Source organism: Chiloscyllium punctatum, chromosome 20 (assembly GCF_047496795.1).
Source record: "Chiloscyllium punctatum isolate Juve2018m chromosome 20, sChiPun1.3, whole genome shotgun sequence".
Taxonomy (NCBI): Eukaryota; Metazoa; Chordata; class Chondrichthyes; order Orectolobiformes; family Hemiscylliidae; genus Chiloscyllium; species Chiloscyllium punctatum.
The window spans coordinates 10,803,262-11,091,619 of NC_092758.1; the positions used below are offsets into that span (position 1 = coordinate 10,803,262).

At 45.0% G+C, this 288,358-nt stretch overlaps 3 protein-coding genes and 1 long non-coding RNA gene across 6 annotated transcripts; 2 read left to right on the plus strand and 2 right to left on the minus strand.

Annotated features, from left to right (window-relative positions):
* Positions 1-3,698: 3,698 nt before the first annotated feature.
* rbm22 (RNA binding motif protein 22) lies at positions 3,699-32,141 on the plus strand. The gene is made up of 11 exons (XM_072590309.1): positions 3,699-3,820; positions 7,240-7,293; positions 13,722-13,751; positions 20,892-21,024; positions 21,834-21,934; positions 22,595-22,767; positions 23,960-24,160; positions 25,445-25,609; positions 27,632-27,723; positions 29,464-29,598; positions 30,423-32,141. The coding sequence occupies exons 1-11, from the start codon at positions 3,767-3,769 to the stop codon at positions 30,554-30,556; spliced, it is 1,272 nt and encodes a 423-aa protein (XP_072446410.1). The 5' UTR covers positions 3,699-3,766; the 3' UTR covers positions 30,557-32,141.
* A 5,162-nt stretch (positions 32,142-37,303) lies between these two features.
* On the minus strand, positions 37,304-80,847 carry LOC140491880 (myozenin-2). Its single transcript, XM_072590310.1, has 6 exons — positions 80,700-80,847; positions 61,518-61,630; positions 48,952-49,115; positions 45,631-45,808; positions 42,573-42,756; positions 37,304-37,758 (listed from the first exon to the last, which is right to left on the minus strand). The coding sequence occupies exons 2-6, from the start codon at positions 61,597-61,599 to the stop codon at positions 37,569-37,571; spliced, it is 798 nt and encodes a 265-aa protein (XP_072446411.1). The 5' UTR covers positions 61,600-61,630; positions 80,700-80,847; the 3' UTR covers positions 37,304-37,568.
* Positions 80,848-87,107: 6,260 nt separating this feature from the next.
* Positions 87,108-188,075, minus strand: LOC140491881 (uncharacterized). Of its 3 annotated transcripts, XM_072590313.1 has the most exons (5): positions 187,940-188,075; positions 144,423-144,590; positions 143,488-144,287; positions 104,392-106,307; positions 87,108-90,770 (listed from the first exon to the last, which is right to left on the minus strand). In XM_072590313.1, exons 3-5 carry the CDS (start codon positions 143,870-143,872, stop codon positions 90,219-90,221), a joined length of 2,853 nt encoding a protein of 950 aa, XP_072446414.1. In that variant the 5' UTR covers positions 143,873-144,287; positions 144,423-144,590; positions 187,940-188,075; the 3' UTR covers positions 87,108-90,218. The 3 variants fall into 3 exon arrangements, with proteins under 3 accessions (XP_072446414.1, XP_072446413.1, XP_072446415.1); XM_072590312.1 differs by having other exon boundaries at positions 143,488-144,590; XM_072590314.1 differs by lacking the exons at positions 143,488-144,287; positions 144,423-144,590; positions 187,940-188,075 and adding an exon at positions 111,880-112,031.
* LOC140491882 (uncharacterized) lies at positions 110,038-209,485 on the plus strand. Its single transcript, XR_011963446.1, has 6 exons — positions 110,038-111,834; positions 165,581-165,870; positions 188,929-189,034; positions 195,408-195,574; positions 200,428-203,299; positions 205,634-209,485. It is a non-coding gene; the product is annotated as an uncharacterized lncRNA (long non-coding RNA).
* The last annotated feature ends 78,873 nt before the right edge of the window (positions 209,486-288,358 follow it).

Below are 288,358 nucleotides of genomic sequence, written 5' to 3' on the forward strand. Positions count from 1 at the left end.
GATAGTGTAGGGGGACGAGCTGAGAATAGTTCACAGTTCAGCGCAACATCGAAGGCCGAAGGGCCTGTTCTGCGCTGTATTGTTCTATGTTCTATGTTCTAAGTGGAGAGTCAGAGGCGAGATGGGTAGACAGACAGGCCCAGGAACAGGACAATGTATGCTATTGGGAGAAAGTGAGGACTGCAGATGCTGGAGATCAGGCTGAAAATGTGTTGTTGGAAAAGCGCAGCAGGTCAGGCAGCATCCAAGGAGCAGGAGAATCGACGTTTTGGGCATGAGCCCTTCTTCAGGAATGAGAAAAGTGTGCCAAGACGGCTAAGATAAAAGGTAGGGAGGAGGGACGTTGGAAATGCGATAGGTGGAAGGAGGTCAAGGTGAGGGTGATAGGCCAGAGTGGGGGTGGGGGCAGAGAGGTCAGGAAGAAGATTGCAGGTTAGGAAGGTGGTGCTGAGTTCGAGGGTTGGGACTCCCCCTCCAACTCCACCAAGGACATACATGTCCTTGGACTTCTCCATCACCAGACCATAGCAACATGATAGTTGGAGGAAGAGCGCCTCATCTTCTGCCTGGGAACCCTCCAACCACAAGGGATGAACTCAGATTTCTCCAGTTTCCTCATTTCCCCTCCCCCCCACCTTGTCTCAGTCAAATCCCTTGAACTCAGCACCACCTTCCTAACCTGCAATCTCCTTCCTGACCTCTCCGCCCCCACCCCCTCTCCGGCCTATCACCCTCACCTTGACCTCCTTCCACCTATCGCATTTCCAATGCCCCTCCCCCAAGTCCCTCCTCCCTACCTTTTATCTTAGCCTGCTTGGCACACCCTCCTCATTCTTGAAGAAGGGCTCATGCCCAAAACGTCGATTCTCTTGCTCCTTGGATGCTGCCTGACCTGCTGTGCTTTTCCAGCAACACATTTTCAGTACTGTATGCTATTGGGCAGTGAAGGGATTTGTTTTCTTATTTAAGGGGATTCATGTTACTGACACACCAAACCTCCCAAACCATTTTGCAGTAGGAATGGGAAGACCCTTCACTGTACCATGCTCCAGTGGGGGACATGTTCGGAGAAGGATAGTGACCCGCTCCATCAGCCGGGAATTCTGCACTGATTGGCAGATCCCCACCACGCTGGGATCATCATTGGAGTACGGGTTTTTGGGATCTCTGTCTTTGAGGGGGGGCATCGGGGTCATCAGCGTTAAAAACTGTAACTACATTGTGTGTGGATTGATAATCTTAGGGAACAATACGTCAAAGGCTCTATAAGTAATCCATGGTGAATTGGCTGAACTCAGACTTTACGCACAGCAGACATGTTACGCGGTGGATTATCAGTTAGCCCAGCAAGGGGGAGTACGTACAGTCATTGGTGGCAAATGTATAACCCATGTAATTGATGATTCTTACAATATTACACAGGCAATCAAAAACATTCGGGACCAGCTAGATGACTTCAGACAAGGACCAACAGGAGGTGATTGCTGACTAGAATGGCTGATAGGCAAATCCTGGGACCCTGTTTGGCACACGGGACTGTTCTTATTTCACTCATATTGGTATTGGATGTTTAAAGCTTTGCTGTAAGGTGCTACTGACGCCAGGAGCAAATGTCACCACATAAGAGCCCCCTAACGAAACTCGCACTCCTTGACACCCCTCGGGATGGGGAGACCTTAGAAAAGGCCTACCTCTATATGTGAGTTGGGTGGTCTGTGGGAGACTCCGAGTCGCCTCCTTGACCACAAAGGGTGAGTGAAGTGGGAGTTGAGACGGGGCATGCTGACACAGGGCACACAGTCACAAGATGGCCACTGAGCCATTAAATGGAAAAATACAACGAAGCATACACAGATACTGCCTGAGGCCAACAGGATACCAGCACAATAGACACAGAACATAGATAATTAGTTTAAGGTGGGTAGGGGACAGAATACACATCAGTAACATCTACTGCCCACCGAAGTGTCTGAGTCCAGCCACCACCTTCAATACAAATGTTAACTACCTGAGACTGCTTGTATACAAGTGTTAATACTTCAGATCTGCAGTAATGGAAAACCATCTTCCCTCTCAGGAAGAACAATTAGGACCACTGAAACTGACAAGGACTTTGGAATGTTTTCTGTTAACAAACCATGCTGTACAAAGACTCGATACTTGACCTATTGTACCACAAAATGGAGAAAATATCATGACGTGCGCTCCAAGAGTGAGAGGAGGCTCGCAGCTGATGGCCGTGCTGACAAACATCTCTCTTTCCCCGGAGCTCTGGTTTTTTTGTACAATAAACTCGGTCGTTGGATCCTGATTCTGACTCAGAGACTGGTGATTTTCCCCACAACAAGCAGTATCGTCACAAGGCGATACAATGACACTGGGGCAGAGCAAAAGGGAGTCTCTGCAAGTGTGAAGAGTGATCTCATAGAAATAAACTCAGGAAGTGTGTTCCCGATGACCAAGAAGTTCAGAACCAAGGGATCACAGGCTAAGAATACAGTGTAGGCCTTTAGGACTCAGATAAGGGAGAAATGTCTTTTCCCAGCGAGTGGTGAGCCTGTGGAATTCTCTGTCACAGAAAGAGTTGGAGGGCAAAACCCCAACCCAAATGCTTTCAAGAAGGAGTTAGATACTGTTCTTGTGGCTAAGGGCAATGAAGAGTACAGGGACAAAGTGGAAATAGGGAACTGAGCTGGATGATCATCCATAATCATATTAAATGGCAGAGGGGGCTCAAGAGGGGATGAATGCCCTATGGTTCTATGTTGTAAAGTTACAGTTTAATGAATGGAAAATATAAAACTGATCTAGTTTAGCGTCTAGATTAGAGTGGTGCTGGAAAAGCACAGCCTGTCAGTCAGCATCCAAGGAGCAGGAAAATTGACATTTTGGGCAAAAGCCCTTCATCAGGACTGAAGGCCCTGTTAAACTAGATCATTTGCTATTGATCTATTCATTCAATTCCATTCTGAATCAATGGTTTTGCCATCTTGCTAACATTAAAAAAGCAAAATTCAATAAAATGATCTACTTTAGCACCAGTTTACCAACATTCCCAATCTATAGAAACTGCCCTTGAAAGTAATTAATCTCAAGTTGACCTGGTCCAGGATCTGAATCAGAGCCAACTTTAATGGGTTTAAGAAGACAACGGGTCAACAGACCATGGTCCATCCCCATCCTCAGGGAGTCCTCGTGGTTTAGGAAACTTTCTTTCCAGAAATTATTTAATGTTACCAAGATGGCAAAACCATTAGTTCAGGGTGGAGTTGAGCCCAGAAAAGGCAGATTTAATAATAACTTTCAAAATGGAATTGGATGAATAGCAAATGTTTGCAGGATTTATAAGATTAAAGTAGGGATAGTGAAGATGAATTCTTTCAAAGAGCCAGGACAGGTACAATGAACCGAATGGCCACCTTTTGCTGGAATTATCGAAAATTCTACAACTGAAAAGAAATAAATGAACTTATTTTAACAGTTTGAGGAAACATTTTATTCTTAGCGAATGATTCAATGTTTAGTTCTGGGTCTGGGACAATTAAACTCGATGGAGAAAGGAAACTTTGCGCTAGGAACAAAGAAACTCAGGAGCATTCTGCTCTCCGGACCACGTGTGCTGTGGGGAGGAGAGAGAGTGAGGGACCATCACATCCGCCCCGCCGGAAACGTCCTTCCGCCCCGCAGAGCCCGTTTCCGGTCGGTGCGGTGTGCATGGCGGGATTGAGGAGGAGCGGCGGCGCGGTGTGTGCTGGGATGGTGGAAGATGGCGACCTCGCTGGGAGCGAACACGTACAACCGGCAGAACTGGGAGGACGCGGTGAGACAGAGACCCCCCCCGGGGGTGGGGAAAGAGAGAGGGAGGGAGAGGGAGAGGGAGAGGGGGAGGTTCTTCTCTATCTATCTTTTTCTCTTTCTCTTTTTCTTTTTATTTTTATATATATTCTCTCTATATATAATTTTTTTTATTTTCATCTCCTACCAACCTCCCCCCCCACCTTACTCTCTCACCCCCCCCCCCCCCACCTACTCTCTCACCCCCCCCCCCAACACCTACTCTCTCACCCCCCCCCCCACCTTACTCTCTCACCCCCCCCCCCACCTTACTCTCTCACCCCCCCCCCCCAACCTACACCCACCCCCCCCACACCTACTCACACCCCCCCCACCCCACCCCACCTCACCACCCCCCCCCACCTTACCTCTCTCACCCCCCCCCCCCCCACACCTTACTCTCTCACCCCCCCCACACCTTACTCTCTCACCCCCCCCCCACACCTTACTCTCTCACCCCCCCCACACCTTACTCTCTCACCCCCCCCCCACACCTTACTCTCTCACCCCCCCCACACCTTACTCTCTCACCCCCCCCCCCCACCTTACTCTCTCACCCCCCCCCCACCTTACTCTCTCACCCCCCCCACACCTTACTCTCTCACCCCCCCCACCTTACTCTCTCACCCCCCCCCACCTTACTCTCTCACCCCCCCCCCCCACACCTTACTCTCTCACCCCCCCCACACCTTACTCTCTCACCCCCCCCCACACCTTACTCTCTCACCCCCCCCACACCTTACTCTCTCACCCCCCCCCACACCTTACTCTCTCACCCCCCCCACCTTACTCTCTCACCCCCCCCCACACCTTACTCTCTCACCCCCACACAACTTACTCTCTCACCCCCCCCCCACACCTTACTCTCTCACCCCCCCCACACCTTACTCTCTCACCCCCCCCACCTTACTCTCTCACCCCCCCCACACCTTACTCTCTCACCCCCCCCCACACCTTACTCTCTCACCCCCACACAACTTACTCTCTCACCCCCCCCCACACCTTACTCTCTCACCCCCCCCACACCTTACTCTCTCACCCCCCCCCACACCTTACTCTCTCACCCCCACACACCTTACTCTCTCACCCCCCCACACACCTTACTCTCTCACCCCCCCCCACACCTTACTCTCTCACCCCCCCCACCTTACTCTCTCACCCCCCCCACACCTTACTCTCTCACCCCCCCCACCTTACTCTCTCACCCCCCCCACACCTTACTCTCTCACCCCCCCCCCCACACCTTACTCTCTCACCCCCACACACCTTACTCTCTCACCCCCCCCCACACCTTACTCTCTCACCCCCCCCCACCTTACTCTCTCACCCCCCCCACACCTTACTCTCTCACCCCCCCCCACCTTACTCTCTCACCCCCCCCACCTTACTCTCTCACCCCCCCCCACACCTTACTCTCTCACCCCCCCCCACCTTACTCTCTCACCCCCCCCCCCACCTTACTCTCTCACCCCCCCCCCCACCTTACTCTCTCACCCCCCCCACACCTTACTCTCTCACCCCCCCCCACACCTTACTCTCTCACCCCCCCCACCTTACTCTCTCACCCCCCCACACCTTACTCTCTCACCCCCCCCACCTTACTCTCTCACCCCCCCATCTTACTCTCTCACCCCCCCACCTTACTCTCTCACCCCCCCCACACCTTACTCTCTCACCCCCCCCACACCTTACTCTCTCACCCCCCCCCACACCTTACTCTCTCACCCCCCCCCCACACCTTACTCTCTCACCCCCCCCACCTTACTCTCTCACCCCCCCCCCCCCCCCCCCCCCCCCCCCACCTTACTCTTCCCCTCAAATGGATCGAGGTTGGACATGGCTATGTCTCCAACTCTTCCCCATGATGTGGTGTCATGAGAAAAAGATTCATCAGATACAATCTGCAAGCAACAGGCTAAATTGTACGGTGTCTGATATTAGTCAGAGAGCTTCATAGTCAGTCAAGGAGGACACTTTAGCATTCACTGTATAATCCTGAGGTTTGGGGCTATTATGTCTACCACTGGGGTATTGTTTTAGTTGGGACAGATCAAATATAACACTGGGTACAGTACTGATAGGGGCAGGAGTGTCTCTATATGCTTCTGGAGTACTAACTGGAAGGAAAGCTCTGTCTCTATATGACACTGGATTCAGTACTATTGAGGCCAGATGTGTGAATGTATATCAATGATGTGGAAGAGCCGGTGTTGGACTGGGGTGGATAAAGTTAAAAATCACCAGGTTATAGTCCAACAGGTTTATTTGGAAGCACTAGCTTTTGGAGCGTTGCTCTTGCGATAGGGTTAAGGTTAATTAAACCTGTCCGACTATGACCTGGTGTTGTGTAATTTTAAACAATGTATATCAATGCAGTGCAGTGCTTTTGAAAACAGAAATGTTATTATCTGTACCATTTTGTTAGAGAAACGTCTGTTTCTGTATAACACTGGGATACAGTACTGATGGAGAAAGCCTGTCACTGTATAACATGAGTACATTACTGGTGGGGACAGGTCTGTCATTATTATGCTGGTGTACAGTACTATATAATATGGGTACAGTACTGGTGGGGACAAGTTTGTTACTGTCTAACAGGGACTGTACTGGTGGGACAGGTATGTCACTATTGCACTGGAGTACAGTACCAGTAGCACAGGTCAGTCACTGCATAACACTGGGGTACTGTGCTGGTGGGGACAAGTCAGTCACTTTATAACACGGGTACTGTACTGCTGGGGACAGGTCTGTCGCTGTATAACACTGGGGTACTATACTGGTGGGGACAGGTCTGTCACTGTATAACACTGGGGTACTGTACTGCTGGGGACAGGTCTGTCACTGTATAACACTGGGGTACTGTACTGGTGGGGACAGGTCTGTCACTGTATAACACTGGGGGACAGTACTGGTGGGGACAGGTCTGTCACTGTATAACACTGGGGTACAGTACTGGTGGGGACAGGTCTGTCGCTGTATAACACTGGGGTAATGTACTGCTGGGGACAGGTCTGTCGCTGTATAACACTGGAGTACAGTACTGCTGGGGACAGGTCACTGTATAACACTGGGGTGCAGTACTGGTGGGGACAGGTCTGTCACTGTATAACACTGGGGTGCAGTACTGGTGGGGACAGGTCTGTCACTGTATAACACTGGGGTGCAGTACTGGTGGGGACAGGTCTGTCACTGTATAACACTGGGGTACTGTACCAGGCTACATGTATGTTAAGGTATTTTGCTCCCTTTATCAGTTGTGTGTTTGCACCCTTTTCTGTTGAATTCCTCCCTGGAATTTGTTTTAATTTTATTGCAGCAATCTTTCCGTACTATTTTAAAATTTTGGACTGGAGATATTACTAACACCTCTTTATTATGTGATTAGGATTTTTATTATGTGATTAGGATTTTCCGATTCTGTGCCAAACATGCCTCGGAGAAAACCCCTACATTCGAATGGTAAGTTGTTAGTTCTCTGTCGAGTCTGTACATGTGGAACTTGGGGGTGAGGAGTGTTTACCTGTGGTGCCTTGTTAGTGGATTAAGCCATGTGACCAGGTCTGTCTGAATGAGTCCAGATAGACTGAAATCACTGACTCTGTGGTGAAGCCTGAAGCTGATGCCTGTGATCTGTTACAAAACAAAGACAAGGAAGATCTGCCTTCATTTGAAACCTTTTACAGTTTCTGATTATAACAAAGTGTGAACATACATACAGATTACTTTATATAATATTGCATTTCTGTGAAACTCTGCAGCCATTTGGAGCAGTGAGCTCCTGCACGCATCAGTTAAGGGATTGAAGAGATAAATTGTTTTCGGTGCTGTTGGTTAAGGGATGTATCTGAGACCCCGCACAATGAGCAGATGGAATAGTATCATGGCAATGTAACTGGATGGGTAATCCCAAGACTCAGGCTAATGCTGGAGGGAACTGGGTTCATCCAGTGGATTTTAAATTTAGAATATAATACTAGTGCCATTAATGATGACCATAAAACTGCCATCGATTGTTGTGAAAGCGCATCTCGTTCACTAATGTCCTTCAGGGAGAGAAACCTGCCATCCTTCCACAGTTAGACCTACACCAGACCCCACAGCAATGTGAGAATGTGCAAACTCCACACCAACAGGTGCCCGAGGCTGGAACCGAACCTGGGTTCCTGGTGCTGAGGCAGCTATGCTAACCACCGAGCCACCGTGCCAACCCGCCTGCAATGGAAGTCTCCCTACCTCCAGGCCAGGAGGCCTGGGTTGAAGTCCCACCAGCTCCAGTGGTGTGTCATCACAAACAAAAACACAAATTGCTGGAGAACCCCAGCAGGTCTGGCAGCATCCGTGGAGAGAGCAACAGAGCCAATACCTCTGGTGCTGGAAAAGCACAGCAGTTCAGTCAGCATCCGAGGAGAGTACCTCAGGCACAGTGACCCTTCATCTGAACCGAAGAACAGTCATGTTGTACTCAAAACATTAACTTGTTTCTGTCTCCACAGATACCGCCAAACCCACTGAGCCTCTCCTGCAATTGTTTGTTTCAAATCTACCACATCTGCAATTGCTTGTTTGATTTTTTAGTATCATAACATGCCTGAGCACGTTAATTAGAAAATACCCAAGTCTGGGGAGGCATTTCTGAGCAAGTGGTGGTGTTCCAACTTCTAAGCTAGAAGGTCCGGATTCCAATCCCATCTGATCCAGACATGTGATTTAACACATCGAGAATAATAGAATCAAACAGTGCTGAAGAACCCCTTCGGCCCATCTAGTGTGTACTGTGAAAAAATATTCTAACTCTGCACTAGTCCCTCTTTCCCACACAAGGCCCATAGCCTTGAATGTTATGACAGTTTAATTGCTCATCCCAATACCTTTTAAAAAGGGTTATGATTTTTTTTCCCCCACCTCAACTCCCCTGATTCAGCAACACCACCACACCACCCCCCAAAGCTTTCATCTTAAAAATGCTCTTGTTATTGATCCTTCAACCAAGGGGAATAGCTGCTTCCTACCCACTCTCCATGCTCCTCATAATCGTATACACCTCCAGCAGGTCTCCCCTCAGTCTTTCCTGTTCCAAAGAAAGCAACCTGAGCTTATCCAGCCTCTTTATCACTGAAATGCTCCATACCCGGCACCATCCTGGTGAATCTCCTCTGCACACCCTCCGGTGCAATCTGCGTCTCAACGTATTGATTGTAAAATGCCTCGAGGCACCTTTGTGGCACAGTGGTAGTGTATTCCTACCCTTGAACTAAGAGGCAGTGGTTCAAGTCCCACCCGCTCCAGGGGTGTGTAATAACATCTCGGGGAAGATAGTTAGATCTTAAGCTTTACTTCTCCTGGCACATCTCCTCTGTTCTGTGTCAGTCTTTGCCCACAGGGTTTACTGATTTGCTGAAAAAGGTAATGAATATAAACCTCATACAGAGGATTATGTTGAGATTGAGCACAGACTTCTAGGGAAGACCAATGAAATGGTACTCATATAGAGCTGCAGAGGTAGACAGTCAGTGCAGCGTGAGGTGGCCTGTGATATGAAATCTGGCTGCACTCTCAGATGAATATAATTTTAATGATGCAGAGGTCATTATTTAATCCCCCAACCAATATCATCGATGAAACAGATGATTTGGGAATTTATCACATTGCTGTTGGTCACCCTTCCTACATTATAACAGCGAATATGCTTTAAAAGTCCATGCCTTTGGGAGGGTCTGAAGTCATGAACGGTACTGCATGAGTATAAGTCTTTTTTTCTCTTTCACAGTCAACCGGCCCAATGGTGAGGACAGTTCAGAGGCTTTTAGCACAGCCAGGTTCGCAAAGCAGTCTAATGACACCATTACATAAATGTACAGCTTAATCCCACAGAATGAGGCAAACTCTCATCCTGTCCCCCACCAATGCTCAGTGTGTACCATCTACCAGATGCACTGCAGCATTACATCAACGCTCCTTCAACAGCACCTTCCAAACCCACAACCACTTCCATCTAGAAGGACAAAGGCAGCAGATACCTAGGAACACCAGCACCTGCAAGTTCCCCTCCAAGTCAACCACCATCCTGACTTGGCAATATACTGTCGTTCTTTCAGTGTCACTGGGTCAAAATCCTACAATGCCCATGTCCAGTGAATGATTTAAAAACAATGTCCCTTCACACGTTTAGCAAATCCTGAAGATTGAACAATAGCCAGGACCCAGAAGGTCAGATGTCTGAGTAATATTTGGAAAGCTGTGGCTTTTCAGAGTTTTGGACTCAGCCTGGAATAGACAAAGTCTAGGATCAAAAACCAATTGTATCCAGACTTCCCTAAACATTGTTCATCTCATAATGACAAGCAACAGCTGAGCCCCAAGGACAATGATTCCTCTTCCAACAGCTTTTCCTTTCACCTTATTTAATAATATAATATTCAAGAGATGAAGTGAATTAATCCATCCTTTCACCAGATCATGGCTCATTATCTATCTTCCCACATAAACCCATATCCCTTGATGTCTTCATTACCCAAAAAAAAATCCAGCAACCTCTGTCTTGAATATACTCTTATGTAACATTCCCACCCCCTAGAGTAGAGAATTCCAAAGATTCACAACCCTTTGAGTGAATAAATTTTTCTTTCTTTTTGTCCTATTCTGAAACTGACCTTGTCTTCTAGATTCCTCAGCCAGGAGAAACATTTTCTCACATTTATCCTGTTATGGCTGAATGTGGTTAAGCCTCGCCTTCCTTTGAAAGGGATATTGTCATGTTGTTCTGGATGGGAGTGCCAGGTATTTTTCTAATCGTCCCCTGTTCAAAGATGTTATTGCATACTTCCAAAATAACTGGAACTTGAACCTTGAGGTAGGAACTTGAAGCTCTTGAATTAGAGATAGTGACATGACAAATGCACCACAAGAACTCTTTCTCAGAGGTAGGGACACATTCTTCAAAGCCAGGGGTCAGATGTCTGAGACATCTTTCAGAGATGTCAAGTTGCATTGGAGCCTAGGACTCCAGGATCAGAGGTAGGGACACTACCACTGCACCATAAGAACCCTTTATCAGAGATTGTGACACTATCCATATTCTGACTCAGGATGTAAGTTTGCTCGCTGAGCCGGAAGCTTTGTTTTCAGATGTTCCTAGGTAACATCATCAGTGAGCCACTGGTGGTATGGCCCGCTTTCACTTTGTGTGTTTTGGTTTCCTTGGGTTGGTGACATAATTTCCTGTGGTGATATCACTTCCTGTTCTTTTTCTCAGGGGATGGTAAATGGGATCCAAGTCAATGTGTTTACTGATGGAGTTCTGGTTGGAATGCCATGCTTCTCTGAATTCTCGTGCGTGTCTCTGTTTGGCTTGTCCTAATTTGGATGTATTGTCCCACTCAAAGTGGTGTCCTTCCTCATCTGTATAAAGATACTAGTCAGAGTGGGTCACATCTTTTTGTGGTCAGTTGATCAAGTATCCTATTGGCTATTTTCTGTCTGTTTGTCCAATGTAGTGCTTTTTACAGTTCTTGCACGATATTTTTCAATGACGTTTTGCTTGTTGTCTGTATAGGGCCTTTCAAGTTCATTAGCTGCTGTTTTAGTGTGTTGGTGGGTTTGTGGGCTACCCTGATGCTAAGGGGTCTGAGTAGTCTGGCAATGATTTCCAAGATGCCTTTGATGTAAGGGAGAGGGGCTAGGGTTTCTGGACTTTTTTAGTCTGCTTGTTTGGGTTTGTTGCTGAGAAATCGGCAAACAGTGTTTATTGGGAACCTGTTCTTTTTGAGAACACTGTACAGGTGATTTTCCTTTGCTCTGCGAAGTTCCTCTGTGCTGGAGTGTGTATTGGCTCGTTGGAATAATGTTTTAACGCAGCTTCGTTTGTGGATGTTGGGATGATTGCTTCTTTAGTTCAATATTTGGTCAGTATGTGTTGTTTTCCTGTAGATGCTGGTTTGAAGTTCCCCATTGGCTGTTCATTCTACTATGACATCTAGGAATGGCAGTTTGTTACTTTTACAGCTTTGACAGAGGGTCAGTTAGACTCAACGTCAGCTCTTTTCTCTCCCTTACAGATGCTGCCAGACTTGCTGAGATTTTCCAGCATGTTCTGTTTTTTGGTTTCAGATTCCAGCATCCGCAGTAATTTGCTTTTATCTAATGGCAATTTGTTGTTGTTTTCCTCCTCTTTATTGAATTTTATGCCAGTTAGGGTATTATTGATGGTCTTGAAGGTTTCCTCTAATTTGTTTCATTTAGTGACGACAAAGGTGTCGTCCACGTAGCGGACCCAGAGTTTGGGTTCGATGGTTGAAGAGCTGTTTGTTCGAGTCTCTGCATTCCTGCGTCTGCTAAGAACCCTGATATCTGAGATCCCATGGGTGTTCCATTGGTTTGTCTGTAGGTTTTGTTGTTGAAGATGAAGTGGGTAGGAAGGCATAGGTCATCCAGCTTGACGATACTGTCCTTGCTAATCAAGTTAGTGGTGTTTGGTGTATGTGTCTTTGGGTCTTCTAATAGTGTAGTCAGTGTTTCCTTGGCCAGGTTAATGTTGATTGATATAAACAGGGCTGTTATATCAAAGGAGACTATAATTTCATCCTCTTCTATCTTGGTGTCTTTAGTCTTCAGGAATTCTTGGGTGGGGTGGGTGGAGTGGTTTGAGTCTTCTACTAAGTGTGTTAGTCTTTGGTGTAGCTCCTTGGCCAGTCTGTAAGTTGGTGTTCCAGGTAGTTAGACTATGGTCTGAGGGGCCCCTGGTGTGTGAATTTTGGGTAATCCATAGGAGTGTGGTGTGCTGGATCCATCTGGTTTCAGTTTTTTGGAAGTCAGTCTTTGAGATTTCTCCAGATTTCTGAAGTTGTTTGAGTAGGGCTGTGATTCGATTCACTAGTTGCGGGGTCGGGTCTATTGCCACTGTTGGTAAGTGTTGCTATCTGCAAGAGGTGCGTTCACTTTCGCAATGTAGTCTCTTTGATTTAAAATGCTTGTCAAGTGTGCTTTGTCTGCAGGTAGGATAACAATGTTTTTATCTTTTTTGAGTTCTTCTAGTACTTTCCTTTCTTGGGTATTGTGTTTCCTTCCTTTTTCTTGCTTAATGTTGGTGCGACTGTCCGTCTGGTTTTGACTCGCGTGTTTTCAGTTACAACAATTCTGTACCATTACAAACATGAAGCCAGAGGCTCTTACTGAGGGGGTTTACCTCTTGCATTATTATCTGTCCTATGGTACCTTGTTCAGTTGACCAATGCTCCTGTGAAGCATCTTGGGATAGTGCACAAAAGAAGCTATATAAATGAGCTGTTTTCTTCTTGAGCTTCATTGAATGAACTCTGAGAAAATGATTGTACTAGTGATGACTTTTCAAAGGTAGCTTATTAATATGAGCCACCTTGGGATAGCTTGCTGTTGTGAAAGGTGCTACATGAATGCAAGTTTATTCTTTATGGAGAGGTGCTTCATTTGGCCCCACACATTGCCGGTTGCCAGTGGGATACAGCTGTACAAACACTTAACAAAATCCCTCCAAGCCTGGCTCGAGAGTCCAGAAGGTGCCAGCTGTTTGAATTCGCTGGGTCTCATGCTTGGACTCTGTGTGCAGTGTGTCCAGCAGGAAGATGTAAGTTGTGTACAAAACTGCAACCTCTGGTTTGCCTTCTCCTGCTAACTTGCGTTGAAGGGCATTGGGACAATTGTGAAAAGCTCCCTTCCCACACAATGCTTGCCGTGGTAAACGGCAGCTCACTGAGTACAGACCGAGGTATGATCATGGGCCTGATCTTTCCTTAATGCAAGTGTGAAAGATGCTGACAGGAATCTCTCTATTGGGTGACCTCTCAGTGGGGTATTAATCAGCTTCCTGCGATGGTGATTATTTGTACCTTATTGTCTTTTCTTTATGATTTCAGACAAAGGAAAAATATGGGAAAGAGTGCAAGGTGAGTATGTGCCTGAGGCTGCAAGATACAGTCGCATACGCCATCATTCATCTCCCCCCCCCCGGCTGTTTGATACACAATCTTATGACAGAACCTTGGAGTTTCCTTTCACTGGCTAAGGGAGTATGGGACTAATTGGTTAGCACCTTTAAAGAGCTGGCACAGGCAGGATGGGCTGAATGCCCTCATGTGTTGTGGTGTTCTTGAACAAATGGTTAAGGATAAGTTGTTAAACCAAAGCATTAGAGTATTTTGATATCTCAAATTCATTACAGACTTGGATTCCCAGATGCATGAGACAGACAAAGCACATGCTCGTCTGTTTTCCGCAGTTTACCTGCAAACAGACCACTGGATTGAAACCAGCTTGAGGGACAGCACTTGGTGTGATGGCTGACCAGGAATCTCTCCCACTGCTGTCGTCTGCTATTGGTGTGTGTTGGAAGGATTTCTAGATGTTTGGCCATGGTGTAAATAGCCCATCTTGACCCAGAATTTCTGGATCAGAGGCAGAGACTCTACCCACTGAGTCCCATGACCTTCTGTAATTCAGTATTAATTCAGGTTTAAATAGGATTCTGGGTAATCCGAGATGGAGGATGGGAAAAATTTCTGGCTGTAAGAGCTGCTCCTTTTTTTGTTTGGGGGTATTTTAGGTATAGGAGGTGATTTCCTCGAATTCCAGGAGCAGCAATTACTGTTTTATTTGCTGTTGCATTGTTTTGGAACTTTGGAGAAAAAAAAGTCAAAACAACAGCAGTTTAAAAGGGAGAAGAGCAGACAAAGGAAGCACACGGTGAGGACAGTGTAGGAGAGAGAGAGAGACAGAAAGAGAACCTGCACAGTTACTGCCTTTGCTGTTTGAATTCATGTATCGCTGGACATCGGAGTGCATCTGGGAAAATTAACAAACAGTGAAATTCACAACTAATCTTGGAGGAACCGGTTTGGGTGAAGTTCACAACACAGAATCAGAAAAGTTAATTGTTGTTTTCAGTCTGTCCAAGAGAAAGGCTGGAGTAGTGAGTATAGTGGATTATTTCTTGATTATATATTTTTGGAGGTAAGTCTCTTGATTAAACTTAAAATATAAGCCATAGCTATTAATTTAACCTGGGGCAGTGTTTGTAGATGAATAAGACGGTGTTATTTTCTGGGTCAGTAGATTGTGAAGGAGCAAAAATGGAGCAAAAAAAAATGATATGTACTTCTTGTCAGATGTGGGAGTTTAAAGAGAGTTTAAGGGTTACTGCGGATTATATCTGCCATAAATGCTGTTGGATGCGAATCTTATCAGATCAAGTGGATCAGTTGGAGAGACAGATAGAAGCGATGAGGAATTTGTAACAGCAACAGTATGTGATGGATGGCAGTTATAGAAAGGGGGGAAAGTCTCAGATACAGTCACAGACGGGTTAACTCCAGGAAGGGTAAGAGAGGTAGGCAGCAAGAGCAGGAGTCTTTTGTGGATATACCCATTTCAAACAGGTATGCTGTTTTGGAAAATGTAGGGGGTGATGGATTCTCAGGGGAACGGAGCACAAACAGCCAAGTTTCTGGCTCTAATGCAACAAGGGATATGTCGGCTTCCAAGAGATCAATTATGTTAGGGGATTCTGTAGTCAGAGGTACAGACAGACGTTTCTGTGGCCAGCAGAGAAAAAGCAGAATGGTGTGTTGTTTCCCTGGTGCCAGGATCAATGATGCCTCAGAGAAGGTGCAGAATGTTCTCACGGGGGAGAGGGGCCAGCAAGAGGTCATTGTCCACATTGGAACCAACGACATTGAAAGAGAAAAGGTCGAGATTCTGGAGGAAGATTACAGAGAGATAGGCAGAAATTTAAAAAGGAGGTCCTCAAGGGTAGTAATATCTGGATTACTCCCAGTGCTACGAGCTGGTGAGGGCAGGAATAGGAGGATAGAGCAAATGAATGCATGGCTGAGGAGCTGGTGTATGGGAGAAGGATTCACATTTTGGATCATTGGAATCTCTTTTGGGGTAGAAGTGACCTGTACAAGAAGGGTGGATGTAACCTAAATTGGAAGGGGACTAATATACTGGCAGGGAAATTTGCTAGAGCTGCTTGAGAGGATTTAACTAGTCAGGTGCGGGGTGGGGTGGGACCCAGGGAGATAGTAAGGAAAGAAATCGATCTGAGACTGGTACAGCTGAGAACAGGAGTGAGTCGAACAGTCAGGGCAGGCAGGGACAAGGTAGGACTAATAAATTAAACTGCATTTATTTCAAAGCAAGGGGTCTAACAGGGAAGGCAGATGAACTCAGGGCATGGTTAGGAACATGGGACTGGGATATCATAGCAATTACAGAAACATGGCTCAGGGATGGGCAGGACTGGCAGCTTAATGTTCCACGATACAAATGCTACAGGAAAGATAGAAAGGGAGGCAAAAGAGGAGGGGGAGTAACATTTTTGATAATTGATAGCATTACAGCTGTGCTGAGGAAGGATATTCCTGGAAATACATCCAGAGAAGTTATTTGGGTGGAACTGACAAATAAGAAAAGGATGATCACCTTATTGGGATTGTATTATCGACCCCCACCCAAATAGTCAGAGGGAAATTGAGAAATTGTAAGGAGATCTCAGTTATCTGTAAGAATAATAGGGTAGTTATGGTCGGGGATGTTAACTTTCCAAACATCAACTGGGACTGCCATAGTGTTAAAGGTTTAGATGGAGAGGAATTTGTTAAGTGCGTACAAGACAATTTTCTGATTCAGTATGTGGATGTACCTACTAGAGAAGGTGCAAAACTTGACCTACTCTTGGGAAATAAGGCAGGGCAGGTGACTGAGGTGTCAGTGGGGGAGCACTTTGGGGCCAGCGATCATAATTCTATTTGTTTTAAAATCGTGATGGAAAAGGATAGATCAGATCTAAAAGTTGTAGTTCTAAATTGGAGAAAGGCCAATTTTGATGGTATTAGGCAAGAACTTTCAAAAGCTGATTGGAGGCAGATGTTCGCATGTAAAGGGACGGTTGGAAAATGAGAAGCCTTCAGAAATGAGATAACAAGAATCCAGAGAAAGTATATTCCTGTCAGGGTGAAAGGGAAGGCTGATAAGTATAGGGAATACTGGATGACGAAAGAAATTGAGGTTTTGGTTCAGAAAAAGAAGGAAGCATATGTCAGGTATAGACAGGATAGATCGAGTGAATCCTTAGAAGAATATAAAGGAAGTAGGAGTATACTTAAGAGGGAAATCAGGAGGGCAAAAAGGGGACATGAGATAGCTTTGGCAAATAGAATTAAGGAGAATCCAAAAGGTCGTTACAAATATATTAAGGACAAAAGGGTAACCAGGGAGAGAATAGGGCCCCTGAAAGATCGGCAAGGCGGCCTTTGTGTGGAGCCACAGAAAATGGGGGAGATATTAAATGAATATTTTACATCAATATTTACTCTGGAAAAGGATTTGGAAGATATAGACTGTAGGGAAATAGGTGGTGACATCTTGCAAAATGTCCAGATTACAGAGGAGGAAGTGCTGGATGTCTTGAAAGTGGATAAATCCCCAGGACCTGATCAGGTGTACCCGAGAACTCTGTGGGAAACTAGAGAAGTGATTGCTGGGCCTCTTGCTGAGATATTTGTATCATTGATAGTCACAGGTGAGATGCCGGAAGACTGGAGGTTGGCAAACGTGCCACAGTTTAAGAAGAGTGGTAAAGACAAGCCAGGGAACTATAGACTGGTGAGCCTGACCTCGGTGGTGGGCAAGTTGTTGGAGGGAATCCTGAGGGACAGGATGTACATGTATTTGGAAAGGCAAGGACTGATTAAGGATAGTCAACATGGCTTTGTGCGTGGGAAATCATGTCTCACAAACTTGTTTGAGTTTTTTGAAGAAGTAACAAAGAAGATTGATGAGGGCAGAGCAGTAGATGTGATCTACGTGAACTTCAGTAAGGCGTTTGACAAGGTTCCCCATGGGAGACTGATTAGCAAGGTTAGATCTCATGGAATCCTGTATTCCTGATGAAGGGCTTTTGCCTGAAACGTCACTTTTACTGCTTGTCGGATGCTACCTGAAATGCTGTGCTTTTTCAGCACCACTCTAATCTAAACTCATGGAATACAGGGAGAACGAGCCATTTGGATACAGAACTGGCTCAAAGTAGAAGACAGAGGGTGGTGGTGGAGGGTTGTTTTTCAGACTGGAGGCCTGTGACCAGTGGAGTGCCACAAGGATCGGTGCTGGGCCCTCTACTTTTTGTCATTTACATAAATGATTTGGATGCGCGCATAAGAGAAACCGTTAGTAAATTTGCAGATGACACCAAAATTGGAGGTGTAGTGGACAGCGAAGAGGGTTACATCAGATTGCAACAGGATCTGGAGCAGATGGGCCAATGGGCTGAGAAGTGGCAGATGGAGTTTAATTCAGATAAATGCGAGGTGCTGCATTTTGGGAAAGCAAATCTTAGCAGGACTTATACACTTAATGGTAAGGTCCTAGAGAGTGTTGCTGAACAAAGAGACCTTGGAGTGCAGGTTCTTAGCTCCTTGAAAGTGGAATTGCAGGTAGATAGGATAGTGAAGAAGGTGTTTGGTATGCTTTCCTTTATTGGTCAGAGTATTGAGTACAGGAGTTGGGAGGTCATGTTGCGGCTGTACAGGGCATTGGTTAGGCCACTGTTGGAATATTGCATACAGTTCTGGTCTCCTTCCTATCGGAAAGATATTGTGAAACTTGAAAGGGTTCAGAAAAGATTTGCAAGGCTGTTGCCAGGGTTGGAGGATCTGAGCTACAGGGAGAGGCTGAACAGGCTGGGGCTGTTTTCCTTGGAGCGTCGGAGGCTGAGGGGTGACCTTATAGAGGTTTACAAAATTATGAGGGGCATGGATAGGATAAATAGGCAAAGTCTTTTCCCTGGGGTGGGGGAGTCCAGAACTAGAGGGCATAGGTTTAGGGTGAGAGGGAAAAGATATAAAAGAGACCTAAGGGGCAACTTTTTCACGCAGAGGGTGGTACGTGTGTGGAAGGAGCTGCCAGAGGATGTGGTGGAGGCTGGTACAATTGCAACATTTAAGAGGCATTTGGATGTGTATATGAATAGGAAGGGTTTGGAGGGATATGGGCTGGGTGCTGGCAGGTGGGACTAGGTTGGGTTGGACCGAAGGGTCTGTTTCCATACTGTACATCTCAATGACTCTAGTTTCAACGTGTGAACATCACACTAAAGGTGGTGAATTTCTAGGATTTAAGCTGGCAGCATGATCCAGCAATGATAGGGGCTATCAAACCTACATTGTTGTTTTAGTCCAGGGCTAATCCCACCCTCCTGCTTATTCCTCACTACCTCGATCCCAGCCAGTCTAATTGTGCTCACTAGCCCAGCTCTTTAACACTTCAAGTAAAAACCAAAAGAACTGCGGATGCTATAAATCAGAAACAAAATCAGAAATTATTGAACAGGCCTGTCAGCCTCTGTGGGGGAAACCAGAGTTAACATTTCCAATCAAATTTGAGGAAGGGTCACCAGACCTGAAACGTTAACTGATTTCTCTGCCAGACCTGCTGAGCTTTTCCAGCAATTTCTGTTTTTGTTTCTTTGACACTTCTGCACCTTGGTGAACTTCACTTCTCATCTGAAGCTGTTTCTGATCTCTGCTTCTGTGCCAGTTTTCTTTCTTGCCTGTTTGTGTGAAGAATCTATCTAAGTTCTGTTCCAAATATGCAAACCTTATACTTCCCTGTGTCCCATTTAAGTGTGATGTCTCCCCCTGCTGTCAGCATTGTGCTGTACAGTCTGCTCCTGGGGCTTTGTCGATTTTGTACATATGATTTAATGATGAGATTGTCAGTTTTGAAAACAAATGTCAGTGGACTGAGTGTGTAACAAATCTCTGCAGTGATGTGTGGTGTGTGCCTCTAGTCACTGGGTGCAGTGCAGGGGATGCAACACCACCTCAGCTTGTCTGAAAGGGTCGTCTGAATAAATATTGTGCAGGTTTGAAGTGGCTCCACAAGGTGGCAGCATTACCCAAGTCAGTCTCAGAGTGGAGAGTTTAAGAGGAAGCTTAATTTCTTCACTTCAAAGATTTGTGTTAAGCGTAGGATGTGGCGTCACTGGCTAAGCTGACATTTATGGCCCATCCCCAAATTGTCCAGAGGGCAGTAATGCTCTGCTTTCTAAGTTCAGCAAGCTCAGAATCGCCTCTCTCCACCCTCATCTTTGGTCACCCCCAGTTTGACCACTCCATCCTCTGACCTTCCATCACAAATAAACCCGTGTTCGTCCCTATCTCTGCTGTCTGTATCCTTAATATGAGCCAGTACTGTTCACTCCTGTATTTCCTGGCCAACATTTGCTATTGGTGTGGCAACATTTCTGATTTATAATTCTCCTTTTGTTTTCAAACCCTTCCATGGTTCCACCCTCCCTATCTCTATAACCTCCTTCAGTCCCATCATCCTCAGATCTTTGTACTTTTCCAATTCTAGTTTCTTGCAAGTCCCTGGGTTTAATGATGCATTAATGGTATGATATGAATTGGATCATGAGGCCTTTCGGCCCCTTGAGCCTGCTCTGCCATTTGGTAAAATCGTGGCTGATCTGATTGTAACCTCACTTCCACTCGCCTGTTTACCTCTGATACTATTTTCAATCCCTTATCAATCAAGATTCAGTCAAATTCAGTCTTAAATATTCTACAGCCCTGCTGGCCACTGCTGGAGAGAATTCTGTACCCAGTGACCTTCAGAGGGACATTCTCCTCGTCTTTGTCTTGAGGGGATGTCAATCAATTAGTTGCGTAATTCTGATGGTGTTGAGAACATCTGGGTTGGTATAGAACCAAAGGTGGCATGAGGAAGTTTGACTTTCATGCAGCTGGGATTAGGATTGGGACTGTGGGCAAGGCAGGTTCAGTCGAAGCTTACAGAAAGGAACTTGATAAAAATCTGAAACGATAAATAGTGCATTGCCACATGGAATAGACACGTAGTTCTCTTACATAGAACTAGCATGGAAATGATGAGCCAAATGGCCTACTTTGGGCTTAACTGTTCTATGATAAGGTGATTAGGACACCATAAAAGGAACGCTCAGGATCATTGCAGTTTTACTAATACTGTCAGCTGTGAGTTGCATCCATATTTTTCCCCTTTAGATCTGTTCCCGGCCTTTCACTGTCTTCCGCTGGTGTCCCGGAGCTCGGATGCGTTTTAAGAAAACTGAGGTGTGCCAGACGTGCAGCAAGCTGAAGAACGTGTGCCAGACCTGCCTGCTGGACTTGGAATACGGTACGTACCCGAGAGTTCAGGAGTGTATTTTATAGACTGGGGCCTGTGAGGTGAAGTGCTCAGAATACTTCACTCCTAAAGCAGAAACTGCTGGAGGTGCACCCGACAGGATGATGACCCCATGGGACGTGCGCGGTTGTCATTTATTGCTCTGATTGTCTTAATTTGCCACTTCAGAGGGCTGCTGTCAGTCAGCTGTGGGATTGGAATCGTGCAAGTGTTCAGTCCAGGAAAGGACAGCCCAGTTTACTTCCCAAATGGATGTTATTCAGCCACTTCAGTTTCTACAACAAATCTGACTGTTCACTTTAATTGAGATCAGCTTTTGTAAATTGATTTCTGAAGATCAGAAAGATTTACTTTTGTACTTAGATGTTCTCTGGAACTTTAATTATTTTTGAAAATCTGTTCTCAAACAGCTGATATCAGTTGAGCGCGGCAATGTCTAGAGATAGTATCTGTGCTGGGAAGTCTGTGTGGGTCCTGCACTTCTCATTTTAATTGATCTTACCTGGGTCAGAAACAGATGAACCCCAATGCCTTGAACAGTGGGGCAAGTTTGAGTAATTGAATGGGCTATTTCTGTTCTTCAAGGTGCTTTGATATGAGTGTTCAAGCTGGTGAACTGTATCCCCACAGGAGCCTAGAATATGCCTGGTTGACTCCTTGAACTGTACTGTTGGTTTTGCATTGATTGTGAACTCCAAAAGGGTTTCATCTTGCTATGAAGGTGAATCTGGAGTGAATCTGGATTTAGGTGATGTTGAATCTGATGAATTCTGACTCCTTGCTTGCCCTGCCTCTGTTAGGTTTGCCCATCCAGGTCCGTGATGCAGGAATATCACTCAAGGATGAGATGCCAAAGTCTGACGTCAATAAGGAGTACTACACACAGAACATGGAGCGAGAGGTAACTTTCGTCTTTTAACCACACAGAAGGAGCCTGTTGGGTCCATTGTGCCCTCACCAGCTCCCTGGAAAAGCTGTACCATTGCTCCCTTCTGCCCCACCCTTTTCCCAGAACCCCGCAAGGTTTTCTCTCCCAAGAATCTATCCAAGTTTGATGTTGGTATACCTCGTACTTGTGCAACAACTGAGTGGCATGTGAGGTTGTGTAAGAGGTAATTAAGAGTCAGCCATAGGTCTGGAGTCTCACGTAGAGCAGACTGGGTAAAGGTGATCGGTTTCCTTCCCTGAAGAGCATTTGGGAAACAGATGGTTTTTATGACAATCAACAACAGCCTCATGATCGCAATTACTGAGGCTAGCTTTCAATTCAGCTTTTCTTAATTGGATTTACTTTTCATTGCCAGAGTGGTGATTGGTGGGCAGGGAGAGAGAGAGAGAGAGAGTGTATAGGCTGACGATTTCAAGATTGGGATTGAAGTTCTTTTCTTGGCCTAAAGGAGCGTGGGATACCGAACCGAGGAAAGTAGGTGAAGTTATGTCTCGGTCACTGTGAGCTAATGGAACAGCTGCGAAGGCTTGAACAGGCCAAATGGCCGCCTTCTGTTTGGTGTCCTCAGTTGCAGCACTGGTCATTAGGCTGATGTTTCTGCCGTCTCTGCAGATCCAGAACTCAGATGGGACGAGACCTGTGGGTGCTCTGGGCAAGGCCACCAGCTCCAGCGACATGCTGCTGAAATTAGCCAGGACCACACCGTACTACAAACGCAACCGACCGCACATCTGCTCCTTCTGGGTCAAGGGAGAATGCAAGCGAGGAGAGGAGTGCCCCTACAGGTAAGGGAGGCAGCACTGTGGACACTCAAACTCTCGGCTCTTTTGGCCGAAAGATCATGGATTGGAATCCCACTCGAGGTGAGTGGCAGAGTGAGGCAGGAGTCGGAATGTAGTATGGAGGGTGGGGATTTGTATTACTCAGTCTTTCAGTTGCAGTATGATCCTGAGGCAGCACCTTCCTGTCCTGATGGAAGTAAAATGTCCCCTGTTTTTTACAGAAGAGCAAAGTTGTTTTTCTTGGTGTCTTGGCTGATATTTCTCCTCCGCTAAAATCACGGCACGTTTGTCCATTCCTTTATGCGGAAGCTTACTGTGCTCAAATCGGATACCTCATCTCCTGCATTTTTAACAAGAAAATAATCTCATGCCAGAAACACTTCATTGACAGCAGCTCACTTTGAGCAATTCTGTGATGTTGTGAAAGACACAAATCTGTCTGTCCTAATCAAATCCCCCCTTCAATTTATCCAACAGCCATTCCTGATTCTGATTGAACCCATTCCTTTATGGTAGACATGAGAAAAAAGAGCAGGAGTGGGCCATTTGGCCCATCACGCCTGCTTCCAGATTTAACCAAATTACTGAACCTGTCCTAACTCCACTCACCTTCCCTATCTCTTCATGCCCTTGGAGCCCATCAAATCCATCAGCTACTGTCTTCATCAAACTCAGTGATTGACCTTGACAGTGTTGGGGTAAGGGATTTCAAAGACACTCAATCCTGTGAGGTTTTCTCCTCCTGTCAGTCCTCTGACCCGTTATCCCGAGATTAGGTTTCCTAGTTTTAAACTACCCACTATACCAAGCCCACTAACAATGTTTGATGTCTGAACAGGATTCGCCTGCCATTCTTTTGAACATAAGGCCCATTCTACTCGATCCGGTAAAAACAATGAGTGCAGATGCTGGAAACCAGATTCTGGATTAGTGGTGCTGGAAGAGCACAGCAGTTCAGGCAGCATCCAAGTAGCTTCGAAATCGACATTTCGGGCAAAAGCAATGAAGGGCTTTTGCCCAAAACGTCGATTTTGAAGCTACTTGGATGCTGCCTGAACTGCTGTGCTCTTCCAGCACCACTAATCCATTCTACTCGATCCCTACCTATAGAGCAACCATCACATCCCTTAGCTCTGTCAGAAGTGTAGCTGATTACATTGATCTGACTTGATTGGTGATATTCATCAAATTCCAGGCATGAAAAGCCGACTGACCCGGATGATCCTTTGGCTGATCAGAACATCAAGGATCGTTACTATGGTATTAACGACCCAGTGGCTGACAAGTTGCTGAAACGGGCAGCGACCATGCCCAGGTTGGACCCGCCAGAGGACAAGTCCATCACGACTCTGTATGTGGGAGGTCTCGGGGAGCAGATCTCAGAGACAGAGCTACGGTAAACTCTCACCACTCTTCAACATTACTCATGGCCTGCGGTGATACTGGCCAAATACAGCAGTGTGTGGTTTCTTTAAACACATCTTTTTGTTTGGTTCGGCCCTGGCTTTGCTTCCATCCTGCTGGACCTACTTCCCAGTCTTTTTGAGGGCAGCGGGTGGTCTCTGTCGCACCTATTTCCAGCGTGGTACAGTGGTCAATGTGCTGTGCTCTGAGTCACACCTTCATGGGTTCAAGTCCCACACAGTCTTGAGCCCACGTAAGGTAAATCTGCTGATGCAGCCGGATGTGAAAGTCTAGTATTGTCCCTGGTCTGACTTAGACGAGGAATATGGCGTGTGGTACTGGGGCACCATGGTGGCTCAATGGCTAGCACTGCTGCCTCACACCTGGGTTCGATTCCACCGTCGGGTGGCTGTCTGTGTGGAGTTTGCACCTTCTCCCTGTGTCTGTGTGGGTTTCCTCCAGGTGCTCTGGTTTCCTCCTACAATTAGGGTGGATTGACCATGCTAAATTGCTTATAGTGTTCAGGGGTGTGGAGGTTAAATGCATTAGTGAGGGGTAAATATAGGATAGGGCAATGGATCTGGGTGGGTAGCTCTTTGGAGGGTCAGTGTGGACTGGTTGGGCTGAAGGGCCTGTTTGCAGACTGTAGAGATTATAGGATTCTATGAGCTGAATCTCCTGGCTGAGGGTGACTAGTGACAGCAGGGAGAATTATGAATGTGTGTTTTAAAAACAACAGCCAGGACTGCTTCTAAATGCTAGTATATCTGGCCCTGATAGATAATTCTGTCTGTATTGGTAAGGTAAGTGTGAAGCTAGTCTTATTAAAGCATCCAATCTATGACTTCCTGTAGCTAATACCATTGAAATCCCTGTTATCCAGATCCAGATCCAGGTCCAAGCATCTGGAATTGCCTTCAGAATCACGGATGCAGGCTGTCTAAGAATTCCAGATGCTTGGGATACAGATAACAGGAACTTCACTCTACATTATAATCCAAAAGCAGGGATATTTTCCCATTGTCCATCCTGGCCATCATTTATCTCTAACAAACGTCAACAGAAACCAGTGGATTTGCTGACTCACCTCTTTGAAGTCTGTCTGATCTTGCTGTGTTCCCAGTGGCTCCTCTCCCAGGTTTCAACATTTCAGAAACCCCTTCGTTGGGCATGGAAAGGTTTGGGGCATGTTGAGAGGAGTGGATGGTTTTTAAGAGCAGCTTCCTTCCAGTATGTGTAACCCGCTGCATTTGTTTCTTTCATGGGGGCTGTAAAGGAATCATTTTTACCAGTTTGGAGAGATTCGTTCCATTACTGTGGTCCAGCGGCAGCAGTGTGCGTTCATCCAGTTTGCCACCAGGCAGTCCTCAGAGCTGGCAGCTGAGAAATCATTCAACAAGCTCATCATCAACGGGCGAAGGCTGAATGTTAAATGGGGCCGGTGAGTGTATAAGCAAGGCACGTCACCGGGTACGGCTCCCTCCTGAAGGTTGGGGGGTGGGGGGGGGGTGGTATTGAAATGCTGGAGATTTTGGTGGATCAAAACAGGGTGTTCTTTTCCTCTGGTTGGGATTGGGAACGCTGGGATTGAGGGTGGGAGCAAATGCAAAAATGTCAAGGATGAAGAGGAAATGAGGGTGAAATCCGATTCTGTGCATTTTCTGGGGTGAGTGTGAAAGTGCTCTGGATGTAAGCTGTTCTCTACATGTAACTCCTGACCTACAGCTAATGGAGTTGATCCTGAGTTGTAGGGATGGACAGTACATAGTCATTGAGTCCATTTAGAGTCATACAGCGTGGGAACAGACCCTTTGGTTCCCAAAATTAAACTATTCCCACCTGCCTGTGTTTGATCCATCTTTCTCCAAACCTTTCCTTTTCGTGAACTTATCGAAATATCTCTTAAACATTGAAACTGTACCTGCATTCACCACTTCCCCTGCAGTTCTTTCCACACGCTGACCACTCCCCGTGTAAGTCGCTCTTCCTGTGCTTTTTCAAATCTTTCTCCTCTCGCCTTAAAAATACACCCTCCAACTTTGGCCTCCCCCACCTTAGGGAAAAGACCTTGGCTATTTACCCTATCCATCCCCCTCATACCTATATAAACTTATATAAGGTCACTCCTCAACCTCCTGTGCTCCAGTGGAAGACATCCCAACCTATTTCTATAACTCAAAGCCTCCTTTCCTGGCAACTTGCCGGTAAATCTTTTCTGAACCCTGTCCAGTTTAATAATATCCTTCCGATAATTTCCAGTCAAGATGGCAGCGGAGTGGGGCGCTCCAATCAAAGCTTCTTTCCTTCTCTTTTGTTTCCTTCTCTTTTGACCCCTCTTCTAGTCCCTTGGTGGGTCCTGGCCTAGTGACCCAGCACCGTGTGGTAGGGCCTGGCCTGGTGTCCCAGCACCGTGCGGTAAAGCCTGGCCTGCTCTCCCAGCACTGTCCGGTAAAGCCTGGCCTGCTCTCCCAGCACTGTCCGGTAAAGCCTGGCCTGCGCTCCCAGCACCGTGCGGTAAAGCCTGGCCTGCTCTCCCAGCACCGTGCGGTAGGGCCTGGCCTGCTCTCCCAGCACCGTGCGGTAAAGCCTGGCCTGCTCTCCCAGCACTGTCCGGTAAAGCCTGGCCTGCTCTCCCAGCACTGTCCGGTAAAGCCTGGCCTGCGCTCCCAGCACCGTGCGGTAAAGCCTGGCCTGCGCTCCCAGCACCGTGCGGTAAAGCCTGGCCTGCTCTCCCAGCACCGTGCGGTAAAGCCTGGCCTGCTCTCCCAGCACCGTGCGGTAGGGCCTGGCCTGCTCTCCCAGCACCGTGCGGTAAAGCCTGGCCTGCTCTCCCAGCACCGTGCGGTAAAGCCTGGCCTGCTCTCAGCACTGTGCGGTAAAGCCTGGCCTGCTCTCCCAGCACCGTGCGGTTGGGCCTGGCCTGCTCTCCCAGCACCGTGCGATAGGGCCTGGCCTGCTCTCCCAGCACCGTGCGGTTGGGCCTGGCCTGCTCTCCCAGCACCGTGCGGTTGGGCCTGGCCTGCTCTCCCAGCACTGTCCGGTAAAGCCTGGCCTGCTCTCCCAGCACCGTGCGGTAAAGCCTGGCCTGCTGTCCCAGCAGTTTGTGGCAGCTGTCAGCCTGATGCTGGACTACCCAGGGATGCCCACATCCTGTGAACTTTCTTTTTAAGAATTGCATCCTTTGTGATGGAACCATAGTTCCTCAGTTAGCGCTCTCGTGTAGTGATTGGTCTGTGAACAGAAAAGGCCTGACCTTGGGTTCAGAGCTGCCTCTTTCACATATGCACAAGAAGTCTGGTACATGTCGCTGAGCTGCTTGCGGGAGTGTCAGTGTGTTCTTGCAGACTCGGTGTTTCACCAACTGTGCCACAAGGTGTGTTCTTGCACTCGTGTGCTTGTTCCTTCTCTCTGCGGCAGGGGAATGTTTGTGGCTGCATTGATTCCAGTTCTTGTTGAACTGCAGATCACAAGCTGCCAGAGGGAAAGAGAAAGAGAAGGACTCCAATGTCTCCGAGTCAGGAATGAAGTTGGAGCCTGTTCCAGGGCTGCCCGGTGGTAAGTCGGTGACAGATTTCTCCTCTTACCATATAGTTTTCTCCTCTTATCCCATTGATAGTGACACACTTGTTATTTCTGCTCTCCCTTTATTATACAAAACTACTTTGCAAGCTGGTGTTCATATGGACTACTGGGTTGAAATGTGCTAAATCCCCACAGAATCGCATCCTAAGTGTGCTTTATTCTGACCACAGCTGGTCTCTGGTGTCAGCTAAAATTAAAAGTAATTTTTAAGATATTCAAAGTAATTGTACTGACCTTAAAAGTGTTCTTGGTCCCCAACAAAGATGCCTTCCAACCCAGCCAGATCAGAAACCAGGGCAATCTGATTCTGCAAATTGGGAGATATAATTTTCTAAAATGTACTCTTTCTGAATATCACTGTACAGGCCTCAAACAGAACCAACAGTCTATGCAGAGAAAAGCTTGTTGGCAGATTATTCAGGGTTATTCAGTGAAGCTTCAGGGTGGATTTAGGGAGGCAGGAGGCCCCCGGTAATTTGAAGTTGTTAGGGAGGATGGAATTGTACCCGGGTCCCTGGCACTGAGAGGCAACAGTGCTGACTACTGGGCGACTATGCTGCGCCAATTTGGCTTGTCTGCTATTTGCACAGAGGAGGGAGGGTCGGTAACCTGTAGTCACCACCATAAATTGTGTGGCAAAATAAATGGGGACAATGAGGAAAATTGGTTTTCATTTACATTAGGAGATAGTGAGGACTGCAGATGCTGGAGATCAGAGCTGAAAATGTGTTGCTGGAAAAGCGCAGCAGGTCAGGCAGCATCCAAGGAGCAGGGGAATCAACATTTCGGGCATAAGCCCTTCTTCAGGAATCTTCCTGAAGAAGGGCTTATGCCCGATTCTCCTGCTCCTTGGATGCTGCCTGACCTGCTGTACTTTTCCAGCAACACATTTTTCATCTTTCATTCACATTAATCAGGGATTGTACTGAAAGGGTCTTGGGATCCTGTGTCGTAGAAACCTTCGGAATCGGTGGTCACCATCAAAATGGTCTCATCTACATGAGATGCTGGGCCTGTAGCAAATCAAATCCATTGGGGCAAGCGAGCAGCTTCTCATCATGTACTGTTTACAATGACTGAAGCGATCAGTCTGTGGGAGGCAGGTTCTTCCACAAGTGCCGCTTGCAAAGTGGTTATCAGATACTGTCATGGATGGCTGATTTTGGTGTTAGTGCCTGTTCGTAGGCACTGCTGCCCTGTGACACATACTGGGCCACAATGTCACCATGTCCCTGCTGTGGGCTCTGAAGTGTAAGAATTGGTGTTTAACTCCTTGGTGGCACTATTGCATGCGGCGTTGACTCCGAGGTTTGGACCCCTGCCTGGTTATCTGAAATCAGTTCCCTCAGCATACTGCTCTGGCCTGTGGTCTGAACAATTAATTATGCTCCTGAAGAGGACCAGTCTGCGGGATTATTGAGGAGCAAGGATCCAAAAGCTTTTGAGTGTGGAGAATAAATTGAACAGCTCTTTGAAAAAGCTGACAGGGTCACAATGACCCAGTTGACCTCTGCCTGAGCTGTCAGATTCTGTCTTTCTGCTTTGTGTTTGTAGTTTCTCTTGTATGTCTGATGATGAGGGGAAGGGGTGAAGGGCTGTTTCAGTAGCTTCACGGCTGGAAGCTGTGATCTTTATGCTAAGTCGAACCACTGCCTTATTTGTGTCTGTTTTCTGTTCTCCCCCCCCCCCCCCCCCCCGCCATCCCCCTTGAAGCCTTGCCTCCGCCCCCACCAAACATTGAAGAGGAGACTCCCACCAATTTCTTCAACCTTCCGCCCAGCGCTCCGCCTGCCGTGGTGAACCTATCCCTGCCTCCTCCACCTGGCCTCGCACCACCTCCACCACCAGGTAAACTGGCCTTGCAGCTGCTGTTCTCGAGCTAAAACTATCTCACTGCGTAAGGGACTGGAAATCAGCATTGTATCCACTGCAGCGTGGGTCTTGTGGGGTTAGGGAGGCAGTTAGATTACGGGGAGGGTGGGGCAGTGATATGTTGCTAGATTTGCTGATTCTCACACCCAGTTTGTGAGAGGTGATGTGTTTAAGATGGTCATTCAGTTTAGCTTTGAATAATTGTGTTAATGACAGTGGGTCTAGGGTGTTTTGGGGGGGGGGGGAAGTGGGGTGGATGGAGGGGGATAGAGGGGATTGAGAAAGTTTGGGGAGGGTTGAGACATTGAGGGAAGGCAAGTGGAGCATAAGGCCTGAGGGAGTCAAAAGATAGGACACCACGAGATAACCTTGCTGGGAGTAGGGAGGGAAGTAGAGGGTGTTCATGGTATGTTAAGAATATCATTTAGATTCATAGGTGAAGTCCCTTGAGCATTTATAAAGAGAGACTGGAAAGGTTAGTAGGTTGGAAACGGCCCCAAAATACCACGTTCTGTCAATAGGTGTATTATCAGGAAAAGTATTAGTGTCTAGTTTCATAACTTCAGTGACTGACTGAGGATCAATTATAATGTGGAGTGAATGGCTGGAGAGTGTAGGTTTCCTTGACTAGGGAAGGTTGTTGACTTTTGTTCTGTTCCATTGTATACTGACTGCACTGTGCTGTTATACGATGGAGTAATATGGGATCTGTGCTGATCCTCAGCAGGACTGTACAGTGTGCCTCCCACCTTCACGTTGTCCTTGTATCACTGACTCCTGTGTTTTTGTTTTCTCCCTAGGGTTTGGAGCCACCTTGTTCCATGGCATGCCCCCCCCACCACCTCCCTTCCTGCGGGCTCCAGGCCCTATCCATTACCCATCGCAGGACCCTCAGCGAATGGGTGCCCACACAAACAAACCAAGTAACGCCTAACGCCAGACCGACTTCGACTCGACTGCTCCCCGCTGACAGCCATCGACACCAACCCAGCTGGAGTTTGGGAAACTTGCATTCTCGAGCATCTCTTTTCTTTTGAGAAAAATCATCCCGGATCCATTCCAATCTTTTTTTTTAAGGGTTTAAGCATTTGTTTGATTGCTGTCCCACAATAGCAGTGAGCAGTATGAGTGGCTTCTCTCTGTTACCTCTTCATTGGTCAAGCAGGGTTGGCATTTGCTTCTGACCCTTGTTGTTGAATAGCACAGTTCTTGTCTCCTCCCTTTCCCCTCCCATGGTGAAGGGTTACTGGGTGCTCTGTGCGGATAGAGGCCTGAAGCATGTCTGGCTGGATTGTGAATTGGGTGTCTTGTCTTCTCCTTCCTCCACCTAGCCCCCTCGCTGCCCACCCCCCCCAACAAAACTTGGCATATAGCATGTGACCTGTGTTATACCCACCTCAAATCCCACTCTCAGCAGTTCCACTGTTTACCCTGTGGGACACGCTATCCCCACACTGTCACTGACACACACAAGACAGCAGCGGAGGTACTCCACTGGGGTCTGTACCCTTGGAATTTACGGGGGCGTGGGGGGTGGGGGGAGTGGTGCTGTCTGATTCCTGGAGGGAGTGCGTCCACGTGAACTGTGACTACATGATGCTGTGAGAATGCACACAGCCATGACTGAGGGCACAAAATGAAGTTCTTTTTCCCCAGTATCCTCCTGGTAATTTTGGATCCTCTGCCCTATCCCCACATTCATCCAGGGCTATTCTGAAACTCAACGCTATATTGTCTTGGTTAAAAGATGTCTGTGCTACTTTGTTGGTAAGGTGCTCAAGGTGAAAGGTTATTGTGCAGGAGAATGGCGGCCATTGCATTAATTGTTCATCGAGAGCTGTTTGTGTGAATGGTTCCCAGTGACTTTGCCTGCAGACACTCTGTGAGGTGCTGAAGCCACTGACTCACCACCACCTGACGGCACACCCAGCTGCTGAAATGAGATAAAAATGCAGCAGTTCCCCACTCCCGCCTTGCTCCGAAAACCCATCCCCAAATGTCCAGCCCCATCCAGCTTTGAGGAGTGGTGGGGCTCCGGAATTGTGTCTGGGTGTACTAGCTCATGTTTTCACAGTAGGATTGAAAGGCTCGATTGGGACAGGGTAACCTCTCTGATCCTTCTCCGCACATCCCAGGCCCATTGCAGTGAACCCTGCTTTCCCTGATCAGGGGAAGACTGGTCTCTGTGACTCCCCTGGATAAAATCTCCCAGGGGAGTAAAAGAAATTTAACATGCAGTGGGAATACTCATTCCCAAGTTCTCACAGCACAACCTGATCCCACCTTTCCTTTGTAAATGTAGAGTCCTGTTTGTTTTTAATGTCCCAGAATGCTTGTTGCAGCAGCTCAGGTTTATTAGCCTTTAAGTGCTATGCAGACTTCTATGGGGGAACAGTATGCCTGGCCCCTCACCGTGGGGTTTGTGGAGGGTAAGGAATCCGTCACTCATAAAACTGCAGATAGAGAACCGTGAACCCTGTCAGTCTGTTCAAATCCATAAAGGCTCATCTTTTTTATAAGTCATTTGTGCGTCTGGTTTATTGAATACTGTCAAAGGTTATCATATCAGCCATGATCTCATTGTGAATGGTGGAGCAGACTCAATGGGCTGAATGGCCTACTTCTGGACTGTCAGATATGCTTTCATAGATATGCTTAGGTGCAATGTCTGAAGGTTATCAAGTCGTACAGCACGGAAACAGACCCTTAAGCCCAACCAGTCCATGTCAAACATAATCCCAAACTAAACTAGTCCCATCTGCCTGTTCCTGGCCCATATCCCTCTAAACCTTTCCTATCCATGACCTTATCCAAACGTCTCTTAAATGTTGTAACTGTTCCCACATCCACCACTTGCTCAGGAAGTTCATTCCACTTGCGAGCCACCCTCTGTGTAAAGGACAACTATCATTAATTCTATCTGTACCTCTCATTATTTTATGAACTTTAATCAGGTCACCACCTATTCTCCTGTGGAAAAAGTCCCAGCCTCTCTTTGTAACTCAAACCTTCCATACCTGGAAACATCCTGGTAAATCTCTTCTGAACCTCTCCAGCTTATTAATATCCTTCCTATAACTGGGCGACCAGAACTGGATGCAGGATTCCAGAAGAAACCTTACAATCTCGACATAACTTCCCAACTCCTCTACTCAAAGGACTGAGCAATGAAGGCGAGCGTGCCAAATGCCTTTTTAACCATCCTGTCTCTCTGTGATGCAAACTTTAAAGAATTATATACCTGTATCCCCAACTCCCCCTGTTCTACACATTACCCAGGACCCTACCATTAATTGTACAAACCCTGTCTTTGTCTGTTTTACCAAAATGCAATACCTTGTGCTTATCCAGATTGAACTCCATTTGCCATGTTTCAGCCCATTGACCGATTTGATCAAAGTCCTTTTGTAATCTTAGCAAACCTGTTTGCAATACCACCAATTTTGGAGTCATCCACAAACTTATAACCATGCCTTCAATAATCTCATAGGCTGGAGCTGTTTTCCCCGGAACGGCAGAGGCTGAGGGGTGACCTTTATAGAGGTTTATAAAATCGTGACGAGCGTGGATAGGATAAATAGACAAAAGTCTTTTCCCTGGGGTCGGGGAGTCCAGAACTAGAGGGCAAAGGTTTAGGGTGAGAGGGGAAAGATGTAAAAGAAATCTTACATAGAACATAGAAAAGGACAGCACAGAACAGGCCCTTTGGCCCACGAAGTTGTGCCAAGGTTTAATCCTAATGTAAAATATAGTAATTTAACCTACACACCCCTCAACCCACTGCTATCCATGTGCATGTCCAGCAGTCGCTTAAATGTCCCCAATGACTCTACTTCCACCACCACCACCGCTGGCAACGCATTCCATACATTCACAACTCTGCATACCTCTGACGTCTCCTTTATACCTTCCTCCTAATATCTTCAAACTATGACTCCTCAAACCAGTCAAATCTACCCTGGGGAAAAGTCTCTGGCTGTTGACTATCTATGCCAATCATTATTTTGTATACAGAAATCCTGCCAAGTTAGACATCTGCTAGCAAGATAAGTTCCTATAAAAAAAGTACCAACCTAAATTATGTTGGAGATGTCATAAGTTTGCACAGCTTGCATGTCTGATATCATTGTTTTAAGAAATGGCTTCTTAGCACGGAGACCTTGGGGCAACTTTTCACGCAGAGGGTGGTACGTGTATGGAATGAGCTGCCGAAGGATGTGGTGGAGGCTGGTACAATTAAAAACATTTAAAAGGCTTTTGGATGGGTATATGAATAGGGAGTGTTTAGAGGGATATGGGCCTGGTGCTGGCAGGTGGGGCTAGATTGGGTTGGGATATCTGGACGGGTTGGACTGAAGGGTCTGTTTCCATGCTGTACATCTCTATGACTCTATAAATGACAAGCAGAAGTGGACCCAGAACCAATCCACGTGGAACACCATTGGTCACTGGCCTCCAGTCTGAAAAGCTACCCTCCACTTTTTTTTTCTTGTTTTTTTACCCCCACACTACCTCCGAACTGTGGTAGGGCTTATTTTTATTCCCCAGCACCCATGTGTGTGTGCAGGTGTGAGACACAAGGTGTATGAATCTTTATTCAATTGCCACCACCAGGAAGATAGGAAGCACCCAAGTGGCCAGTGACAAGCACTGCCCTTCACATCAAAAGGCAATGCTGTGTGAGCCTCCATCGTTATTGTCTGTCTCCTGCCATTAAGCCAATTATGTATCCAATTGGCAAGCTCACCCTGAATCCTATGTAAACTAACTTTACTCCCAAGGCTGCGTTTTCAAAACATTGTATAGAAAACTCGGCTTTATGAGCAGAGGCATAGAGTCCAAACATGAGGCTGTTATTACTAACTCCTTAGGGTGGGGCACAGAGGCTTAATGGTTAGCACTACTGCCTCACGGCACCAGGGACCTAGGTTCAACTCCAGCCTTGGGTGACTGCGTGGAGTTTGTACTTTCATCCTGTGTCAGTTTTGGTTTCCTCCGGATGCTCTGGTTTCATCCCATGGTGCACGGATGTGTAGGTCTGGAAGGTTGGCCGTGTTAAATTGTTCATGGTGTCATGGATGTACAGACTGGGTGAATTAGCATTGGGAAATGCAGGGTTACGGGGATGGGATGGGATGCTCCGTGGGTAGGTGTGAACTTAATGGGCCAAATGGCTGCATTCCACACTCTAGGGATTCTACAGCTGTTAAAGTATTTGACAAGCCACTGCTGAAATATTGGAGTTTATGAAGAGGGTGCACAGATTTAATAGAATGATGCTAGGGGATTAGGGTTTTCAGCTACATTCAGAAACTGTTGGTCTCCTTCCAGCACATAAGGCTAAGGGGAGATTCAGTGGAATTATCCAGAATCCTGAAGGTGTTTTGAGAAAGTGAATGGGAAACTGTCTTATTACTGTTGGAGATAAATGTTTGACACAGCAAGTTGGTCCAATCTAGAACATGTTTCCTGATAAGACGGTGAAAGCAGATTCCAGAGTAACACTCAGTCAAGAACTGAATCAGTACTTGAATGGGAGAAATGTACAGGGACTTGGGGAATAGAGTGGGTGGATGGATCTTGTATACAGCAGGACAGGCAGGAATGGTCTGTACAGCTCTGATTCTAACTCACTCTCAGGAGTGTCTTTTGTCGAGTCCTGTAGTTACATCGCTCCTCTGTATGAGTGATAACTCTTAGCTAACCAAGCTGGTTGGAAAATTGAAGATAGGTGAGCAGGTGACTGAGTAAAAATCCAATCCAGGCCTCATTCTAGCAGCAGGGTACTCCAGGACCTGAGATAGCAGTAGAACTGAGACGATAGGAAATCCCAGGACAGCTCCAACACCAAATATTACATAAATAATATATGCATTAAGAAAATAAACGTTGAGCAACATGTTCTCGACTAGACAAGAAACCGTATTCAGGATGGTCCTTAAACATTACTGAAAATCTGCAGCATTTGCAGTGTGAGATCACTGGTAAGTCTGGGCATTTGTTTGGCAAATGATTTGTACTTTTTGATGTTAATAAGCAGTTGCTATTTTCTAATCTTTTGTCCCTGGCACCCAAACAAAAGTGTCTCACTGGGTCCGAACTTTAATTTCCCCCTGTTGGTGTTCATATTGAACCTCCTTTTTAGTCCATGATCTTGCCAGAGCCCCGTTATTGTCCTCATATTGAGTCATGGTATCATCTCGAACCAGGTCTTTTTCTGTTTAAAATAGAATCCCTACGGTGTGGAAACAGGCCGTTTGGCCTATTGAGTCCACACTGACCCTCAGAAGAACATTCACCCAACGCCATGTTAATTGGGAGATGTTCTGTTCCTGGTAACTGGGGGTCATGTGAGTGCTCTCTCAATCTTGGGTCTCACCAGTGCACAGGAGACTGCATTGTGAACAGTCATTATTTTATTTCCATCATAGAATCCCCACAGGGTGGAAGCAGACCAACCTGCCCATCAAGTCCACACCGACCCTCTGAAGAGCAGTCCACCCCATCCCTGTAACCCTATATTTCCCATGGCTAACTCACCTAGGGCTGTAATAGTCCTGGAAACTATGGGCAATTTAGCTTGGCCAATCCACCTGAACCTGCACATCTTGGGCCCAGAGCAAACTCACGCAGAGAATGTGCAAACTCCACACAGACATCACCCAAGGCTGGAATTGAACCCGGGCACTGTGAGATAGCAGTGTTAACTACTGAGCCACTGTTTATTCACTCAAGGAATATGGCTGGCTGAGCATTTTTATTCCTTTTGAGATGGTAAAGGTAATGCAGTCTTCGATTGAAAGAAATGCAAGTAGACCCCTGTTTTGTCCTGATAATGTTTTGGGTGCATTGGACATTGAAGATTGAAGGGCAGTGTGAAGTGAGGAGAGGAGCCCCATCTGTGGTGAAGGGGATAGTCCTTTCAGAATGCTGGAAGGTGGGGAGGAGGGGGATGGGAATGTGAAAGATAGTGGAGACGGTAGACAATGATCTGCAGGCAATCTCTGGGTTCCATTACTTGCAAGTGGATTTGTGCACAAGTCGGAGCAGAATGCAAGTGTACAGGCCGCATTCATGTGTTGGGTCTTTAAAATTACAGCCCTGTATGGGGTCATGATGGTGAGCACGGGCATTCATAAATGGTTCCTAAACTCTGTGTTGAATGTGGAAGTTTGTGGGTGGGAGGGGAGAGAAAAGACAAGCCCATTCATTGTGTTTCTGGCGAGGGAGGCAGACAGGGTGGGGGCTGCTGCTTGGTAGAAGAGGGAGGTGGGGGATTAGATGTGCTGCAGTGGAAAGTAACAGCCTCAGGAAAAATGTGATGGAGAGGAGAGAAGGGAATGGACGTTGGGAGGGCAAGTGGGGATCCTACGAGTTCCTGGGAGACGGTGCAGGAACAAAATGGCACTTCTTCAGGAGAAATTCCATCTTCTGTCCTTGACATATTTTCCAGAATATCTCTCGAAATGCCTTCGAGTTGAATGTGGGTGCGGAGTTAGGTGTGCATGAAATAGGTGCCCTTTTTATTTGTTAAAAATTAAACTCATCAGGCAAAAATAGTGGTGTCCTGATAGGATGCGAAATATGTTTGAGAAAGACTTGTACCAAGCAGGTGCCTGAATGGCCTCTTGCTGAGTTGTAATATTTGTGTCATCTGTTCTTTTTTCAAAAAAGGAAAAAGTTTCTTGTAGATTCTTTAATGTATATTAATATGATTAACAGCTTTACCAAGCAGTACTGTCAGGCACTTTCCCTTCAGTGTTGTTTAAACATCGCAGGGTTGTGTTAATTTAAAGATTTTTCTTTCTTTCTTGGACTGTGAAGAGGGGAGTGAATTTTGATTAAAATTGGCAGACAGCGGCCTCCCTCGCTGCCTGTACAGGTTCCTAATGGCAGCTGATGATCTCTTGGCGGGGTGACCTTCGTGTTCCTGATGCTGGAGTTTCTCACAGATCGGCAGATTCAGGGATGGGGGGCCCAGACCAGCCCCGAGCCAGCCTGTTGAAGCTGGGTCTGTTTGCAAAACGCTCTACCTCCACCTCCACCTCCGGTTCCTCCGGGATCTCTGTGGGTTCGAAACTCGATGGGTCCAGCAACCTCCTGTGACCACCAGGAACGCCAAAAGGGGTGGGGGCTCTGGAAAAGATTCAATTAAAAAAAAATAAAACGCGCACACACAGGCTGACAGCGAGGATAGAACATAGGCTATTACAGCGCAGTACAGGCCCTTCAGCCCTCGATGTTGTGCCGCCCTGTCATACCAATTTGAAGCCCATCCCACCTACACTATTTCATGTACGTCCATTTGCCTGTCCAATGATGACTTAAATTTGGTGAATCTACTACCATTGCAGGCAAAGCATTCCATACCCTTACTACTCTCTAAGTAAAGAAACTGCCTCTGACATCTGTCTTATACCTATCTCCCCTCAATTTAAGGTTGTGTCCCCTCGTGTTTGCTGTTCCCGTACTTGGAAAAAGGCTCTCCCTGTCCACCCTATCTAACCCTCTGATTATCTTGTATGTCTCTATTAAGTCACCTCTCAACCACCTCCTCTCTAACGAGAACAGCCTCAAAGCCCTCAGCCTTTCCTCATAAGACGTTTCACAGTGAGTCTGCAGACCAGTTTATCAGTCACCACAGGACAGTAACCGATGAGGCTGGGTTTGAACTAGGAGGATGTACAACAGTCAATTTGCCCCCAGCAAGCCCCCAAAAAAACAGCAGGGTGATAATGAGCAGGTGTTCTGTTTTCTGATGTCATGTTGGATTACAGGAAAGGATATCACAGAGTTTTCCCAACTCCTTTACAATACTGTAATGACTACGTGCATAACTACCCGGTTTTAATGTCAAATGGAACAATATTTTTCTGAGCGGGCGGCGATCCCTCAGCACTGATCCTCCAACAAAGCAGTTTTTCCTCATTGCTCGCCTTCCGATCCCAGTGAAGGGCTCACTCAGTATTCCTCCGACAGTACCACACTCAGTCAGTGTCGCACCCTTGTGGGACCATGCTACCTGTGACAGTGCACTGCTCTCTCCATACTGACTCTGACCAGGAAGCATTCCCATGGGATGAAGTTTTCACAGTGCGGCACTCCTTCAGTACGGTCACTGACAGTGCAGCAGTTCCTTAGTACTGACCATCTGACAATGCAGCACTACCTCAGTCCTGACCCTCTGACAGTTCAGCACTCCTTCAGCACTGACTCTCTGACAGTGCACACTCCCTCAGAACCGATCCTCTGACAGTGCAGTGCTCCCTCAGTACTGACCCTCTGACAGTGCAGCACTCCCTCAGTACTGAGTCTGTGGCAGTGCAGCACTCCCTCAGTACTGAGTCTGTGGCAGTGCAGTACTCACTCAGTACTGACCCTCCGACAGTGCTCCCTCAGTACAACACACTCTGTGTTGTGAATGTGTGTCTGTGCAGTGCTGACTCAGTGATTGTATTTCTGCCCACTGAGCCAGGGCTGCTACTGAATTGAGAAAGTGGAACAGAGAGTCTTTGTGGGGTGAAGTGACCCAAGCTGTTTAGAAATGAATCCTAAATGTATGCTTGTCAGTACAGGTCAATGTCTGTGTCTATATCTCCATAATCTCATCCAGTCCACAATCTGTGGGATCTTCTGTTTCCCCCCTCTTGAATCTCCCCAATTTTAACTATTCATAGCTGCGCTAGAGAGCCCATAGTCTCTCCCAAAACCATCTCCACTCTGCACTGTTCCCCCTCAAGGCACTAATTCAAATCCCTCTCTTCCACCAAACATTTGGCTACTCAGGTGTCAGTGTCTCCTTGAGAATGAGGTGGCAAATACTTTTTGTGATAATCTGTGATGTTACAGATGCGATATCAGTGCAAGTTGTTTATCCTAATCGACATTTCACTGGCCATTTGAGGAACAATGTAATGCATGAGGAAAATGTCTAATGTCAATCCTGGTGGAAAAGGAAGAGGGAACTGGAGTTTATATCATAGTTTCTATCCTCTCAGGATTTCGAGCCAATCTTTCCTGTAAGATGCACATTTGAAAATTTTGGCTGGGGATTGCTTTCAAGCAGGTTCTGAACAAATTGCTTAGTCAAAGAGTCACGGAGATGTACAGCACAGAAACAGACCCTTCAGTTCAACTCATCCATGCCAACCAGATATCCCAACCTAACAATAGACAAGAGACAGTAGGTGCAGGAGTAGGCCATTCTGCCCTTCGAACTAAGGTGCATTTGCCAGCACTTGGCCCATCTCCCTCTAAACCCTTCCTATTCATGTACCCATCTAGATGCCTTTTAAATGTTGTAATTATACCAGCCTCCACCACTTCCTCTGGCAGCTCATTCTATATATGTTCCACCCTCTGTGAGAAAAAGTTGCTCCTTAAGTCTCTTTTAAATCTTTCCCCTCTCATCCTAAGCCTATGCCCTCTAGTTCTGGACTCCCCCACGCCCCCCCCCCAGGGAAAAGGCCTCGACTATTCACCCTATCCATGCCCATCATGATTTTATAAACCTCTATAAAGTCACCCTTCAGCCCTTCCCTCAAACTGCCAGTAGTCTGGGGTTAGGCCAGTTTGTGAGCATTTCAGTGGGTTCAGAGCCTGGTTTGGGATGCACTTGCTCTCTGCTGTTTCCCCTGGAAGCAGTGAGTTCCAATAATATATTATTAATGACGCAGCATTCTATTTATTGCATGGTTTAATGTTGGTGGGCACAGTCTGACACTGATCAGATATTCACTGCATTGCAGGACAGTGATATCATCTCTGTCCCAAAATAAGCCCCAGTTTTAAATATTGCTCAGACGTGTGTACAGTGTTTGCATTTGTACCTTTCCCATCTGCCTGATGCACCGAAGCCTCACAGGGGTCAAACAGGAGTGTATGATGGTTAATGGAGTATACATCACAGCTGTCTGTCCTCAGGGATGTGGGTGAATTTATGTGACAAACACTTGGCCAGTGGTGGTGGTGGTGGTGGTGGTGATTGATGGATGAATACTGGCCTGGCACACGTGCTTTTGTAATCTCTGTGTCTAAGGAAGGACTTACTCAGTACATGTGGACGAGATCAATCCCTGTGATGAGGCAATAAGCCAGCAATGAGGAGCTAAGCAAATGTGGCCGTGCGAAATTGCCCTTAGTGTTTGGAATGTGCAGGCTAGGTGGGTTAGCCATGGGAAATGCAAGGTTACAGGGATAGGGTGGGGGTGAAGCTGGGTGGGACGTTCTTCAGAGAGTCAGTGTGGACTTGATGGGCCAAAAGGACTGCTTCCACACTGGAGGGATTCTATGATTCTAAGGTTCATTGAAGTTTAGAAAAATGGGGTTTGGTTTATTGAGACATACAATATTCTGAAGGGATTGGAAAGGGCTGAAACAATGTTTGTTCCAAGGGCTGGGGTATCCAGAACATGAAGGCACTGCCGTCGGATAAGGGACTGAATCATTTAGGAGACATTACTGCAATCAAAACTTGGCTTCAATTGCTTTCTGTAACAGAGAATTCCAAAGCTCTCTGGCTGATGATATGTCTGTTTACCTCAGTCTTCAGTTTGACGTTTGCTGTTTGTAACAGGGACCAATCTTCAGAAAGTGTTTCATTGGCCACAGTGTGCTTTGAGATGTTTGGCACTCATAAGGAGCATTGTCTAAATGATAAATGTTGGTAATAGCATGCTCCCAGGAAAGGCAATGTGGTAATGACCAGGTCGCTTGTTTCAGTGATGTTGGTTGATGGATAATTATTGGACCTGAAACATGAGGGACATGTAATGCCATCTGAGAGAAAAGATATGGGCCTCAGTTTTGTGATTCACCTCAAAGAAGGCGTTTCCAACAGTGCAGATGCTGGGAGGGTTAGCCTAGCATTCATTCCCAACGGAACATGGGATTGAGTTCCAGAACTGCAATATCATGTTGCAATTATACAAAATGCTGGTGTGTTCACACTTGGAATATTGTGTACCAGTTCTGGCCCCCATATTTTGGGAAGGATGTGGAAGTATTCGAAAAGGTGCAGAGGAGATTTTCCAGGATGTTGCCTGGTCTGGAGGGAAGGTCTTATGAGGAAAGGCTGAGAGACTTGGGTCTGTTCTCATTGGAGAGAAGAAGGCTAAGGGGGGATTTGATAGAGACATACAAGATGGTCAGAGGGTTAGACAGGGTAGACAGTGAAAGTCTTTTTCTGAGGATAATGACATCAGTGTGTATGAGGGGGCATAACTACAAATTGAGGGGTGATAGATTTAGAACAGATGTCAGAGGTAGGTTCTTTACTCAGAGAGTGGTAAGGGCGTGGAATGCCCTCCCTGCTAATGTAGTGAACTCAGCCACATTAGGGAGATTTAAACAATCCTTAGATAAGCACAAGGGTGATTTTAGGGTAATGTAGGGGGACGAGCTGAGAGTAGTTCACAGGTCAGTGCAACATCGAGGGCCGAAGGGCCTGTTCTTTGCTGTGTTGTTCTATGTTCTATGTAGGGCCATCCACATCTCAAAGGGGTGGCAATGAAGGAGGAGACAGTGGCCCAATGGCATCATTGCCAGCCTCTTAACCCAGAGAGTAAAGAAACTTTCTGGAGAGCTGGGTTCAAATCCTAACATGGTGCAGGTGATGGAATTTGAATTCAATAAATAAAGTCTGGAATTAAAAATGACCATGAAATGATTGTTGTAAATCCTCACTTGGGTCACTAATGTCCTTTTAGGGAAGGAAACTGCTGGTCTTACCCAGTCTGGCCTACATGTGACTCCAGACCCACAGCAACACGGTTGACTCCTAACTGCCCTCTGGGCAATTAGGGATGGGCAATAAATGCTGGACCAGTCAGAGATGCTCATATTCCATGAAGGAATAAGGATAATACAAGGGGAAGAGATGACTAAGGAAGGGTTTACAGGTGTGTGTGACTGACACCAAGTCTTGGTTTGTGGTGGTGAGTAGTGGTTACCTGTTGAAGCACCTGTAGGTCTCTGATTGAGCTTTAACTGGAACCTCTGGAAGCTGGTTAACCATGGATTCCAAGAGATCAGGTTGATCCATCAGTGCTTCAGCCCAGGGTGATTGGTATGACCTGGGAATGGCTGTGATGTTGAACTTCTCGGGTGGAATTTCCTTCAAAGGCCCGGAATAACCTGACATCAAGGAAACCGAGAAATGAAATCCTGTTCCTTTCCCACCTCGCCCCACCCTGCCTGCAACTTCCAACCCTCCGAGACTCACCAGTTTCTCCAGTTTGACCTCTCGATCATCCCCAGCTTTATTCACTCCGCCGTTGGCAACTAATTCATCTTTAACCTTGGGGTTCCCTCTTTAAACCTCACCGCCTCTTCTGTCTCTTTAAACAGAAGGCCATTTGACCCCTCAAGCCTGCTGCAATATTTGGAAAGACTGCTGTGAGTGTCCCTCTCCATTTTCCTATTCCCCCCCCATTAGTCTGTGACCAAGCGTTTGATCATCTGATATCTCAGCATTTGACTCGGAGATTGATTTCTTTTTGATTCACATTGAAGATGCTGTGCAAGGTTCTGAGGGAATGTTCTACTTCCTCACTTCCATTGACCTATGGTCTCTGAGAACAAAAGTTTCAGTTCAATTATATAGAGCTGTCAGTTTTTCTATGTTTGCTGTAAGTGACCAATGTTTATTTGAAGGTTAAGTGCTCACGTTGTGTGGACAGAACAGCCTGAGGCCATTCAGCCCGACAGCTAGTGGTTATATTTCATACTCCTCCAACACCAGCTCATCTACTTCTACAGGGTGCAGTTTAGATCTGACATTGTGACAGGGCAAATAGGGGTAGTTTCTCCTGTGTCAGAGGGTCTAGAACAGGACAGACACAGGAACTCAAGAACAGGAGGAGGTTATTCATCGTATCAATATCATCATATCTGATCAAACACCTCAATGCCACATTCTCACACTATCTCCATATCCCTTACTGTTATCAATCGATTTCTACCTTGAGTCTCAATGATTGAGCTTCTGTGACCCACTGGGGAGGAAAATATTAAAGATTCATCAGCCCCAGAAGTTTGCTCCTCATCTCAGTTGTAAGTGACCTTATTCCTTATTGAGAGACAGTGTCCCCTAGAGTCACCAGCCAGAGGGAGATCCTATCTACTCTCACCCAGTCATGACCTGCAAAAATGTTTGAAGTTTCAATGAGATCAACTCCCCATCTTCACATCTCTACAGAGCACATGCCCACATTTATTCAAAGCTAATAAGCAAGCACATTGCACAATGAAGAAAGCAGACAGTATGTTAGCATTCATTTCAAGGGGCCCACTGTTCTCACAAGATGTCCTGCCACTGATTACTCTGAAGAACCTCTATTAAACTGTCTCTGTCTTTTCTTCAGATAAGGTGCTGATGCTCGAGGTGAGACCTCACTAAGATCCTAAACAACAGTAATCTACTTTACTCCTGTTAGCATTCAAATCCCCTTGAATGCTAACATACATTCACCTTCCCAATTCCTTGATGTGCCTGCACATGGAAGAGGACACTCAATCTGACCTTCAGGGGAAACAATTTCAGACTGTGGTGAGGATTTTGTTTTTCCCTGAGAGGGTGGCGAATCTTTGGAACTCCTTACTCCAGATAGCTATGGAGGATTCTCTAAGGTAGTGATGTACTGAAGATCTGTCGGGGTAGAAGACCAACTCTGGTCTAGTTGGGTGGCAGAACAGGCCCAAAGGGCTGAATGGCCTACTCCTGCCCCCTATTCTTTTCTCCCTCCTGTGGTCTCTCTTGAATTTTAAACATTTTAAACATAGAAACGTAGAAAATAGGAGCTGCGTAGGACATTTGATTCTGAGGCTTGCTGTACCATCCAATGTGACCATGGCTGATCATCCAACTCGTCCACTGTTCCTGCTTTCTCCCCATTCCCTTTGATCCCTTTAGCCCTAAGGACTGTATCTAACTCTTTCTTGAAAACATTCAATGTTCTGGGCTCAACCATGTTCTGTGGCAGAGAATCCAACAGGCTCCCCACTCCCTCGGTGAAGACATTTCTCCTCATAGGGTCATAGAGACGTACAGCACTGAAACAGGCTCTTCTGTCCAACTCGACCATGCCGACCAGATATCCTAAACTAATCAAGTCCCATTTGCCAGCACTTGGTCCATATCCCTCTAAACCCTTCCTATTCATATACCCATCCAGATGCCTTCTAAATGTTGTAATTGTACCAGCCTCCACCACTCCCTCTGGCAGCTCATTCCATACACGTACCACCCACTGTGTGAAAAAGTTGCCCCTTACATCCCTTTTAACTCTTTCCCCTTTCACCTTAAACCATCTAGTTTGGACTCCCCCACTCCATGGGAAAATACCTCACCTATTTATCCTATCCATGCTCCTCATGATTTTATAAACCTCTATAAGGTCACCCCTCAGCTTCCAATACTCCAGGGAAAACAGCCCCAGCCTTTTCAACCTCTCCCTACAGCTCAAACCCTCCGACCCTGGCAACATCCTTGTAACTCCTTTCTGAACCCTTTCACCTCAGTCCTAAATGACCTACCCTGTATCCTTAGACCATAACCCCTGGCTCTGAACTCCCTGGTTATTGGAACCATCTTTCTTGCACTGACCCTGTCTGGTCCATTAGAATTTTATCAGCTTTTCTGAGAGACACCTCATTCTTCCAAACTTCAGCGAATTTAGTTCTATCCGATCATGTTCTCTCTTCACATGTCAGTCCTGTCACCTCAGGAATCAGTCTGATAGTAGTGACTGTCTCATCTTGATGGGAGCACCTGGAAGCACCTTTGTCATGTTTAACCCTTGGAATCCCGTTGTGATTTTAATGACCTCTATCGGTCCCGCCACCCATCTCTTTTCAAGAGAAAAGGGCCCCAGGCCTGTGCAATTGTTATCAGAAAGTGGCAGCAAAACCAGACAAGACAGTGACGGAGCAGATGTTAGATGTTAAAGGTCAGACAAAACCAGAAAGTAGAATCCTTCCTTTCAATGGCACCTTTAGGGAGACACTTACCAGGGGCAATGTTGCTGGGGTTCAGAATGACCTTGATGTTCTTGGCTGCAGACAGTTTTCCGAAGGGTTTTGGGGCAACGGCTGGCCCAGCCCCTTTTGAGCCAGCTTTTGTGATATAGATTTCCGACCTGTAGTTTTCCTTCCCTCCCTCCTCCTGAGGGACTGTTCCATTGACATTCTGCACAGGAGGAGGACAGTATCAGATCCTGGGGGCTTAATCAACGGTTTCGTGAGCTGCATCGCGTCGCAGCAGCCCGGAACCAAACCAGAAATAGTAACTCAACACTGGCTTGATTCAGATGAACATTGGAACACTTGGAGGCCATTCAGCCTCTCGATTCTGCTCTGTCATATTTCAAATAACCTCCCTCCTCCCTTCCCATTCCCCCCTCCCAACCACCAATCAGATTCATTCTTCCCATTGGCCAACCAGGTTGTACCCTCTACCTCTGTTCACCTAGCCCTACCTCACCACCCTGCTCCCACCACCCCCCTTATCCACACTCCACCCACCCCCACACCCAGTCCTGAGGAAGGGTTTACACCTGAAACGTTGACTTCTCCACCTCTTGATGCTGCCTGGCCTGCTGTGATCTTCCAGCCTCCTGCCTGTCTACCTTGAAATCCAGCATCCGCAATTTTGATTGTCTCAAGCTGCACTGACCGGCCTACAATTTCCTAGTACGTGCTTGAATGATTCATAAGATCCTCACAGTGCAGAAAGAGACTGTTCCGCCCATTGAGTCTGTATTAACCCTCTGAAGAGCATCCCAGTCAGATTCAGCCTTCCCCATTCTATCTAAGTAATTCCACATTTCCCATGGCCAATCCACATAGCCTGCCCAATTCAGCATGGCCAATCCACCTCCCCTCCATGTCTTTGGACTGTGGGAGAAAACCCATGCAGACACGGGGAGAATGTGCAAACTCTGTATGGACGATTGCCTGAGGCTGGAATTGAACCCAGGTCCCTGGCACTGTGAGGCAGCAGTGCTAACCACTGAGCCATCGTGCCATTCAGCTGTTATTTAACAGTTCAGTGTTAGCCCAGACACTGCTATGCCCGTGACTATGACATTTATACATTATATAGTGAGCTGCAGTAATTCTATGTTGGATTCTTCCACACTGCAACAGCTGCGTCTATTCTTTTTATGTTGTGAAGGGTAACGCAAGCCCACTGCATCTTGTCAGATACCCTGCTGGGGGCAAACTCTCACCCTCTGCTCCCTTCTATTTGTCTTTCATTATGACACAGAGTAGAGGCAAATCCAACTTCTCAGTCCAATCTGTGAATATTGGGAAGTTGCACACTGACTGAGCACTTTGGTTCAGTTTAGTGGAAGCACCGATAAATGTGTTTTTTTTTTGAAAATAAGGTCTTGAAAGGCTATCAACCTCTAGAATTCTTCATACATCTGGTATCAGGTGAGTTCAGCTGTGCTGTGTCCAATTGTTTGTGTGTAGACCTACGCAGTGCACGAGAGAAAAATATGAACTTTTGGATTTTTTGTTGTTTGGGTGGAACTCTGTGAAGATGAAAGCACAGGTTTGGGTGGACATACCTCGAAGGGAGCACAGTCGAGGAGATTTGTCTGCACAGATTAAAACTGTTGTAATTCAGTTACAGGTGAATTTCATTGTAAAAGTAGGCACTTTGCTGATGCCCAGTGTTACGAACGCAGTATTTATAGGAATGTTATATTTTAGGTTTGTGTCTTTAATATAGGCTTGGACAGAGGAATGAAACGAGGAATGCAGCCTTCCCTGAATTCTGCCTGACGACAAGTCAGAGTGATTTGGATTTTAAAGATTAAGGGGAGGGGAGGGAGGTGGACAATGTAGACTGTTTTACTGGCAAGAAGCTACAAGATATTATGCACACTTGTAAAAAAATGACCAGGACTTAGAAATGCCAGCTTTTGTAAATGATTACACCTTATGTTATCTGTTTAATTCCAGAAGAATGGAGTTTGGGTGGTATGAAGAAAGGATGATTAACATTTCTACCTGGATACGAGATCCATGTGATTCATGCCACCATGGAGATGAGTTTTGAGAGTTCACAGGAAGCAAATATAGGATCAGGTTACGATTTTCCTTAAATATCATTGAATCTCACAGATACAGGCAGTCTGCAAGAAACTTACAGAAGTAACGAGAGAGAGAGGTAGAGGGAGAGAGAGGTAGCAGAAAAGAGATAGCAGGGAAAGATAGAGGCAGCTTAAGCAGGGAAAATGCTGGTCTTGTTGATCAACAAGTAAAATGTGTGTGGGAGACACAGAGCTCAGAAGTGTAAGTATTTGTGAGGTTTTGAACAAGTCTGAAAGGCTCACCTAAATTTGGGTACAGGAAGAGATCTCTGTGAGAGTTAGTTGAGGAATTAGCTGGTTGGTGAATAACAAAGCAAGCCCCCAGAAACCCTCATTCTGGAGAATGAAATGTTCACTTCAGAAAAATACAACCTTAGAGTGAGATATTCCGTTGTTTTAACAGTGGTTTCGGTTGCCTTATTGCAGTAATAGTCTTAAAACTTGGAATCTTGACACGTGATCCTTCTAGGAGAAAGTGAGGATTGCAGATGGTGGAGATCAGAGTCAAAAAGTGTGGTGTTGGAAAAGCACAGCAGGTCAGGCAGCATCCGTGGAGCAGGAGAGTCGACATTTTTTGCATAAGCCCTTCATCAAGAGCTGACATTTATATTGGTGCTTCTGCAAGAGCTGGCATTTCTAAGTCCTGGTCATTTTTTCGCAAGTGTGCATAATATCCTGTAGCTTCTTGCCAGTAAAACAATCTACATTGTCCTCCTCTGTCCCCTCCCCTTAATCTTTAACAGCCAAATCACTCCAACTTGTCAGGCAGAATTCAGGGAACGCCGCATTCCTCGTTTCATTCCTCTGTCCAACCCTAAATTAAAGACACAAACCTAAGATATAACATTCCTATAAACCCGCTGTTTATGATTGTGTTTAGGATGAAGGGCTTTTGCCCGAAATGTCGATTCTCCTGCTCCTCGGATGCTGCCTGACCCTGCTGTGCTTTCCCAGCGCCACACTCTTTGACAGGTGATACTTTGAGTCAGCTATTGGAAATACGGATGTCTTTCTAAAAATTATCGTTGCCCACAGGGATCATAACAATAGAGACTAACCCCCCCTTGAGAGACTGTCAGTTCCATTCTTTCCAATGGCTATCTGTCCAGCCCCAGCGACCTCCCTCAGAATTGGACGGAATTCAACATCACGGAAGCTTTACTCTGCCACCCCAGTTGGCATGATGGAAGGGGGTTAATACTTGCATTAGCAGCTACATTGTACTCACCACATGAGCCTGAGCTCCCGGGGTCCCTTCCACGGTGAACTTGTCAACCCTCTTCTGCCGCATGTGGAACATCTTTGAGCCTTTGTTGGCAAGTAACGCGAGCTCCTCCATCATCACATCCTGAGGAACACTGACCTTCTTCCCCAGATCCAGGTGAGGCACCTCTTCATGTCGGGGGGGAGAGGGGAGCGGGGGTGGGAAAGAAAACAAGACACCAGGAAATGTACAGGGACAGAGTCAATGCATGTGAGGCTGGAAGAGCACAGCGGGTCAGGCAGGAGTGGGAGAGGGAGTCAACATTTCAGGCCGAAACCCTTCCTCAAGACTGGGGTGGGGGTGGGGAGCCCAGAAGTAAATAGAGGAAGTGGGGGTTGGGCCTGGGGCAAGGGTAGGTGGGATGGAGATAGGTGGATGCAGGTAGGGGGTTATTGTGATTGGTCAGTGGGAAGAGTGGAGTGGATAGATGAGTGGGAAGATGGACAATTTAGGGCAGGTCAGGGAGGCGAGGGAGAGGGGGAGGGGTCATGGGATAAGGCTGGGGGACAAGGGACTTTGAAGCCAGTAAAGTCAATATTGAGGCCATTGATCTGTAAGCTCCCCAGGTGAAATATCAGGTGGTGTTCCTCCAGTTTGCGTTTGGTCTCACTCTGACACTGGAGGAGGCCAAGGATGGACTTGTCGCTGGGAGAGTGGGAGGGGCAATTAAAATGGCTGGCTACTGGAAGGTGGTGTTGGGACAGGGAGACTGAGGAATAAATGGTCTAGTGGAACAGGTTTTGCCTTTAACAAATCCTGCAACATTTTACAGCTCCACATCCCTGCTCACCCCCATTTATGTTTTCACACAACAATGTCTGACCCCTTTTCCCAATGCGTCTTTCTGACTTTGCGTCAATCTCCGCTTGTTGTAAAGCATCTTATCTTTTAGAAGTGCATTGGGAGAAATTTCAACCAACTCAATGCACACCCACCTGTTCAGAGTCAACACCAGGCCCATTGATGAAGAGCCCAAATGGAAAATGCTGGGGGAAATTCAGCAGGTCAGCTAGTTCTGATAAAGAGTGATACCAGACTCGAAACTTTAACTCTGCTTTCTCTGTTTACAGCTGCTGCCAGACCTGCTGAGTTTCTCCAGCCTTCTCTGTGTTTGTTTCAAACTTTCAGCATCCATGGAACTTTGTTTTTATGTGTGTAAGACCCAGTAGAGTCATAGAGTCATAGAGATGTACAGCATGGAAACAGACCCTTCGGTCCAACCTGTCCATGCCGACCAGATATCCCAACCCAATCTAGTCCCACCTGCCAGCACCCGACCCATATCCCTCCGAACCCTTCCTATACCCATCCAAATGTCTCTTAAATGTTGCAATTGTACCAGCCTCCACCACATCCTCTAGAAGCTCATTCCATACACGTACCACCCTCTGCGTGAATAAGTTGCCCCTTAGGTCTCTTTTATATCTTTCCCCTCTCACCCTAAACCTATGCCCGCTAGTTCTGGACTCCTCAATCCCAGGGAAAAGATTTTGCCTATTTATCCTATCCATGCCCCTCATAATTTTGTAAACCTCTGTAAGATCACCCCTCAGCCTCCAACACTCCAGGAAAAACAGCCCCAGCCTGTTCAGCCTCTCCCTATACCTCAAATCCTCCAACCCTGGCAACATCCTTGTAAATCTTTTCTGAACCCTTTCAAGTTTCACAACATCTTTCCGATAGGAAGGAGACCAGAATTGCAAGCAATATTCCAACAGTGGCCTAACCAATGTCCTGTACAACCACAACATGATCTCCCAACTCCTGTACTCAATACTCTGACCAATAAAGGAAAGCATACCAAACGCCTTCTTCACTATCCTATCTAACTGTGACTCCACTTTCAATGAGCTATGAACCTGCACTCCAAGGTCTCTTTGTTCAGCAACACTCCCCAGGACCTTACCATTAAGTGTATAAGTCCTGCTAAGATTTGCTTTCCCAAAATGCAGCACCTCGCATTTATCTGAATTAAACTCCCTCTGCCACTTCTCAGCCCATTGGCCCATCTGGTCAAGATCCTGTAGTAATCTGAGATAACCCTCATCGCTGTACACTACACCTCCAATTTTGGTGTCATCTGCAATCTTACTAACTGTACCTCTTATGCTCGCATCCAAATCATTTATGTAAATGACAAAAATTAGAGGACCAGCACCGATCCTTGTGGCACTCCACTGGTCACAGGCCTCCAGTCTGAAAAACAACCCTCCACCACCACCCTCTGTCTTCTACCTTTGAGCCAGTTCTGTATCCAAATGGCTAGTTCTCCCTGTATTCCATGAGATCTAACCTTGCTAATCAGTCTCCCAAGGGGAACCTTGTCGAACGCCTTACTGAAGTCCATATAGATCACATCTATTGCTCTGCCCTCATCAATCTTCTTTGTTACTTCTTCAAAAAACTCAATCAAGTTTGTGAGACATGATTTGACATGCACAAAGCCACGTTGACTATCCCGAATCAGTCCTTGCCTTTCCAAATACGTGTACAGCCTGTCGATTCCCTCCAACAACTGCCCACCACCGAGGTCAGGCTCACCGGTCTATAGTTCCCTGGCTTGTCTTTACCATCTTTCTTAAACAGTGGCACCACGTTTGCCAACCTCCAGTCTTCCGGCACCTCACCTGTGACTATCAATGATACAAATATCTCAGCAAGAGGCCCAGCAATCACTTCTCTAGTTTCCCACAGAGTTCTAGGGTACACGTGATCAGGTCCTGGGGATTTATCCACCTTTAACCGTTTCAAGACATCCAGCATTTTCTCCTCTGTAATATGGACATTTTGCAAGATGTCACCATCTATTTCCCTACCGTCTATATCGTCCATACCCTTTTCCACGGTAAATACTGATGCAAAATATTCATTTAATATCTCCCCCATTTTCTGAGGCTCCACACAAAGGCCGCCTTGCTGATCTTTGAAGGGCCCTATTCTCTTCCTAGTTACCCTTTTGTCCTTAATATATTTGTAAAAACCCTTTGGAATCTCCTTAATTCCATTTGCCAAAGCTATCTCATGTCCCCTTTTTGCCCTCCTGATTTCCCTCTTAAGTATACTCCTCCTGCCTTTATACTCTTCTAAGGATTCACTCAATCTATCCTGTCTATACCTGACATATGCTTCCTTCTTTTTCTGAACTAAACCCTCAATTTCTTTAGTCATCCAGCATTCCCTATACCTACCAGCCTTCCCTTTCACCCTGACAGGAATATACTTTCTCTGGATTCTTGTTATCTCATTTCTGAAGGCTTCCCATTTTCCAGCCGTCCCTTTACCTGCGAACATCTGCCTCCAATCAGCTTTTGAAAGTTCTTGCCTAATACTGTCAAAATTGGCCTTTCTCCAATTTAGAACTACAACTTTTGGATCTGGTCTATCCTTTTCCATCACGATTTTAAAACGAATAGAATTATGGTTGCTGGCCCCAAAGTGCTCCCCCACTGACACCTCAGTCACCTGCCCTGCCTTATTTCCCAAGAGTAGGTCAAGTTTTGCACCTTCTCTAGTAGGTACATCCACATACTGAATCAGAAAATTGTCTTGTACGCACTTACCAAATTCCTCTCCATCTAAACCTTTAACACTATGGCAGTCACAGGTGATGTTTGGAAAGTTAAAATCCCTGACTATAACTAACCTATTATTCTTACAGATCGCTGAGATCTCCTTACAAGTTTGTTTCTCAATTTCCCTCTGACTATTAGGGGGTCTATAATACAATCCCAATAAGGTGATCATCCCTTTCTTATTTGTCAGTTCCACCCAAATAACTTCCCTGGATGAATTTCCAGGAATATCCTCCCTCAGCACAGCTGTAATGCTATCCCTTATCAAAAATGCCACTCCCCCTCGTCTCTTGCCTCCCTTTCTATCCTTCCTGTAGCATTTGTATCGTGGAACATTAAGCTGCCAGTCCTGCCCACCCCTGAGCCATGTTTCTGTAATTGCTATGATATCCCAGTCCCATGTTCCTAACCATGCCCTGAGTTCACCTGCCTTCCCTGTTAGGCCCCTTGCATTGAAATAAATGCAGTTTAATTTATTAGTCCTACCTTGTCCCAGCCTGCCCTGACTGTTTGACTCACTTTTGTTCTCAGCTGTACCAGTCTCAGATCGATCTCTTTCCTCACTATCTCTCTGGGTCCCCCCCCCACCTTACTAGTTTAAATCCTCCCAAGCAGCTCTCGCAAATTTCCCAGTCAGTATATTTGTCCCCTTCCAATTTAGGTGCAATCCATCCTTCTTGTACCCCAAAAGAGATTCCAATGATCCAAAAATGTGAATCCTTCTCCCATACACCAGTTCCTCAGCCATGCATTCATCTGCTCTATCCTCCTATTCCTGCCCTCACTAGCTCATAGCACTGGGAGTAATCCAGATATTACTACCCTTGAGGACCTCCTTTTTAAATTTCTGCCTAACTCTGTAATCTTCCTCCAGAATCTCGACCTTTTCCCTTTCAATGTCGTTGGTTCCAATGTGGACAATGACCTCTTGCTGGCCCCTCTCCCCCGTGAGAACATTCTGCACCCTCTCTGAGACATCCTTGATCCTGGCACCAGGGAAACAACACACCATTCTGCTTTTTCTCTGCTGGCCACAGAAACATCTGTCTATACCTCTGACTACAGAATCCCCTAACACAATTGATCTCTTGGAAGCCGACATACCCCTCGTTGCATTAGAACCAGTCTCAATACCAGAAACTTGGCTGTTCGTGCTACGTTCCCCTGAGAATCCATCACCCCGTACATTTTCCAAAACAGCATACCTGTTTGAAATGGGTATATCCACAAAAGACTCCTGCCCTAGGTGCCAACCTCTCTTACCCTTCTTGGAGTTAACCCATCTATGTGACTGTATCTGAGACTTTCCCCTTTCCTGTCACTGCCATTCATCACATACTGTTGCTGTTGCAAATTCCTCATTGCTTCTAACTGTCTCTCTAACCGATCCACTCGATCTGATAAGATTCACATCAAACAGCATTTATGGCAGATATAATCCGCAGTAACCCTTAAACTCTCTTTAACTTCCCACATAGATCTGTGGCTATTACATTCAGATAGTCAAATGGCAAATTGGAAATGTTTGGCACTAAAACCTGCTGGATCCGTGGCTAAATGTTTCTTGTGCTCATGTAGGACTTCCATACATAATAAACTAGCAGACAGCTGTACAAATACAGCCAGTATTAATTACAATTATGTCCACCAAAATGAAGAAGCATCTACCGTCAAATCAAACTATATTTCCAGTGTCTGTTAGTGGCCTTATTAACCAATGGTCATGTCTTAAATTCATTGATAAATTGGGAAGCTCCCAGAATGGCAGCCAATCGATGACATTACGGAGCATTCATTAGAGAGAGAGTCCTGAGGTTGGCTATGAGTCTGCCTCCTGAAATTCGAAGTGGTGTATGTAGGGGTTAAAAGAAGTGATTACCTAGCCTAGGACTTCCATGCTAAAGGGATGACTAGGGTGCATTTGGTAAAGGTCTTCAGAAAATTTTCAAGATTACAAAATTAAATCCTTTTATCAAGCAAGGCTTCGAGAGCCAGAGGACACTGCTCAAAGTGAATGGTGTCAGATGGAAAATAAGAAACTTTGGACAGCGTTTGCCAACAGAGAAGAAATCTATTACAACTGAAGTTATACATAGATCAGAGAGAAAACTCTCCACTGGTTCAAGTCATAGCTAATGCAAAGAAAGATTCAGAAAAGATTTATCAGGATGCTGCTGGGAATGGAGGGTTTGAGTTATAAAAATAAGCTGGGACTTCTATTGGAGTGTAGGAGGTGGATGGGTTACCATATAGAGGTTTATAGAATCATGAGAGGCATGGATAAGGTGAATAGCAAAGATTTGGAGATGCCGGTGTTGGACTGGGGTGGACAAAGTTAATAATCACACAGCACCAGGTTATAGTCCGACGGGTTTGATTGGAAACACTGGCTTTCGGAGCATTGCTCCTTCATCGGGTGGTTGTGAAGGCTGACCATAAAGCACAGAATTTGTGGCAAAAGATCGCAGTCTCATGTGGGTAAAACGATATATTGAACAAACCTAGATTCCTGTTGAATGTATCGTTTTACTTGCATGAGACTGCAATCTTTTGCTATAAATCCTGTATGTTGTAATCCTGCTCCGCGGCGGCCCAATGAGGGAGCGGTGCTCTGAGGACTGGTGACTCCAGGTAAACCTGGTGGACTGTAGCCTGGTGTTGTGTGATTTTTAACTCTGAATAGCAAAGGTCTTTACCCTAAGATTCAAAACTAGGGTCCTTATTTTTAAGGTGAGAGAAGAAAAATTTCGAAAGGACACAACAGGCAACTTTTTTTACACAGTATAATTAGTGTGTGTGATGAGCTGCTACAGGAAGTGGTGGATGCAGGTAAAGTTACAATATTTGAAAGACTTTTGAATAAGTACATGAATGGGAAAGGTTTAGAGGGATATGTACGAAACACAGGCAGATGGGACTAGTTTAGTTTGGGAACATGGTCAGTGTGGAATATTTGGACCGAAGGGTCTGTTTCCATGCTGTATGGTTCTGATTCTTTTAGTAGTTTGATCAGTTTCATTTGGGAAAAGCTTCTTTCATCTGACATAACTTTCGGCACAATCAACAGCATTGGATGCAATGCAGACGTTAAGATAAACATCTTGGAATCTTAAATCGTAATTATAATAAAGCAGGTTATTTGGAGTTGAGAGAAAGTTTTAAAAGTACTTATCACTGCAAAGGCCATTTTTGCTCCTTCACAATCTACAGACCCAGAAAATACCACCGTCTTATTCCTCTACAAACACTGCCCCAGGTTAAATTAATAGCAATGGCTTATATTTTAAGTTTAATCAAGAGACGTATCCCCAAAGCCATATAATCAAGAAAGAACCCACTGTACTCACTAATACAGCCTTTCTCTTGGACAGACTTAAAACAACAACTAACTTATCTGATTCTGTGCTGTGAACTTCGCCCAAACTGGTTCCTCCAAGATTAGTTGTGAAATTCACTGTTTATTAATTTTCCCAGATGTCCTCCGATGTTCAGTGACACATGAATTCAAACAGCAAAGGCGGTAACTGTGCAGGTTCTCTCTCTCTCTCTGTCTCTCTCTCTCTCTCTCTCTCTCTCTCCTGCACTGACCTCACCGTGTGCTTCCTTTGTCTGCTCTTCTCCCTTTTAAAACTGCTGTTGTTTTGACTTTTTTTTTTCCAAAGTTCCAAAACAATGCAACAGCATATCAAACAATAATTGCTGTTCCTGGAATTTGAGGAAATTACCCCCAGCACCTAAAATACCTCAAAAAAAAGGAGCAGCTCTTATAACCAGAAATTTTTCCCACCCTCCATCTTGGATTGCCGAGAATCCAGTAGTTCTAAAGGGTTGCGGTTGGGGGCCTTTGCTTTAACACAAGTTTCTCCTTGGAACCCGTCTTATTGAAGGGGAAGTACACTAACCTTGTGTTCCCTCCTCATTTGACTAATTAGTGCCATGTAATCTGATGTGGCCCGTGCTGGTGGCTGGGTGAATATAGAGCAGTGGATCCAGCAATATGCCTGGATAGTGTTTGCCCATTTTGTGAGACCAACCTCTATCTGTTTGTCACATACTGCAGTCGCTCCTCCTTTTGACTCCATTACGGAAACAAAAATCAGAATTATAGAATCCCTACAGTGTGCAAGTCCACACCAATCCTCTGAAGAGTATCCCACTCAGACTCATTCCTCTACATTTACCCCTGACTAATGCATCTAACCTCTACATCCCTGAACACTATGGGCAACTTAACGTGGCCAATCCACCCTAACCTGCACCTCTTTCGGAGTGTGGGAGGAAACCAGAGTAAACCCACGCAGACACAGGGAGGATGCACAAACTCCACACAGACAGTCCCTGGTGCTGTCAGGCAGCAGTGCTAACCACGGAGCCACCGTGCTGCCCCAAACGAGGTTGAACAGCCCCCATCTGCACCACTGTAACAAAACAAAACCACAAACTGATTGTTAAGAGAAGCTTTACAGAAAGGAATGAAAACTTGCCAAACCAAAGGAACATAGTTTAAAGTGATGCTCCACCCCACAGCCTCTGCTCTACTCACTGGTCTCTAACAGCACTCTTCCTTTTATATTGAGACTTTAGACCTGTTTCAGTAACAGTGATAGAGAATGAACCACTGGTTTGTCTTTACAGGCAGAAGCAATTCCCTTAACAAGATGTGATTTATTACATGATACCAAAATGTACAAATTACACAGGGTAGCTGGACATAATTATTAAGACTTTTAGGAGCCAAGGTGACTGGGATTTTGAGATAGGCTTCTCAATCATTCACCCAGAGCTCTCTGCCATCGTTAGATTGGGTGGTACCCAAAATGCAATTAACCATTCCTTTTGCAACATCTAACACAAGTTCCAACTAACTGTGGCCCTGAAAGACAGGCTCTCCCTCTGAAAGGGAACACTGCGCTAAATGAAAGGAGATTTTTGATCCAACATCCAAAGCTTTCGTACTGCAGTGCCCCTGCTTCTGGGCCAGCAGCACAGGGTTCACATCTCTCCTGAGCACCTGATGGCTGAGGAAGGTGTGTCCTAACAGGCCGATTGTCGATCTGTGGATCCGATTGTGTCGGGGGTGGGAGACCTTTGTGGTTGGTCAGGTCGGTGAGGTAGCCGCAGTATAATCAGCTTCTCCATGTTTAAAAAAAAACCCACGCACAGGCTCCGGCCTTAACCAGGCACCATCCACAATCGAAGGAGCTATCACTTCAGTCTGATGCAGGGGAAGCTGATAAAGCAGAGCACTGGGGTTGGGCTGGGGGAGAGTACACTCCAGGGAGTATGTTTTTCTAGTTCATTGACGGGATACAGCTGTTGCTGACTGGAACTGCCAGTGGGAAGTTAAGAATCAACCACGTTGCTGTGAGTCTGGAGTCACGTGTAGGCCAGACCAGGTAAAGATAGCAGCCTTTCCTTCCCTAAAGGGCATTAGTGGAGCTAATGGGTTTTCCTCTGACCATCAGGAACAGTTTCATGCTCATCATCAGACTAAAATCCCTGAGTTTTATTGAATTCAAATTTCACCAACTGCCATATGAAGCTTTTGAATCCAGGTGCCCTTGGATCTATAGATTAATAGCCCAGTGATAATGCCACTAGACCAGCACCTCCCCAAGGTACATTGGCCAATGCGACTCAATCTCACATGTGGAAGAAGCCTCTAAATTCAAGAATTAACAAATGGACGCGTTTTCTGCTTCTTCTTTAAGGTACATTCAGCATCCTCAGGGAGACAGAGACAATAACTACATAGTTCTCCAGCTAGTTGCTGTTTGATCCCCTCACTCTTATAGACTTAGAATAAAGATCAATATAATTATAACATTCCTGCTTTCACATTGTTTTTGTGACAACCCAGTCTACACCCAATCCTACACAGCCATTTCCTCTTCCTTGTTGTGCATTACAGTTGTTTTTACTTCATTTCGTCACTTGACACATCGTCCAAACTCTGTTCCTTTTGATATATTTTTCTAATCAGCCTGAACAGCAATGTTATTACACACCTCTGGAGCAGTCGCCTCCCAGTCCAGGGGTAGGGGACATTACCACAAGAGACTCTTCTGTTCTTTTCTAAACTAAATGTCACGAATGATTCTAATACTTTGCATTAAATCCAAAGCCTCCTAGTTAGTCAGCAGCTACCGCTGCCAATCAAAACAAGGAATTAAAATAGATTGTAGGAGCTGTCAAGTCGGAAAACTGCGGCAGTAAAGTTTGGGAAGGGTAAGTGTAGAGGGAGATGTTAGTGTTCTTTACAATTATCTAATGTGGGAAGTCAGTGTTGTACAAACATTAGACTTGGCCTGGTTTTCTCTGCAGTGTCTATAACTGACAGATGTGTCTCCAGAAGCGGATTGCTGCTCCATTGGTACCTCAACAGTCTGGTTGCCGTTCCCAATGCCCTTGGTCCTGCCAGTACATGTTGAACTTGCCTTCCTAAACATGTTCTCAGGTGACAAACGCAGTTACCCACTGGACCCTCCCAGGAGGGCCTCAGCTCGGTACCATTCCAGCCTCCGATTCAGATACTTGTGGGTTCAGCTTCCAATTCAGCGGCTGTCAAGTTTCCAGCCACTTGAAACACCTAAGCATTGACTTTCTTCACATCATCTAGACACCCTCTTGTGACAGGAGCATCTCTAGTAGGTGGTTTGAGCTTATTTAAACTTCAACAGCAAAATTCCTGGTTAGAGCTACAGTGAGTTCTGCTATAAATTATGTTTCTTCAACGCAAATTGGTTATAATGTGATTGAAGAATTTAGACCATTATTTGTAGAAAGCAAACTTTCCTTACTGTATTGGCTATAATGGGATTCTGGTCCCATTAGTTTAAACGGTGCTGCTATTATGTGATTTTCTTATAACTCAGGATTGCATGGGGACAGAACTAAAGCGTTATATTAGAATAAGGCTGTATTGGCTAATGAAGGTCCAGGGTACATCATCTCAGAATAAAGAGCAGGCCATTTATTGGAAGTGGTGTTGAGGTAAAAGATCTGGCATGGATCCAATTGAATGGTGGAACTAGCTTGATGGGCTGAATAGCCTCTTCCTTCAGCTGTGTCTGTGACACAGGGTTAACATGCAACATTCACCATGGGCAGCACATTGGCACAGTGGTTAGTGCTGCTGCCTCACAGCGCCAGGGACCCGGGTTCAATTCCTGCCTCAGGCAACTGACTGTGTGAAGTATGCACATTCTCCCCGTGTCTGCGTGGGTTTCCGCCGGGTGCTCTGGTTTCCTCCCATTGTCCAAAAATGTACAGGTTAGGTGAATTGGCCATGCTAAATTGTGTTAGGTGTAGGGGAATGGGTCTGGGTGGGTTGCTCTTTGGAGGTTCGGTGTGGACTTGTTGGGCCAAAGGGCTTGTTTCCACACTGTAAGTAATCTAATTTCCAGCTTCTTATTGTCAGGAAACACCTCAGAGTGAACCAGTAACTCCAGGAGATGAGCCTGGAGCAGGTCTTCCCCAACATGGAAACCTAGAAAAAGAGGAGGCCATTCGGTCCATCCAGCCTGCCTCACCATTCAATATAATCATGGATGATCATCCATCACAGTCCCTGGTTTTCACTTTTGCCCTGCATTCTTTGATCCCAATAGACACAAGAACCATATCTAACTCCTTCAAGACGTTTATCATCCCAAAAACTCTGTGGATCGTGGAGTTATGAGTCAGGAATTTAGTGTCATGGGCTCTGAAGCAGCAGTGGTTGCATGGAAACCGGGCTAAATGCAAAATTTTGTGAAGTCCCATTAAATTCTTGATTTCTGTTCCATTTGTGGGTGTGGTTTATTGAACTACTCTCTGAGGCCCCATTGTAGCCGTTAAACAAACCTGGTGAAAAGTTCAGGGTTTTTGGACAACTCCTGCATTTTCATAGCCTTTAATGTCACATCTGGCTTCCTCAGTAACCCAGTCAACAAGCCCTCTGTCCTCATGCTCAAAATCTGAACACACCGTATTCCTTCCTCACTGATGACCCAGAATCATAGAATTGTTATGGCACAGAAGGAGGAACCTCAATCAGATAGAGTTACAGAGTCATACAGCATGGAATCAGAGCCTTTGGTTCAACTCATCCACTCTGACCAAATATCCTAAACCAATCTAGTCCCATTTACCAGCACTTGACCCATATCCCTCGAATCCTTTATATTCATATACCCATCCAGATGCTTTTTAACTGTTATAATTGTACCAGCCTCCATCACTCCCTCTGGCAACTCATTCCACACACGTACAACCCTCTGTGTGAAAACGTTGCCCCTCAAGACCCTTTTAAATCATTCCCCTTGCACGTTAAACCTATGCCTTCTATTTTTGGGCTGCCCAAGGAAAAGACCTTGTCTGTCTCCCCTATCCATGTGCCTCATGATTTTATAAACTTCTTTGAGGTCACTCTTCAGCCTCTGACACTCCAGGGAAACAATCCCAGCTTATTCAGCCTCTACCTATAGCTCAAACCCTCTAACCCTGGCAACATCCTTGTTAATCTTTTCTGAACCCATCTCCACTCAGTTGCAAATTCTTCAATCAATCCTCAAACTGAAGTTCCTCATTCCTGGAGCCATTGTTGTAATCGTTTCTGCACTCTCTCCAGTGTGTTCACATCTTTCCTGTAACCTGTTCCCAATCCTCTGGCTGAGGTCAAACAAGTATCTTGTACAAGTTCAATGTCACCTCCTTCCCTCTTACTCTGTGCCCTGTTAATAAAGCTGAGAACATTGTGTGCTTTACTTATTGCTCCCTCTCCCTGTCTTGCCACCTTCAATGAGGTGTGCATTTTTACCCCTAGGTCCTCCTGCTCCTCTGCCCCCTTTAGTATTGCTGCATGGTAGGTCTTTCCCCTCTTCTCTCCACCCTCCCACCCTTCAAACAGTGACAGTCTGGGTTGTACCAGTTTGGGAAGAGCAGAGATGGAGAAACGTGAAGGACGAGACCCCTTACCTTCCATCTCCCCGTGGGCTTCGCGGGCAATGGCTGATGCCATTTCCTTTCTTTCCTTAATCAGTGCAGCATAGGATGACATGATAGCCCTCGGTTTGTCCAGTGACGAGAATCTGGAGACAAGAAAGTCAATGGAAGATGTTGGCTGAGAAATTGGTTCCAGACGTAAAGTCTATTCGACATCTCACCTCTCGCCCAGCTTATGCTCAGAGGCAATATTTTACAATAGGGAAATCTCCAAAATGCAAGATCCCCCCAGCTCTCAGTTATATCTGGATTGAATTTCTGTAAACATAATGTAGCTCAGAATAATACAGAGACAGTTCTAAACTCAGATGGTCTATTTTCATAACTAAAAGCCCTGTATCACTTTACAGAACTTTCAATGTACATATAGTTAGCAGCAGAATGTCAAATCTCTCTCTCTCTCTCACTCTTTCTCTCTGTCTGTCTGTCTCTCTCTCTCATCCCCCCCAACCCCACCTTGGAAACGTGACTTGAAAGAAGTTCTGAGATTTAGATATTAATGATCCGAAACCTGCATCCCCATTCTAAGTGATTAAAGACTTAACAGCAATCTCGGTTTGTTCATTACATCGCATCAATTGTATGACTCTTTGATCTTTTCCTATAAATTCTGTGTCCTATGATCCTGCCCCATGAGCTACCTGACAAAGGAGCAATTCTCCGAAAGCTGGTGCTTCCAAATAAACCTGTTGGAGTATAACCTGGTGTTGGGTGATTTTTAACTCAGAGAGAAGAAATTCTTCACCTCTACCTTAAATATGTGACCCCCTATTCTGTGATTACACTGTTTAGTCCTAGACTCTCCCACAAAGGGAAACAACCTGCATCTGCTCTCCCCTCAGAATCTTTTATATTTCAGTCTGGTTGCCTCTCATTCTGACCTCCAAAAGGTTCAAACACAAACTGTTCAATCTCTCTTCAAAGGAAAATCCCTCCATACCTTGGATCAGCCACTTGAATATTCTCTGGTCTACCTCCAATACTCAAGTTTTCTGCCGGGACCCATTATAGGGCAGAGGGACACTTTGAGTTTGTTCTTGTCCTACCATGTTGGATGTTCCCTGTACCAGGCTGAACACTCAGGTGCTCATTGTTGTCTCTCAAGCAGTGGCACTTGGCTAAGACCAAATAAAGACCATCTTTAGTTGATGGCTGATTCTCAGCAGAGATCACACCAGAAGTGGAGAGTGAAAATACAAAACCTATCAAGGGTAATCCATTCTCAACACTGACTGCCATTTCTACAGCACCTGAATCACAGCAAAACAACTCAAAATGCTTCACGAGAGCGATTATTACTGAGAGAGTTTGACACAGAGTTACGTGAGGAGATATTAAGGACAGGTGATCAAAAGAGAGGTTGGTTTGAGAAGCAATTTAAAGGGGATGAGAGTATCAGAGAGTGTTTAGGCAGGAGCCCAATGTTCAAGCTCAGGAAACTGAGGGCACATTAGTCAAAGGTAAAATGGAAATGGTCAAGAGGTCAGAATTTTAGGAATGCTTAAATCACAGAATGTGTGGGAACTGACCATTCAGCCCAACAAGCCCACATTGCCCCTCTGATGTGCATCCCACCCAGACCCATTTCCCTATAATCCTACATTTCCCATGGCTAATACACCTAACCCATACATCTCTGGACACAATGGGCAATTTAGCTTGGCCAATCCACCTAACTTGGGAGAAAGTGAGGACTGCAGATGCTGGAGATCAGAGCTGAAAAATGTGTTGCTGGAAAAGCGCAGCAGGTCAGGCAGCATCAAAGGAGCAGGAGAATCGACGTTTTGGGCATAAGGTCTGAAACGTCGATTCTCCTGCTCTTTTGATGCTGCCTGACCTGCTGCGCTTTTCCAGCAACACATTTTTCAGCAATCCACCTAACCTGCACATCTTTGGATTGTGGGAGGAAACCCATGCAGACACTGCGAGAATGTGCAAACTCCACACAGACAGTTGCCTGAGGCTGGAATCAAACCCGGATCCCTGGCGCTGTGAGGCAGTAGTGTTAACCACTTGGCCACCGTACCACCCAGAGGTGACAGCAATACATGCCTTCTGAAGGCCACGCTGGAGTGGATAGAATGTGCAAGGCTGCATAAGCTTTGAAAACAAGGATGGAAAAGTTAAAATCGAACCATTGACAGATAGTTTAATGGGTAAGGCCGTTCAGCCCATTGAACCTGCCACACCATTGAATTAGATCATAGCCAATTCTCTAGTGTCAGTTTCCTACACTAACTCCTTACCTCTCAATGTCCCTACCTTCAAGAGATCTGTTAATTGGTGTGTCGAACCTGTTCAATGATTGAGTTTATATCTCCCTTTTAGGTACAAAATTCTAGAGATTTACCACCATTTGAATGAAGAAGTACCTTTTTATTTCAGTCCTAAATGGTCTGACCTTTATTGTGAGGTTATGTCCTTTGTTTCTAGAGTCACCAGCCCAGTGGAAACATCCTATCTCTATTAACTCTGCCTGGGAAGACTTTATAGATTTCAATGAGATCACCTTGCATTCTTTGAAACGCAAGAGAATACATGCGCAGTATCCTCTCCTGATAAAGCTGATGAATGAACATAACTCTGTTGTAAGGATACGTGCGTTAGAAGATGGGGCTGCATTTGAGTTTACATATCCTTGCTGAAGAAAAGATATATGCTGTCAAAGGTTTCCATTCTGCACTCATCAGGACAGACGCAAGAATACAAAGCTTGTAAAAGCTCGAAGCAAAAACAGAAATTGCTGGAAAAGCTCAGCGGGTCTGGCAACATCTGTGGAGAGAAATCCGAGTAAATGTTTCAGGTCTTTGGCCCTTCTTCAGGACTGATGGTAGCGAGGAAAATGTTTTTTTACGCAGAAGATAGGATGGGGGGGAGGGGTAAGGGGTAAACGATAGGGAGTGATAGAGCCCAAAGAGAGAGAAAAACAGTTGGACAGACAAAGGAGTGGATAACAAGAGAGCAAAAAGCTAGAAGCTACATAATTTCAAGAACAGGGCCCGGTCCTATGTAGGCATTAAGGAACATGCTCAGGTATTGTCTGTATTTGCTGGTGAATTCCTCCTGGCAAATGAGCAGACAGAGTATACTCACCAAGTAATTACCACCATGTTTGTTATACTATATAAATTGTCATTACCTTTGAATTTTGGCATTTTTGCATCTGGCCTGATGAGTGTGAGATAAAATTTTTGACAATATGTCTGTCTTTACCGCAATACACTGTACTAATGAGGAACTGAGAGTGTATTATAGACTCCCTAGTGATCAACTGGAAATTGAGAAACAAATTTGTGAGGCGATTTCAGTTATCTGTAAGAATAATAGGGTGGTTATGGTAAAGGGTTTTAACTTTCCAAACATAGACCGGGACTGCCATAGTGTTAATGGTTTAGATGGAAAAGAATTTGTTAAGTGTGTGCAAGAAAATCTTCTGATTCAGTATGTGGATGTACCTACTAGAGAAGGTGCAAAACTTGACCTACTCTTGGGAAATAAGGCAGGGCAGGTGACTGAGGTGTCAGTGGGGGAGCACTTTGGGGCCAACAACCATAATTCTATTCGTTATAAATTACTGATGGGAAAGATAGACCAGATCTAACAGTTGAAGTTCTAAATTGGAAGAAGGCTAATTTTGACGGTTTTAGGCAAGAACTTTCAAAAGCTGATTGGGGGCAGATGTTTGCAGGTAAAGGGATGGCTGGTAAGTGGGAAGCCTTCAGAAAAGAGATAACAAGAGTCCAGAGGAAGTATATTCCTGTTACAGTGAAAGGAAAGGCTGGTAGCTACAGGGAATGCTGGATGACTAAAGAAATTGAGAGTTTGGTTAAGAAAAAGAAGGAAGCATATGTCAGGTATAGATAGGAGAGATTGATTGAATCCTTAGAAGAATGTAAAGGCAGTAAGAGTATACTTAAGAGGGAAATCAGGAGGGCAAAAAGGGGACATGAGATAGCTTTGGCAAATAGAGTTAAGGAGAATCCAAAGAGTTTTCACAAATACGTTAAGGGCAAAAGGGTAACTAGGGAGAGAACAGGACCCCTCAAAGATCAGCAAAGCAGCCTCTGTGTGGAGCCACAGAAAATGGGGGAGATACTAAATGAGTATTTTGCATCAGTGTTTACTGTGGAGAAGGACATGGAAGATATAGAATGTGGGAAATAGATGGTGACATATTGAAAAATGTCCATATTACAGAGGAGTAAGTGCTGGATGTCTTGAAACGCACAAAGGTGGATAAATCCCCAGGACCTGATCAGGTGTACCCAAGAACTGTGTAGGCAACCAGAGAAGTGATTGCTGGGCCCCTTGCTGAGATATTTGTATCATCAATAGTGGTAAAACCAATGACTGCAGATGCTGGAAATCAGAGTTTAGATTAGAGTGGTGCTGGAAAAGCACAGCAGGTCAGGCAGCATCCGAGGAGCAGGAAAATCGACGTTTCGGGCAAAAGCCCTTCATCAGGAAGGGCTTTTGCCCGAAACCTCGATTTTCCTGCTCCTCGGATACTGCCTGAACTGCTTGCTTTTCCACACCACTCTGATCTAAACCGCAGTATCATCAATAGTCACAGGTGAGGTGCCAGAAGATTGGAGGTTGGCAAACATGGTAGCATTATTTAAGAAAGGAGGTAAGGATAAGCCAGGGAACTATAGACCAGTGAGCCTGACATCGGTGGAGGGCAAGTTGTTGGAGGGAATCCTGAGGTACAGGATGTAAATGTATTTGAAAAGGCAAGGACTGATTAGGGATAGTCAACGTGGTTTTGTGCGTGGGAAATCATGTCTCACAAACTTGATTGAGTTTTTTGAAAAGGTAACAAAGAGGATTGTTGAGGGCAGAGTGGTGGAAGTGATCTATATGGACTTCAGTAAGGCATTTGACAATGTTCACCATGGGAGACTGGTGAGCAAGGTTAGATCTCATGGAATACAGGGAGAACTCACCATTTGGATACAGAAATGGCTCAAAGGTCGAAGACAGAGGGTGGTGGTGGAGGGTTGTTTTTCAGACTGGAGGCCTGTGACCAGTGGAGTGCCACGAAGATCCATGTTGGGTCTACACCTTTTCACCATTTATATAAATGATTTGGATATGAACAGAGGAGGTATAGTTAGTAAGTTTGCAGATGACACCAAAATTGGAGGTGTAGTGGACAGTGAAGAAGGTTACCTCAGATTACAATGAGATCTTGACCAGATGGGCCAATGGGCTGAGAAGTGGCAGATGGAGATTAATTCAGATAAATGTGAGGTGCTGCATTTTGGGAAAGCAAATCTTAGCAGGACTTATACACTTAATGGTAAGGTCCTAGGGAGTGTTGCTGAACAAAGAGACTTTGGAGTGCAGGTTCATAGCTCCTTGAAAGTGGAGTCACAGGTAGATAGGATAGTGAAGGCGGCATTTGGTATGCTCTCCTTTATTGGTCAGAGCGTTTAGTGCAGGAGTTGGGAGGTCATGTTATGGTTGTACAGGACATTGGTTAGGCCACTGTTGGAATATTGCTTGCAGTTCTGGTCTCCTCCATATCGGAAAGATGTTGTGAAACTTGAAAAGGTTCAGAAAAGATTTACAAGGATGTTGCCAGGTTGGAGGGTTTGAGCTATAGGGAGAGGCTGAATAGGCTGGGGTTGTTTTCCCTGGAGCGTCGGAGGCTGAGGGGTGACCTTATATCGGTTTATAAAATCATGAGGGGCATGGATAGGATAAATAGACAAAGTCTTTTCCCTGGGGTGGGGGAGTCCAGAACTAGAGGGCACAGGTTTCAGGTGAGAGGGGAAAGATACAAAAGAGATCTAAGGGGCAACTTTTTTACGCAGAGCGTGGTGTGTGTGGAATGAGCTGCCAGAGGAAGTGGTGGAGGCTGGTACAATTGCAACATTTAAAAGGCATTTGGATGCGGATATGAATAGGAAGGGTTTGGAGGGATATGGGCCGGGTGCTGGAGGTTGGACTAGATTAGGGTGGGATATCTGGTCAGCATGAATGAGTTGGCCTAAAGGGTCTGTTTCCTTGCTGTATATCTCTATGATTCTCTGATTCTATAACTATTAACATTAATTAAATAACAAGGGATTATTATTCACAGATGAGCATCCTGCACATCCACCAATGTCATTTATTGTATCCGTTGCTCCCATTATGGTCTCCTCTACATTGGGGAGACTGGACGCCTCCTAGCAGAGCGCTTTAGGGAACATCTCTGGGACACCTGCACCAATCAACCCCACCGCCCCGTGGCCCAACATTTCAACTTCCTCTCCCACTCTGCCGAGGACATGGAGGTCCTGGGCCTCCTCCACCGTCGCTGCCTCACCACCTGATGCTTGGAGGAAGAACGCCTCATCTTCTGCCTTGGAACACTTCAACCCCAGGGCATCAATGTGGACTTCACCAGTTTCCTCATTTCCCCTCCCCCCACCTTACCCCAGTTCCAACCTGCCAGCTCAGCACCATCCCCATGACCTGTCCTACCTGTCAATCTCCCTTCCCACCTATCCACTCCACCCTCCTCTCTGACCTATCACCTTCATCCCCACCTCCATCCACCTATTGTACTCTTTGCTACCTTCCCCTCAGCCCCTCCCCGTCCCATTTATCTCTCCACTCAGAGGCTCCCTGCCTTCATTCCTGATGAAGGGCTTTTGCCCGAAACGTCGATTTTCCTGCTCCTCGGATGCTGCCTGACCTGCTGTGCTTTTCCAGCACCACTCTGATCTAGACTCTGATTTCCAGCATCTGCGGTTCTCTCTTTCGCCTCCTCCATCACTTGGTTTTGTCTAGCAGTTTCCATCAGAGGTCACTGAATAGGGATCAGCTTCTGGATTGTCCCATTTTGTCCCCTGAAATCAGGAACATTCGGGGTGTGTTTGCTGAGACTTTGCAACATAGGAGCCCATCAAGCCTGCTCTGCCATTCAATGAGATCATGGCTGTTGCAGCAGTTATACTGTGTTCCCTTCCTGTAGGCTGGATGATCATTTCAAGGACAATATTCACTCTCCAAACAAACTGACGAGACCACTTGTGTGCAATTGATTTCCTCAGGGCAGCTCATGTTTCCCACTGTAAGCAAAGTACAAAATAAGGACCAGAACGAGACCCATAAATTTACTTTGACATTGCCAGCCATTCCCATCTTTGATGTTGAAGAGGGATTAGTATTTATTTCTGTCCTTAATTTTCTTTTTGCAAATTGACTGGAAATAGGCAAGTTTCATCTTCATCCTTGTATTTTGGCCCTGCCTCTGTGTAAGCAGTTTAGACGTTGCTGTCACAGTTTCAACATTACAGGCATGACCCCACATCGAAACGTGCTTCTTTGCTTGGGAAATACTTTGTCACGGTCTGAGGAAGTATGGACAGCTTGAGAGGCTCACAATTTTAATAAAAACAGGGTTCTTCGTTTCAGACCTTGATGAGGAGATTCCTTTTAAGAATAAAAGGTTGTAAATTGAAGGCTGAGATGAGGAGCAATTTCATTTCTCAGAGGCTTGTGAGTATTTAGAACTCCTGATCACAGAGTGCTGAGGGGGGCAGAGTCCATATGTATATTTAAGACTGATCAGTCGGGAAATCAAGGAATACAGGGAAAGGGCAGGAAAGTGGCCCTAAGGAATGTCGGATCAGCCATGATCCTATTGAATGGCAGAGCAGGGGCCAAGTGGCCTACTCCAGTTCCTATTTCTCATAGTGTTATACCCTGTCGATCCCTCTATGTCAGTTGTTGGTTTCCATGAGATCATTTCTCATTCCTCAAAAGTAGGGAATACGGGCCCAATCTCTCTTTATAGGACATTCCCACCATCCTCGGAACAAGTCTGGCGAATCCTTCTTGCTCTAAGGCAATAATATTTCTTAATTAGTGAAACTGAAACTGCCCACAATACTCCTGCTGTGATCTGAATAAGCTCCTGTACGTTGTAAGTAAGATTTCACTGCTCCTATACTCAAATCCTCTTTGCCTTAAAGGCTAGCATTCTATTAGCTTTCCTAACAGCTAGCTGCAACTGCACGTTAGCTTTCACTGTCTTATTGACAATGTCATTTAGATTCCTTTGTACATTTCAACCTCCCAAGATTGAAGAAGTATTTGTCGGATTCCTCTGACCAAACTGCATAATGTCTCACTTTTACACATTATATTATGTCTGCTGTGCTCACGCTCTCTCACTCAGCGTGTACAAATCCTCCTGAAACTGTTTTACTTTTTCCTCACAACACACGTTCCAATTTAGCCTTGCGTCTTCCGCAAATTTGGAATTTTAAATATATATCACCAACAGCTGAGGCCAAGTAATGATCCCTACAGTAACTCATTAATCCCACACTGGCAACATGAGAATGATTCATTATTCCGACTTGATATTTTCTGTTGAGTAGCCAATCTTTAATCCATGCTTTGTTCAATCAGATTATTTATATCCAAATATCTACTTGTCATGTCCTTAATGATAGATTTTCTTCATTGCTGTTGTAAGGCTGATGGGGTTGTCTCTCTCTCTCTCTTTCCTCTTATTCATTCACAAGATGAGGGCACAGCTGGTTAGTCCAGGATTTATTGCCCATCCCTAATTGCCCACAGGGCAATTAAGAATCAACCACATTGCCGTGGTTCTGGAGTCACAGGTAATGCATACCAGGTAAGGATGGCAGATTTCCCTCCCTAATCGACACTGGCGAACCTAAATGGGTTTTCCTAACAATCAGCAATGGCCTTTTATTTCCAGATTTTTATTGAATTTAAATTCCACCCTCTGGCAGGATTTGAACCCAGATCCCCAGAACATTATCTGGGTCTCCGGATTAACAGACCACGAGGTCATCACCTGTTGCTCCTTTTTAAATAGTGGGGTGACATTTGCTGGCTTCCAGTCTGCAGGAACCACTCTAGAATCTTTGGAGTTTTGGAAAATTCATGGACCATTCCTACGGCTACATCCTTCAACACTTTGCTAGTGGATTAAAGAATCCCTATTTCATGATTTTTGGGTGTCCATGTGTTCAAATCGAATGTTACGATTGGAAGAGACTGTGTCATGTTCTGGGGAAGGAGCCAAGTCACCTGGGGAATTGGGTGCAGTTTTGGTCTCCTCCTTATCTGAGGAAGGATGTTCTGGCTACGGAGGGAGTTCAACAAAAGTTTCTCAGACTGATTCCTGGGATGGTGGGACTGAGGTGTGAAGAAAGACTTAACCAGATGGGATTATATTCACTGGAGTTTAGAAAAATGAAGGGAGACCTCATACACATCTATAAACATCTGACAGGTCTGGCCAGGAATGGAGGAACAATGTTCCTGATGGACAGGTCGACCAAAAATAGGAATCACAATCTAAGAATGTGGGGTAGGCCATTTAGGACTGAGATAAAGAGAAATTTATTCACCAAAAGAGTGGTGAGTCTGAGGAATTCTCTGCAATAGAAAGTGTCCAAAACATTGAATGATTTCAGGAAGGAGTTGGATATAGTTGTTAGGGCTAAAGGGATCAAAGGGTATGAGGAGAAAGAGAACAGGGGAGTGAGTTGATGATTAGCTGTGGTCATGTTGAGTAGTGGAGCAGGCTTGAAGGGCCGAATGGCCTACTACTGCTCCTAGCTTCTATGTTTAGCTGAAAACTAAAATAAATAATTGAATTCATTTGAATTTTTATAGGGCCTTTTGCAACTACAGCATTTTAGAGGAAATTAAATATCTTTGAGCTAGACACTTCAGTGATGTAGGAAATGGCACAGCGAATTGAGCAGTGTGAGAAACAGCACTGTGTTAATGAGCAGAGTCTTGAAGGATGTAGCAAGCACGTTAGTCAATGCATTTGTGACCATTTTCCAAAATTTTGAAGATTCTGGAGTGATTCCTACAGATTGGAAACGAGCAAATGTCACCTCACTATTGAAGAAACCTCACTATTGAAAGAAAAGAGTGAGTGACAGACCCATCAGCATCACATCAGCAGTGGAGAAAATGTGACAATCTATCATAAAGGGCAAGATAAGTAGACATTTGGATAAAAATAATCTGATCAGACAAAACATGGAAGTACGAATGGGCAATTGTGTTTGACAAATGTGTGATGTTTGTTGAGGATGTTAGTGATAAAGTTGATAGAGGAGAGTCGATGGATGTAGGATATTTGGATTTTCAGAAGGTCCCCACATGAAGTTGGTTAGACAAATGAAAGTACGTGATATAGGACTAGGGTGTAGGTTTGCTCACTGAGCTGTAGGTTTGATATCCAGACGTTATCCAGATTGTATGAGGGCAATCAACCCCTCAGAAAACGTACAGGAAATGACATCACTACAAACCCCAGGGACCCCATCCAGGAGAAAGATATAAATAGAAAGCAGGAGACAACAGCTTCGCTTCACTTAGAGGTCGCCACTGATGATGTTACCTAGCCAGGTAATGAAACGTCTGGATATCAAACCTACACCCTAAACCTCAACCTGAGCTACAAACCTTCACAAACCTTGTGTGATATAGGACTCTTGATATAGGAGAGGGCTTTTCTGGTACAGTGGTAGTGTCCCTACCCCTGGAGCCAGAAGGCTCACATTCTTCCTACTCCAGAGGTGTGTGATAGCAACTCTAAACAAGTTGATTAAAGAATAAAAAAAACACATATGGAGGGACAGGGCTTTTATGGCGGTGTATTATCCCCCTACCTGTGGCCAGGAGTCCCAGTGTCAAGTCCCCACTGCACCAGAGGGTGCACAATAACATCTCTGAATAGGCTAATTAAAAATATCTCAATGTAGACCCAAGGGCTCTTGTGGTATGATGGCATTGTCCCTATGGCTGAGCTAGAAGGCCTGGATCCAACCAGGCCTAGAGGTATATCTGAAAAGATCAGTTATATGATACTTTATCTGTAGGGAGAGTCTGTAACACTGGATGGGGTTAGACTGTTGGATTGAGCTGTAAGACTGAGTAGCTTAATAAACTCTACCTACTAAAGAAGGGCTTGCTTTTGTGTCTCACTGAGTGGCTTGGATCTACATGGATAGGCTGGACAGAGTTGAAAGATTGTTCCACTGGATTAAAGAGTCCAGAATTAGAGAATCTGAATTTGCCTTAGGGTGGGGACTGACCATTTCAAACAAAGACCAGGAGAAATGCCTTATCTTGGAACATTGTGAATCTTTGGAAATCTGGACCTTCGGAGGGATGTGAATGCTTGGTTACTGAGTATGTCTGATACTGAGATAGATGGAGTATTGACCACTAAGTAGAATTAAGAAATAAGAAGATTATTGCTGTAAAATAGAGTTGACATGAAAGTTCAGTAATGGTTTTATTCAATGATAGAAGAGGGTCCAGGGGCTGAATGACCTCCTCTTGTTCTTAGTCATGTTCTGGGCACCTGGGTTTAAATCCCACCATGGCAGATGGTGGATTTGAATTCAATTTCTTTTTTAAAATCTGGAATTAAGAGTCCAATGATGATCATGAACCATTGTCGATTGTTGGGAAAACCCATCTGGGTCATTAATCTGCTTTAGGGAAGGAAACTGCCATCTTTATCTGGTCTGGCGTACATGACCTTCAGCAACATGATTAACTCTTTAACTTCCTCTGGGCAATAAGGGATGGGTAATAAAATACTGGCCTAACCAGCGACGCCCTCATCTCCATGAGTGAATAATAACAATATTGGGATGAAAGCTGTCATTTATACAAATGAATATATTTTTCTTAGGGTGTTGAATTTCAAACTAGTAGCAAATGTTGATCTACTTTTGCGAAAGAGTTTAAAAATTAACTAGGTCAGTCTTTCCAGAATCATTACACTAAACCAGTAATGTGTCTCCTGGCGATTTTTACTGTGCACTTTGACATCATCAAACTGCATTATATTTAGGTAGTTTGGTCTGTTTTCGTTTACTTTTATTTCTTCTGTGTAAAAAAAAACTTCCGTTTTATTGTTAAAACCAAATCTGCAGCTTCTGATGCCAAATGATAATGTGCACGTTCACAAGCTTGCTGTGGCTTTGGATAGTGATGGTCGAGGATCGATTGTTCTTTCTGTCACACGCCTGACCCATGGCCTGGAGTGGAAGGGTTTGTAGATTGCTATTTAACCTGTTTGGCAGCACAACAAGCACTTCTTCCTCTGCCATCGATCCTGAGGTTCTGGAGTTACCAGTTCAGAGGCTTGGACACTCCCCACTGCATCACGAGCCTCCCATTCGTCATACATGACATACAACACAGAAACAGACCATTCGGTCCAACTAATCCATGCTGGTGATTCTTCCAATTTTGTTTATTAATTCATGGGATGTGGGTGTCGCTGGCTGGGCCAGCACTTATTGCCTGTCCCTAGTTGCCCCTTGAGAAGGTGGTGGTGAGCTGCCTTCTTGAATCGCTGCAGTCCACCTGATTGACCCAGCGACACTGCAGGAACAGCAATGTATTTCCAAGTCAGGATGGTGAGCGGCTTGGAAGGGAAAAGATAATGGTTTTCTGTTGCCCTTGTCTTTCTAGATGGAAGTGGTGATGTGTTTGGAAGACGCTGTATAAGATCTTTGGTGAATTTCTGCAGTGTGTCTCGTAGATAGAGAGAGTGGATGTGGTGCCAACTAAGCAGAGGCTGCTTCATCCTGGATAGTATCAAGTTTGTTGTGTTGTTGGAGCTGCACTTGTGTAGGATTACACTTTCTACCATTATCCTTCCATCCACTTACTATATCCCAGCCTTTCTGCAAATATCTCTGTTCCCTTTCCTCTCATATACTCATTTAGTTTTCCTTTCAACCCATCTGAGCTATTTGCCTTTGCATCACAAAGTTCCTCATCTCAGTCATTCCGTGAGAGAAGAGACTTGTCTTGATTTTCCCAGTTTGATTTATCAGTAACCATTTTTCAAGAATGCCCCCTAGTTTTGGATTCTTTCCTAAGTGGAGATACACTCTCTCTACGTCTGTCCAATCCATTCTGTTAACATTAAAGTCCTTTGTGAGGTCATCTCTTCTCTCAAGAGAAAAGCCCAAATGGTTTAATCTTTCCCAGTGGCTTTAATCTCTCACTTTTAGTACCATTCCTGTGAATCTTGACCTTTGCACTCTCACCATTATTACTGTGTTGTTGGGCTGTGTATGGTGTTTTCAGAGTGGCTTTACCAGGGTGCTACACAAGTTTAGCATCACCCCATTACTTATATATCCTATCAAAGTAAACCTCAGGGCATTGTTAACTTTTGTAATTCCTTTGCTGACCTCTGGTTCCTCTACATCTCTCTAATGCCCTGATTTTAATTGCTCTTCCATCGGTTGCTATGTCATCAGCTGCCCAGGCCCTAAGCACCCTCCCTAAGCATCCTGTTTGCTTCTGTCCTCCTTTAGGATTCTTTGCAAAAATTACTTCCTTTATGAAACATGTGCTCCCGTATCCTAACATCTTCTGATGTCACTCAGTGTTAAATCTTGGCTGATCATTCTGAGGAGACACCTCGGGACATTACAAGTCCTGCACAAATGCAAGTGTTTGTTGTCCCATTCTCCTGCATTACCTGTTTAGAAGTTAATGGGGAGTCCAAAGATTTGAGGTGCATTGCTCCTCAAGATGCTCTAAGGCTGTAAGACACCTTGAGAAGGTGGGACGGGGTATATTTGAAGAAACAAGGGAGGGACCTGACAAATACAAGCTGGTAATGGCAATTTGAGCATGGAACTCTTCGAGGGTGGACTGTTGGGGAGTGCTGCTGAATAGAGAGACTAGGGGTGCAGGTACACAGTTCATTGAAAGTGGAGTCACAGGTTGACAGGGTGGTGAAGAAGGCATTTGGCATGCTTGCCTTCATTGGTCAGAGCATTGAGAACAGGAATTCGGATGTCATGTTACAGCTGTACAAGAGATTGGTAAGGCCGCATTTGGAGTACTGCATACAATTCTGGTCGCCCTGCTATAGGAAGGATGTTGTTAAATTGGAAAGAGTGTAAAAAAAATTTACAAAAATGTTAACAAGATTGGAAGGTTTGAGTTAAAAGGATAAACTGGTCAGACTGGGACTCTTTTTTTTGTCTTGGGGATTAGAAGGCTGTGAGGTGACCTTGTAGAGGGGCATGCATAGGGTAAACAGCCAAAGTCTTTCTCCAAGGGCATGGGAGTCACAAACTAGAGGGCATAGGTTTAAGGTGAGAGGGGAAAGATTTAAAAGGGTCCTAAGGGCAACTATTTCACACAGAGAGTGGTGCGTGTATGGAATGAGCTGCCAGAGGAAGTGGTGAAGGCTGGTACAATTGCAACATTTAAAATACGTTCGGACATGTACATAAATAGGAAAGGTTTAGAGGGATGTAAACCAAACGCAGGCAACTGAGACTAGTTTAGTTTAGGAAACCTGGTCAGCCTGAATGAGATGGGCTGAAGGGTCTGTTTCTGTGATATGACTCTAAAAGTCGATCTTCATTCTGCTTTTATTTAACAAAAGAGAAATTGTGTGAGGCTGTTCAGCATTGAACCCTACCCCTCCTGATATTTCACCGTTCACTCTCCCATGCCACTGTGTCCATATTACATTATGAGATTGCACTTAGTGACATATATAGCAAAGCCATTTGTTGAAAAATGATTCTCGGTATGTGAATGTTGGTGTTCATAGCCCAAGTTTTAATTGCCCTTGAGATCCTCACTCAGCCACTGCAGAGGACAGTTACAATTAGTGAGAGGCAAAATGGCTTTATGCTTGGCAAATTGTGTCTCACTAACTTGATTGAGTTTTTGAAGAAATGGTGAAGTAGATTGATAAAGGCAGAGTGGTGGACGTTGTCTAAATGAACTTCAGTAAGGCATTCAACAAGGTTCTGCATGGTAGTGGTGAGTAAGGTTATATCACATGGAATACAGGGAGGGCTAGCCATTTGGATACAAAATTGGTTTGAAGGTAGAAGACAGAAGGTGGTGGTGCAGGGTTGTTTTTGGACTGGAGGCCTGTGACCAGTGGTGTACCATAATGATTAGTGCTGGGTCTACTGCTTTTTGTCATTTATATAAATGATTTAGATGTGAATATAGGAGGTTTGGTTAGTAAATTTGCAGATGACACCAAAATTAGTCGTGGAGTGGACAGTGAAGAATGTTATCTTAGAGTATAAAGGGACCTTAATCAAATGGGGCCAATGGACCGAGGAGTGGCATATGGAGTTTAATCTAGATAAAGGTGTGGTGTTGCATTTTGGAAAGGCAAATCAGGGCAGGACTTATACACTTAATGGTAGGGCCCTGGGGAGTGTTGCCAAGCAAAGGGATGTGGGGGGTGGAGGGTGGGGGGGAAGGAGCATTGTTCCTTGAATTACAGGTCGACAGGGTGGTGAAGAAGGTACTTGGTATGCTTGTCTTCATTGATCAGAACATCGAGTATACAAGTTGAAATGTCATGTTGCAGCTGTACAGGACATTGGTGAGACCACTTTTAGAATACTGCTTCCAATTCTGGTCTCCCTGCTACAGTCAGTTCTGCCATAATATGATAGTTCCAATATCGTGCAGTCCAGTGTTGTAAGAAAATTATGTAATAGCATCACCATTTAAATTAATGGGGCCAGAATCACATAATAACTAATACACGCTCTAAAGCTTCGCGCTTTAGAAACAGTGTCCCCAATTTGTCAATCACGTTGTAGGGAATTTGTGTTAACGAAGCAGAATGTTATAGCAGAATGACCTGTATATGAAAGATGTTGTTAAACCTGAAAGGTTTCAAAAAAAGTTCTACAAGGATGTTGCCAGGGTTGGAGGGTTTGAGCTGCAGGGAGAGACTGAATAGGCTGGGGCTGTTCTCCCTGGAGCGTCAGGGGCTGAGGGGTATGGGTAGGGTGAATAGTCAAGGTCTTTTTCCAAGGGTAGGGGAGTTTAAAACTAGAGGGCATAGCTTTAAGGTGAGAGCGGAAAGATTTAAAAGAGACCTAAGGAGCAGCTTTTTCACACAGTGGGTCGTACGTGCATGGAATGAGCTGCCAGAGGAAGTGGTGGAGGCTGGTACAATTACAACATTTAAAAGGCATCTGGATGGGTATATGAATAGGAAGAGTTTAGAGGGATGTGGCCAAATACTGGCAAAAGATAATAGATCAATTTAGGATATCTGGTTGGCATGGACAAGTTGGATTGAAGGGTCTGCTTCCATGTTGTATAACACTTTGATTATAATCAAAATTTGGACAAGATGAACCAGCTGACCACAGCACCATGATGCAGAAGGCCATTCAAGACAGAAGAGCAAAAAGACAAGTAGTTTTTCCAGGTGATTCTATAATTAGGGGGACAGATAGTATTCTATGCAAATCGGATTGGGAGTCTCGCATGGTGTGTTGCCTGCCCGGTGCTACAGTGCAGGACATCTTGAAAGTACAGGACTGGCATGAAAGGATATTGGAGCAGGAGGGGGGGAATCCAGGTGTTGTGGTCCACACTAGGCCTAACAACATAGGCAAGGCTAGGAAGGAGGACCTGTTTTGGGACTATCAAGCACTAGGAAGGAAATTGAAGTACAGGTCCTCGAGGGTCATAATCTCTGGATTCCTGCCCAAGCCACGTGCAAATTGGTATAGGGATAAGAAAGGCTGAGGATCCTGGGATTGTATTCATTAGAGTTGAAAAGGCTTTAGAAGGTTAAGGGGAGATCTGATAGAAACTTACAAGATAATGCATGGCTTAGAAAGGGTGAATGCTGGGAAGTTGTTTCCGTTAGGCAGGGAGACTAGGACCCATGGGCACAGCCTTAGAATTAGAGGGGGTCAATTTAGAACAGAAATGAGGAGACATTTCTTCAGCCAGAGAGTGGTGGGCCTGTGGAATTCATTGCCACAGAGTGCAGTGGAGGTTGGGACGTTAAATGTGTTCAAGGCAGAGATTGATAAATTTGTGATCTCACAAGGAATTAAGGGATACAGGGAGAGTGTGGGTAAGTGGAGTTGAAATGCTCACCAGCCATAATTAAATGGCAGAGTGGACTTGATGGGCCAAATGGCCTTACTTCCACTTCTATGTCTTATGGTCATATGATCCAAACCACCTTAGTGTGGGTCTGGAGTCATGTTTAGGGCCAGACTGAGTAAGGAAAGTGCCTTAAATCCAATTGCTTCACATTCACTTTTTAAACATTTCTAGATTTTTGTAAATAGAATTTGGATTTGCAAAGTGCAATTTGCAGACTGGACCTCAGGCTTCCTGCAAGATTAAAGAAACAAAATATTTACCAAGCTCCTTTCAGCACTCAGGTCCCTGGGCACTGTGGCTAATTCTGTTTTTTACTTTGTTCATCGGATGAGTACGTCACGGGTGAAATTACTCTGGCGAATCAGCTCAGTCGCTTTATGGCTGGTGAGTGATGACAACAGCATGGGTTCAATTCCCACTTGAGCTGAAGGACTCTCCTTCTCAATCTCTCCCCCCTCCTGAGGCTTGATGACCCTCAGGTTAAACCACCACCAGCTAGTCATCTCTCTCTTTGGACTATGACCTGGTGTTGTATGATTTTTAACTTTATAAAAGAATGGCCTATGGTCTTCTTAGAGCATGGCAAAATGAATGGGGTTTGGTGAATTCAGTTAGTTAGACCAGTAGGTTTGCAATACAGAGTGACACAAACAGCATGGGTTCAATTCCCAGCTGAGGTTACCGTGATCGACCCACCTTCTCAACCTCTCTCCTTGGCTGAGGTGTGGTGACCACCACCAGTTGTCCCTCTCTCTGGTAGAACGATGGTGACTGTATTGTTACCCAGGTGATCGTGGTAGTGGGTTGCCTTCTTGAAACGCTGCAGGCCCCTGTTGGGTGTGGAGATACCTCATGCATTGTGGAAGGAATTTGAGCCAAGGCTTTTTGAAGGTACTGTCAGTTTTGTAAGGCAGGAAAACTGGCAGCCAATTCTGTGCACAACAGGCTCCTGCAGTGTAACAATGATCAGATGTTCTGTTATTTTGTGATGCTGACTGATGGATAAATGCCATTGGGATACTGGGGAAACAACCCCTGCTATCCTCTGTAATAATGAGCACAGGTTCTTTCAAAGCCAGCTGAGAGGTTTGAACAGGCAACTCAGATGGTGCATGACGTACCCTCAGGTGTGATTGCCTGGACTTTGTACTCAAAGGTCTAGAGTGGGACTTGGATGTAGAAGCTGGTGTAAAAAAAGCAAAGTTGCCCATAATCCTAGCAAACCAACAGCTGTTCTCTTATTAGAGAAAGACAGAGAGACAGAGAGAGAGAGAGAGAGAGAGAACTCGTGGTGAGTTTAACCTGAGGGTCACCATGCATCAGATGAGGGGAGGTTGAGAAGGCAGAACCTTCATGTTTGGCATGCGGTGAATGACAACCTTATGGAAAGCTGTGATGTGGAGGTGCCATTGTTGGACTAGGGTGAATGAGATCACAGTCACATAACACCAGATTATCGTCCAACACGTTTATTTGAAACCACAAGCTTTCGAAGCGCTGCCCCTTTGTCAGGTGAAAGTTCAGTGCTGTGAAACTTGTGATTTGCAAATAAACATGTTGGACTATAACCTGGTGTTGTGTGACTTCCAACATTATGAAATATAGAAAAGAGGAGCAGGGGGAGGCCATTCAGTCCTTCAATGCTGCTGCACCATTCAATATGATTATAACTGATCATCCAACTCAGTCCCCTGTTCCTGCTTCGGTTTTCAATCCCTTTAGCCATGAGGACGATATCTAACTGTTTCTTGAAATCATTTGATGTTTTGGCTTTGACCACTTTCAGTGGCAGAGAATTCCATGGGCCTGATTGATAGGGTCAGTTGTTCTAATGAGATCGTGGTGTTACATACATTCGAACAGTGACCACCACCAAATACTTCATTGTCGGTAAAACATTCTGGGATATTCTGAGGTCACTGTAAAAATCTAAGTCTTTTTAAAAACTCACCACAACTATCTATCAACAAGGAATCTGCGCAGTGGATCAGTGACTAAAATTAAGTAATGCAAACGTTACTTAACCTGAGATATAATTATTGCCTGCTATGGACAAAGGTTTGCTGACTGTCTTTCCAAGACTTTTACCACTTTTTCCCCCTCTTCATGTGTTCCCATGACGTGTCTCTATTTTATATTCTGTGTCTTATAACCTGCTGGTCAAAAGGGTTAGAAGCACAACAGATTAACGCTTAAAGTAGCAAGATTTCCTACCTGAGTTGGTTGCCTTTGCAGACTGAATTTTAAATACCACCGTTGTCTTTCAGTGAAAGTTACTTGCAGTGACTCCAACACTGACTGTGAAGTGTCTGTGTGTGTGTGGGGTGGGGTTGGGGGTTTGTGTCCTGATACTTTCTCACAGATTCCTCCCACCTCCCCCCCCCCCCCCCCACCCCCCCTCCTCCTCCCCCCTCCCCAGAGCTGTGGGTTCTAAGTGCTTGTCTGCCCTATATCATCAATTTATATTTAGCGGAAGGCGTCTTGTCCATCTCTTGCCTATGATGTATTTGAACAGCTGTCTTGCCACATAGTGATGGAGAATATCACCCTGTTCATTAAAGAAGGCTCAACACTGGCTGTTAGAGTGGTGGCAAAGACGATAGCCTTGGATAAAGTTATGGTGAAAGAAAAGCAAGAGAACATAGGGACATTTTGTAAACAGTGGGCATCAATGTTATTACAGTCATTGAGCCAGACAGCATGAAAATAGACCCTTCGGTCCAACCAATCCATGCCGACCATAATCCAAAACTAAACTAGTCTCACCTGTCTGCATTTGGCCCGTATCCCTCCAACCTTTCCTGTTCATGAACTTATCCAAATATCTTTTAAACATTGTAACTGTACCTTCAACCATCATTTCCTCTGGCAGTTCATTCCACACATAGAATATCCTTTATCGTCAGTACTCTCTATGTAAAAAAGTTGCCTATCATGTCCTTTTGAAATCCTTCTCCTCTTGCCTTACAAAATATGTCTCCAAGTTTTGAACTCCCCCCACCTGAAGGAAAAGACCTTTGCTATTCACCTTATTTATTCCCCTCGTGACATTATAAACCTCTAAAGGTCATCCCTCAATCTCCTCCACTCCAGTGAGAAACATCCCAGCCTTTCCAGGCTATGATTTGGAGATGCCGGTGTTGGACTGGGGTATACAAAGTTAAAAATCACAACATCAGGTTATAGTCCAACAGGTTTAATTGGAAGCACTAGCTTTCGGAGCACCGCTCCTTCATCAGGTGATTGTGGAGGACACAATTGTAAGGCCAACATATTGTCTATCTAACATCAGTTGTTACAGCTAACCTGAGAATGCAACTTTTAAAAAAAGGTTTTGTGACTTACACATGAAAGAAGTGAAACTATCATGGTATTTGAACAGATGACTCAACAGACAATCAAGGTTTTTTTCAATGTATAGTCTCAGTTACATCACACTGTAAATTTTTGCTATAAATTCTGTGCCTTACAATTGCGTACTCCACAATCACCTGATGAAAGAACGGCACTCCGAAAGCTAGTGCTTCCAATTAAATCTGTTGGACTATAACCTGGTGTTGTGTGATTTTTAAACTTTCTCCAGGCTATGTCATTGTTAACTTCCAAATTGCATTCACGTATCACATGGGGACACATCCATAATTTTAGTCACAATCTCTGACACAACTAAAGACTCACAAAGCATCCCAAAACACTCAGCTACCTCCTAAAATTACCTGTCGTCTGTTCTTATCTATATGAACCATCAATTTTCCACTTCTTATTAGATTGTTATTCAGGTTGCATTTCAAGGAGTTCCTTACAATAGGATTACACTGTATTATAGAACAGGAACAGGCCATTTGTCCTGATTGCTCTATACCAATAATCAAATTCCAAATGAACCTTCTCCCTTCCCTCTTTATCTAACCCCAATGAGAAGGTGCTTCTCATCCTTGCTAAGGAGAAAAGAATTGCATTTACTTTGTACAAACGCAGATGTCCTGAAGGGCTTCAGAGTCAACAAAACTGGTTTTGGAATGCAGTCACTGTTTCTCAATTTATAAATTTGTTTTCACAATTACTGACTTATTGGTTAGAAATAACAATGTACAGCAAGTGGAAATGGAAAATAAATTGACTTTCTAAAGGCTTGAGTTTTTTTTTCACTGCAGAGATGAAATAGCAACTCCTTTTCTAGAGATTGGAAAGCTTGAATTTCACATTCAGCTACCTGGGAGCCAATTACATAGCCATTAGTAGGCAGAAGTCCTTTGTCATTGACAACTGGTCACCAACCTATAGACCAATCAGCTTCTATTATTCATTCACTGGATGAAAACGTCACTGGCTAGGCTGGCAGTTATTGTCCAGCCCAGATGGTAGTTAAGAGTCAACAACATTGCTGTGGATTTGGAGTCACATGTAGGCCAGACCAGGTAAAGATGGCAGTTTCCTTCCCTAAAGAACATTAATGAAGCACATGGGTTTTTCCAAGACTCTTAATTCCAGGCGTTTTACAAAAGAACTCAAGTTTAGCCATCTGCCATGGCAGGAATTTGAACCTGGATCCCCAGAGCATTATTTGGGCTTCAGGATTAATATTCTAGTGATAATACCACTAGGCCTTCCCTAAATAGTGTTGCTGGCCACATTGCCCTTTGTACAGTCCTCTGGCTCCAGCTGCTCTGTGAGTAGACTTTCCCACTGCTTGAAGAAATATGTGTAAAAACACCTTACAATGAATGTTTTTTAGATTAGATTAGATTCCCTACAGTGTGGAAACAGGACCTTCAGCCCAACCAGTCCACACCAACCCTCCGAAGAGTAACCCACCCAGACCTATTTCCCTCTGACTAACGCACCTAACACTATGGGCAATTTAGCATGGCCAATTCACCTGACCTGCACATCTTTGGACTGTGGAGCACCCAGAGAAACACAGGCACAGGGAGAATGTGCAAACTCCACACAGTCACCCGAGGCTGGAATCGAACCTGGGACCCTGATGTTGTGAGGCAGCAGTGCTAACCACTGAGCCACTTTGGTAGCTTGCTTTCAAAAATTCCCCTCCATAATCTTAGTTTTTGAGAGTCCTTTCCCCATTTTACTCCACAAACTACAGAACAAAACATAGTCTTTACAGACAACATTTACTACCCATCCCTAATTGACCCTTGAGAAAGTAGTCATGAACTGGCTTCAATAACGTGAAGCTGGAAAAGCACAGCAGGTATGACAGCATCCAAGGGGCAGGAATGTGTATTTTGGGCTGAAACCCTTCGTCCTGATGAAGGGTTTTGGCCTGTTCCTTGGATGCTGTCTGACCTCCTGTGCTCTTCCAGTTTCACATCTATTGATTCTGGCTTCCAGCATCATCAGTCCTTACCATCTCCAAGTCATGAGCTGACTTCTTGAACGACTGCAGTCAAGGTGCTGTAGATAGACAAAGACATGAAAGAAGGATTTTGACCCAGTGACAGTGGAGGAATGGTGAGTGACTTGAAAGTGAATTTGCATGCGGTGGTGTTTCCATGTTCTGCTTATTCCCTTGTCCTTCTCGATAGAAGTGGTCATAGGTTTGTAAGGATCTTCGGTGAATTTCTGCATATATCTTGTTGTTAGTACAACCTGCTGCTATTGAGCATCGAGAGTGGAATGGCTGAATGTTTGTGGATGTGGTGCATATCAAGTGGGCTGCTTTGTCCTGTATGGTGTCAAGTTCTTGACTGTTGTTGGAGCTATACTCATCCAGGCAATTGGGCAGTATTCCATCGTACCACTGACTTGTGCCTTGTAGACGGTGGACAGGCTTTGGGGAGCCAGGAAGGGAGTTACTCGTTGCAGTGTTCCTCGTCTGACCTACTAGTGCAGCCACTGTATTAATATGGCTAGTTCAGTTCAGTTTCTGGTGAATGGTAATTGCATGATTTTGATGATTTAGCATTTGGTGACGGTAATTCTGTTGGACGTAAAGTGGCAATGGTTAGCTATCCTCTTGATGGACATGGTGTTTCTTGGTGTTTGTGTGGTACAAATGTTGCTTAGTACTTATCAGATTCAAACACATCCATTCACTTTATTACAGTCACCTTTTAAAACAGCATTTCACCCAATCATGTATCTTAAGCTATCCAGATAAACATGGGATAAGTTTATGATAGCCTTATTTAAATTCACGAACTCTAGGCTCTCTATCCTTTATCTGCTATGTTCCAATGAAGCTCAATGCGAGCTTGAAGAACAGTCTCCTTCTTTGATTGGGTACATTAGAACCTTCTAAACATAGAAAATAGGAGGAGGAGTTGGAGTAGGCTATTCTAACTCTTTCAACCTGCTCCACCATTCAATATGACCATGGCTGATCATACAACTCAGTCCACCGTTCCTGTTTTCTCCTGATATCCTTTGATCCCTTTAGCCTTAAGAACTATATCTAAGTTCAATATTTTGGCCTCAACTCCTTCTACAGGCTCATAACTCTGAGTGAATAAATTTCTCCTCATCTCAGTCCTTAAACACCTACTCCATGTCCTTAGATATTTCAGATCGAAACCTTTGTGTCTCCTTCTTTGCACAGCAAGTGCCGAGAAAAGTTTTGTAGAGGAACATCTATTATCTGGCATTTGATTAACCGAATTTCAGATCATCTGAACAAGATCGTGAGGTCCCAATGCTTGGCTAACTATGTTATCCAGCAATTGATTAACCGAGCGAAATACTCCCCGCCTGTGTCCTCTGGATAATTGAGTTTCCTCTATATTCCCATTTATCCCGACACTAAACAAGTTTTTTTATAGATAGATTTATTTAGAATGTACGGCGTAGAAACAAATCATTTGGCCCAAACACACAGTATTTATGTCTAGCCATCTTTCCTTGGCTTGCTCTGTTAATATAACCTTCTGTATATTTCTCTTATAGGATTAACTAGGTGGAGCTCTTGTGAAACAAATGGTAGTGCCACTGAGTCAGGAACTCTAGGGTCTAGAATTGGAAGGTCGGTCAGAATGTGGCCAATTGAGTGAATATCAATCTTTCCAACCCACCAGCGGAGGGAATGTAGAAGTGACAGATCTCTGGGTCAGTCAGAACCTCATGTCTACTGCAAGGGAACAGCTTTTCCATACTAAAAAGGGTTTGCTGTTAATTGCACTATGACAATTTTCTCCACCGTCTGAGGGACTGCTAGGCCATTCATCCACTTGATGTTAAATTGATCTATATTCGTCTCTCCAACTAATTGACGTGAAAACAAGGTCTACATTCTCACTGCTCTCTGGATCTTTCCTCTGAAGGTCCTCTCGGATCTTTGATGACTCATACAGCCTCTAGTTTTGCTCATCACAGAACTGGATTTGTATTGTTCTTCACAATCATTCATCATTTTAAATGTTTATCTACTCAACTCCCCCAACCCTCTCTTTTTTCGATAGAAACTGAATCCACACATCTTCTCCTGATAGTTACAGCCTCAAAGTCCTGGTAATAATACCGAGACAGTGGGGAGCCTATAGAATTCTCTGCCACAGAAAGTGCCCAAGACCAAAACATTGAATGATTTCCAGAAGTTGTATATATTTCTTAGGGCTAAAGGGATCAAAGAGAATGGGGAGAAAGTAGGAACAGGGGACTGAGTTGAATGTTCAGACATAATCACAGTCTTGAAGGGCTAAATGGCCTACTCTTGTTAATATTTCCTGTGTTTCTATACCCCAGTGAATCCTTTTGTACCCTCTCAGGTACCTCTGTGTCCCTTTCATAAAATGTACATTGTTCTCCAAGGGTGGTCAAACCAAGCTTCAACATTTGTCCTTACTGGCTTCCTCATCACACTCTTTCTCAATGCATCCCTCATGGCTTGTTCCTATATCCTGAACAAGACAGAATCTTACCACTGCCCCTTCATATTCAGTGGTATTACCACTGCTAAATCCTCCACTATCAACATTCTGGGGTTACCATCAACCAGAAACTCAACTGGACTCATCATATAAATACAGTTGCTACAAGAGCAGGTCAGAAGCTAAGGATAATGTGGTACTCACCTTATGACTCCCAATAGCCTGCTCACCATCTACAAGGCACAAGTCAGATGTACACACCACTTGTCTGAATGAGTGCAGCTCTTAACAACACTCAAGAAGCTCAACACCATCTAGGACAAAGCAGCCTGCTTAATTGGTACCACAAACATCCAACCCCTCCACCACTGATGCTCAGTAGCAGCAGTATGTACTATCTAAAAGATGAACTGTGAAAATTCACCAAGGCTCCTAAACAGTATGTTGCAAATCCCTGACCACTACTATCTAGAAGGATAAGGGCATCACTTAAATGAGATCACCACCAGTTCCAAGATCCATCAACCTCTCACCATCCTTGGAAATAAATCACTGTTCCTTCAGTGTCAAGGAGCCCAAATACTGGAACTTCCTCCCTAAGGCCATTGAGAGTGTCCTACACCACATGGACTGCAGTGATTAATGAAGACAGCTCATCACTTTCTCCAGGGCAACTAGAGAGGTGCAATAAATCTCAAATCCTGTGAAGGAAATTTTAAAATGGCAAGAGTACAATAGGTCCATTGTGTGTGTTTGGAGGGCTTTTTGAAAGACAGGAAAGAAACAACACATCAAAGCATTTCACATCTGGATGAAATTTATATATATATTTATACCATTATCAACTGCATTTCATTTACATTATTATATATAAAACAGGACAATAATCTTTTATAATTGAAAAACTGCTGGAGAGCAAGGTAGGAATGTCTTCCCATAAAGGTCCCTTTTGGTTTTTTTTGCTGATTAACTGATGAAAGCGATATGAAGATTTGTTGCAGTGAATGAAAACCCCCTATTTCAGAGTTACTGTGGTCAAGAGTTTGAGCTTCGGTCTGGAATGAGTGGGAGGATTCTTTCTGCTTCCTTTTCTTGATAGCTAATTCTCCATCCTCCCCCTCTCCTCGACCCTGGGCCAGTCACCAACCAACATTTATCCTCAAGCAAGTCTTTGCGCCTGAAATCTGAACAGTGCGTGCTGTCAGACTATTTGACTGCAGAGGCATTATACTTCAGACTGGTCCTTGCTCCCAGCCGATCATTCATCTGTATGTGTGCACTATCCTGTTGAGTACAGGTGAACCTGTGGCTGTGCAACATAACCACCAAGTGAAAGCTTGTTTCCGGAAGCCAAAAACTCAAGTTGCCCATGTTCACAATGAAACCACTCTCTGTGCCATGAAAATTCTCAGAATAAACTGGCCACACTTTTATAGAAGGATTCAGCAAGGCGAGTGTACAAAGGTACTCTTTCCACTCACCTGGGGTGGGTGTAGCTCCAACAGACTCCAGAAGTTCGACATCCTCCAGGATAAAGCAGCCCATCCACACCCATTAAAAATACACTTGATCCACCACCTTCAACATTCACTCCCTGGCAGGAACCTCCCCAAACCGGTTTGATTCCCCTTAACTCACCCCGGCCAGGGCAAGGTGGGCAGAAGTACACCAAGGCCAATGAGTCTGAATGACCTGACGCCCATTGACGTAGTAGCTACAGATGCGAGGTGGTCCCAGATCCCATGACCAGACAGTTGCTGGCACACACATTCATACCTTGAATGGCTCACACACTGTAAGAACGGCCAACAAAGAGGTGAACTGGACAAAGTTCAAATATATTCGCTATGAATTAGCTTCTTCAAAAAAAACAATAATGGCTTTAAGAATACCCCACCTTGAGTTACCTGTATCCAACTGGAAAAGCAAAGGGGAATACATTTCTGAATGCAGAGGGAGGACAACAAGGGCAGGTGGTGTAATGGGGCGTTATCATTCTTCTGTCACAGTGCCCCGCAGCTTGACTGACTGATGTGAGAGGTTCTCTTCTGACTGGCTGAGCTCTTTATTCCTCCAGATATCATCTATAACCTATCACTCCTGGGGCCTGGCAGGTAATTCTCACATCATGGGAAAGCAGGAGACTGGACTGATGGTGGGGAATGTTTGTGTGGGAGCCAACAGAGGGGCTGGGTTTGTTGGTTGCGTGACAAACCCACCAGGAATGTGTCCATCTAGAGTTGACAACCCAAGGAGACAACAGAGAAGTTTGAGTGGAAAGATATCTCTTTCCTGAATTATACTGGGAGAGATGTGTTCCATGCTGGAGTCCTCCCTCTTCGGAACTCTGTCCTGCTGAACTTTAGTTGAATTGAGCAGTGGTCTGCCCATCACTCTGGGCCGGAACTTTCCGTCTTTCCCAGAATTACTGGTCACAGTTTGGAAAGCGTGCAATGTGCAAAAAGTAAACTTAAGAGCTTATCTTGCAGAAGCCGGATTCCATTCTCCCCTCTACACATGCATTCCCAGACATGAATACACAGGAACTCTCACTTCCGCACACATGCTGCCATATACATTTGCATTCCTGTACACATGCTTTCACTCTCACACATGCACTCCCGCGCACATACTGCCTCTTGCACACACACTCCTGTACACATGCACTCACACTGCCACATGCACACACATCCCTGGACACACCCAAACTTCTACCCACCCACTGCCACATGCACGCACAAACACACACAGCCACACGCACTCTGACTCCTGCATACATACTGCCATACATTCCTGCATTCACACCATTGCATACACACTACCACATAAACACACTCCTGCACACACTGCCATATAAAACACACACATTACCACATATACACACTACCATATACACACACACATACACTCACAATCCTGTACACATACTACTATATACACACGTGCACTCACAATCCCGCGCACACACATTGCCACAAACACACACTCCTGCACACATACTGCGACATACACACGCGCGCTCCTGCACACATTCTGCTGCTACATGCACACACACACACATGCTCAAACTCACATACACAACCATACACACACATGCACTCTCACACTCAGACACAATCACACGTGACCGTGCTCACTCTCATATACAACCACACACGGACATGCTCACACTCATACACAACCACACACACGCTCACAACCACACACACATGTACTCACTTGACATACACAACCACACACACGCTCACAACCACACACACATGTACTCACTTGACATACACAACCACACACACTTGCGCTCACACTCATTTCCACCACACACACACGCTCACTCACATACACAACCACACATACGCGTGCTCACAGAGAACCACACACACGCACCCACATACGCACTCAACCACACACACTGACATACACACGCACCCACACTCATATATACAACCACACACACTCACGCTCACTCACATACACAACCACACACACGTCGCTCACACTCATACACAACCACACATACGCATGCTCACACTGTCATACACAACCACACATACTCGTGCTCACATTCACATACACAACCACACACGTGCATGCTTACACTCACAGAACCACGCGCACTCAGATACACACACACGCACTCACGGTCACCACACACACGCGCTCACACTCACAACCACGCACACATGCTCACACTCACAACCACATACAAACACGCTCACTCACACTCACAACCAAATGTGCGCTCACGCACAAGCACACAGATGCGCTCACTCACAACCATATACACACACTTACACTCAGACACAACCTCTCACACACACACACACACACACACGTGCTCACACCTACATACACATAACTACATACCTAGGCTCACACATACACACCTTGGCCCTGCTCCCAACGTCTGACTTTACAACTGCTCACTCTGTCGGAGTTTGCTCCCAGTCCATCCCCGCGGACAGAAGTTGTAGTAACTGGGGGACCTGGGCCCGGAATCATCCGAGGCCAGTGAGAACTCCGAATCAGTGAGTGACCTGCGATAGAGACGGAGTGGTGAGCGGACAGCTGGAGTGTCTGGAGAGACCACGCTGGGTGAGAGGGGCACCTGTGGAGAGGGGCAAGGGCTGTGGGGGCTCCTGGGGCTGGGGGGCAGCTCCCCGGGAGAAGCGGGGGGGCTTGACAGCTTCTTACGACGGGCGGCACTGAGCACGTTCTTGGCCAGCAGCTCCTTAAGGCGGCGGCTATCTGGGTTGGAGCCTGGGCTGGCTTTGGGCTCACCGAGCGGACTCCAGTTATTGTAGGCTGTGCCGCCCGCTCCTGGGCTAATGCTGCTGCTGACTGGGGAAAAGGGCAATCTCGGGCTCTCTGGAGGAGTCCGAAATGTGTCTGTGTATAGCCGGGGGCTGCTCAATCTCCGCTCGAAGCTGGCCTTCCAAAGCGAGCTTCCTGGAGAGACTGGTCCCTGTGGAGCAAAGACACAACATTAATCTCATTCTTACACCATCTACCCCTCCCGGATGACAACTTCCATTTTATATAACACCTATTCACATCTACACAGTATTCCATTGAAGCACTCTCAATGGAGGTCTATCTGAAGACTACTCCCTGCTCTAATTTACCACAGAACGGCAGCTATTTTGCACACAGCAAGCTGTCACAAACAACAATGTGGTAATAACAATATTTACCTATTCCAGTAATGAATTTTGTCAGGATTTATGTGAACATTTGTGGCCTCTCTTCACAACAGTGGCAATAAACTATTATACTTCAACCTGACAGGAATTGTGGGGTTGTGTTAACATTACACGTGTAATACAGCATCTTCGACAATGCCGCATTCCCTCAGTACTGACCTTCTGACAGTGTAGCAGTCTCTCAGTATGGACTCTCCAACACTGCAGTGTACATTAGAATTGCTGGGAAGTTCCAGCCTGAATATTGTGCTCAAGTCTCCTGAGTGGTGCACAAACCCACCACTTTCCGAGGTGAGACAATTAGCTACTTAGTGAACAGGTTTGGAGGAAATCTCCATCAGTTGGAACAGGTACTGTAGGAGCTGGTGTTAATATGACTAAGAGTTGAAATGAGAGACGATCAGTTTGTAGGAATTGAACAAAGCTCAGACTGCCCTCCAGAGGATTTTCACTGTACTAACCTCTCAGTGTCCCGGCCAATGTCTGAAAATTTTACATTGACCTCCCTCAAGTGTACATCAAATAAACAGGATTCAGCCCAATCAATTCAGTCCTGTTAACTTTCCAAACGGGTGTACATCCACTTTTCTCCATTTAATACTGTCAGCATCATTGCCTATTCCATTCTTCCATATGAGTTTATCCTTTAAATACTATACTCCTCAGTCACAGGTTGAACTCTTTCATTCTCAATTGGTGGATCAGCAGATGGGGGAGGGAGTAGCCAAAACCTTCATCTGTGGCCTTTCCTCCTGCCCTCACTTTCTCGCCAGCCAGTGGAACTTCAAACCAGAGAACGAGGGCCAGATCGTTCAGGAGAGATGTTTGGAAGCACTTCCACACACAAAGGGTGGCAGAGATTTGCAATTCTTTTCTACAAATGGCACTGGATGCTACATTGTTTGTTAATTTTAAATCTGAGATAGCTAATTTTTTTGTTAAGCAGAGGTATTAAGGGATAGGGGTTAAAGGCCGATCTATGGATAGTGGAATCTCAATGACCTATTCCTGTTCCTATAAATTCAGTTAATAACTCTGGATTTGAACATAAAAGCATAATAACTAGGACTAGAGGCAATCCAGCTACTTGAGCTGGAGAGAGTAGCATAGAGTACAATGGGTGAGTGGGCTCCCCACCCCCAACCTCCTCTAGCTTATCTCTCCATGCTTCAGGCTCACTGCCTTTATTCCTGATGAAGGGCTTTTGCCCGAAACGTCGATTTCGCTGCTCGTTGGATGCTGCCTGAACTGCTGTGCTCTTCCAGCACCACTAATCCAGTATTTGATTTTCAGCATCTGCAGTCATTGTTTTTACCATGAGGGCTGAATGACCTACTCCAATTTCTTATAGTCTTATCAGACACGTCCCTTATCTCTGAAAGTTAGTCTTTATAATGGTGACTATGACAACAATTACTGATCGCTGCAAAAATCCATCTGGTTCAATAATGGGGCAGGAAATCTGCCATCCTTATCCAGTCTGGCTGACAGACGACTCCAGACCTACAGCAATGTGTATGGGTTGTTCACTGCCCTCTGAAATGACTGAAGAAACCACTCAGTTCAAGGGGCAATTATGGATGGACAAGAAAAGTTGGGCCTTGACAGTGATGTCAACAACCCATGAAAGAGTTTTTAAAAATTTAATGTGCATAACGTGGACTATTTAAAAGACTGAACTTTGAGAATGGGGGTGTATTGCTCTTTTACAGTAGATAGTGTCTTTCTCACAGTGACTCAGCCAAGTGGAACCAGTGTTCACTGCTCCCTCCACCAAAAGAGAAGGAGGGACCATTCTTCTCCATGTTGTACCAAATTTGCAATCAGTCTCTGAGGTGGAGCTGTCTCTGACTGGGGGAGGAGGGAGAAATGTTAGATGACAGGAGGCAGGAAGCGCCCATGGATTCTGGAAGGATCGGGTTGAATCAGAGTTTGGAATGATACAGGGACAGAAGTAGGCTGTTCAGCTGTTGTGTCTGGATTTAAATAAATTGGGCCAATAAAGTTTTAAAAGTTATGATTGAATCTGCTTCCAGGCTGAATATTTCAGATCACAACACACTGCTGTGAGGTTGGTCTTCCTCACTGGCTCCTTTGGTAAATGATCTAAAAACTGTCCTCTCTGGTTACCAAATCCTTCAGCCAATGTGCTCACCCCATCAAAATTCTGCATCGCCTTTTATCAAAGATCCCCTTTGTAAGTGCCTGGATTGTGCTGCCACAGGTGGTGGAGGAGGGAGATATAATAACAATGTGACAGATACATGAATAGGCAGAGAATAGAGGGATAGGTCTCTCCTGAATAGTCTGGCCCTAATGCACAGATTGAAATTCTGCTAGCTGGCCATGTAGCTGCAACTGGATTTTATTTTAGAAAGTCTTCATGTGTCGGTGCAGTCTTGGTGGGCTGAAGGGCCTATTCCTGTGCCATACTGGTCTTTGTTCTGAGGCTACCTCACCATTCCACGGTTTCCCTCCTCTTAAATTTTTGTTTTTGTTTTCTCAAAGCCTTTTGAGTTCTGGTTTCACTCACACTGCATTCCCTCCAAGACCAAGATATTGTACTGGTAGTGCTGTGCTCAGGGCTGCTCTCATCTTTATGTAGAAGGATGGCTTTCACCCCTTTGTATTCCAATCCCCAAGACCTAATGTTCCAGCATTCCATTAACTTTTTTATTTAATAACTCAGGGGAAAGATGGTGGTGTAGTGGTAAGGTTCCTCAATTAGTAATCCAGAAAACTACACAGATGCTTTCTGGATTGCACTTTGAATTCACTTTCAGACAGTGAAATTTCAAACTAATCAAACTCTGGAAGGAAAAAAAAGTCCATGGAGACCTCTGTCAATTATTGCCAAAAATCCATCTGGTTCACTCAGGCCCTTTCGGAAGGAAAATCTGTCATCCTTATCTGGTCTGGCCACAGAAATGTGATTGATTCTTAATTTAGGAATAGGGAGCCTTAATTAAGAATGGACAATAAATGCTGGCCCAGCCAGTAATGCCCCTCCTGTAAAAAATACAACTTCCTTGCAGCCAAATTTTAAAGATCCATGCAGCTGAAACCCCAAGTGCTTTCGGACCTCTGCTGTCTTAAGTTCCTGTATGAGGGGCACACACACTGGTATTTGGGTGGATTGACCTATTTCTGTGCTGTAAATCCAATCTGCATCAAGCTCTGGAATTCCTTCTCTGTAACTGCTCACTCGCCACTTTCCTTCCTTCCTTTAAATTGTTCCTTGAAGCCAACCTCTTTGGTCAAAACATTAGTCATCTGGTCCAATATCTCCCCATGTCACTCAGTGTTAAACAAGGCCTCAAAACTCGCAAAGCACCTCAGGATATTTTAAATTACATCTACGGCATTATCTGAATGCAAATTAATCATATGGTTGTTTTACAAAGGCATGGTACAGAAATCTAGCTCACAGAGGATATGCCAATATTCAAATCAATAGATACTAACTGCTATATTTGGAAACTGTTTTTAACCAAATATGATCTGGAACGTGCAAGGAGATGGTGCAGAGGCAGCTTGCTTTGTATCTAACCCTGTGCTGTCCTGTCCTGGAAGTGTTTGATTGGGACACTGTCCCTGTTCTGGGAGAGTTTAATGGGAATAGTGTAGATGATGTTTTAAAACAGTAAAGAAACTTTCCTCAGTATCTATCCTTCTGCCATCCTTGACAGAGAGTGTTTAATGGGGATAGTGTAAAAGTAGAGGTATCCACTATCTAATCCTGTGCTATCCCCATCCTGGGAATGTTTAATGGGGATAGTATGGAGAGGGATTTACTTTCACTAACAGAGTAGAGAACTCTACACTATATATCCATGTGCTGGGCTTACTTTCAGATTGAAGGTAAATAGGTTAATATTTATAGGTTTACAGGTTGCAAACTAATAAGACCACTCAAAACTTTTTAAAAATTAAGTTAAGAACTAACTAAATAAAATTTGGATTAGGTGATGTGTTTTACCTGCATGATATGGGAGCCGCAGCATGGGAAGACACCAGCAGCATGGGAAAGCAACAGCCTACTGGCATTATCACTAGACTATTAATCCTGAAACTCAGCTAACTTTCTAGGGAACCTGGATTCAAATCCTATCATAGAATATGGCAGGATTTGAATTCAATTAAAAGGTACGGGAATGAATCTACTGATGACCATGAAAGCTTTCCTAATTGTCAGGAAAGCGCCATCTGGTCCGTAAAACAAAACTGCTCCGCTTACCTGGTCTGGCCTGCATGTGACACCAGACTCATAGTAACTTTTAATTACCCTCTGAGATGGAGAAAGTGAGGATGCAGATGCTGGAGATCAGAGTCGAGAGTGTGGTGCTGGAAAAGCACAGCAGGTCAGGCTGCACCTGAGGAGCAGGAGAATCGATGTTTCAGGCTTCGGGATTCCTGATGAAGAGCTAATGCCTGAAACGTTGATTCTCTTGCTCCTTGGATGCTGACTGAACTACAGTGTTTTCCCATCACCACATTCTTGACTCTGCCCTCTGAGATAGCTTAGCAAACTAAGGGCAGCTAGGGACAGGCAGTAAAATGCTGGCCAGTCAGTGATGCCTATTAGTGAATAAAAAAAAAGCATTCCAGAACTTCAAGAGTCAGGGAACAAAGGTGAATATCGTGGCCATCACTAAGGAGAAGGTGCTGGGGATGCTGAAATATCTGAAGGTGGATAAATTTCTTGGACCAGATGGAGTACACCCCAGAGCACCCCGGAGAAGGAAACAGATGAGGAGACTGTACAGCCATTGGTACTGATCTTTCAGAAAGATCAGGCACTGGAAAATGGCTAATGTAAAAGCCCTGTTTCCTGACGCTGCCTGGCTTGTTGTGTTCTTCTAGTCTCCTGCTTGTCTTCTTAGGAAGGGTGGGTAGCAGAAGAAAGAAAATATAGGCCAGTTAGCCTTAGCTCAGTCATTGGTAAGATTTTGGAATCCATTAATGATGAGATTGAGGAGTACTTGGATGTGTTTGGCAAAATAGGGCTGAGTCAGCACAGCTTTATCAGGGGGAGGTCATGCCTGACAAATCTGTTTGAATTCTTTGAGGAGCTAATGAACAAGTTAGCAAAGGAGAGCCAGTGGAAAAGGTATATTTCCAACAAGTGGAGTTCAGTAGGCGTCAGTGATGGGGCCACAACCATTTACATTATACAGTAAAAATGTGGAAGAAGGATCTGAGGGCATTGTTGCTTAGTTTGCTGATGACACAAAGTGGAGGGACTGGTAGTGTTGAGGAGGTGGGGAGGCTGCAGAAGGATATGGACAAGCTAGGGGAGTGGGTAAAGAAATGGCAGATGGAATACAATGAGCAAAAGTGTGAGGTTATGTCCTTTGGTAGAAAGAAGAGGCACTAACTATTTTCTAAATGGAAAAAGGCTTTGGAAATCTGAAGCTCAAAGGAATTTGGGTGTCTTCGTTCAGGATTCGCTCACATGTTAGGAAGGCAAATGCAGTTTAGCATTCACTTCAAGACAGTGAGAATACAAGGGTAAAGATGTACTGCTGAGACTGTATGAAGTTCTGGTTAGACCACATTTGGAATACTGTAACATGAGCAGCTTTGGGCCCCATATTTTTGTTTCTTATTCATTTAAGGGATTTGGTCATCACTACCCAGGCCATTATTTATCACCCATCCAAATTGCCCAGAGGGCAACCACATTGCTGTAGGTCTGGAGCCACATGTGGGCCAGTTTCCTTGGTATAAGGACGGCAGTTTCCTTTCCTGAATGAACCCGGATAGGTTGTTCCAACAATCACCAAGATTCATGGTCATCATTAGACTCTTAATTCGAGATTTCTGTTGAATTCAAATTCCATCATCCACCACAGTAGGATTTGACCCACATCCCCAGAACATGACCTGGGTTTCTGGATTAACAGTCCTGCGACAAAACCAAGGAAGGATGTGTTGGCATTGGAGGGGGTCCAGAGGAGGTTTATATAAGTGGTTGAGAACTGTGTCTGTACTCAATGGAGCTCAGAAGGATGAAGGCCAATCTGATGGAAACTTGCAGAATTCTGAGAGGACTTGATAGAGTGCATGTGGAGAAGATGTTTCCACTAGGAAGACCGACTAGGACCTGAGGGCACAGCCTCAGAATGAAGGCATGACCCTTTAGAACTGAGATAAGGAGGAATTTCTTTAGCCAAAATGCAGTGAATCTGTAGAAATCGTTGCCGCAGAAGATTGTGGAGGGCCAGTCATTGAGTGTACTTAAGACAGAGATAGTTCTTGATTAGTAAAAGGCATTGAGGGTTACAGGAGAATGGGATTGAGAAGTGTATCAGCCATGATTGAATAGTGCAGTAGATTCAATGGACTGAATGGCCTAATTCTGCTCCTTTATCTAATGGTCCTTGGAGTTTGACGGGGACAGTGTTGAAAGAGTTTTACTTTCAGTTTGAAAGAATAAAGGGAAATTAGCTCTGCATCTAACCTCATGCTATCATTGTCTGTGTAATGTCTTATGGGGAGTGTTGAGGGACATTTACTTTTTATTTAAGAGTAGACAGAACTTTACCTTCAGTTTCAAAGAGCAGAGAGAGCTTTATTCTGTATTTAACCCTGTGATGTGACTGATGGGGATGGTGTTCAGGGACGTTCACTTTGCTCAAGAGTAGTTAGCTGTACTTTCAGTTTAACAGAGTAGACAAAGCTGTATCCAACCCTAGGAGTATTTGATGGGAATGGTGTTGAGGGAGCTTGCTCTGTATCTCCCTCCCATGCTGTGGCTGTTTGATGGAGGTGGCCAGCAGCAAAAAAGTCACAACAGTGTGTTGCCTCCCTCCTGCAAGGATCAAAGATATCTTGGAGAGAATGCAGAATGTTCTCAAAGGGGAGAGGGACCAGCAGGAGGTCATTGTACACATTGGAACTAATGACATAGGAAGGGAAAAGGATGAGATTCTGAAGGGAGAATTTAGAAAGTTAGGCAAGAGTTTAAAAAGGAGGTCCTTGAAGGTAGTAATATCGGAAGCCAGTGAGGGTAAGAATAGGAGGATAGAGCAGATGAATCCTTAGCTGAAGAGCTGGTGCAGGGGAGAAGCATTCACATTTCTGGATCACTGGAAGCTCTTCTGGGGTAGAAGTGACCTGCACAAGAAGGATGGATCGCACCTGAATTGGAAGGGGACTGATATACTGGCAAGGAGATTTGCTAGAGCTACTTGGGAGGATTTAAACTAGTAAGTGGTGGGGGGAACCTAGGGAAATAGAGAGGAAAGAGATCAATCTGAGACTGGTACAGTGGGAAAAAGGAGAGAGTCAAACAGTCAGGGTAGGCTGACAGGGTAGGGCAGCAACAAAGCAAAGAATAAGGTAGGACCAATAAATTAAATTGCATTTATTTCAATGCAAGAGACCTAATAGGGAAAGCAGATGAACTCAGATTATGGTGAGGATCATGGGACTAGGATATCACAGCGATTACAGAGACATGGCTCAAGGATGTACAGGACTGGCAGCTTAATGTTCCAGGATTCAAATACTACAGGAAGTATAGATAGAAAGGGGGAACAAGAGAGGAGGGGAAGTAGCGTTTTGATCAGGGCTGGCATTACGGCTGTACTTAGGGAGGATATTCCTGGGAACACATCCAGGAAAGTTTTATGGGTGGAACTGAGAAATAGGAAAGGAATGATCGCTTATCGGGAATGTATTACAGACCCCCAATAGTCAGCGGAAAATTGAGAAACAAATTTGTAAGGAGATCTCAGTTATCGGTAAGAATAGGGTGGTTATGATAGGGAATTTTAATTTTCCAAACATAGACTGGGACTGCCACAGTGTTGAGAGTTAGATGGAGAGGAATTTGTTCAGTGTGTACAAGAAAATGTCCTGATTCAGTAAGTGGATGTACCTACTAGAGAAGCTGCAAATGTTGACCTACTCTTAGGAAATAAGGCAGGTCAGGTGACTGAGCTGTCAATGGGGGAGCACTTTCAGACCAGTGACCATAATTCTATTAGTTTTAAAATAGGAGAATCTATAAATTGTTTCAAGACAGAGGTAGATAGAATCTTGGTAAGCTGGTTGTGTGTGTACGTGAGGGGGAGGGGGGGAAGACTATGGAAGATTACAGGAGTCAGTGGGAATGTAGGAATGTAGATCAATCAGATCAACCACGATCTTATTGAATGGAAGAGCAGGCTTGAGAGGGGGAGTGGTCTCTTCCTACTCCTAGTTCCTATGCTTATGGGATTTGTGACCCTGTAAGGCCTGTTGTTTTTCTTTGTCTAACTCACTGAAGCCTCACTTCCCTCAGAGGATGTGGTCTTACTCTTTTGCAAAACCACTGTGTACAGATTTTGTAAATGACTCGGATTCAGAGAACCTACAATAATTTGCTTCATTTAATCTCACGATTAAACGATTTGGGACTGAAAATAATTTAGTCTGTTGCACCTGCTTAATGCAGTTGATGATTGTAAGAAAGGTGAAGGATGTGTCAGAAGCAAGGTAGAACAGAGAGTCAAAGGGATTCAGAGACTAACACAAGTTCCTAAATTTTAGCTTGTCAGAAACATTTTTTAAACTTTTTCTTTTCAAAATAGAATTCACTGGTGACTTGTATATTAGAATTATTCAATACTGTGATTGAGCATTCAAGAATGAAGTTTGTTCCTCAGAAAAGGTGCCTGGAATATTCTGATTAACATACTCGCTAAGTCTGGTGACCATCTTCCTGTCCAATCCTGTTGTTATGTTAACTGGTCAAGTTGATTATTAAACAGCCAGGGAGGCAAGGAATGTGCAGTCTACAGATTTGAGCCGGTTGTTATTATTTTTAAAAGTGTTCACAGGATGTGGCCATTATTGACTAGGCCATTTACTGTCCATCCCTAAGGACAGTTTGAAGTCATTGCTGTAAATCTGGAGTTATGTTTAGGCCAGACCATGCAAGGACAGCAGATTTCCCTCCCTAAAGAATATTGTTTTAAAATCCCAACTGGTTCACCAATCGACAGTGGTTACATGGTTGCCATTAAACAAGGTTTTAATTTCAGATTTTTACTGAGTCCAAGTTTCACATTTGCCCTGATGGAGTATGAGCACATGTTCCAGGAGCATCAACCTGGGGTTTTATGCATGTCCCAAAATGAGTGTGGGTTGATTTGAGATTTATGCCTTTTCCCTCACCAGTGAATGGTCAAGACGGAAGCTGTGAGTAGGCAAGGCCTTGGTAAAATAGGACTATTAACTCGATCTCTCTGCTCTTCCTGACCCAACCTCTGTTCTGCAATACTTGACCGAATTTAGGAGATCACTTCATGGGACTAAAATCTCAGGCTCACACCGAACGACTTAGAACTGCAAAGCTACTGTGGGAGCTTTGACCCGTTATGCCTTTATCAGTGCTTTCAAAGAAGTCTCCAACTAGTCCCACTTCCTATCTTTTCCTAAATTCCTGCAAAATTCTTAAATGTTTACCCCAACTGTTTTGAAGTGCACGCCAGATCATGAAAGCTTCCAAGTAACAAAAAATCTCTCCTCCCCTCCTGCTCTGCTTTCTTTGCCTATCACCTTAAACCTCAAGATTTTTTGAACATTTTTGTTAAATCTCTTTTGTGCTGTGAGAAGTGTCTGCAGAAAATACCAGAGGAACTCAGCAGATCCTGCGGGGGGTGGGAAGAGAAAGAGAGAGAGAGAGAGAGAGAGAGAGAGAGAGAGAGAGAGAGAGAGAGAGAGAGAGAGAGAGAAACAGTTAACGTTGAGTCCGATATGACTCTTCTTCAGGATGAAGCTGAACTTGAAGCATTAACTCTTTCTCTCTACACAGACCCAGCCAGGCCTGCTGAGTTTCTCTAGCACCTTCCTGTTTTTAAGTCATAGCCTGAGATTGTAGTCAACACTCATTAATGATGACCTCAGCTGTTCTGAGGTCTGTGGAAGCCTCTGTAATAATCTGAAAAAGCTAATTCTGAGCAAAAGAGCAAACATATACACAAGTCACACAGAGAGAGAGGGGAAAAGAAAGAGAAAGTGTCCAGAAAGGGAAATAAAGAAGCTTTATTAAAGTGTGGGATACAATCCAAGCATAAATACAACAGCAGATCTCAACAGGTTGCAGAGGAAATGAGAGAAGAGGTGAGTTTACAATATCTCTGGCATTGTGTCATAATTACACAGAAACAAGAGAGAGGGAGAGCTCAGTGATGTCAGTCGTGTCAACTCCCAAGGTTAGTCAGTAAAGATGAAATCTACTTCTTCATGTCCCAGTTCCAGGCGTTGGAGACTAATCTACAAGTTCTAGCGTAACCCCTTACTTTCTCACTGATCTTGAAATGTGAGTCTAATTCATGGAGACCAAGTTCACATGGGAAAGTGGAAAACAATTTACCCAGAACATGGAAGTTTTCTTTTGAACCTTAACAGTGTGGTCCCTAAGCTTGCCTCTGCGCCACAATTCCACAGCTCATTAACCAGGCCACAGCCTACCCCGAATTCATATGGCATCCCCATAACCAACCACCCTCCCCAGACATTTCCCATTCCCCAGTTTTGTCCCATTCCCACCCTGAAGGAGCAACCTACGCATTAGAGCTAAGGATTCCCATGCATCAATGGGAGTGGGAGTTTGTGCACCACCTTGGGATGGATTCTTCAGCTAAAACTTAGCAAACAGTTGAGAGGCAGGGGGATCACAATGTGCATCACACATCGCTGCCCACACCAAGAAGCTGATTTAACCCACTGCCCTCACCCAGTGATTTGAATCTCCGCAGTCCACTTATCCCAGCATGGCCCTGAAAGGCATTGACTGACAGCAGAACAACTTCAACCTCAACCTGCTTGATATTATAGCAGCTCTGCTCAGCTCTTATGTCTCATTCTTCATAGCACCCACAATGTCAGGTTGATATGTAGCTTGGCCAGAATTTAGGATCTGCAGGCAGGCTGCGAACAAATCCCTGACCTAACAAATAATCCCTAACTTGTTGTAGAGTGCATTCGTAAAAGTCCCTTTGTAAGACGTACACGTCCTAAACTCTAAAGCTTGCTGAAAAAAAAGAACGCAGGATGGTGAGACAAAAGTGAGGAGAATATTAAATAAAAACTAGACAGTTGCCAAGTAACAGGAAGGCAGCATCTGGAGTTCCAAATAGGTGAGGTGGAGAAGGGTGTTGTAGATTTGTGGACAGTGAGAAAGAGTGGAAAAAGGGAGGATAGTAAAGAGGAGGAGGGAAAGGTTCAGAGTGGAGGGGAAGAGTGTAGTTACAAGGAGAGGGAGGGACTGACACTTTGACAGTGTTGCACTCCCTTGGACGTAGCATTGGGGGTGTCAGCCTGGATCCTTGGGCAGCTGATAGCAATGAGGGTGGAGAATGTGTGTATGGGGGCTCTTCTTGTGGCATAGTGGTAGTGTCCCTACGTCTGGATCTGTAGGCCTAGGTTCAAGTTTCATCTGCTCCAGAGGTGTGCAATAACATTTCTGAACAGTTAATGAGAAACAAAAGGTTTATTTTCCCTGCAGTGTCAGAGGCTGAGGGGGTGACTTGATAGAAGTTTCTAAAACCATGAGTGGCATGGACAGAGTGAGTAGTCAACATTGTTTCCCCAGGATAGGAGAGTCCAAAACTGAAAAGCATGGATTTAAGGTAAGAGGGGAAAGATTTAAAAAGCACCTAAGGAGCAACTTTTTCATGCAGAGAGTGGCGTGTGTATGGAATGAACTACCAGAGGAAGTGATGTAGGCTGGTACAATTACAACGCTTAAAAAGGCATCTGGATGGGTAGATGAATAGGAAGGGTTTGGAGGGATATGGGCCAAACGGGACTACATTAATTTAGAGGTAAAAACAATGACTGCAGATGCTGGAAACCAGATTCTGGATTAGTGGTGCTGGAAGAGCACAGCAGTTCAGGCAGCATCCAAGGATCTTTGAAATCGACGTTTCAGGCAAAAGCCCTTCATCAGGAATAAAGGCAGTGAGCCTGAAGCGTGGAGAGATAAGCTAGAGGAGGGTGGGGATGGGGAGAAAGTAGCATAGAGTACAATGGGTGAGTGGGGAAGGGGATGAAGGCGATAGGTCAGGGAGGAGAGGGTGGCGAGGATTGGTGGAAAAGGAGATAGGCAGGTAGGACAAGTCCGGACAAGTCATGGGACAGTGCTGAGCTGGAAGTTTGGAACTAGGGTGAGGTGGGGGAAGGGGAAATGAGGAAACTGTTGAAGTCCACATTGATGCCCTGGGGTTGAAGTGTTCTGAGGCGGAAGATGAGGCGTTCTTCCTCCAGGCGTCTGGTGGTGAGGGAGCGGCGGTGAAGGAGGCCCAGGACCTCCATGTCCTCGGCAGAGTGGGAGGGGGAGTTGAAATGTTGGACCACGGGGCGGTGTGGTTGATTGGTGCGGGTGTCCCGTAGATGTTCCCTAAAGCGCTCTGCTAGGAGGCGCCCAGTCTCCCCAATGTAGAGGAAACTGCATCGGGAGCAACGGATACAATAAATGATATTAGTGGATGTGCAAGTAAAACTTTGATGGATGTGGAAGGCTCCTTTAGGGCCTTGGATAGAGGTGAGGGAGGAGGTGTGGGCACAGGTTTTACAGTTCCTGCGGTGGCAGGGGAAAGTGCCAGGATGGGAGGGTGGGTTGTAGGGGGGCGTGGTCCTAGGCTATCTGGTTGGCATGGATGAGTTGGACCGGTCTGTTTCTGTGCTGCGGAACTCTCCGACTCTAGGATGGCACTCTCTATGTCGCATTGGGGGTATGGGCTGGATTATGGGCTTAGCTTTCGGCTTTTGGATTTGAACCAATAACATTCAAACACAGGGTCGCTAGAGCTGCTTGGTGAGCCATGATTGATTTGTCTTGACATTTGTGAATCTGGGCCAGTGAGGGGTTAGTGGCAGGACCTTTCAAGCAGCTGATGGGTGATGAAGGTGGAGGATTTTTGTTTTGTCTGGGGGCCCTGTTGTGCCTTAGTGGTATAGCCCCTGCCTCTGGAACAGGAGGCTTGGGTTCAAGTCCCAAGAGAAACGTCGAATCTCCTGCTCCTTGGATGCTGCCTGACCTGCTGCGCTTTTCCAGCAACCATCTTTTCCAGAGGTGTGTAAATAATATGATGGGGAGTAAACTAAAATAGGTTTCTGTTTTGAGGCATTTGCACCTGGATCCCAAACTGAGGCAACAGGAAATTACACTGGCGTTTACAGCAGGCCATTCAGCCCATCGACCCTGTGCTGGACTCCACTGGAGAGCTCCTCCCAGCTGATTTTTGTCCTCTTTCGGACACTAAGAGCAGGCAACTTTGGGATTTTTCTTTTTCTCTCCCCCCCACCCCCGTCCCCCCGCCCAAAACCCCGCGGTTTTCCCATCGATTCCCGCTCTTTTCAGAAAAGCAGACCGAAAGGCTTCCACACCTGGGGTTCCAGTCCAGCTTTCCGGGCGGAGAAGGAGGGTCTCGGGGCTTGCGGCACCTCCTTGGCGGCTCGGGGGGACGGGGAGCTGCTGCTGCTGCTGCTGGGGCCGGGGTGAGGAAGAGGAGGCTGGAAGCTCGGAGCTAGGGGCTCGGCCGCGGCGGGGCTCGGCTCGGTGAATCCGTTGAGCCGGGAGGAGGCGGCAGGAGGAGGCTTGGCGGCCGTCGGGGGGCACGAGGAGAGCGGCACCGAGCTCTGCCTGAGGTAGGAGGCCTGGCCGGGGTTAGGCCTGACGAGGCGGGGCGGAGAGGGGGCCCCTCTGGGCAGCGAGCTGAGGGGGCTCTTCTCCGGAGTGATGATGAACAGCGAGGAGCTCAGCTGCTGGCGGCGGGGGGGAGCAGGCCCGGGGTTCCCGTTCGCCTTGCCCACCTGGGCGAAGGCGGATACCGGAGAGCGGCGGCCGAGGGCCAGGCCCGATCCCGGACGCTCGGGCGGCGGGTCGCCGCATTTCCAAGATGGCGGCAGGGACATGGTGGGGGAAGGCGGCCTGGGCCTGGTCTCCATGGCGACCGGCGCCTCGATGGTGTACCTCTCCATCCGGGTCTGCCGCCGCGCGAACAGCTCCGCCCCTTTACCTTTGACCTCGGCCAGGGCCTGGCTGGCGCCTGAGGCGCGCGGGGCCCGGAGCTCGGGCGGCTTGAGGCACGACGCCCACTCGGGAACCGGCGGCTCGCCGCGGTCGTGACCGCGCCCCCTCCCGCTGGGCGGCTTGGGGGCCACGGGGGGCGACGGCTTCTTCTGGTTGAAGTTGGCGGCCTCCGCGCCGAGGCCCAGGCTGTCGTCCTCCTCCGCCGCCGCCGCCGCCTCGGCCTGGCCGCCCCTCCGCTTCTGGACGTCGATGCCCTGCACCAGCGAGAGGAGCTCGGGGTTCGGCGCCACCTTGGGCTTCTCGTGGAAGGTGAACATGGGCTTCCTGGCCGCCCTCCGCGCCCTCGACTCCTCCAGGATGCCGGTCTTGTGGGCCCACGCGGGCGGCCGCTCTAGGCCCGGCGAGCTGGACCCTGGAGGCGGTGCCGAGGATGTCCTGGTGGAGGCCGCCGGCGCGTGGGAGTAAACCGGGCCGTACGGAGCGATCTCAGGAACACCGGCCGGCGGCTTGTAGGGCTTCGGGGAGCCCCCTTCCACCGAGAAGGGCTTGGGTGTCCTGTTGGCCAAGGGTGCCCGCCTCTCTTCGGGCCTGTGGGCCATGTGGCTCTCTCCATGTTGACCTCCCCCGGTTTGACCATTGACCTCTCTCTGTAGATGCTCACCGTCTGGGTTGCGTGGCGGGCACGAACTCTGCAAATGGACCTCCACTGCCGTCCTGGCCGGTTTCACCGAATGGTTGATCTCCACTGGATGTGGCCCCGTGGGGCTCTGGAGCCCCAGCTCATGCCCAGGCTCCCCCTCGCCTCCATCCTCCTCCGCTGCCTCTTCATCCCTTTGACCCCCGTCCTCGGACCCGTGGTCTCCTGCCGCTCCCGTCTGGCCTCTCTGGTCCACTGCCTCCTCGTGGTTTCCGACTGTCAGCGTGGGCTCCATGGTGTGGCCCTCAGCTTTCCCCTGAAAGCGCTGGAGGCTGGTGTCCCCCGAGGAGTCAGACGTTGCGGGCAGTTCTCTGCCTGGCTCCCCAGCTAGACTGTCTCCAGGGTCTCGGCCCTCTCCATCAGCAGGGCTGCCCGGTTCCAGGTCACGGCAGTGCTGTCGCTGGCCGTAACTCGTTAAGGTGAATGCATTCACTCTCTTCCTGCGCCTGTTGAAGAGCAAGACGCCTTTGGAGTTGGTACTTGGTGGAGTAGTCAGCTGGGCTGCAATTTTCTGGCTTTGGATCCTAGCGTCTTTTGCCTCCTGTTCACTCGCACTGAGGCTGCGGCAGAGACCTGCAGGGCAATGACAAAGATTGTTATGTGGACGCTGCAGAACTGGACAGGCAAAGGCTCCCTGCAACACCTCTCTCCCACACTCACCCCTCCCTCATTCTCTTACACATGTCCCCTGTCCCACACACTCATCCCCCATCTCACCTACAGACTTCTATCTTCTCCCCCAGAACCCTGCCCCTCCCCTCTCACCTATATACTCGCACCCCACAAATGCTTCCCCCCCCTTTCCTACTCTGCGTGCTGTCTCAGTACAGGTTGTTCTGCTATTTCATTAGCCTGATTTGGCTATAACTTGATTGATGAATTGTGGACATAGTGTTATTAAAACAAACTTTCCACTGGACAGATATAGTGATTTTTCTATTAGTGATTTTCTACAGTGTGATTTTTTTCATTATATCATTATAGAGGAAAATAACCGTCACAGCAAAACGACCTGTACCAACATAGTCCTCTGATCTATTTCTGTGTGGATTGATTTTAACGATCGTGCCCCTACTACACGTGTCACTTACACCCCACCGATATGGGAGGGAACAGTGTTTTTCCCTGGTTTGGGAGAGTAGGAGTAGAGAGTGTCTCGAGCTAGGTCACACCTAGCTCAGTGGGTGGCACAGTGGTTAGCACTGCTGCCTCACAGCGCCAGAGACCCGGGTTCAATTCCCGCCTCAGGTGACTGACTGTGTGGAGTTTGCACGTTCTCCCAGTGTCTGCGTGGGTTTCCTCCGGGTGCTCCGGTTTCCTCCCACAGTCCGAAAGATGTGCAGGTAAGGTGAATTGGCCATGCTAAATTGCCCGTAGTGTTAGGTAAGGGGTAAATGTAGGTTTATGGGTGGGTTGCGCTTCGGCAGGTCGGTGTGGACTTGTTGGGCTGAAGGGCCTGTTTCCACACTAATGTAATCTAAACCTGAGACAGGTTATTTAGGTCTGAGATGTGGAGGAGATTTTTTCACTCAAGTAGTGAATCTTTGGAAATGGGGTAATAATGCAGGAAAGGGACATCCAAGGAGATCAGCTGTGATCTAGGCCAGTGATGGAATGGGCTCGATGGGCCAAATCATCACCCATGTCCACTGTTTCTCATGTTCCTATCTTTTAAGTGTGACAACTTGTTATAGTCTGGTGGTGAAAGCTTATTCCCTCCTGGCAGAGACAAAAAATGAAGTAAAATGGGCCCACAGTGAGCTGGTAAGAAGGATACTGTACTAGCTTGGTCATAGGGTTTTTTTTGGACTACAGATCTGTGATAAATGCTGGAGCCCCTGTTGTTTGTAATTTTGTAAATAATTTGGAGAACAATGTAGGTGGCCTGATTAGTAAGATTGCAGATGGCACAAAGATTTGGAGAAGTTGCAGATAATGAGCATTGCCAGAGGATACAGCAGGATCTTGATAGGCTGGAGACTTGGATGGAGAAATGGCAGATGGAGTTTAATCCGAACCAATGGGTTGATGCATTTTGGAAGATCTAATGCAGGAGGGAAGCGCACAGGAAATAGCTGAACCATGAATAGCAACAATATACAGAGGAATCTCTGCATACAGGTCCATAGTTCCCTAAAATTGGAAACACAAATGGATCAGGTGGTCAAGAAAGTATATGATTTGTTTGCCTTCATTGTTCAGGGTGTAGAGTATAAAATTGTAGGTCAAAAGATGTGCAGGTTAGGTGAATTGGCCATGCTAAATTGCCCATAGTATTTGGTGCATCATTCAGAGGCAAATGGGACTGGGTGGGTTATTCTTCGGAGAGTCGGTGTGGAATTGTTGGGCCGAAGGGCCTGTTTCCGCACTGTAGGTAATCTAATCTTGAGTTGGGTACTTGTTGAAAGATGACAACATCCAACTCATGTAGTACAAGTAACTTTTTAAGGGGGAAATGAAATAAATGCTTCTAAGAGGAAAAGTAATTATATTCAGAAAGGAGACTGAATGTGAAACTAACTCAACAGAATCACAAGGCTTTTACAGTGTCGAATGAGACTATTTGGTCCATCATGTCTACCAGTCCTGCCTTTTCCCTGTGACTGCAGTCTTGTGGAGAGATTGAGGGATTTTTTTTAGATTAGATTACTTAGTGTGGAAACAGGCCCTTCAGCCTAACAAGTCCACACCTACCCGCTGAAGAGCAACCCACCCAGATCCACTCCTCTACATTTACATCTTCACCTAACACTACGGGCAATTTAGCAGGGCCAATTCACCTGACCTGCACATTTTTGGAGTGTGGGAGGAAACCGGAGCACCCGGAGGAAACCCACGCAAACTCCACGCAGATAGTTGCCTGAGGCGGGAATTGAACCCAGGTCTTTGGCACTGTGAGGCAACAGTGCTAACCACTGTGCCATCGTGCCACCCATTTGAGTTAGTCCCAGTAATTTGGTAACATTTCCGAGAGATCTTCACCTGACTTCAATCTGTATTGAAAATGTTTTTTCTTCTGGTATCATTAATTGGTTTTAGCATGTAGATGAACACCCCATTTGTAGCCTCCATTAATACGTTGATGGCATTGTAGTTCACAGTGTGGTACAGGAGGTGCACACTGACTAAGATCAGGCAGGGATAAGTTTTCTTTGCCTGACAACATTAATGCTTTAGTCATGTTTTTTAAACAATAATCCAATTGCTTCACTCACATTTCTCTCCAGTGCCAAACTGCGAGTGTATTCAATTTCTAAAATCAGTTTCACTGCTTGACATGGTGATCTCCTGACCTCTAGGGTAATTGCTGCATCCAAATAGTGGGAAACAGCTCTTCCAAAACATTCTACAGTTTCCTAGCCACTTCATCGTTTCTACAATCTACAAGGCATAAACCAGGAGTGTGATGGAATATTCCCCACATGCCTGGATGAGTTTAGCTCCAACAACACTCAGAAGCTTGACACCATCCAGGACAATGCAGCCTGCTTGATTGGCATCACATTCACAAACATCTAAACTCTCCACCATCAATGCTCAGTAGTAGCAGTGTCCGCTATCTACAACATGCATTGCAACAATTCACAAGACTTCTTAGATAGCACCTTCTAAACCAGCAACTGTGATTATTTGGACGGACAAGCACAGCACATAGGAACACCAGCACCTGCAAGTTCCCCATCAAGTCAAACACCATCCTGACTTGGAAATACATCATTGTTCCTTCAGTGTTGCTGTGTCAAAATCCTCTCCCTAATAGCATTGTTGGTCTACCTACAGCACGTGGACCGTAGCGGTTCAAGAAGGCAGCTCACCACACCTTTGAAGCGCAGCTAGGGACAGGCAATAAATGCTGGACGTCAATGTCATAAGAAGGCATGTTATATTCATTGCAAGATGTTGTTAGCTGTGACTCAGAGAGCAGTGCACATCCCTCTTTACAGGATTGAGAGTTTAAAACTTGAACACAGTCCGGACAGAGACCCTGGAGTCAGCACAGAGACCCTGGAGTCAGCACAGAAGGAAGTGCTGCAGTTATCTTTTGAATGATCCCTTCAGCTATGATCTCATCTACCATTGCAGGTGATACAAAAAAAAACCACGGCTACAATTTGAAGAAAAACCGGAGGGTGTACCCCCCCACTCCTAGACACCTTTAACCTTCAACGACAGTGCTGGGTTAGTGGTACTGGAAGATCACAGCAGTTCAGGCATCATCCAAGTAGCTCCGAAATCGATGTTTCGGGCAAAAGCCCTTCATCAGGAATAAAACCGATGAAGGGCTTTTGCACGAAACGTCGATTTCGAAGCTACTTGGATGCTGCCTGAACTGCTGTGCTCTTCCAGCACCACTAATCCAGAAACTGGTTTCCAGCATCTGCAGTCATTGTTTTTCCCTCGTTGATTTCAACGACAGTGCAGCAGTTAACAGAATAACCTCTATTATCTGAACATCAGTTATCCAAATTTCAGATTATCTGAACAAGATCTCAAGGTTCCATAAAAATGCTATCCATTATCCGAACAAGTCATTATCTGGACTCTCAGTTATCCAAACAAAATATTCCCCACCCGCCTCGTTTGGATAATCAAGGTTGTTCTGTATGGAGTTATGAAAACTGCTGTTTTTGTGTGAGTTTGCTGTGCACAACTTGTGTGCTGTTTTTCCTGCGGTCCATCAAAGGTAAAATCACCAGGTCACGAGAGAGGGATGATAGATGGTGGCTTAACCTGATGGTCGCCACTCCTCAGGCAAGGGGATAGGTTGTGGAGGAGAATCTTTCATGGTAACCTGACCAGGATTGAACCCATGCTGTTGCCATCACACAAGCACATCACATCTAGCCAACTGAGCTAAAACAATAAAAGAAATTGCTGGAGAGACTCAGCACGTTTCGCAGCATTTGTGGAGAGAGAGAGAAAAAGCACAGTTAACATTGCTAAGTTTCGTCAGCAATTTCTGTTTCTGTTTCAGATCTTCTGCATGTGCAATTCTGTATTTTATTTCGGCCAACTGAACTAACTCCCGCCCCACACCCGGAATCCAAAGAAAGTAACTTCATTGGTCACAGGACACTCAGGCAGTAAAAGGCGCTAGGTAAAGGCAAGCTTTACACTGTACGATGTGTCCCGACTGTGCTAACAGGAGGTGGCGCCAGATTATGCTCAGAAATTTACACAGGGCCAGTAAACACGGAGTTTGAACTTTACTTTGAACCAAGCGGAACAAAACACGAGTTTCACCCATCGCTTTTAAACCTGTCATCGTACAGGTCCAAAGTTAAAAGGCAGACAGATCCCCAGGAAATATGCCGCAAACACACCAAGACTGATTTCACATTGTCATTCCTCATCAGAAATACTGCACCCCAAACACTCCAGCTGTTAGACCACTCTCTTAAAAGTCCAGATCACGAATAACCCTATTGTTTTTAAAGACACTCCAAGTTATTTAAATCCTAACCTGCTACCTCAAACTGGGAACTCTTAAATTCTGTAGCCAAATTAAATACTGAGTCTATTAGATCTTTTAAGAATCACTTATGACAATATTTTCACGCTCTCCAAATCAGCTGAGAAACGTTTACAGTTAAGGTTTCAATTCATCTTGTACTTTCTCCAAAAGTTTTTTACTAACATTTTTTGAGAAGTTAAATTCTCTGAGGGAGAAAAACTGTTGCCTGTTCTAAATATTAACTTTGTTTTCAATAAAGCCAAAAATTGGTAGGTTTTTTTAAACTGCATTTAAGAAAGAACGATTGACTTTGTGGAAAAGGTAAAATGTAAAAAAAAAGTAGTTACTGACTGTCAGGTTTCGAATATTTGATCTTACCGTTCTCCCAATAGCTGAGACCAGAGTGTAAAGTCACCGCCTGCTTTGTTGCAATTTAACTGTAGCGTTTGCAACGCCCTTTCTTAACCCTGTTGCTCCTGCTATCGGATGTCCCAGCAACGAATGCATGTGTCTGTCAGACTTAACTTTAACTTTCCTCACAGCGGAATGAAAGAGAGGGGGTAATCTACGGATTCATTCTCCACCAGACAGCAACAGCGATTCTCTCCGAATGGGTCGCACGCACCTTCTTAAAGCAACGACGGGGTAGGACGATCTGAGTTATCTGTGTGTGTGTGTGTTTTTTTTCACCTGAACTTTGATAAGTGTTTTCCGGTCCCCGCCCCTCATTCCACAGAATGGGTACAGTGCACAGGAGGAGGCCATCCGGCCCGCGCTCTCTGTGCCGGCTCTCCCAATGAGCATCTGGCCCTGCTGCCATTATCCTGCCTTCTCCCCGTCACCCGGCACACCCCCTTTCAAATTACTGTCCCGTTTCTTCTCGAAAGCCTAGATGGATCCTGCCTCCAGCAGACTGTCACGCCGTACACTCACTAAACCCTACCCACAAGACCAGGGGATAGGAGCAGCAGTAGGCCATTCAGCCCATCGAGTCTGCTCTGCCATTCAATTATATCTGACTGATGCGATAATACTCAAGTCCACTTTGCTGCCTTTCCCCCGTTACCCTTGATGTCTTTGCAGATTAGAATCTATCTCTGCCTTGAATAGACTTAATGGCCGTTCCTCACCAGCCCTGTGCAACTTTCCAAAGTTGCAAATATCAGTTTTGCTTCTTTAAAACCATGCCCTCTTGTTCTTGATTCTGTCATGAGTCTCCCTCACCGTTCTTTCCAGATCTCTCCTGATTTTGACTACTCCAATCAGGTCTCCTCTTAACCATCTTCTCCAAGTAAAAGCAGTCCAGCTTCTATAGTCACTAATCTATCATTACCTGGCAAATGTCTTTACTCACAACAACAACACAAACTTGCATTTGTATAGTCCCTTTAACTGACTGTTAAGAACATACCAAACCATGTAATAGGTGTGCTATTAGGCAACATTGCACTGGGCTCAATCAATGGCTAGTAAACTGCCTAAAACTTGTACAAGGAGGTAGGTTTTAAGGAACTGAGGGGAAAAATGTGAAAAGCTTTGGGAGGAAGTTAATGTCAGAGGATGTGCACGCAGTGAGAATGGACATTGCACAGAAATTGCAGAGAGTTGGAGGGCTGGATTTGTTTTTTCCCAATCCCAAATAGACCAAGTTGGGGGGCAGTTGAGTTAATCTTGAAGCAAATTGAATACCTCCTGCGGCTTTTGGAATATACATCCTTTACAAAGATGATACCTGGACTTCAGAGGTTATGTTATGAGGAGAGATTAGACAATTAGGACTGTTTTCTCTAGAATTTAGGAGGTTAAGGAGTGATCTAATCAAGGTGTTCAGGATATTAACAGGGTAACACAGGATTCATACAGATAACCTGTTTCCATTGGTTCTAGATTCTAGAACCGAGGGCATAGCCTGAGCATTAGAATTCAGGAGAGATGTTTGAAAAAGCACTTCTACACGTAAAGGGTAGTGGAGGTTTGTAGCTCTCTTCCTCAAAAGGCAGTTGATGCTAATTCAATTTTTGAATTTATACCTGAGATAGACAACCTTTTATTAAGCAACGGATATAGGCCCAAAGCAGCATTTGGAATAGGCCAAGATCAGCCATGATTCAAACCTAATGACAGAGCAGGCTCGAAGGGCTGAATGGCCTATTCCTGTTCCTGTGTACAGTCACAGTGTAACCCTGATTGTACATGTACACTGTCTGAGGGCTCCACAATTTACAAACGTCCGATCTACGAACACTCATACTTACAATTGCAAGCCTATGCAGGGGTGTAATTTTAAAGACCTGACTTAAAAACATTTCCTGTCCTTGCAAATAGCTGCTTTACATTCTCCTGCAATGTGTTCTTACTTGCGGACAAATCGACTTGTGAACGGACTCCAGAATGAGTCACCAATGATGTACAGAGTTTTGAGGATGGTGTACGTAAAAGGCATTGAAGTGTTCACTCAGCTTTGATTATTTCAAATGGGCAGACTCAATGGGCTGAATGACCTACTACTGTTCTTAGGCTCCCAAAGCATTGTTGGACGTTTTGAGGTTGTGACAGGCACTACAGAAATGTAAGTCATTAACTCAATTGCTTTATACTTTAACAAATTTGTATTTTGCTACAAATCCTCGTGTTAATTTTTTAAAAAAGCTACCCGAGTTTTAAACTTTCAGTTCTTGCTCAAACAGGGAACTAATTCAAATGGAAAAGCAAGTGACTTTCCCCACTTGCTTTGGGGACATTATTTATCCCTCAGTCAACATTACTGCAAAGAAAACTGAACTTACGATCTGGTTATTATCTCAATATGATTATTTGGATCTGTCTGTGCATGCATTATCTGCAATGTTTCCCTACATTAAAGCAGTGACTACACTTTGAAAGTGTAACTGTCGCTGTCAGGTGCTGTGGGAGATTTGGAAGCCCTGAAATCTTTTCTTATAAATACATGTTCTTTCCTGATTGACATTCCTGAACCAGCTGGATTTTCACAAACATCCGTCACATCTACAAGGCCAATCTTATCCACTGCTAGTCCATGCGATTGCAGTGGGATTTGAACTCTTGGCTCTGTGGAGCTATTAGTCTAGGAGAGTTACCGACAGGTGACCGATATGCTCTGTCTTGTGAGTGAGTGTCAGGGATGTACAAGGTCTCCAGATTTATTTCTGGTTTGTGTTCAGTGAGCCAATCACATTTGGTTTGAGGGAAGGGAAATGTGTTCACGTGGGGGCGTTAAAGTTTGGAAAGGGATTGGTGAATGGCTGCAGGACACAAATTCCACAGAAGCTTTCAAAAGGCAATCGGACATGAATACATGAGAGGATGTGAGGGGAAGATGAAGGGTGGGACTTCTGTGAGGGACTTGACAAGGTAGATGCAGAAAGGTTGTTTTCCCCTTGTGGGGAAGTAAAGGGTCTCCCTTAGAGAGTAGTGAATCCGTTCAATTCTTTACCCCCCAGGGCTGTTGAGGCTGTGTCGTTAAATATATTCAAGGCTGACACAGACAGATCTTTAATCAGTAAGGGAGGCACGGGTTCTGGGGAAATGCAAGACAGTGGAGTTGAGGATTGTAAGATAAGCCACAATCTCATTGAGTGTTGGAGCAGACTGGACAGGACTGAAATGGCCTACTTCAGCTCCTACACCTTATGGTCTCACTAATTGATAGCATTTCCCACTCAAGTTCCATTCTCCTTTATTTTTCAAGTTTCTTCTTCATCTTGTCTCTCTCTCTCTCTCTCTCTCTCCTCCAGCCTCTCAACTCTTCAAGATATGTGTGTGCCTAATTTCAACTGTACTTTCAATTACCTAGTCTGAAAGCTCTGGAATTCAGTCCCTGAACCTCTCCATCTGTCTATTTTGTCCCTTTAAAAGTTCCCTTAAAAGTTACTTCTTTGACCAAGTGTTTGTCCCAATAGCTTATAATGTGTCTCGTGTCATACTTTGTAATGATTTATTATAGTAAAGGTACCATATAAATATAGTTGTTGTTTCAAAGAGATTGCCAGGCATGATGGCTAAACTTCCTCTTTTTGTGTTGTAAGAGTGAATAAGTCCGTGACTCACTCCAAAAAGCCTCAGTTAGATCGTAAGTCCATGAGAAATTGGAACAGGAGTAGGCCATTCAGACACTCCAACTTGCTCTGCCATTTGATAGGATAATGCCTGATTTGACATTCCTCGCATTCATTTTCCTGCCCTTTCCCCATAACCCTTAATTCTCTGACTGATCAAGAATCTATCTATCTCAGCTTTAAATATACACAAAGACTCTGTCCCCACATTTCTCTTTGGCAAGGAATTCCAAAGACACTCGTCCCTCTGAGAGGAGAAATTCCTCCTTGTCTTAAATTGGCACTTCTTAATTCTGATAAGAGCTTTGGCAGAGTTAGATGGGGCAAAGGGAATGTATTTTACTCTTGAGTACCACTCTGGGGTCATTATGTTTTGTTACAGGGGTGTAGAGACTAGGGTTAGAGTTTGTCAAATTTAGAAGATTTAAGTGGCTCTTGTGTCACATTGGTACTGACCCTACCTCTAGCCACAAGGCCTGAGTTCAAGTCTGAACCTGCTCCAGAGTTGTGTCACAACATGTCTGAACCCCCACTTGATTAATACAACTAGAAGATTAAGGAGCAACCTACTGTAATATAAAGGATTTGATAAGTTAATTAGAGAGAAATTATTGTCTCTGCTGGAAGCAGTCCAGAGTAAGAAAGTATAACCTTAAAATTAGAGCTGGGTGAGATGTGAGGAAGTACTCTTCATCCAGAAGGTAGTGGAAATCTGGAACTCTTTCTCTGCCCCCCCCCCACCAACCAGAGAATTCTGGTAATGCTGGGTGACAAGCTTTGAACATAAAGTGGATAGATTTTTGTTGGGAAAGTGCATTGATGGTTTTTTAAAAAATTTCCTTCATGAGATGTGGATATCATTGGCCAGGCCAATATTAATTGCCCAAAGGGCAGTTAAATGTCAACCACATTGCTGTGGGTCTGTAGTCACATGTAGATCAGACCAAGTAGAATGGTAGTTTCATTCCCTAAAGGACCTAAGTGTGCTTTTCTGACAATTGTCAATGCTTTCATAGTCCTCGTAAGACTCTTAAGTCCAGATTTTCATTGAATTCAAATTCCACCATGTGCTGTGGCAAGATTCGAAACTTAGGTCCTTGGGCAAGCCGGGTCTCTGGATAAACAGGGAGAAAGTGAAGTCTGCAGATGCTGGAGATCAGAGTCGAGAGTCAGGAATGAGTGATGAAGGGCTCTGCCCCGAAACGTCGATTCTCCTGCTCCTCGGATGCTGCCTGACCTGCTGTGCTTTTCCAGCAACACACTCTCGACTCTGGATAAATAGCCCAGTGATAATACCATTATGGTGATAGAACCAAGGCAGGTTGATGGAAATAAGTCACACTTCCACTGTGATTGAATTAATTGGCAGAACAGGCTCAAGGAACTGAATAGCCTCTTCCTGATATCATGTTTCAAACTGAACTACTGCAACTATAAGGCACAAGACGTCATTCACCTCTTGCTTATGATTTGGAGGTGCTGGTGTTGGACTGGGGTGGACAAAGTTAAAAATCACACAACACCACGTTATAGTCCAACAGGTTTATTTGGAAGCTAGTGCTTTTGGGCTATAACCTGGAGTTGTGTGATTTTTAACTCTTGCTAATGTTGAGTCATGCATCAGCTAACTCCCTGTCCCCACTTTGCCTCCCTTTGCGCGTTTTAAATATAGGCCATGGTCCATTTGTTTAAAAGTCAAAGATGTTGACATTTTGCTGACCCCAGGAAGAAATCGCTGCAATTCTCAACCTGTCCCCAGTGATTGGCTGTTGGAGCCACATGGCCTGGTGAATATATTAGCTCCAAGATTCCCGTTGACTGAGTGTTCCTGGCTGTCAGGTTAAAATACCAGCTGGCAGCCAGCAATCTCGCTGTTTACGGTTGGTGTCACTTTGGGTGATGCATGAGTGTAAGCTCACAATAATGTACGTGGCAGTCTCCCCCTCTTCTTTCTCTGTACTTATCTCTATCTGTTTGTGCTCCACAATGTTTCCCTGCTTCAATCCACCAGTCCAACAGCACATACCAGATGTGAAACATAAGAACACAAGGAACAGGATCAGGTCATTTTTAATAATTAAATCATGGGATATGGGCATCACTGGCTAGACCAGCATTTATTGTCCATTCCTAATTGCTCAGAGGAGAGTTAAGAGTCGATCACATTTTAACACAAGCTATAGGAACAGAACTAGGCTATTCAGCCCATTGAGTCTGCTGTGACATTTGTTTCGCAGCCCCATTCTCCTGCTTACTTCCTGTAATGTAGACCAGATTCGGGTAAGGAATGCAGATTTCCTTCCTGAAAGGATATTAATGAATTAGGCAGATTTTCACCACGATTGATAATAATTACATGGTCACCATTTGGCTTGCTGTTTATTCTCTTTACCAAATTCAGGTTTCACCATTTGCCATAAGTGGGATTTAAACCCATGTCCTCAGAATGTTGGTTCTGGAATGCTAGTACAGTGACATTAACCTCTGTCTCAGGCTAATGGTCGGGTCCCTTGAGCCCATGCCAACATTCAGTAAGATCATGGCTGATCTGATTGCGACTTTATCAACATTTTCTTGTCTGTCCCCCAGCGCCCCATTACCCTTGACCCCCTTGTTAATCAACCCCACTACCCTGTGGCCGAACACTTCAACTCCCTCTCCCGCTCCGCCAAGGACATGCAAGTCCTGGATCTCCTCCACTGCCAAATTCTAGCCACCCGACACCTGGAGGAAGAACAGCTCATCATCTGTCTTGGGATCCTCCAACTACACAGGATCAATGTCAATTTCATCAATTTCCTGATCTCCCCTCCCCTCATCTCATCCCAGGTCCAACCCTCCAACTTGGCACCGCCCTCTTGAACTGCCCTACCTTCAGCTTCCTTCCCACCTATCCACTCCAACCTGTCACCATCACCCCCCACTTTCGTCCCCCATCGCATTCCTAGCTACCTTGCCCCAGCCCCAACCCCCTTCTATTTATCTCTCAGCCCCCTTGCTCCACGCCCCCCCCCCCCCCCCCCCCCGCCCTCCCAACACATACACACACACACACACACATTCCTGATGAAAAGATTATGCCTGAAATGTCGACTATCCTGCTCCTTGGATGCGGCCTGACCGGCTGTGCTTTTACAGCACCACACTTTTTGACTCCCTCGTCAATCAAAAGTTTGTCTAACTCAGCCTTGAAAATATCAGTTTCCATAGCTCTCAGGAGGAGAGAACCGCAAACATTACTGGGCCTCTGGGAGAAGAAATTCCTCTTGATCTCCATCATAAATGGGTGACCCCTTATTTTGATTTTGTGACACTGATTTCTACATGAGGGGCAACATCCAATTAGCATCCACACTGTCAAGCTCCCTCAGAAAACTATATACTTTGAAAAGTTCATTCTTCTAAACTCCACTGATCATTATTGAAACCTGCTCAATTCGTCTTCAAAAGCCTATCCCCTCATCCTAGGAATTAGCCTTGTGATGTATTTCTGAACTGCTTCCAATGCATGTACTGTGTCTCTCCCTTAGAATAATCACAGAAGGCTTATGGTACAGAAGAAGGCCATTTGGCTTATTGTACCTGGAATGGCTCATTAAATGAGCATCATTACATAGTGCCAATCTCCTGTTTTCTCCCCATACCCTTGCACATTATTTCTATCTAAATAATCATCCATTACCCGCTTCAGTGCCGCGATTGAGCCGGCCTTCACCACATCTCCAGTAGTGCATTCCATAACTTACAATGTGAGAAAGTTTTCCTCACTTCACCCTTGCTTCTTTTACAGTAAAGTTCATGCAAGGAGACCAAAATTGTACAGAGTACTAGGTATGGTCTTATCAATGCCCAATCCAGCTGTCATAAGAATTTCCCATGTTCTGATGGCACCTTAAATTTGGCACCAGGTCAAGGGGATCTCCAGACACCCAGCATCAGTGATGTCAACTACTAAGTATGTTGCCAATCACGTTGAAGTATCCACAGATGCAGTCAACTGGAGGTTAAAACCATTTAACATTCTTTACTTTTGATTTACAAATTCAGTTTAAAACAAATGATTGGATTAAGCTGAAAGCTAAAATAACAATAAACCTTAAATAATATAAATAACATGATGGAGAAATGTTATGTTACACAAATATAGAATTAATCTTTTAGGGTCAGTAGGGGTTGTTGGCAGTGTCAAGACTGTAATTATAATTTCTTTCTTTTTATAAATAAGGCTAATTAATCTTTTTAAGACCCAGACTCATGCAAGATGGCTCTCAGACAACACCTAACTTAACTGCAACCAAAAGAATTAGACAGTGATGTATTATCTCTGCATTAATGACATAAAGGGAGATATTTAGAGTTTGATTAGATGATACAATACATCCTTCTTGATGTACAAACATTCAAAGTTCCTGAAACTGAAGGACGCCACAAGAAATTCCAACATAATTAACTTCTTTGCTGGGTGAAGCAATTACACATTTAAAAGTGACAATTTTACTTTAGCTGTTAGAAGTGAGAAGCATTTTTGGTGAGATAATATGAAGAGCCCAGAGATAGCTTCAGAAATAAATGGTTCTGAACAGGGACATGGGCTTCACTGGCTGGCCAGCATTTATTACCCATTCCTATCTGCCCTTGAACTGAATGGCTGGCTAAGTCATTTCAGAGGTCAGTTGACTCTGCTGTGAGTCTGGAGTCACATGCAGGCCAGACCACATAAAGATGACAGATTTCCCTCCCTGAAGGACTTTAATGAGCCAGATGAGTTTTTCCAATAGTCCGCAATATTTTTCATAGTCATTTGTAGATTTTTAATTCCAGAACTATTCCAGAAACATAGATGATTCTGAGGGAGCTTGACAGGTTGGATATTGAAATGTTCGAGGTAATGTTATGAAACATTAAAATTTCAGTGGGTTCTCTATTAGATAGATTCTGATACAATGTCTCCTCTCACAGTGGAATCTAGAACTGGAGGTAGGGTGGAGTGGGGGTGTTGGTGGTGGTGTATGCACAGATTAAAATGGAATGGAATGTTTTCTTTTATTACAAAGGGAATGGAGTATAAAAATACAAAAATACAACTGTACAGGGCAATGATGAGAACACTCCTGGTGTATTCCGTACCCCTTAACTAAAGAGGGAGATGCTTACATTTGGCGGTAGTTCCAAGAAGATTCACTTGACTGATTCCTGAGCTGGAGGGTTGTCTTATAAGAAAAGGCTCTTATTTGCATTGGGGTTTAGAAGAATGAGACATGATGTTAAGAAAACATGAGATTCTGGGGGTGGATTTTGAGAGGACTTTTCCCCTTGTGTAGGTGCTTAGCACTAGAGGGACACGGTTTCAAAGCAAAGAGTATCCTACTTAAGATGAAGATGAGGAGAAACGATTTCCCCCGGAGGCTTATTTGTTTTTGGCGTTTTTGTCTCTGTGGGCAGTGATGGTTGGGCTATTGTATGTACTCAAGGTTGAGTGAGACAATTTTGATTGACAAGGGAGTTGAGGGTTATTTGGGGGGTGTTGAAGGATGATGCAGGCAGGAAAGTGTAGTTAAGGTCATAACCAGATCTCATCAAATGATAAGCAGGCTTGAGGGGCCCTAATGACCTTCTCTTCTTGAAGTCTTGTGGAGAAGAGATGGAGATAGCAATACAGTGCTTGTTTTAGGATACTAAAGAGACTGGTAGCATCAACCATGACAGGCTATTTCATCTAGCCTCTCCAGGGTGGCGGAACCAGAGAACACAGAGGTTAAATTTGAAAGTATTTTGCAGAAATATATCAGTGAATGAACAGTCAAGCTCTGGAACAGGCTTCCTCAGGGAAACAGTCAAACCAGATTGTATTCATTAGTTCCATTGTAAATTAGATTGATTTCTACCAGGAAATAATTTTTCCATACTATGTACATGAGTTATTTTGAGAATCACATGGAATTCTCTGCCCGGGAGAGGACGTCGGGGTTGGCTTATTGAATATTCTTAAGACAGATGACCTTTGACTCCACGTTAGTCAGGAATCTATCAAGATGGGGTTGGGTGGCATGGCAGAAAGTGCAGTTGAGGCCACAATCTGTTCAGCCATGAATGCCAGGTTGACAATTCAATTGGCCTGTTCCTGCTCCTTGTTTGTATGACACGTTGGGTGCAATAAGATTTAGGTGGAACGAGTGAACTTTGGTTCCCAAAGCTTTCCATCAGTAAGGTTTCTTCAGCTCATGTGCCTGGATCTGTTATTGACTTACTGATAGTGTTTGAACGCTATGGTTAATCAGCAACTTCTTGGATTTTATGTCTGTTAGGATGGTAGAAATGGAACTGGTCAAACCCTAGTTTAGAGATTGCTCTGGTTTAAGGATGCTACCGTTCTTGGATGCTGAGGTACTGGTGGGTGGGAGGGGGGTTGGGTAGGGTAGTATAGTGTGCGCCCTGTAACATGTCACTCACATTAAATCCATTACCCACTCATATGCCCGCAGCCTCCCGTGGACCTCTTAAAAACCTCATCCTGTTTCTGCTGGTTACAGCCTACACCAAGTCAGGCAGCTCTTACAATGTTGGCTAGTAGTGGGTGAGTTGGCAGCTGCTCAGTACTGTACCTGCTTAGCAAGACCACCGAACCCATCAGAGAGCCAGTCAGTGCAAAGCTGAGAGAATGCTGCACTGTTGGCCATGCTGCCTTTGGATAAAACATTACATTGTGGCTCCATCCTCTTGCCCCCCCATCCCCATCTCAAGGGATCCCACACCATTCTTCAGACAAACATCAGGGCCAATTAAGCTGGTACTTTGGTTAAATATTTGTCCTTTAACAGATAACTGTTTGTTGTCACATTGTGGGATCTTGCTGTGCTGATTTGGCAGCCATGTTTTCTATTTTAAAAATCACACAACACCAGATTATAGTCCAACAGCTGCTGATTCATTCCATGTGTAGTCTTCAGAGTCTTCTGGGAAAGGAAAACAAACTGTTGGGTGGGGAGTTCCCCTGAGAGTTCCCCTGAAAGTTCTGTTCTCTGAGCATTGAGGGATTTTCCCCAAATAAAGTAATACTGAATTGTAGAATGAGGCAGCACAAAAGGAGATTGTTCAGCGCATCGTGCTGCTCTCTCCAGCACAGTTAGAGGGGTGTTCCCCAATTACTCACACTACCACCTGCTGTTTGTCTATTGTCCTGCAAATATATCCTCCCTCAAGGATTTACTCAATGTCTTCAAGAAAAGAATTGGCATTGAAGCTGTGTCCACCACCATCTCAATGGTAGTATCCCTCCCTTTGAGCCAGGAGGCCAGACGTGTGTAATAGCATCTCAGGACAGGTTGATTAGAAAATAGTTTAATTACAGAAAGACATTTCAATGATTGGCTGTGATTGTCTGGTCTTTACGTACATTACTGATCTATGGGAGCCTCACAGTTGATTGTTTCAACACTGGCCCAACCAGGTGACCATTTAGCCCTTCAAACCTGGTCGAACATTCAATTAGAGCATAGCTCATACCAAATTCATTTTATTCGTTTGCTCCTCGTTTCTTGATAGGTCCACTTTTCCAGCACCAAGAAGAAGATTAATCGCTGTCAGTCTTGAAAAGTTCAACTGCACAGTAGCAGCAGTGTATAAGATGCACTGCACTAACTCACCAAGGCTTCTTATCGTCAAAGCTCCCAAGCCCATGACCACTATTATCGAGATCGACAATGAAGTAGAAACATGGGAGCATTGCCACCTGCAAGTTTCCCCCAACTCAATCACCAATCAGACTTAGAAATTATCACCATTCCTTCACTGTCATTGGGGTCAACATCCTACAACTCCCTCTCTAACAGCATTGTGGGTCAACCTACCATACGGGGCCTGCAGCGGTTCAAGAAAGCAACTCACCCCCATCTTCTCAGGGGCAACTAAAGATGGACAATAAATGCTGGCCCACCTAGCAACATCCGTGTCCCATGACCAGAAAAGACCCCAAATTCAACAGCCTTTTGGGATTGGGAGAGAATGATCACTGGCTTCTGTGTAAAATCCACTTTCTGTCATTTCTCCTGAACACACACTGGTCCCAATTGTAGATTTTTCCTAATCAGCCTGTTCAGAGATGTTATGACAACCTTCTGGAGCAGGTGGGACTTGAACCTGGGTCTCCAGGCTCAGATACCTCCACGCCACAAAACCCTAAAGAATTTAAGCATTGCAAGCCCAACATTTTCACACAATGCCATCTCCTCTGATTCGCTCTAATTTTAAGATTATTTAAATACTCCTTTATGCTGGACTTTATCACAGGAGAAAGTAGCTTATCACTAATTACTCTATCATTTTTTTTTGTTTAAATCATTGTAAATACTTCACTTAGATTCTTCCCTAATCTTCTGTATTGGAGAGAATCCAAACCAATTAGGCGATTTATCCTTGCCATTTCAAACCTTGAAGAAATTCTCTTAAAAAAAGTCAATTTCTGCAGCTGACTCATTGATTTCTTACAAAGATATTAAGAAGGGAATTATTCTGTGGTTTTAAGTAAACATTTTATTGGATTTATTCACAGGAATAATTGCCTTTGCATTAACTTCCTTCTGTTTTTCTCCTTGAACTTGGTTTCTCTGGGTCAGATTTTCCAAGAGATGGCAATTATAGTCAGATTGCCACTCTGCTCCCAGGTTTTTATCTATTAAGGGATTGCTCCACATTTTCAGCAGGAAGTTCTGACCAAAAGCAGAGCATGCCCTAAATCCAGCTGTGTCCTTGCATTGCAGGATAGTTGATGATGGGGAAGTGGGTGAAGGTAAGCCATGTCCCCTAGCTCATGGCAGTAGTTGCTATATTCTGTGATTTAAATATCCAAATTATAGAGAGCTAATTTCACAGCTGCTTTGAAAGGGCAGTACGGTGGCTCAGTGGTTAGCACTGCTGCCTCACAGTGCCAAGGATCCAGGTTCAGTTCCACCCTTGGGTGACTGTGTGGAGTTTGCATATTCTCCCCATGTCTGTGTGGGTTTCCTCTAGCTGCTCTGGTTTCCTCCCACAGTCCAAAGATGTTCAGGTTAGGTGAATTGGCCATGCTAATTGGCCTGGTGTTCAGGGATGTGTAGGTTAGGTACAATATAGGATAAGGGAATGGGTCTGGGTGGATTACTCTTCACAGGGTCAGTTTGGACTTGTTGGGCCGAAGGGTCTGTTTCCATATGAAAGGAATTCTAATTCTAAAAGATGCCAAGTGGGTAGTGTGCTGAAGTGCCCAGTGGGTAGACTGTCCAGGAAGTAGGCTGCAGGGTGTGAGGGCATAGAGTAGGCAGAGTGCCAGTTGACTAGGGTCCCAAGTGAGTAAGATGCCATTGCGTCTTGTTTAGATGCCAGTTGCAAGATGGTAAGAGCACTGGTTAATTGAGAGTTTAGGGTGGAATGAGTTGGACAGAGGTGTATCAGATCTGGGGGAGAGGGGAGGTGTCTGCAGGCATGCTGGGAGGGGGGAGGTGGGGGTGTAAAATGAATAAAATATATTCGTAAAACCACGGAGAAAAAAAATTCCTTTTTAACATCTTTGTAACAAGTCGATGAGCCTGACCTTTTTCTAAGAGAATATTTTCAGTATTCCAAAGGTAGGGGGAGTGTTCTGGTAATTGCCATGGACTCTGTTACATTGGACATTCTGAGGGGGTCTGATGCACACCTCCCATCAAACACTGCAGATAAAGTCTTCCTGGGCATCAGAAAATCTGGATCCTCTCTTTTCTGGCTTCTTCCATTTTAAAGTTCTCTTCCTTGTTTTCAAACCCAGCCGGTCTCTATAATTCCCTCCCCCCTCCTCCAGCCTGACAAATCTCAGCCATCCCTGTTTTTCTCTCATTCTGGTTTCTCCCACATCCCCCTCCCGCCATTGATTTCAGTTGCTGCAACATTGGAGGTCATGGCGTCAGCTCAGGAATTCTGTTTGGAAAGCTCTTCTCCTCCTTCTTTTCCTTGAAGATGCTCTTTTTAAATCTATCACTTTGGCAAAGCATTTGGTCTCCTCTTGTCATATTCCATGTTGCTCAGTGCTTTGGGGTTATTGTGTAGAATCATAGAATTCCCTGCATTGTGGAAGCAGGCCATTCAGTCCTTTGAGTCCCCACTGACCTGCTGAAGAGCATCACCCCCCCACTCCCCCCACCTTGTCCCTGTAATCCTGTATTTCCCATGGCTAACCCACCCAGCCTACACATCCCTGAACACTCAGGGAAATTTAGCAAATCTACTCTAGCCTGTGGACTGTGGGAGGTAACCCAAGTACCCAGAGGAAACCCATGCAGACACAGGGAGAATGTGCAAACTCTACACAGAACCTGAGGCTGAAATTTGAACCCAGGTCCTTGGCGCTGTAAGGTAGCAGTGCTAACCACTGAGACACTGTGCCATCCAGGGGTGCTATGTGAATGAAAGGTGCTAATGTTGGTGATGGGACAATTCCAATCATGATATGTGTAAGGCAGAGGAGAACTTTAATCGTGATACCAACCATTGTCAAGTTGCTTGGGCACCACCAACTTTCATGGGATCACAAGGTGAGGATCGTGTGATTGACCCTAATGCCGGGGTCTGGGGGAACTTATACCTCCTCCAGGAGACACCATCATTCAAGAAAAGTTGCAGATACGAACCAATTTTCTAGAAATCAGAGTCTGCTTGGCCAAGCTATTGCAATGGAATGCCTCAGCAGTGAAATTCAATTGATCAAATACAAATGAGTCACTGTTGGAATATGGGTGAGGCAGTGGGAGTAGTCGCTGAATGAGTAATCCAGCACATCAGACTTCTGGGTGCAAGGGTTAAAGTCCCATCATGACAGATGGTGGAATTTGAATTCAATAAAAATCTCGAATTTTAAAAGCCATCCTAATAGCAATCAAAATTCACCAATTTCTTTTCAGGGAAGAAAATCTGTTATCCTTACCTAGTCTGGCCTACATGTGACTCCAGACCCACAGCAATGTGGTTGACTCTAAACTGTCCTCCAGGCAATTAGGGATGGGCAATAACTGCTGGCCTAGCCAAGGATGCCCGCAATTCATTACCTTCACTCTGTTTTAACATTCTGTAAGATCTGCTCTTATAAATAGAGCAAAGAACAGTACAGCACAGGAACAGGCCCTTCGATCTGCCAAGCCTGTGGCAACACATGATGCCTTCTTACGCAGTCTATATCCCTCTATTCCCTGCATATTCATGTATCTGTCCACAGGCCTCTTAGATCTTGCTGTCGTACACACGTCCACTGCCATCTCTGGCAGTGTATTCCAGGCACTTACCACCTCTGTATTAAAGAAAACTTGCCTCTCATATCACCTTTAGATTTGCCGCCTTTTACCTTAAACCTGTGTCCCTCAGTCATTGATGTTTCTATCCTGGGAAAATGTCAATTAAACTCCATGTATGCACTTTGGTTTCACAAGCCTTTCGTATCCTTACCTAATGAAATCTATCAATCTCAGTTTTGAACTTTTAATTGACCTCCAGAATCCCAGTGTGAGCTGCCCCTTCCAGACACGATGCCTGGATTCTGGGCTCCCTCAACCTCCAGTTAGAGGAAATAATTTCTTTCTATTCATCCTTTAAATACATTTGATTTGATCATCCCGTTAATCTCTACCCTTGAGGGAATATAAGATTAGTTTATGGAGCCAGTCCTCATTATTTAACCCTGGTGTAATTCTGTAAATCGATACTACACCCCCTCGAAGACCAACAATGCACTGAGTGGAATTTAGTCTGAGTGAGTTAAAGCTGACATCCACACTATAATTTCATGTGAGTAATCTTTGGAGTGGAACTAATTTTTGATGTTTTGTGTATAATCTGTTACAGTGAATTCACTGTTCCCTTCCTCTAGGGAGACTCCATCAGTGTCATGGCCCCTCAGGACTTGCATTTGCAAAGATCCTTTCCACACCTCAGAAGGTGACAAAGCAAGGGTGATGTGAGCCAAAAACATTTCCACCTAGCGAGTAGTTAGGGTCTGGAATGCACTGCCTGGAAATATGGTGGAGGCAGGTTCAATGGAGGCATTCAAAAGGGCATTGCATGACTATTAGATTAGATTCCCTACAGTGTGGAAACAGGCCCTTCGACCCAACAAGTCCACACTGACCCTCCAAAGAGTAACCCACCCAGACCCATTTCCCTCTGACTAATCCACCTTACACCAAGGGCAATTTAGCATAGCCAATTCACCTGGCGTGCACATCTTTGGACTGTGGAAGGAAACCGGAGCACCCGGAAGAAACCCATGCAGACACAGGGAGAATGTGCAAACTCCACACAGTCAGTTGCCCGAGGCTGGAATCGAACCTGGGTTCCTGGTGCTGTAAGGCAGCAGTGCTAACCACTGAGCCACCGTGCCGCCCAACTAGCTGGGCAAAAGGCAAGAGGCATAAGGTAATAGAACTAGTGTGGGCATGATGGACCAAATGGCCTCTTTCTGCACTATAACAATTCTGTGATTCTGAGTTCCACTTTACAGACTGATTTGGGGTGTAATCATTGTTGCAGAGAAGCACAGTTGTCAATTTATACACAGCAAGTTAGTTGGGAGGTCATGTTGCAACTGTATAGGACATTCGTTAGGCCACTATTGGTCTACTCTGTGCAATCCTGATCTTCCTCCTATAGGAAGGATATTGTGAAACTTGAAAGGGTCCAGAAAAGATTTACAAGGATATTTCCAAGGTTGGAGGGTTAGAGATATAGGGAGAGGCTGAACAGGCTGGGACTTTTTTCCCTGGAGTATTGAAGGCTGAGGGGTGACCTCATAGAGGTTAATAAAATTACGAGGGGCATGGATAGGATAAATAGACAAAGTCTTTTCCCTGGTGTGGGGGAGTCGAGAACTGGAAGACATAGGTTTATAGTGAGAAGGGAAAGATATAAAAGGGACCTAAGGGGCAACTTTTTCACACAGAGGGTGATACGTGTATGGAATGAGCTGCCAGATGAAGTGGTGAAAGCTGGTACAATTATAACATTTAAAAGGCATCTGGGTGGGTATACAAATAGGAATGGTTTATAGTGATATGGGCTAAGTGCGTGCAAATGGGACTAGATTAATTTAGGGTATCTGGTCGGCATGGATGAGTTGGACCGAAGGAACTGTTTCTGTGCTTCAACATCTCTGACTATAAATTCTCACTGAGAAATATGATAAATGGTGAACTGGGTTGCTTGTGTCTTGAATAGTGATTTCAGGACATCAGGGAAAACTGCCTTGCTTGGCTTTGAAAGTGACCTTGGCATCTTTTACATTGACTGAAGAGAGATCAGATGGTTGATTATCTTGTCTGAAAGATGGCACCTCCAAAGATGTGGAGCTGCTAGTGATTTTTGAGAAAATTTGTAGCTCAGGTTGAGATTCTGGATGTAGGTTTGCACACGGAGCTGGAAGGTTCATTTTCAGACATTTCGTCCCCAGACTATGTAACATCTTCAGTGACCCTCTGGACAAAGCACTGCTGATGATTCCTACTTTCTATTTATATGTTTGGGTTTCTTTGGGCTGGAGATGTCATTTCCTGTGGTGATGTCATTTCCTGTGGTGATGTCATTTTCTGTTCTTTTTCTCAGGGGGTGGTAAATGGGGTAAATGTGGAGCTGCCTTGGCACTGCAGTGAGTGCCAGACTGGATCCTACACTCAGGACTGTGGAGTGTGCCTTAAGCCAACAGCTACCTGACCTCAGAGGCAAGAGGACTACCAAGAAACAGAGCTGGGCTTACACTGAGAAATAACTGAATCTCACGAATGAATGAATAGGAAAAGAATCCACAAGATTACAACCCTGTCGCCTCATTAAAACCATCCAACCCCTCAACCTTTTATGCGCCTTTTTTGGCTCAATAAGGGCAGAAGAACAAAAGGAATGCTTTCCATCACATAAAATCCCATCTGGTAAAGTCATTTTCCTGAGCAGGGCTGTTAATTTTCTCTCTAACTGAAGCCTCCTGCCTGCGGAAAAAATGCACGGACTCTGTAAACTCGGATGCGTATAAAAATTTTATATCTTTGAAGGAGGGGTTATTACTTTCACTATTAAAGATGGAAAGGAGAACAAAGACTTGCATTTGTATAGTACCTTTTACCAGCTCAGCAACACCATTGCTCCCCTCCCCCCACTGTCACTCCACCTATAAGGTATCACAGCCAACAAAATACTCTTTGAAGTGTAATAGTCAGTGTTGTAATATGTGCAAGCAATCACAGTTTAGAAAGAGAAAACACTTTTAAAATAAAGGTGACTAAATTATGTTTGCATTGCTATTATGGAGAGAAAACTGGCTACAGAACAGCAAACAGAGAATAGAAATTAAACATAATTACTCAGACTTGGTTACATGTGGGAAGTGCTGTTCAACAAGGATCAGGGCTGGGACCACGGCTGTTCACTGTTTACATTTTAACAGCTTGGACTCAACAATCAGAAGTAATCATTTCCAAATTTGCTAACACATGGGAGGACAGTGGCAAAACACAGGAAGACAGTGGTAAGAAAGGGAGTGCAGTTTTTTTAAAAGGGCTGCAGCAGAAATAAGGGAGAGGTTTTGAGAAGAATAAGGAAAATTAAGAGTCCAAATGCGGTAGTGAAACAGGGACCTGGAGTACAGGTATCAGTGAAAGTACAGACACAAGCTAATCAGGCCAGAAAGGAAAAGCAGATTTAACTCTAGAGTTTGTCTCAGAGGAGATGCAGTACGTCAGGACCCTAACGCTAAGCCAGAAGAACCCCAAGACTTGATGGCCATTGAAAATGGCCGAACAGATTGAGTACCAACCTGTAAATCCTTTCCCAGACATGTATGGTTGGTGGGAGGGGAGGTCCAAGCATGAGATGACTTCAGAAGAAGATAAGCTCCGTCTTGATGAACAGAATAGATTTCTCACAAAGTACTTACATCTGGGTTACATGATGATCTCTTGTGAGGTAACACACACAACTTGAGACCATAGGAACAGGTGTAGGCCATTCAGCCCCTTGAACCTAATCCATCATTCAGTAGGATCATGGCTGATCCAACACTCCTGATGTCCACTTTCCTGCCTTTTCCCCCTAAACCCTTGATTCTCCTTAAGAGTAAATGCACATTATCATCTCAAAAGATGAGAGCAACAGATACAAGGGAACACCACACCCTGTAGATTCCCCTCCAAGCCACTCACCATCCTGACTTGGAAATATATCGCTGTTCCTTCACTGTAACTGGGTCAAAATGCTGGAATTCCCTTCCTCAGGGCACTGTGGGTCCACCAACTGTACATCGACTGCAGCGGTTGAAAAGACAGCTCACCACTGCCTTAGTAATAAGAGTTCAAGAGGTGTATGGCACCGAATGGGGCTCTTTAGCCCATTGAGTCTGTGCCAGTCAAAAATAAGCACCTCTCCATTCTAATCCCGGTGTCCTGTGGTCCTCAAGGACAATTAGGGATGGGCGATAAATGGAGAGAGATGCTCATATCCTGTGAATTAATAAACAAGAAGACTCCCTCGCTAAGTGTACTGTAGTTTAGCTACACCAGATGGACAGCAGCACTTCAATGTGGTGATTCACTGCCAGCTACTTTGTTGGAGTGTCCATATCCGATGCATGAATAGAAAAGAATATAGAATAAATGAGCAGGTGAGGTGAGTTCTTCCTGGGCTGATATTCATCCTTAAACTGATGGCATTAAAACGTACCTCATTTTGTAGGATCTTGCTCTGCACACTTTGGTTTCACATTTCCTACATTATGACAGTGACTGCACCTCAATCAAAGCACTGCATTCACTGTACAGTGTTTGCAATGCCGTCAGACTTTCTTTCCTCAATTTATTTCGTGTTGTTCTAAACAGTGGAATCTTACCAAGGACCATTAATAAGTAACAACAAGGCTTCGTTCTTTCAGCGCTGACTTGGAGGAAGTTGCCTTGAGGAGGGACCAGCTGGAATCTTCATTGAAGGGATCTGTCTGTAATCAGTTGCAGATGTTAATGTCAGCTGTATGCAGTAGAAATTCCCTGTCAATGATTTGTTTCTGGGAAGAATGTGTTCCTTTAGGAACTCCATTTGAAAGCTCCTGACAACCGCGTGGATGAATTGACTTTCTCATTTGGAGTTTGCCTCCAGTGTAGACCCCAGCTTCAAAGTTGGAGTGAGCAGACAGCTGTCTTTGGGGGAGGCAATGGCTTATGCAATTAATTAAGAGACCCATGTAATGTTCTGGGGACCTGGGTTCAAATCCTGCTTTGGCAGATGGTGGGATTTGAATCCAATTTAAAAATAAAATCTGGAATAAATAATCTACTGATGAGCATGAAACCATATCAACAAATTTTTAAAAACCCATGTGGTTCTTAATGCCATTCAGGGAAGGAAATTTGCCATCCTTACCTGGTCTGGCCTACATGTGACTCCAGCCCCACAGCAATATGGTTGATTCAACTGCCCTCTGAAATGGCCTAGCAAGCCGCTCAATTCAAGGGTAACTAGGTGCTGGTCAATGATTGGTGAGCAGCCAGTGTTGCCCATGTCATGCAAGTCTTGAATATACTTAATGATTGAGCATTCATTGCTATCTGTGCTGGAGACTTTCAAAGATTCACAAGTGCAGTGAAGAAATTCCTCCTCATCTCAGTCTTTAAAGACTGGCCCTTATCTTGAGACTTTGACTGCACCCTGCCCTTCCCCACTGATGAGTCGCTCTTCAGCCCGGGACAACAGCCCTCAGAAGCTATCCTGTCAAACCTACTCAGAATGTTCTACACGCTAATGAGATCTTCTCTCACTCTTGGTGTAAGTCAATGATGGTACTCCCCAGGGAGCAGTGTGTTATGTTTGGATGGAATGGATGCTGCATGGTTTGCTAGCCAACCACAAGGTGGGGCACTTTGTGGAGGGTGTTAATGAGGTGTAACCAGACATTACATGCTGTGGAGAGCTGGAGCCACTCCTTCATGAGGACATTCGCAGGCCAAAATAAGTATGGAAAGAGGGAGAAGTACAGACTCGATGTATCGAAGGGCTTCTTCTGAACTGTACGATTGTATGACTAAGTTGTTTTGCAAACATTCACAACATTTCATTGCAACACAATCAAGGAATTTGTTTGTTATCCAATTCTATTTTCAGTCTTATCCTCCTACCTTTACCCAGTCTAATTTACCTTGTCTTCGCTTTCTTGACACTACTGTTTCATTTCTCATCTGAACCTGTTCCCTTTTGTTTTCTTCAGTTGCAAATCCCCTGTTCTTCTTGATTCAACTTTCACTGGATTGGAATCTAGATTTGTTGCCTCGTCTCCTACCTTCATCTATTCTTTCCTAGAACTTCGAAACTATGGGTCTTCTTAATTCCCAAAGTGTAGAACAATCCTCAAGATTGTGAAAGTCTTTCCCCTCTCCCTCATTGTCCCCTCCGAGCTGTGGGGCAGCTCACTTTTTTCCAGTCTAGTCACCCTCATCCTGCAATATTCCAAAACCCATTCTTAGCTTTGCTTGACCATTTGATGGATCTCACCTTTTCTCTTCCGTTCCACTCCCTGTGGTGGTGTTTGAAATAAGTCCAAACTTCCTACTTTTCATAGAAAAGTATTCAGCTCCAACCTGTGGCACAGAGATCCAGCAACCTTTCATTGAGCTCCGCAGGACTAGTTATAAATAGTTCCTGTGAAGTACTTTTATCTTCTTTTTATTGGTTCACTGGTTTAATGATTAACATGAGAGGAGTGGGTCACTGAGCTTTGACCCTGTGCAGTGCTGAGGGCTGTACTCAGTGAGTCTCAAATTTGGAATCTCTAAATCAGGAGACAGCCAGGTAGATGCAGGTGGTCATACCACTGGACTGGTAACCCAGAATAGTGTGTTGGGGAATATATCCACCCCTCGCCTGGTGCTGTTATGCCATGGGTTGCTTTCATACAATCACTAATTCTCACCTACTTCTAGACCTTTTATCACATTAGATGGGTTGCTTTCAGTACAGCTCACTTATTCTCTCACACTCTTAGCCCTTGTTAGCACTTATTCAGCTCCTCTTCTGTACTGGCCTTTTATCCATAATACCCTTGTTTACTTATCCCTTTCATATCTCTCTATGGCTTCCATCTTCATCTATGCACTCACCTCCCTTTCTCCCTCCTCACCAACCTCATCTTCAGCATACCTTGCTGCTAACAGTTCTGATGAAGAGTCACTGGACTGGAAGTGTTAATTCTGTTTTCTCTCCACAGATGCTGCCAGTCTTGCTGAGTTTCACCAGCATTTTCAGATCTCCAGCAACTGCTATTCTCTATTTTGTTATGTTCATGCATGGGGAATATGCGTTCAAGTTTCACCACAACTCCTGATGAAATTAACATTTAATTGCAAGTTATTCTCAGTAATAGTGACCACACAGCTATCATAATAATCCATCAGGTTCCTGCCGTTTAGGGAAGGAAATTTGCTGTTCTTGTTGTTTTAGCCGACATGGGGAGGAATGGTTGCTGGATGTTCCAGGTTTTAGACCTTTAAAAAAGTACAGGGAGGGGGTTAAACGAGGAGCGGGAAGTAGCATTGTTAATTAGGGAGTGGCATCATAGCTGCAGAAAAGGAGGTTGTTGAGGGGAGGGTTTGTCTACCGAGTCAGTATGGGTGGGTCAGTAACAGAAAAGGAGCAGTCACTTTATTGGTTGTTTTCTATAGACTCTGTAATAGCAGCAGAGAGATGGAAGAACAGATTGGACAGCAGATCTTGGAAAGGTGCAAATGTAACAGAGTTGTTGTTATGGGTGACTTCAACTTTCCCAATATTGATTGGAACCTCCTTAGTGCAGATGGTCTGGATGGAGCCAACTTTGTCAGGTGTGTCCGGGAGGGATTCCTGACTCAATATATAGATAGGCCGATTAGAGGGGAGGCCATATTGGATTTGGTGCTAGGCAATGAGCCAGGCCAGGTGTCAGATTTCTTGGTGGGACAGCATTTCAATGACAGTGACCACAACTGCCTCACCTTTACCATATCCATGGAGAGAGATAGGAACAGACAGTATGGAAAAGTATTTAATTGGGGGAGGAGAAATTATATTGCTATTAGACAGGAGCTGTGGAGTATAAATTAGGAGCAATTGTTCTACGGGAAATGCACAACAGAAATGCGGAGGCTGTTTAAGGAGGACTTTTTGTGAGTGTTGGATAACTTTGTCCCACTGAGTCAGGCAAGGAATGATAAGGTGAAGGAGCCTTGGATGACAAGAGAAGAGGAGCTTCTCGTCAAGAGGAAGAAAGAAACTTACTTAAGGTTGAGGAAGGATATGGCACAGCTTTAGAGGATTACAGGGTGGTTAGGAAAGAACTCAAAAATGGGCTGAGGAGAGCTAGAAGGGGGCACAAAAAGGCAGGAAGGATTAAGGAAAATCCAAATGCATTCTACACTTACATGAGGAATAAGGGAATGATCAGAGAGATGGTTGGGCCGATCAGGGATAGTAGAGGGAACTTGTGCCTGGAGTCTGAACAGGTAGGGGAGGCCCTAATTGAGTTTTCACTAGAGAGAGGGATCTTGTTGATAGTGAGAACGCTGTGGACCAGATTAATAGGCTTGAACAGATTGATATTAAGGAAGTGGATGTGCTGAAAATTCAGGAAAGTGTCAAGATAGATAAGTGTGCAGGGCCAGACCAGATATATCCAAGGTTACTACAGAAAGTGAGGAATATGATTGCTGTGCCTCTGGTGATGATCTTTGTGTCCTCACTGTCCATGGGAGTAGTACCCAATGATTGGAGGGAGGTGAATGTTGTTCCTCTGTTCAAGAAAGGGAATTACAGACCAGTCAGTCTTACGTCTGTGATAAACAAGGTACTGGAAAGGATTCTGAGAGATAGGATTTATGACTATTTGGAAAGCAGCTATTTGGAGGTATGGGATACAGGGAAATTTGGCTGTCTGGATACAGAATTGGCTGGCCGAAATAAGACAGCAAGTGGTAATGGATGGAAAGTATTCCACCTGGAGGTTAGTGACCAGTGGTGTCCTGCAGAGATCTGTTCTTGGGCCTCTGCTCTTTCTAGTTCCTATAAATGACTTGGATGGAGAAGTGGAAGGGTGTGTTAGTAAGTTTGCCGATGATGCAAAGGTCGATGGTGTTGTAGGTAGTGTTGAGGACTGTTGCAGGCTAAGTCCTAACTCAGTTCAAGGACAATTAAGGATTGGTAACAAATAATAATCTTGCAGATGATGCCGGGATCTCATGAAAACAGGAAATAGTGTCTCTGATGACTCTGCAACACAACTTAATTCCATTCCATTCTATGTCCCTCTCTTGAAAACATTTATCCATTCCCTTTTTGACAAGTCTTCAGGAATTTTCTCCACTTTGGTTTTGGAGAGATTCTTTTGTTCAAAGATCCTCTGGATAGAAAAGACTCTTCCCTTCACTTTCGCTCTTCCCTTAAATTGAGTTCCGTGAATTCCTATTGGACTTAGGTTTAGGGTACAAGGAGAAAGATTTAAAAGGGACGGAAGGGGCAACTTTTTCACGCAGAGGGTGCTGTGTGTATGGAATGAGCTGCCAGAGGAAGTCGTGGAGGCTGGTACAACTACAACATTTAAAAGGCATCTGGATGGGTATATGAATAGGAAGGGTTTGGAGGGATATGGGCCAAGTGCTGGCAAATGGGACTAGATTTGGTTAGGATATCTGGTCGGCATGGAGAAATTGGACTGAAAGGTCTGTTTCTGTGCTGTACATCTCAATGACTGGTTTCGGTTAGCATGAGACTTGTGGTTTGGGCTTCTATTTTACCCATTCATTTTAATTTATTCACAAGACATGGAAGTTGCTGGCAAGATCAGCATTTATTACCCATTCCTAATTGCTCTGAGGATATTTAAGAATCAAACACATTGCTGTGGGTCCGGAGTGATATGTAGGTCAGGTCAAATATGGATCGAAGATTTCCTTCTGTCTCATTGACTCCTTGACTCTGCTGATAATTTGTGACCAGTAGCAGTTTCCTTTTGTCCATGAGTCATTCCTGCTGTCGGCCTTATGCCTGAAACGTCAATTCTCCTGCTCCTCGGATGCTGCCTGACCTGCTGTGCTTTTCTAGCACCACACTCTTGACTTTGTCCATGAGTGACTGTAATGAGAATCTGGTTGGTTTCATCGAATTATTATATTTACATATACAAAATGCTGCTGTCTGAACGTACATCTCTCAATAGTACACCCTTATCTCTTATATGTGACTGTTGATATCTCTCTTACATGATACAATACATTACCACTGCTTTCTTATATTTACTGACCGGAAGAGATAGTTTCACTGAAATTACTTCATTGAAGCCCCTCAATTATTTGTGAATCCCTCAACTGGATATCCCCTAAAGCTTTCTTTTCTAATCAAGAGAGCCCAGTTTCTCTCAAACCTTCCTCACCGTTGTGGATTCCTGGGGTCATCTCTCCATGGCCTTGATTCCCTACTCGATGTAAGACCCCAGAATCCAGCTAGGCCTTATATTCCACTTGTCGCTGGGCATTAAGCACTAAGGATAGTTTTCAATAATAGGCAAAAGGCCTGTTGTAGTGTGATGGAAATAATGTTGGAACAATGCATAATGATAATCCTTCATTCATTCATGGGATGTGGGAGTTGCTGGCAAGGCCAACAATTGTTGCCCATCCCATGACTGATATCTTTCAGTCATTTTAGAGGGTGTTGAGCATCAACGTAATTGCTGTGGGCCTGGAGTCACATGAAGGCCAGACCGGGTAAAGACGGTGGTCTTCCCTCCCTTAAAGGGGCCGTTGATAATGGTTGTCATGGTCGCCATCACTGAGACTAGCTTTCAATCTAGGTTTTGTTAATTGAATTTAAGTCCCACTAGCTGCTGTGGTGGGATCTGAAACCATGCCCTCAGAGACAGGATTGCTGGTCCACTGACATTATCGCTGTCAAGATGGTGTCAGTGTTCTGTGATTAACTATAGAGAAATGGAAGGGACCTGCTGACATTGATCTATCCAACGGCAAAGGCAGCAATCAAAAGGATTAAGTAAAAACTGAGAGAACTGTGGATGCTGTAAATCAGAAGCAAAAACAGAAATTGCTGGAAAAGCTCAAGAGGTCTGTGAAGAGAAATCAACGTTTTGATGCAGTGACCCTTCCGCAGAATTGATGATAGCTCAGAAAAAGTTGTTTGTTATGCAGAAGGTAGGGTGTGGGGAGGGGATAAGAAGTAAACGATAGTTGGGGATAGAACCCAAAAAAAGAGAAAAACAGTTGGACAGACAAAGGAGTGGATAACAATTCATCGAGGAGAATAAATAGTTACTAATGGGGACTGTTAGTGGCTAACAATGGTTTGTGTGTAATATTAGACCATATGAAAGCAAGGACTGGTATATGGGTGTTGGGATAAGGATTTGAGAGAAGATGCCTATAATTTAAGAACATTGAGTTAAGAAAGCTATAGAATTTCCAAGTGGAAAATGAGGTGCTATCCCACCCTGTTTCCTGGCCAACATCTCAGTCTCAGTGCTCCAGCGGAGCTCAGCACAAGCTGGAAGAACAGCACCATAGTTTTGAAATATATCGCCATTCATTCACTGTCGAAAATCCTGAAACTCCCTCCCTAATGGCATTGTGGCCGACAATGGTTCAGGAAGGTAATTCACCATCACCTGCTCAAGGGTAACTGGGCATGGCCCCGGCCAGCAACACCCACATTCCATGAGTGATTAAAATAGAAATAACCAAGCAAGCAGTTATCACCACTTAGATATTTGTGGGAACTTGCAGTGCACAAATTGGCTGTCATATTTTGGGCATTCCAACATTTCTCATTGGCTGTTAAATGGTTTGGGCTGACCTAAGCGTGCCATATTAATACAGTTGCCACAAGGGCAACTTGGGGCGGCACAGTGGCTCAGTGGTCAGCACTGCTGCCTCAGCACCAGGGACCTGGGTTTGATTCCAGCCTTGGGCGACTGTGTGTGGAGTTTGCATGTTGTCCCTGTGTCTGTGTGGGTTTCCTCTGGATACCCCAGTTTCCTTCTACAGTCCAAAGACGTGCTGGTTAGTGAATTGACCGTGCTAAATTGCTGAAAGCATTTAGGGTTAGGTGCATTAGTCAGGGGTAAACAAAGGGTAGGGGAATGAGTCTAGGTGGGTTAGTCTTTGGAGCGTTGGTGTGGACTTGTTGGGCCGAAGGGCCTGTTTCTACACTGTTGGGATTCTATTTTAAAAGAAGGTCAAAAGCTAGGAATACTGCGTTACGTAACCCAATTCCTTATTTCCCAAAGCCTGTCCACCATCTACAAGGCACAAGTCAGGAGTGTGATGGAATACTCCCCACTTGCGTGGAGGAGTGCAGATCCAAAAACACTCAAGCAGCTTAATACCATCAAGTACAAAGCAGTCTGCTTGATTAGCACAACTTCTACAAGCATCTAGTCTCCTCCACCACCAATGCTCAGCAGTGTGTACCATCCACAAAATATACTGTTTAAATTCACCACAGATCCTTAGACAGCACCTTAGAAACCCACGACCACTTCCAAAGAGGATGACAAGGACAGTGGATACATGTGTACACCATCACCTACAAGTTCCCCTCTAAGCCACTCACCATCTTGACTTGAAAATATAGCACCCTTTCTGCAATGTGGGTCAAACTACAGCACATGAATTGCTGTGGTTCAAGAAGGCAGTTCACCACCACCTTCTCAAGGGTAACCAGGAACTGCCAAGAAATGCTGGCCCAGCCATCGAAGTTCACGTCCCAGAAGTGAATAAAAAAAGATGCTATACAAATGCAAGTTCATTCTATCCTCTCAGCAATCACGAAATGTGAGCCAAGTAATTCTGAAAAGTCCTGAGTTCAAAAAGGTTGGACAGATGGTAAGCAGCACAGAGTTCAAACTTCTCTGCTGTTCATACTTATCTTTATCCACCCACCATCTACTAATGGTTATAGCAATTATTGCAGCATGCTCTGTACTCAAACAGCATAGACTTTGAGCTGGCTCATGTGCCTTCCTTCACCTAATTAGCTTTCCCTCGTTCTTACATTGAAATACTTCAATTGGCTGCAACTCATCTGGCAAGGAGACTTGAAAGGAGGAGTGTGGAAATTTTGCCTGGGAAATGGAGATGTGGTGCTAATGTCACTGGACTTGGGTCCAGACTGATTACTGGGGTCATGGGTTCAAATCCCTACCGTGTCAGCTGGTGGAATTTAAATTCAGTTCATAAAATCTGAAATAAAATATTAGTCTTAATGATGGTGACCATAATCGATTGTCTGGGTCACTAATGCCCTTTAGAGAAGGAAATCAGCCATCCTTCTCTGGTCTGGCCTTCATGTGACTCCAGACCCACAGCAATGGTGGCTGACTCCTACTTGCTCTCTGAAATGGCCAAGGAGGTCACTCTGTTCAAGAGCAATTAGGGATGGGTAATTAATACTGGCCTTGCCTGTGATGCTGGTCTTCCATAAAAGATTGAAACTAAACACCTCTGAAAGCTGATTTTGGAACGGGGTCAGTAGGATAACAGTCAGTCAGGCAGTGGCATCGGTCAGATTATCCTGGATCTGTCAAATAATGGGGTCAGTCAGACGATGAGATCAGACAGATAATTACTAGCTCAATCATGAATAAAGTGATGGAAGGTTCCATCAACAGAGCTATCAAACAGCACCTGTTTCAACAGTAACCTGTCCAGTGATGCCCAGTTTGGGTTCCACCAGGGCCACTCAGCTCCTGACCTCATTACAGCCTTGGTTCAAATGTGGACAAAAGAGATGAATTCCAGAGGGAAGGTGAAAGTGACAGCCCTTGACATCAAGGCTGCATTCGACTGAATGTTGAGGAGTCCTAGCAAAACTGGAATCAGTGTGTATCAGGGGCAAACTCTCTGCTGGTTGGAGTCATAACTGACACACAGGAAGATAGCTGTGATTGTTGGAGGTCAGTCATCTCAGCTCCAGGACATTTCTGCAGGAGTTCCTCAGGGTAGTGTCCTAGGCCCAATCATCTTCAGCTGCTCATAATGACCCTCCCTCCATCATAAGGTCAGAAGTGCGGATGATCAATAATGATTGTACAATGTTCAATATAACTTACAACTCTAAAAGTACTGAAGCAATTCATGTCAAAATCCAACAAGACCTGGACAGTATCCAGGCTTGGGCTGACAATTGGCAAGTAACATTCATGCTATGCAAATGCCAGGCAATGACCATCATCAATAAGAGACAATCTAACCACTGTTCCCTGACATTCAATGGTGTTACTCTCACTGAAAAACCCAATATCAACATCCTAGGAGTTGTCATTCACCAGAAACACAACTGTACTCACCATATATTTATACTGGCTACAAGAACAGGTCAGAGGCTAGGAATACTGTGGTGAGTAACTCACCTCCTGACTCCCCAAAGCCTGTCCACCATCTACAAGACACAAGTCAGGCATGTTATGGAATACTTCCCACATACCTGGATGGGTACAACCCCAACAACACTCAAAAACCTTGACACCATCCAGGACAAAGTGGTCTGCTTGATTGACATCACTCTCCTAAACACTCAGTCACTGCACCACCAACACTCAGTAGCAGCTGAGTGTGTGATCTACAAGATGCATTGCACAAATTTGCCAAAGGTCCTCTGAAAGCACCTTCCAAACTCATGACTGATTCCATCTAGAAGGACAAGAGCAGTAGATAAGTGGGAACACAACGACCTGCAGGTTCCCTCCAAGCCACTCACCATCTGAGTTGGAAATAAATTGCTGTTTCTTCACTGTCACTGGGTCAGAATCCTGGAATTCCATCCTTTACGGAGATGCAAACAGAACATGGACTGCAGTGGTTCAAGAAGGTAGCTCATCATCACCTTCTCAAGGGCAACTAGGGACGGGCAATAAATACTGACCCAGCCAGTGACACTCATTAGTGAATAATAGCAGTGTGATTATGCCAATTCATTTCACGGTACAGGTCAGGAATCCTTTATCCAAAAACCTCATGACTGGGTTTTATAGATGAAACATATTTTCGGTTTTAGGGTATATTTGCCTTACCTCTAAGATCTTTTATTAATCATCTCAAAAGCAAAGTTTTCATTTAACTCTTGTACTCATTGTACCCTCATCTGTTGGAGAATGAATTCATGTTATCAAAATCTTAATAGTGTGTGAATGCTTTTTTAAATATCTCTGCACTAATTATTCTTTGTGTCCATTTGGTGCTACATTTATTACTACAGTCCATTCGGTTCTGTTCTGGTCCAATTTGGGCCACGTGGCACAGTACTTCGTTTGGTACTAAGAGCCCTAAAAGTGAAGGGTTTTTTCCCAAAGGGCCTGAACTCAGCATGCCTACAGGTCTGTTCAGGTTAATTTCTGAAAAAAACCTTTCGGGCTTTAGATCTTGCTGCTTTTTCGATGTGCAGGTAAAGGATGCCTGGCCTGCAATTATAGTTGCATTTATACAATCAGCACAATTTTAAATATATTTTGGGCACGTTTCCTGAGTTTTGCTTATTTTGCCAACCATGGCCCACTTGCCTGAGTCACAAGGTTCTAGTTCTATTTCAGGACTTGAGCATAAAAATCGAAGCTGACAGTCCAGAATATTGCTGCATTCATTACTAGATGTAGCTAGACTACATAAAGCACTATTGAGTTCTTCTCTCATCTACTTAAACATTAATACTGAGATCATCTGATCAGTCACTTCTGCTTTTTCCCTCTCTTACCCAAGCCTTGAAATTGTATTTTTTCCAAGTTCTATCTTACTTCTAGAGATATTATTACACACCTCTGGAATAGGTGGGACTTGAATGTGGCCTCCCAGTCCAGGGCTAGAGACATTACCACTGTGCCACAGAGGGACTCCTCCATATCTTTTGTTCCTCTCCAAGTTGAATAGCACTTCCTGCTATTCCCACCAAATTGCTGACCACCATGTTTGTTAATATTATGAATAATTTTCTGTCTTTAGGTACCATCTGCCCTCTCCTTAAGTCTGCAGTTTCCCTGCCCCTTCAACTTCCCCTCCTCAAGAACCTATCTCTGACTCCATGTTCTTGTAAATTCCTCTCTGAAGTTCTTTCATGTGCTGTTGCACCCCCACCAAAAAAACTTGTAAATCTAAACTTTCTTATTCATTGTGTGGACATATCTAGAGGGCAAAGGTTTAAGGTGAGAGGGGAGGGGTTTAAAAGGGACCTAAAAAGGGCAACTTTTCCACACAGATGGTGATGTGTGTATGGAATGAGCTGCCAGAGGAAATGATGGAAGCTGGTACAATTACAACATTTAAAAGGTACTTGGATGGGTATATGAATAGAAAGGTTTAGAGGAATATGGCCCAAGTACTGGCAAGTGGAACCAGATTGATTTTGGATATCTGGTCGGCATGGATGAGTTGGACCGAAGAGTCTGTTCCTGTATGTATAACTCTATGACTCTATCTATAAACCTGGATCAGTTAGATAACCCTGGGATCTAATGACATCTAAAGTTCAATTGGAAGCACTAGCTTTCAATTAAACCTGTTGGACTATAACCTGGCGTTGTGTGATTTTTAACTTTGTACCCCCCAGTCCAACACCGGCATCGCCAAATCATGGCTGCCTGGAAGTTTAGTGGAGGCAGATTAAATTGAAGCTTGCCCTCCAATGGTGCAGAGCTCCTTCAGCACCAGCCATACAACAGTACAGTCGTCCCTCAGTACGCCCCCTCTGATCATACAGCACTCCTTCAGTACTGACCCTCTGACAGTGCAGTATTACCTCAGTTTTACAACCCTGTGGCACTCTGTCAGTACTGACCATCTGACCCTGTGACACTCTCTCGGTACTCACCCTCCAACCATACCGCACTCCCACATAATTGCTCCATAGTTGCACACCTTTAGTATTACCACTCTGACAGGGTAACGGTCCTTCTGTATTAACTCTTGAAAATGTGATTGTCCGTCAATATTGCCCCTCTGACAATGTAGCACTCCCTAATTGTTGGCCCTTTGAACAGTGTGATTCTACCTCGGTAACTGTACTGCAAGAATTAGCCTGAGCTATGTGCTCACTGACTGACATGTTTTTATGAATTACTGACATTTGATCTGTCTGGTTTATGTGTTGTGTTTTTTTTATTGAGGCTATATAAAATGATATAGTCAGCCTTGAAAAGTCAGTGTTAGCCAGGAGGAAATAAAATAATTCTTACTTGCTGGTCTCTGCTGTTGAGTCAAACCTGGTGCCACAGGTGGCGCTATCTTGGGAGGTCTGCACTTCCCTCTGCCCCTTGTCCCAGTCTTGCTTGGTGTGACCCGTCCAGATGAAATGGTCAAGGGGCAGGTGTCTTCCCTCAGGGTGGAGGCTGGCTCTCTGATGGACCCCTCGCTGATCGTGGGACTTGGCTCCAAGCTCTCGGCAATGCCATTTTCTTTCTCTGTGCCCATGACTCTGGCCTGGCAATCCTCTCCATCTTCCCAGTTCCTCAGATGGTTCTCCTGGTGATCCATGAGGAATGGCTGGGAGCTGGGACCCTTTGTCTCAGTGGGGGTCCTGCTGAAGTAGCCGTAGGAAGGCACATCAGCCCCTAGCTCCATGTGGCTGGGTTCTCTGTGTCAGTGAGGGTACTCGGGGTATCTGGGAATAGAGAGCACTGGGAAGTCCCTTCGCCTTAAAGACTATGTTTGGCTTTAGGAAGTTTTTAAAGGACGACCTAAAATATAAATGAAATCCTCTCTTGTGCAGAGTATTACAACGATTGTGCCTCTAATCGCTTCCTCGTTGGACAATTTCAATTGAGTGCGGCATCAACTTTATTGTGAAGAGAAAGGCAGGTTCTGGTTCAAATGTTTTCAGAAGGAAGACCACTTCAGTTTTCACTTTTTGCTTTCGTATTTGTATTTTGACAGGTCCCAGAAATCTCTCCTTGTTTGACTGATTGTCTCCTGACACTGTAACCAAGCCCCGGATACCTCAAGGCAGTAAGCAGCAGATGAAAGGAATTCTCTTGTCCTTCAGAAAGAAAATAGCCATTTAGGTTTAGTCAGTTTTGACCCTCCTTAGATTGTGCAGGCTGCACCACAAAACTTCACATCAGGCTGATGCTGTCTTCTATATGATGTGCTAATTCTGCCCTGTGAGTCTTACCTATGCAGTCCTTTCCCATGGCTTGGTGTTTGGATGGAGAGTTGTTGGCGTTGGCACATAGTAAGCAGGAAGTTCCTCACATCCCTTTCTGTGTGTCTCTCTCTGCTAGCTGTCCGTCCATAGCCTTCCCCCTTTTTTGTGAAGCATCTCTGTTTCTGGTGTCTTCACCTAAATCAAACATGAGAGAAAATGCATTGGTGAAGGCAAGTGTGTATCACTATGCGCCATCCCCCTCCAAAATACCAATCAGGATTAAAAATAAGTTCCTCTCTTCGCATTTATCTCCCTCGCAAAGGAGGGATTCTTTTCAGAAGGACTGAGGACAGAAAATATGTTAAAAACTTAGGGACGGAGGGAGACCCATCTGAATGTTTGTGCACCGCAAGCTTTGAAGGTGATTGGACAGATTAGGAAAGTTAAAAAGAAAAACAGAGATTACTTTGCTTTATAAATCATAGAATCCCTACAGTGCAGGAAGAGGCCATTTGGTCCCTTGAATCTGAACTGACCCCCCGAAGAGCATTCCATCCTCCCATAATGCTGCATTTCACATGACCATTCCATCTAACCTGCACAACTTTGGTCTGCTGGAGGAAACTCGAGCACCCGGAGTAAACTCACACAGACAGATTTATAGATTCATAGGTTCAAACAGCACAGAAAAGGCTCTTCGGCCCATCAAGTCTGCACTGACATAGCTATTACTGAAAATACGATAATCCCAATTTCCTGTACTTGTCCCATATCCTTGAACGTTATGATATTTGAAGTGCTCATCCAAATATTTTTTAAAGGTATTAGGGTTTTCAGCCTCCACTGCCTTCCCAGGCAGTGCATTCCAGACTTCCACCACCTGCTGAATCTTCTGCCCCTTGCCCTAAAACAATGCCCCCTCCTGATTGACTCTTTAACCAAGGGAAACAGCTGCTCTCCACCCACCCTGTCCATACCCCTCATAATTTTATGCACCTCAATCATGTCCCCCTTCAGCCTTCTCTGTTCTGAAGAAAATAATCTAAGCCTATCTAATCTCAGTTTATTGCTCAATTTCTCCATCCCAGGCAGCATCCTGGTGAACCTCCTTTGTACCCCCTCTTGTGCTATCACACCCATACATGTAGTAAAGTGACCAAAACTGCATGCAGACATGGGGAGAACGTACAGACTCCAGACAGACAGATGCCCGAGGCTGGAATTGAACCCCAGGTCCTGCCGCTGTGAGGAAGCAGTGCTAAACCCTGTGCCATGCTTTATACCCTGAAATTGAGGCACAAAATACAAAACAGAATGATGACAGTGAAGTAGGAGTGTATTTGGCCCATGTTTATGATGTCTGTCTGCAAGGGCAACATGGATGTTCCCACTGACACCAGCCTTTCCCCTTATACCCAGATAAATTTCTTTCTCATAAGGTGCTTAACCAGCTCCCCTACTGAAAGTCTCAGTTGAACCGATCTCCATGGTACCTCAGGCAGTGTAATCTGGAATACCATATCCAGTATTTTTTTGATTGGATTCCCTACAGTATGGAAACAGGCCCTTCAGCCCAACAAGTCCACATCGACCCTCCAAAGAGTAACCCACCCAGACCCATTCCCTACCCTATATATATGTATACCCCTGACTAATGCGCCTAACACTATGGGCAATTTAGCATGGCCAGTTCACCTAAACTGCACATCTTTGGACCCGGGCAGCAGATACATGGGAACACCACTACCCACAAATTCTCCTCCGATCCACTCACCGTCCTGACTTGAAAATATATCACTGTTCCTTCCTGTTGTTAGGTCAAAATCCTGGAATTACCACCCAAGGTCAATCTACAGCACATGGACTGCAGCGGTTCAAGAAGGCAGCTCACCCCAACCTTCTCAAGGGGCAACTAGGGATGGGTAATAAATGCTGGTCCAGCCAGCGACACTCAGATCCCATGAATGAATTAAAAAAAAACTTCTTCCAGTAGCCAGAGGGTGGATAACTGATAAAGGGCATAGATTTAAAGTATTTAGAATAAGAGTAAGTGGCAAGATGAGGAGTCTTGCAGCATTTTGTCACATTTTGGAATGCACAGGCTGAAGGACCATTCAATAGAGTAGGCCATTCGGTCCTTCGAGCCTGCACCACCATTCAATGTGATCATGGCTGATCATGCAATCTCAATATCCCCTTCCCTCTTTCTCCCCATACCCCTTGATCCCTTTAACTGCCGGGGCCACGTCCAGCTCCCTCTTGAATACATCTGATGAACTGGCCCCCAGAATTCCACAGTTTCACAACTCTCTGAGTGAAGAAATTCTTCCTCATGTCAGTCCTGAATGGCTTACCCCTTATTCTTAGATGTTTCAATTCATTTTGTAATGTTCCCCATGGTAGGCTCATTCAGAAAGTAAGGAGGCATGGGATACAGGGAAACCTGTCTGTCTGGATACAGAATTGGTTGGCCCAGAGAAGACAGAGGGTGGCGGTAGATAGAAAGTATTCAGTCTAGAGCTTGGTGACCAGTGGTATTCAGCAGGGATCTGTTTTGGGCTCTCTGCTCTTTGTAATTTTTATAAATTACATTTTTATAAGTGACCTGCCTGAGGAAGTGGAAGGGTGGGTTAGTAAGTCTGCCATTGGTTGGTGGAGTTGTGGATAGTGTGGAAGGTAGTTGTAGGTTGTAATGGGGCATTGACAGAATTTAGGGCTGGGCTGATAAGTGGCAGATGGAGTTTGACCTGGAAAAGTGTGAAGTCATTCACTTTGGAGGGTCGAAATTGAATGCAGAATACAGGGTTAAAGGCAGGATTTTTGGCAGTGTGGAGGAACAGAGGGATCTTGAGGTGTACATCCATAGGTCCCCCAAAGTTGCCATCCAGGCTGACAGGGTTGTTAAGAAGGCGTATGGTGTGTGGGCTTTCATTAACAAGGGGATTGAGTTTAAGAGCCGCGAGGTTATGATGCAACTCTATAGAATCCCGGTTAGACCACACTTGGAGTAGTATGTTCACTTCTGGTCGCCTCATTATACGAAAGATATGGAAGCTTTAGAGAGGATGCTGCCTGGACTGGAGGGCATGTCTTATGAAGAAAGGTTGAGGGAGCTAGGGCTTTTCTCATTGGAGTGAAGAAGGATGAGAGGTGACTTGATTGAGATGTACAAATGTTGAGATGCCAGAGAGTTTTTCCCAGGGCAGAAATGTTTATCACGAGGTGGCATAATTTTAAGTAGAATGGCGGAAGATTGAGGGGAGATGTCAGAGGTAGGTTCTTTTTTCAAAGAGTGGTGGGTGTGTGGAATACACTGCCAGCGGTTGTAGTAGAGTCAGAGACATTAGGGACATTTAAGCGACTCTTGGATAGGCACATGGAAAATAGTACAATGAAGAGTACGTAGGTTAGGATAAAAGGCCAGCACAATATTGGGGGCCAAAGGGCCTCTGTTGTGCTGTCCTGTTCTATGTTCTAATCTATGTTCTATTTGCTGAATGCCTTAAATTAATGTTCTCTGGTTATTACTAAGTGGAATAGGTTCTTCCTTTCTGCAACAGGCTCCTCATAACTTTATCCACCTCGATTCAAACTTCTCTCAGTCTCCACTGTTCCAAAGAAAACAACACCTGTCTATTCCATCCTTCTTCATTGTTAAAATTCCAAATCTACAAGACTCCTCCCACAACACCTTCTAGATCTGCAGCCTTTACCATCTAGAAGGACAAGGGCAACATATACATGGTAACATCACTCCTCTACAAGTTCCCCTCCAAACCACTCTCCATCCCGACTTGGAAATATATCACCATTCCTTCAGTGTTGCTGGGGCAAAATCCTGAAATTTATTCCCTAATGGCATTGTGGATTTGTGAGAATTAGGACCTGAACGTTTAGGAGAGAAGTTAGGAAGCAGTTCTATATACAATGGGTTATAGAGGTTTGGAACTGTCTTTCACAAGTGACAGTCGATGCAGGGTCAGTTGTTAATTTTAAATTTGAGATTGACAAATGTTTGTTAAACAATGGTACAAAGGGATATGGGCCAAAGGTAGGAAGATTTAGATTTTATAGTCACATTGCTCAAGCACAGAAGTACAGGAATATGGGGTAAGGTGACAGATCAACCACGAGCCAATTAAATGGTGAAATAGGCTCGAGGGGCTGATGGCCTCCTCCTGTTCCTACATTTCTCCCTCCCACTGGATCTGACACCAATTTATTTTCTCGTACTTGTTTCCCGCCCACTCTTTGCTAACTCGCGTCAGTAAAGTTGGCCTTTCCCCAGCTGCGAGAGAGTTCGTGCCTGGTTTATATTGGTCCTTTACCATAAGTACCCTCAGTCTGACTGAATTATGATCACCGATTACAAGTGAATGATGGTCTACCTAACGTGATTCAATGCAGCTTAAACACAACTTCCTCAGCTCGGTTTGTGGTTCGGAGTGAGGCATGTTTTGAAAAATCTATATCGACAGAAAATGTTCACCTCCCCCCACAAGGCTCTGGGGAGATGGGGAAAATGGAATCAAAAATAACTTGGCTCATCTGTCGCAGGTGACAGCAAAAATAAATCCTTTTCCTCTGGTGGTTTGGGGCATAAATCTGTGGCTGGAGTCGGCTGAATGACCGATTAGTGCTAGCACACAACCTCTGGGCTAATAGGTTAAAGTAGTTGCGTGAGGTATGAGATGGGTTTTGAGCCTTGTGGGTGAACCTTTGGGATCCGTGAGCCAAAAGGATCCCTGTTCATTCGAGCTCTGTCAAACTGCAGTCAATGCCATGTTGTGTATCTTCTTTCTTCTTTAGCATAATGTCCATTCTATTCTCACAGAGGCCTGTGCAAACTGGTGGAAAGGAGTCACAGTACAATTCATATTTTGCCAAAATAACGTTATCATCCCAAGAATCTACATCAATCAAGCTCCTTTAAGAGCAGCCGAAAAGCTTTTTAGGCCGAAACTTGCTGGTCTAAGATGAGAGGAGATCTAATTGAGGTGTACAAGATGCTAAAAGGATTTAACAAAGTAGACATAGAGAGGTTGTTTCCCCTCGTGAGGCAATTTGAACGAGGGGTCATGGTTTTATGGTTAAGGGATGGCAGATTTAAAACAGAGGTGAAAGAGAATTGTTTCTCTCAAAGGGTGGTGAATCTGTGGAATTCACTACCTCCAGAGTGAGGTAGAGACTGAGTAAATTTAAGGCGGTGGTAGGTTTTTTAATCAGTAACGGGTAAAGGGATATGGAGAGCGAGGAGGAAAATGGAGTAAAGGCCGAGATGAGATCAGCGACGATTGTATTAGATGGTGGAGCAGATTGAGGGGCCGAATGGCCTCCTCCTGCTCTTTTGGAATGTAACAAAACATCCCATGGTGCTTCACAGGAGCATTTTAAAAAAATAATTAGCCTCATAGGAAGATACTGGAAAAGCTAGAATTTTGGTCTAAAGAGGAAGGCAGGTTCTTTGGAAGCTCTGCTGCACTTTCCTGAATCCCACGCAAATCCCGGACAATGATCCTTTATTTGCAGGGAGGGCTGGTTAGGTTCTTGCTCATCACTTGCTGTTTTTGGGAATGCAGTCTGCACGATCACAGTGAATACACCTCAGAGTGGTTCATTGTAGCCAAGTCATTATTGAGATTTACTTTAGAGATGTTTGTTGATTGCAACTGAACATGTCACAACAGCTTTTTCAATTTTCCTTTCAGGAACTAGTCTTGAGGCATGTCTTTACCAATGTTGATTCAACATAGAAGCCCAGATTTTATTGGTGCAGTACCTGAACTTGAGTAAAATGCCCACAGGCGTTCACAGGTATGTTACTGGGCAAAATGTGACACCGAGCCACATAAAGAGGCATTAGGGCTGCTGACCAAATTCTTTGGCAAAGAGCTGAGCTTTTCGGAGCACCTCCAAGTGGCATGGTGGCTCAGTAGTTATCACTGCTGTCTTACAGCACTGGAGACCCAGGTTAGGTTCAGCCTCAGCCTGAATGGCCTCATTCTGCATTATGATTCTGAGGTACATGTCACATGAGTAGTTTGATCAGTGGTGCTGGCCATTCTGGAAACTTCCAAGTCAATGACTAACCCCGTGTCTCTGCATGTCATCATTTCAGTGGGTGACGATATCACATTTTTCTAGGTATTAACTCTTCCAGATCCATGTACAGTGTTCTCTGTCTCTCATTTCATAGAAGCCCTATCCCTACGGTGTGGAAACAGGCCATTTGGCCCACCAAGTCTGCACTGACTCTGAAGAGTATCCCACCCAGAGCTACCCTGTATTCCCATTGCTTATCCACCTAGCCTACATATCCCTGAACGCGATGGGCAATGCGTAACATTGGCCAATCCACCCTAACCTGCAAATCTTTGGACTGTGGGAGAAAACCGGAGCAGATACAGGGAGAATGTGCAAACTCCACACAGTTGCCTGAAGGTGGAATTGAACCTGGGTCCCTGGCGCTGAGGCAGCAGTGATAACCACTGAGGCACCGTGCCACCTTACCCTCACAGTCTACAATTCTTTAAAGTTTGCTGTCATCTTGAAACTGTTCCCTGCACACCAAAATCTAGATCATTAATTAGATTAATATATTAGGTTCTAGATTAAATCTAGATTAATATATTAATATAGATTAATATAGAAAAGCAAAGGTCCCAGTGTAGGCTGAACTCCACTACAAATGTTCTTCCAGCCAAAATAAATCTATGATTTTTCTATTTGTCAGCTAGTTTTCATGTCCACAGTGATACTGTTGCTCAGCCTAATCCTAACCTTAACCTAACTCTAATCCTCTTATTCCACGATCTATCACTTCTCTTATAAATCTGTTGCGTGGCATCATATCAAATGCCTCTGGAAATCGATGTACACTGGATAAGTAATTTGACACTCATCAAGCCTTTCTGTTACCTTTTCAACATACTCCAGCAAGTTAGTTAAACACAATTGCCCCTTTTGGAAATCTGTGCTGACTCTCCCTAATCCACCACCCTTTTTCCATGTGCCCAGTAAACCTATCCCAAGTAATTGTTTCTTGAAGTTTCCCCACCACTGAAGTTGGTATGTAATTGCCGTAATTACTTTTACCCAGGCTCTGTGTGAGTTTGTCTCCACCATGTTATCTAATGGAACGATGCTTAAATTATCCCTCATAAGAGACTGGGTGTGGATACAATGGGATTGATGTTTAAGACTGCAAAGTGTTCAGACACCCGAGTGGCATTGGGTGATTATCTGGATAGAAGTGGGGTGCAAAAGTATGGGGGAGATGCTGTGCTTAGTTTATTTGACAGGGAATCCCATGCCCTGGATTAATAATCCAACCCAGTGTGAATCCAAATCCCACAGCAGGGTTCGAATTCAGTTTTAACATTACAAACAACATTGGCGTCAGGATCACTGGAGATCTTGGCATTTACTCGAAAGCTATGGTGGGATTCCCCAAGGTGGATTACTGGTTTGAGTCAACTCAGCAGATTTGTGAGCCACTTGTGAGGCCAGCTAAGAATCAATCACATTGCTGTGGGCTGGAGTCACCTATAATCCCAGACTGAGTAAATGTGGCAAGTTCCTTCCCCGAAGGGTTAGTGCATTTGTAGGATTTTCCAAACACAATCCTCCATCAGTTTCACAGTCCCTTTTGCTGATACCATCATGATATTCCCAGATATTTTTGTTTTTGTAAATTTGTAGCGATACTGCCTGAGGATAAACTTGACGGTCTTTGGCCAAAGTAATCAGTGTCTTTGATGGACGAACAGTGAACTGAGATGACGCCTGGACTACGTGTTTCAGAACATGACCAGGAAAAGAATGTGACTATGTTGAGTTCTGATCGCCCTGCTACAGGAAGGATATTATTAAATTGGAGTGGGTTTGGAAAAGATTTACCAAAATGTTGCCCATGATGGGAGGGTGTTGAGTTATAAGGAGAGGCTGGATAGGCTGGGACATTTTTTCACTGGAGTGTAGGAAGTTCAGAGATGACGTTATAGAGGTGTATAAAATTATGAGGGATATAGATAAGGTGAAAGGCAGTTGTCTTTTCCCTGAGGTGGGGAGATTTCAAGACTGGGGGTATTTTTTTAAGGTGACAGGAAGAAGATTTAGAAAAGATAGCAGGGCAATTTTTTAATGCAGATTGGTTTGTGTGTGGAACGAACTGCCAGAGGAAGTGGTTGATGTAGGCACAGTTACAATGTTTAAAAGACATTTGGATGAGGAATGTTTGGAGGGATATGGGCCAAATGCAGGAGATGGGGGGGCTAGTTTAGTTTGGGATTATGTTTGGCATGGACAGGTTGGTCTGTTTCCGTGCTGTATGACTCTGACACATGAGAGGGGAGAGGACGGTATAATGTTTGGAAAATGCTCTTTGTTAGGCTCATAGGGTTTTAAGGCTTATAGGGTTCAATCAAAGATGTTAAAAATTCAATAATTGACTGATTCACCTTTTGGAAAATAAATTTCTTCAAGAATATTTTTCAAGAAGAAAGTAATGTGATTGCATATCCTGAGGGTCGGTGGCTGGGCTTAGTTCACATATCTTGCCTCATTAAGAAGAGATTGCATTTCAATCTTCTTACAGCTCATTAACCTTCACCTGATGATTTTAGACTCCTCTGCTGTGCCCTCCCAACCACAAATCCGCTTGGCAATGAACCTGGCTATTGCTTTTCACTTTAAATATTTTATGGTGAAAGGCTTTTATCTGATAGACAGCAATAATCTTTCAATGACTGTTACTGATCCTCACACAGTGTCGAAATGTTGTCGGGTAATATGGCTTTAATACTAGTAGGCTGCTTTAGACATTTATACAATCAACTTATTAAAACACATTATGATGCACACATCCCATTCAGATGGGACATGAACTAAGGGCTTCTTGCTCAGAGGGAGGGACATTACCATTCTATCTCAAGAGCCCTCTACCATTACTTTACGCCGAGTGTCAGCCCTAAGGAACCAAATTGCCAGAGGAAGTGGTGGAGGCTGGTACAATTACAGCATTTAATAGGCATCTGGATGGGTATATGAACAGGAATTATTTGGAGGGATATGGGCAAAGTGTTAGCAAATGGGACTAGATCGACTAAGGATATCAGATTGGTGTGGACAACAAGTTGGTGCAAAGGGTCTGTTTCTGTTCTGTTTGAGTTGATGGGTACCTGACGTCAGTGGTGGGGAAGCTGTTGGAGAAGATATTGAGAGACAAGATTTATTCACATTTGGAAGTGACTATACTTGTAAGTCATAGGCAACATGGGTTTGAAGGGGGAAGGTCATGTCTCACCAACTGGATTGAAGAGGTGACAAGAATGATTGATGAACGAAGGCTGGTGAATGTTGTCTATATGGACTTTAGTAAAGCATTTGATAAATTACCTCATGGTAGGCTGGTACAAAAAATAAAGACGGTAAAAACAATGACTGCAGATGCTGGAAACCAGATTCTGGATTAGTGGTGCTGGAAGAGCACAGCAGTTCAGGCAGCATCCAAGTAGCTTCGAAATCGACGTTTCGGGCAAAAGCCCTTCATCAGGAATAATGATGGATGCAGAACTGAGCTGGTCACAGAAGACAGACAGTAGCGAGGAAAGGTGCTTCAGAGTCTGAAGGAGGGTCACTAGACCTGTAACATTAACTCTGCTTTCCCTCCACAATGGCTGCCAGACCTGCTGAGTTTCTTCGGCAATTTCTGTTTTTTTGTCTCAGATCTTCAGCATCTGCAATTCTTTGTTTTATCTTATGAATGAATAAATGTACAGAAAAGAGAGAAAGCTAAGAGGAGATTAAACAGGAGTGAGGAAAACCATGATATGTTCCGATGGAGCAAGGATGACGAATCTGTTTCTAATGGCTGAGGCTTGGTAACGAGAGAATCAATTTAAATAATTCCACAAAATGAGCTGAGGTAAGTTGTTGTGATCTGGAATGCATTGTCTGAAAAGGCGTTGGAAGCAGGTTCAACATAAACTTTCAAGAGGGATTTTGTTAAATGTTTGAAAAGGAAAATAAACATTGCAGCACTGTGGGGAATGAACAATTGGCCAATTCACTCAAAGACCCAGTATAGACTTGATGGGCTAAGTGACCTCCTTCTGATCTGCAGCTTTCCCATGCAGAGTGACTCACTATCATTAATTGAGATTAAACGGTGAAAGGAATATAAAGGAAAGGACAAGTGAGACAATATGGCAAGGAAACTCACAACTTACACCTTGAAAAACCTTCTGCTGCAGCATTCCTGCAGTTACTGATTTACTCAACTCGACCTTCACCTTCACCTTTGATATCCCAGACCCCACCAGAACCATGACTGTCTCCCACTGCAGCCATTTCCCCAGGGACAGATTTCACCACCACACCCTTAAACCACAAGAGACACATTCTTGTAGGTAGCAAAAATAGAAAGTGCTGGATAAGCTCAGCAGGTCTGACAACATTACACAGAGAGAGATACACACACACACAGAAGCCACTAGACCTGTCGAGTTTCTCCAGCAATTTCTATTTTCATTTCAGATTTCCAGCACCTGCAATGCTTTGCTGTTATTTTCATCTTGAAAGGAGTTTGGAGGTCAAATGTTTCAGTTATTCTCTGTCAGACTGTTACTAGGTCTTGCTGAAACCTCTTATCATTCTGCAAAGAGGCACAAAGATCATCCGAGGCTTCCTCTCCCTGTTGCAAGCTGTCTTCAGAAATCCTTCTCTCTGAACCTCTCCCACCCTCATCTTGAAGAGCAAGATTGAGGAGCTAATGGAGTTTCTCGGTCCTGAAGATTGAGATTGAGACATCCCTCCCTTCCCCTACACCTTGTGGTGGCTCAGTGGTTAGCACTGCTGCCTCATAGCACCAGGGTCCCAGGTTCAATTCCAGCCTCAGGTGACTGTCTGCGTGGAGTTTGCACATTCTCCCCGTGTCTGTGTGGGTTTCCTCTGGGTGCTCCGGTTTCCTCCCACAATCCAAGGATGTGCAGGTCAGGTGAATTGGCCATGCTAAATTGCCCATAGTGTCAGGGGTGAATATAGGGTAGGGGAATGGGTCTGGGTGGGTTTATCTGTGGAGGGTCAGTGTGGATTTGTTGGGCCAAAGGGCCTGTTTCCATACTATAGGGAATCTAATCTAATCTAATCTAAAACCTTAATGCTCTGCCCTGCCTTAAGCTCACATCTTTCTCCAATATCCCTTCTCTCTCCCTCCTGTTCCCCAATCCTATTCCCTCTAAACTGCTGATAACCCAATGTCTCCTGCTGATCCCATGATATTGTCAATGGTTTTTCTCTGTCTGCTGAAGTTGACCCTCTTCCCTCTAAGACTGCAAGAGCACCCACATTCTCGAGAAAACAACCCCTTATCCCCCACCACCTCCCCCTCCCTGGTCCTTGCACACTTTTGATCCATTGTGTGGCACAATGTGCCTTCAAGAGGGATTTATTCTGTCCAGGAATCTGCCCCATGAAAAGCAGAGAAGAATTAACTTTGTTTTTTTATGTACAGTGAGTGAAGTCAATCTCACACTAGACCCAGGGTTTCAGTCTTTGCTTCCAGTTGCTGTAGCTGGGGTTTTGGAGAAAGATGTATGATTCAGCTCTCTCTCTCTCTCTATCTCTCTGCTGCTGCAACAAGTTTCAGTTCTCTCTTTCTCTCTCTCTCTGTCTCTGCTAGACTGTTTCTTTCAGTATTCTGTTCTGCTGGATTAGAGTGAGAAGACCATATGTGAGAATAACACTGTTTTGCTGAATTTGCTTTTGCCAAGGGTGTGTTAATGGAATTGCTCATATAAAATGTTGGAACAGTTGGTATAAAATGTATATTATTTAGTTAAGTACTTCGATAGAGTTAAAGTTACGCCAGTGTAAGAATAAAATATGTTTTGCTTATAGCCTAGTAGTTAGATTGGTCTGGAATACAGCATCTTAAATAAGCTAAAAGTGGGTCTAGGCTAGCTCCTGGATATGTTCGGAGGGGTTTTGGTCTGCTCCATAATAACTGCCATTCTCACCCTATTCCTCTCCGACATTCTTGAAGTGTCATCACCTCCCAAATACTTTCACATCCTTCCTGGAGCTCCATGTTTCAATCCCTCAAACTGGGTATCTGCCCCTGACACAGATGAAACTGCTCTTAACAAGAGATCCAAGCGACAGCCTGTGTGATTGTGACAAAGATTAGCTTTTTTTCCTCAGTCCTGCTCATCCTGTGTGATGGCTTTGATTTGGTGACCGCGCATTCCCGCAATGCCTCGCCCCTCTCACTCAGCTGGGTGGCACTGCTCGCTGACCAACACTGGCTCCCAGTCAAGCAGTGTTCTACTTCAGGATTCTCTCCCCAAGGCCACCTCCCTCCCTCCCTGTCTTCACAATCTTGTCCAACCTCTGAGATACTAACTACCCGACGAAGGTACAGTGTTCCGAAAGCTTGTACTTTCAAGCAAGCCTGTCAGACTATAACCTGGTGTTGTGTGATGTTTAACTTTGTCCATCCCAGTCCAACACCAGCACCTTCACATCATCCTCTAATACTGACCTATTGAGAACCCCAGGTATCCATTGTCAGCTGTGAATTCAGTTTCCTAGGCCCTGAACCCTGGAATTGGATGTCCACATCTCTGTCTCTAAATCACATTTGCCTCTTTTGATATTTCAAAGCTGACCAATGGCTGAAATCTTACCAAAAGTCTCCTTGCGTGACTCTGTGATGGACGTTATTTTATAATGCTCCTGTGAACACCTTGGAATGGCTCATTGTGTTAAGAGTGCTATATAGATAGCAGCTATGTTATGCCTCCACCCACATTTTGATCAGAGAAGGTAACCCAAGCATTGTGTGAGTGGGTGAGGTATTTACTTGCTGATATCACCAAGCCCTAATTTCTAGTCTGATGGGGAAGGCTGAAATCCAATTTGAACGCCTTTACAATGTGTAATCGAAACACGTTTGTGTCAAATTACTGTGTGCATCATTCCTGAGGTGATCTGTGGAGAGAGACACTTGCATTGGCATAGCACCAATCACTTTGCAGCCAATTAAATACACATTTGAAATGTGGTCCCTATTGGAGTGCAGGAAACATGACAGCCATATTAGTGCACAGCAAGCTCCCACAACAGTAACCAGATAAATGGCTGTATCATCTGTCATCTGCTGTTGGTTGTGGGATACATATCAACTCAGGACACAGGGAAATCTTCATTGATTTTCTTTGAAATGGTGGCCATTCAGCTGAGGCCCCAAGAAGTTTGTTCCCTCATCAGAAAGACAGTGCCTTTAAAGTGCAACACTCCCCCAGCACCGCATTGTGAGGACCAACCCGAGATTATGTTCTCAAGTTTCTGCAGTGGTCCTTGGACCCAGAGTCTTTCTGATCCAGGAAGGGAGTCTGTGACCCAGAGCCTGAGGGTCACCAGACGCAAACCGAGCCGGAGTTGGGGGCAGATCCAAGGCGTAGTTGAATTAGCTTTGTTGTCACAAGTACTGAGCACAGTGAACAGTTTCCAAGTTGCCACTTACGGTGCCATTTTAGGTACAAGGTACCTAGGCACAGATTGTTCAGTGTAAGCCCTTTGGAAAAGAATGAAATCCAGCATTTCAGAAATAAATTTAAACAAGGAGAAATAAAAAGTTCAGAACAACAGTCCTTCCAACCAGGTCCATGCTGACACTGAGCAACCAGTTTGTACTAGGCTTTGACTCAAGACTGTGCCAGGCTTTACCTTGAGGCTGGGAGACTGCTCTGGAATCACCTTGAGGCTGGAGGTTCACACTGAGGCCATGGTGGGCAGAAAGACAGCCAGACTGGGCCAAGAGACAGGTCAGGTAGAAAGACCGTGAGGAAATATCACCTTCTGTAGAACTGGCGCAGCATCACAGCAACTTGGGTTCAATCCAGTTCATTCAGGAACTATCGGGGAGGGATGGGGTGAGGGGATGTCATTTACTTGAGGAACAATTTCTGGTGCAAGTGTCCTGTCATGGAATCAGCTGAAAACATGATGGTTATTCAGAATGCTAAGTCACAGCTGCCCTTGCAGACGGTCGTTGCATTGGCTGGTTTGTGGTTTAGGCATTTTGTGTCCCGTGTTAAAGAGATCAAGTAAGTTTTCAGTGCAGGGTCTGCACAGGTTGCCGTGTAGCATTAAATGCTATTTATCTACCTGGGACCTAATCATGTTAATCAGAGCTAGCTCAAAACCATTTCACTTGAGGCTGGAGTCATTTCTTTTGAACTGGCTATGACAGCTGCTCCTCCCCCACTCTCTCTCTCTCTCTCTCTCCCTCTCCCCCACTCTGTCCCAGAACATGTCCAATTGCTGTGTTAAAATATAGCCCTGGGACATCAGTCAGTGAATCTTTGTGCCCATTCTATCCAGAAACTGTATGCCAATCTGGCGTCACAAACCTGACCCTTGACGGGCATGAGCAGATCTGGTTCTGCCCATGGTCTCGTCAGGCTTTTGTCACAAGGTTTTGATGAATCTGTGAGCAGCAGGGTTTTGGCAAGACATGCTTCCTCCATGGCTAACAGTCAGGCTGCAGACTATAGGCGTGACACAGTTTAGGGTTTGTTTTGGCTTCTGCTGACTAGGTGGATGGAATACAAAAACTGTAAACACTCGCCCCTCCAAATATTTTCTCCAACTGCCTGCAGGATTTGCTCCTGGTTGACATCTTCATGTGAGGGAAGAACCTGCACTACTGTAGTGCCTCTGATGGTCTCAGGATGGCCCCCCCCTGCCCGCCCCGGGTGCATTGCAGGAAACATGTGAAGTACGGTCACTCCTACAATGCAGGAAACAAAGCTATCAATCTGCACATTGCAAGCAGCGAGGTGATGAACGATCAAAAAATCCTTTTACTTTTTAGCGATGTTGCCTGAGGGACAAGTATTGGCTCAGGCCACTCTCCTGCTCCTCCCTACAGAGTCATACAGCATGGAAACAGGCCCTTCAGCCCACCTCGTCCAAGTTTCCTAAAATGAACTAGTCCCATTTGCCCATGTTTGACACATATCCCTCTAAACCCTTCCTATTCATATACCCATCCAGGTGGCATTTAAATGCTGTAATTGTGCCAGCCCCCACCACGTCCTCTGGCAGCTCATTCCACATACGCACCACCCTCTGTGTGAAAAGGTTGCCCCTCAAGTCCCTTTTAAATCTTTCCCCTCTCACCCTAAACCTATGCCCTCTAGTTTAGGCCTCCCCTATCCTGGGGGAAAGACCTTGTCTATTTACCCTATCCATGCCCCTCATGATTTTATAAACCTCTCTAAGGTCGCCCCTCAGCCTCCGACATTACAGGGAAAACAGCCCCAGCCTAGTCAGTCTCTCCCAAAAGCTCAAACCCTCCAATCCTGGCAACATTCTTGTAAATCTTTTTTGAACCCTTTCAAGTGTTGCAACATCATTTCTGTAGCAGGGAGACCAGAATTGAAAGCAGTATTCCAAAAGTGGCCTCACCAATGTCCTGTGCAGCTGCAACATGACCTCCCAACTCCTATACTCAATTCACTGACCAATGAAAGCAAGCGTACCAGATGCCTTCTTCACCACCCTGTCTACCTCCGCCTCTACTTTAAAGGAACTATGTACCTGCACCCATGGATCTCTTTGCTCAGGAATACAGGAGGGCCCTACCATCTCCTGTACTGGTTTGTCTCACCAAATTGCAACACCTCACATTTACCTAAATTAAACTCCATCTGTCACTCCCCAGTCCATTGGTCCATCTGATTGAGGTCCCATTGTACTCTGAGATATCCTTCTTCACTGTAATCTCACCTGAGTCTTAGATTTATGACTCCTTATCCTGAGACTGTGACACCCTTGCTAGCTCCCTCCAACTAGTTCTCGCTTTGTCAGCCTTCAAGCAACTGCCTCTCAGCATGTGTCCTTCATACTATGGTCATAGACTCATAGAAAAATAGAAACATACGAGATAGGAGCAGGAGTAGGCCATTAGACCCCATGAGCACGCTCCGCCATTCAATATGTTAATGGCTGATCATTGAGCTCAATGCCCTAATCCCACCCTCCATGTATATATCTTTGATCCCTTTAGATACATCTTCCTTCTTGTTGAAAACACATAATGTTTTGGCCTCAACTAGTTTCTGTGGTAGTGAAACCCACAGGCTCACCACTCTCTGGGTGAAGACATTTCTCCTCATCTCAGTCCCAAAAAATATACCCCTTATCCTTAAACTATGATTCCTGGTTTGGGCTCCCCCACCTTCGACAACATCCTTTCTGCATCTAATCTGTCTAGTGTTGTTAGAATTTTATTGGTTTCTATGAAATTCTCCCCTCATTCTTCTAAACTCCAGTGAGTCATAGAGGTCTACATTATGGAAAGAGGCACGTTGGTCTGTTATGTCCGTGATCAAAAACCCAAAATCCCACTACTCAGCACTTGGCCCATCACCTTATATCTTGGCATTGCAAGTGCACACAAAGAATTTTGTACGTCTCAAAAAGATCACCTATGATTTTTTGAATCTTCAAGAGAATGTACTCCAATACGAATTCCACCTGAACTTTCCCAAGGTAGGGATCCAGATAGAGTCATACAGTCATACAACACGGAAACAAACTCTTTGGTCCAACTAGTCCTTGCCAACCATAACCCCAAACTAAACTAGTCTCACCTGCCTGCGCTTGGCCCATATTCCTCCAAACCTTTCCTAATCATGAACTTAACTAAATGTCTTTTAAACATTGTACCTGTACCTGCATCCACCACTTTCTCAGGAAGTTCATTCCATGCACAAATAACCCTCTGTGTAAAAATGTTGCCCCTCCTGTCCTTTTTAAATCTTTCTCCTCTCACCTTAAAACTATGCCCCGTAGTTTTGAACTCCTGCACCTTTGGGAAAAGACTGTTTCTATTTACCCTCTCCATGCCCCTCATGATTTTATAAAGTCACCTGTAGAAGGTCACCCCTCAGCCTCTGATGCTTCAGTAGAAAAAGTCCCAGTTTTTCATGTCTGTTTTTATATCACAGACCTTCCATTCCTGGCAACATCCGATAAATCCTTTCTGAACCCTTTCTAAGTTAATAATATATTTCCTATAATGGGGCACCAGAACCGCACACAGTACTACAGAAGGGGCCTCACAACCGTCTTGTACAACCTCAATATGAGGTTCCAATTCCTAAACTCAAAGGTCAGAGCAAAGAAGTCAAGGGTGCTAAAATCATCTTATTGACTATCAGTCTTGTGAACTTCGATTGTCTGTTCCACAATGTGGCAATAAGATCTTAGCATTTGCCAACCAAACACAATCAAAGTGATGAAGCTGTTAAGACTGAGCCTTATTATGTAGAAAGTCTTGAGCAGACTAATTACAGAGCCCCATGGAGCACAAAATCCCAGATCCCCTCCTCCATCCAGTATGAGTTAGTGGGTGAAATTCTGGGAAAAGCAGGAACAAGAGGAGGCCATTCTGTCTCTTGAATGAGTTCTACCTTTCAATTGTCGAATTGTGTCTTCACTTCATTAGGCCTAACTGGTTCTGCGACCCAATAAAAATCCACCATTCTCAGTCTCTGGCTTTTCAATTGCCATCTTCAATCTGCAACAACATTTTTGGGAACAGAGTTCCAGGTTTGTGTTTGTGTGAAGGAGAACTTCCTGATATCACCCTGAATCTCGCATAAATGCTATGCCCCACCATTCCAGACTCCCCTAACCACTGTGAGAAATCATTTTGCCCTTTATAGATACATTTAGCCAATCCATTAAGACATGTTTAACGCACCTCTGGTGTGCTATCTCTTGGGAAAGGGATCTTGATCTTGCAAGCCATTTCAGAGGGCATTTAAGAGTCAACTATATTGCTTTGAGTCTGGAATCACATGTAGGCCAGACTGAATGAATACAGTCTCTGTAAGACATTTGTGAATCAGATGTGTCTTTCTGGCAATCAATAATGGTTGCCATGGTTACCATTGCTGAGATTCACTTAATGTTCTATATTTATTAATTTTATATTATATTCTCACACATCTCTGAATCCACCATTCTCAATATCAATATCAATATCATTGATCAGTAACTGGATTGGCTGAGGGATATAAATACAGTGGCTACAAGAGCAGGTTGGAGGTTAGGCATTGTGTGGTGGGTCACACATTTCCTGTCTCTCCAAAGCCTGTCCACCATCTACAAAGTACAAGTCTGCAGTGTGATGGAACACTCCCCACTTGCCTGAATGGGTGTAGCTGTAACATCACTCAATACACTCAGCACCATCCAAGGCAAAGCAGCTTGCTTGATTGTTGCCGCATTATTCAATCATTCAACCACTGGTGCTCAGTAGCAGCAGTGTGTATCATCTTCAAGACACACTCACAGAAATTCACAGCAGCTCCTCAGAGCATTCCAAATCCACAACCACTTCCATCTAGAAGGACATGGGCAGCAGATACTTGGGAGCACCTGCCCCTGCAAATTCCTCTCCATATCACTCACCATCCTGACTTGGAAATATATCGCTGTTCAATCACTGACACTGGGTCAAAATCCTGGAATACCCTCTCAAAGGGCATTGTGGGTCAAATCACAGCGCATGGTTTGCCGTGTCAAAGTCATAGAATCATAGATTCATACAGCACAGAAACAGACCCTTCAATCCAACTCGTCCATGCCCAACACACATCCCAATCTGACCTAGTCCCATTTGCTCACATTTGGCCCCTATCCTTCCTATTCATTTACCCATCCAGATGCCTTTCAAATGTTGTAATTGTACCAGCTTCCACCACTTCCTCTGGCAGCTCATTCCATACACGTGCCACCCTCTGTGTGTAAAAGTTACCTCTTAGGTCCCTTTTAAATCTTTCACCTCTCACCTTAAACCTATGCACTCTAGTTTTGGATTCCCCCCCAAAGCTGTTCACCCCACCCTCTCAAGGGCAACAGGGGGTGGGCAATAAATGCTGGCCCAGCCCATGACTCCCACAGCTCATTAATGAATACAAATAAAACAAGCGTGATGGGATTTGGCCTCGTGTCTCCAGCGCATTCAGCTTGGCTTTGGAATGATTAATACTGTAACATTAAAACGTTACCATCACCCTCCCAAGTTTGACGTCTACTGCCCTCCCTCCGATAGAAAAGATGTTGTGAAACCTGAAGGTGTTCAGGAAAGATTTACAAGGATGTCGTTGGGTTTGGAGGGTTTGAGATATCGGGAGAGGCTGAATAGGCTGGTGCTGTCTTCTCTGCAGCACCAGAGGCTGAGGGGTGACCTTATAGAGGTTTATAAAATCATGAGGGGCATGGATAGGGTGAATAGGCAAGGTCTTTTTCCCGGGTGGAAGAGTCCAGAACTAGAGGATGTAGGTTTAAGGTGGGGGAGTGACATAAAAGTGACCTAAGGGGCAACTTATTATGCAGAGGATGGTGCGTGTACGGAATGAGTTTCCAGAGGAAGTGGTGAAGGCTGGTACAATTATAACATTTAAAAGGCATCCGGATGTGTATGTGAATAGGAAGGGTTTAGAGGGATATGGGCCAAATGCTGGCAAATGGGAGTGGACTAATTTAGGATATCTATTCGGCATGGACGAGTTGGACCGAAGGGTTTGCTTCCCTGCTATACAGCTCTATGACTCTGTCAGAGGATCAGCTAAAAGAACTGGATAGAAAATTGGTCCCAGGAGGTTGGTGGTATTGTGTGCATCCGGATGACAAGCTAAATGGTCAGAAGAGAGGGAATAATGATGTCGAAAGGAAGACTGATTCTGCGAATGGACATAAACTCCCCAAACTCCAACTGTTCTCAGTTATGCTCTCCCGAAAGCTAATGTGTTCAATTAATGGCATACTAAAGGAGACCAATGTGGAGCTTTATTAGTTGTAAAAAACTCTTTAACCTATTAACTACTAAATAAAGCACTGAGATGGAAGTATTTCACATGAGAAGTGTCAGACATATGGTACGTATTAGTGGGAGAGATTGTTGCCGTAACAGTGCAATGGAGCTCAGACAACAACCAGATCAGCTTCTGGAGAAAGGGAAGCACTTGTGCTGCCTCACTTCCCCTCACCCACCTGTTGATTTCTTCCTCCACTTCCCTGACCCACATAACAGGAAATGATGAATGAGGGGTACTGTCAAAATTTGGTTTCACCCCTGTCAAGACTTACCATTTTCCACAACTTTGAGACATTCCAATGCACATTAACTCCAATCTGGTACTTTTGAAGGTGATTCACGATTGGAATGTGGGAAACTCAGCACCAATTTTGCATTTCTCACAAATAGTGGTGAGATAAGTGGCTCACAGTGATATCCATTGAGGTAAATGCATTCGCCAAAGATGTGGGAAAATCCCCTGCTCTTCTACCAATGAGAGTTTTCAAAAATTCATTCATGAGATGTCAGCTTCATTAGTTGGGCCATCATTTAGAATCATAGATAGAGTCATAGAGATGTACAGCAAGTAAACAGACCCTTCGGTCCAACTTGTTCATGCCAACCAGATATCCTAGCCTAATCTAGCCCCATATTCCTCCAAACCCTTCCTATTCATATACTCATCCCGATGCCTTTTAAATGTTGTAATTGTACCCACCTCCACTATTTCCTCTGGCAGCTCATTCCATCCATGTACCACCCTCTGCGTGATAAAGTTGCCCCTTAGGTCCCTTTTATATCTTTCCCCTCTCACCCTAAACTTATGCCCTCCAGTTCTGGACTCTCCCACCCCATGGGAAAAAACCTTATCTATTTATCCTCTGCATGCCCTCATGATTTTATAAACCTCTGTAAGGTCATCCCTCAGCCACCCAAGCTCCAGGGAAAAACAATCCCAGCCTATTCAGCATCTCCCTGCAGCTCAATCCCTCCAACCCTGGCAACATCCTTGTAAACCTTTCTTGCCCTTGAGATATCTACCTTAGAAATCTCAATTTCTCTCCATCTCCCATACAATCCCTAAAACCCTTGATCAAAATACTTACTATATTGCAGGGAAAAGGTCTAGTTTATGTCACCTCTTCTTATAAGCGAAACTTTGGAAGCTTAGAAACATTCTGATGAGTTTCTGCTTCACCTTTTGCATGGCCAATACAATGGCTGCTGCTCGTTACCTCCAGTATTTGAATTTGCAACCAAGGAACTTTATCCCCTTAAGGCTTGTACCAAATTCCTTTGTCTTCAGGTAACTAACTGTAACTTCAAGCTGTTAAGGTCTGGGAATCAACTGTACACGAGGAAGGTTTCAACTCATAGGAAGTTCAGGCAGATGCTGAGGAAATCAACAAGAGCAAAATCCCAAGACAACTCACCCTCCCCAATCTTGGCAATTGAGCTGTCCATGACAATAAAGAAGGAGAGAACGTTACATTTCAACTAAGAGGAGAGGCTCCACTGTGTGGAATTACCTCTGTCCTGTGAATGGAGTGAATTCAGAACCGATGTGGCAGCTCAAGACTGGGACCTCAGCAGCAGGTATGTATTCCACAATAATCTGTACCCTCATTTGTCTGCATACTCCTACTGTCTCATCACCATCCAGCCAGGTTGCCAACCCTATAGTTCACTGAAGAGGGCATGCCAGATGCTGCACCAGGCTTACCAAAAAAATGAGGTGCCAAACTAGTGAAGCTATAACACAGGATTACTTGCATGTCAAACAGTAGAATCAACATAGAATCGATGGACTAAATAACCCTGCAACCAATAGATCAGGTCTAAGCTCTGCTGTCCTCCTTCATTCAGTTGTGAATGGTGATGGACAATTATACAATTTCCCTGAGGAAAAAACTCCACAAATAACCCTGCTTACAATGTTGAGGCAGCCCGTCACATCAAAGTGACAGGCAATGGCTGAAGCATTTGCAAACATGATCAGGCAGGGAGTGATTCCTCTTGGCCTCCTTCAGAGGCCCTTTCCAGCCAAACTAATTTACTCCATTTCGAGTCAAGAAATGGTTTAAACCACTGACTACTCCAGGAGCTATGTGCCTTGATAACAGTACAGCTTGGCAACAGTACTGAAGACTTGCGCTCCAGAACCCGCAGCAGCCCTAGCCAAGCTGTTCCAGTACAGTTACAATACTAGCATCTACCTGACAATGTGGAAAATTGCCCAGGTATGTGACGTACACAAAAATGCAGGACAAATCCAATCTAGTAATTACTGCTCCATTTGTCAACTCTCGATCATCAGTAAAGTGATGGAAGCAGTCATCGACAGTGCTATCGAGTGGCACTTACACAGCACTAACTTGCTCAGTCCTGCCAGTTCTTGACGTCACTACAGAGGGAGAGAGGTTTGGAAATGATCTACAGCTGAGGAGAGTTGAGGCACAGTTCCAGTGATGTTGGCGTATTAAGCCAGGTAGGAGATGGAATCAGTCAGAGTTAGGTCAGTCAGTGCAGCAATGAAGAGTTTTCTTTCACAGAACTTTAAATTATTTATGATTTGGAGATGCCGGTGTTGGACTGGGGTGTACAAAGTTAAAAATCACGCAACATCAGGTTATAGTCCAACAGGTTTAATTGGAAGTACACTAGCTTTCGGAGCGACGCTCCTTCATCAGTTGATAGTGGAGGGCTCAATCGTAACGCAGAATTTATAGCAAAAATTTGTAGTGTGATGTAACTGAAATTATACATTGGAAAATTGATTGTCTGTTAAACCTTTCATCTGTTAAAATACCGTGATAGTTTCACTTCTTTCATGTGTAAATCACAAAACCCTTTTTTTTAAAAGTTGCATTCTCGGGTTAGCTGTTAACAATGGTGATAGCTAGACAATATGTTGAAGGTGTTAGCCCCCTGTGTTCTCTGTCTATGACCTGATGTTTAGATTGATTCCAATCTAAAAAGTGAGATAACAGAGTTTTACATAAATTCATGCAGTTTTTGAGCTCAGAGTTCTACATGAATGTATGCAGTTTTTGAGCAAAGTGCAATGTAACTCTGCAAGTACAAATGCACCCCACAAAATATATGTGTGCATGTGGGTCTTTGTCTGTCTGTGTGTGTGTATCTGTCTGGGGTGGGGGTTGTGAGTGTGAGAAAGTGTGTGTGCGTGTGTGTGTGTGTGTGTGTGTAGTGAGTGTAGAGTGTCTTAAGTCTGTGAGGAGGTGCATGTGTGGGAATGTGTGTGTCTATAAGGGTGTGTGTGGGTGTCTGTGTGCGCGTCTGTGTGTACATGTGTCCGTGTGTATGTGAGTGTGTGTGTAGGAGTATCTGTGTGTGTGTGTGTGTATAGTGCAATGGTGATCACCTGTAATGTGACATGAACCCAAGGTCCCGGTTGAGGCCCTCCCCATGGGGTTTGTCACATTACAGGTGATCACCATTGCATTACACACACATAGAGATATTCCTACACACACACACTCTCACATACACACGGACACAGGTACACACAGACGCGCACACAGACACCCACACACACCCTTATAGACACACACACTCCCACACATGCACCCCCTCACAGACTTAAGACACTGCACTCACTACACACACTTTCTCACACTCACAACCCCCACCCCAGACAGACACATACACACACACAGACAGACAAAGACCCACATGCACACATATATTTTGTGTGGTGAATTTGTACTTGCAGAGTTACATTGCACTTTGCTCAAAAACTGCATACATTCATGTAGAACTCTGAGCTCAAAAACTGCATGAATTCATGTAAAACTCTGTCATCTCACTTTTTAGATTAGAATCAATCTAAACATCATGGCATAGACAGAGAACACAGGGGGCTAACACCTTCAACATATTGTCTAGCTATCACCATTGTTAACAGCTAACCCGAGAATGCAACTTTAAAAAGAAGGGTTTTGTGATTTACACATGAAAGAAGTGAAACTATCACTGTATTCTAACAGATGAAAGGTTTAACAGACAATCAATTCTTCAATGTATAATTTCAGTTACATCCCACTGCAAATTCTTGCTATAAATTCTGTGTTAGGATCGAGCCCTCCACAATCACCTGATGAAGGAGCATCGCTCCGAAAGCTAATGTACTTCCAATTAAACCTGTTGGACTATAACCTGGTGTTGTGTGATTTTTAAATTATTTAAGATGCTTTTCACAGAGAAAGGAAACACCAGATGGATATATGACTGTGCAAGAGAACTTGAGGGCATGTATTGTTTGTATGTATGGTGCTGTGTTACTCACAGTCAGTGAGTGCATTATTGAGCCAGTGTATTACATTGGGAGCTCAAGGGACATGCATAATGAAAGGGAGAGGCCATTGCTCCAACTGCACAAGCATTTAAATGGCACCTTTAAGAAAAAGATTGGTTTAGAGTTGGACTTTTCAGAGAGATATCATAGAGTTTTACAATGTAATGGAGGCCATTTGGCCCAACAGGTCCGTTCAAACCATAGGGTTGGGTGGTGCGGGGTGGGGGATGTGAAACTAAAGGAAGTCCTGATCACCGTCAGTGACTCTGGAAATCATTATCCAAGGAGTTGCAGAAACTTCTGTAAAGACTCACAGCCAAATTACGGGAAGGATGTTAACATATTGGAGAGAACACAGAAGCAATTTGACTGGGATGGTTCCAGGAATGAGGATAGATTCCAGGATTGTGAGGATAGATTGAAGGAGTTGGGTCTGTTCTCCTTAGGGTGGGGAAAACTGGGAAGCGATCTGTTTGAGTTTTCATAATTATGAGTAGCTAGGAAGATACAGTTTCTGCTCATTAAAAAGAACATTCACGAGAGGCACATAGATTTAATGTGATGTGCACATGTAGCGAGGGTGGTGTGACAGAGAAATATTTCTATGGCAAATAGGCAGCGGCTTACTTGGGTAACGTTGGGAAGGCAGGTTCAGTTGAGGCTATCAAGAGGGTATTGAATGGTTTCGTTGGACAGTGATGGTACGCAGGAATAAGGGGGAAAAGGCAGGAGATTGGCACTAGCCATAGAACCGGATTAGATAGTAGACATGATGGGCTGAATAGCCTCATTACACACCATATCCACACCTGATGAAAGGTTTATGTCCGAAATGTCGATTGTCCTGCTCCTTGGTTGCTGCCTGACCAGCTGTGCTTTTCCAGCACCATACTTTTCGACTCTGATCTCCAGCATCTGCAGTCCTCACTTTCTCCATGTTGGATTCTGTTAGTTTATTGATCTGCTGCTGCCTATAGCCTAACTCACATCATGTCCCATTTTCCCATTGCTCCTGTGCTCACTGATCTCTTTGTCTGGAAGCATAGGAACTGAAATAGGCCATTCAGCCCATTGAACCTGCCCTGCCATTCTAAATCATGGCTGATCAACCCCACTGTGTCCACATCCTTTGATGTCAGCTGTTGCCAAAAACCTATGAGTTTTTTTCTTGAACCTGATCAATGTTTGAGCATCTCGAACCCACTGAAGGAGCAAATTCCTGGGATTCATCTTCACCTGAATGAAGAAATTCCTCCTCATCTTAAAAAGGCTTGCCCCTTACCCTGAGCTAATGTCGCCTGGTTCTGGACTCATCAGCATGGGAAAATATCCAACTTATACCCACCCTGTAAAAATGCCATGCAAACATTTTATAAACAGCATGATTTTATAGTTCACTCACCTTTTTCAAATTGCTTCACGTCATTTGTCCCTATCTCTGTTATCTCCTGCATCTCGTCAAAACCATTGAACCCTTCCAACCCTGGCCTCATGTGTGTCTTGCTCTGCCACTACTGGGTGTTCAATCAATGGGTGGACTCCAAGCTCCAGAATTCTATCTTTAAACCTCTCTGTCTCTCAACTTCCTTCTCCTTCTTCAGAAAGCTCGTTCGAAGCTACCTGCATTATCCCAGTTCCCAGTCGCTTATATTATCAGCTCCTTAAGCGCTTGAGTGTCCGAATCCTGCTTGCTAACACTCCTGTGACATACCTTGGGAGAATTTACAAAGTCAAAGATGCTACACAAATGCAGGTTGTTGTTTATTTTGAATATCCTAGATTGTGGGTGCCTGTGATCTTAAAAAATTATTTTCAGTAAATCATGTGAATGATCAAATCTGCAAATTACAGAATGATTATGGTGTAGAAGGGTGCCATTTGGCCAATGGAGTCTGCACTGTCCCTCTCAGCACTTGGACTCAGTGCCAAATTCCTGCCTTTTCCCTGTAACCTTGTACAATGTTTCTACTTAAATAACTATCTGATGTCCTCCTGAGTGCCTCAGTTGAAGCCACCTCCACCATGTTTCCACCCTAACTACTCGCTGGGTGAAAATGTCTTTCTCACTTCACTTTTGCTTCCTTTGCCAAACTGTTTAACACTGAACCGTCTTGTTTTCAGGTGGGACCAGCTTCTCCCTTTTCACTCTGTCTGGATTCGCTCATGATTTTGAAAACTTTAATCAAATCTTCCCTCAGCCTTTTTCTCTCCAAAGAATACAGTCCCAACTTCTTTGATCTGTTCTCACAATGTGTGTGGAATGAACTGTCAGGGGAGGTGGGGTACTGTTACAATGTTTAAAATACATTTGGATAAGTACATGAATAACAAATGTTTGGAGGGACATGAGCCAGGAGGTGGCAGATGGGTCTAGTTTAGTTTGGGATTGTAGTCAGTATGGACTGGTTGGACCGAAGCGTTTGTTTCCATGCTGTATGACTCCATGACTCTCAGCTTCTATGACTGTACAACTGAATGTCTTATTCCAGGAACAATTCTCGTAAGCCTCTTCTGCGCTTTCTCCAGTGCAGGAAATCTTTCCGATAGTGTAGCACCGGCACATGCACAATCCTCCAGCTGCGGTCGGGACAGTGTCCGAGGAGAAAGTAAGGTCAGCAGATGCTGGAGATCAGAGTCGAGAGTGTGGTGCTGGAAAGACAGGTCAGGCACCACCTGAGGAGTAGGAGAATACCTGATGAAAGGCTTTTGCCCGAAACGTTGATTCTCCTGCTCCTCGGATGCTGGCCAGTGTCCTGTATATAGTTTGAGCTGAGGTCTGACACATCGGCTGCATCATTCCAGCATAACCTCTCCACTCTTGTACTCAATGCCCCTATCAATGAATCCTTTGTCTCTACGTGGGGACGAGGTTACAGGATGGGTAATGGGGAAGGGGGGTTACAGGGTGGGTAATGGGGAAGGGGGTTACAGGGTGGGTAATGGGGAAGGGGGTTACAGGGTGGGTAATGGGGAAGGGGGGTTACAGGGTGGGTAATGGGGAAGGGGGGTTACAGTATGGGTAATGGGGAAGGGGTTACAGGGTGGGTAATGGGGTGGGGGTTACAGGGTGGGTAAAGGGGAAGGGAGGTTACAGTGTGGGCAATGGGGAAGGGGTTACATGGTGTGTATTGGGGAAGGGTGGTTACAGTGTGGGTAATGGGGAAGAGGGGGTTACAGTATATGTAATGGGGAAGGGGTTTCAGGGTGGGTAATGGGGAAGGGGTTACACGGTGTGTAATGGGGAAGGGTGGTTACAGTGTGGGTAATGGGGAAGGGGGAACAGTGTGTGTAATGGGGAAGGGATTACAGGATGGGTAATGGGGAAGCAGTTACAGTGTTGGTAATGGGGAAGGGCTTACAGGGTGGGTAATGGGGAAGGGGTTACATCGCGGGTAATAGGGAAGGGGGTTACAGGGTGAGTAATGGGGAAGGGGGTTACAGGGTGGGTAATGGGGAAGGGGGGTTACAGGGTGGGTAATGGGGAAGGGGGTTACAGGGTGGGTAATGGGGAAGGGAGGTTACAGTATGGGTAATGGGGAAGGGGGGTTACAGTATGGGTAATGGGGAAGGGATTACAGGGTGGGTAATGGGGTGGGGGTTACAGGGTGGGTAATGGGGAAGGGAGGTTACAGTGTGGGCAATGGGGAAGGGGTTACATGGTGTGTATTGGGGAAGGGTGGTTACAGTGTGGGTAATCGGGAAGGGGTTACAGGGTGGGTAATGGGGAAGGGGGATTACAGGTGGGTAATAGGGAAGGGTGGTTACAGGGTCGGTAATCGTGAAGGGGTTACAGGGTGGGTAATGGGGAAGGGAGTTTACAGTGTGGGTAATGGGGAAGGGGTTACAGGGTAGGTAATGGGGAAGGGGGTTACAGGGTGGGTAATGGGGAAGGGGGTACAGGGTGGGTAATGGGGAAGGGGGTTTACAGCGTGGGTAATGGGGAAGGGGTTACAGGGTAGCTAATGGGGAAGGGGGGTTAAAGGGTGGGTAATGGGGAAGGGGGGTTACACCGTGGGTAATAGGGTGGGGGTTACAGGGTGGGTAATGGGAAAGAGGGTTACAGTGTGGGTAATGGGAAGGGGGTTACAGGGTGGGTAATGGGGAGGAGGGGTTACAGGGTGGGTAATGGGGAAGGGGGGTTACAGGATGTGTAATGGGGAAGGGGGGTTAAAGGGTGGGTAATGGGGAAGGGGGGTTACAGCGTGGGTAATAGGGTGGGGGTTACAGGGTGGGTAATGGGGAAGAGGGTTACAGTGTGGGTAATGGGGAAGGGGCTTACAGGGTGGGTAATGGGGAGGAGGGGTTACAGAGTGGATAATGGGGAAGGCGGGGTTACAGGGTGTGTAATGGGGAAGGGGTTACAGGATGGGTAATGGGGTGGGGGTTACAGTGTGGGTAATGGGGAAGGGTGGTTACAGTGTGGGTAATGGGGAAGGGGTTACAGGGTGGGTAATGGGGAAAGGGATAACAGTGTGGATAATGGGGGAGGGGGGTTACAGGGTGGGTAATGGGGAAGGGGGTACAAGATGAGTATTGCCAGACCACTAATCCAGAATGGGGTGGGAGTTACAGGGTGGGTAATGGGGAAGGGAGGTACGGGGTGGGTAATGGGGAAGGGGGTTTACAGCGTGGGTAATGGGGAAGGGGGTTTACAGCGTGGGTAATGGGGAAGGGGGTTATAGGGTAGGTAATGGGGAAGGGGGGTTAAAGGGTGGGTAATGGGGTGGGGGTTACAGGGTGGGTAATGGGGAAGAGGGTTACAGTTTGGGTAATGGGGAAGGGGGTTACAGGGTGGGTAATGGGAGGAGGGGTTACAGGGTGGGTAATGGGGTGGGGGTTACAGTGTGTGTAATGGGGAAGGGGGTTACAGGGTGGGTAATGGGGAAGGGGGGTTACAGTTTGGGTAATGGGGAAGGGGGTTACAGTGTGTGTAATGGGGAGGAGGGGTTACAGGGTGGGTAATGGGGTGGGGGTTACAGGGTGGTTACAGTGTGGGTAATGGGGTGGGGTTACAGGGTGGGTAATGGGGAAGGGGGTTACAGTGTGTGTAATGGGGAAGGGGGTTACAGGGTGGGTAATGGGGAAAGGGATAACAGTGTGGATAATGGGGAAGGGGGTTACAGGGTGGGTTTTTTTTTAGATTAGATTACTTACAGTGTGGAAACAGGCCCTTCGGCCCAACAAGTCCACACCGCCCCGCCGAAGTGCAACCCACCCATACCCCTACATCTACATTTACCCCTTACCTAACACTACAGGCAATTTAGATTGGCCAATTCACCTGACCTGCACATCTTTGGACTGTGGGAGGAAACTGGAGCACCCGGAGGAAACCCGCACAGACACGGGGAGAACGTGCAAACTCCACACAGACAGTCGCCTGAGGTGGGAATTGAACTCAGGTCTCTGGCGCTGTGAGGCAGCAGTGCTAACCACTGTGCCGCCCATATGGGGAAGGGGTTACAGGGTGAGTAATGGGGAGGAGGGGATACAGGGTGGGTAATGGGGAAGGGGGTACAAGATGAGTAATGGGGAAGGGGGTACAAGATGAGTAATGGGGAAGGGGGTACATGGTGGGTAATGGGCAAGGGGGGTTACAGGGTGGGTAATGGCAAAGGGGGTACAGGGTGGGTAATGGGGAAGTGGGGTTACAGTGTGAATAATGGGGAGGAGGGGATACAGGGTGGGTATTGGGGAAGGGGGTACATGGTGGGTAATGGGGAAGGGGGTACAGGGTGGGTAATGGGGTGGGGTTACAGTGTGGGTAATGGGGTGGGGTTACAGGGTGGGTAACGGGGAAGGGAGGTATGGGGGTTAAAGGGGGAGAGGTTACAGGGTGGGTAATGGGGAAGGGGTACAGGGTGGGTAATGGGGAGGGGGGTACAGGGTGGGTAATGGGGCAGAGGTACAGGGTGGGTAATGGGGAAGGGCTTACAGGGTGGGTAATGGGGAAAGGGTTACAGGGTGGATGATGGGGAAGCGGTACAGGGTGGGTAATGGGGAAGGGAGTTACAGGGTGGGTAATGGGGTGGGGGTTACAGGGTAGGTAATGGAGTGGGGGTTTACAGTGTGGGTAATGGGATGGGGCGTTACTGGGTGGGTAATGGGGAAAGTGTTACAGGCTGGGTAATGGGGTGGAGGTTTCAGGGTGGGTAATGGGGAGAAGGTACAGGGTGGGTAATGGGGAAGGGGGTTACAGGGTGGGTAATGGGGTGGGGGTTTACAGTGTGGGTAATGGGATGGGGTGTTACTGGGTGGGTAATGGGGAAAGGGTTACAGGGTGGGTAATGGGGAAGGGGTGCAAGGTAGGTAATGCGGAAGGGGGTACAGGGTGGGTAATGGGGAAGGGAGTACAGGGTTGGTAATGGGGAAGGGGTTACAGGGTGGGTAATGGGGAAGGGGGTTACAGGGTGTGTAATGGGGAAGGGGTTACAGGGTGGTTAATAGGTAAGGGAGTACAGGGTGGATAATGGGCAAGGGGGGGTTATAGGGTGGGTAATGGCGAAGGGGGTACAGGGTGGGTAATGAGGGAAGGGGGTTACAGGGTGGGTAATGTGAAAGGGGTTACAGGGGTAATGAGGAAAGGGTTATGGGGTGGGTAATGGGGAAGGGATTTCAGGGTGGGTAATGGGGAAGGGGTTTCAGGGTGGGTAATGGGGAAGGGGTTTCAGGGTGGATAATGGGGAAGGGGTTTCAGGGTGGATAATGGGGAAGGGGTTTCAGGGTGGGTAATGGGGAAGGGGTTTCAGGGTGGGTAATGGGGAAGGGGTTTCAGGGTGGATAATGGGGAAGGGGTTTCAGGGTGGGTAATGGGGAAGGGGTTTCAGGGTGGGTAATGGGGAAGTGGTTTCAGGGTGGGTAATGGGGAAGGGGTTTCAGGGTGGGTAATGGGGAAGGGGTTTCAGGGTGGATAATGGGGAAGGGGTTTCAGGGTGGGTAATGTCACTGGATTAGAATTGGCCCAAGGCAAAATACTGCGGATACTGGAAATCTGAAGCAAACAGAGAGAATGCTGCAGAAACTCAGTACGTCTGTCAGCTTCCGTGGAGAGAGAAACCGAGTTAATGTTTCAAGTCTGGTATCCGTTCCTCAGAATGGTCTGGGGACATGGGTTTGACCCCACCATGCTTGACGGTGGCTTTTGAATTCAATAAGCTGCTGGTCTAAAGGTGACTGTGTAACCACTGTCAGCTGTTGTAAAAACCCACCTGGTTCATTAATTTCCTTCAAGGAATTAAACCTGCTGTCCTTCCCTGTTTTTCCCAAGATGTGACTCCAATCCCTGAGCAAGGTGGTTGACTCTTAACTACCCTCTGGGCATTAGGGATGGGCAATAAATGCTGGTGTAGCTAGTGACAACCAGATCTCAGATCTCACAACAAACAAAAGTTATTTTTAATCCACCTGATGAAACATTTCATACTTGAACCGGGATCTTCTGACCCAGAGGGTGGAACACTACTTTTCTGTCACAGTACACACCTACATCCAGTGTGTTTTACCAACAGCTCTCTTTACTTGTCCTGCCCCCATTAATGACTTCTGCACATATACACCTAGTGTTGTCATAGTGCTGAGATTCAACACTGAAAGATTCCTTGCCATGTGCAAGTCTAACTCTAACCTGTTTTCCCTTATTTCCATCACCTCCAGTTTTGCTCGGGCTCCTTGATGCCACATTTTGCCAAATGCTGCCTTGATGTTAAGGGCTTTAATTCGCACATCACGCCTAGACATGTTTGGACAGGGCTGTAATAAGGTCAGGAGCTGGAATCTTAAGTGAGCAAGTTATCATTCAGGAAATACTGTTTGACAGCACTGTAGATGACGCCTTCCATCACTTTACTGGAGATTGTTGAGGAGGTAATTGGCCAAGTTGGATTTTAATGTAAAAGTCATGCCTGAGAATTTTGCGCATTATTGAAAGCATCTGAACAGAACAGAATCCCTGCAGCATGGAAGCTGGTCATTTGCCCCATCGAATCCATACTGACCCTCTGAAGAAAATCCACCCAGTCCTGCCCTATCCCCATAACCTTGTGTTTCCCATGGCTAATCCACCCAGCCTACACATCCCTGAACACTATGGGTAATTTCCCATGGCCAATCCAACTAACATCCTTGAATTCTGGGAGGAAACCCAAACAGAAACAAGGAGAATATGCAAACTCCACACAGACAGTCATCCGAGGGTGGAATCGAACCTGGGTCCCTGGCACTGTAAGGCAGCAGTGCTAACCACTGAGCCACCAAGCCAAACCTAATGCCATGCTGGGTGATTACGGGGCAATCACATTGCTGTGGATCTGGGGTCACATGTAGGTCAGACCAGGTAAAGACGGCAGATTTTCTTCCCTAAAGGACATTAGTGAGCCAGAAGGGTTTGTACTCCTACTGATGATAGCTTCCTGATCACCATCGAGTTATAGAGATGTCCAGCACGGAAACAGACCCTTCAGTCCAACTTGTCCATGCTGACCAGATATCCTACCTAATCTAATCCCATTTGCCAGCACTTGGCCCATACCCCTCTAAATCCTTCCTATTCATATACCCATCCAGATACCTTTTAAATGTTGTAATTGTACCAGCCTCCACCACTTCCTCCGTCAGCTCATTCCATACCCGTACCACCGTTTGCATCAAAACGTTGCCTCTTAGGAGCCTTTTAAATCTTTCCCCTCTCAACCTAAAGCTATGCCCTCTAGTTCTGGACTCCCCCACATCAGGGAAAAGACCTTGTCTGTTCATCCTATCCATGATCCTCATAAACTGAGACTGACGTTCATTTCCAGTTTAATTCACTAATTGAATTTTAGACTTACAAGTTATGATGGGAGATGGGGGTTTGCAGGGGTCTCACCCTTTCACTTGGTTTCTCAGCAGTGACAGTTGTAGTCCTGCACTGTGAGTGAACTGGGAAATATGGCACACACATTATAATATTGATGTGTACAATTTTTAAGGTTAAGTGTGAAAGACTTAGATTGTCTTTTGTCTAAGCTAACTGACATCATTGTCGGGAAGTACTGTTTATTCTGCTGGACCACAGTTTATGGTAACAACCTACCTCCAAATAAATCTTAGAACACTGCACAAAACTCCTCTGACCCTATCCCTGCTTGGGAATTTTTGATTTGTTCCTGCGCAGGACTGATTCTGTGAAAGTTAAGCAACAGTCCCTTTAGTAACATGACTAACCCTAACCCTACTGCATGTAGACAGGATGCAGAGCTGGGCTGAAAGATGGCAGATGGAGTTCAACCTGGATAAATGCGAAGTGATGCATTTTGGAAGGTTGAACTTGAATGCTGAATATAGGATTAAAGACAGGATTCTTGGTAGTGTGGAGGAACAGAGGGTGTACAAGTACATAGATTCCTCAAAGTTGCCACCCAAGTGGATAGGGTTGTTAAGAAAGCATACGGTGTTTTGGCTTTCATTAACAGGGGGATTGAGTTTAAGAGCCATGAGGTTTTGCTGCAGCTCTACAAGTCCCTGGTGAGACCACACTTGGAATATTGTGAAAAGGTCTGGTCGCCTTACTATAGGAAAGATACAGAGGCTTTGGAGAGTGTGCAAAGAAGGTTTAACAGGATGCTCTCTGGACTGGAGGGCTTGCCTTAAGAGGAGAGGTTGACTAAGCTCTTACTTTTCTCTTTGGAGAGAAAGAGGAAGAGAGGTGACATGATTGAGATATACAAGATAATGAGAGGCATGGATAGAGTCGATAGCCAGAGACTTTTCCCCAGGGCAGGATTGACTGATACGAGGGGTTATAGTTTTAAGATATTCGGAGAAAGGTATAGAGGAGACGTCAGAGGTAGGTTCTTTATGCAGAGAGTTGTGAATGCATGGAATGCGTTGCCAGTGGTGCTGGTGGAAGCAGAGTCATTCGGGACATTTAAGCGACTGCTGGACATGCACATGGATAGCAGTGAGTTGAGGGGTGTGTAGATTATGTTACTATATTTTACATTAGGATTAAACCTCAGCATAACATCATGAGCCAAAGGGCCTGTTCTGTGCTGTACTTTTCTAAGTTCTATGTTTAGTTCACCAGAAAGACAGCCATGAAAGGTGAACAAAAATATCTATCCCAATCCATAAACTGAACTAAAGAAATGAATTACTTCAACTCAGATAAATCAGCAGATTAGGAGTGAAGATTCACTTGACCAAAATGGAGGTAGAGTGTTCATAGAGACCAGATCAGTGTCGACAGATTCAAGATCAAAAAGAAGGAACTGATTTGTCCGAATATCCAGGATACTGCATAAAACAAAGTATCTGTTCAAGTTAAAGGACAATCATCCAATTGAGAAATCCAAAATTCTGCAAAGAAGGAATAGCTTGTTTTAACAGCAAAGCCATCTTCCATGATTTGGAGGTGCTGGTGTTGGACTGGGGTGGGCAAAGTTCAAAATCACACAACACCAGGTTATAGTCCAACAGGTTTAATTGGAAGCACTAGCTTTTGAAGCGCTGCTTCTTCATCTGGTGGTTGTGGGCATCAGGGACAGGACCATAAGACACTGTGATCTTTTGCTATAAATTCTGTGACTTATGGTCCTGCTTCACAACGATCTGATGAAGGAGCGATGCTCCAAAAGCTAGTGCCTCCAAATAAACCTGTTCGACTATAAACTGGTGTTGTGTAACATCTTCCGTGATAGGTATTCAAGAGATTAAAGTTCCCCTGGATGGTGTTATTGAGGTCCTTTTCTCAGCTAGCTAGGAGGAATAACTCTGGAAAAGGGTATCCAGCAGATTGATGGTTCTCCAGACAAGGTGATGGATTAATTCCTGGGCTTAGCAGGGCGCACAGTCTTTATGAAGGACATCCTGGACATGAGAGATCCTCCAGTTGGGAGAATGTTCAGTATCGAGGACAGTAAATCTCAAGACAAAGAGCTACTGAGTTTCCAAATTTGAAAGGAAAGTGTTTCAGAAGAACATGTAGAAATGTGCAAGAAGGAGCTTAATGTTGTTCAATCACATGCTGTCCCTGTCGTTCGAGTGTTTGATTGGGACAGTGTAGAGGGGGCTTTAGTTTTTATCTAACACCATACAGTACCTGTCCTGGATGTGTTTAATGGGGAGGATGTAGAGGGAGTTTTCCTCTGTATCTAACCCCATGCTGTACCAGTCCTGGGTGAATTTGATGGGGAAGGTGTAGAGGGAGCTTTCCTCTGTGTCTAACCCCATGCTGTACCAGTCCTGGGTGTGTTTGATGGGGAAGGTGTATAGGGAGCTTATATCAAGTGCTGGGCAATTGTGGCATTCCTCGGTTATAAAATCCGGACACGCTGAAAATGCAAACATCTGCAATAAAACATTTCTAAAAAGAAAACTGGGTCAGATGACTGCAGTATTTTGTGTCACAACTGGCTGTCATGTCTATAAGCTGGCAGTAAGGATTGCTGATGAATTAAACAGTTTCTGCAAATTCTCAGTGCTTCCAGCTGAGCTTGGACCAGAGCCTCCCGGGTCAATCAGCACCTTTCATCCACATTGGGCTCCATTTGGACATAAACCTCTGTAGGTACTACATAATTACGTCTCGTTTTTCCACCACACTTTCAATGAGAACAGAGGTTATAGAAAGCTAGCCTTTGATTCTGAAAACCTCTCTTGCACAGAGCTTAACCCGTCTGGAACCAGATCTCCTCATATTCCTTTGAGTAGTAATGTACACAATTTTCTGGCTGACTTTTGAGCTATTTTTATTTGAGATATTGCTCTTCCAGATGCTTGAATCTGTTATTAACTCATTCAGCACCAGAGCTGGTGGAATTGGTGTTTCACTGGAGCTCTCCACCAGTGCATTCATGTTAATAGAGCACCTTACCTGAACCATACATTAACCTGAGGATTAGACTGTTGAGTGTTCTTGAGAGTTTGCAGTGCAGAAGGAAGCCACTTGGCCCATCACACCTGCTAGCCCTTTGACCACAGCTGGCGACTTGGTCAATAAACAGAAGCCTTGAGTTTGAAATCGTTGACAGAATATCATGAGGGGAGATGAGGAGATAACCTTTTCTCTGAGGAAGTTGCTGGGGTCCAGGAAATTCAATGTAAACAGATGGTGGAAGCTGATACAATGCGGTATTTTAAAAGGGAATTTGTAAAGTATCTGACAGGATTTACAAGGTGACAGGCAAGCAATGGGAATGGGCAGAATGGCCTCCTTCATGCTGTAGGCTTCCATGGGTTCATTAAATTCTATGTCTTTTTATGAACTTATTTTTAAAAATTACCTCTGAAACTTTTCCGATGATATTTTAATCTTACCCTCGAAAGTGCCTTCTGGCAATGTTCTAATAACTTTCTGTGTGAAAGATGTATTTCTTCTAACACCTAATCCTGTCTGTGCTTGCACATTTATTGTTTACTCAACTACAGGGAATGAAAATCAGTCTTTCACAATCTGTTCCAGTTGTCTCCTGATCCACCTCTCACATCCCAATCTCTAATCTTGACTGAAACCGAAACCTCAACTTCACAGTAAATTCCCTTCACTCCTTATCCCTCTACTCTATTGAGCTACATTGATTCTCTACCTCAATGTTATTTTCACCCTTGCCTTTAAATCCCTCTCTAGCCTTGTCCCTCCCTTTGGATTGCTCCCAGGCCGATGGAATCCCTATAGTGTGGAATCAGACCATTGAGTCTACACCAATCCTCTGAAGAGCGTTCCACCCAGGCGCAATTCCCCAAACCTGTATTTCCCATGGCTAACCCACCTAGCCTGCACATTCCTGGACACTGTGAGCAATTTAGCATGGCTAATCCACCTAACCTGCACATCTTTGGACTGTGGGATGAAACTGGAGCACCTGAAGGAAACCCATGCAGACACAGGGAGAACGTGCAAATTCCACACAGACAGTCATCAGTGGCTGGAATTGAACCTGGGTCCCTGGCACTGTGAGGTAGTGGTGCTAACCATTGGGCCACTGTGCTGCCCTAGATATCTACCCTCTTCCAATTTTAGCCTCTGACACATTCTTGATACTCACCGTTCAGCTCCGACTGCCATGCTGTCAGGTGACTGAGCTCTGGGAATTTTGGGAATTCACTCCTGTAACCTCTGCTTCAATCTCTCTGTCTCACCTTCCTCCTTAAAGATGCTCCTTTGAATCTCCCTTTCTGATTAAGCTTTTGTAAATCTATTATTTTCTAATGAGGCTTAGCCATAATGGCTTAGTGTCAACTGTTGCCTTATAATTGCTTCTATAGGGCACCTTGGCGCATTTCAGCATGTTAAAGGTGCTTTACATAAACTTGTTATTCTTGTTAGATACTCCACGTAAACTGTTGTTGTTCATACATAGAGTCATAGAGCTGTGCAGCATGGAAACAGATCCTTTGGTCCAACTCATCCATGCTGACCAGATATCCAATGTAAATCTAGTCCCATTTGCCAGCATTTGGCCCACATCCCTCTAAACATCCCTTCCTATTCTAGATTTTAAATGTTGTAATTGTACCAGCCTCCACCATTTCCTGTGGTAGCTCATTCCATACACGCACCACTCTCTGCATGATAAAGTTGCCCCTCAGATCCTTTTTAAAGCTTTCCCTTTCACCTTAAACTACTTGTCACTCAGTAAGTAAGTCTGCAGTAAGTGTTTGCAGCTTGAACAACTTCCACTCAAAGTATACAGGGTGGCTGTTGCGTAGTGGTATTGGCACTCGGTTAGTAATCCAGGACCCCAGGATTTGGGGGCAGCGGGCTGTGGGTTCAAATCCCACCATGACAGATGCTGAAACCTGAATTCAATTAAACAATCCAGAATACAGATGCTAGCCTGGTGTTGATTATTGTTTCAAAAACCCATCTGTTTCACTAATGACCCTTTAGGGAAGGAAACTGCCATCCTTACCTGATCTGGCCTACGTGTGACTGCAGACCCACAGCAATGTGGCTGATACTTCACTGTCCACTGGGCAATCAGCACTGGTCCAACTCAGTGATGCCAACGTCCATGATGGGATGGAGTAGACATGTGAGCTGTTGGTGTAGCCTATTTATGCAGGTTAGGATCAGGTTTCGTGATTCGGTCATTGGCCCGGGAAAGAAGGGTTGACTGCAGGGAAGGGAAGGGGATTCAAAGGGAAGCAGCGCAAGAACCTTCAGCCTTTGCAAAAGTCCAACAACTTGGAGATTCTTTCAACTTGTGTGGATAAGAGTGGGGTCTGGAAGACGTACATCCAGTACAAGAAGCCATTTAAATAGCAAGGATAAGAACAGTCTAGTCAGGCACCACTCTCTGCAGCATGGTGTAGGAATGCTTTGTTGTTTGCCCTGTGACAAGATTCAAGACATCTGCTCAGGTGGGAGGGGAAGATCTCTGCAGGTACTAGTGACATAGGTATAACAAGGGAAGCAGTTTTGTGTAGGGACCCAGACACTAGGTCAAGAAGCCAAACCTCACAGATACCAAACTCCAGTTTATTAACTTAGCACTGTGCAAATCAAATTACAGAGAGGACTGCATAGATCAAAGACTGGTTCAGCAGAATCATAGAATCCCTACAGTGTGGAAGCAGCTCATCAAATCCACACCAACCCTCTGAAGAGCCTCCCACCCAGACCCACCCCTCTCCTCTATCCTTGTAGCTATGTATTGCCCATAGGCGACACGGTGGCTCAGTGGTTAGCACTGCTGCCTCACAGTGCTAGGGACCTGGGTTCAATTCCTCCCTCAAGCGACTGTCTGTGTGAAGTTTGCACACTCTCCCCATCACTGTGTGGGTTTCCTCTCACAAAGATGTGCAGGTTTGGTGGGTTGGCCATGCTTAATTGCCCATAGTGTTCAGAGATGTGGAGAGGTTAGGTGCATTAGTCAGGGGTAAATGTACAGTAATAGGGTCGGGGAATGGGTCTGGGGGGTTACTCTTCTGAGGGCCGGTGTGGACTTGTTGGGCCAAATTGCCTGTTTCCACACTGTAGGGATTCTATGATTTTTATGGCTAACCCACCTAGCCTGCACATCCCTGGGCACTATGGCAAGTTAGCATGGCCAATCTGTTTAACTTGCACATCCTTAGACTCTAGGAGGAAACTGGATCACCCAGAGGAAAACCACACAAACACAAGGGGGACATGCAAACTCCCACAGAGAGTGACCTGACAGTGAAATCAAACCCAGGTTCCTGTCCCTGTGAGGCAGCAGTGCTGACCACTGAGCCGCTGTGCCATCCACCTATAAGTGGGTTCCAGTCAGTAGCTCATTGGCACCAGCACTGGGGAAAGTAGGGCCTTTATCATTGGAGTGGTGTACGCCTGAAATCTTCTGGAGCTGGTGTTCTGGTGAACGAAATAGGGTGGGAAAACTGTCAAATTTAGGAAGGTGTGTAAGTCAAAGACCAGAGTTAAAGCTCAAGAGAAAGGTATTAAAATGAGAAATGATAAATAGGCCATGAAATGCAGAGATAGCGAGTGAAAATCTAACAATAAATCAACAGATAAGTCTAAAGTTTTCAAAAATAAAACAAGGACAGAACTAAAGGCATTGGCACATGAATGTTTGAAGTATTTGAAACAGAACAGATGAATTGATAGTGCAAATTAAAATAGACAACTATGATCTGAGCGCCATAACCGAGATATGGCTGCAGAATGATTGAAACCGCAGCTTGAATAGTCAGGGGTACATGGCGTTTAGGAAGGACAGGAACCTAGGAACAGGTAGGAGAGTGACAAGCATTATCCTGACAGAGAGGGCTGAACTTCAGGAAACCAGGATACAGAAACAGTTTGGGTGGGAATGCCAAAAGGTAAAGTCAAGAATCCTTTGCGAGAGTTGTGTACAGATCGCTTAACAGTGACCATCTGATAAGATGGATTGAAAAGGAAGAAATAATTGCAACTTGTTAGAAAGGTATTGTATTAATCAAGGTGGGGTGGGGGTTGGGGTCACACAACATACAGACTGGAAAATCAGACAGGCAAGGGTAGCCTGGACGAAGAAATCATAGAATCTTTTGGGAATAGTTTCTTAGGACACCACATTCTGAAGCCAGCCACAGACCAGGCAAAGAACTTCTGAAGAAGAGTCATTGGACTCAAAATGTTAACTTGTTTCCCTCCCTTTGTTGGCTACCAGACCTACTGAGTTTCTCCAGCTATTTTTGTTTTTCTCTCAGAAGTTGAGCATCTGTAGTTTTTCATCATTGTTTAGGGAGAAGGCTATACTGGGCCTGGTAATATGGAACAAGATAAGACGAACTAACATCCTGGCAGTATAAGTGCCCTTGGGTAGTAGCAGTGTTTCAAATAAAGGCGCTTATGAAGAGCATCAAACAGAGCTGGCTAAGGTGACCTGGCCAATCCCTGGTAAAGGGATAGAATGACAGATATTCAGCAGTAGACACCTAAAGGGATATTTATGAATGCACAATAGATTTACTCTCCAGTGAGAAAGAAACATTCCAAAGTGAGGAGCCACCATTTAGTAATTAACTGAAAAACTTATAAAATGTTTCAAACAAGAACCTGGAGTCTGTTACAGAGACCCCAGCCAATGCCAGGCAGTGGAGAAACAGTGAAGGAGGAACAGGGAGAAGAGAGAAAGATGAACTCTATTATAGTAAACCAAAAGAGAAAATGCTGGAAAATCTCAGCAGGTCTGGCAGCATCTGTAAGGAGAAAAGAGCTGACATTTTGAGTCTAACTGACCCTTTGTCAAAGCTTTGACAAAGGTTCAGTTAGACTCGAAACATCAGCTCTTTTGTCTCCTTACAGATGGTGCCAGACCTGTTGAGATTTTCCAGCATTTTCTCTTTTGGTTTCAGATTCCAGCATTCACAGTAATTTGCTTTTATCTATTATAGTAAAATCTTGCATTATATCGGTGTTTCAAGATGGTGCTGGAATGTGGCAACACCTTGTGTTTAATGCGCGAGAAATCACGTTTCACTATATTTTTATACACATATTTCAATAAATATAAAACTAAGCTAAAAAACCATTTAATTGCACAAAAAGGGTGGCAGATTAGAAGATTGGGTAGAATATTAAATAAAGCAGCAAAAATGGCTGAAAGATTAATGAGGAGGAAATTAAAGTTGAGGGAAAGTTGACTAGAAGTATGAAGAACAGATTGTAAGAGTTTCTATGGATATTTTAAAAAGTTAACAAAGTCAGAATTGGTTCTTAAGCAGGTGAATCTGGAGAATTAAAAATGGTAAACTAAGAGATGACCGATGAATTGAACAGTATTTTGCATTGGTCATCAAAGTATAGCATACAAGTAATATCTAGGAATTGTAACAAATTGTGAAATGGAAGGGAGGGAGGAACTCAAACAAATTATGACCATCAGGGAAGTGATGGTTGCCCTTCTCTGGGGGAATTGGAGATGGATAACCACTGCTAGCCCAGCCAGCATTACACTTATCCTGCAACAGAATGAGAAAATAATGGAACTTTTGATATTGTTCAACAATTACAAAGTCCCCATATTCTTTAATAGTGCTGTCTTCATGTGGAGGACAAGGATTATAAAGGTAATGAGAACATGATCACCTCTAACTTCATGCACAGTATTGACAAGGACCTATACTGGAGACATGTCTAGCTGGCTTATTAGTCCATCTTGGGTCTGGCCATGGTATGATGGTTACCACGCTAATGTAACCCCTGAAATAATACACAGCCTGCTTAGACTTCTGGAGGCATGTAGGTGAGAATGAGTAAATCCTCCACCAACTTTGTTGTCTTATGATCTGATAAATGTGCCCACTCTGAATCGGATTCCAATCCAGGAGTGCTTCCTATATAACCTCAATCATGCGTTTAAACCAAGACTTGCCATGGCAGTAACACACACATGGACTAATGCAAACTTTGTCACATGCAGCAAGAAGAAGGTTCACCACCACCTTCTCAAGGGCAATTAGGGATGGGTTTCAAATGCATTCCTACCACAATGTTGAACCCACCACAACCTGAGCGCTAATACTCTCGGGGTGAAGCCTTGACTCAAACAGTAGCAGTTAATTCATTGTCAAAGTATATTTCTTGTTCTTGGGTGGGGTGGGAAGAGGGGCTTAGGGGGTGCTGGCTGGCTATTTATCTTTATTCAAAGCTCAATCAGGCAGGATCCCCAATCTCTCAGATTGTTGACCCACATCAGTGTCTATGAGTGTTGGAGGGAATGCTGTTTTGTTGTACTGTGAGAGTGCTTTGTTTTGATGCAGCAAAAAGTCCTGTTTTCTGTTTCAGTGCACACAGGCAGGCTCCAACACAATCCCTCCTGGACAAGGACAATGAAGCCTCTGCTTTGTGCAGAGAATATGCTCAAGGCAGGGATTTTGCTTAACTTGGGCTCCATTCACGGGGCAGGCAGCCGTACACTGTACAGCCATCCTGATGAATCACTCCAGTCTACCTTGGCAGACGATGCCAGCTAATTGGCTCTCCTCGCACACTAAAGGCCAAATTAAAACACAATTTCCAGCACTGGAGCTGTTTCACAACATTTTATGTACACATATACAAACATTCACAGGCTAATGAAGAACAGGAGCAGAGTTTAATTCATCTCACTCCTTTCCCAGGAAACATTTATGTGTTGATCTAATTGCAGGGCAGGGAACAATTTCAAACACTCATTTAAAATGCCCAGCCACTAATCTCTTATGCCACAGGAACAGGCGGTGGCCATTGAATCCCACAAACCGGTTCTGTCATTCAGCTTGATCATGGTTGGATCTTACTGCCCTGGCTCGAGAATCTTGGGCTTTTGCCCGAAACGTCGATTTCGAAGCTACTTGGATGCTGCCTGAACTGCTGTGCTCTTCCAGCACCACTAATCCAGAATCTGGTTTCCAGCATCTGCAGTCATTGTTTTTACCTCGAGAATCTTTGCCTAGCAAAGATCTTGTCAGTCTCAAATCTTAAAATTTTTAATTCAACGCCCCCCGACCCTGAACCTCTTGGCATCAATAGTTTTTGAATGGGACTCTTGCTAAGTTCTCTGCATCGCACTGAAATATCCAATAATTGCCATTCCTGTTTCTGGCTGTCCTACAACAAGACAATATCACCTTTGGGGGGGGGGGGAGGACATTGACTAAAAAAGTCCAATGCCCACACAGTAACATCCTTCCCCTCTTGTTCAAACACTGCTCTGCTTTGTCCCTGTAGACCTCTGGCATTTGTGCTATCTTTCTCTCATTTGCTTTCAAACACAAACTCCTGTCAACTATTCTCCACTGGTCAGCTTTCTCCTCTGCTTTCTGCTTTGCCCTCTTCACTACGTTTTCACCTGTCTCTCTCACCACCCACTTATACTGCCATCGCAAAGATAAGAAAAACAAAGCCTTGCGGATCCTTACCTGTGGCTGGAACCGTCTTGTTACTGCAGTGAGCAGAGCTCAGGGAACAGGAAAGAGTGTGTGTGTGTTTGTGTGAGAGAGAGAGAGACAGAGCAAGAGTGAGTTCTGACTTTCCCGTCCTCTCAGAATTAAAGAGGATCTTATTCACAATTCTCTCTACCTCACTGTACTCTGGTTTCACTTACACAAGCAGGGAGGAGACAGAGTGGGGAGGGGAAAGCAAGGGAGGTGGATTTGAAACTCAAGTGAAACACTATTTCTTTTGTTGACCCACATAAGCTGGACTTGTGCTGAAAAAAAATTAAACTGGTTACAGCTGCTGTGCAGTTGCAAAGCAGTCATTGCCATATTTTTCTCCACATATTTATTCATCGAAAATCAAGCTACCTCAGACTTCTTAGAGGTCAAATTACAAGGTTTAGAAATTCACATCATAACAGAAGAAACAAACTAGTGAAAACATGTTTTGAAATTACTCATCATGCTGCCTTGGCAGAGTTTCCTCACAGCAATCTCTTCACTCAATAATTCTTTTAATTTTTAAAGAAGTGATATCATTGCTCATCACAACAGCGTGGGACAGGAAGAATGTTTCTTAAAATAATTTAACTTTTATCCCTTTTTGCCTGACCATCTTGTTGGTGGTGGGGGATGTATTATGAGGGTCAGTTAGATCACGTGGCTGGACAGCTGGTTTGTGATGTAGCGTAACACTAACAACGTAGGTTCATTTCCTACAATGGCTGACATTACCGTAAGGTACAGGATCAGAATTAGGCCATTCAGCCCTTCAAGTCTGCTCTGCTATTCAGTCATCGCTGATATGTTTCTCAACCCCATAAAGGGCTGGTGTGGACTGGAGGCAAGGTGCAGATGTAGACTGGGTTGGAAGGACTGTTACTCTGAACATTTTATTTTCTAATTTATTCCTTCAATCTGTCATGCTGGAATTTTTATTTCTTTAGTTTTCTCGTTTTTTTCTCCCTAAGAACAGGTATTGAAGAATCTGTACCTAGGTACCTTGTACCTCAGATGGCACCATAAGTGGCAACTTGTAAACGTTTCACTGGATTCTGACCATGTGTGATAATAAAGGTAATTCAATTCAAATTTTGATCCCTTTACTATAAATATCCCTCCTTCTCAACATCTCCCCTCAGCTGAGGCACGGTGACCTCCAGGTTAAACCATCACCAGCCATCTCTCTCTCTAAGAGAAAGCAGATCTACAGGACTATTTACACTGGGGGAGGTGATTCATAATGGTGCTAAAAGGGTCAGATAAAAAGGTTGCTGGGATTGTCCGTGTTGATCTCTAGGATAATGTTATAAACAAGGAAACCCCGAAGAAAATAATTGTGTAATTTTTGTTTCAAATTCTTTTGAAGGTCTGTATGACACAAAAATATTGGGTGACCAGAAAACAAACAACTCTTAAATTTAGATCTTATTTACTGTCAATTCTTGTCTTCATTTGTTTGTGGGATGTGAGTGTCACTGGCTAGGCCAGAGTTTGTAAACCATCCTTAATTGCACTAAGGGTAGGTAGGAGTCAATAGCAATGGTGTAGGGGAAGGTTGGGAGTTGGCTGGACACAGATATTGCCAGGTACAGTTTGGTCAGAGAGATGTGTTTTAAGGAGTATCTGAACAAAGGAATGAAGTTAGAGAGATGGAGAGATGTGGGGAGTGATCTGCAGAGATTAGGAATTTCGCAGCTAAGGCATGAGCTGTCAATCACAGAACGATTAAAATGGAGGGATGTACAAAAAGACGAGAAAGGAGAGCGGTCTGGGGAGGGCAGTGGTGTGGTAGGGACTACAGAGATAGAGAGAGGCAAAGACCGCGTGGGGGTGGTGTTTGTTTGAAGATGATGAGAAGTTTTACATTTGAGATGTTGTTTCACTGGGAAGCAATGCAGGCCAGTGAGTACAGAGCTGATAGTGAACAGAATTTGGCAAGGTGCAGATGTAGACTGGGTTGGAAGGACTGTTACTCTGAACGTGAACAACAGAGCTAAGGTTTACTGAGGGTGACCTGCCTGGAGGGATATAACCCAGTGAAAAATCTGGGCAGAATACATCGTGACCAACAGCGAGGCAGGTCTCAGTTAACCTTGTATCTGAAAGAAGACACCCCTGAGCCTGCAGCACTTCCCTTGCTAGTGGGTTTTTGTGCTAGGTTCAGGTTATTTGGCCAGCTCTGCCTAATCCAATTTAATGAAGACATCCCCCTCATTTTCAGCTGGATGAGAACAGCAGCAGATACCCCACCCACTATTGCCACCCTCCATCCTCCATCATACCCAAAGTGGGATCTACTAACATTGTGTAGAGATGGGATCACACCCTGTGGTGGGAGCTTTGAAGGGAGCCCCCAGTGGAGGTGTGTTCTCTGATTTTTGCATAAATTAAATGTCCTATTTTTAAGTGAGTAGAACTGGAAAGTTGGCTGAGAAATCCTGAGTACATAGCTTGATTTGTTGAAGATTTCTGACACATTTTTGCCACCCATCATTTGCTCACTAGGCCTGATTAGAGTCCCCTGGAGGTACAGGTCTTAATGAGGTGCTTGTTCCATTTTCCCACATAACGCAGCTGTCTGTCAGGATGTTGAAACAAAAATCTTTTATAAGCAAAGGTTCTATTTTCTTTCTTTGGCCTAATTAACTTAGTTCAGTCAGCGCTGTGCTGGCAGCTTCTCTTTCCTCCATTACATTTTCCATTTCAGGCCGGTATTGGTTGACTTTGGGTGTAATTTCTACCACAGTTGGGGCCTGTTATTTTTCTGAGTCATTAATCACTTGGTACTTCTGTTTCCTTCATTCATGGGATGTGGGGCATCACAGGCTGTGCCAGCATTTATTGCCCAGCCCTAACTGCCCCAAGGGCAGTTAATAGTCATCCATGTTGCTGTGAGTCTGGAGTCACACATGGACCAGACCAGTTAAGGTCCCTTCACTGAACAACAACAAAGGTGGTATGGGTGGCATAGTGGCTCACTGGGTAGCACTGCTGCCTCACAGCACCAGGGACCCAGGTTCAATTCCAGCCTTGGACTGTGTGGAGTTTGTACATTCTCCTCATGTCTGTGTGGGTTTCCTCCGGATGCTTTGGTTTCCAAAGATGTATGGGTTAGCTATGGGAAAGGCAGGCATTACAAGGATAGGGTAAAGGGGTGGGATATTCTTCAATGGGCCGAATAGCTTCCTTCCACACTTCAGGCATTCTAACAGTGAACCTGTTTTCCAAGCCCCTTCATTTCTGAAGAAGAATCATAGCAGACTGTTTCTCTCTCCACATATGCTGAAAGACCTGCTGAGTTTCTCCAGTATGCTCTGCGTTTGTTTCGGATCTGCAGCATTTTGCTTTTTTAACATGAGTGAACCATAAAGTCATAGACACACAGAGCATGGAAACAAACCCTTTGCTCCAACTCATCCATGTTGACTGACCAGGAATTCCAAACTGAACTAGTCTCATTTACCTGCATTTGGCCCAAATCCCTCTCAATGTTTCCTAACCATGTACCTGTCCAAATGTCTACTAAATGTATCCACCTCTACAGCCTCCTCATTCCATACACGCACCATCCTCTGCGTGAAAAAGTTGCCCTTCCGGTCCCTTTTAAATCTTCTTCCTCTCACCTTAAACCAATACCCTTTAGTTTCGGACTCCACCATCCTAGGAAATGGAGCTTTGCTATTCACCCTATCCATGCCCCTCGTGATTCGATAAACCTCTACAAGATCACCTCTCAGCCTTTCCATTGCAGATTTTTATTGAAATCTAATTTCCACCATCCGTCATGGGGATATGGTTCCATGTTGCCAGAATATTAACGTAGACAAAAGTGAGGACGCAGATGCTGGAGATCAGAGTCTAGATTAGAGTTGGTGCTGGAAAAGCACAGCGGATCAAGGAGCATCCGAGGAGCAGGGCAAAAGCCCTTCATCAGGAATGAATGTTAGCATAGGCTCATGGAGTCCTAGTCCAGAGATATTGCCATGACTTTACCACTGCCCTCCAAGTCCCTCTCCAGACTTGGCTGACCCTCACAGAAGCAGCGCTGTGGGATTGCTGCACTGTCAGAGGCGCTACCTTTCAGAGGAGACACTAAACCAGAGTCCGAGCTTGTCATCTCAGGTGAACATCAAAGGTTTCATTAGAGAGAAGAAGGTTAAGAGGTGACTTAATAGAGACATACAAGGTGATCAGAGGATTAGTTAAGGTGGACAGTGAGAGCCTTTTTCCTCAGATGGTGATGGCTAGCACGAGGGGACGTAACTTTAAATTGAGGAGTGATAGATATTGGACAGATGTTAGAGGTAGTTTCTTTACTCATAGAGTAAGTGACTTTTGAGAAGATTTCCTCAGGGAGTAATAGGGGCGTGGAACGTCCTGCCTGCAACTGTAGTAGACTCGCCAATTTTAAGGGCATTTTAATGGTTATTGAATAAGTATATGGATCATAATGGAATAGTGTAGGTTAGATTGACCTCTGATTGGTTTCACAGGTCGGCACAACATCAAGGGCTGAAGGGCCTGTACTGCGCTGTAGTGTTCAACTTTCTATGTTCTATGTCCCTCATGCTGCCACTTGAAGGAAAGCAGGGGGAGCTTTGACCCATGCAGTGGGTCAGTATGGTAGCAAGGGAGACCTGAGAAGCTAATATCACTCTCCTTAGAGCAGAGAAGGTTAGGAAAAGATTTGGAAGAGGATCAATCATATCATAAAATGTTTTGATTGAGTAATTATGTTCTTAAGGGCAGTTGAGTTGGTAACCAGGGACACTAATTGGAAAGAATGAAGGAGATAAATAGAAATTGGTTTCTTAATGCAGTGAGTACTCTGACCTGACCCCCTACCCCCACCTGTAAGGACAGTGGAAACAGATTCAACAATTAGATTTGGAAGAAAATTACCTAAATGCTTGAAGGAAAATTGTTAAGAGGGTTAGGGGGACTAAGCAGGAAACATAAACTAGAATTAATTGGATTGTTCTATCACTTGAAAGAGTTCAGAAGGAATTTAAAAGGATGTTGCCAGGGTTTGAGGGTGTGAGCAACAGGGAGAGGCTGAATAGGCCGGGGCTGCTTTCCCTGGAGCGTTGGAGGCTGAGAGGTGACTTTATAGAGGTTTATAAAATGATGAGGAGCATGGATAAATAGACAAACTCTTTTCCCTGGAGTGGGAGAGTCCAGAACTAGAGGGCATAGGTTTAAGGTGAGAGGGGAAAGATATAAAAGGGACCTGAGGGGCAACTTTCTCACGCAGAGGGTGGTGCGCGTATGGAATAAGGAAGTGGTGGAGGCTGGTAGAATTAAGCATTTAAAGGCACTTGGATGGGTATATGAATAGGAAGAGTTTACAGGGATGTGGGCCAAATGCTGGCAAATGGGGCCAGATTAATTTAGAATATTTGGTTGGCATGACGAGTTGGACCAAAGGGTTTGTGTCCATGCTGTACATCTCTATAATGAGAAAGTGAGGACTGCAGATGCTGGGGATCAGAGTCGAGAGTGTGATGCTGGAAAAGCACAGCAGGTCACACAGCATCTGAGGAGCAGGAGAATCGACATTTTGGGCATAAGCCCTTCATCAGGACTCTGTACATCTCTATGACTCCAATGTAACGGTCACTATGCGTCCAAAGTTTTCCTATTTTATGTCACTCTGTGACATTTAATGACATCAAGGGATATGGGGATAATGTGGGAATCTGACATTATGGCAATTGATCAAGAATGGTGGGGCAGGCTAGAGGGGCTGAATGGCCTATTCCAGCTCCTTTGCTCCATGTTCACTGCACTCCTGTATTAGAGAGAAATGTGGACTGCATATCAGTGACACACACACAAGTACACTAGAAGAATCATGGCAGTAAGGCCTCCATACTCTCGTTTGGATTCAACAGAAGGATCGATCGAGTAAATACTGGTGATCCTCTTGTAGCCAGCTCCATTAGTGTTCCGGCAAAATTCCTTAAAAATCAACTTTGATGGGCTGCATATCAAGTCTGGATAGCAAAAGTGAGAGGGACTGAAAGGCCTGATCCTGTGAATAACACCTCAACCGTGTCAATTAGGATTGTCAGATTGGTGGAGGTGACCATGAGGAAGAGCTCAGGGGGTGTATTCAAGATCGTTCCCTAGAATAAAAATGATGTGGATACGACCAGGGATCAGGCTATCTCACATCGATTGATCTGTAATGAGGCAGGTTTAATAAATTATCTCAGAGTAAGAGATCTCTGAGGAAACAGTGACCATAACTTGGTACAATTTAGCATTCAGTTTGAGAGAGAGAAACATGGTTTGGGAGCAGCCGTGCCAAACTAACTAAGGGCAGTTACAAAAGAATGAGGGTAGAGCTGGCTGGACTGGACCAGGAAAGGGGTTTAGCTGACTCGATGGGCTGAATGGCCTACTTCCTCTCAAGTGTCTTATGGTCTCACTCTGTGAAGGTTTATTCATTTTTGGAACACAACTCTGTAAGTGGCAGTTAAAGTCAATTACAACAAATTGCCATCCAAAATATTAAAGGGGAAAGGAAAGCTCTGACGATCGGATATGACCAAGAGCAGCTGTTTAGCTAGAAACAGCTCCAATGAACAGAATGCCCTCTTTCTAAGTTTGATTCCTGAGCAGCATCTCACTATCTTAAATGCTGTTTGTAACAAAGATGCAGAGGAGCCAGTATTGGACTGGGGTGGTCAAAGTTAAAAATCACACAATGCCAGGTTATAGTCCAACAGGTTTATTTAGAAGCACTAGCCTTCGGAGCACTGCTCCTTCATCAGGTAGCTAGTGGGGCAGAATCATATATCACAGAATTTAAAGCAAATTTGCTACAAATTCTCTGTCTTATAATCCTGCTCAACAGCTACCTGATGAAGGAGCGTCGCTCCGAAAGATAGTGCTTCCAAATAAACCTGTTGGACTATAACCTGGCATTGTGTGATTTTTAACTTTGTAATGAAGGAGGTGGAGAGATTCGCTAATTAGTTGGAAATCATGTGACTCTTTTTTTAGGAGGCTGCAGTGGGATTCGGGCTAACATCCATTTCTGTCAGAAACATTAGGAAGGAGACAAGCATCTGTGCAGAGTCTGGATAAAATCGGAAAATCCAGGCAGTTGAGATGTAGCATCCTTTTCCTGGTAACTGTTAGATTTGCAATTGTAATCCATCTGGCAGAGCGCTGCCTGGTCAGAATGAACCAGGAGCATGCAATTACCCTCAGCACAGATTATAATTGGCATCAAATTGCGACTGCACCATCCTGTGGGCTCGTCTTTATCGTCTGCAATGAGGGCAAATGTTGATAATTTCTGCAATTTGTAACTTGGGCCATAAAACGCTGTTATTCATAATTAAATACATCATTTGCACTTCATCAGCACATCTTTTGATTTGATTTATTATTGTCACATTTTCCTAAGTATAATGAAAAGTTGTTTTGTGTGCAGTACATGCAGATCATATCATTAAAAGGCCACACGATGACTGAACACAGTGAGGAATACAATGTTACGAGAAAGTGCACAAAAAGCAAGATCAACATTGGATTTGAAATTTGAGAGGTCCATTTAAAAGTTCAATAACAGTGGGGAAGAAGCTGTTCTTGAACCTATTGGTATGTGTGTTTAAGCTTTTATATATTATATGTATACATTTTATAACCATGGCAGTTCTTCACCCACATGGGATGTTGTGGCACATTGGATATTATCCCTAGCTTTGGGCCAGGGCTGCTTGGTTCAAGTCCCACTTCAGCATTTGATGGCCATAGGGACATGACCTAACAGGTCACTTATCCTTGTGCGGATCCTTCTGATGAGCCAAAGGTAAATCATTCGGTTTTATGTGATAGCTACTCTGTAATCTCCCCTGTCAAAAGATGCCACGTGCAAAGTCCTGCCCTCAGCACATCCTCATCCTGAGGACCTACCACCCACTTCACATCCAGTGAGACACTTTTGAAATGTAATCCCTGTTGCAGCAAACACAACAGCCAATTTGTACACCACAAGTTCCCACAAAGAGCAATGTGTTAAGCAACCTGTTCTTGCAGTGTTGTTTGAGAGATAACTATTGCCCCTGGGGAACTGAGAGAGAGCCCTTCAGTGTTTTTGAAATTCATCTGAGCTGGCAGACAGTGCTGTGGGTGTGTGAGTATGTAGGAGTGTGTGTGTGAGAGAGAGAGAGAGAGAATATATTGTGCAGTGGGCTCACCTGCTTTTATTCCTGATGAAGGGCTTTTGCCCGAAACGTCGATTTCAAAGCTACTTGGATGCTGCCTGAACTGCTGTGCTCTTCCAGCACCACTAATCCAGAATCTCGTTTCCAGCATCTGCAGTCATTGTTTTTACCTCACTTGTAGTGTGACAGGAACCCAAGGTCCCGGTTGGTAGGCCATCCCCATGGGTACCGAACTTGGCTATCAGCTTCTGCTCGGCCACTCTGCATTGTTGCCTGTCCTGAAGCCCGCCTTGGAGGATGGTCACCAGAAGGATCGAGGCTGAATATCCCGGACCGCTGAAGTGTTCCCTGTTTGGGAGGTAACACTCCTGCCTGGTGATTGTTGTGTGGTGTCCATCCATCCGCTGTTGTAGCCTCTGCTCAGTCTCCCCAAAGTACCAAGCCTCAGGGCATCCTTGCCTGCAGCGTATGAGATGGACAACATTGGCCGAGTCACATGAGTAATTGCCATGAAAGCACCAAAACAGACCCTTTGGTCCAACTCATCCATGCCTTCTTTTTATATGGAGTGTATCGATTTTTTTACAGCCATGTATGAATCCCACTCTTGCTCCAACTTCCATCCACTGATGAGTTGCAGAGTGTAACTCACTTCAATTCTAAAGGTCCAACTCTAATTTTTAGCCTGGGTCCCCTCTGTTCAGGAATGAAGCCAAAACTCTATGGATGCTGGAGATCTGAAACATAAAACAGCAAGCACTGGAGAAACTCAGCAGGTCTGGCAGGGAGCAATAGAGTGGATGTTCCGAGCTAATGGCACTTGTTCAGTCGCCAAGGTGACGGGAAGTCTCACTCAGTCGCATGTGATTGGCAGTGCTCCTTCAAGAACTCACTGAATATCTGTCAATCATTCCTAAAATTAAGTGAGAGCACCCAATTGCAATGTCCCTTGAACCATTGACCCTTAGTTCCTGGGCGTGGGTACCTGGGGTCCTTTGAGTTATGGTCACACTCGGAAAGTGGTGAGGTCAAGAACTCTGCTTTAAAGAACTCTGGTCAGTGCTTTCAGGGCCAGTACAGATGGAGTGCTCCGAAGGCTAGTGCTTCTAAATAAACCTGTTGGACTATAACCTGGCATTGTGTGATTTTTAACTTTGACCACCCCAGTCCAATACTGCACCTCTCAGAATCACCTAGGTATTGCAACAGTTTCAAAGGAGCAGAAGGCTTGGGCTGGGGGAATGCCTTCTCCTGGGGCTAATACTTCACACTCAACCTATTTAATTTCAAAGAGAGTCTGATTAAGTAGCTATTATCTCAATAGGTTGCTCGTCATTCATGTTTTTCTCTTGGTGGCAATTTCCAGTTGAGGCACACGACCGCCCAGTTCTCCTGCCCCATATCTAGAAATGTGTTGCGTCTTGGGGTATTTCCTGGATTTTAACCAGGAACAGCTTTCCTGCTTGAATTCAGCTCCCTTCAGCTCACTGATCTATTTAATTCTGTAAAGATGGGGAATTCAAGCAGGGAGATCTTACTGGGTTACCCTGCCTGGTAACCACACTGCACACTTTATGTATCAAATGGGGCCTCATTTTTAAAAACCCCAACAAAAATCTCCTTTGTCTTTTGAAAGCCCAGCACAAGTAACTCTTTTTCCCCTGTGTGAATATTTCCAGACGAAGGGCTGCAAATGAAAACCAAATGAGAATTTCTACCGGGACTATTGAATTTCACAGTAAACGGGGTTTACCCTTGGAAGGAACTGTCTGTATGAAATGAATAACTTGCTCTGTGCATCCTGTATTTTTGCAAACTCTCCATTCGGCCTGGGGATCCCCTGCCACTTTGACAGATAAATGCAGCCAGGGAATTGAGTAAACGTCAGCTCTAGGACTATTTTGGAGCAGTTTTGTTTCAGGAAATTCCTTCAAGTGTTTTGTTCCAAAGTGTGTGTCCATCTGTTTGAGTGCGTCTGTCTGTCCGTGCATGTAGAACATAGAACATAGAACATAGAAAAATACAGCACAGTACAGGCCCTTTGGCCCTCGATGTTGCGCCGATCCAAGCCCACCTAACCTACACTAGCCCACTATCCTCCATATGCCTATCCAATGCCCGTTTAAATGCCCATAAAGAGGGAGAGTCCACCACTGCTACTGGCAGGGCATTCCATGAACTCACGACTCGCTGAGTAAAGAATCTACCCCTAACATCTGTCCTATACCTACCACCCCTTAATTTAAAGCTATGCCCCCTCGTAATAGCTGACTCCATACGTGGAAAAAGGTTCTCATAGTCAACCCTATCTAAACCCCTAAACATCTTGTATACCTCTATCAAGTAACCCCTAAACCTTCTTTTCTCCAATGAAAACAGCCCCAAGTGCCTCAGCCTTTCCTCATACGATCTTCCTACCATACCAGGCAACCTCCTGGTAAACCTCCTCTGCACCCGTTCCAGTGCCTCCACATCCTTCCTATATTATGGCGACCAAAACTGCACACAATACTCCAGATGCGGCCGCACCAGAGTCTTATACAACTGCAACATGACCTCAGGACTCCGGAACTCAATTCCTCTACCAATAAAAGCCAGTACGCCATTTGCCTTCTTCACAGCACTATTTACCTGGGTGGCAACTTTCAGAGATCTGTGTACATGGACACCAAGATCCCTCTGCTCATCCACACTACCAAGTATCCGACCATTAGCCCAGTGAGCATGTGTGTGTGAGCATGTGTCAGTTTGCGTGCTGTTGTATCATGCATGTTTGTGTGTGTGTGTGTGTGTGTGTGTGTGTGTGTATGTGTGTGTGTGTGAGCATGCATCTTTTTGTGGATACGTGCGTGTCTATGAGTGTATGTATATGCATATCACTGTGAATATGTGTGAGTGGATGTGCATCTACGTGTCTGTACATGCGTTTGTGTGTGCCTATGTCTGTGTATTTGCCAGTCTGACTGTCTCTGAATATGTCCTTCAGCATGTACCTGCGTGTGGGTGTGTGAATGTGTGTGGGAATGTGTGTGTGCTGAATGTTTGTCTGTGTGTGTCTGTACATCAACATCTGTATATGTTTGTGCCTGTATGTGTGATTGTATGAGTAGCTGGTGTATGTGTGTGTGTGATTGTTAGTGAGTGTGTGTGTGTGTGTGTATGTGAGTGTGTGTGTGTGTGTGAGATTGTCAGTGAGTGTGTGTGCGTGTGTGTGTGCGATTGGCAGTGAGTGTGTGCGTGTCTACATTTGTGTGTGTGATTGTCAGTGAGTGAGTGTGTGTGTGTGTGTGATTGTCAGTGAGTGTGTGTGTGTCTACATTTGTGTGTGTGATTGTCAGTGAGTGTGTGTGTCTACATTTGTGTGTGTGATTGTCAGTGAGTGTGTGTCTACATTTGTGTGTGTGATTGTCAGTGAATGTGTGTGTGTGTGATTGTCAGTGAGTGTGTGTGTGTGTGATTGTCAGTGAGTGTGTGTGTGTGTCTACATTTGTGTGTGTGATTGTCAGTATGTGTGTGTGTGTGATTGTCAGTGAGTGTGTGTGTGTGTGTCTACATTTGTGTGTGTGATTGTCAGTGTGTGTGTGTGTGTGATTGTCAGTGAGTGTGTGTGTGTCTACATTTGTGTGTGCGATTGTCAGTGAATGTGTGTGTGTGATTGTCAGTGAGTGTGTGTGTGTGTCTACATTTGTGTGTGTGATTGTCAGTGTGTGTGTGTGTTTGTCAGTGAGTGTGTGTGTGTCTACATTTGTGTGTGCGATTGTCAGTGAGTGTGTGTGTGTGTGATTGTCAGTGAGTGTGTGTGTGTGTGTCTACATTTGTGTGTGTGATTGTCTGTGTGTGTGTGTGATTGTCAGTGAGTGTGTGTGTGTGTGTGATTGTCAGTGAGTGTGTGTGTGTGTCTACATTTGTGTGTGTGATTGTCAGTGTGTGTGTGTCTACATTTGTGTGTGTAATTGTCAGTGAGTGTGTGATTGTCAGTGAGTGTGTGTGTGTGTGTGTCTACATTTGTGTGTGTGATTGTCAGTGAGTGTGTGTGTGTGTCTACATTTGTGTGTGTGATTGTCAGTGAGTGTGTGTAACATTGATCAGTTGGTTTGGTATCAAACATTCTCTTGCTGATACTTTGCTGCATCCTGTGTTTGACTTTGCGGCCTCTCTCTCTCTCTCTCTCTGTGTTCTGCCTGAAATGAGGAGTGAGGCAGTGAGGATGAGGGGAAACAGGTGCAGAGTCTTTCACTGCTGCAGATTCAAACTTTTACACAACTTGTCCCTTGTCATTTAATATAGAAGACCGGAAAAAGCTGATCGGAATCACTGGGACTGAGGCCAAATCAATTTGCAGCAACATCTGCATCACCAACTCGGATAATCCTCAGATGGATTATGTCAGTAGACCTACCCAGGCATCTACTGCACAGGATCAAGACACCACTCCCTCACTCACCTCCCCCTTCCCTCCTGCTCTCTTTCAAACCTATTCTTCGATCCATGTGCCACTTCCTTCCCCCGCCCTCTTGCCCCTCACACCTCTCGGTCACACCTTGGCCATCTCAAACTTCCCCTCTTTGCTGTCCCTCCACACCTTCCCCTTCACTCCTCCCAGTCCCTCAATCCTGCTGCTCCCTTCCTGATCTCATACACCTTGTTCCTTTGTCCTTCCAACCTCTTCCTGGTCCTTCCTGACTTAACTATTTATGCTTTCCACTTCCTTTCCCTCCCTTCACGCTCTTTCCTTCTTGCCCTCTCCTTCACAATTCCCTCCTTCTTCCCGTCTTTGCTCCCTCTCTCATACCTTCCTCTTGCTCTGTAAAGGTGTGAAATTGCATGGATTGAGGCAGTCAGGGCCTCCCACCGGAGTGACGTTACAGAGACTGGATCAGAGTAAAGGAGAAGATGTGGGAGACAGACCAGTGGCATTGTGCGCTCCTCACAGTCTCTGGGATAGTGTCGATCCTCTTTGTACAAGCTGGAAATTGTGGTGAAGAGCTTCTGGATGAAGGGCTTATGCCCGAAACGTCGACTCTCCTGCTCCTCGGATGCTGCCTGACCTACTGTGCTTTTCCAGTGCTACCCTCTCGACTCTGATCTCCAGCATCTGCAGTCCTCACTTTCCATGAACTGGAAATAGTTGCTTTCATGAAATAAGTCTCACATTGTTCACTCAACAAGACTCTTCCACTTCGACCCAGAAGATGGATATTTTAATCTACATGAAGACACTTTGGACTGGAAGGAAGCCAACACTTCTGAGATGGTTTTATGGATGGTCATTCATACTGATGGGTGGGGGAACTCACTATATCCCACACGCAGTCCCCTCACAATTTCTTCTCCCTAAAACATCGCACCATCCCTGGTCCTTTTTCACCTCCCATCCTCTCCGCTAGCTTTTCACTCCTCACCTTTCTCTCTATCTTCTCTCAGTCCTTCTTATTTTCAAATCAACACTTTCTGAGGAAAGGAAGTCTTTCTTTTCTATTCCAGCTTTTGTAGCCTTGCAACAGCCTAAAGTGCTTCCTATCCCATTGTTCATGCTATCCCAGTCACCGCTGTAATAAAGGGAGTGGCCTTGTGCACAGGAAGCTCCCACAAGCAGCAATGCAATAAAGCCAGTGTTATGGAGTAGACCAAACCCCCCTCAAAATATTTTAACAAGGTAGCCTAGACCCTAACTTTTTCTTATATTAAAGGTGGATGTGAAGTGCCGTGTAACAGAAGTGATGCGACTGGTCAAAGCTACTCAACGTTAAGCCAAACACAATTTATTTAAACACTGTAGTTAAAATACAAACCAAAGAAAGAGGAATTTAGAATAACTTAACTCTATTGCAAAACTTCATAGAATAATGTTGGGTCGAATTGCCTTACTTCCACTCCTATGTCTTATGGATACACTACCCATTGCTAATTAACTGCTCCAATATAGCAACATCCCATAAACACACCCCTTGGCGAAACGGCAAATTCAGACACAGATTCTCACATACAGTTCTCCAATGCAGGAGGAGAAAATTCAGAGAGAGTAGCAGCCAGGACACTCTCTGAAGCTTCCAACTCTTTTGAGATCCCAATATCTTCCGATGCTAGCTAGAAATCCTGATCTGTGGGAGCTGGCCACACCCATTCAGGCTGTTAAACAAAGTCCCTAGGTCTCACCAGTTGTTTCTGCAAGTGGTCTGGTAGGCAGTTCATCACTTCTGCCTTATAACTTCTCTTCGAAAAACCCAGAACAAAATAACCTTTTAAAGTGACAGCATCATCACTCCAATTCATTCATCTTAGTGACTGAGGAATGAATGAGTGACCATGAGATCTTCAATGCCCAGCTGAGGGAATAGATGGTGTCCCAGTTCAATGTCCAGTCTGCAGGACTCTATGGCCAACAGTACAGCTCTTGCTCAGACCCGTGCAAGGGTTAGCCTGCAATGATGCAGCTTAAGTTTCTGGAGTAGGATTTGAACCTTCAAAATTTAATCCCAAGGATGAGAGTTCTACTCCCTGAGGCAGTCAACAACTAAATTAAGGGGCTCAAATAAAACCAAATACTGCTAGAAATCTGAAACAAACAGAGAGAACGCTGGAGAAACTCAGCAGGTCTGGTAGCGTCTGTACAGAGAGAAACATGGTTAATATTTGTGCCTGGGGAATGACATTCCTTCAGAACTGAAAGTGTCATACCAGACTCGAAATGCTAACTCTGTTTGCTCTTCACAGACTCTGCCAGACGTGCTGAGTTTCCCCAGCATTCTCTGTTTCCATGACTGAATTAGAGATTGGGTTTTGCATTTCTTGTCTCCATTCCATCTCCTCCCACTTCAGCAATTCTGTTGTTTAGACAAAAGGGCATGTATCTGATGTCAACACAATGGAGTCCATTTAGTTTGGAGTGACGCCAGTGAGGTGGTGTTACAGATGATCACTCATGTTGACGGATGTGGGAACACCCTCGTTCCTGCTCCCATAGTCATCTCTTAACTACAGAGTTCACAGGAGATCTATTGGTGAATGTGACTGGCATTTTTAACAAGGAGCCTCTCAGAAACAGCTCGAATCGCTGCACCTATAATCAATTCCAAGTGAAGTAACAGTTGCTATGAAGGAAGAGGGCGGAGGTCCACAGATTCTGGGTCGATGATCTTCCTTTGACTGACATCATGAGGTGAGAGAGTAGCCTCTTTAGCATGTTGTTATTTATGGAATGTCACTGTGGGTAAAATGATTGCCTTGTTAGTTTCCCCATCTTTGTTCGTTCACCGGGACATGGGTTATTGGCAAGGCTACCATTTGTCGTCCATCCCTAACTGCCTGTTGACCTGCCAAGGCCAATTCTGAGGGCAGTTAAAAGTCAACAATATTACTGTAGGTCTGGAGTCACATGGAGGCCTGACCAAGTAAGGACGGCAGATTTCCCTTCCTAAGGACTTGAACCAGATGGGGATTAATTGCAATTGATCAGAGCTGTCAGATTAATGAATCCAACTTTCAATTCCAGATTGATGAATTGGGTTTAAACTCCACCAGCTACATTTATGAGATTTGAACTAATGTCCCTACAGCATTATGTTGAGCTGCTGGATTGTTAGGTAAATGACATTATCACTGCACCACTCCTTAATATGTTTCCTGTATGACAACGTTGAGAGTGCCTATTTTAACATTGGAAAGTTGGTAATGCAGAATGGAATGATCAGGTTGAGATCCTCTACTGCAATAAGTTTCAGTTCTCACTGTGCTTGGAGTTTGATCACATAGGATTCAGGGAGAGCTTGCCAATTGGATACAAAGTTGACTTGATGGTAAGAGACAGAGGGTGGTGATAGAGGGTTGTTTCTCGGGCTGGAGGCCTGTGGCCAGCAGTGTTCCGCACGAATCAATGCTGGGTCCACTGGTGTTTGTCACTTATGTAAATGACTTGGAAGAGAATTTAGGAGGTTTGGTTAGCCTGTTCGCAGAATTCACCAGAATTGGTGGTATAGTGGACAGTGAAGAAGGTTATCTAAGATTACAATGGGATCTTGATCAATTGGACCAATTGGCTGAGAAGTGACCTGTGTAATCTTCTGTTGTCATCCGTATCACAGATGTTCCTGGGAAATGGAGAATGGGAGCCACCCCACTCAGAGTCGGTTAGGATTAGGGTTAGGGCTAGGGTTAAGGTTAGGGTTAGGGTTTGTGTTAAGGCTAGGATTAAGGTTGGGGTTAGAGTTAGGGTTAGGGTTAAGGTTGGGATTAGGGTTAGGGCAAGTGTTAGGGTCAAGGTTGGGTTTAGGGTTAGGCTTGGGGTTAGGCACAGGGTTAGGGTTGGATATAGGGCTAGGGTTGGGGTTAGGATTAGGGCTGCGGTTAGAGTTAGGTAAAACTTCCCATTTTATTGCGGCATTTAAACAATACCAATTTTGGTAAAATGTCCACACAGCCACAAAGTTCTGATGGTACACGACCATCTAGTTGGATGTAGGGTTAGCGTTCTGGTTAGGTTTGGGTGTAGGGTTTGTGTCAGGGTTAAGGATAGGTTAGAGTTCAGCTTAGGGTTGGGTTTAGGGTATGTGTTTCTTCCCCTGTCTGAGCGATAGGGTTAACGTTAGGGTTGGAGTTGGGTTTAGGATGGCTTTAGGTTTAGTGTTTCTTCTCCTGCCTGAGCACACAGGCAATATTTGTGGGCAATATGTGCCCCTTCAAGGGTAATTGCATTACTCAGGCACTTGCACCATTCATGTTAAAGTCATCTGTAATTATAGTACCCTGCATGGGAAACACATGCAGTGAACAACTATGTGGACAAAAACCAGACTAAGGCAGTCTTGACTATCTCAGTGGTTATTACATCCTGATCATGGTCCTCTCTGGAACTGAAATAATAGCAGGACCTTATGTCAAAGGGCCATGACCCTCCATGTCCCACTGTATTGAGGCTGAGGCTGAAACTGCATCTGTATGCGATGTGTGGCTGACTGCTCATATTATGAAGGACCTGCTCTGTTTCTGATATTCCCTGCGTGCTTCATTTTAACCATAACCGGTGAATCCAGCCCCAGCCGGGGTTATGTTGCTCTTGATGTGCTGCAATAAACACGCAGTTGAGGAGGAACAAAATTGCAGGAAAACCCAAGGCCAGCAGATGGTGAACAGCCTCCATATGAACTCACAGCCAGAGGTCCCCTCACAAGGTACAGGAGGGATCAGCATTTCTCATCCTTAATGCCATTTCCTCAGGATACACATGACGTTGTCCAGCAGTATGTCTACCCCCTTGACTGGTCACTGCTGCCTACCAGGGCAAGCTGCCTGGCTTTGTGGCTGTGCTATAAGGCAGGCGATGACAGAACCATTGTCGGTCTGTACGTTCAGAGGAGGCCAACCTCAGAAAGGCAAGGCAAGGCAGAGATGCAGTGCACATTCAAGAAGCTATGAAGGAAGCCAGCTTAGAGATTTAGCCAGTTCTGAAGAAGGGTCACTGGACCCAAAACATTAACTCTGCTTTCTCTCTCCACAGATGCTGCCAGACCTGTTGAGTTTTCCCAGCCATTCCTGATTTTGTTTCAGATTGGTGTTTTTTTTGATTTTCACCTTGCTGTGCTGCATGCTAATTTCGGGAAGGAGATCTCACCTGGTCTGGCCTACACATGACAGCAGACCCACCGCAATGAGGTTAACCCTCAAGGCTGATGAGGAATAAGCGACAAACATTGGCCTTGCCAACGATGCCCACATCCTCTGGAAGAAAACAGTTAAATTAGTGAAACTTTGCAGTGGTGATATGAACTGGTGTCTCTGGAAGATTCAGTTCAGGTTTCTGGTTTACAAATGTCACAATGCTATTGGCTTTCTTTTGCTGCTGCCATCACTCTTGTAGTTCCCACAATCTATGTCCAGATGCCCTGACCATGGGTTTCATAGGGGCCACAGTTCTGTTAGTCTTGAATGGTTGGTCGGCTTTCAATTAACATCCATTTGTCTTGTCACAAGAAGGTTGTACAAACAATCACACGATGGGTGGCACGGTGGCACAGTTGGGCGGCATGGTGGCACAGTGGTTAGCACTGTTGCCTCACAGCACCAGAGACCCGGGTTCAAATCCCACCTTAGGCGACTGACTGTGTGGAGTTTGCACATTCTCCCCGTGTCTACGTGGGTTTCCTCCGGGTGCTCCGGTTTCCTCCCACAGTCCAAAAATGTGCAGGTTAGGTGAACTGGCCATGCTAAATTATCCGTAGTGTTAGGTGAAGGGGTAAATATAGGGGAATGGGTCTGGATGGGTTGCGCTTCAGCGGGTCGGTGTGGACTTGTTGGGCTGAAGGGCCTGTTTCCACACTGTAAGTAATCTAATCTAATCACAGAATTGTTATGATGCAGAAGGAGGCCATTTGGCCCATCATGCCTGTGTTGGTTCTATTGCCGAGTGCCAATCTCCTGCCTTTCTCCTATATCTTTGCACACTATTTTGATCCAAATAACCATCCAATCCCCTCTTGAATGCCCCAACTAAACCTGTCTCCACCACATTTCCATATCCTAACTACTCGCTGGGTGAAAAAGATACTTCTCACAACATACTTGCACTTTTGTACATCCCTTTAAATCTAGGTCCCTCCCATTTTTGTTCCTGTCATGAGAGGAAACAGCATCGCCCTATCCGACTCGATCCAGCCCACTCATGGTTTTGAACATCTCTATCAAATCTCTTCTGTCCAAGGAGGATTGTCCCAACTCCTTCAGTCCACTGCTCATCACTGACCTTTCTCATCCCTGGAGGCATCCAGTGCATTCGTATCCTTCCTCTAATGTGACAAGGTGCGGTCTGTTGTGATCCAGTGAAGCTGCTTTATCCTTCAGTGAATAAAAGCAAAATCCCGCAGGTGCTGGAAACCTGAGAGTGCTGGAGAAACACAGCAAGTCTGGGAAGCTCTGTGGGGAGAGAAACAGGGTTAACAATTTGAGTCCACTGTGATTCTTCTTCATCAGTTAATAGTAATAGTTATTATAATAATAATTATTATTATTATGCCCCATATCCCCTTGATTGACTTAAATATTATTTACAGCAACTAGGGGATAGTAAGGACTGCAGATGCTGGAGGGTCAGAGTCAATAAAGTGTGGTGTTGGAAAAGCACAGCAGGTCAGGCAGCATCTGAGCTCTATTATACTTCAAACCCTTTCAACAGATTGAACCCACTGGGGATGTTACTCTGGGAAAGAGAAAACAGAGTGTGGGGAAGGTTCCTGTTGAGGTATTTAAGATTACAGAAGGTTTCCGGACATAGCAAAGACATTTCCACTTGCAGGTGACTCCAGAACTGAAGCTGGTAAGTATGAGACAGTTACCAGCCCCGTTCCCTCTAAGTTGCACATGCATGTGCAAAAGCACTCCAAAAGTCCACACACAACGATCACGCCAATCATGGGATTGACTTCTAGTTTTTGGAGTAGACAAACAGGAGGCTGGAAGAACACAGCAAGCCAAAATGTTGACATCTCCACCTCCTGGTGCTGCCTGGCCTGCTGTGTTCTTCCAGCCTACCTTGGATTCCAGCATCTGCAGTTATTTTTGTCTCTTCTAGTTTTAGAAGGTGTTGCCATGCATGGTCAGCACCCGGGGATAAAATTAGAGGGATTGTTGGTCACTGGTAAATCCAATCAGGAAACTCAGGGGAATTTCTTTGGACAGAGAATGTGGGACTTACTACCATGGGAAGTAATTGGAACGAATATCGTTGATGCATTCAATGGAAAACTAGATAAACACGCGAGAGATTAGGATGTTTTGATTGGCGGAGATGAAGGAGAGTCCTGTGCAACATAAACACAGCAGGACCCTGTGTTCTGAGTTACCTGATCCTGTGCTGTAATATTGATATTTTGTCATATTTTCTAGCTTTGGCGAAAACCTGACAGCTTTCTCTTAAATAATCTGGCTGTCTATCGTGTCTCACTGTCTTATCTCTTGTTATTCACAGCCAAGAAAGAGCAAAAATACTTTCCGAAACAATAGGCTATCAGTTTTTCTTCCCAAACGTCGAGATGCATGAGAAAATTACTCATTGTTTACAGTCTTTGGAGAAAACAATCCCTATTTGTATATGAAGTAGCCCTTGTTTCTGCGCTTTTTAAAAACCTGTGTAAATGCATGAATGTGTAGAAGTGGTCAAAACATTTCAAGGTCTGATAGCCTATCTATATTTTGTCAGTGGCAATAATTCTCAGTAAAAGAAAGCCTGCTGTTTCTTTATCACTGTTCACTACTTCAATGCCCTAAAATCTCACAGCCAATGAGCGATTTTGTATTGAAGTCACTGTTGTAATGTTAAAAACTTGAGGTGGCTCATTTGTGCTCAGCATGCCTCAAAAAAACAGCATTGTGGTAAATATCAGATTGTACTTGTTTAGGGAGATGTTGGTTAAGGGAACAATATTTACCAGAATGTTGGGGAGGATTGTTGGGTTCAGACCCTGACTGAAGCTCCCCAATTTGTTACAGCTGCAGACATGATGCCCTTCACAGTGCCTCCTGGTCTTAGAGTCTCCCATGAGTTATTATTAAGCTGGAGAGTTCAGAGAGACCTACCAGGATGTTGCCAGGTATGGGAAGGTTTGCATTATAAGGGAAGGCTAGATAGACTGGAACATTTTTCACTGGAGCACAGGAGGATGAGAGGCGACCTTACAGAAGTTTATAAAATAATGAGGGGTATAGAGAGAGTTAATGGTAGGTGTCTTTTCCCAAGGGTGAGGGATTTCAAGACTAGTGGGCACATTTTCAAGGTGAGAAGAGAGAGATTTTAAAAATTCAAGAGGGGCAGATATTTTAAACAGAGGATCATTCACGTGTGGAGTGAACCCCTGAGGAAATGGTGGATGTGGGTACAATTACAACTTGTAAAAGTCATGATTTGGAGACGCTGGTGTTGAACTGGGGTCAACAAAGTTAAAAATCTCGCAACACCAGGTTATAGTAGTCCAACAGGTTTATTTGGAAGCACTAGCTTTCGGAGCGCTCTGAAAGTGAGTGCTTCCAAATAAACCTGTTGGATTATAACCTCGTGTTGTTGATTTTTAACATTTAAAAGACAAATTTTCAATAAAAATATCTATTAAAAAAAAAGACACTTGGGTAAGTACATGGATAGGAAAGCTTTGGAGGGAATTGGGCCAGGAGCAGGCAGGTGGGACCAGTTGAGTTTGGGATTATATTCAGCACGGACGAACGAAAAGATAATTCACAGAGAAAACACAACAAAGATTTCACAGAACGGACTTGCTGGTCATGTTGTGGATGTGCAATGAAGGGGGGGAGGGGGACACAGATCCGGAGATCTCTGCTCATTGCTTGGTGCAGCTTGGGACAGTTTGGGGGAGGTGGGGGTGGGGGGAGTGTGGAACATTTGTGTTTGAAAGGTGACACAGGTTTCCTTGAAGAGAAATTGTGTGGAAGTGGCAGCATTTAGCAGGAAAGAGGAAGCCCTCATGGCTTTCTTTGTGATACGACACCAAAAGCCTTTGAAGTGTCTGGTTCAAAGTGAAAATGATATTCATTCCGGCCGAGGTTGATGCCAGTCTGTCAATGTCTAATTCCTGTTGCTAGCTGCATCGGGTGGTGTGAGCTAGCTCTTAATTCCTTTTAGGATAATCTAAAACAAGGGACTCTACCTACAGGAAAGTCAAACAGGGATAGGCAATAAATGCTGCCTGGTAAAAACAATGACTGCAGATGCTGAAAACCAAATACTGAATTAGTGGTGCTGGAAGAGCACAGCAGTTCAGGCAGCATCCAACGAATACATTTTAAATAAAATAAAAAATGTGCTTTGGCCGTCCCTCACGATTGAGGATGACCTTTTTTCATTCTGGTGATCTGTGTTCTGAGGTGACTAAACAGACTGGCACTACATCCACAAACTGTGCTGTGTGAAGTAGGGAGCACTTGTTTGATGGTCTGGGGAAGATGCCTGAACTTTCACACACTCCTTCTGAGGTTTGTACTGGCCTCCATCTGGGCCTGGAGGTGTGTAAGGTGCTTGGTACCTTTGCGAGCAGTCTTCTTGAGTCTGACTGGTCTTAGGTTAGAGATTCCAGTCATATGATGGGGGCATTGCTTTGGTCAGGGAGGCTTTGAGGATGTCCGAGAAGCATTTTCTCTGCTGTGCTGGTGACTTCTTGCTGTGATGAAGCTCAGAGGAGAGGCAGTTTGTTTTGGAAGTCTTGTGTCAGGGACAGGGCAATGTGGTCAGTCCAAAGCTGCTGATTAACTGTGACCAAGGGCTGGATACTGGGAATGATTATTACTGTGGCTGTGATCATAACCGTAATCCATCACCAGGGCCTCAATACCGGGAATGTTGGCTTGTTGGTTGTGGAGCCAAAATGCTGTTAGAGTTTGATCCAATGACAGTGAAGGAATGGCAATATATTTTTAAGTCAGGATGGTCATAGAGTTTTGGAGATGTATAGCATGGAAACAACCCTTTGGTCCAACCCGTCCATTCTGACCAGATATCCTAATCAAATCCAGTCCCATTTGCCGGCACCCGGCCCATATCCCTCCAAACCCTTCCTATTCATAAACCCATCCAGATGCCTTTGAAATGTTGTACCAGCCTCCACCACTGCCTCTGGTAGCTCATTCCATATATGTACCACCCTCTGCGTGAAAAAGTTGCCCCTTAGGTCTCTTTTAAATGTTTCCCCTCTCACCCTAAACCTATACCCTCTAGTTCTGAACTCCCCGACCCCAGGGAAAAGACCTTGTCTATTTACCCTATCCATGCCCTTCATGATTTTATAAACATCTATAAGATCACCTCTCAGCCTTCGATGCTCCAGGGAAAACAGCCCCAGCCTATTCAGCCTCTCCCTATAGATGAAATCCACCAATCCTGGTAACATCCTAAATCTTTTCGGAACCTTTTCAAGTGTCACAACATTCTTCCGATAGGAAGGAGACCAAAGTTGCACACGATATTCCAAACGTAGCTTAACCAATGACCTGTACAGCTGTAACATGACCTCCCACCTCCTGTACTCAATACTCTGACCAATAATAGAAAGCATACCAAACACCTTCTTCACTATCCTATCTACCTGCGACTCTACTTTCAAGGAGCTATGAACCTGCACTCCAAGGCCTTTCTGTTCAGCACCACACTCAAGGACCTTACCATTAAGTGTATAAGTCCTGCTCTGATTTGCTTTTCCAAAATGCAGCACCTCACATTTCTCTAAATTAAACTCCATCTGCCACTCCTCAGCCCACTGGCCCATCTGATCAAACTTCTGTTGTAGTCTGAGGTAACATTTCCTGCTGTCCACTACACATCCAATTTTGGTATCATCTGCAAACTTACTAACTATGCCTCCCTATATTCACATCCATACCATTTATATAAATGACGAAAAGCAGTGTGTAGCTTGGAGGGGAACTTGGCATTCTCATGTATCTGCTGCCCTTGTCCTTCTGGATGGTAACAGTGTTGGGTTTGGAAGGTGTTTTGAAGGAGCCTTGGTGAGTCTGGTGCAGGTGCGTCTTGCAGCTGGTACCCACTGCTGCGGCTGTGGAGAAGGGAGTGAATTTGAGTGTCAGTTGGGGTGCTAATCGAGTGGGCTGCTTTGAACTGTATAATTTGCAATCTCAGGGAGTAGTAGAGGTGAATAATGTAGATACAGTTATGAAGAAGCTGGATTGGTGCCTTAGGGCCAATGGAAAATACTGATGGGTTAGTACAGTTCGATGAATTAGGCTGGGAGGAGGTTAGACTGGTATAAACGCCAGCAGATATCATAGATGGGCTGAATGGCTTGCTTCTGTGCTTGAAGCTATATACTTATTCAGTAAGAGGACATAGATATTACTACATGACAAGCAAAGCATTTAACAGTCTTCAGATAGTCATGGTCAGTCTGTGTATTGAAAGATTTCTCATCACAGTGGGGCAGTGGGATTTGGAGTTTCTAATGTGTGTTGCAGTGAGTTGATAGAACCAAGTGGTTTGCTGATCCATTCCAGAGAGTATTGGTGACCACATTACTGTTGGACTGGAGACACGTGTTGGCCAGGTCGGGTAAAAATGACAGATGTCCTTTCTGAAAAGAACCAGATGAGCTTTTGGCAACAATCCTTTTATTTTGTCTTAGAATTAATTAACTGAATTCAAATTCACCAAATGCCACAATAGGACATAAAATCATCTCTCAGATTTTAAAATAAACATATCGGTACGTGGGGGTCATGGGCAATGGGATCAATTGCCCGTCACCAATGGTCCACAAGCCAGAGGGTCACGATTTCAAGGTTGCCAGCAAGAGAGCGAGGAGTGAGATGAGAAAAAACTTCTTTATTCAGAGAGTTGTTAGGATTTGGGACGCACTGCCTGGGAGAGTGGGAGAGGTGGATCCTCATGAGGTTTCAAAGAGTGCTGGACATATATTTGAAAGGGATGAAGTTAGAGGGTTACAGAGATACACGTGGAGAGTGGGACTGGCTGGTGAAGCTGGCTCTTGGGAGCTGGTGAAGACTTGATGGGCTAGATGGGCTCCTTCTGTTCTGTAAAATTCTATGATTCTACCTGAGTGACTTGCTTGACCATTTCAAGAAGGCAGATCAGAGTTGACCATGTCACTGTGGGTCTGGAGTCACCAGACCAGGTAAGGGAGGCAAATTTCCTTCCCTAAAGGGCATTAGTAAACCAGATGGGTTTTTATAATAATGGACTGTGCCTAAGCAGTTGACGTCAGGGTTAATTTTTACTGCGATTTTCTTTCTGAAATACAGTTAGCTGTAAATAGATATTAAATATTTATCAATTTGTTATAGCTTGAGTGACCTTGACTGTCTTGGACAGAACCTGCTCGTGATATTTATTCATGTCTGAATCTTTTTACTTTCAAAAACATACTTTATTCATAAATTTTGAAACAGGTTACATTTGATATTACAGATAGTGCAATTTCTTTCAAGCCAGGATACAAAATGCCTCACTTCATAGAATCCTGACAGTGTGGAAACAGGCCATTAAGCCCAAACCAACGTCCCCAAAGAGCATCACACCCTATCCCTGTAATTCCCACGGCCAATCCACTTAACCTGCACGTCTTTGGATTGTGGGAGGAAACTGGAGCACCCAGAGGCACTTACACAGTCACCCGAGGGGGGAATTGAACTTGTGTTCCTGGGAGGCAGCAGTGCTAACCACTGAGCCACAATCTCATCCCCCCTTGCTGTTGCAGATTAAATTTCCAATGACATTACCAAATTCCAAATTCCACTGTCTGCCATGTTGGGAATTGAGCCCCTGTTCCCAGAATTACAGCCTGAGATGCACAATTACAGATTCCCAGTGACATTAGTGCAAAAGCATCTAATCAAATACACTCTTTACTACTTTACTAACGTAGTCATTTTATCTTATTTTTTTCTAACAGAGTGTGACAGTTGGAAACTTGGGTCTGACTTACTTGTTCTCTCATTTAGGGAAACATACTCACCCCAGCAGGGAGAGAGGAACCCTTTTTTTAAAAGAAATAAAAGAAGGCAAGAAACTAAACACAAAAAAAAGCCCCAGATTCTGATTGGAATTAAGCTCCTAGCTGGTGGAGATCTCCTGTTAGCTGTTGTCAAAGCTGATTGCAGCCTAGGGAAATGGAAACTCTTTTCTATCCTGTCACAGTGAAAGATTAACACCGCCACTTGGTTTCAAAGCCTGGGAATAAAAACAAAAGGGGCCTGTTATTTTCTAAAACACAAGCAGAATACTCCCTTTCGTGGGAGAAAAGTTCCCTCTCATTTCCATTCATTAATCTGGGCCTAGCCACTCCCACCAATGCTCCCAATTAGCTGCACTATTTGTGGGAGGGAATATCACTGCATTGTCATTAAGCTGTTGGTGTTGTTGGAAAGAGTTGTCTGAACGGTGGTGGACTGGCATGGGCCAAGTTTTGTGTGGAGAACAATGCAGGAAGCTTTGAAGTAGATGCCGTTGTAGGTTAAATCCATGTCACCGTCCATCGTGGTGTAAGATCCATTGATCGAATTTGATGCCACCGTCCCCTTCCCTGGGAGTTACCTACTCGGGCCAATGTGGTAGAGGAAAACTGCGTGAAGGCCTAATGAGAAGAAGCTCTGAAACAAAATGTAACTTATTGCAGTGATGGCAACTAGGTGCAAGTTACATAGTCATTGTCACAGAATTACAATGAAGACTGACATGGTAGGGTTCCCTCCTTAGAGACTAAATAAGTCAGAAGTCGTACAACACCACGTACTCATCTAAATGGTGTGGGGGCATGCAGAACGAGGAGTCACAATATAAGGATATGGGGTAAGCTGTTTAATAAATGAGTTGAGGAAACCTTTCTTCCGTGTGATTGAGTTCATTACCACAAAGAGCAGTCAAGACCAAAACATTTCAAGGAGTTGGATATGGCATTTGAAGCTAAAGAAATCAAAGAAAATAGGGAGAATGTGGGAACAGGATATTGAGTTGGATGATCAGCCATGATCAGAAATGAATGGCAGAGCATGCTTGAAGGGCCGAATGGCCTCCTCCTGCTTCTATTTTTTCTGGTTCTTTGTTTCTTTAAAGTACAAGACCCAGTTGCTGTGAATTTACCTCAGCTGATGTCACAATGACCCTTGTAACATAAGGGTCTGGAATGTTGGTAACGTGATTCTGAAAGATTCTACAGAATCTTTATTACAGCTCAATAAAGTATAGATACCTGAAGTGATACATGAAGTGATCTGGTTACTAAAAACAGCACTCTTCAATCAGAATGCCATGATTCCAATGATTTGAGTTCAAATCAGAGTCTCAGTAGAATTGTTACAGTGCAGAAGCAGGCCATTCAGCTCATCGTGTCTGTACCAACACATTGAATGACCATCATTATCTAAATGCAATCTCTTGCCCTTTTCCCATATCTATGTGCACCATTTGCATCCAAATAACCATTGAATGCCCCTCTTGAACCTGCCTCTACTATATTTCCAGGCACTGCACTCCACACCCTAACTACTCACAGAATGACATTTTCCTTTCCTCTCCTTTGCTTCCTTTGAATCTCTTAAATCTGCATCCTCTCATTCTTGTTCCTTTTATGAGTGGGAATAGCTTCTCCCTAACCAGCCCACTCATGATTTTGAGAACCTCTTACCAGCCTCCTTCTCTCCAAGACCCATCCTCTTCAGTCTGTGCTGATATTAGAAGGTTCTCATCTCAGAAGCTATTCCTTATGAACTGAAAACTCAGAGACTGAGACTTTCCTATCCTCAGGGCAGATGCCAGGGTGCAGTGATGGCCCTGTGAACATATGCCTTTGAGGTAAACTGACTTGCTAACTGTTAGATCATACAACCCTGACAGTGTGGAAGCAGACCATTCAGCCCATCAAGTCCATACCTACCCTCTGAAGAGCATCCCACCCAGACCCACACCATTCCAATAACCCCACATTTCCCATGGCTAACCCACCCAGCCTGCACATCCCCGGACACAATGGGGCAATTTAGCATGGTCAATCCACCTAACCTGCACAGCTTCGAACTGTAGGAGGAAACCAGAGCAAACCCGCACGGACATGGGGAGAACGTGCAAATGCCACACAGGCAATCGCTCACGGGTGGAATCAAACCCAGATCCCTGGTGATGGTGCTAACCACTGACTGCCATGATGTTTCATAACACCAGCTTGTGAAATCTGATTGGTAAGTAAACTGACATAGTAGAAAGGGTTAATGAGTAACAAAAGGTTTGAATACAATTGACAAAATAAAGACAACAGCTCAATTCACAGTGTCTCCATCATGCACTCAGGGCTGGTGCACCAACGTTGCCTGTGGAGTTATGACCAGTGCTGTCCTGACCTATGCGTTTTCCTGACTTTAAGCAGGACGTACTTAGAAATGATGGGCTAATGTCAGAATCGCTTTGTTTAACCTCAGGACAAGAATATTATTTGTACAATAAAACACTGCACAACAGGCACACCCATTTCCTGAAGATGTCAGTCTAAATCATAGAATCCCCACTATGTGGAAACAGGCCATTTGGCCCAACAAGTCCACACCCCCTCCCTCCGAAGAGTAACCCAGCCAGACCCATTCCCCTACCCTATTACTCTACATTTATCCTTGACCAATGCACCTAACCTATGTATCTGTGAACACTATGGGCAATTTAGCATGGCCAATTCACCTAACCTGCATATCTTTGGACTGTGGGAGGAAACCAGAGCACCCGGAGGAAACCCACACAGACACAGGGAGAACGTGCAAACTCCACACAGACAGTCACCTGAGGCAGGAGCCGAACCCAGTTCCCTGGAGCTGTGAGGCAGCTGTGCTAACCACTGAGCCACCAGGCTGCCTGCACAGGCGCAATGAACTCTCACTAATCCCACATTGTGTGACCAGCCTAGAGTAGGCTTGACCTTCAGACAGTTGGATTGGCTCCGAGATGCAGCATATGACAATTCAAATCGCTCAAAATCGAACAGAGGCCTCAGGTTCCAACCATAGAAGTTCAGAAGGGGTTTGAAATAACTCCAAGGAGGTTGGTATCCCATCACCAAGTCACCCTTTATTTATATGTGCAGAGTACATGGACTCTGACCAGCTAGCTCAGAGCCAATCCCTAGGGAGAGGGAATCCCTGACATTATTTTTTTTTAATTTTCCCCCACACTACCGCCTAACAGCAGTAGTGCTTACTTTCCCCCCGCACCCATGTCATGTCTGTGCAGGTGTCGGACACAGTGAAGAACAGCGAGTGTGTAAATCTTTATTTATATTCTACCACCAGGAATTAAGGAAACACCCGAGTGGTCAGTGACAAGCGATGCCCTTCACATCAAAAGACAATGCCGTGTGATCAAAAAGTGAAGGGGAGGTCAGGGATTAAATCAAAATAGGGGAAATAATACACTCCACTCCCTGTAGTGCCCACCACTCCCAGGTTAACAGCCCCAATTAGGGATCTCCCTGATCTCTGCCTGATTCTAATCACTAATCTAATCACTCCTTCCCCTCTTTGAAGGAACTGTGCAAGCTGAACCCAGCTCAAGTAGCCGTGGCACAGTGGCTATTGTATTAACTGCCAAAACAAAATTTTTTTACCGGTTAAATATTCAGATTCTTTTTGCGCAATGGCATCACCATATGTAAGTATCTCCAAATCAACTTGACCAGAAACACAAAGTAGGAATGCTCAGATGCATCTTACACTTTTTCAGCAGGTGCACTTAGCGTTGAATTTCTTGGAGGATTTTTCACCATGAAGCCGGGTACGTTTTCTCACTGTGTCTTACCGAAGACATCTCATTGACTGCATCCCCCACTCTTATAAAGGTCAAGTCGCCAAAGTCTTACCAGACCATAGGGCTGCTCTCTCATTAGAGAGAGACAGGTGGTGGTGGTTTGATGTGAGGGTCACGATGCCTCAGGCAAGAGGGAAGGTTGAGAAGGAGAGTCCTTCATGGTAACCTCAGCCAGTATGGGTATTGAACCCATGTCAATGGCATTGCAAACCAACTGTTGCATCCCCACCTGTGCAATTCTTATTTGATTCATTGACGGGATGACGGTGTCACTGGCTAGTACAACATTTATTGCCCATTCCTAATCGCTCAGAGGGCAGTTAAGAGTCAACTGCATTGCTGTAGTTCTGAAGTCAATATAGGCCAGACCAGGTAAGGATTCCTAAAGGACATTGGTTAACTCGATGGGTTTTTCTGATAATAGACAATGGATTCATGGTCATCATTAGATGCTTCATTTCAGATTTTTATTGAATTTAAATTCCACCATCTGCCATGGAACACGGGTCCCCAGAACTTTAGCTCGGTCTCTGGATTCATTGTCTAGAGATGATGCAACGATATCTTTGCCTTCCTAATTCTATCTCCATCTGACCGTGCATCCTTCCCAGACCAACTCCCTGCTGATGGATGATTCTAGAATGGATCAGCATTCCCGGCACCAGGTTCTTGAACACCTGGACAAGCACTGTCAGTCTGAAGCTGTCCTGCACAGTTCCTGACATCTGACCTGGACATGGGCACACAAGAGGATTATTGGTGCCTCACTCTGTGGGCAGGGACCTGGAGACCTTATTGGACAAGATGGTGAAGTGGTGGGATGCCCCTCTTCCCCCGAGGACCAGCATGGTCCGTGGTTGTTCCCCCCCTCCCCCACCGGGCCAGTGCAATCCCAGCCATCTGGAGGAATGCCCAGCACAATGGGAAGAAGGTCAACCCACCAGGGTCAGTGCCACCATCTTCTCTCGGATACCTCACACTCACTCGATTTTTGTGACCGTCCCCAACTCCCATCAAGGCTCATGTTCTACTGCTAATGCCTGCAATGTCTTCCCCACTCACTCTCACCAACACCAACCCTCGACATCCTTAACACTACATTCCCACTGCACTATCCCCTCATTCAGCACCACCACCCCCAACCTGCACCAAAAGTAACAGCTGTTCCATCCATGTTCATTTCCCTTAGTACCTGCCTCTATTGCATTCTGGGAGGTAAACAACACCCCAGTGGGGCAGAAAGACTCAGGACAGGTACTGGGTTGCCCAACATTCAGCTGCTCACCCTTTATAAGGAGAGCATCCTGACCCTGACCACCCTGAGCAGCTTGTGCCCTTGACTTACAGTGGCCCCCTGACCGAAGACCGGCCCCAGTCATTAAGGTGTCAAGTTTCTTGGCTTTGTATCTGCACTAAATGGCATGGAATCACTAAAACTCCGAGTGCAGAAGGAGATCATTTGGCCCATCATACCTGCACTGGTTCTGTTATCTGATGCCAATCTCTTGCCTTTTCCTCATATCCCTGCACACCATTACTATCCAAATAAGCACCCGTTGTCCTGTTGAATGCCTCAGTTGAACTTGACTCCACCACGTTCCCAGGCAGTGCATTTCATACCAGCAACAAAAAGCATACCTGCACCTGGTGAAGCCATTCAACCAGGACTATTTGCATGCTAAATAGCATAAGCAGCAAGTGATGGACAGAGGTAGGCAATCCCACAACCAACGGATCATGTCTCGGCTCTGCAGTCCTGCAGCATCAAGTTGTGAATTGTGATGGACAATTAAGTAACTCACTGGAGGAGGTGTGTCCATGAACACCCCTGTCCTCAATGTTAGAGGAACCCAGCATGTCAGGACAAAAGATAAGGCTGAAGCATTTGCAGCAATCATCAGCCAAACGTGCCGAGTGGATAATCCATCTCGGCCTCCTCTAGTGGTCTCCAGCATCACAGATAACATCTACAGCCAATCCAATTCATTTCACATGTTAGCAAGAAAATGTTCCCCTCTAAGCCACTCACCATTCTGAGTTGAAAATATATCACCGTCCCTTCACTGTCGCTGGGTTACAATCCTGGAATTCCTTCCCTGACAGCATTGTGCGTCAACCTGCAGCATTTGGACTGCAGTGGTTCAAGAAGGCAGCTCTGCACCACCTTCTCAAGAGTAACTAGGGATGGCAATACACGTTGGCCCAGCCAGTGGCGCCCCTGTCCCATGAGTGAATTTTAAAAAAGCCCAAACCCCTCGCTGTGTTTTTTTTCACACATAAACCTCACTGCATTTACAAATCACTTTACCTGGCAATAGAGCGGTATTGTGAGAATGGTACCTCTGGCTGAGGGGGTAAAGTGCCAAAAGGCAAGGCCAGGCAATACAAGGGAGTGATGTTGTGAACATCCAGATTTGCTCAGAGTGAGTGAGCGTGTGGGAGCAAATGAATAGACTGGGGTCCAGTCCATGAGCTTGGGGTGTGTCCCTGAGCACACAGTGTCCTTACTGCAGTGTTACAATAAGAGTTACCGGGGCTGTGTGAGGTGCAAAAGTGTCCTGCAAATGATTTGGAAATGTGCCATGAGGATTCTTGGAGACTGTCACATGTCAGATGCCAATGCCTCTGGGTGTGTGTCTAGTGCCCATGGACTGTGTCCTGAGATGCTCGTGCCTGGTGCCCAGCATGAAGGTCCTTTGGATCAATTGTTGACCTGAAATCACCAGGAGAGATAGCATCTGAGTTCCATGTTGGGGATTCGTGATGTCCAGCCTGTTCGATCAGGTAGAAATCTGAATACCAATGAGATTAGTTGTGGTGTCAGTTTGTTTTTTTATTCAGTTGTGGGATGTGGATTTCACTAGCTAGGTTGGCACACCCCAAGCCCATTGCTAACTGCCCAGAGAGGCAGTTAAGAGCCAATCACATTGCTGTGGGTCACAAATCGCATGTAGGTCAGACCAAGATTGCAGTTTCCTTCCCTAAAGGACATGACTGAACCAGATGGGTTTCTTCTGACAATGAACGCATGGTCATCATTAGATTTTTATTGAATTCAAATTCCACCATCTGGCATGGCAGGATTTGAACCAGAATTCTCAGAGTCTCTGGATTAATAGTCCAGTGATAATACCACTAGGTCATCAGCTCACTTATTACCCATCTCTAGTTGCCCCTTGAGAAAGTGGGGATGAGCTGCTTTCTTTAACTGCTGCAGTCTGTGTGCTGTAGGTTGACCTACAATGCCCTTAGTGAGGGAATTCCAGGATTGTGACCCAGTGACAGTGAAGGAATGATGATATATTTCTAAGTTAGGATGGTGAGTGGCTTGGAGGGGAACTTGCAGGTGATGGTGTTCTCATGTTCCCTCGCATAATTTGAAAAAATCCTCTTTGGCTGCACCCTTAATAAAATCTCCAGCTAAAATATGGTTTACTTCTTGGAATGTTTGCTTTTCTAAAAGCCTTGAAGTTGTTCAAACGAACACCTACTGTGAAATTCATCCTTCAAATCTTCTTAGTTTTGCCTTTTATTGCCTTAATTATAATCTGTGATAGATGTACTGATACACACAATCTATAATTTATGCTACCATGACCACATTACGAGCTATTTTTAATGACTGGCCTTACAGAGCATATTCACAGTTGGGGCAATGTTCATTTTGAGTCACGTGAATTCTCTTCTCAATCCCTGTCCCTCCTTCTATGTCTGATCTTTGGCAGCTTTTTTTTCCTCAGTGGTTGCAAATTGTACTTCTGCAGACTTCAATTACTCCCACAGAGCATACCTCCTCTGAAGTCTCTGCCTCTTCCCAGTGTGGCTAGCCATGACTGTCTTCCTCAGCCTCAGCGTTACCCATACTCCTCTCATCAGCTCTGATGTGAAGGTCTTCAAACAGGAGTCGGATTTTCCCTGCTGCTGCTCCGATTGCTGTTGGTTTCGGTGTTTCAGCTGCAGACTCTCCCTCACTGCCTTCTGAAAGTGCTAATCCTATTGAAACCATAAAATAACAACTTCAACTGAATTTCTCTTCAGAGTCGAACAAAATTTGAAACCGGGAGAAAGTGAGGTCTGCAGATGCTGGAGATCAGAGTCGAGAGGGTGGTGCTGGAAACCGCCCTTTTGAGTTATCAGTGGTACAGACGGAGTTTAACAAGAAACATAGAAACTAGGAGCGGGGGTAAGCCATTCGACCCTTCGAGTTTGCTCTACTGTTCAATATGATCCTGGCTGATCATCCAACTCCGTCCCCATTCCTACTTTCTCTTCATGCCCTTGGATCCTTTCAACCCTGAGAATTATATCTAACTCCTTCGTGCAATCATTCAATATTTTGGCCTCAATTGTGTCCTGTGGCAGACAATTCCACAGGCTCACCATTCTCTGGGTCATTTCTCCTCATTTCAGCCCTAAATAGATTAAACTGTGGTCCCTGTTACTACTGTCACACACAACATCAGTGGTACAATGGTAAAAACAATCTGCAGGGGGACATAGGCAAGTGAAGCAACCGAGCAAAATCTTCACAGATGGAATTTAAGGCGGCAAAATATGAGGCTATGCATTTTGGCAGGAAGAACAGAGGAGCTGAATATTATTTAGGTGGTGAAAGACTAAAGAAAGCTGCAGCACAGTTGGATTTGGCAGTCCTCATGCATTAATCACTAAAAGCTAGCATCCAAGTTCAGTGGGTCATAGGGAAAGCAAATGGAATGTTGGCCTTTATTTCAAAGAAACTGGAATATAAAAATGAAAAAAGTCTTGCTAAGACTACATAAGGCACCAGTTAGATCAGAGCTGGAACACTGTGGGCAGGTTTAGTCCCTTAATCAGAGGAAAGATATATTGACATTGGAGACAGGCCAGGGAATGCTCACTCGGTTGATCTAAGCACAGAGGGATTGTTTTATGAGGAGATACTGAGTAACATTGGCTTGCATTCATTGGAGCTTGGAAGAATGATCAGCAAGCTTATTGAAATATACAAGATTCTTCAAGAGCATAAGACTAAATGCAGAAAGGTTGTCTCCCTGTGTAGGACAGTATAGGAGCAAAGGGCATAATTCAGAGTAAGGAGTTGTCTGTTTAGGGCACAGATGAGGAGGAATTTCTTCTCTTGGGGGTAGTGAATCTGTGGAATTTTGACTGCAGGGGGTTTGGAAGTTGGTTTGTAATAAAAGCTCATTACATTCTTCAATACCACATGATCCACATCTCCTATTTACGTGTAAAGAACAAATAAAGTATCACAGTGTGATAGCTGTAGGTCATCAGTATATCTTACCAGTACATATCAGTGATCGTAAGTGATGGCAATACTGGACCAGCTAGATCCCAGACTGAAACTTCACTTGACAGATCATGTGTTTAATTTTGGCATTTAATTCCCACGGTCACTGAAATGTATTGATACAAGACTGCAGATGGTTTTTTTAATAACAGAACATAAGTTTATTATTAAAAAGTAAGAAAATAAAATTATCTTTTATATATGTGGATATGTGGAAATAAGTTAGAAAGATCCTAACACAAACATCAAAAGAAAGTTTTAACTTGTTTCTTAACGTGACCCATGAAATAATTTACTGTTAAGAAATATCATTGCTATCTCAGCCTGTCAAATCTTTGATGTGGAGGTGCTGTTGAACTGGATTGGACAAAGTCAGAACACCTGGTTATAGTCCAACAGAGTTATTTAAAATCACAAGCTTTCGAAGCACTGCTCCTTTGTCAGGTGATGAAAGAGCAGCGCTCCAAAAGTTTGTGATTTTATACAAACCTGGTTTATTTGAGGTCCACCTGTCTTGGTTACACCAGTAGATCGTAAGGCCATTGCTTTGCAACCTGCTCGCTCAATTGGGCAAAGCTGTTAAAGAGGCCATCAGCAATAACTCCATGGAGGAAGGTTAGATTAGTCATGTGACATGGTGTCGTGTGACTTCTGACTTTGTTAACTCTTTGCTAAACTGACACTTTTTAACTTCTTTTTCTTTCATTGCTGAGACCTTTTTTGTCATGATTCCTTCATTCTTTACAGTTTTAACGACTTGAAGATTTTTGTACAAATTTCCCTGGCGCAGAAACTCCTAAAACTTGAAAAGAATTTCTGCTGAATTGACTGGTTCCTCTGAACAGGGAAAGTATCTACTCTGAAATTGTCTGCTTTCTCTGTCAGTTTATTGTAGTTAAAGATTTGAAATGATCTGCGTAAATGTCATTTTAAAGTCCAAACTCCAGAAATGATATGATATCATACATGTATATCACAGAGGTCAGGGAAGGTGCTATATAAACAGTCTTTTAAACTATTCTTTAACATTGTCTAAAAAAAGTGACATTACTCTACATTATAATCTAACCTTCCTCCATCGAATTATTGTCGATGTCCTCTTTATCAGCTTCACCCAATTAAGCAAACAGGTTGAAAAGCAATGGCCTCATTATCTTCTGGTGTAACCAAGACAGGTAGACTGCTATCAGCAATTGGTACACTGCTACAGAGTTGGCATATAGGGGTGGCACAGTGGTTAGCACTGCTGCCTCACAGCACCTGGGTCCCAGGTTCGATTCCAACCTCAGGTGACTGTCTGTGTGGAGTTTGCACATTCTCCCCGTGTCTGCATGGGTTTCCTCTAGGTGCTCCGGTTTCCTCCCGCAGTCCAAAGGTGTGCAAGCCAGGTGAATTGGCCTTAGTGTCAGGTGCATTAGTCAGAGGGAAAATGGGTCTGGGTGGGTTACTCTTCGGAGGGTTAGCGTGGACTGGTTGGGCGGAAGGGCCTGTTTCCACACTGTAGGGAATCTAATATACCAATCGAGCGGCAATACAGAGAGAGATCTGGATAAACCCAGATCACACTTGGAACACAGGATCATAACAAATCAGAGCAGGGGTACTATTGAACAACAGTCAAAACAGAAGTTGCTGGAAAAGCTCAGCAAGTCTGACAGCATATAGACCAACATTCTCCTAGCTACCATCAGTTCTGAGGGTCACCGGACCTGAAACGTTAACTCTGATTTCTCTCCACAGATGCTGCTAGACCTGCCAAGCTTTTCCAGCAAGTTCTGTATTTGTTCCTGATATACCACATCTGCAGTTCTTTTGGTTTTTATCAGGGGGACTACTGACCCCATTGAACCCACTCTGCTGGTCAGTGAGGTCATGGATCACCCTTTCAGAACCAGGGGGGCACAGTCTAAGGATACGGAATTGGTCAGTTAGGACTGAGACGGGGAGAAATTTCTTCACCCAGAGAGAGAGGACTCTGCGGGATTCTCTGCCACAGAAAGTGTTTCAGGCCAAAACATTGAATGTTTTCAAGGAGTCAGATATTATTCTTAGGGCTCAAGGGATCAAAGGATATGGAGAAAAAGCAGGAAGAAGGTACTGAGTAGGATGATCAGCCATAATCAGGAATAAACTCCAAGGGTTAAATGACCTATTTCTCTTCCAATTTTCTATGTTTCTATATTTAAAGATTAGTAATTTAGTATTTTGGATAACTGTTAAGGCAACCACCCATCATCAGTATCAAAACTATTTTGTTTCTCTTAAAGGGGGAGATCTGGGCTATCTTACCATACCTCAGATCTCCTGGATTCTAGTTCTTTGTCCCTCATGCACTCAGAAAAAGCAGGCTATGTGAGCAATGAGCTATTATTGCTGAGCAAACTGCCTTTTGGACCATGAGTACGCAAACATACATGGATACTCAAAAACTATTGCCAGCAGACATTAATTGCAATCTTCCCTTCCTTTGCATGCAAAAAATTGAGGCCAATTGTCACTGTGAGATTTTCCAGCAGTCCAAACCTCCCCAATCCTTCGGCTGTATTCCCCCCTCCCACCCAACATTGGTCAGGCATCTTTCACTAGATTTTCTGACAAAGGATGTTGCCAGGGTTGGAGGGTTTGAGCTATAAGGAGAGGCTGAATAGGCTGGGATCGTTTTCCCTGGAGCGTCGGAGGCTGAGGGGTGACCTTATAGATGTTTATCAAATCGTGAAGTGCATAGGTGAATAGCCAAGGTCTTTTCCCAAAGGTAACAGAGTCGAAAACTAGAGGGCATAGGTTGAAGGTGAGAGCTGAAAGATTTAAAAGAGACCTAAGGGACAACTTTTTCATGCAGATGATGGTGTGCGTATGGAATGAGCTGCCAGAGGAAGTTGTGGAGGCTGGTACATTTAAGAGGCATGTGGATGGGTATATGAATAGGAAGAGTTTAGAGGGATATAGGCTAAATGGCATTTTCAAAGATCCATCCCACCCTGGCAGTATTTTTCTACAACCCCTACCATCGGGGAGAAGGTACAGAAGCCTGAACACACGCACCAGCTGGTTTCAAAACAGTTTCTACCCTGCTATTATTAGAACACTGAATTGATTCAAAAACTCTGAACATTCCCCTATACCTGTGTTTTTGTTTTTGCTGCTGTTTACCTTTTATTTACTTATCTGTTACTTAACTCTGTGATCTGCCTGTATTGCTCACAAGACAAAGCTTTTCACTGTGCCTCGGTACATGTGACAATAAATTCAATTCAATTCAATTCAAAAACGGGAGCAGATTAGGTTGGGATAACTGGTCAGACGGGACTGGTTGGACCGCGGGGTCTGTTTCAATGCTGTACATCTCTATGACTCTATTTGCCATTTAGCCTGGTCCACTTTATAATAGGGCCTAGTGTGATCCAACCAGGCCTATCAATTACAGCTTTGTGTGGGATGCTGCTGCATAATGTGGCCAATAGTGGGGTCTACTGTGATATGAATATCATAAGAGTTATAGAATCACAGCCCAGAAAAAAAACTGTTCAGCCCATGGCATTTATGCTCGTCAAAATTATTTTCATCCTAATTTCTAGCAGTGACTTGTATGTCTTGGTATTTAAATACTCTTAGATGTTGTGAGGGTTTCTGCATCTCCCACCCTTACAGACAGTGAGTTCCAATTATCCACCACCGTTTGGGTGAAAAGGTTTTTTCTCACATTTGCTCTAAACTCCTGCTCTTTCCCTTAAATTGATGTCCCTGGTCTTGATCCCTCCACCATCAGGGAAACATTTCTTCCTCTCTCCCCTGTTTATCTCCCTCATAATTTCATAAATCTCAAACATGTTCCCTCTCCTCTGGCTCAAGGGGAAAACAACCCCAGTCTGTCCAATCTGTCCTCATAACTAAAACTTGCCAGTCCAGGAACTTTCTTGGTAAATCTCCCTTGCACCCTCTCCAGTGCTATCACACTATTGTGTCACACAATTGATAAGGGACATCCCTGAAGCTTCTTGGAATAATAAAGGTCAAAGGTAAGGATGATGGAGGTATAAGATGGTTGGTAAAAGGACGAGAGAGGGACTAGTTGAAGAGTTATTTTTATGCAATTATCTGTTATTCAGTGCTGCCTGAAAGGGTAGTTTGGACAGCTTTTACAGGACCTTCACCAACCTTTACAGATTCACTGTCTGGGTGTGTCATGGTGTGGTACAGCAAACGCTCTGCCCAGGACCTTAAGACACTACAGAGAATTGTGAACACGGCCCAGACCATCACGCAAACCAACCTTCTGCCAGTGGGCTCCATTTACACTTCACATTGCTGCAGAAAGGCAGCCAATATCATCAAAGACTCCCCCCACCCAGGTTATAATCTCTTCCAGCCTCCTCCATCGGGCAGAAGATACAAAAACTTAAACACATGTACCAACAGCCACCGTGGGTTGGCACAGTGGCTCAGTGGTTAGCTGTGCTACCTCACAGTGCCTGGGACCCGGGTTCGATTCCAGCCTTGGGTGACTGTCTGTGGAGTTTGCATGTTCTCCCCGTGTCTGCGTGAATTTCCTCTGGGTGCTCTGGTTTCCTCCCACAATCCAAAGATGTGCAGGTTAGGTAAATTGGCCATGTCAAATTGCCCATAGTATCCAGGGATGTTTAAGTTAGGTGTATTCGTCAGGGGTAAATATAGGATAATAGGGTAGGGGAATGGGTCTGGGTGGGTTACTCTTTGGATGGTCGGTGTGGACTTGTTGGGTCAAAGGGCCTGTTTCCACACTGTAAGGATTCTAAACAGGTTCAAGAACAGCTTCTTCCTCGCTGTTATTAAATTTCTGAACAGACCTCTCAAATTTCAAATCTAATGTTGATCTTGCTCTTTGTGCACCTCCTGTACAGCTGTAAATCTGTATTCCTTGCTCTGTTCAATCACCCTGTGATCCTTGGAATGTATGATCGGCCTGTGCTGCTCGCAAAACAAAACTTTTCACTGTACCTAGGTATGTGTGACAATAATAAATCAAATCAAATCAAACTTTAAGAAAGGAACTGGATAAATGCTTAGGAAGGGAAAAGGTTTGCTCGGATATAGGGAAAAAGCAGGGTTACAGGTGGGGGCTAGGGTGGATTGGACAGTGCTTATAATGAGCTGGTTAATGAAGGATAAACAGACAATCATCCTCCTCATTCCATTTATAATGTGGATGGCACAAATTGTCAGCATTGAGGTGGTAAAGCAACACTTGGCTTATAGGAAGCCAATCAGAATATGATAAGTGGCTGCTGAGTGCTATGGTATTTTACCAGAGAGAGAGAGAGAGAGAAAGAGAGAGAGAGACCAGAATCAGAAACTTCTCCCAACATTGAATTGGGGAGTGAGTTAGAACTTGGCCTGGAGTTGGGAAAGGATCCCTGCGATCTGAAAGGACTGAGAGATTAAAAGAAGGGAGCTTTCCCTGGCCGGTGGCAACAGACTAGTTCCCTGCCTGGCAAAGGGCCGGAACTGTTCTTGAGCCACAATCCTGACAAAGAGAGTGGGGACTGAAACCACGTCGAGGAAACCCAGGCTTGCCAACTCCAGTTGGCTGTACTCCTGGAGCATTTGTCACATGAGTTGCTGTCTGCAACCTTTCCTCCTGGTCAACCAGTTCCAATGACTAACAAACTAAACAGTGCAACTTCTTTTAAGGTGCTGAAGACATTGTTCTTCCTCCTGGCCTTCACTTGCAGAAGTCTCCATGCAGTTGTCCCTCAGTTCCTGGACAATGCTGGATGATTGACAATGCCTTAAGGGCATGAATTGACTTGGGTGAGTCATCCTCGGAAGGAGAATTGATGTGTGTCATCAGCAAAATCATAATGATCTCACTATTCTGTTCCATCGAACAATAGACTTCGCTGAAACAAGTGACGATTCACGTGGTGAGACTTGAGGTTATTTTAATGACATGACTCTGTCTTCAGTGTTGGGAGTCCTGCCCTGTCTCCATGTTCCAAGTTCTGTTTCAATGTCTGCAAACCCAGTGTGACACACAAGGGGAAAAGGGTGACTTGCCAGCGCGCAGCACACTAAGTGCCTTCCTTCACTTCTCTACCTCCCTCCCCTCCTTTAAGAAGCTCCTTAATAAAGAAGCTCCAGCAATCTGACCATATTATTGGTGGTGTGTCTTAATACTTCCTAAAGTGATTTGGTGTCAATCTCTTTACCCTCTGGTGAAGACCCTTGGGGCTGGCTTATTGCATTGAAAGTGCTGTATAAATGCAAGATGTAGTGGCTTAATCTGTGGAGAAAGATCAATGGAGGCCAGGTCTTTGAATATATTCGAGTTCGAGGTAGATTGATTTTTGTTGGGTGCGGGAGTCAAGGGTTATGTGGTTCAGACGGGAAAGTGTAATTATAATCACAATCAAATCAGCTGTGGTTTAATGAAATGACGGAGCAGGCTCCCGATAATTGTTCGTAATTAAAGGGAGGCAATGGCGTAATAGTAATATCACTGGGTTACCAATCCAGAGCCTGAGTCGAATGTTTGAAGACTTGAGTTCAAATCCCACCAGATGGTTAAATGTGAATTCAATAAAAAATCTGGAATTAAAAATGCCACAGGGACTTCGTAACTGCTGTTGATTGTCGCATCTAGCTCACTCCAGGTGCAGAAAACTGCTGTCCTTTCCTACTGTGGCCTACATGTGACTGCAGACCCACAACAAAGGGGCTCACCCCGATCTGGGTAACTAAGAATGGGTTAGAAAATGCTAGCCCTGCCAGTGATGTTCATATCTCATGAATAAAGAGTATTTTCCTGTGCTTAGAGAATGGATCCAAATTCAATAAAGCACTTGAGCCATAAACTCTTGTCAAACATCTTGTCATCTGAAGTAAAATAAAACATCACCACAGTTCTATCAGATGCGAGGGCTGCCCTCTTCCTACTTTGGAAATAGACCAAGTCTGACTCAGGACTGGGACACAACCATCCTCCAACCTCACACCTTTAATGCATTGACTGATCTGAGATGTCACTTTGTTTTTAACATTGATTAAACCTTAAATCTCCTCAGGGCTGTGACTTGAAAGAAATTCTGAGTTTTGCATATTAAACAATTGAAAATTCCATCCCCATTTTAAGTTATTAAAAACTTAACAGCAATCTAGTTTTGTTCAATACATTACATCAGTTGTATGACACTTTGATCTTTTGCTATAAATTCTGTGTCCTATGATTCTGTCCCACTAGCTACCTGATGAAGGAGCAACACTCCGAAAGCTTGTAATTCCAAATGAACCTGTTGGACTGTTGTATAACCTGGTGTTGTGTGATTTTTTAAAACTTTGTCCACCCCAGTTCAATACCGGGACTTCCACATCATGGCTTTCATTAGAGAGAGACTGGTGGTGGCTACCTGAGGGTGACCATGCCTCAGGTGAGGGGTTAAGGTTGAGAAGGGGAGTACTTCATGGTAACCCTGGCTGGTGTGGGAATTAAATTCTTGGTTCACTGCAATACAAACTCACCATCCAGCCAACTGAGCTAACCAACTCCCTGAATATACCTGCAATATGGAATGATCACTCAAACCATGAAGGGCAAAAGTAAAAAAGAAGTTGCACTGATTTAGAGTCGTTTACATATTCCAACGCACAACACATCCAATGAAAAGCTTTCAAAGTGATGTCATTGCTGTGATGGAGGGAATGCAGAAACCAGTTTGCACACAGAAAGTTCCCAAAGAGTGACAATGTGATAATGACCATATTATGGGATATGAAGTTGAGGGTTGAATATTAGTCCTGGGAGATCAGACAGAACTAATTTATTCTTTTGGAAATGGTGTCGTGGTAGAGGACTTGGGGTTAGCATCTCACCCAGAAGGAGATACCTCCAGCACTCCCCCAGGACCACTCGCTGTGGTATGACCGAAAGGTTGTGCCTCCGAGAGATTTCTGAGAGGAATGTTGAGCACTGTGGTGTTTGGGAGTATTGTTTCCCACTTGAAACATCACATTTCAAATGAGCAAATATGGGAGGCCAAATGAACAACTTCCTTCCTATTGAGGTAACTACCTGCAGTCTTTGGGACCCTGGAGCAACCTTGTGATGGTGCCGCAGAGCTACTCCTCATTGAGAATAGATAGCACTGTCTGGGAGGAATTGGTTGAACAAGACAGGAAAACGTAGAAAGAGAAGAACACACAAAGAAAACATGTGAAGTAGGCTAACCAACAGGATGAGAGAATTGACTTTACGGAATAATCTTTCAATAATGTAATAGTACAGCTAGTGCCTGGTATATCTCTGAGCCCCATGTAGAACATAGAACTGTACAGCACAGGAACAGGCCCTTCGGCCAACAATGTTGTGCCAAATATGGTGCCAAATTACATTAATTCTGACTGTCAACCTCAAGTATGCACCTCATAATTTTATAGACTTCTATCTAGACTTGGGCGGCACGGTGGCTCAGCAATTAGCACTGCTGCCTCATAGCACCAGGGTCCCAGGTTTGATTCCAGCTTCAGGTAACTGGTCTGTGTGGAGATAGCACATTCTCCCCGTGTCTGCGTGGGTTTCCTCCGGGTGCTCCGGTTACCTCCCACAGTCCAAAGATGTGCCGGTCAGGTGAATAGGCCATGATAATTGGTGATGAAGGGCTTTTGCCCAAAACGTCGATTTTCCTGCTCCTCGGATGCTGCCTGAACTGCTGTGCTTTTCCAGCACCACTAAACCATGATAAATTGCCCATAGTGTTAGGTGCATTAGTCAAAAGGGGGTGGATTACTCTTTGGAAGACCGGTTGGGCCTAAGGGCCTGTTTCCACACTGTAGGGAATCTAATCTAATCAAGTTTCCCCTCAGCCTCCTCTGCTTCAGTGGAAACAACCCGAGTGTTTTTCTAGCCTCTCCTTATAGCTCATATCCTCTAATCCAGGCAGCGTCCTGGGAAACCTCTTCTGCACCCTCTGTGAAGCCTCCATATCCCTCCTGTAATGTGGCGACCAGAATTGAATGCGATACTCTAAGTGTGACCTAACCAAAGTCCGATAAAGCTGCAACATGACATCCTGACTCTTGTGCTCCATACCCTGACCAATAAAGGCAAGCATGCCATACGCCTTCTTTACCACTTGTGTGGCCACTTTCAGGGAGCTATGGACTTGAACCCCAAGATCTCTCTGCATATCAATTTTATTCAGGGTCCTGCATTAACAATATATTTTTCCTGAACAGTTGAGTTCCCAAAGTGCAATACCTCACATTTTCCTGGATTAAACTCCATCTTCCATTTCTCTGCCTTTATCTGCAACTGATCGATCTCCCACTGCATCATTTGACAAGCTTCTACACTATCCGCAACTCCACCAATATTTGTATCATCTGCAAACATACAAACCCTCCCATCTTCATTTTCATCAAAGTAATTTATATATATCACAAAGAGCAGAGGTCCCAGTACAGATCCGTGTGGAACACAATCAATCTCAGACCCCCAGCCAGAAAAAACATTCTTCCACCTTTGTCTTCTATGGGCAAGCCAATTCTGAATCCATGTGGCCAAGTCACCGTGAATCCCATGTATCTTAATCTTCTGGATGAGCCTACCATGAGGGAACCTTGTTGAAAGCCTTCTCAAATCCATGTAGACAATATCCACTGCTCTACCCTCATCGATCACCGTTGTCATCTCCTTGAAAATTTCAATCAAATTAGTAAGACTTGATCTACCGCGCACAAAGCCATGCTGACTGTCCCTAATTAGGCCATTCTTTTCTAAATGCATGTAAATTCTATCTCTAAGATAGCTGCCTAACCACTCACTGGACTATAGTTTCCTGGACTGTTGCTATTTTCTTTCTTGAATATAGGAACAACATTAACTATTTGCCATATATTGTAGGATTTGGTCTTAACACGCAATGGTAGTGTGTAAAGAAGTCCAATTCTGAAGACAGTGCTTGACTCTGCCTTTTCCTTGAACCTAACTCATGAATGTGGGTATAAAAGCACATGACAAAAGATTATTCCCCTCCCTTGCCTGATTTTACCACTTGGTAAAAACAATGACTGCAGATGCTGAAAATCAAATACTGGATTAGTGGTGCTGGAAGAGCACAGCAGTTCAGGCAGCATCCAACGAGCAGCGAAATCAATGTTTCGGGCAAAAGCCCTTCACCACTTCCCCAGGAGAAAGGGAGGACTGCACGTGCTGGGGTCAGAGTCGAGAGTGTGGTGTTGGAAAAGCACAGCTGGTCAGGCAGCATCCAAGGAGGAGGAGAATCAATGTTTCGAGCATAATTGAAGGGCTTATGCTCCTTGGATGCTGCCTGACTGGCTTGGCTTTTCCAGCACCACACGTTTTGACTTTACCTCTTTCTCAGTCAGGTTAAGTGAAATGGGTACCACGGCCATTCTCTGACAGGTGAATACGCCCTGGCTCCTGCCATTCAAGCAGTGACTACACTTTATCAGACCCACATTGGCTGCAAACCGCATTGGGACAGGTGCTAACAAAATGCAATACATTCCACATTGAGATAATTATTAAATCTGAGCATACAGTCTATGGCACTTGCAGTCTGTCCTGATGTAACAATGAGCTTAAAGATGTGTTATTACAGGAAATGAATTTTACACTTTTTTTTGCCAAATCATAAATATTACTTACAAGCTTGAATTCAGCAGGAGAGACAAACCTTTGATTTAATTTCCCCTGAGTAATTTGCTAGATTCTATTAATGTGTTTGCACATGTATAACTGAGCTTGTCAGAACACAAACCCAATCACACACATTCTATATGAGAACCCCAACGTATCTTCTTCGAACACAATGCACACTAATCTGGTAACAGCTAAAATTCCTTCTTAAATAAAGATTATGATTAAAAACCCTGTCCTACAAGCTTTGATGATGAAAGGATCTGACAGGGAAGTTGTGGGAGTAGACCAAAACTGGAGTCCATACAAGACAGAAAAATGAGTAATGAATCAGTTAGGTATGCAGCAGAAATATCTCACTGCAGAGATGGTGAGAAAGTGGAACACCATGGCACAGGGAGTGGTTGAGGTGAATAATTTTGATACATTTGGGGAGGAGGGAACCGGATAAGGACAAGAGAGAGAAAGGAATAGAAAAGAGTGGCATTGAGGGAGTGGGAGGGGATAAAGGGGAAAGACACTCATAGAGTCATAGAGCGGTACAGCACGGAAACAGACCCTTCGGTCCAACTCGCCCATGCTGACCAGATATTCTAAATTAATCTCGTCCCATTTGCCAGCATTTGGCCCTATTCAAATACCATCCAGGTGCCTTCTAAATGCTGTAATTGCGCCCACCTCCACCACTTCCTCTGGCAGCTCAATATTACATGCACCACCCTCTGTGTGAAAAAATTGCTGCATAGGCCCCAGTTAAATCTTCCCCTCTCACCTTAAAACAATGCCCTCTAGTTCTGGACTCCCCCATCCCAGGTAAGAGATTTTTCTATTTATCCCATCCATGCCCCTTAGGATTTTGTAAACCTCTATAAGGTCCATTCCTCAGCCTCCAATCCTCCAGGGAGAACAGCCCCAGCCTATTCAGCCTCTCCCGGCAACAGCTTTGTAAATCTTTTTCTGAACCCTTTCAAATTTCACAACACCTTTGCTATAGTGCTCATCTGAAACGTTACCACTGGTGTGGATCTCACTGAGTTAAGCAGTTTGTTTTGATTTATAAATACTTTATGACAGTGGAAATTTCAACTTTTAAGTTCACGCTGCTGATCAGTAGTGAGGGAAGGGAGAGAGGCATCATTGGGTGAAAATAACACAGGGATGCTGTTTACCCTTTCTGCTGCCACAGATTCCCCAATTTTGACAACCATTTGTTTTAGTGCTGGATGGTACTCCTTGAGGCCAAACTTGGCAAAACATAAAATACAGCTGCAATCCTTCATTCAGTTCATTCACGCACAGGATATGAGCATCATTGACAAGACCAACTTTTATACCCAGCCTGAATTCACGAAGGAGAGAGTGGCGATGAACCATCCCCTGGGCAACTGAGTGACTTGTCCAGCCATTTCAGAGAGCCCTTACATAGACAGATAGAAAATAGGAGCAGGAGGCTACTCGGCCCTTTGTGTTCGCTCCGCCATTCAAGATGATCATGGCTGACCATCCAACTCAGTCCCCTGTTCCCACATTCTCCCCATATTCTTTGATTCCTTTAGCCCTAAGAGCCATATCTAACTCCTTCTTGAAAGCATTCAATGGTTTGACTCTCAACTGCATTTTGTAGCAGAGAATCCCATAGCCTCACCATTCCCTGGCTGAAGAAATTCATCCTTAGCTCAGCCTTAAATGACCTTTCCCATATCCTTAGACTGTGACTCTGGTTCTGGATTCCCCGGTCATTGGGAACAAACTTTCCTGCAGTTGCGATATCTAGTTCTATTAGAATTTTATAAGTTTCTATGAGATTCCCCCTCATTCTTTTAATTAAGTATGAGTGTAATCCTAACCAATTCAGTATCTCTTCATACGTCAGTCCTGCCATCCCAGGAGTCAATCTGGTAAACATTTACTATACTCCCTTCATGACCAGAACATTTGTCCTCAGACAAGGAGACCAAAACTGCACGCAACATTTCAGGTGTGATCTCACTAAAGCCCTGCATAATTGCAGCAAGACGTTCCCTGCTTCTGTACTCAAATTCTCTCACAATGGAGGCCAACATTCCATTTGCCTTCTCCACCCCCTGCTGCACCTGCAATGCTTACTCTCAGTGGCTGGTGCATGAAGACACTGAGGTCTCTTTGCAATCCTCCTTGCTCAATCTGTCATTGTTTAGTCATGCGCATTGCTGGGGGTGTGGTAAATTCCAAAGAATTCCTTCCACCAACAACATTAGCAACCCAGTCTTCATGTCCTGGGTTACTGTTTTTGATGCAAAGTTTTTATGACAAGTTTATTTAGTTCGTTGATTTGGAAGTTCTAAGCAGCTGTGGTAGGATTTGAACTCATGGTTTTTGAAGTAATGGTCCCAGTAACATGACAGTGTGGAGGTATTGTGCCATAGTGGCTGGCATCCGTGTATCTGAGATAAAAACTCCAGGTTCAAGTCCCACTCCAGGACTTAACAGCCATGGAAAATGTATTCTTAACATGATCAAGCAAGTTTTCCCGATGAAGGACTTTTGTCTGTAACGTCCATTTTCCTGTTCCTCAGCTGCTGCCTGGCTTGCTGTGCTTTTCCAGCACCACTCTAATCTTGACTCATGGCCAAACAAGTTGACCATCCACTTCGATTGTTGGAGTGAATCTGTAACGGAGAATAATACTTTTTCAAGAGACAACGCTGGACATACCAATACCTGGTGGTGAGAGCAGGAGAGATTCCTGACCCGTCTTGGAATGGTGCCTTTACCAATACAGTCCATTGCTCAAAGTTGCAACTTGCTTGGAAAAGCAAATGTTGCCATAGCAACTTGGACTCCCTGTGTGATCTCTCGCGCACACCAACATAACAGCTAGACTATCGTTCCCGATACCTTATTGGTTGGAGAGGCAGAGCTGAAGGGCTAAATGGCCTCTTCTCATTTTCTGCATTTGTTCTTCTGATCTTGATTAATGTGAGGAGTTCATTTCAAACTGACCTTCCTGCTCCTCGGACGCTGTCTGACCTGCTGTGCTTTTCCGGCTTCACATTTGTTGATTCAGTGTGGAGTGATAATTGGGGAGTGAGAACTGGGGAGGCTGTGTGCCGAGTTGTATTATCACCAGACCTATTAATCTGGAAACTCAGATAATGTTCTGTGCACCCGCGTTCAAACTAAACCATTGTAGATGGTGGAATTTAAATTCATTAAAGTTTGTGAGAAGATTTGTAGCTCTGGTGCTCATTGTTGTGGTTCTGTTCGCCGAGCTGGGAATTTGTGTTGCAGACGTTTCGTCCCCTGTCTCGGTGACATCCTCAGTGCTTGGGAGCCTCCTGTTAAGCGCTTCTGTGATCTTACCTCCGGTATTTATAGTGGTTTGTCTCTGCCGCTTCCCGTTGTCAGTTCCAGCTGTCCGCTGCAGTGGTCGGTATATTGGATCCAGGTCGATGTGCTTATTGATTGAATCTGTGGATGAGTGCCATGCCTCTAGGAATTCCCTGGCTGTTCTCTGTTTGGCTTGTCCTATAATAGTAGTGTTGTCTCAGTCGAATTCATGTTGCTTGTCATCTGCGTGTGTGGCTACTAAGGATAGCTGGTCGTGTCATTTCGTGGCTAGTTGGTGTTCATGGATGTGGATCGTTAGCTGTCTTCCTGTTTGTCCTATGTAGTGTTTTGTGCAGTCCTTGCATGGGATTTTGTACACTACATTGGTTTTGCTCATGCTGGGTATCGGGTCCTTCGTTCTGGTGAGTTGTTGTCTGAGAGTGGCTGTTGGTTTGTGCGCTGTTATGAGTCCTAGTGGTTGTCAGTTCAGAAATGCTCTTGATGTATGGTAGTGTGGCTAGTCCTTTGGGTTGCGGCATGTCCTCATTCCGTTGTCTTTCCCTTAGGCAGCTGTTGATGAAATTGCGCAGGTATCTGTTTTTAGCGAACTGCTGGGCAATGCCCAATGCCAATATGGTAGCCAGGGATGGTTATAGCGAGTCGTTAAAGTATGGGTTGCACTATCAGGAAATGTTTGTTTTTTTTTGTTTTCTTTTGCTGAATTCTCATCTGTCAAAGCAACAGGAGCATCCATCAGCAAAGCCCCAAGGAACTGAAAGTGTACAGACTGGAATGGGATAGTAGGAGCTGGTGAATATCAAGTTCTGGAGGGTTGTTGGGCAGCAGTAGGGAATTACCTTGTTTCTGCGGGTGGCTTTCGGCTATGCTGTCTATCAGAGTTCAGCAGTCAAGAAAGTGTTTTAAATTGAATCGATCTGCCTGGTTTAAATTTAAACAAACCTTGGCAGTTAATTGTCAGTCACCATACAAAAGGTGTTTATCACAAGACAAAGTCACTACCCGTCAGAGTCCATTGGCAGCCATTTGGCCGTTGCAGTATAACATATTCTTTCCTTTGCATTCTTGCCAATGCCCTGAAGAATACAAGATGGAAAGTTAGGAGAAAGTCTCATTTCTCAGGCGACATTCAAAAATCTCATTGTTTCCAGCAGGGAAAACCATGCAATCCTAGAATTTAAAATCATGGGTTCAAAACCTTTAGCGTGATACAGAAAATAAGGTGCACAAAAAAAAACAACTGTGAACTTCCTGTTGAAATCTGAGTCTTTGACTCCCTGTGATAAGTATAGTCTAAACATCTTCAAATTGCAAAACAGATTTCTCACATAACTGAGTGTTTCCCAGGAGATTCATTTTATTAACATGTCAATTTAGCTCCTTCTCACTCAGTGTAAACAGTCAGATATCTGAACATCACCAGTTTGGCAAGTGTTTCTTGTTGATTGTAAATAATAACTTCCACCCTGCTGCACTCCTAATTGTCTTTTTTTAAAATTTACTCATAGGGTGTGGGTGTTGCTGGCCAGGCCAATGTTTATTGTCCATCTTTACATGCCCTGGAGAAGGTGGTGGTGAGCTAATTTCTACCCCTGTCGTCCATGTGCTGTAGGTAGACCCACAATGCCCTTAGGGAGGGAATTCCAGGACTTTGGCCCAGTGACAGTGAAGGAAGATGATCCCCTGGCTTGATGGTAATGGTTGAGTGGAGGATGTGCCAGGCCATGAGGTCGCAGGTTGTGCTAGACTATAATTCTACAGCTGTTGGTGACCCAAAACACTCCACAAATGGCCAGACTTGCATTGCTAGATCTGTTTGAAGTCTATCCCATGTAACACAGTGATAGTGCCACACAACACGATGGAGGGTATTGTCAATGTGAAGGTGGGACTTTAATCTTCACAAAGGCTGTGAGGTGGTCACTCTGACAGATACTATCATGGTTAGATGCAGCCAGCAGATTGGTAAGGGTGAGGCCAAGTATGTTTTTCCCTCTTGTTGGCTCCCTCACCACCTGCTGCAGACTCAGTTTAACAACAATGCCCCTTCGGACCCGACCTGCTTGATCATTAGTGTTGCTGCCAAACCACTGTTGATGGTGGGCTTTGAAATCCCCCACTCAGAGTACATTCTGTGCCCTTGCCACCCTCAGTGCTTCCTCCAAGTGTTGTTCAACATGGAGGAGCACAGATTCATCGGCCGAGGGAGGATGGTATGTGGTAACCAGCAGGAGGTTTCCTTGCCAATGTTTAACCTGAAGCCATGAGACTTCATGGAGCTCACAGACAATGTTGAGGACTTCCAGGGCAACTCCCTCCTGACTATATCCCAGCTCCACAGGGTCTGTCCTGCCAGTGGGACAGGACATAGCCAGGAATGGTTGATTCTGTGAGTATGACTATGTCAGGCTGGTGCTGGGCTAGTGTGTGAGAGACAGCTCTCCCAATTTTGGCACTAGCCCCTAGATGTTGGTCAGGAGGGCTTTGCAGGGTTGGCAGGGCGGAGTTTGTAGTTCACATTTCCTGTGCCTTTTTCAATGTCGGGAAGTAAATCCAGTTTCATTTCTGTTCTGAAACTTTCTAACAGTAGATGCAATTGAGTGATTTGCTTGTCCATTTCAGATGGCAGTGAAGAGTCAATCACAACGCTGAGGGTCTGGAGCTATCACTGGACTGTTAATCCAGAGACACATGTAATGTTCTGGGGATACAGATTTAAATCCTGCCAAGGCTGATGGTGGCATTTGAATTCAATAATAAATAATCTGGATTTAAGAGTCTAATGAAGACTTTGAATCCAATGCTGATTATTGGGAAAACACCCAATTGATTCAGTAATGTCCTTTAGGGAAGGAAATCTGCCATCCTTACCTGGTCTGACCTACATGTGACTCCAGACCCACAGCAACATGGTTGACTCTTAACTGCCCTCTGGGTAATTAGGGATGGGTAATAAATGCTGCTGTGCCAGTGATGCCGTCATCCTGTGAATGAATAAATGTCAGACCAGGTAAGGATAGTAGAATTCCTTCCCCAAAGGATATTAGGGAACCACTTGGGTTTTTATGACAATCGTTTCATAGTCATCATTAGACTTTTAACTCCAGATTTTTGTTTTGTTCAATATCTGTCCTCTGTTCTGGTGGGATTTGACCTGGGCCCCCAGGACATGACTTGCGTCTCTGGGTTACTAAACTAAAAGCATTTTTCCTAACCCCGATACTGTTATGTCTGAAGAACAAGGATTTAAGCTGATCTTTCAAAGAGGCATCACAGGCATGCTGGGCTGAATGGCCTCCTTCCTTACTGTAAATCTTCATGCTTTTTGTAGCTGCAATTACGTAGCATACCAATAATTATAAAACATCGATTTCCTGCAAATATAATTACCCGCCATGGGCTTCCACTCAGACTGTACAGATTCTCTATATTCCAAACAGTTTATGAACAGGAAATGCTGCAAATACACAAGAAATCAGCTCAGAGTTGGCAGAGCGAGACAGATTGGAATGACTCAGGCATTCCACCCACAACATTAACTTGTCTTGGTGATTACACTTACTGACTGAAGGCACGGAACACTCCCACAGTTCTTTATCTTGATAGTTCTCACTCTCATGCCCAGGTTCCTCAAGACTTCATGCCCCTCCTTATCTCTGTAACCTCTGTAACCTTATCTCCAGTCTCACAACCATCCCAAAGTTCTGCAGTTTTCCAACTCTGGCCTTTGCTTCATCCTTTACTTCCTTAACTCCACATTCCAACCGTATTGGTCCTGAACTCTGAACACTGGAGCTGCCTGTCTGAACACTCTCTGCCGCTCTCTCTCTCTCTCTTCCTTCTTATGGGAGAAAGATCTGCTACCCTGTCCACCCACAGCATGACCACATAAGAAACACAGAGTCAGGTCTGTGAAACACAGAGATCAAGCCTGCCAACACACACAGAACACACCCACAATGCGCCAGTCTTGGCCAAGCAGGCTAACAAAGAAACCAGGTATGACCAAGCTACTCCCAGACCAGAGAATACACTTCCCAAACAACCTGCACAGTAAAGTTCCCAGCCCCGATTAACACTGCGATCCCAATACCCTAAGGGCAGGCTCACTTCCCGTTGAAACCGATACCACATAAACAGAGAGGCAGACCGAGAGACCCCGGAAGATTTCGCTCGCAGGAGGAACACAATGGTCAGACCTGGTTGTCAGGAGCAGGGACATTTGCACATGCCCGCGTGGACGGGAAATACAATAAAGAATCCTCTAGGAGACATTCTAACCCACTCGCGGAGATGGCTGGAATCTCCTGTGTCAATTACAAATGAATTGCTGCTGCCGGACGTTTGATTAATTTTAATTCAGTTTATTCTTGTTTTAATTGCTTCAAAATTTTCCCCATTGTACTGTAACTCCTTTACGTTTATCACCTTCGTGCTGTGCCCCTATAAATCCTGCCTGCACCTTCCACTCAGGGAAGAGAGTCCTGGCCATCTGTACAGGGAATCAATTCTGTGTCAGCCTGGTCAATTTCTCTTCCACAATTTTGCTTTGTTCAATAAACTGTTTGTCTATTTCACCATGATCCTCGTTTTGTGGACTCTGATTCCATGGGCTGAATTTTTCCAACACTTGTAAACATTCCTTCAAACCTACCCTTGCTCCTCTCTCCTAAGATCATCCTGTGTGAATCAGTGCCAATTTTGATCTAACTTTGCTCCTGTGAAAGCACCTTGGGACATTTTATTATGTCGTAGGCGCTATGTAAATGCAAGCCGATGCATTTTCAGAGATTCACACTTTGATTCAGGCGAATATCCTTGTTGTTCACATTGGCCAAAGACTCAGATTCAGTATTGACTGTTCATAATTGGAGCACATGGCATGGTATGATAAAGGAAGTTGGTTAAAGGACTATTGTTGACTATTGTTGACTATTGTTGACTATTTTACCTCAATGTGCTGAGTGTGATTTTACCGGTAAATACCGGGAGATTTCTTTCCCCTCTAAACTGGTCTTACGACTGTTTTAATTCTCCCGGGAGACTGTGTGTCCAGGGTGGGGAGCCAATGATATGCAAACAGCTGGAAGTTAGCTGGATAGTTTGGGTAGGGTTTAGCCAATCTCTCTCCCTTGCTTTCATCTTGCGTCAAATTCTTCCAATAGCTCACGAGGAAAGTGGAATTGGAGGAGGCCATTCAGCCTATCAAATCTCTTCCACCTTTCAATCAGCAAATGGTGAGCATCGTCATGGCCATGGAGTCATAGAGATTGAAAGCACAGAGAAAGGCTCCTCAATCCATCAAGTTTGTGCCAGTCAAAAACAACCACCCAACTGTTCTAATCCCATTCCCCACTATTTGGTCCATCTTCTTAGCAAGTGCGCATCTGAATAATTCTCCAATGTGATGAGAGTTTGTGTCTCTCCCACCCTTCCAGGCAGTGAGTTCCAGATCCCCAAAGCCTTGTGGGTGAAAAGGCTTTCCCTCACATCTCCTTTCAACTTCCCACTCCTTACCTTTGGTCTGCGCCCCTGGACATTGATCCCTCCACAACGGGGACATGTTCCTTTCCATCCACCCCATCTGTATTCCTCACAGTTTTATACATCTCCATCACATTCCCCTTCAGTTTCCTCTACTTCAAGGAGAACAATCCCAAGTCTCCATAACTGAATCTCTTTAGCCCTAGCAACAGTCTGGGAACCCTCTCCTGCACCTTCTCCAGTGCAATCACATCACTCTGTGGATTCCAGAGCTACACCCAGTATGCTAAGCTGTCGCCTAACTAGTGTTTTAGATACCCGCACCAATCAACCACACCGCCCTGTGGCCCAATATTTCAACTCCCCCTCCCACTCTGCTGAGGACATGGAGTTCCTGGGCCTCCTTCACCGCCGCTCCCTCATCAATAGACGCCTGGAGGAAGAACATCTCATCTTTCGCCTCGGAACACTTCAAGCCCAGGGTATCAATGTGGACTTCAACAGTTTCCTCATTTCCCCTTCCCCCACCTCACCCCAGTTCCAAACTTCCAGCTTAGCACTGTCCCCATGACGTCCTACCTGCCTATCTTCTTTTCCACCTATCCACTCCACCCTCCTCCTTGACCTATCACCTTCATCCTCTCCCCCACTTGCCTGTTGTACTCTATGCTACTTTCTCCCCACCCCACCCTCCTCTCACTTACCTCTCCACCCTTCAGTCACTCTGCCTGTATTCCTGATGACGGGCTTTTGCCCGAAATGTCAATTTTACTGCTCCTCGGATGCTGCCTGAACTGCTGTGCTTTTCCAGCACCACTCTAATCTAGACTCTGGTTTCCAGCATCTGCAGTCATTGTTTTTACCCCCTAACTAGTGTTTTATACAGTTCCGGCATCACCTCCCTGCTCTTATAGCTATGCTTTGGCTAATGAAGGCATGTGGACATGTAACCTCTTTTTACCTGTCTTGCTACTTTAAGGGACCAGTGAATATGCACAAGTTCCCTCTGATCCTCAGTGCTTTCCAGGGTCCCACCATTCTCCATGTATTCCAAATGTCCTCCTGTGTTTTAAAGAACAAAGAACAGCACAGCACAGGAAAAGGCCCTTCTGCCCACCAAGACTATCCCAACAAATGAGGCTTTCTAAGCTATGAACCGTTTGTTCCCACACAGTTATTATCCCTCTATTCCCTGCCATTCACGTATCTGTCAAGATGCCTCTTAACGTTGCTATCTGCTTCTACCACCTGCACTGGCAATGTATTTCAGGCACTTACCACTCTCTACGTAAAATAACTTGCCTCTCACATCTCCTTTAAACTTTCCCCCATTTTCACCTTTAACCTATGCCCCCCAGTGATTGACATTTCTGTCCTGGGAGAAAGACTCTGACTAGCCATTCGATCCACACCTCTCATTATTTTGTAAACTTCTATCAGCTCACTCTTCAGCTCCTGATGTTCAAGTGAAATCAAACCAAGTTTGTCCAAACTCTCCCCATTGCTAATACCCTCCAAACCAGGCAACGTCCTGTTCAACCGTTTCTGTACCATGTCTAAAGCCTCCACATCTACCTGGTTGTTAAGGCAACCAGAACTGTACACAATATTCCAAATGTGGCCAAACTCAAGTTGTATACAACTGCAGTATGACTGGGCTATGACTTTCTCTATACTCATTAATGTTGTTAACAATCGTCTGTCAGTTTTAGTTACACCTCTAGTGTCCACAACCATTTAGCAGAAAAACATATCCGAATGTCCAATGTTATTTCTGTGCAGATGTTTTTCTTGATTACACTTATATTGGGCCTTATGCTAATTTGAAGGTCATGCCTCCCCCCTCTCCTCTTCATTCCACTGAAACAGGAGATATTTTCTTCCTATCTATCCCATCAGACCTTTTCTTTATCATTTTAAACGTTGCCCATATTTGGCACGGAAACACTGTCAAGATGGAAAAGCGAGTTTTATGTGTTTATTTTAAAAGAGCTTAGAGATTATGAATAACTGCCACAATATCAGAGGTCAGGGCAGGCGATGTATTGCAGTCAGGAATGTGAGAGATGTCATTCTTGATAGCTGGTGTCTGGATATTGAGATCTTCAGGGGCTGAGAATATGCAGGCCTCAAGAAGTTTCCTGAACATTGTACGATTGAACAGACTGGAGATATTTTCTCTCAAGACTGACAGATGCCCCGGCTAGGATCCTTGTAATTATGAAAGGTTTGGGAGGGGTGATGGGAGTTGAGATTTTCCAACTGTGGGACGGCCAGGATAAGAACCATGAAACATTATATGGCTGCCAATGAATCCCAGTGAGAATTCAGGAAGAGCCTCCCTTATCCAGGAAAAGTTCCTTTATTCAGAAATAAGTGATCAGAATGTGGAACTCATTATCATGGGAAGTGTTGAGGTAAATTATACAAAATCGCTATAAGTCTAATTAGATAAATACAGGGAGGAGAAAAGGGTAGAAGGACACATTGATGAAGTGGCTTGTGGAAACCCAAGAGTGCAGGGAGAGGCCATTTGGCCCATCGAGTCTGCACTAACCCTCCGATGAGCATCCTACCCAGAGCTAGTCCCCCACTCTATCCCTCTAATCCCACATTTAACATGGCCAATCCACCCGAACCTGCACACCCCTGGACACTATGGGTGATTTAGCGTGGCCAAACCAAATAACCTGCACATCCTTGGAGGAAACTGGAGCACCCGGGGGAAACCCACACAGACAGTCATCCAAGGCTGGAATTGAACTTGGGTCCCTGGCACTGTGCGACAGCAGTTCTCACCACTGAGCCACTGAGCCATCCCTCATGTGGACGATAAACAATGGGATGGAGAATTTGGTACAAATGACCCGTATCTGTGCTCAAAATACTGTGTCACACCTTCTAATGCTTGAACTGATCTAAGTTGGCTCTATGGAGCTGTCTGGGCTATGGTGATGGTGCAGTGGCAGAGGGTGGCAATATCGGTGGACTCATAGCCTGAAGGTCCAAGTGAACATTCTGAGGGGGCCTGGGTATGAATCCTACCATTTGAACCTGAGGAAACATTTTCAAATCAAAAGCTAGCCAAATGGTGACATATCAGCCATGATCTTATTGTTTCTTACCTTCTTAAGTTCTTATAACCGCTGCTCAAAAACCCACTGTAAAAACCCATCAGGTTGATCAATACCCTTTAAGGAAGGAAATCTGCTGTGCTCACCTAGTCTGGCCTACACATGACTCCAGACCTACCTCAATGTTGTTGACTATAAACTGAAATGGCTGCACAATCCCCTCAGTTGTACTCAGTGAGGGATTCAGTGATGGCAATGCCATTGAATGTCAAGGGATGATGATTAGATCCTTTTGTGTTGGAGGTGTCTGTTGCCTGGCATTTGTCTGCCATGAATTTTACTTGTGTCTTATTTGTGCAAACCTGGACATTATCTGTGTCTCCTGCATCTGGGCAGAGAGATCTTCAGTATTTGAGGAGTCAGAAATAGTGCTGACCATTGTAGAGCACACATCCTACTTTCTATCTTATGATGGAGCGAGAAGGTTTTTAAATTATACTCCTAACTGTTTTTTTTTGGCAATTTTATGAATGTTGATTGGGAGATAATAATAGGTCAGGGGTCAAGAGTAACTCCTCTGTTTTTCTTCAAAGCAGTATCCCTGGGAGCCTATAGATTGATCTGAATGGAAGCTGTCTCAGTTTAACAAAGGAGGGCGTGTCTGAGACGACAGAGGTCCCTCAGTATTACACTGAGTTGGGATTTCAGGACTCCAGGTTCTAGAGTGTGCCCTGAATCCATGTCTTCAAGAGTCAGAGGCAAGAGTGACACCTGTCTGAACCGCAGCCAGCCTTGTGCAGAGATGCGAATGTCAGGTGTCCAGAGGGTTGAGGGGGTTTTGTGTTCATGCACAAAGGTGGAAGACCCAGGTAAGGATCTGGAGGTCAAATGAAAAACAAGCAAAAAGAATCAAAAGGAGAAATAAAAGAAACCCTGATCCTTTCACAGGCTAACAAATTTAAAAATCACACAACACCAGGTTATAGTCCAACAGGTTTTGGAAGCACTAGCTTTCAGAGTGCTGTTCCTTCGTCAGGAAGCTACAGTTCAGGCTTACTCAAGAGATAACCCTTTACTGTTAAGACAGATGTTTTAGGGAAATGGTGCTGTTGTGCGGATGTAGTAGAAATAGTAAAATGAAGAGCAGGGGTAGGCCATTCAGCCCTTCACGCCCGTCCACCATTCACATGGTCACAGCTTATCATGCCATGACATCCCCCCCTTTCTCCTCACATTCTTTGATCCTTCTACTCCGAACAACTATACCTCTGTATTTCGTCAACGTTTTGGCCGCAACAGTTTCCTGTCACAGAGAATTTCACAGCCTCATCATTCTCTGGGTGAAAAAATTTCTCCTCATCTTTGTCAAAAATAGCTGACCCCCTTAGACTATTTTTAGGGTTCTGGACTCTCCGGATATCAGGGATATCATTCCTGTTTTTACCCCTATCTAGTCATAGAGTCATAGGGATGTACAGCATGGCAACAGACCCTTCAGTCCAACCCGTCCATGCCAACCAAACATCCCAACCCAATCTAGTCCCACCTGTCAGCGACGGGCCCATATCCCTCCAAACCCTTCCCATTCACATACCCATCCAAATGCCTCTTAAATGTTGCAATTGTACCAGCCTCCACCACATCCTCTGACAGCTCATTCCATACACATACCACCCTCTGCGTGAAAAAGATGCCCCTTAGGTCTCTTTTATATCTTTCCCCTCTCACCCTAAACCTATGCCCTCTAGTTCTGGACTCCCTGACCCCAGGGAAAAGACTTTGGCTATTTATCCTATCCATGCCCCTCATAATTTTGTAAACATCTATAAGGTCACCCCTCAGCCTCCGATGCTCCAGGGAAAACAGCCCCAGCCTGTTCAGCCTCTCCCTGTAGCTCAGATCCTCCAAGCCTGGCAACATCCTTGTAAATCTTTTCTGAACCCTTTCAAGTTCCACAACATCTTTCTGATAGGAAGGAGACCAGAATTGCACGCAATATTCCAACAGTGGCCTAATCAATGTCCTGTACAGCCGCAACATGACCTCCTGTACTCAATACTCTGACCAATAAAGGAAAGCATACCAAACGCCTTCTTCACTATCCTATCTACCTGCGACTCCACTTTCAAGGAGCTATGAACCTGCACTCCAAGGTCTCTTTGTTCAGCAACACTCCCTAGGACCTTACCATTAGGTGTATAAGTCCTGCTAAGATTTGCTTTCCCAAAACGCAGCACCTCGCATTTATCTGAATTAATCTATATCTACCACTTCTCAGCCCATTGGCCCATCTGTTGTAATCTGAGGTAACACTGTCCACTACATCTCCAATTTTGGTGTCATCTGCAAACTTACTAACTTTACCTCTTAAGCTCACATCCAAATCATAAATGACAAAAAGTACAGGACTCAGCACCAATCCTTGTGGCACTCAACTGGTCACAGACCTCCAGTCTGAAAAACAACCCTCCACCACCACCCTCTGTCTTCTACCTTTAAACCAGTTCTGTATCCAAATGGCTACTTCTCCCTGTATTCCATGAGATCTAACCTTGCTAATCAGTCTCCCATGGGGAACCTTGTCGAGCGCCTTCCTGAAGTCCAGATAGATAACATCTACTGCTCTGCCCTCATCAATCTTCTTTGTTACTTCATCAAAAAACTCAATCAAGTTTGTGAGACATGATTTCCCATGCACAAAGCCAAGTTGACTATCCCAAATCAGTCCTTGCCTTTCCAAATACATGTATACCTTGTCCCTCAGGATTCCCTCCAACAACTTGCCCATCACCGAGGTCAGGCTCACCGGTCTATAGTTCCCTGGCTTGTCCTTACCACCCTTCTTAAATAGTGGCACCACGTTAGCCAACCTCCAGTCTTCCGGCACCTCACCTGTGACTATTGATGATACAAATATCTCAGCAAGAGGCCCAGCAATCACTTCTCTAGCTTCCCACAGAGTTCTCGGGTACACCTGATCAGGTCCTGGGAATTTATCCACCTTTACCCATTTCAAGACCTCCAGCACTTCCTCCTCTGTAATCTGGACATTTTGCAAGATGTCACCATCTATTTCCCTACAGTCTATATCTTCCATATCCTTTTCCACAGTAAATACTGATGCAAAATATTCATTTAGTATCTCCCCCATTTTCTGTGGCTCCACACAAAGGCTGCCTTGCTGAACTTTGAGGGGCCCTATTCTCTCCCTAGTTAGCTTTTTGTCCTTAACATATTTGTAAAAACCCTTTGGATTCTCCTTAATTCTATTTGCCAAAGCTATCTCATGTCCCCTTTTTGCCCTCCTGATTTCTCTCTTAAGTATACTCTTACTTCCTTTATACTCTTCTAAGGATTCACTCGATCTATCCTGTCTATACCTGACATATGCTTCCTTCTTTTTCTTAACCAAACCCTCAATTTCTTTAGTCATCCAGCATTCCCTATAGCTACCAGCCTTCCCTTTCACCCTGACAGGAATATACTTTCTCATTTTTGAAGGCTTCCCATTTTCCAGCCGTCCCTTTACCTGCGAACATCTGTCTCCAATCAGCTTTTAAAAGTTCTTGCCTAATACCGTCAAAATTGGCCTTTCTCCAATTTAGAACTTCAACTTTTGGATCTGGTCTATCCTTTTCCATCACTATTTTAAAACGAGTAGAATTTTGGTCGCTGGCCCCAAAGTGCTCCCCCACTGACACCTCAGTCACCTGCTCTGCCTTATTTCCCAAGATTAGGTCAAGTTTTGCACCTTCTCTAGTAGGTACATCCACATACTGAATCAGAAAATTGTCTTGTACACACTTAACAAATTCCTCTCCATCTAAACCTTTAACACTATGGCTGTCCCAGTCTATGTTTGGAAAGTTAAAATCCCCTACCATAACCACCCTATTATTCTTACAGATCGCTGAGATCTCCTTACAAGTTTGTTTCTCAATTTCCCTCTGACTATTGGGGGGTCTATAATACAATCCCAATAAGGTGATCATCCCTTTCTTATTTCTCAGTTCCACCCAAATAACTTCCCGGGATGTATTTCCAGGAATATCCTCCCTGAGCACAGCTGTAATTCTATCCCTTATTAAAAATGCCACTCCCCCTCCTCTTTTGCCTCCCTTTCTATCCTTCCTGCAGCATTTGTATCCTGGAACATTCAGCTGCCATTCCTGCCCATCCCTGAGCCATGTTTCCGTAATTGCTATGATATCCCAGTCCCATGTTCCTAACCATGCCCTAAGTTCATCTGCCTTCCCTGTTAGGCCCTTTGCATTGAAATAAATGCAGTTTAATTTATTAGTCCTACCTTGTCCCTGTCTACCCTGACTGTTTGACTCACTTCTGTTCTCAGCTGGAGACATTTCAGATCGATCTCTTTCCTCACTATCTCCCTCGGTCTCCCCCCCATCTGATTAGTTTAAATCTCCCAAGCAGTTCTAGCAAATTTCCCTGCCAGTATATTAGTCCCCTTCCAATTTAGGTGCAATCCGTCCTTCTTGTACAGGTCACTTCTACCCCAAAAGAGATTCAATGATCCAAAAATGTGAATCCTTCTCCCAAACACCAGCTCCTCAGCCATGCATTCATCTGCTCTATCCTCCTATTCCTGCCCTCACTAGCTTGTAGCACTGGGAGTAATCCAGATATTACTACCCTTGAGAACCTCCTTTTTAAATTCCTGCCTAACTCTCTGCAATTTCCCTTCAGAATCTCAACCTTTTCCTTTCCTATATCATTGGTTCCAATGTGGACAATGACCTCTTGCTGGCCCCTCTCCCCCATGAGAACATTCTGCACCCTCTCTGAGACATCCTTGATCCTGGCACCAGGGAAGCAACACACCATTCTGCTTTTTCTCTGCTGGCCACAGAAACATCTGTCTGTACCTCTGACTACAGAATCCCCTAACACAATTGATCTCTTGGAAGCCGACGTACCCCTCGTTGCATTAGAGCCAGTCTCAATATCAGAAACTTGGCTGTTCGTGCTACGTTCCCCTGAGAACCATCACCCCCTACATCTTCCAAAACAGCATACCTGTTTGAAATGGGTATATCCACAAAAGACTCCTGCTCTAGTGCCTACCTCTCTTACCCTTCCTGGAGTTAACCCATCTATGTGACTGTATCTGAGACTTTCCCCCCTTCCTATAACTGCCATCCATCACATACTGTTGCTGTTGCAAATTCCTCATCGCTTATATCTGTCTCTCTAACCAATCCATTCGAAATGATAAGATTCGCATCCAACAGCATTTATGGCAGATATAATCCGCAGTAAACCTTAAACTCTCTTTAAACTCCCACATCTGACAAGAAGTACATATCATTTTTTTTGCTCCATTTTTGCTCCTTCACAATCTACAGACCCAGAAAATAACACCGTCTTATTCCTCTACAAACACTGCCCCATGTTAAATTAATAGCTATGGCTTATATTTTAAGTTTAATCAAGAGGCTTACCTCCAAAAACATATAATCAAGAAAGAATCCACTATACTCACTACTGCAGCCTTTCTCTTGGACAGACTGAAAACAACAATTAACTTATCTGATTCTGTGTTGTGAACTTCACCCAAACCGGTTCCTCCAAGATTAGTTGTGAAATTCACTGTTTGTTAATTTTCCCAGATGCACTCTGATGTCCAGCAAAGGCAGTAACTGTGCAGGTTCTCTCTCTCTCTCTCTTCTGCAATGACCTCACCGTGTGCTTCCTTTGTCTGCTCTTCTCCCTTTTAAACTGCTGTTTGTTTTGACTTTTTTTTCCCAAAGTTCCAAAACAATGCAACAGCATATAAAACAGTGGTTGCTGTTCCTGGAATTCGAGGAAATCACCTCCAACACCTAAAATACCTCAAAAAAAGGAGCAGCTCTTAGAGCCAGAAATTTTTCCCGCCCCTAGTCATGTCAGACTTTTACAGATTCCTCTGAGGTGTCCTCAGTCTCCAAGATCCCTGTAGTCCTAGCTAATCCAGTCACTCCCTGTATGTCAGATCTGCCATCCCAGGAATAAATCGTGTAATTGAAGTAACAAACCAGATGCCTATTCAAATGTTCTGGGGACATATGTTTATCCAGGTGGAGTTTAACTTTAATTAATAAGTCTGGAATACAGTAATGATGACCATTACAGCTGTCATTGGTCTTCATAAAAAAACCCTCTGGCTCACCAATGCCCTTTGGGGAGGGAAATCTGCTGTCCTTACCTGGTCTGGGCTGCATGGCAGTGGTTAAAAAGGGCTGAGTGGCCTCTTTCTGTGCATTGTTGCTGTGAAAGTCGAGTCGAGATTATTCAGTTTGAGGGTCATATGGGTAAGGGCAGTTAGATTGCAGCTTTCTCCGTGTACATGTTGTCATTCCGCTGCCCATTTGACTCAACCCAGTCGTAAAAATATCCACCCTGATAAGACACGGGTGACATCACCCTGTTGCAAAAGCAGCCAGGAAGTCATGTGATCAAAGATAAAGGGCATGAAGCCAAACCCAGGCTGGTTGGCCGGGGCAGCCTCACCGGAAGGTCCACACAGCTGCTTCTAGCTCATTGCAACAACAGATGACTTCACCCATGCTTCCTCATTCTGTCAGTGTCACGAGGGAAGGAAACAGATTGCTCTGGACATGCTGTGGAATGAACCATGTGTAATCAAACACGTCCGACTGGGTTAATCAGCCACAAACACCGAGAATGCTAGAGGAGCTCAGCAGGTCCGCCAGCCTGTGTGCAGAGGGAAAGCAGAGTTAACATTTCAAGTCCTGTTGGCTCCTTCCTATCAGAAAGATGTTGTGAAACTTGAAAGGGTTCAGAAAAGATTTACAAGGATGTTGCCAGGGTTGGAGGATCTGAGCTATAGGGAGAGTCTGAACAGGCTGGGGCTGTTTTCCCTGGAGCGTCGGAGGCTGAGGGGTGACCTTTTAGAGGTTTACAAAATTATGAGGGACATGGATAGGATAAATAGATAAAGTATTTTCCCAGGTGTCAGGGAGTACAGAACTAGAGGGCATAGGTTTAGGGTGAGAGGGGAAAGATATAAAAGAGACCATTTTCATGCAGAGGGTGGTACGTGTCTGGACTGAGCTGCCAGAGGATGTGGTGGAGGCTGGTACAATTGCAACATTTAAGAGGCATTTGGATGGGTATATGAATAGGAAGGGTTTGGAGGGATATAGTCTTGGTGCTGGCAGGTGGAACTAGATTGGGTTGGGATATCTGGTCGGCATGGACAGTTTGGATTGAAGGGTCTGTTTCCATGCTGTACATCTCTATGACTATGACTCTATGACTATGACAGAACCTCAGATGATATCTGGTCTGGCTTACATGTGACTCCAGGCCGATGGCAATCTGGTTGACTCTTAAATGCTCTCAGTTGTACCAAACCACTACGGTATTGTGCAGACTGGTCCAGTATGAAAAGGCAGTTTACTGCCTCCTCAAGGGCACACGAGACAGGCAATAAATACTGTGCCTGGGAATGATGTCTGCACATTGCATTTGAATTGAAAGCAATTGATTTACAAGTTAGTTGACTGAAGACCTCAATGCTAACCAGCAAGGAAAGATTCTTAAGAAGATTCCTTGAAAGTGGAGTCTCAGGTAGATAGGATAGTATGCTTTCCTTCATTGGTCAGAGCGTCAGTATAGCAGTTAGGACATCACATTGCGGCTGTACAGGATATTGGTTAGGCCTCTTTTGGAATATTGTGTGCAATTCTGGTCTCCCTCCTATCGGAAGGATGTTGTGAAACTTGCAAGTGTTCAGAAAAGATTTACAAGGATGTTGCCAGGGTTGGAGGGTTTGAGCTATAGGGAGAGGCTGAATAGGCTGGGGCTGTTTTCTCTGGAGCATCAGAGGCTGAGGGGTGACCTTATAGAGGTTTATAAAATCAAGAAGGGTATGAATAGGGTAAATAGACAAGGTCTTTTCCCTGGGGTGGGGGAGCCCGGAACTAGAGGCCATAGGTTTAAGGTGAGAGGGGAAAGCTTTAAAAGGGACCAAAGGGGCAACATTTTCACGCAGAGGGTGGTACGTGTATGCAATGAGCTGCCAGAGGATGTGGTGGTGGCTGGTACAATTGCAACATTTAAAAGGCATCTGTATGGGTATATGAATAGGAAGGACTTAGAGGGATATGGACCAAGTGCTGGCAAATGGGACCAGATTAATGTAGGATATCTGGTCAGCATGGAAAAGTTAGACTTAAGGGTCTGTTTCTATGCTGTATTACTTGTGCATGTAAATAGAAACTGTGGTGTATATATCAATATTACAGAGAGTCACTGCTCCCCATCTATTCCACCCCATCTCTCCATCCACAATCCATCAACCCCTATCCCACTACAATCCCTATTCTTTAGCAGGAAATCTGTCCAATACTACTCCAGCTCCCTTGCCACCACTGAGACGCCCTCTCTATCACTAAAATCCCCTCCTCTCTCTCTCCTGAGGGCTATGGCAGAGACTGTACCTCCAATTCCACTCTGGCTGTGAGCTGCCCATTACTGTCCTAGATGCCATCCTGACACTGGGCACCCCAGGGGACTCTTACTGTTCATTGTTTCTTCATTGTTCAGTAACCTGAGCACAAAACTGAACCCAAAACAGAAATTGCTGGAGAAACTCAGCAGGTCTGGTAGCATCTATGGAGAGAGAAGAACAGCATCTATGTTTCAGGTCCAATGACCCTACTTTGAACTGACAGTAGCTAGGTAAAGACAGTATGTATGCTGCAGATGGCAGTGGGGGTAGGGGAAGGAGTGACTGAGCTGGGGCTCAGAGAGACAGAGGGACAGATCGGCAGACAGAGGGCTGGTGAATGGGAAATTGGTGGCCAGCCCTATCCCCAGAAATGGATACAGAGACGTCGAGGAAGGGACAGGACGAGTCGGAGACCAGATGAAGGTGAGACCGGGATGGAAATTGGAAGCGAAATTGATAAACTTTTCCAGTTCTGGATGGGAGAGGGAAGCAGCACCAATGATGTCGTTGAAGTACTGGAGAAAGTGTTGTGGGGAAGTGCTGAGTCTGATCGGAGCAAGGAATGTTGCACGTACCCTACAAAACCCGAAGATTGGTTTAACAGACACACACAGAGAGATCAGCGGGAGGAGGATGCAGTCTGAGTGAGACGCACTGTTAACCGTGCCAGAATATGTGTTTGATGGTGACTGATTACAGACTGATCACTGCCTCAGAATGAGCTTCACCTGGACACCTGGATCCTGAGGAGTTTTGCGCTGTGTTTGATCCTGAGCATTCCAGATATGTCTCCGTGACATTCAGGACTTGATGTGGGTAAAGTGGAAATATGAAACTTGAAGACATTTAGGTAATTTCAAATGCCAAATGTGCAAATTTAATTTCATCAAAGGAAACCCAGGTGCCTGCCAAGTGTGGTCTAGCTGTTATATTGCAGTGGGAATGGTGTATATACAGATCATTCAAGGCGTCTAATTAGCTGCATGTTGATCAGGAACTCTTAATAATAATGGGAGAGGCTGACCAGGAATCTCTTCTGCTTTTACCATCTCAAATTTTAAGTTTAATGTTGATCTCGCTCTCTGCGCACCTTCTCTGCAGTAGTATCATTGCATTCCTCGCTCTGTTCTATTATCCTAATCCAGTTTATATGCTATGATCTGGCTGTACTGCCCACAAAACAAAACTTTTCACTGTACTCTAGGTACATGTAACAACAATAAATCAAATCAAACCTGTTATAAGTTGATACTAAAGTCTTGAGATTACCCGCTGACTCTAACCACTCGATCATAAATTCCGACTGTACATGCTCACTGTGGAGTTTTGTAGAATGCATGTACACAATATAAAAAGTGAAAAGAAAGCTTTATTTAACAGTTTTGTTTCTTCTTTTTCATTTGTACATTTCCATCACTTTATTTCAGAGATTGCTTGGCTATTCCACCTGCTCCTGGGTTTGGGAAATACAGCTCCAATCTTTTTGGTTGCTTTGGGAACGTCCCTCCCTCAGTCTTCCAAACTCCAGTGAATACAGTCCTAACCGATCCAATCTCTCCTCACACTTCAATCCTGTCATCTCAGGAATCAGTTAAAGATAAACCGTTGCTGAACTTCCCTCCATCGCCAGGACGTTATTCCTCAGATAAGGAGACTAAACCTGCACACAATATTCCAGCTGTGACCTCACCAAGACCCCTGTACACATGCAGCAAGAAATCCCTGCTTCGCACTCAAGTCCTCTCACTATAAAGGCCAACGTATCATTTACCTTTTTCACCACCTGCTACACCTGCAATGCTTACTCTCAGCGACTGGTGTCCAGGGACACTCAGGTCTCATTACATCTCACCCTTTCCCAATCTATCGCTATTGAGAAAAGAATCTGCCTTCCCCTCCTTTCCAACCAGTGCATAATTCTCACATTTATCTACACCTCCAACCATCATGACGAAGGCCTCTAAGCCCTGCGTTTCTTCCTCTCCCGGTGTCCCCATCAGTACCCTTCCACTGTCATTCTCATTTGTTTGGCTGAACTTGTCCTCATCCTCAATAATTCCCCCTTTGAATCCTCCCACTTCCTCCAGACCAAAGGGGGTAGCCATGGGCACCCACATGGGCCCCAGCTACGCCTGTCTCTTTGATGGATACATGGAACAGTCCATCTTCTGAAGTTACACCGGCTCCGTTCGCCACCTTTTCCTCCGCTACATCGATGACTATATCGGCGCCACCTCGTGCTCTGACGAGAAGGTTGAACAGTTCATCAACTTCACCAATACATTCCACCCCGACCTTAAGTTCACCTGGACCATCTCAGACACCTGGACCATCTCAGATCATTGTTTGAGCTTGTACCAGGCACCTGACTTAAATCCAGAGGTAGCTGAGATTCTCTGGTGGATTTCCCACCTTGGTGTCAGGATGCTGTGAGCTCATGTCCCAGTCAAGAGTCTTCAGTGTGCAATATAGAAACAGACCCAGATTTTCATGGAACCAGGTTGAATTGGGAACAATGACAGGTAGGACCTGACTCTAGGATGTCTTCACCCTTCCCATGTCTGGCAATATGAGTCCATGTGGGATAAGATATTATCCCCGAAACATTGATTGGTGGATTGGCCATGCTAAATTACCCATAGTGTCCGGGGATGTGCAAGCTGGATGGATTAGCCATGGGAAATGCAGGATTACAGGGATAGGGTGGCTCAGGGTGGGATGCTCGTCAGAGGGTTGGTGTCGACTTGATGGGTTGAGTGGCCTGCTTTCACTCTGTAGGGATTCTGTGAATATGTGAAAGGTGGCACCTGCAGCAAACAGGAACACTTTCATAAGGATTCTGGGAATATCAGCCGAGATTGTGTCTTCCTGTTTTCAAAGTGGATTTTTGAGCATAAACTGCTGAATCATTGGTGAGACTGTTCCACCCTGAACCACAGCCGAATGCTTAAATTGTAATTGTCTGGTATTTTAAGAGAGAGACATTAAGTGCAGATACAATAATACAGTCCAGGCATATTACATGTTTGTGCGATGAAACCACACACGGAATTCGTAAACTTTAGGTTGGCAAAGCTGTGAGACATGCCACAGGAATTTCCACTGAGGACTGTTCTTTTCTGAGGTCAGGTATTGGTCAGAATGGGGCAGAATGGTGAGAAAGGTATTCCCTGTGAGCAAAAGAGTCTCAAACATTGACATCGAACAGAGCAAAGGAAGAGAAACATAGCAATCCTTCACACTGATGCTAGTTACTGAAGACAGAAAGAAATAAAGGGACCAACATGTTAAGGGATCTAATGAGGTCACTCCCTGGTGAATTCACAAAGTTTGGGATTATTCCCATTGCTGTGGATGACGGGAAAGAAAGAAGGGGTGGCATGATGGCACAGTGGTTAGCACTGCTGCCTCACAGTGCCAGGGACCGGGGTTCAATTCCAGCCTTGGGTGACTGTCTGTGTGGAGTTTGCACATTCTCCCTGTGTCTGTGTGGGTTTCCTCTGGGTGCTCTGGTTTCCTCCCACAATCCAAAGATGTGCAGGTCAGGTGAATTGGTCATGCTAAATTACCCGTAGTGTTAGGTGCATTAGTTAGGGGAGTGGATCTGGGTGGGTTACTCTTCTTCAGAGGGTCGGTGTGGACTAGATTCCACACTAGGGAATCGCACCTTCAAAAAAAAAAGAATTGGAACAGGATGATCCCAACATTCAATTAGATTATGGCTGCTCTGCACTTTAACTATGTTTTCTGTCAGATAGTCTCAGTTCGAGGATGTGGGATTGCTGACAGGTCCAGCATTTATTGTTCATTCCTGATTGAGAATGATATAACACAGATAGAGGCCATTCGTTCCATCATGTCTGTACTGTCTCTTCGCCATCCACATGTCCAATGAGTAGAGACGTTGGGAAGCCATGTTACAGCTGTACAGGACATTGGTTTGGCCACTTTTGGAAGACTGCATTCAATTCTGGTCTCCTTCCTATTGGATATTGTGAAACTTGAAAGGGTTCAGAAAAGATTTACAAGGATGTTGCCAGGGTTGGAGGGTTTGAGTTATAGGGAGAGGCTGAACAGGCTGGGGTATTTTCCCTGGAGTGCTGGAGTCTGAGGGTTGATATTACAGAGGTTTATAAAATCAAGAAGGGCATGAATAGGGTAAATAGACAAGGTCTTTTCCCTGGGGTGGGGGAGTCCAGAACTAGAGGGCATAGGTTTAGGGTGAGAGGGGAAAGATTTAAAATGGACTTTTTCACACAGAGGGTGAAATTTAAAACTTTTTCACACAGAGGGTGGTGCGTGTATGGAATCAGCTGCCAGAGGAAGTGGTGGAGGCTGGTACAATTACAATATTTAAAAGGCATCTGGATGGGTATATGAATAGGAAGGGTTTAGAGGGATATGGGTCAAATGCTGGCAAGTTGACATTGAATCTACTTTTACTGCCCTGTTAGACAGCATGTTTCAGATCATGACACTTCATTACGCAAAATAAAAAAAACAACCCTCAATTGGCGCAACTGCAAATTATCCCTGCCCTGGAGTTGCTGATTCTCTTGTTACTGGGGGAAAAAAAATCCTACATCCTAAACATCAAAACCCTTCATTATTTTGGAGCTGATTAAGTTCGGCTGAACACTTTGTGTGTTGAGAGCACTCTCAGCCATCAGTGAGAGATAGTGGTGACAGCTCCATTATTACTGGATGAGCAATCGACAGGTTAATATTCTGTGGGGAAAGAAAACCAAAGAACTTTGGATGCTGGAAATCAGATATTTCTGGAAAAATGTAGAACAGTTCTGAAGAAGGGTTATTGGATCTTATACATTAACTCCGTTTCTCTCCACAGGTGCTGCCAGACCTGCTGAGCTTCTGTCTTTGAAGCAAGCGGTACTATTTGTCAAAATTCCATTGGTTCCATTTTCCTGAGGCTACCCAAGAATCTGACCTCACTTACTGCACGCTTTTAAGTGAAAGGAAACTTCTTGAGAGTCTGATTTGCAAGTGGAGAGTACCGCAAACGTAAATGAGCAACATTTTTAATCTAATCAGGGGTGATATGATATTTTTGGAGATATTTTCTTCCAGCCTTTGCCAACTGTAGAGATAAGAGGGCACTGCTTCAAACAGAAACAATTCTTATCAGTCTTTCTCCTGCACTTGCTTTGTTTTGGTTCATTTTTGAAGCCACCCCCTCAGAGTTTTGAATCTCTCAGATGAGCGATTATGTTTCTCCTGACAAATGACTTCCGGGCGCTGTTTATTCTGTCGGTTTTGGACCACCTTTTTGACTGGAGATTGAGGTTCCCCAAGCGCTCTGCTCAAGTAATACAATTAACTGGAATTACATCCCCTCTGTGACTGACGAACATAAAGCATGTCAGATCTTCCACGTTTTAATGTTGCAGACTCACTTTGAAGAGAAATGTCTGTGTTGCATTTTTATAGAATCGTACAACGCAAAATCAGACCGTTCTGTCTATCAGGTCTGTGCTGTCTCACAATCACTCCTTGGCTCTCTCCCCTCATCCCTGCAACTACGTTTGGTCAACCGTAACAACACCAAGAAATGGGAGGAACAGGAGGAGAGGGTGGAACCAACACGGAGTTGTTGGCAGAAATAATTCATCTCAGCCCCCACTGCACCACCTCCATCTAAAGAGTACCCCGCCCAACTCCAAATGACCAACAAAACAAGTGATTAACAAGCACTGCACAAGAGATGTTCAATTAATCCAACACCGCAGTTTAATCCGAATGACCGTGCACATTAGTTCTATTTTAGGACGTGTACTGCAGCCTTGTGAAAGCGTGGGATCTGATTCCATTAGACTTTCAGCTCGGCCATTCCCCAAACTTAACAACCTTCAGTCTGCGCAAAGTTTCCCTCTAACCATTTTGTCGCTTATTTTAAATACATGACCTCACACTTGATAGAGGAAATGGTTTTTTTTTAATTCTCCTTGCCTTAACAAAACCCAGCATGGTTTTGAGTTCCACGATTACATTTTCACTCTCAGGGAAAGAATCCTAATTTCCCCAATCTCTCTGCATATCAAGGACAGTTCAACACTCCCCCAAATTGAGGGAAGGGTTGTAAAGAGGGATGGCTTAAATCAAAATGGAATCAAACATAAATACCCAGCTGTTTTTTTTTAATAACAGCACCAAATCACACATTAAACAATGAGCCAGCTCACATTATTTCTAATCAATCTTTTCAGGCACATTATTATACACCTTTGGGGCACGTGAGACTTTTAACCCAAATCATACCCAGCTCCTGTGCTGTAGTGGTAATGAAATGCAGTGGCCCTAAATCCCTAGGCTTGGGTTAAAGCCTCATGTGCCCCAAAGGTGTATAATTCAAGATCGGAGACGGTTACAGAGAGTGGTGAACTCGGCCCGGACAATCACAAAGGCCAAACCTCCCATCTATAGAATCCATCTACCAGGCCTATTGTCAGGGAAAGGCTGTCAGCATTCTTAAAGATCCATCCCATCCTGGCAATGTTTTTCTACAACCTCTACCTCGGGGAGAAGGGTCACAAGCCTGAACACACACGCACCAGCAGGTTTTAAAACAGGTTCTACCCTCCTGTTGTTAGAATACTGAATGGACTCACAAACTCTTAACATTCTCCTGTACATTTGTTTTTGCTGCTGTTACCTATTATTTACTTATCTATGCTAAATAACTATGTGATCTGCCTGTATTGCTCACAAGACAAAGCTTTTCACTGTGTCTCGGTACACGTGACAATGAATTCGATTCAATTCAATTTTCTTGATATTTCTAATCAAATTGTTCAAATGTTTACACATCCCTGGAGTGGATGGGACTTGAACCCACGTGTCCTGGCTCAGAGGTAGGGACATTTCCATTTGATCCTTAAAGAGCACTGCACTAGGGTAGAGCTGCTGCCTCACAGCGCCAAGGACCCGGTTCAATTCCACCCTGTCTGTGTGGAGTTTGCACATTCTTCCCGTGTCTGCGTGGGTTTCCTCCAGATGCTCTGGTTTCCTCCCACAAGATGTGCAGGTTAAAAGGATTGGCTGTGCTAAATTGTCCAGGGATGTGTAGTCTAGGTGGATTAGCCATGGGGAGTGTGCCATTATAGGTATAAGGTAAGAGTCTGGTTTGGATGCTCTTCGGAGGGTTAGTGCAGGCTCGATGGGCTGAATGGCCTCTTTCCACATTAAACGGATTCTTCTCAAAAGCTGCAGTAATGATTCAGACTTTGTTTTATCAGCTTTTGTAGGGAGGCACAAGGAGTGTCCCTTTGAGTGTGGTGGCATGAACCCAACCTCAGGAAATGAGGTCATTGCTTGGGTTTGGGGATCTGTATTGGGTAAATAACTCCGAGGGGCAGATGGGTTTTAACAACCGAGCAAGACCTTTTTCAAGCTGAATTCCTGAAATGCTCATTGGTGGATTACCTGTTCAGTAACATAACCAGTACAGCACTGTGGCCATGTGTCAGCCCAGAGACTGAGCGCTGGAATAAACACAATGCACTGGAGAAGTTCAACAGGTCTGTGGAGAGAGAGAAACAGAGTCAATATGTTGAGTCTGAGTTGTGAACATAGCATCTGTTTCTCTCTCCACAGACACTGCCTTATTCAGCATTCTCTGTGTTTTTCAGATTTCCAGCACTTCATTCCAGTGAGAGTTAGAGTCTGCTTTCACCGTAAAGAGCATCGTGTTGAGTCCCCATTTCAATTCATAGTTTCACTTTGGAGCAGATATAATTCAACAATTTTCAGGAGCTGGAGGGCGGTCTGATATTTATTTCTGTGCTTTCCAAGGGCACCCTAGTACAGTACTGACTACCTGCCAAGACAGCCAAGTGCTTCGATTTACAACACACAATGGCACAGCACTCGAGCAAATGCCACATAACTCAACGTGGAACACTCTCCTCTTAGCCAGATGGTTCATTTCCCACTCCAGTCATATCAAATTCTCCAGTGGAGAAAGAGGCTGTGCCTGCACTGACTCCTTATGAGAGCTGTTCAATTAATCCAACACCACAGTTTAATCCGAATGACCTTGCAAATTAGTTCTATTTAAGGACATGTACAATTGCCCTGTGAAAGTGTGGAATCTGAATCCACTATGCTTTTGGCTTGGCCATACGGTAACCTTAACAACTTTCCGTTCACACGGTTTCCCTCTAACCATTTTGATTCTTATTTTAAATCCACGTCCTTGACTTAAGAGAGGAAGTTTCATTTTTCCCATTTGCTTTTACAAAAGTCCACACGGTTTTAGATTGCCACTATTAAGGACGGTATGGTGGCTCAGTGAATAGCACCACTGCCTCACAGCGCCAAGGACCTGGGTTTGATTCCGGCCTCGGACGACTGTCTGTGTGGAAATTCCCCCCGTGTCTGCATGGGAATTCCTCTGGTTTGCTGCCATAGTCCAAACATGTGCAGGTTAGGGTGGATTAGCCATGGGAAATACAGAGTAGGGAAGTGGGTCTGGGTAGAATTCTCTTTGGAGTGTTGATGCAGACTCGATGGGCCGAATGGCGATGGAGATTCGATGATTACATCTTCACTCCAAGGAAAACCAATTCCAAACTCTCCACGCAACTGTAATCCTTCATCCCAGTAAAACTCCTCATGTCGACTTCGGAGTCTTGATGTTCTTCCTAAAATGTGGTGTTTCGAATGGACCAGTACTCCATCTGGAGGTTTACTAATGGTTTGAGTAACTTCTTTCAGTGCATGCGGTCCCAGGTAACACTCCCAGCACAATACTAAAGAGTGCTGTGCTGCTGTAGACTCATAGAGTCATAGAGATGTACAACATGGAAACAGACCCTTCGGTCCAACCCGTCCATGCCGACCAGATATCCCAACCCAATCTAGTCCCACCTGCCAGCACCCGGCCCATATCCCTCCAAACCCTTCCTATTCAGATACCCATCCAAATACCTCTTAAATGTTGCAATTGTACCAGCCACCACCACTTCCTCTGGCAGCTCATTCCATTCATGTACCACCATCTGCGTGAAAACGTTGCCCCTTAGGTCTCTTTTATATCTTTCCCCTCTCACCCTAAAAGACTTTGCCTATTTATCCTATCCATGCCCCTCATAATTTTGTAAACCTCTATAAGGTCACCCCCTCAGCCTCTGACGCTCCAGGGAAAACAGCCCCAGCCTGTTCAGCCTCTCCCTGTAGCTCAGGTCCTCCAACCTATGCAACATCCTTGTAAATCTTTTCTGAGCCCTTTCAAGTTTCGCAACATCTTTCCAATAGGAAGGAGACCAGAATTGCACGTATTATTCCAACAGTGGCCTAACCAATGTCCCGTACAGCCGCAACATGACCTCCCAACTCCTGTACTCAATACTCTGACCAATAAAGGAACGCATACCAAACGCCTTCTTCACTATCCTATCTACCTGTGACTTCACTTTCAAGGAGCTATGAACCTGCACTCCAAGGTCTCTTTGTTCAGCAACACTCCCTAGGACCTTACCATTAAGTGTATAAGTCCTGCTGAGATTTGCTTTCCCAAAATGCAGCACCTCTCATTTATCTGAATTAAACTCCATCTGCCACTCCTCAGCCCATTGGCCCATCTGGTCCAGATCCTGTTGTAATCTGAGGTAACCCTCTTTGCTGTCCACTACACCTCCAATTTTGGGGTCATCTGCAAATTTACTAACTGTACATCTTATGCTCGCATCCAAATCATTTATGTAAATGACAAAAAGTAGAGGACCCAGCACCGATCCTTGTGGCATTCCACTGGTCACAGGCCTCCAGTCTGAAAAACAACCCTCCACCACCACCCTCTGTCTTCTATCTTTGAGCCAGTTCTGTATCCAAATGGCTAGTTCTCCCTGTATTCCATGAGATCCAACCTTGCTAATCAGTCTCCCATGGGGAACCTTATCAAACGCCTTACTGAAGTCCAAGACGTGTAATCTTTCAGAAGCAACCTTCAGCAAAAACTCTTTTTTTTCCCCCAGTTCAGTACAAAAGGTATTTGAAGCTGTTTTTGAATTCCACACTGACCACATAACCACCTGACCTTTGGACTGGTCATAGGACATATCACCTAACCCCTGAGCAAAGCCTCATACATTTTCCTACTGTGTTTGGAGATCCAGCTGTAGTATTTACAATTCTAGCATTGAATGCGGGTGTCACTGTCAGAGCCATAGCTAGTTCCCACTTGAGACGGTGGGGGTGAGCTGCCTTCATGAACCACAGTCCATGTGTTGTAGATTGACCCACAATTCCCTTAGGGAGGGAATTCCAGAATGTTGACCCATTGACCCTGAAGGAACCGTGATATATTTCCAAGTCAGGATGGTGACTAAGTTGGAGGTTAAGGCACCCAATGCGTCCAACCTACACGGAACATTCTGGGCAATTTAGCATGGCCAATTCACCTAACATGCACATCTTTGGATTGTGGGAAGAAATCGGAGCACCCGGAGGGAACCCATACAGACGTGGCAGAATGTGCAAACTCCACACACAGTTGCCCAAGATAGGAACTGAACCCGGTGTGAGGCAGCAGTGCTAACCACTGAGCCACTGTGCCACCCAACGGTTGGGCCTAGGACATTACCCTGACAAACCCCTGCCAAGATGTCCTGGAGCTGAGATGACTGACCTCCAACAACCACAACCATCTTCCTATGAGTCAGGCATGACTCCAACCAGCAAATGGCTTGCCCCCAATATCAATTGATTCCAGTTTTGTGAGGGCTCCTTGATGTTGCACTCAGTCAAATGTGGCTTTGAATAAAACGGATGTCACTCTCATCTCCCCTCTGGAAGTCAGCTCGTTTGTCCATGTTTGAACCAAGGCTGTAATGAGGTCAAGAGCTGAGTGGCCCTGGGGGAACCCAAACTGGACGTCACTGAGCAGGTTATTGCTGAGTAGGTGCTGCTTGATAGCACTGTTGATGACCCCTTCCATCACTTTACTGATGTTCGACAGTAGACTGATGGGGTGGTAATTGACTGGATTGCATTTGTCTTGTTTTTTGTGTATAGGACATATCTGGGTAATTTTCCATACTATCAGGTTGATATCAGTGTTGTAGTTGAACTGCAGCTGCTTGGCTTGGGATATGATACGTTGTCACAAATCTTCAGTACTACTGCAGGAATGTTACCAGGGCCCCACAGCCTTTGCATTACCCAATACCTCCAGTAATTTCTGGAGATCACATGGAATAAATCGAATTGGCAGAAGACTGATCTCAGTGATGCTGGGAACTACTGGAGGAGTCTGCAATGGATCATCCACTTAGCACTTCTGGCTGAAGATTGCTGTGAAAGCTTGCACTGATGTATTGGACTCCTCCATCATTGAGGACAGGGGTGTTTGTGGAGGCTCATTTGATAAACAAGTCACATCTTTGTAGGGTTGTAGATCTCAGGATGAAGGAAGTCCATCAAGCTGATGTAAACCCATTCTGCTAGACAATTAGCCATGTTCTTTATCCCCTTACAATATCTTAACTTTCTCCCAAACATAAGAACATGAGAGAAAGACTTAGGAGTAAGGCCCTTATGCCTCTTCTGTCATTTAGTAAAATCATGGCTGATATTTTAATCTCTTTTTCACTCGTCCATTGACTCCCCATAATTCTTGATTCTGTGGGTGGCATGGTGGCTCAGTGGTTAGCACTGCTGCCTCACAGCACCAGGGACCCGGGTTCAATTCCAGCCTCTAGCGACTGATGGTATGGAGTTTGCACGTTCGCCCTGTGTCTGTGTGGATTTCCTCTGGGTGATCAGGTATCTTCCCTGGTGAATTGACAGTGTTATAGTGTCTGGGGTGTGCAGGTAGGATGGATTAGCCATGGGCAATGAAGGGTTACAGCAATAGGCTGGGGGGAGGGTGTGTCTGGATGGGATGCTGTTCGGAGGGTTGATATGAACTCAGTGGGCTGAATGGCCTGCTCTGCAGTCATTCTCTGATTCTGTAGGACATCATAAACCCATCTATTGCAGCCTTAAATATCAGAAAACAATGAAGTAAGCACAATGCCCTGAGGTCAAAAATTCCGAATAGTCAAAAACCCTTTGAGTGAGAGAACATCTCCTGATCTCACATCTGAATGCTCAACCCCTTGTCCAAAGACTGTTCCTCTGTGCCTGGTTTCCTCGGCTCAGGACAATCAACTTCCCACGTTCTTCAGTGAGGTCCCCATTCATTCTTCTGAACATTTTACAGACCCAGTGTCTCTTATCATGGAATAACTCCAGTGAACCTTTGCAATGCTGCTTCCAATGCTAGTGAATACTGAGACGCCCGAGCTGTCCCTGGCTTGTGCTGTATTTCTGGATCATTGTGATATGGCTACAGTGTGCCTGACCTGTGCTGTAAGCCAACAGAATCCACCTCCCCCACTGCCTAGTCTATTGCAGCACGCTCTCTGGAACCAGCTGTTTCCTTCTCTCTCCGAGTGCAGCCAAACCCGGATGTCATCATCACCTGGAAATCTGTTTCCCACTTGCTGCTCTCTGCTGTGCCATGTCTTGCTGTTAGAATTCTCCACCGGAGACCAATACCAATAGCCCTGCCAACAGATTGGGTCCAAATGCAATGTCCCACCTTAGCTGTGTTAGCTTCGCATGGGGAAATGAGAGCAATTTGAAAGCATTGAACTACCGATCCACTTGCTTTCTCACCTCAGAGAGGCTGGAGTCCCATAGCCCCAGTCCAATGAGGGTGTGCTGCATTGTCAGAGGCAGCACCTTTATCTGCCAGACCTTGAACCGAGGGCGGCAACTGCTGTCTTTGGTGGGAGCCCTGAGACTACAATTCAAAGTAGCAGCAGAGTTCAAAACTGTTGGTGGGTCAGTTCTCTCTGGGAAAGTGTCCTTGTTTATCCTTAACCAATATCACTGAAACAGATTAACTGGTCATTCATTCGACTTGCCTTTTATGGGATCTTGCTGTGCCACTAGGATTTCCTATTAAAGAACAGTGACTACATGTCATAAGTAAATTATTTGGTTCAAGACAATTTTGCCTTCTCTCAATTACAACTCCGTATAATTCCATGGGGACTGATTGCTCCTGTGCAAATGACCCAGCATCTCACTGAAGGGCTCTGCTGTCTGGCACAGTTTGAGTGATGGGGGGCTATTTTTAAAAAAAATCAAAAGACTTATATTTATATAGCAATTGAGATTGTCGACTCGCTGGCTGAGCTGGTAAGTTTGTATGCAGATGTTACATCTCTATGACTCTATGTTTTGACACTGTACTCGGTAACATCACCAATATGACTCTGGTGAAGTCTTGGAGTCGCACTGATGATGTTACCTAGTTTGGTGACGAAATGCCTGCAAACAAACTGACCAGCTCAGCAAGCAAGTCAACAACTTCACCCTCAACCTGCTTCGAAACAGCATGGTGGCACAGTGGTTAGCACTGCTGCCTCACAGCGCAAGAGACCTGGGTTCAATTCCCACCTCAGGCAACTGACTGTGTGGAGTTTGTACATTCTCCCCGTGTCTGCGTGGGTTTCCTCCGGGTGCTCCGGTTTCCTCCCACAGTCCAAAGATGTGCAGGTCAGGTGAATTGGCCATGCTAAATTGCCCATAGTGTTAGGTATGGGGTATGGGTGAGTTGCGCTTCGGCGGGTCGGTGTGGACTTGTTGGGCCGAAGGGCCTGTTTCCACACTGTAAGTAATCTAATCTCTCACGTTTCCCTGAAATACTTTACAATCAACATTACGATGCAGGAAATGCAGCAGTCAATTTACACACGGCAAACCCCTTAGACATCAAAGTGATAGTGATCAGTTATTTTTATAACTATGTTATGAAAATGAAAATAACAATAAATAATAATTTAAATAAAACAGCCATAGGACACCTGGGAAACTCAAATTAGGGCAAAATACTGGAAATCTGACACAAAAACAGAAATTACTGGAGAAACTCAGCAGGTCTGATAGTAACTGTGGAGAGACACACTGTTAATCCAAAAAGTGACTGTGGGGTCTTTGACCTCCAAAAGGGCCTTGATTTGGTGTGTCATCTGAAAGCCAGCCCCAGTGACAGTACTGCACCCCACCCCCCCCCCCCCCAACCCTCGGTACTGCGATGGGAGAGTTAGCTTAGATTTCTGGAGTTCAGGTCTCTGCAGTGTGAGGATGTCAAAACTGAACTTGTCTTCACCTGCGCTTTCACCATGACCAGAGCACTGACCATGACCAGGGCACTGACCATGACCCGGGGACTGACCTCAACCAGGGGACAGACCTCAACCCAGAGACTGACCACAACCCTTGGACTGACTCGACCTGAAGACTGACCTCGACCTGGAGACTGGCCTCAACCCAGGGACTGACCACGACCAAGGGACTGACCACAACCCAGAGACTGACCTCGACTGGGGACTGACCACAACCTGGAGACTGAACATGACCCGGGGACTGGCCACGACCCAGAGATTGACCACAACCCGTGGACTGACTTGAGCTGGAGACTGACCTCGACCTGGGGACTGACCACGACCCACTGACTGACCACAACCCGTGGACTGACTCGACCTGGGGACTGACCGTGACCCGGGCACTGACCATGACCCAGGTACTGACCACAACCCGGGGACTGACCATGACCCAGGGACTGACCATGACCCAGAGACTGACCATGACCCAGGGACTTACCATGACCCGTGGACAGACCACAACGTGGGGATTGACCATGACCTGGGGTCTGACCATGATCAGGGGGCTGACCTCGACCCGGGGACTGACCACGACCCGGGGACTGATCTTGACCCGGGGACTGACCTCGACCTGGAGACTGACCACGACCCAGGGACTGACCTTGACCCAGGGACCGACCTCGACCTGGGGACTGACCATGACCCAGGGACTGACCTTGACCCAGGGACCGACCTCGACCTGGGGACTGACCACGACCCAGGGACTGACCTTGACCCGGGGACCGACCTCGACCTGGGGACTGACCTTGACCCAGGGACTGACCATGACCCGGAGACTGACCACGACACGGGGACTGACCTTGACCTGGGGACTGACCTTGACCTGTGGACTGACTTCGACCTGGGGACTGACCATGACCCACGGACTGACCTTGATCCAAGGACTGACCTCGATCAGGGGACTAACCTCCACTCAGGGACTGACCTCAACCAGGAGACTGACCTTGACCAGGGGACAGACCATGGTCAAAGACTGACTTTGACCAGAGGACTGACCACGATCAGGGGACTGACCACGATCAGGGGACTGACCACAACCAGGGGAATTACCTTGATGAGGGGGCTGACCACGATCAGGGGACTGACCATAACCAGGGGACTGACCATGATCAGGGGACTGACCACAACCAGGGGACTGACCACGATCAGGGGACTGACCACAACCAGGGGAATGACCTTGACGAGGGGACTGACCACGATCAGGGGACTGACCACGATCAGGGGAATGACCTTGACGAGGGGACTGACCATGATCAGGGGACTGGCCATAACCAGGGGACTGACCACAACCAGGGGAATGACCTTGACGAGGGGACTGACCACGATCAGGGGACTGACCACAACCATGGGAACGACCTTGATGAGGGGACTGACCACGATCAGGGGACTGACCATGATCAGGGGACTGACCTTGATGAGGGGACTGACCACAACCAGGAGACTGACCTTGACGAGGGGACTGACCACGATCAGGGGACTGACCACAACCATGGGAATGACCTTGATGAGGGGACTGACCACGATCAGGGGACTGACCTTGACGAGGGGACTGACCACGATCAGGGGACTGACCACAGCCATGGGAATGACCTTGACGAGGGGGCTGACCACGATCAGGGGACTGACCTTGACCAGGGGACTGACCACGATCAGGGGACTGACCACAACCTGGGGACTGACAGAAGAGGAGACTGCTTTGTGACGAGATGCAGGAGTTTAAAAGATTGACATGTTGCTCACATTTGCAATCTCGCCTGCCATTCTGATTGTAAATGGAGATTTGCAACTTACTAACTGGGACTCTTCCGAAATCCTTTAATGGAACATAACCTCTCCTCTAAAGGAATTAAAGAAGTATAATCAACATCTGGGTGCAGAAATTAAGAAGGCAAAAAGTCAGTGTGTTAAAATTACAGAGGAAATTTCCTGTTCTGTCCTCAGAAAGGTTGCTAAAGGTTTACTAAAGCTTGCTGGAATAAGGGATGGGGAGAGCAATATGCTCACAGAAGACAGAAGTGATAGGTGCGAGATTTATAAGTAATAACTGAAGGAATCCATCTCGGCTTACAGTACGTCTGCATTTGGCCAGAGATTTTAATGTGGAGCTGAAAACGTGTTGCTGGAAAAGCGCAGCAGGTCAGGCAGCATCCAAGGAGCAGGAGAATCGACGTTTCGGGCATCAGCCCTTCTGCAGGAATGGCTCCTGAAGAAGGGCTTCATGCCCGAAACGTCGATTCTCCTGCTCCTTGGATGCTGCCTGACCTGCTGCGCTTTTCCAGCAACACGTTTTCAGCTCTGATACTCCAGCGTCTGCAGTCCTCACTTTCTCCCTTTTAATGAGGAACCAGCTACAGATTTGAAGGTATGGAAATAATAAAAAGAAAATCAATTTCTATTTTTGTTGATTTGGCAAGTGGATCATGTCAGTCACAAAATATATAATAAAGAAAATAATTGGGGATGAGGTAAGAGGAAAGTTGACAGGGAATGAACAATCAGCAAAGTTCCTCACCAATAATGTAGGGAAAGGTGGTCGGTGGGGGGATGGAATTTGTTAATGAAGAGTTTAGAAATATGTGCGGAAAGTATGAATATTAAATTTATGATTACGAAAGCAGAACGCCCTATTCGTAATGGAGTATGTGAAAGGAACCATGCTCTAATAGAAAAGGATGGTTCAGAGCACATTGGCAGTTCATATAAACTCAAACTTGCACCAGTGTGGGCTGCATATGGTAAAAATGTGTTGCAGATGATGGGAGGAAATAGTCCATGTTAGTTTTGGTAAGAATTGTAAAGCTCCATCATAAATAATCAGTTTCTAACCTGACAAGAGCCTCCAACAAACTCTGCTTTTTCAGAGCATTTGAAAGTACTGAATTCAGACAGAAAACATTTCAACCAAGCTGAAGGTTCAGGGAGAATTTGCAGCAAACCTTAAGATACAAGATAAGGCTGTCAGAAACCAGTTTCAGTTTGGGAGATAGAGTCTAGTCATAGATCCTTCCACACGGAAACAACCAGTCTACGCCAACCATAATCCCAAACTAAACTCGTCCCACCTGCCTGCGCTTGGCCTATATCCCTCCAAATATTTCCTATTCATGTTCTTATTGAAATGTCTTTTAAACATTGTAACTATACCCGCATCCACCACTTCCTCTGCAAGCTTATTCTACATATGAGCCACTGTCTGTGTAAAAAAATGTTGACCCTCATGTCTTTTTAAAATCTTTCTCCTCTCACCTTAAAAATATGCCCCCTCATCTTGAAATCCCCCACCTGAGGGAAATTCAACTGATCTATACCCCTCATGATTTTATAAACCTGTGTGAGGTCATCCCTCAACCTCCTACACTTCAGTGAAAAACATTCCAGCCTTTCTTCGTAATCCAAACACTCCATTCCTGTCAACATCCTGGTAAATGTTTGGTATTACAGGAGAGAGGGACTTAAAGAATGGAAAGGCCCAGGAAACTTTATTGGTAACGTTGGAATCACATAGCATGGGAACCTGACTTTGAGGGTACACTCATCAGTGTTACTTGGTATGGATTACGTATTTGGAGATTACGTATGGATTACGTATATAGAGGATAATGAGGAATAAATTACCTCTCATACCCAAATTTTGTACAACTTTGAGGATCAAACTGCTGCAAATGATGGACAAATCAATTTTGATGCTCAATATCAGGCCATTGGTCCCAAAGGACAATTGCCAAAGGTGGGCAAAATTGTCAAATATTTGCTCAAAGGGTCTAGTCAATGGGGGTGAGTAGAGCAGAGAAGGCCACTAAAAAAAACATGAAAGCTGAAAGAATACACAGGATGAGATCCTGGAAGAGAATTGTCCAGGGATTGGGAAGACAAAGTAAAGGGTTCAGAAAAGATTTACAAGGATGTTGTCAGGGCTGGAGGGTTTGAGCTACAGGGAGAGGCTGAATAGGTTGAGGCTGTTTTCCCTGGAGAATTGGAGGCTGAGGGGTGACCTTATAGAAGTTTATAAAATCATAAGGAGCATGGATAGGGTGAACAGCCCAAGGTCCCCCTGGGCTGGGGGAGTCCATAATACGAATGCATAGGTTTAGGGTGAGAGGGGAAAGATTTAAAAGGGGCCTAAGGGGCAACGTTTTCATGCACAGGGTGACACGTGTATGGAATGAGCTGCCAGAGGAAGTGACGGAGGCTGGTACAATTACAACATTTAAAAAACATCAAGATGGGTATATGAATTGGAAGCATTTAGAGGGATGTGAGCAAAAGTGAGGACTGCAAGATTAGAGTAGTGCTGGAAAAGAAGAGCAGGTCAGGCAGCATCTGAGCAATGCCTCATTCCTGATGAAGGGCTTCTGCCCCAAAACATCGATTTTCCTTCTCCTTGGAGGCTGCCTGATCTGCTGTGCTTTTCTAGCACCACTCTAATCTCAGAGGGATGTGGGCGAAATGTTAGCAAATGGGACTAGATTAGGTTGGGAGATCTGGTTGGCATGGATGAGTTGGACTGAAGTGTTGGTTGTCATGTCATGCATCTGAATGAACCCAGGACTCTGCAAAGAGGGAAGACAACAAAATGCAGTGTAAACTCAAATGGTTGGGTAGAGTCCATGATAGAGGAGAGTATTCATACACTGTAGGAGAGGACTAAGTGGGTAAGCAGAGTCTGTGATAATGGAGATTATACATGGATCCAGGTAGGGAGGAAGGCTCCCCTTGACCTGAAACGTTAACTCTGATTTCTCTCCACAGACGCTGCTAGACCTGCTGAGCTTTTCCAGCAATTTCTGTTTTTGTTTCTGGAAGAGAAGGTTGGACAATGTGGGAGTTTTATTGCTCTATTGACTTTGTGCTATGTTCTCTAAATTGTTACCGTTCACTCGGAGGGTTGCTGTCCTCGAGAGGTTAGATTACAGTCAGACACACAGTTAAAACTGACTGGAGGTGATGTGGATGCTCATAAGGTAGAACCATTGAACTAATTGAACAACTCTTTGAAATCAGGCTTCCACACTGTGTCTTTATCATGGAGACTGCAACATTTCCAATCTAGTTAAACAGTAGATTATTGCAGTGGAACAGTCAAAGAACATCTGGGCACACTTTATAGAAAGTACATAATGAAACCCATAAATTTAAAACTAAAACCAAATGGCAAGACTGGAATGTTATTTTTAAGAAGTCATTTCCTTCCCTTGATAAACTTCATGTCCTTAATTTGATCCCAGCCAGCACTGATTGCTGTCTAGCCTTTAAGTATACGACAGATCACTTTCCTTAACTCAACTGTAATCCTGTACAAGTTATCAGAAATTGTGCTCTCAGAACCCACGCTCACAGAACATTCCCCTAACACCGTTCATCAGGCTAGCAAAAGGGTTAGAGAATTGGAGCGAGATATGAGCACGATGTTAAATTTAGACAAGATTGACTTCAACAGCGTTAGAATCGGGCAGGGCTGTGAGAACTTTAACTGCTTTGCCTGAAGTTGTTACTGAGGCAGAGAAAAAGCAAATCCTTTCTTTTTCACACGAGACCTGGATTCGAAATGGGAAACATGTGAAGGATGAAGGGAATTGGGACAAGACTAAACAAACCCCTGCAGGAGAGCTAAGACTGGGGCAGATATGGAGAACTGGATGACCTCTGTCTGTGCATCGAATTCTACAATTCAGTTCCTGCACTTCACTCTTTCTGGATGCTGAGGACCCAAGAAAATGTGTGAGCTCCTTATTCTGACTATCAAAACACAAAACCTTGCACGGTCTATATTGGAGTGTTTTGTGTGCACTTTTTAAGCTCACTTTTAATTGAATAGACGCTTCTGTTCTGCTTCTGAAGGGAATTCTGTTGTGTTTTTGAGACTGTGAAAGGAAATAGCTGTGGCCGCCAGTTATAGTGGATTAAAGGGCCGTCCTCTTCACCATGTGGTGCGGGATCTGAGCACATCTTGTCTCGATCCCTCAGAGGTTGTTTGAGGAATCTCTCCATTGATCAATCTTTTTCCAAGGGGTCGACTCCCCTCTCACAAACAATCAGGACTGGACTTTTTATTTGCTCACACAGGGATTTGGCTTCGCTAGCTGGTGCAACATATGTTGTTGATCTCTCCTTCCTCTGGAGAAGGTGATGAGGAGCTGCCTTCTTGAAACGTTGCCATGCTTGGGGTGTAGGGACACCTGCATTGCTGCTAGTGAGGGAGTTCCAGGCTTTTGACCCAGTTACACTGAAGGAATGATGAGATAGTACCAGGTCAGTGTGCGGCTTTGGAGGGAAGTTGTAGGTAGTGATGTCTCAACAAAAATGATCAAAGTCAAGGATGTGAGCTAATCAAGCCACCCAGCTTTAACTTCAAGAGACAAAACTTTGATTTGATGCAAAAAGAACCAAAAGATAAGTAAATACTTGTTCCAGTTCCCTCACATGAAGGGTTACAGATGTTGGAACAGAGCTTATAAACAGGGGTATGTGTGGAGACCACCTCAGTGATTGCTTTTGACATTTATCCTCAATGACAGCAACTGCAGGTGCAGTTTCCAACTTGGTAGACCCCTCGAAATTGGAGTAGGGTCAGAGATATAATGTGTGCAGGGGAAGAACATAATATAATGCAGGAAAACCTTTAATCAACTTGGAAAGTGGGCATGTAATTGTTAAACAAGTTTCAATATAGACAGTGCAAGGTTTTGTGTTTTGACAGTCAGAATAAGGAGTTCACACATTTGCTTGGATCCTCAGCATGTGGAAAGAGGAAAGAGCAGGAACTGGAGATATATAAATCACTAAAGGTGACACAGAGTAATAAGGCCATCATTAAAAAGCAAAACAAGAACTGGGTTTCATTTGTAAAGTAAAAAGGAGTGCAGCCAATTTGTGCACAACATGTTCCCACCAACAGCAGTGTGATTACAGCCAGATAATCTGTGACTTGAAATATTGGTTGGGGAATACTGGGAAAGTTCCACTGCTGCTCTTTGAAAAAGTACCCGGAGAACTTTTCCATCAAGCCGTGCAGGGAAACGGGCCCCTCGGTTTGACACGCAACCGCCCCCCCCCGCCCCGGTTTGACGCCTCGTTCAAAAGTCAGCACTTCTGACAGTGCAGCACTCCCATGGCACCCTATTGGAGTGTCAGCCTTTTGTATGTTTGGACTCATTGCCTGAAATGGGTGTTGAACTCAGGCTATTGTGATTTATGGGATCAATGTGCAAACAACTGAGACACGGTTGACATTCAAATCTTATATTAACATAAGAACGGGGAGCAGGAGTAGGTGATCTGGCCCATTGAACCTGCTCCACCATTCAATAAGGTCATGGCTGATCGTTTTGTTGACTCAGCTCCAGTTACCTGCCCCCTCACCATAACCCTTAATTCTTTTACTGTTCAATAATCTATCTATCTTTGCCTAAAGAACTTCAACACAGTCGCCTCAACTGCTTCCCTGGGCAGGGAATTCCACAGATTCACAACCCTCTGGGTGAAGAAGTTCCTCCTCAGTTCAGTCCTAAATCTGCTCCCCCTTATTTTGAGGCTATGCCCCCCTGGTTCTAGTTTCACCCCCAGTGAAAATAACCTCCTTGCTTCTATCTTATCAATTCCCTTCATAATTTTATATGTTTCCATAAGATCTCACCCCATTCTCCAAAATTCCAATGAGTATCGTCCCAGGCTACTCAGTGTCTCCTCATAAGCCAACTCCCTCAACTCTGGAATCAACCTGGTGAACCTCCTCTGCACCCCCTCCAGTGCCAGTACATCCTTTCTCAAGTAAGGTGACCAAAACTGCACCCAGTACTCCAGGTGTGGCCTCACCACTACCTTGTACAGCTGCAGCATTATCTCCCTCCATCCTTCTAGTAATTAAGGACAATATTCCATTTGCCTTAATTATTTTCTGCACATGCAAACCAATTTTTTGTGATTCATGCACAAGGACACCCAGGTCCCTCAGCACAGCAGCATGTTGCAATTTTTCACCATTTAAACAATGGTCTATTTCGCTGATATTCCTACCAAAATGGGCGACCTCTCATTTACCAACATTGTACTCCATCTGCCAGACCCTCACCCACTGACTTAACTTAGCTCATGGTTAGGCCACATTTGCAGAACTATGGACAACTCGGCTGCCCAGATTATAAAAGGATATGCAGGCACTGACAACATGCAAAAAGATCCATGAGAACGTGCCTAGAAACTCCAGGACATAAATATCATTCAAGGCTGAAAAAACTTGACACAGACAACAGCCTGACAAAGGTTGTTACAATTATGAAAGGGTCTTAGAGGGTAGGTGTAGAGAAGATGATGTCTTTTTCTGTGGAGACAAAGCTATAGACTGTTAATGTATGGACGTCTTCATTACGAGTAGAGACCTTGAGAAGATGCTTCTACTTGCAACTTAAATGTAAAACTATCATTAATAAATCCAAGAACTTCCTTATCTAGAATGGCTAGAACATGGATCTCAGTATCACAGGGAATAGTTGAAGTGAATAGTAATAGGGAAGTTGAATGATGGAGGAAGGTGTAGAAGGATATACTGATGAGATGAATCAAGAGGGTGTGAGAGACTTCAAGATCCTCTTGTTAATTTATTATTGTTTCGATTTCCCTCAGATATTGAAGGATGTGCTTTTATGATCTTGTACAATGGGTCACGTGTGAATTCTGAGGATGTTGGATCCAGTAAAGCTGGTGGGTGGGTGGATCATCGTTAAAGGCGAAAGTGAAGGGCTGAAGAAAGGCTTTTGCCCGAAATGTCGATTTTCCTGCTCCTTGGATGCTGCCTGACCTGCTGTGCTTTTCCAGCACCACACTCTCGGATCATTGTTTGAGCTTGTTCCAGGCACCTGCCTGAAATCCAGATGCAGCTGAAATTCTCTGGTGGATTTCCCACCTGGGTGTCAGGGTGCTGTGAGCTCATGTCCCAGTCTAGTGCCTCTAGTGTGCAAGACCTAGATTTTCATGGAGCCAGGTTGAATTGGGAGGCCTTTAACAATGGCAGGTGGGATCTGACTCTGTGATGCCTGCACCCTTCCCATATCTGGCAATTTGAGTCAGTGTGGGATAAGACATTATGCCCGAAACGTCAATTCTCCTGCTCCTTGGATGCTGCCTGACCTGCTGTGCTTTTCCAGCACCACACTCTCAACTCTGACCTCCAGCATCTGCATTCCTCATTTCCTCCCAGTGTGGGATAACCCATCTACGCTGGCCGTATTGTGGGTATTACAGAGTCCCTGTGATTTTGATGAATGCAAGGTCCATTCTATTGGTACACATGGCTCACGGTTTCCCTGAGGAGTCATAAATGGAATCAAATTGTTCCCGATGACCCTGCAACCTCCAGGACCCAGTATTGAGTTCAACAATTCAAGGGCTTGAGCACCATTTCCCATGTCCTTACCCCAACTCCTCCACATACCAGGCCTTGTCATCACATGACCTACAGCCTCACACAATCCATTGTCACCTATTAATGGTGTCCATTAGCAGTTATTGGTTTTTCCAGACTGGCCTTAGCGATTTCTTTGTCCAGCTGTTTTTCTCTCTCGCTGGGCTTCATCTCCACTTGTCATTTAATCCTTGCCCCCTCCTCACCACCCCTTCTTCAGCAATATACCAAACCTTTCCCAGCTACAATCAGTTCTGAAGCAGGGACACTGGTTCTGAAAAGCTAACTCCGCTTTCACTCCACAGATGGTGCCCAACCTCTTTTGTTTCTCCAGGAATTTCTGTTTTTGTTTCTGATTTCCCGCATCTGGAGTTCATTGGCTATTTGCCCTTTCCAATGGGTGTTCAATTCCTCTCAGTCCATGTTAAGTGCCAATCCGTTCTTCACTCTCATTGAGGTGTGTCTTTGTGTTCTTCGATCTCAGATGGTCTTGACCTCACTAAACAGTACACAGACCTTGCGTTTTTCTGTGAGTTTACACAGAGAGCGGTTCATGTGTAACTTTGAGAAGACATTGTGGATACAGGTACAGTTACACCATTTAATAGGACATTTGGGAATGTTTGGAGTAACTGGGCCAAACACAGTCAGGTGGGACTAGTTTAGTTTGGAATAATGGTCGACTTGGACAGGTTGAACCGAAGGGTCTGTTTCCGTGCTGTATGACCCTTTGACTTTATAAATACTAAGAATTGAAGCTAAGGGCCATAAGATACATCCTGTGTAGAAGCATGAGATGTACTCCATGTAGTTCTGGTTGTCCTGCTACAGGAAAGATATTATTAAATTGGAAAGAGTGCAGAAATGATTTGCCAGGATGTTACCAAAACTGGAGGGTTTGAGTGATAAGGAGAGTCTGGATAGTCTGGCATGTTTTACCCTGGACCTAGGGAGGATGACGGGTGACCTTGTAAAGATTTATAAAATCATGAGGGGCATGGATAAGGTGAATAGACAAGATTTGGAGATGCCGGTGTCGGACTGGGGTGTACAAAGTTAAAAATCACACAACACCAGGGTATAGTCCAACAGGTTTAATTGGAAGATAGTGTGCTTCCAATTAAACGTGTTGGACTATAACCTGGTGTTGTGTGATTTTTAACTGTGAATAGACAAGATATTTTCCCTAAGTTTAGTGAGTCCAAAACTAGAGGGCATAGGTTAGGGTGAGAGAGGAAAATTTTAAAGAGACTGAATGGACAGCTTTTGCAAACAATGGGTGGTTCATATGTAGAATTAGCTGTAGAGGAAGTGGTACTCGCAGGTACAGTTACAACATTTAAAAGACATTTGGACAGGTACATGAATAAGAAAGGTTTAGAGGGATATGGGCCAAATGCAGGCAATCGGACTAGTTCAGTTTGGAAAATCTGCTTGGCATTAACGAGTTGGACCAAAGGGTTTGTTTCTGTGCCGTATGATTCTATGAATCTATGCGTTGTTGGATTTCCTGCTGTCTACCTGCCCACCCTCTAATCTTTAGGTCATGCACAGGGAATTTCCATTCTCTTGAAGTGAAGTGTGGGGCCTGAAACATTAAGGAGAGCACTAGCAAGAATAGGATTGACCATTGCATGACCATCATAGCCCAGGACCTCCAGCACTAAGACATTGACACTGCTGTCCTCTTGTAATCCTAAAGACAGCTATCTGCCCACTCTCGCTCAGCTGTCTTTACTCGAGAAAAGAACTGCACCTTGTTTAGTCTTTCTGATAAGGTGCAACCACACAGTTCTGGGTTTTTTTTGCCATCTTTTCAGTGTCTCTATTCTGTTTATTCATGATTTGGAGATGCCACTGAGGTGAACAAAGTTAAAAATCACACAACACCAGGTTATAGTCCAACAGGTTTAATTGGAAGCACTGGCTTTTGGAGCGCTGCTCCTTCATCAGATAGTTGTGGAGTATAAGATCATAAGACATAGAATGTATAGCAAACGATTACTGTGTGATGCAACTGAAATTATATATTGAAAAAGACCTGGATTGTTTGTTAAGTCTCTTATCTTTTAGAATGACTGTGTTGGTTTCAGTTTTTTTCATATGTAAATCCCAGAACTTTTGTAAAGTTAAATTCCGAAGTGAACTTTAACAATTGGTGCCATGTCAGCCCAGATAATATATTGAAGGTGTGAGGTACCCTGTGTGAGGCTGTCTGTGCCACAAGGTTCAGGCTGATTCTAATGTAAAAAACGGATTTACAGAATCTTACATGGATTCATGCAGTTTTGAGTAAGTGTGTGTGTAAGCGGGGTGGCGGGTGGGGGGGGGGGTTATGAGTGACTGTGAGAGATTGTGTGTGCATGTGCATGTGTGTGAGTGTGAATGTAAAGGGGTATACGTCTGTGAGAGGGTCTGCATGCGTGTATGGGTCTATAGGAGTGTGTATGTGTGTAGGAATATGTGTGTAGGAGTGCCTGTGTGTGTGTGCCTGTCTATCTGTGTATGTGTGTCCATCAGTGTGTGTGTGTGTCCGTCTGTGTGTCTATGTGTGTGTGTGTGTGTGTGTGTGTGTATGTGTGTGTGTATAGTGCAATGGGGTCACCTGTAATGTGACATGAACCCAAGGTCCCGGTTGAGGCCCTCCCTATGGGGTACTGAACTTGGCTACCAGTCTCTGCTCAGCCACTTTTCGCTGCTGCCTGTCCCGAAGTCCACCTTGGAGCGCAGTCACTTGATGGTCTCCAACGGGGAGGGAACCCTCCTGTCTGTTGGTTGTTGAGCGGTGCCCATTTATTCATTGCCATAGCCTCTGCTTGGTCTTGCCAATGTACCACGCTTCAGGGCATCCGTGACTGCAGTGAATGTGATAGACAATGCTGAACAGGTCACACGAGTACCTGCCACGTACATGGGGGGAAGTGTACCCACATGTAATGGTGGTTTCCGTGTTGACACTCTGACACGTCTTGCAGTGTCTACCGTGACAGGGTTGTATGGTGTTCTCCTGAAAGCCGGGCAGTTTGCTATGAACAATGATCTGTTTGAGGTTTGGTGGCTGTTTAGAGATGAGAAGTGGAGGTGTGGGGAGGGTCTTGGCGAGGTGCTCATCCTCATTGATAATGTGTTGCAGGCTATGAAGAACATGGCGTAGTTTTTCAGCTCCTGGGAAGCACTGGACAATGAATGGTACCCTGTCAGCTGCAGCTTGTTTCTGTCTCCTGAGGATGTCATTACGGTTCCTTGCTGTGGCATGTCGGAACTGGCGGTCGATGAGTTGAGCATCGTACCCCATTCTTATGAGGGCATCCCTGAGTACTTCCAGGTCCCCGTCTTCCAGGGCCAACATGACACCTATTGTCACTTGAGAATGTAACTTTAAGAAAGTTCTGGGATTTACATACGAAAGAACTGAAACCAACATGGTCCTTCTAAAAGATGAGAGACTTAACAAACAATCCAGGTCTTTTTCAATGTATAATTTCAGTTACATCAGACTGTAAACTTTTGCTATAAATTCTGTCTTATGATCTTATACTCCACAACCACCTGATGAAGGAGCAGCGCTCCAAAAGCTAGTGCTTCCAAATAAACCTGTTGGACTATAACCTACAGTTGTGTGATTTTTAACTGTTTATTCATTCACAGGATGGGTGTGTCACTGGCTAGACCAGCTTCCCAGAGGGTAGTTAAGAGGTAATCACATCGGTGTGGATTGAGAATGATATGTAGGCTAGACTGGGTAAGGATAACAGTATCCCTCCTACGTTAGTGAACTAGATGGGATTTTCCAAACATCAACAATTTATTCATCATCATCATTAGGTTCTTAATTCCAGATTTTTACTGAATTCAAATTCCACCATCTGCTGTTGCAGGATTTGAACCCTGGATCCCTGGATTAATGAGCCAGTGATCATATCCCTAGCCCGTCACCTCTTCTGGAAGCGATATATCCTTTCGATAAGTTGTGACAAATGCACTTGATTTTGTCTTGATTTGATTTATTATTGTCTCATGAGATACAGTGAAGAGTATTGTTTTGTGTGCTATGCAGCAGACTGTACTTTACAAAGTGCATCAGCGTAACAGAACAGAGTGAGAATGCAGTGTTACAGCGACAGAGAAGGTGCAGAGAGAGAGAGAGAGAGAGAGAGATCAACATTTAAGAGGTCTGTTCAAAAATCAGAAGACAGCAGGGAAGAAGCTGTTCTTGAATCTGTTTATGCACATATTCAAAGTTTTATATTTTCTGCCCGATGGAAGAGGGTGGAAGAGAGTATACCCAAGGTGGGAGGGGTCTCTGATGATGTTGGCTGCTTTCCCAAGGCAGCAGAAATGTAGATGGAGTCAATGGATGGAAGGTTGGTTCGTGTGGTGGACTGGACTGTGTTCACAACTCTCTGTGGTTTCTTGTGTTCTTGGGAAGAGCAGTTCCCACACCATGCTGTGATGCATCCTGATCGGAAGCTTTCAATGGTGCATCTGGAAAAATTGGTAAGAGTTTTTATGGACATACCAAATTTCCTTAGACTCCTGAGGAAGTAGAGGTGTTGTTGTGCTTTCTTGATTGTTGTGCTGATGTGGGTCGACCAGGACGGATTGTTGGGGATGTTTTCTCCCAGGAACTTGGATCTCTTGGCCATCTCCACCTCAGCACCATTGATATAGACAGGAACAAGCCTTCCAGTCCACTTCCTGAAGTCAATGACCAGCTCCTTTGTTCGCTGATGTTGGATGGAGAGATTGTTGTGTTTACACCATGCTGCGAAATGCTCAATCTCTTACCTGTACTCTGACTCGTTGTTTGAGATCCGACCTCCAACGGTGGTGTCACCAGCAAACTAGTAAATGGAGTTGGGGCAGAATTTGGACATGGAGTCATGAGTTTATAAGGAGTGTAGTAGGGGGCTGAGTATGCAGTCTTTCGGGGCACTGGTGTTGAGGACTATTGTGGAGGAGGTGTTGTCGCCTCCCCTTACAATTATAGAGGAGGGAGCAGAGATCTAGGTCTTGGAGCTTGGAGTTGAATTTGTTTGGACTTATCATATTGAAGGCGGAGCTGTAGTCAATAAGTAGATGCCAGATGTTGGTATCCTTGTTGTCCAGTTGTTGCAGGGATGAGCGTAGGGCCAGGGAAATGGTGTCTGCGGGAACCTGTTGCCCCAGTAGGCGAATTGCGAGGAATCAAGGTAATCTGGGAGGCTGGAGCTGATGTGACCTCTGACCAATCCCTTGAAACACTTCACAACTATGGAGGTCAGAGCCACCAGGCAGTAGTCATTGAGGCACGTTGTATGTTTTTACCGAGATGGCACTGAGATGATGGTGGTCTCCTTGAAGCAGGTGGGGACTTCAGGTCATAGGACAGAGAATTTAAAGATATCAGCAAACACTACCACCAGGTGGTACATGCAGGACCTGAGTCATGGCCAGGTGCCTCCAACAGGGCCAGTCACTTTCCGTGAGTTCACTCTCAAAAAGATGGATCTAATGTCCGTAGTGGTCAAAGTTAAAAATCACACAACACCAGGTTATAGTCCAACAGGTTTATTTGGAAGCGCTAGCTTTTGGAGCGCTGCCCATTTGTCATGTAACTATCTGACGAAAGAGCAGTGCTCAGAAAACTAGTGCTTCCAAATAAACCTGCTGGGTTATAACCTGGTGTTGTGTGATTTTTAATTTTGTCCACCCCAGTCTAACACCAGCATCTCCAGATTATGTCCATAGTGGTGACCATGGGTACAGGTGCATCTGAGGCTGATGGGAGAGGTGACATTGTTTCACTGACCTTTTGTTCAAAGTGAGCGCAGAATACATTGAGCTCATTTGGGTGGGAATGTATTGTTACCTGCGATTCTGCTTGACTTTGCTTTGGAACCTGTTGTCTCATGTAACCATTGCCAAAAATGATGGGTAACTGAGTAGTTGGTCTGGGTCTCAAGCTTGGTTTGGTGTCTGGTCTCCCTCATATTGGAAGGATGTTGTGAAACTTGAAAGGGTTCAGTAAAGATTGACAAGGATGTTGCCAGGGTTGGAGGGTTCGAGCTATTGGGAGGGGCTGAATAGGCTGGGAGCATCAGAGGCTGAGGCGTGACCTTATAGAGCTTTATAAAATCAAGAGGACCATGGGTAAATAGACAAGGTGGGGGAGTTCAGAATGAGAGGCATCGGTTTAGGGCGAGATGGGGAACATTTAAGAGGGACCTAAGGGGCAATGTTTGTGTGCAGACGGTGGTGCGTGTATGGAATGAGCTGCCAGATGAAGTGGTGGAGGTTAGTGTATTACAGCATTTAAAAGGCATCTGGATAGGTATATGAATAGGAAGGGTTGAGAGGGATATGCGCCAGGTGCTAGCAAGTGGGTCTAGATTAGGCTGGGATATCTGGTCGGCATGGGTGAGTTGGACTGAAGGGTCTGTTGCCATGCTGTACATCTCTGATGACCATATGGGTCTTACCTGGATTTCCTGTATCAGTCAGGGTTACTTTAGCTTGAAGCCCTCAGACCAGGACTCCAGTAGGGAGTGGATTTCCAGGTTCATCCATGGTTTCTGGTTGGGGAACACTTGGAAATAACCTCTTCAGTGCGCAGTCATCTATGCACCTACTAATGAAGTTTGTAACGGTAACAGCATACTCATATAGGTTTGCCACTGAGCTCTTGAATATGGACCAGTCCGCCAACTCTAAGCAGCCCCATTGTAACTCTTCCTTTGGTTTGGACCAAAACTGCACCACTTTCTGCATGGGGTCCTCACCTTTCAATTTCTTGGGGAACTTAAGATGCACAAAAAGGTCACGAAGTTAGAGCCACAGCCAAATTAGAGCAAGTTGAAGTGTGCAAATTTAGAAAGTTCTCAAAAATGTCCCATTTTGTGGTTGGGTTGTGTGCGCTATCCTCCCTGTTCTAGGCAGTTAACTGAGTGTAATTGCCGAAGGAAATCTCGCCATTTGTTTATTCAGGCTGCAGATTCATTCTGGGCACAAGAACAGACAATGTCTTGTTTGTGTTCACTTGCACTTCAAGCTGTTGCAAGATCCTCACATGGGACGGCAATCACAAGGGTGTCTTTCAGTTTGAAATATTTTGCAATGGTTTGAAAAAAGAATCCAAATGATTTGCACTCTGGGGCACGAAGCCCCCTTGTTGTTCCAAGTGTTAAAAATCCAGGTAGTTGTATTTCACTAGTTAACTGTATCACTGCTGGTAACTCATTGATTCAGGAGGGTTACTGTGCTGGGTCAGTCTGGTACTCCTCTTCAATGAGGAGGTTTTACTGCAATTTCAGCCCGAAGGTTTTTTTGTTTGTCTCCCCCTTTATATTTCCATGGAGTATGAGCTTCACTGGCAATTATTCCCCATCGCCAACTGAATGACTTCTTTTAGCATTTCACTGCCAACTCCAGCAACAGGGTTGGCACTGAAATGTTCGAGCAAGGAGAATCATACCGGTTTGGAAACATTAACCTCTGTTTCACTCTGTTGTCAGACCTGCTGAGTTCCTCCAGCACTTTCTGTAGTTGTTCCAACCCCTTTATTGTGGGTCTGGAGTCACAGACCAGGTAAGTGTAGCGATTGGAACAAAGTCAGCCAGGTGAACTACACAGGATATGAGTTCCCGGATTGGGGCTGATAACCTGGTCCACTCAGGGAGTCCAGGCTAATAGATAGAAACAGGAGTGTCAGAGGATCTGTTCGTTCTAAGAGCTGACTCTGAGCTAACTGGGTCAGTGCCACATACGATGCATGTGTAAGTAAAGGGTGACTTGGTGATGGATATCAGCTTTCATGGAGTTATTTCAGTAAGGGTGGCAGGTTTCCTTCCCTAAAGGACATTAGTGAACCAGATGAGTTTTTGCAACAATTGATGTACAACAAGTGACAGGCAGTGACTAGTGGGGTATTGTAAGGATTGGTGCTTGGGTTCCAGCTATTCTATATATATATTTTATATATATATCTATACACACACATAAATAATTTGCATAAGGGAACTAAAAGCAACATTTCCAAGTTTACTGATAACTTAAAACTAGGTAGGACTTTGAGTCATGAGGAGAATGCAAGGATAATGTAGATGTATTGAGTGAGTGGACAGACCTATGGCAGATGCAGTTTAATGTTGATACATATGAAGTTGTATAGTTCTGGATGAAAAACAGAAATATTATTTAAATGATGCTACATTGGGAAATGTGGATGTACAAAGGGAACTGGATGGTCTCGTGCACCATTCAATGAAAGTAAATAGGCAGGTCCAGCAAGTAACTAAGTAGACAAATGGCATATTGGCCTTCATTGCAAGAGGATTCAAATTCAGATATAGGAATGTCTTACTGCAGCCAGACAGGGCCTTGATGAGGCCACACCTGGAGGATTGTGTATGGATTTGGTCTCGAGAGTGTGGTGCTGGAAAAGCACAGCAGGTCAGGCAGAATCCGAGATGCTGTGCATTTCCAGCACCACATGCTCAACTCTAATCTCAGCATTTGCAGTCCTCATGTTCGCCTTGTGGATTTGGTCTCCACACAAAGAAAAATATGCTTGCTAATGAGGGAGAGCACAGAAGGTTCACTTTGTGGATAGTGGGGATGGCAGGATTGTCCTTTGAGGAGGGATTGGTTTGACTGGGACTCATTTAGGGCGGCACGGTGGCACAGTGGTTAGCACTGCTGCCTCCCAGCGCCAGAGACCCGGGTTCATTTCCTGCCTCAGGTGACTGATTGTGTGGAGTTTGCACGTTCTCCCCGTGTCTGCGTGGGTTTCCTCCGGGTGCTCTGGTTTCCTCCCACAGTCCAAAGATGTGCAGGTCAGGTGAATTGGCCATGCTAAATTGCCCGTAGTGTTAGGTAAGGGGTAAATGTAGGGGTATGGGTGGGTTGCGCTTCGGCGGGGCGGTGTGGACTTGTTGGGCCGAAGGGCCTGTTTCCACACTGTAAGTAATCTAATCTAATTTCACTTGAGTTTAGAAGGAGGAGAGGGGATCTGATTGAAAGAATCTGGAGACACTAGGTACTAATGCACTGGGGACCAATGGAACACTCACATTTAAACCATACGTCCCTCTCTGCCCCCTCAGTCGGATGGAACAGACCTCATAGTTATTATTTCAAAGAAAAAGACTCCTGGCCAATATTTATCAATCAACAAACATAAATGAAAATAAGGTTTTGTGGCACTTATCACATTGCTACATGTGGAATCTTGCTGTGCAATAATTTAAAAGCACGCACCCTCCATATTATGCTCGTCAACCTGTTTAGAGATCTTCCTGTCTAGTTCTGGAATAGGGGAGACTTGAACCTGGGTCTCCTGGCTTTGGGTAAATACACTACTACTGCACCACACAAAGCCTCACACTTACAATGCTACCTCTGTTAGAATAGAGGACACGTTTCCAAAGGACTTCATTGGTTGCCAATTGTGCTTCGGGAGACTCTGAGGTCATTTATGTTTTTATATAAATGCAAGTGTTTGCTTTTGATTGGCTTGATGCTGCTCCAGAACTCGGTCTAATTTAAAAAGTGAACTATATTCATTGTGCCTTATGTAGTTTGTGGGAGCGAGTGAGGCAGGGTTCTGCTATTAGTCTAATTGAATTTCAATCTCTGTGGAGAGAGAATTACACAGCAACAAGTTCCATGTGGAAAATCCGAACACTGACTGACTGGTTCTAACAATGATAGTTTGGTCGCCTAGGGATCTGACACTAATGCAGAAATGAGCACGGAACATCACCTGAACTCTTCAGTTAATCTCTAGTATTGACTGTAAACATCCCCCACATATCTGTTAATACCTAGCAATCTCACAGTGTCTTAAATTGACTTTACTTCAAGGTGCAACCTTGCCTTTGATCTCCAGACTTAAACCGAAGTAACTTCCTCTTTATGAGATGAGAATGGGTGGAACGATAGCCAAGTTAGTAGGCTCAATGTTTGATTTTTTGATATATTCTACAAAAAAAAACAATTTTTTTCTAAGATGCAGTGTGTGGCTGGAAATTGTATTAAAACAGAAGTCCTCTGGCACAGTTAGGATTAGGGTTGGGGTCATGAGCCGTGACCTCTGGAGCCAGAGCTCTGAGTTTAAGTCCAACAAGGTGAGGTTAACTTTGATTCCCACGCTCCGACTTGCTGGCAATGGAAGTTCATAGAGTCATAGAGATGGACAGCATGGAAACAGACCTTTCGGTCCAACTCTTCCATGCCTACCAGATAACCTAAATTAATCTAGTCAAATTTGCCAGCATTTGGCCCATATCCCTCTAAACCCTTCCTATTTACATGCCCATCCTGATGCCTTTTAAGTGTTGTATCGGCCTCCATCACCTCCTCAGGCAGCTCATTCCATAGATTCACCACCATCTGTGTGAAAAAGTTGCCCCTCAGGTCCCTTTTATATCTTTTCCTCTCACCTTAAACCTATGCCCTCTAGCTTTGGACTCCCCCAGGCTGGGGAAAAGATCTTGTCTATTTACCTTATCCATGCCCCTCATGATTTTATAAACTTCGATAAGGTCACCCTTCAGCCTCCGACACTCCAGGGAAAACAGCCCCAGCCTATTCAGCCTCTCCCTATGTGTTGGAAGAGTTAAGAGGTGGTCATGGAAATGGTCTTGGACTTGGTAACCAGCACTTAGTTATTGAACTCTATGTATTAGACACAGAGCAAGGAGAGGTCGCTGCTTTAAATAGGTCCTTCCCTGTGTATTGGGTGCTAGGGAACCCAATGCCATCAGCTATCGTATTGATGGGTGCTGTCTTGCATTACAAACATTGCACTTCAAGCTTGGCCTAGAAGGTTGATTGTTAGACTCTGAAGTAGGAGTGGGAGAGTCCCATGGGCAGCTGCATTGTAGAAGGCAATGATAAACCACTGCACTGCTTTACCCAAAAGTGTGGACCAGCCCATTGAAATCCAGACCCAGCGTTTGAAATTAAAGACGAGAGCAATGACATATAGACAGGGTTCAAGGTACAACTAGGGCTA

What these genes read in the sequence shown, in the direction of transcription:
- LOC140491880 (XM_072590310.1), bottom strand. Translation starts at nt 61,599, where the DNA reads ATGTCATCCTATGCTGCACTGATTAAGGAAAGAAAGGAAATGGCATCA. An exon ending in CCCCAGCAACATTGCCCCTG is followed by an intron (nt 42,757 to 45,630) that starts GTAAGTGTCTCC and finishes CCTTGATGTCAG; the next exon opens with GTTATTCCGGGCCTTTGAAG. An exon ending in ACCTACAGGTGCTTCAACAG is followed by an intron (nt 37,759 to 42,572) that starts GTAACCACTACT and finishes AATCTTTTCCAG; the next exon opens with AGCCCCCACCCCTTTTGGCG.
- LOC140491881 (XM_072590313.1), bottom strand. Translation starts at nt 143,872, where the DNA reads ATGGAGCTAGGGGCTGATGTGCCTTCCTACGGCTACTTCAGCAGGACC. An exon ending in TCAACAGCAGAGACCAGCAA is followed by an intron (nt 106,308 to 143,487) that starts GTAAGAATTATT and finishes ATTGCCCTGCAG; the next exon opens with GTCTCTGCCGCAGCCTCAGT. An exon ending in AAGCTGGACTGGAACCCCAG is followed by an intron (nt 90,771 to 104,391) that starts GTGTGGAAGCCT and finishes TTTGCTCCACAG; the next exon opens with GGACCAGTCTCTCCAGGAAG.
- rbm22 (XM_072590309.1), top strand. Translation starts at nt 3,767, where the DNA reads ATGGCGACCTCGCTGGGAGCGAACACGTACAACCGGCAGAACTGGGAG. An exon ending in CCTGCTGGACTTGGAATACG is followed by an intron (nt 21,025 to 21,833) that starts GTACGTACCCGA and finishes TGCCTCTGTTAG; the next exon opens with GTTTGCCCATCCAGGTCCGT. An exon ending in ATCTCAGAGACAGAGCTACG is followed by an intron (nt 24,161 to 25,444) that starts GTAAACTCTCAC and finishes GGGGCTGTAAAG; the next exon opens with GAATCATTTTTACCAGTTTG.